The sequence below is a fragment of the Ambystoma mexicanum genome, chromosome 8, assembly GCF_040938575.1.
Source record: "Ambystoma mexicanum isolate Mex_15411 chromosome 8, UKY_AmexF1_1, whole genome shotgun sequence".
In the NCBI taxonomy this organism is placed as follows: Eukaryota; Metazoa; Chordata; class Amphibia; order Caudata; family Ambystomatidae; genus Ambystoma; species Ambystoma mexicanum.
In genome coordinates, this window is record NC_090929.1 from 1,505,089,753 (window position 1) to 1,505,378,110 (window position 288,358).

The window sequence follows — 288,358 nt, forward strand, 5'->3', positions numbered from 1 at the left end:
GGCCAACATCCCCAAACCAAGGGAAGCCTCCTGTATACAGAGCAAAGCCTCCAGTGTGAAGTGGGAGCAGAAGGAACTGCAGCGAGGCACGAACACTGAATGTAAGCGTCCCCAAAAACGCACCCCCCTTAGTGAGAGGCAATGACGGACACACCCCAGGAGGGAATGAGACCAAGACCAAGTGCGGGTGAGATCAAAAGGGTTTTTATCCAAACCAATATAGGGCATGCAAAGGACTCTGCAGACTCCGAGAGCGCTCTGTCTGACAATAGCAAAGACAGTCCTACTTATTACAGAACTAAGTCACGCATGACACACTATAGGGGGCACATAGTTTTAGGGATTGGGTGGTGATGGGTAGGTGGTATACATTGTATACAGTTGCTTCTTCAGGATTGGCGGACGTCCGTGCGGTGCCACGCGGGGTGGATGGGTCAGCTGGGCTCATCGGGGTGGAGTGCTGGGCCGGACATGACTTGTAGTGATGATAAGTGGCGATTCTGATACAGATCGAGAATGAGACAGGGACATTGATATATAAGAAGTGGCCCAATACATCTGTTGTAAGGACACCTTAGGTTCAAACATGTTAATCCCATGAGTCCATGTGTGGGGTCAGGGGAACAGGAGGAGTTACTTGATCGTCCTGTCGGTGAGGGATGGTATTATGATCTGTTGGTACAGGGGTGGGCGCCCCCATTCGAGGGCCATTAACTTGGGGTGAACGGGATACCAATGGGCCGCGGGGGGCATTTAGCCGGTGCCCGGGAGATGGTGGGTTTTAGGACCAGGTAGCTCGTAATTCATAGAGTCAGGCTGTGGCGGCCTCTTGACATGGGGGAGGTGGATGCTTGAAGCGGGTCCAGCAAGATTGGGAGGGGATGAGAGGCTGTGCTTTTCGAACACCAGCCATCCCCGGCGAGCCTTGGAGGGAGGAGGGGGGAGACAACCTTGCAGCTCTGAGCCTGTCTCCCTGCACGGGCAGTGTATCGTACCATTGGCAAGGGGCGGGTGGCAACACTTGGAGGTTTCTGGGTTGTGCACATATATTTACATTAGTGAGAATATAACCTGGGTGACTTTGTCATTTGGCACAATTTCATAACAACAGTTGACTTACGAACATGAGGTAGTTTTATATTGGTTCGTGAGTAAAAGAGGGCAACACATATTATACCCTGATACAGTCTGGCTCCAGTCCCTTGGTGGGCCTACATACATTTCAATGGTTCATTATTACACTATGTACAGGGGCTGTCAAAAAGCTATCACATATCATATGGCCACTCTTTTACACAATAGAAGCGTTAGTCAACGCGACAAATATCACAAACATGGTTACCACACAATACAAGGTGCCTCGGGGGTGGGCGGGGGTGAGGGGCGACACACAGTCCAACTTAGAGGGCTTGGTACAGGGTCAGGGCATGCAGGATTGGGCTGGTTTCGGTTGCTTCCTAATGAGCTTGGTCACAACTAGGACAATGATGTACTGCGGAAGGTAAAACGATACAGTGTTTATTTTGTTGTTTGTTCGTGTCTGGTTGCTCGTGAGAACGAGCTCTCAGCGGATCTACCATGAGGTGGAGTCCGGGGGGGTGCAGGCCTCTGTGAACGCGGTCAAGCAGGGGTCAGGCTGTAGCTTTCTATGTGTGCAAGTTGTTCTACCTGTGTTAGGTTTTAGCGCCTTTGACAAAAATGGAGTTATCTAGTACAAAATGGTGCCTGTGTTGTGCCATATATGTGGTCGTGCAGCCTCACGTGTCGATCCGCAGCCACCTCGCCTCCCGGGCCCTGGGCCCTGCCGACGAGTCATGAGTCTTCACCTGGGTAGGAGATGTAGGCTAGAGGGGCGTCCTATCGACCTGCCCTCCCCTACAATACCAAAGACGCAATGTCAGGCCTTGCAGGTGCATTGAAGCCGCCTACGCCAACCTAGCTCCTGTCCCCACGCGAACGGGGCTCGCGGAATCCAAAGCAGCAGCGAGAAGGAAGAAGGAAAGCAGCAAGGATGGCCGGAGGAAGATGCCTATAACTGGTGAGTGCTGGGGAAGTTACCCAGAAACCAGGGCGCTCCAGGTGGGCTGCGAAGGTTGTAAACATCGCTGAGGGAATACATACTTCAGTTACGAATGGAACTATGAAGTTAAATGAATGAATGAAAGGCAAGTGGCACCTAAAGCAGCAAACCTGTTGATATTGAATACCGAACTGAATGAAAATAGCAAATCCCCTAATATTGAATACCGAACTGAATGAAAATAGCAAATCTGCCAATATTGAATACTGAGCTGAATGAAAGCAGCAAATCTGCTAATATTCAATAACAAACTGAGTGAAAAACAGCAAACCTGCTGATATTGAATATTGAATTGAATGAAAATAGCAAAACCTGCTAATACTGAATACCAAACTGAATGAAAACAGCAAACCTGCTAATTAAGCAATATGACCCGAGTGGCGGGGTCATTACCGACTCAGGTAATGCCCCCGCCGCGAGGGTCATATTGATATTAGTACCCCGGCCCGCATTATGTGCGTGACCGGCGCACTAAAAGCATTTTTTTCTGTCCTGAAACGCTACAGCGTTTCGGGACAGAAAAAAAAAAAAAGCCGACCAAGAAATGCCCGCCATGCAAAGGGAAAATGGAGTCCGTTTTCCCTTTCCATGGTGGCCATCGGGAGCGGAAGCGCTGGGAACACAAGTGTTCCCAGCGCTTCCGCTCCCGAAAAAGAAAAAGAAGCAGAAGGTAAGTGGAATTGGGAGGGAGGGGAAAAAAAATACATACCTGCGTCCCCGGCGGGAGACGATGGAAGCTTCCAACCGTGTGGAGGCGCGGAGCGGGGATGGCCCTGCTCCGAGTCTCCACACTGCTGGAGGCTGCTATCATCCCCCACCAGGGACGCAGGAGCAAGCAGGTAAGTGGGGTGGGGAGGGCAGGGAGGAGGGAGGGAAGGGAAAAAAAAGAAGCTTACCTGAGTCCCCCGCGTGCTGCATTCTGCTTGACTCTCGCCGGGTACTAATATTGAATACCGAATTAAATGAAAGCAGAAACCTGCTAATGTTTAATCATGTACTGAAAAAAATAGGAAATTAAATGGAATGAAGGACTCTGACTGCAGAGTTGACGTCAAGTTTGAGAAACTTTGGTTTTGAAGCTGCCTGTGAGAAACGATTTGTTTGTTGAATATCGACCTGTCAAAAGGAGAACTAAAGGTTCCTGGTTGTGTGACCTCTTAATGGGTGGACCGTGTGGTCTGACAACTGTGCCAAGACCAGAGAACCCCTTTATGTTGACAAGGAAACCTACAATTGTGTCAAAAGGCAAACTACTATTGGTGCATATAAGGCTTGAGGAAGGGAACACTGAGCTGTGAAGAATTGTTGGAACTTAGCTTAAAGATAAAGCATCAAGATGCTTCTTGTTGTGACATCTTTTGATATTGAACTTCGGAAAGGGAACCCTGAGACTCGCTGCTATGGAACTGTATTGAACTTGGGGAACAGCATTCTGACATTTAGAAAGGTGTGGAACTATATTACTTTAAATCCAAGAGAAGGTAACTTGAACATTGTGGTGAACTTGTTGATATTTGGTGAGGAGAAGCAGAAGAACAAGCATGAGCTGAAAATAGCTCAGAACTTTACTTTTGGAACACTGTTTAATTTATGGTTGACATCCCTACAGATTGTTTTGATGTTAGTTGTGCGGGCAAGCATAGGTTTCGGACACACAGACTTTTAAGTTGAATTTACTGACACAGACTATCCTTAGTTTCTTTATGTAGGTAAATCCCACCTTAGCATAGGGCATGTTAGGCCTCACACCATCCTGACATTTAAATTAATAAAGGTATTTTTGTTACATTTAATTTGTTGTCTGTGTCTCCTTCTGTGATGCCAACCTCACAGAATACAGATTGGATCTAACAGGGGATTTATATCTTCCGACTATGGTCCTGATTCATGGATTATTTGCGCCAAAAAAAACGGGAGTTGTGCTCCATTCCGCCCGCAAATCCCCATTAGTCAAACAGGGATTCGCGGGCAGAATGGCGCACACATCCCTTTTTTTGGCGCAAATAATCCATGAATCAGGGGCGATGTCTTCAAATTGTTACTCAGAAGCATAAAACCAGCTAACCTGAAAATGCATCCCTATTTCACCAGCAAGTATTTATATCCTAGTCCAATCAGCACCAAAAGAGTGTTCTGGGAAAACAGAGTGTTGGAGGTGTGGTGGCGGTGATGCGTATGAGTGACATGGTTTTTTTAGTGGTTGTGAATTAGTCTTAATGGAATATTTACTGCTACACAAATGCAGGAAAAACTGTTCACAAGATTGAGGTAAGTCTGTATTAAATAATTTTCGGGTGTCTCTACTGTCAATGTTTTATCATTGAACAAACTTAAGCTTTTGTTTTTAATTTTGAAAATTGGTAGACCTATGATTTTGAGAAAAAAAAGTGGTAGAATTTCATTCTCTGCTGCCAAGAGATTGATTAGATGAGTCGCTGAAAATTGTAAGAATCAGGGTACACTAAGATGAACCCTCTCTATTTATAATGAAGAAAAACAATGGACTGATTAAAATTATGAAGTACTAGGTCAATTTGATCTGAATGACCAAATACATCATAAGGACAATTGTGCATTTCTGTGGCCCGGCCAGATTGACTTGTATATCCACCTTTGCTCTCCACACAAAGCACATGCGATGGTGTTCCTGCATTTGCGGTTGTGGTGTGCAGGTCCCAAGCACTTTTCTTTGTTAGCCCATTTTTTAACACCATTTATGTAAAGTTTTGCAGTGATGAAAACCATGGAAGAAAATTATTTTGGCCCAAATCTGATGTTTTCGGTAATAGAAAGTGGAGAAAGCAGATTCTGCTCTACACTTACATAATGGAGAAACAAAATCTACCTCACTTTAAAATTCTAAAAGATAAAATTGAGCTTAATGGAGATCCCTTTGATTCCATTCCTATTGCATAAGCTGCAACAACTGTGAGAAATATAATGTGCTTTTTTTAATGCAATTAAGATTAGTTATGCACTAGTATTATCAGTAGATGGTTAATTTCTACTTTACAGCGGCTTGACAAACCCAATTTCCATGTCTGCCCTAGTACAAAAAATGGTGTAATTTGGAATTGGCGCTGTACTTGTTTGCTCCATAACTGTTTTTGGAAACAGCCAAAATAGTGAAAATTACATGCATGGCAACATGTGCCATTCCATCTGAGAAATGCGAGTCCAGTCCTGGTTTTAATTTTGCATTCTGAAACTTATAACCCTGGCTGTCCCCATTATAAACCCAGGACCACAAATGCATGTTGGTATGTATGAAACTGATTTGCACAGCTTTTTTTGCCCCAGTGCATAGGCAATGTACACAAGACAGCAATTTTGCGAAAAACGTAGGACGTGTTTGCTGCAATTGTGTCATTTCGTGACCTCAGCAGTAAAAAGATGCAAATGGGGGATCAAAATGTGAAATGGCGTCTATTTCAGCTCCATTTTTTGCACACTTTTTCGGTACCTGGTGCAAGTCTACTCTGAACTGCAAGGACCAGAGAGCACGTGCTGTTTCGCTTTTATTATTGCAGTCAGTAATATACACTCGCTCCAGAGCCGACATAACCCCTTGTGCCGTTGCGGTTACTTCGATCTTTTTCATTGATGTTTCACTGCTACTTTTCGGGATGTTGTTCCAATCTTTTTCTTTGAGCTCCATTGCTGATGTTCCGGGTTACCGTTCTTACTTCGACTCTAGGCGATGTGTTTCTTATCCTTGCATCTTGAGGATAGTGGCTCCTGCAAGAAAATAAATGCAAAATAGGGGCGGCATTAACAAAATGAAGACTTTTTATCCTCATTGAACAAATTAGATATTCACCCATGTGTTCCCTAAATTTGCTGCAGAGACATATGCATCGTGTCTGGGATTGGTGGTAGCACATTATTATGGTTGTATTTAAAGACAATACGGGTCCGGCTGTAACTGTGCCGGTGATACCGGCGGGTTGCAGCTGGACCTGAAAATATTTACCAGCGCCTGACTTCCCGGTAACACTGGGGGGATCACAACACCGGCGGACCATAAAGTCAGGTGCCGGTAACATGTTGTTCCCCATTTCTATGGGAGTGGGGACCACGAAGGCGTGCCGGTGCTTCTGTGACGATCTGCCTACCATGGCCGATGTGTCTGGCAGGGTCAGACCTGTCGGGCACGGCTGATCCGGCAGGCAGACCTGTAGTATGCTGGTCCCGGACCGGCATTCTTTTAATTAGCCCCAATGCTTTCCCAGACCAGAAAGCTGTATACTTTATGGGTTACTGCCTACTTACGCTTCTCACATATGAGACTGACATGCGGCCAAAGTAACATTAAGAAGTCATTCGGGAGCTGGTCACTGGCCTCATTCTGTAATCTAAATTGCATGTAGAGAACCACCCACTTTAGCACTCGCATGCTGATGGTCCCCTACAAGCAATTGGAAACATTCACAAGGCAGATGTGAAAAGGAAAGCGTAATAGCGAGACAAGCTAGCTGTTACTCTTCCATTTCCTCCCTGTACTTTGAAAAGGTAAATGCTGCCTACAAATTATGCTTTGCAGGTGACGTTTACTAATGGATTCCTTTTTTTATTGTTATGGTTGATATACAAACTTTCAATAATATAAAATTCATAATCTTACAAATAGATATAATACACCATATTTAACAATCTATCCATGTACAAATATACAGCGGCTACGGTAGGTAGACCGGTCACGGAAGCACCGGCTCCATTAGCAACGGTGCCGGTGCTTGCGTGTCCCCACTCCCATGGAGTCCTTTGGACTCTATGGGAATGGGGACTTACATTTTACCAGCGCCTAACTTCCCAGGCTGTCAGACTTGGAATCTCCCAGTGGCACCGGGAAGTCAGGCACCAGTAAAATGTTACGAGTTCTGCGGCAACCCAGACTCACTTCAAATTCATAACTTTTAAAAATCTTATATTTATGGCACTCAACAATAGTAAAATACCAATCGTATTACCACAAACATTTTTTGCATATTCTGGTCTCAACAGTAAGGTTTCCACACTAGTACCTGCCTCCTTTAGCCAGGCCAGACATCGCTTTCTCCATTCAGTCAGTGTGCCCGATTGCACATCTTTTAATAGTTGGTGCAAGACTGGAAGGATAGAGTTAGCCTGGCCTAGTATTATTTTCCTTAAAAGGCTTAAAAGCTTCCACTTTATACGTATAGATACAGAAAGGAGACCCATCTCGTACCGCAGGATCTAGGTTGGCGTTCCCTTCGGTACTGTAAGGGAGGCATGGTATTACAAGTATGACACTGACACAAAAGGTACAATTTGTAAAACCTTTATTCAATTTTTGAGGTTTGGAAAAACTCCTATTGTGCCCTGTAGCTAGGATGGGAGTAGTCTCCACCATCAAATAATAAATAAAACAGTCCTAGTTGAGTCTGTCAAATCAAAATGGCCTACAGTGAGGGGCGTGGCCAACAGGAGAAAGGTGTGGACGTGAGTCCCTGAAGCTCCCGCAGCCGCCATAGAACATCCTGTAAATATCCTGCTATGCATGGCGAACTGATAAGAAACTACTCCGAGAGATGTACAAGCAGTGGATCCGCAGGCAAAAGGTGTAAACGAACAGCAGGCTCCAGTCCGAGATATAAGCTGTGGATCACAGCCCAAGCGAGCAGAAGATGCGGTATCCAAGATGGCCGCGAGCAGAGGGCTGAAACCAAGACTGGCGTGGTAGCGGCGTGTCACTGAGAAGGAATGAAAAACCCAGACCTGCAATCGAACAAATGGTGCACAGTACAGCCGGCCGTCGGAGACACACAGCGGCTCCCGAATTCGGCAGTGCTGGGCGGGACACAACCGATGGTGCGTCCCGCGCAGCCTCTGTGGACAGTGGATAGGAGGCGGCGGGCTGAGGTGAAGTCCGATTACTGGTGCTGCCGGCCTGCCGAGGGCGAGCGTAGGCGAACTCCTGGCTCACCTCCTGAACTCGGAGTGTGGAGAGCTAGCTCTCGACCTGCGCCCTGACTGGAAAGCAAGACGCTGTCGCAGGCTGGCGTTGAACATCGAGGGCGCCTGTCACACTCACCTGTGTCTCTGCAGGAGCGATGGACGAGCCTCCCTCGACCCGAGTTCTCACTTCCCCTGTTTCACCAGGAGGAATACCTGTCAAATACAAGGTGTACACTCACACCTGAATTCACCTGATTCCCCTGGGCTCTTCCATTCTCTTTACTGTGTGCTGTGATGTACCCCTATGGGCTTACCTTGATCTTTAGTAAGGTGTGCACTCCATCCTGCATTTTCAGGGGCGCGATTCACTCATGTGATTGGTGCCAATGTCTACAGGCTGAGTTCAGATGCCAAACGCTGTTTTATGCCTTCACAGCGAGGCCAGGTGTTCAAGGCGCCAGTTTCTTCACTGGCTAGAAAGTCCTTCCCACAAGTGAACGTTGCGTGAAGAATGTTGAGTGTCCAAAATTGTCCGTATTGTCTTTGTTTGCCAGTATTTTTGCGGGTAAATAGCGATGCGTGTAGAAGCTAGCTGCTGGTAGGTTTGCGCAGCGCCTTCAATTCGAGCGCGCCTGGTAATGTCTCTCCTTTTCCCTTGCAGGAGAAATTATGTGGTATTAGCACCTCGAGTCCGGGTTCAGCGCTACTGGAGACTTGGTGGTTGGGTAAGTTTGCACAGAGGCTTTTGGTAAGTATGCACCAAGTAGAGAGAGAGAGCGCAGTGAAATAAGTGTCCGCGTTATTGGGGCGAGTGCAAAGAATAAGTCTCTTCTTTCTTTTGCAGGAGTTTTTGCGCTTGTACAACTGACCTGGATTCCAGCGTTGCGGGAAGATTCGGTGAGTATGCGCAGCGTTACTGATGTGCACGTGTTAATGCAGTTCTTCTTTGTTCTTACAGGCGCCGGTGTAGAAGTCCCCTCTTGACTGGAGATAGCTGCAGCATGGAGTAAAAACAGAGGTTCTTCCGGAGCAGGTAAGTTGAAGCAGAATGATCCGGAGCAGGTAAGCAGAAGCAGAATGATCCGTAGCTGGTAAGCAGAAGCAGGATGATCCGGAGCAGGTAAGCAGAAGCAGGATCATCCGGAGCAGGTAAGCAGATGCTGGCTGATCCAGCGCACGGCAAGTGTGTTGCTGATACATCTCACAGTAAGCAACACGAAGCACTGGAAGAATCTTGGTTGTGGATTATATAGCCAGCCACACCCAAACACTAGAGAGCTCATGAATGATCATGCACGTCCTGTTTGGCAACAGGAAGTGGTAACCAGGAAGTTACTACAAACACTAGGAAGGAATGAAAGGAGGGATCTGCTATGGGTTCTTTTTGTGCCTATGCCAGGCCTGCCAAGCCTCCACCCAGCTTGCCCCAACTACCTGCCTGATACCCATGACAACGCCACAGGGTGAGGTTGATTGGAAACATCGGAGCAGTGACTACTGTGACCGCACCTTCTCATCCTGACCATTGCTTCAGGGCGAGCGGACTGGCTTGGAGCACCAGCAGGACCACCAGCGGGACCACCGGCCAGCCCACATTGTGCCCACTGAGACCCTTACGAGTCATGGCACTGACCCTTGCTGATTGAACCTATTGAGGTCTTGTGGGGATGGAGATCTGACGGCTGGGGCAGAGACGGCACTCCAGCGGCACAAGCGATTGAGGAGCCGGTGAGTCTGCCACACACCCCACTGACCCCCTGTTACCGGATCAACAAACTGCCCCGAAATTCTGGAGGGGAAGTAAGGCTCGGCGCAGGCATCAACAGGTGACTCCCTCTCTCAGGCCCCCCACATGGGTGAAGACCCAAGATGTGATTCACAGATCCTGGTGGGAACCGGAGTGCGGTATCTGCCTGAGCCTGGCCTGTGATTGCGAGATAATGCTGCAAGTGTAGAGCGGCAGAGCAACCAGATATAGCGCAAGCCACAGGCGCACTGCAGAGGGAGGTGACTTGGCTCTACCTGGAGGTGATCACAAAGCACTGAGTCGATACCAGTCAGCGACCCCTGACACTACCACCCGCGCCGTAATCAACAACGAATATCCCCTCTCATGAACTAGCGCTATACATCATTCACCGCGCAACTTAATGCATCGTCTACTGCAAGGCTTGTATCTCTGATGATTGTGTGGTGATGGGTGTAGGAGGAGGCACATTCTCCCGCCCTGCGGGCTGGACGAGGTGGTGGCGGTAGAGGAGACACCTACAAAGGCTGATATAATCCGGAGGCTGGAAGTGAAGTGGTAATAACACCCCTCCTGAGAGGGGGAAGGTGGCACAAGGGCTGTGAGACCAACAGTCAAACTGAAGGAACTGAACTCACGACAGAGCGTAACAGAACCAGTGACCACCGGATCGCCCTCCCACCCTACAATATCCTCTGAAATAGGTCCTAGAGCTGCCCACATCAACTGTTTGGCAGAACCTTTATGGCTGCAAGGAGGCCAGCTAGGCTCTGGATATCCGACCCTGATAGGAACTGCATTGAGGGCCCCGGATCCGGGCAGAATCGGGCAGCCCAGCATGATCACAGGAGGTACCACCGATTAACTTTCAGTTGAAACGTATGATAGGAGTGTTCAGCGCACCAATGCTTGTTTGGACCTGCAGCAAATCACACCTACACCGAGAGCCCCCCCACTCTGAGAACCAAGTTATTACACAGTGGCCTACTTATAACGGACACCCACCATGATCAAGGATAAAGCGAAAAAGGTCTCCACCCAATGCAAAATCGACCAATTTACCACGCCTGCGACGGGCAATCCTGTGGATCAAGAACAGTCAGAGAATATGACAGACACAGAAAACACTGTATTCTTGAAGGATGTCATGACAGCAATTGCAAACTCGCGTTCCTCCATGGAGCAGAAGATGGATGGCATAAGCATGGACGTTTCACTCCTCGGACATGACCTGCAGAAGCTAACTTCCCGGATGGGAGAAGCGGAACAGCACATATCCAGGACTCAGAATGGGCTAAGAAACACAGAACAACAACTATCCAGAGTCATGATATGGCTGAAAACACTGGAGGAGAGAGTAGATAAGGGAGAAGAAAGTCAAGACTCAATAATGTCCGAATCCTGGGCTCGCCGGAAAAGGTGGAAGAGCCAATCATGGAGCTCTTTTTGGAGCAATGGCTAGCAGACATATTTGAACCAAAAGCATTCCAAAGTCTTCTCGATCGAACAAGCTCATTCAATGCCGGCCGACCGTCCAATACCTGGCGCACCACTGCGTACAGTGATTGCAAAAATACAGAATGAAAGAGATCGAGACGCACTACTGCAAATGGCTTGTGCCAATGGCACGATAACATATAACGGATCTCGGACTGCATTTTTTCAAGATTACGCCAAAGAAGTCCAGAAAGCTTGTTAATCCTTTGACCAACTGAAGAAACAGCTGCAAACCCTGAATGTAAAATATGGTCTTTTGTTACCAGTGCAGCTTAAAATCTACCACAAAGGTACGACCGTACACTTCACTCACCCCAAGGACGCATGGAAATGGGCGAAACAGCACATTGAAGAAGACTGAAGAGCGGCAAGAACCAACAGAAATAGGAACCTTCAAGCCCCGCCCAACCGGGCGTTACCACCCACCCATCCACTGGCAGTAAACCCAGATCCACCACAGCCTGAAATAGAAGGCTAACACCAGACCCTTTGGTTAGGTAACCCATTCTACTCGCTGATGACCTGAACACAAGAGTGTCGCTCCAGCGGGACGACGCATGAACTCAAGGCAACAACCATGCCTAGACCCTACACTGTGCGGCCCAGGAGGATAGACCCCTGTACCTCCGGGACGCCCCTCCAATGCTGTTGAGCTGGGTTGTGCTACTGGGACCAGTTCAACATCTAGTTTGTGTGATTTGTGTTGAGTGTTGGATAGCCGACGGTTTCGGCTATCGATTTGTTCGGGCGACAGATGCTTCAAGTTCGGATGGAGTATAGGGAGGGGGTAAGGGAAGTTGTATAATGTGTATTCGTCCACAGATCCACCACCCAATGTATGCATGTACCACTAATGTGTATCCCAGCGGGCCGAACCCAATGTACAGTCCATGTTCCAGAATCTGATTTATACACAATCACAACCTGCGTAATTATAATGGCAATGGCTAGGAACAATATCAGATCCCTGGAACTCATGACATGGAACGTCAATGGTTTGGGTAGTGGGATTAAACGACGCTTGGTCACACAACATCTAAACAGGCAGACACCTGATATTGTACTCCTTACGGATACACATTTAGCTGGCACAACGTGCAACCTGTTTAAACGCACTAACTACTGCACAGAAAACATGCCGGCTTCTCCATGGGTTCAAGAGGTGTCCTGATTCTATTACACAAAAGGCCCCCCTTTCGCTTAACCAAAGTCTTGCAGGACACAGGAGGTAGATATGTCCTAATACAAGGTACGTTATGGGCCGAAACCCTGGACGTCCTGGCAATCTACTCCCCACCCACGATTATAGCGGATCTGATTAGCGATATCACACCTGTAATTACCAATTACACAGCAGACATATGGGTAATGGGAGGGGACTTCAATGATGTTATGGACGTAGCAGCGGATCGTACACATTTGCGGGGTAGAAACCCGAGCACCAACACTAAGCTTGCCACCTTCACTTCAGCGATTGGTCTGAAGGACATATGGCGCGACCTACACCCTGGGGAACACGGATATTTCTTCCATTCGGGGGTCCACGTCTCTCTTTCAAGACTGGACTACTTCTTCCTCCGGCAGTGGACGCTCATAGAGCGATTAGTGCGACCCTGCTCTCACAAGGTATTACTGATCACTCTCCCCTCATAATGGAACTCATGACAGATAGACCACTTCCCCCCTCCTGGTGCTTAAACAGCTACTATCTGGGCTTTCTGAACCTGGTTAAACATATTCAAAAGACTACGGCCACGTACTTTGAGATAAATACAGTGTCAGTGGACAGCCCAGCTACACTATGGGAAGCATACAAACCTGTGCTGAGAGCCTTGCCTTGAAGCGGAGCACATTGCTTCGGGGTCACCCGGCACCTACCACACCCTCCTATTACCGAAAGAACACCTCCATAACATAACATTGGACAACTCCAAGCAAGCACACTCAGAGATGTGCACAAGGTTGTATGAGACGGGGACAAAGCAGGGAAAATTCTCACCTGGCTAGAACGGAGGGATGAAGGCCACTAACAGGTTAGGGAAATTAGAACAGATGAGTCAGAGGTGTTACAGACTGATTGTGAGATAGCTGAAGGTTTTGCCACCTTTTACGCGAACCTGTATAAACCCCCAGATGAGCCTATCAACACTGCAATATTGGATGTTATCACACTCCCCCGTCTAGATGATACGCAAGAAATGCTTCTAGAAGGGGACATTACAGAAGATGAGATTGTGACAGCCTTGTCGCAACTACAGGCAGGGAAATCACTGGGGCCCAATGGCTTCCCGATTGATATTTGGAAAAGACTGGGGGAAATGTGGTGGCTCCGCACCTAATTAAATGTTTTCTACACTACAAAGAACGAGGGACCCTGTCCCCTGATCTACGGAAAGCCAGCATAATTGTCATTCCAAAAACAGACAAGCCCCCGGAGAGATGTAGCTCGTATAGACAGATATCTTTAATAAATGGCGAAACAAAGATCTTGGCAAAAGTGCTAGAAAATAAATTGCACGGAGTAATCACACCAATGTGGGTTTATGCCACAGAGATCCACACGCATGAATCTCTGCAGACTTCATCTGGTGCTAGAGGGCGCCCCTTTTCTCCAGGAACCCTAAGCACTCCTGGCTATTGATTTCGAGAAATCCTTTGACTCTGTTTACTGGGAGGCTCTCTGGGAAATTATGTCCCGAATGGGGTTTGGGGACGGGACTCCTTCATGGGATGGGTCTGACTTCTATACAGTTCTCCAGAGGCAGAGGTCAGAGTGAATGGATGGCCCTCACGAGTCCTCCGGCTGGGAAAGGGAACAAGGCAGGGATGCCCCCTTTCTGCGATGCTCTGCGCGTTAATCATTGAGCCCCTAGCTATACTACTGAGAAGCACATCGTAATGGAAAGGATTCTGTTGGTGGGAGGTAATGGAGGATAGAGTCTCACTGTATGCAGATGACCTTCTGGTATATCTGGGGGATCCGGTCTGCTCCTGTCCTGTGGTGACGGAGCTTCTGGAACAATATGGGTCATTCAGTGGACTACGAGTGAACTGGTCCAAATCTATCCTTTTTTCCAGTTACAGGTGCAGAAGGCGCCATCCCGGCAGCCTGCCCATACCGAATCGAAAAAGAGCATTTCCGCTACCTGGGAATCCAAATTACTACGAACCTATCGGAATATATTGCCATGAATCTGCATCCGATTACAGAGAGATTCATGAGAGATGTCCGACACTGGATACTACTCCCGCTGACAGTATTGGGGAGAGCGGCGCAATTTAAAATGTTGGCCTTGCCGCGCTTTCTATATATCCTGCAGAATGCCCCACTCACCATTCCAGCTTTACAATTCCACAAAATCAGAACACATCTATGGGGCGGGGGGGGGGGCATGCGCAAATAGCACTACAGACACTCTAGCGTTACATATGGGAGGGCGGTATTGGACTACCACACCTACAATCCTACAACTGGGCGAGCCAAATGATCACTGATATGTTGCACGGCAACAGAGACCTACCCCATATATCCGGGCAGAGATTGCAGCAATGCAGGGGAAATCCCCCCTGAAATGCCTTTATGCCTTTATCAGAAACTAAAACCTGGGCCCCAGCACACAATGACAACCCACATCACACAGATCTGGAGAGAATCGCACAAACATATAGGCTGGGATAAAAAGATTACCCCGGTGCAGGCGCTGTGGGGAAATGGTAATCTTCCTGAATTGAGCAAACTACCGACGTGGCCCAGGTGGACCCAGCTGGGAATAACTATAATGGACGATGTGAATGACAAAATAGCACCCTTTGAGGACTTAACTGCCCGTTTTGGCCTTCCCGACACTGAGCGATACCATCACACCCGACTAATGCATGCACTACATACACATCCCCCCCTACTATCCGACATACCGGACTTCACACCGCTAGAACGGAACACAGTACTGGATCAAGTAACCAGTAAAGTCACTTCTGTCTTGTATAACATTATATCCTCTTTTACCACGACTCAACTGAGTAATCTAAAACTTAAATGGGAGAAGGATGTTGGCCCAATACAACCTGAAGACTGGGTAACAGTACTGATGTATCCACGGGAAACCACAATCTCTGCCAGACTCCGGCTGATACAATTGAAAGTCCTGCACAGAGTGTATTACCCACGTGTACCGCTTTATCGCTACAACTGAGCAACTGACCCCAAATGTTTACGCTGTGTACAAGAAGAGGGAACCTTTTTTCATATATTGTGGGAAAGCCCCAGAATTCAGGTGTACTGGCAACAGTGTTGTGACTAGCTGTCGGCGTTCTTTGGCCGCACCATCCCCAGGGACCCGAGACTAATGCTACTGGGCATTGAGGAAGAAGGGGAAATGACGCGTGTTGAGAAAGTGTTTCTCTCCACAACCACAGCAATAATTAAACGAAACATAGCAAAGCTGTGGGGGTCCAATGTAACCCCGCATTTTACACAATGGGTGACAGATGTGAACATCTGTATGTCATGGAACAGCATATTTATACATCCAGAGGATGCCCTGGGAAAGCAAAGAAGATTTGCCACAAATGGGAAGATGCACAATAATTTAACAAACACTGTATTAAACCGAATTCAGGCTGAATGGACTCGAGAAGCACAGCACAAAGTATTATTGGGAAGTTTCTGGATCTGTTTGTTTTTGGTTTTGTTTTGTTTTCTGTTGGCTTGTTTACTATGTAGGTTCAATGGGAAACCTCCAATACTTTGCTAAAAACCAATAAAATGTTTTATAAAAAAAATTCAAAAATGGCCTACAGTAACAAAAACCTAATGCCTGCCCTATCTCTTGTACAAAAGGTGTCTAAAGGAGAATATGTATGCAAAGGAAAATCAGTGTTAGAATATAAAGAATAAATGTGACTGAGTCAGCTCTCCTCCCCACGTTAGACAGTACGGAGTAAGGCGGTCCCCGTAGACAGATGACACACTCTGGCTCAGGTTCTCAAAACAAAGGCAGTTCAAAATGTGGATCGAGGCCCGCCTGGCATCCCACGTTTAAGTCTCTTTCCAGCTTTCAGAACACAGTTCATTGAAAAAAAATTCACACCTGTTTCCCTCCATCGGGCTTGGACCTTTCAAAGCAAAAAGTTCACGTAGGTCTCCCTCAGTCAGGCTCGGACCTTTCAAACACAAGACTTGCAGTGATTCCCTTCACCAAGCTTAATTCACATCCTTTATGGGTTCCGTTCCGATAAATTATCAGTCTCCCTCAGTCGGGCTTGGACCTTTTCCTGATGTCAAAGACTTTCGAATCTGCGTGGCTTTTACTATAGACCTCCGCAGGACCACTTCGACTTTCCCTTCTGCTCACACGCTTGTGTTATTTGCCCCAGTGTATCTTGGTCTGGGTACTTCGATGTCATAAGCATAAAAGGTTCAACGATCACCTTTTTACTCCTCCCCTTTTCCCCATGGTTTATTTTGATCACTTTGCTTTTTATAGTTCATTCACTTTATTTCTTCATAACAAGCCTTTCACCTTTCACAGAGACATTTGAGTAGGCTACTTCCATTCGCCAGACCACTCCGCTACTCAGTATCGCTGGTTTCACAGCTATCGGTAATTCAAAGTTCATCATAGGTCTGCCTTCCTTCGCGTCTCACCCACAAGTGTGCAGCCTTCAATTGTGCAATATACTGTTGCAACTTCAATCTTTCCTTAGCACACACCTGTCTTTCATGTCGCTTGCCAACTCACCAGCTGTGTGCATTTGCTTTTTTGTCTTTGCAGTTTTTAATTCACAAGTCAAGGTTAATACCACAGGCTTGGCCTCGCCTCACCAACTGTGCCATTCAATGCAGTCTTCTTGTCTGGGATTTTGCCTTCTCCACATGTCTTTCATAGCCTTTTGGAGGCAACGACCTCCTGCGGGGAACTCGTGGGGTTCTCTAGCCTTTGCTCTCGTCCCTTTGTCCGCTCTGCTCCAGTAGGTTTGCCTTTTCCCTGGAAGTTCTGATCTTGCTCGTATTCCACCATGCTCAGAGTGTGTCTCTATGTTTTGCTTTTTATTCGTGTGGGGAGAGCTAGCTGTTATCAGATGTATGCGATTAAAGTCACGTGCCTGACTTCGCCTGACCCGATTAGCGGGACATGTCCAATGAGATATGTAAGGGTTAGCCTCTTTACTCTTAGTCACCCTCTTCCTCGGCCCAGTGTTTGTATAGAAAGGGTGGGAGTTGGGACATTGGAGAATCCTATAAAATAGGATGGGTCCTGGGTACAGGAAAGGGGGGAATACCGCGTCTCACCATCGGTCGCCTCACCCCCACTCCTGAAGACCCCTCACTCAGGTGACCCTCCCACACTGGTCCACCCCCAGGGTCTAGATCCAAAGGCTATGGCCGTGCCCTGGCCACATGAGAGAGAGAGAGATCCCCTGGGATTAGTAGGTGAGAGACCCTTTGGTTTCTCACATACCCTTCCCCTATGCAATGTAGCCACATCTGCTTCACAAGGAAACCAGGAAAGAAAATCAACATTTACCTGTTCTTTACCTTTTCAATGTTCCACAGTGAACCATTGCATGACTCGAGGGTTAGAGTCCGTTGACTTATCCATACCAAAGGTGAGTGGTCGGTGACGAGTGTGAATGTTCTCCCTAGAACGTGGTACCTAAGATGGATGATTGTCCATTTGATGGCAAGGGCTTCTAGTTCCAACACAGAGTAGTTCTTCTCATGTGGGAAGAGTTTACGACTAGTGAATAGGATGGGGTGTTCTAATCCATAGTGTATTTGCGATAATACTGCTCCTAACCCTTTGAGGGAGGCATCGGTCTATAATACGAATTCCTTTGAGAAGTCTACTACTTTTAGTATTGTATTTTGGCATAATGTTTGTTTCAGGTTATTGTAACAAGCATTATCCCCATCAGTCCAACTAATTTTCTGGGGTGACGCATTTCTTAGTTTGTCTGTCAGTCAGGCTGTTCTGTCTGAAAAATTTGGGATAAAGCTACGGTAATAACCAATCAATCCTAGGAATGCCCTGAGATCTCTATTGGTCTTGGGTGTGGGGGCATCTAGGACGGCTGTCACTTTTTCTTGCTGGGGCTGGACACTGCCATTCCCCACAAAGAAACCTAGGCATTTCACTCCCGACTGAGCCAGCACACATTTTGATGGATTGGCAGTTAAGCCGGCCTCTTAGAGGATTCTCATAATAGTAGAAAGATGAAAAAGATGGTCTTCCCAGGTTTTACTATAAATGACTATGCCGTCAATATAGGCCCCACAGAAATCAGAATAAGGCTGTAATATTCTGTCCATGAGTCATTTGGAAAGTGCTGGGGCCTATGAGAAACCTAGGGGTGTTCTCCTTATGAAACCCAGTGGATCCAACGCCCAGGTGGCCTGGGGCAGACCATCGCTGTTGGATTCCAACCCTGGAGGAGGACAAGCGAGGGAGGATCACCTGGGTCGAGGACCTCTGTGGACATTGGTGAGAACACCATTAGGCGAGACATGGTATTGCCCCATCCCCACTTCCAATGCTCTCAACCTTATATCCCCTCAGCTTTCGTAGGAGTTTGTCATTTTACCTCAACCTCATCCCGGCTATTTCCTTCTCGAAGTAGAACCGTTTCCAAACATAAAAAGTCCCCATTCTCTATTCCCAAAACTCCAAGTTAGAACCCTAAGAAACATTATCCAAAAAATGAATTCTATTTGGAACCCTTTCAAGCTCATTTTCCACCCCATTATACCAACCACTATAACTCCCATAATCCTCACCCTTCCTACCCTGTTGACATGACTGAGATGAGGAAGAACAAACCGGGAGCAATGAGGATTACCCATGGGAATCTCTGGGCCATTGACTCCTATAGACAACCGCCATTTTGTCACACTAACGAGGCCATGCAGAGTCAGGCAGGCCCAACCATAACCACACACCTGACGGCCCGTTACCTTCCCCACAGGGATAAAAGGCAGAGCACGAGAGCACACTACGAGCAAGGTCAAACGAATGAGGAAGTAGCCAATGTTCCCTCTAAGCTGTGCGCATGTGCGCTTGCCCAGCTTCCTTCTGGGTGCCGCTCAGAAGATTTTTAGCAGCGCACACAGACAATTCTCACCTATAAAAAAAGATTTAATAAGGCACAAGCCACAGCAATTACCTGACAATTTCTTTCTCTTAAAATAAGCAACTAGTCTAGATATTCTGCTAATTTGCATGCACTACTATGCACATAAAATCTCTAACAGCAAAAATAAAACAGCAAAAATACAACAGCAGAGGTGTAAAACTAATAAGAAAAACTGGCCCCATGAACAGAAGAATCTAACCAAGATATTCCTGCACACATTAACCAAAAATGTTCCCTCCCCACCCATGACTCCTAATCCTGACTACCACACGTTTACCTTATGACTAACTTCTGCCCGAGAGTACATTAAGATTCTACCGGACAACCTTGACTAACATTTATAACGTTCACGCGCCAGAATTTCTGTTACTCGTTGTGCCTTAGCAAAAGCGTCACCCCCACTATATAATCGAATTACCAGTTCAAATATCGGATACTGACTGTAAGTAAGCAATCTACTTGGATGTGTAACCAAATCTCATACTTCCTCTTCTTTGCACATATGTCACGCAAGTGCTTTGAAGCGGCCCACTTGTATGTTAACTCATTATAAAACTCAAAAATAATTTTGCCCTCTAAAGATTTTGAAAAGACAAATGTGATGCTCAGCGTCTCCTACTTTAGCATTACTAACATTACCCTACAATTAGAGAGCAACATTGCAATATCATTTACGTAGCCTACAAGGGATAATGGGTATGGACTATGCCTGGGATTACTCGTCCATAGTATCATGGCACCGGATATTCAGCCAGGAGAATGCTTTTTACACAATCTGCATCGTTTCCAAGTGTTCAGAGTTCTTTGGGCATATACCTTCACACATTATATGGTAACCCTCTTCTATACAAAAACTGTTTCACTGAGCACTTGTGCAATCCTACACAATGATATAAGGGTGGGGTATGTTGCAAACAATCTTGTGTGCACTGCAAAAGAATTGTGTACATGCAGAATCATGCCATTCTTAAAATGCACATCATATGTTGAGGCATTTAAATATGACTTGCTTGCAAAGTATGGTGGGTCTGCAAATATCCCACCGAGTGTTTACTGCTGCAATCCTTCACTTTTTGCAGTGCTCTATCAACTAGTATTGGAGGCAAGCGCAGGGGCCGAGGAAGGGTATGGGTGGAAGTATCACTCCTTGCGGGTGATGAACAAAGCAGCACATTTCAAAGACCAAGTCAGACATTTCAGCAGTACACTGAAGGAAATGTGTTGCTTTTTTGCTAAAGGATAGGAAATTCTAGTACCCATCTAGACAACATCACCTTCTTTTTCTTTCTATGCTCAACTGTTCTGTGCGTGCAGTCTCTAGCATCTCCCTGCATCTTATTTAGCTGATCACAAAGAATTACAGAAGAGGGATCCATAGTTAGAAGAAGGCACTCAATCAGTTGTATCTCTGATAAATTGATGCAATTAACTTAAAAGGCATAACTGTGTGATTTTCTTCAACAGGGCCCCATAATAAACTGCACTAAGGCTCGTGTTTAATGTTATCTAGGCTGTGGTGCGGAAGGGTGGGCACAACTATCCACTTAATTAGTTGCCTTTTCACTCCCTATGTCATCGGTACCAGCAGGGCTCTAATCAGATTTTGCTCCCTACTTGGGGTCAAATATATTTTTCAGGGAGTAAAATAATTTGCTTTGCCGATATGGATACTTTCTGCTTATTAAAAGATGTTCTTTCCCCATAAAATTCCTCTTGAGATCGGTAATTCATATAATTAGAGTTCCTTCCTTCCTATGCCACTGCTCTACTGGTCACTAATTCGAATAAATATCAGTGTTCATTGTTTCTCGTTTTTGTTAGGCACATTTTCCTTTTTTAGGAACTAGAAATGCATGGTGCATATGTCTCTTAACTCTAAGGCTGATGTTATCACTACCCATAGGAGTATGTAATGTGGACAATAAGCAGAGGCACAGAAATTCAGGATCATCATAGTCTAAGGTGTAGTTATTCTGATGCAGTTATCATCCTTACACAAATTACTAGAAGCATGTTCTCCTGGCCCTTGAATGACTTCATTAAAGTGGCACTTGAAGTCCTTTCAGCATGTTTTTCATACATTGCTTTTAATTGCCATGAATCCATCGGCAAATGTATTCTGAGTTTCTTGACAGCCACATCAGTTATGACAAGAGATATTTGTGTTTTGCAATATAAATTAGTGATTTTCCGGTGGCATAAAACATACAGGGCATCATTGCGACTTGGAGCGGTATCCCGGTGGAAATCCACCAGAATTCCCCCCTACCAAATTAGTGTTACCGCCACTTGGTCTGGAGCAATTTCCGCCGGATTACAACCGGTGGTGGCAGTGTAATTCTCCATTCATATTGAGACCAGTGGACTCAATGTGGCTTTTTTGGCAGAATTACCACAGCGGAAATTCTGACGATTCCGGCATTGAATTGGAGGATTTACCTCCAGGATTTTCCTGGAGGCAAATCCTCCACTGACGGCCCAAAATCTTAATTTAGCATAGTGGTAAAGTTGACAGTAGTAGAGTTACCGCCAACTTTACCACTTACCGCCAAACTCGTAATGAGGCAGAACTCTTTCTCTGCACAGAAGTACGTTTGCCTGGTACTGTGGCAGATATTGAAGGCTTGGACTGGTTGATGAGTGTTCTGTATAATCACATATGACCTATTTTATTTTAGCCTATGTGTTTGGAAAAAGGGTTGTAAGATTTTTAAATAATTGCAGTGGCTGGGAAGAGGAAATTCCTTTCCAAACTCTGTTCTGCGACAGTAGCTCACAAAGTTGCTTTCCTCATTAGTCAGTTGCGCACATGGAAAATAATGTGTGCACAACAGCCACCTGGGTCTGCACATAGAGAAAAATAATTAGAGGGAACATTGGAAGTAGCTATTCCGGACCAGCAGTACAAGTGGAAGAGAAAGGCAGCGAGACTTGAAAGGACGACGAGGAGGGAATTGTCCTTGCCCTTTTCAACTCAGACCCCTGAAGCCTCAGAAAAAGGAATCACAAGACCGGGGAGTACAGCTGGCGTGTGGGGTGACAGGTGTCAACGGTGCACGGGGGCCTCCCACGTTGATAACACAGGCGGGGAGGCACACTGCCTACCGTGGTACTGTCCATGATTCCAGAAGCAAGACAAGCCAAAGGGTTCAGTACAGGCGGTGAGTTGGAGAAAGCTGATAGCAAACCGAACTGTGTTGAGCCCAAGGTTGCAATTGGCAACATTATATGACCCCAAGGAACTTGTGAACAAAGAACTTGTGTTTGTTTGAACTTTTGGGAAAGCCCAGAGAAGGGCCAGCTGCAGAGTGATCAGATGCTGCAGGAGTGCTCATTTGAAGGACTCTGGCTGGCCCCTTTGTTTTGTGTTGAAACAACAAGAACCAGAAGGCCCTAGGAGGGGGCAGCGTGAGGTGTCAGAGTGGTCCTACAAGGGTCACGTCAAATCCCTTGTACAATCGAAAGTCTCTGACCCATTGATTGCCAAGAGAAAGCAAGGGGAAGGGAAACCCCACTTTCCAACAAGATTAAGAACATTGTGTTAAAGTGGCTATATAAACCTGACAGAGGGATGCCAAGGGAAAATCTAAGAGAAGTAAATCCTGCAATCCAACGAGATTAAGAACATTGTGTTAAAGTGGCTATATAAACCTGACGGAGGGATGCCAAGGGAAAAGCTAAGAGAAGTAAATCCTGCACCATGATAAAACAAAGTGAACTGTGGAATTGGCAAATGTGAACCCAGTTGAGGGATGGCTGTGAATCAGGGTGAAGCATGATGCACCCAAAACAGTTGAGTTGATATTAAGAGTGAAAAGGCCGTAGTCAACCCGATGGAGTGAGGCCCACGTTGCAAGAAGGATCCGAGCCCGGCGGAGGGAGATACAAGGGACGAAGAACAATCGCCCAAGGTGCAAGATCACTGAAGGAACTTTTGTTTGTTTGTTGTTTTGGTCCAACAGGTCTTCGAAGGCAAGAGACTTTGTAGAAAAGAAACTTAGCCCCTGAAAGTCCTGGTATCATTGAATGGAATAGTGAACCTCGTGATGGAGGCGCCCAGGAGAGTGCTGTGCTCAGAAGTCCTGCTTAAAACGTGGGGAAGGGAGACGCCAGCCATATCATCCTGACTTATCATTTTGTGAACATTTCTTTCTTTCCTGGTAAACATTATCCCACACTCTTTTTGTAACTTAGTGGTAAGGATTGGCAATAGGTTTTTTAGTAAAGGCCCTTTTTATTTGACAAGACGCCACTAGGACTGCCTTATTATTATTTGATGGTTGTAGCTTGCTCTCATCCTAGGTTTAGGTTTAGGTTAGGTATTTTTCTCACCCGTTCATTCAATTTAATAAATACCCTTGCACTGTGATCACTTGTGTCTGTGTCTGTCTTTACTGTTGCCACCATAAGTTCCTTCAGGCTCCATTCAATCCAAAAGGGAGGACTTTGAATTGGAATAGTTCTATTGGTGTCGAGAAAGCTGTCTTTTTCTTATCAGGTCCATGTTCAGGGACCTGCCAATATCCCTTGGTTAAATCTAGGGTTGAAAGGAATGTGGCATTTCCAAGTTTATCTATTAACTCATTGTTGCGTGGCATAGGATAGGCATCGAGGGCGGAGATGGCGTTGACCTGCTTGAAGTCTATGCAAAACTTCCAAGAGTGATCAGGTTTAGTCACCAACACAATAGGGGAGGACCATGGACTCGAAGAGGGCTCGATGATGTTTGCCTTCAATATTTTTCTAACTTCATCAATTACGATCTGCTTTTGTTTTTTGGGAGTCTATATGGCTTCAAATTGACCACTTTCCCCTTTGGAGTTCTGATATAATGGTAAGTACCATGCACTCTCCCTAGATTCTCACAGAATACATTGGGGAATTGTAAGGTAATCATGGTGGCAACAGTAAAGACAGACACAAGTGATCCCAGTTGAAGGGTGTTTATTGAACTGTATAGGTAGGTTGGAAAAACGCCTAATCTAAACCTAAATCTAAAATGGGAGCAAGCTTTGACCATCAAACCATAATAAGGCAGTTCTAGTGGCGTTGTGTCAAATAAAAAGGGCCTATAGTAAGAAAAACCTATGCCAATCCTTATGCTAAATACAAAAGAAGTGTGGGATAATGTTCATAAGAAAGAAGGAAGTGTTCACAAAAAATATGTCAGGATGCAGTAGTTGGAATCTCCCTTCTCCACCTTTTTGAGCACGGGAAAAGGTAGGATTCTGGAGCGCAGCACACGCTCGAGCTTTCCCAGCAAGAGCCGACAGTTCCGCTCTCAGCGATAAGGGCCTTCGGTGGTTAAGTCTCTTTTCTACAAAAAGTCTCTTGCCTCAGAGGAACTGATGTGTTTCAAAATAATAAACAAAAAGTTCCTTTCTGCTTGTATGTTGGGTGATGTCTTTTCACCCCTGGATCCTCCTCTTCCGGGCTCAGACCCTTCTTGAATGTTAGCTCCCTTAGTTGGGTACACTAAGGCTTTGAACGTGACGTTCACAAATCTTAATGTCTTTTTAAAAAAAAGACATTAAGATTCGTTTACATTTCACTGTGGACACCCCTCTGCCAGGTTCACTCTTGTCAACACACTGTATTTCGGGACTTTAGACTTTGCCCCCTTTTATCGGCTTCCCTCTTTCAGGTTCATTCTTGCCAACTTTGTTAATAGCAAATTTTCTCAATCCACTCCTACAATGCGGGATTCACTTCCCTTAGCCTCACAATCATTTGTCGGCTAAAGACTTTTGACTGTACAGAGGATTTTACAATCCCCCGTATGACCACTTTGACCCCCTTCTCACCTTTCCAAAGGCCTTCTGGTTACGGTAGTTTCAACAATCGGGCAATAGCCCAAAGTTTACTGAGTGAGCAGCCACGTGGTGCCGGACTCCTCTGTTGCTTGTTTCCCCCCTTTTGGCTATCAATAGTTCTTTGTATTTTAACAGTTCAATTAGCCGTTTGCTACTTTCATTCATCACAGTTTGGTTTCTTATCGGCTGTCCCCTCGACTCACCGGCTGTGATGAACTGATTGGCTTTTTTTCTCTTTGGAGTCAAGGTTAGTATCATGGAGACAAGTGTCTCTCCCCGGCCTGGTTATCAGTGGAGGAGGGCCCCGTGTACCGTTGACATATGCTGCAACACACAATGGCTACTGTTCTCAGTTTTAAGATTACTTCTGCTGAGGTTTCACGGGCCTTGGTCGGAGAGGGCAAGGTCCCTTCTCTCCTTGTCACCCTATTGGTTTGCGCCGTCTTCCTCCTCCTCTTGAACTGCCATTCTGAGTTAGCTCTCTTGTCATGCGGGCTGCCTTGCTCGCATCGTGTTCTTGTGCTCCACCTTTTATCCCTGTGGGGAAGGGAAGGGAAGGGAAAGGGCCGTCAGGTGTGTTTGATTCAGGTCAATTGCCTGACTTTGCTTATCCCTTGTTTTGAGACATGTCAGGTAAATGGCTTGGGTGTTAGTCAGTCGTCCTTCGTGATATGCAAAAGTGTTTGTGTCGGAAAAGGGGGAGAGGGTAGAGTGTTTGAGTATCCTACGTGGTAGGCTGGGGAAAAGGTGTTATAAGAAGGGGGATATCACGTCTCACATGTTGGGGTCCTGCTTCCACTCTCTGAGGACCCCCACCATCCAGGTGATCCTCCCTCACTGGTCCACCCCCAGGAACTGGATCCAATAGTGATGACCGACCTGGATGACAGACCCCCGGGGGCTAGTCAGGGAGATACCATCAGGTTTCTCACATACAGTTCCTCATGAGATGTAGCCACATTTGTTTTACAGGGGAACCAAGAAAGAAAATCTACATTTCCCTGGTCTTTTCCTTTTTGATGTTCCACAGTGAAACAATAGGGTTGTAGGTCTAGAAACCATTGCATGACCCGAAGGGTAGAGTCTTTGCATTGGCTAATCCAAACTAGGCGTGAGTGATCTGTGACAAGGGTGAATTTTCATCCTAAGAGGTAGTATCTAAGATGGATTATGGCCCATTTAATGGCCAGTGCCTCTAGCTCTAACACAGAATAATGCTGTGCCTGTGGGAACAGTTTGTGGCTGGTGAATAATATGGGATGCTCCAATCCCTCGCAAACCTGGGATAGGACTGGTTCCAACCCTGTAAGGGAGGCATCCGTTTGTAAGATGAACTCTTTAGAAAAGTCGACTACCTTTAGGATCGGGTTCTGGCACAGAGTTTGTTTCAGGGTGTTGTAGCATATCTCATCCTCATCATTCCAATGAAGTTTCTGGGGTTCAGCATTCTTAAGTTTATCTGTTAACTAGGCTGTTTCATCCGAAAGGTTGGGGATAAACCTATGATAATATCCTATTAACTAGAGAAAAGCTCTAAGATCTCTTTTGGTCTTGGGAGTTGGTACATCTAAGACAGCTTTCACCTTCTCATGTTGGGGTTGTACATTCCCTTTCCCTACGAAGAAGTCTAGATATTTTACGGCTGATTGGGCAAATCAGCACTTAGCTGGGTTTGCAGTTAGACCAGCATTTCTGAGGACTTTCATGATGATAGGTGTATAGATGGAAGAGATGGTCCTCCCATGTCTTACTATAAATGACGGTATTGTCAATGTAAGCTCCACAGAAATCAGAGTAGGGTTGTATATTTTGATCCATGAGGCGTTGGAAAGTGGCTGGTGCACTGTGTAAGCCAAAAGGCAGGACTTTAAATTGAAATAGTCCCATAGGCATTGAGAATGTGTTTTTTTCCTCATCTGACCCGTATACGGGGACTTGCGAGTAACCTTTGGATATATTCAGGGTAGCTGCTCCAAGTTTATCAATTAGGTCATAAATGCAAGGCATGGGGTATGCATTGAAGTTCGAGATGGCATTAACTTGACGGATGTCTATGCATAATCTCCAGGAACGCTCAGGTTTAGTGACCAACACGATAGGAGATGATCATAGGCTTGAAGATGGTTCAATAATATTGGCTTTTAACATTTTGTTGACTTCCTCAATCACTATCTGCTTACGGGCTTTTGGGAGTCGATGGTTTTAAATAAGCCACTTTACCTTTAGGTGTTCTAATATAGTGGTATGTGCCTTTTACGCTTCCTGGTTTTTCTGAGAAAACATCAGGAAATTCATTTTCCACATCTTTTAAATCTTCTTGGTGTTGGATCGATAGCTCTGGAGGAATTAATTCAAGTTATCTATCCCTTCGGGAACCAGACAGGCTGGTACTTTGGCATGGGTGGCTGTTGGGTTCTCTTTCCACTCTTTCAAGAGATTTACGTGATATGAATGGATTTGATGTTTTCGGTCTGGTTGGGCTACTTTGTAAGTACAGGTTCCTGTGCACTCTACAATTGCATAAGGTCTGTGTCATTTGGAGACAAGTTTGTTTTCTGATGTTGGTAATAGGACTAGCAATTTCTGTCCTATGGAAAATGATCTTAATTTCACTTTTTTGTCATAAGTGACTTTTTGTTGGCTCTGAGCCTTTTCCATATGTGTACAAGTCAAATCTCAGACCAGTTTTATATGTTCTCGCATTCTGGTGGTGGTTTGCGAGATGGGAATGGGAGCCTCCTCTCGTTCTTCCCAAGTTTCCGGGAGCATGTCCAGGACATCTCTGGGCTCTCTACCATAGAGCAATTCGAAGGAAGAGAACCCAGTGGAAGCATGGGGGTTTTTCCTCACGGCAATTATCGCCCATGGGATCATTCGATCCCAGTCTTTACTGTCCTTGTCAACCAATTTTCGTAAAATCAGTTTCAGGGTCTTATTGAATCTTTCTACCAAGCCATCGGTTTGGGGATTTATACAGAAGTTCATAGGGTGGTAATGTGGAGTAGCTCTTTCACCTTGGCCATAAGCTTACTCATAAAGTTTGAAGCCTGGTCTGTTAGTATTTCCTTGGGAAAACCGACTCTGGAGAAATACGGTAGAATATATTTGAGGATCTGTTGTGTGGTGTTATTTTGCATCAGGAAGGCCTCAGGATATCTGGTAGCGTGATCCACAATCACAAGGACATATTTATTGCCTAATCGGGATGTCTCTAGGGGACCAATTATGTCTATACTGATTCTTGAAAAGGGGATTTCTATGATTGGCAATGGGTTCAAAGAGCAGGTATTGGGATGTGTGGGCTGGTCTTTTGACAGATTTTGCATGTCTGGATGAATGTTTTGATATCAGCGTGGATACCTGGCCAGTAAAACTTCCCACTAATATGCGCCTGGGACTTAGATTGTCCTAAAAGACCCCACCCCAGTAAGGTGGTGTTAGGCAGAATCACCTGCAGTATCCTTTCGGAACACTACAGGTAATTAGGACTACAAGTGTAAGCACAATTTCACCTTTAGTACAAGCCTGTACTACACAGTAAAGTGGTAGCGATGGCTGAGCAGCCAGACTTATCTCAAGAGTTTAAGTGAGCAGTAGAACAAGTTTCACAAAGGACCAACCAATACAGTGATTCAAGTAAACACTTACTCAAGGTTTCTTAGTAAATTAATATACATTTATTTACTCAATCATTTATAAAACCTTACACTAGCATAAGCAGCTCAATATCACACACTAATAGACCACAAAAATCCAACCGGTAAGTAATTAAACAAGTTTAGCTCAAAAATGAAGTGTGAGCAAAATGGCACTTCAGTTACTTAATAAAGTAGGGAAAAGACAAGGTTATAAGAATAGACAGCCCAAATACATTCATAGGCAAGGCAAAGGGTTTCAGTTAAATACAACCAGCAATTATTTTCAACAGGCCTGGGCCTAAGTTAATGGTTCAGAGTCTTTTATATAGGATAGCACAGTTCTGGTATATGATATGATATGGCATTTATAACGCGCTTATACACAAGTATAACTGTTAAGTCTTTGCCACAGATTTTTAAAGGATTTGGCTAGGCGAAAAGTTTGACGAATGTTTAGGGAAGGACAAGCCTTCGTAGTTGAGGAAAGTTTCACGCACGTTCTCGATGGCCGAAAAGATTTCCGGACCGTGTTTGCACAGTACCTTTTTAAATGAAGAAATCTGTAGCTGGGGCAGTTGTTCCTGGCAGTTCGAGCAGATCTCGTTGTTCCTGTGTTTCAGTTGTGGGGACAAGAAGGAGGACGTTGGGAGGTTCCTGCACTGCCCAGGGAAGAGGCCAAAAGCTATAGCAAGACGTTGGTTTAAGGTTTGAGTGTGTTAAAGTCCCCCTGGTTTCCTTCCCTCTGGCTATCCGGTTTTCAACAGCACTCTGATGAAAATTCGACCAGAATAGGATGGTGTCCAGGTGGCTTGGAAGTTGGTTGTTCCCACCAAATTCCAGGAAAGAAGTTAACCTTGAAGGGCTTCTCTGTCGTCGGAGTTTCAGGCAATTCGGACCTGCAGCAGGGCTTCACGGTCGTCCAGGAGTTGCAGCAGTCCTCTTCCTTCCTCTCCTCTTTGGTTCTTTCGTTTCAGTAGTCGACTCTGCTTTCCAAGTCCCAGAGACCCACTTTTAAACAGTTTTCCCCCATTCATTCAGCCTGGCTGTCACTCAACCAGCAGGGTGGCTGTCCTTGTCGGACTGTCGGCCAGCCAATCACATCAGAGTGCATTCAGGTCTCCTAGGAGACTAAGCACAGGGAGTTTCAGGCACCTCCCTCACATCCTGTCCACTGCAGAAACTCTGGCACCAGAGGATGGCTTCAGCACAGAAGCCCGCCAAAGGGCATGAACAAAGGGACCAAACCTGGTTTGGCACGCAGAGTTACACACAAGAAGGACTTTTCCTAAAAGAAATGGTGAAAAAAGATAACTGGAGTGTTTTTACAGATAGGTCTGGGGTGCAATATTGAAAACCATGGCTACCCCTGATTTTCAGCTACCGTTGTTAACGGTCACAAAGAAATCATGGTAGTTGATCTAAACCACTGCCACCAACCATTTAATATAGGAAAAGGTAACATTTTACTGTTACATGAGTGTTTAGACTCAGGGTAAGCTATGCAACCCCTCCAGCACTCTATAGTAAGATAGGGTGTACTGGGTCAGTAAATTTAAAGAGACTAGTAAACTCAATTTAACTTTACTTGCCCTGGGAGACAGTAGTCAGTCCCAGAAAAGGTATTTAAACCTTGGGAAGTCTGAAAGACAACCCTGTGCCACTGCACTGAAGGTGCTGTGTGACACATAGAAAAAGATGATGCTTATGGAGTTGTGTTAAAACTCCATAACCAAAGAAAGACAAAAGTAAAACACATTGAAAATGAAAAGTTCAAAGCCCCAAAATATAGCAAAACAGCTGGAGGGCTCCAAGGTAGAGGGAATTAAGCACTTGTGTGAGAAATCTCCCTAACAGGTGGGAATGCGCAATCTACAGAACTACCTTTCAGTGGCTGTTGGGTATTACCAATTGTGTTTTTACTAGACCTTCCGTGGATGTCTGTTAGGGAGAATTCTCATTCTATGGCTAATTTCCCTTACCTATGGAGTCCCCCAGCAGCTTTTCTGGATTTGAAGGGTTTGTTTATTTTTGCCTGCTAAGAGTGGGACTCTTTTTCCCACTCTTAGGCATTTTTGCTATGTGTGCTCTAGGCTATTTTTGTGTTTAATGTCTATGGGTTTTTCTCAACCCCATAGGAACAATCTTTATTCACATGTGTTACACAGCACCCTCAGTGCAGTAACACAGGGGTGTCGTAGCGACCCCCAAACATAGACTCCATACCCTGGGACTGACTACTGTCTCCCAGGGCATGTAAAGTCCCAATTGACTTTACTAGTCAATTTCTATGAACTAAACCAGTACAACCCATCTTACTATGGAGGTACTGGAAAGGGTTAATAGTTTTTCCCTTATGTTCATTTTCGAGAGGGTACCGTACAGTCCCTCTCTCAAATGTTTCTGGCTGGTGGCAGTGGTTACTACCATAAATATTCGACCGCAAATATTTTCCTATGGGATTTTCCCATTGTTCGAGGCAACCACTTTTTCTGACAGCCTCTAATAAACCGCCGGTGCATTTTAACTTTACTGGGGTAGGTTTTATTTGCCAGAACTTTAATATAACTTCTTTCTCGTGTCTTTCTCTAAACTCCTAACCCAGGTCGGGGATCCTTTGTTCGTCTGTTTGGCGGGCTTCTGCCAAGAAGCCCTCCTTTCGGCGCCACTGAGTCTGGGGTGGGTCCATTGTGTGGAATGGGGAGTAGGACCCCCGGACAGGGTTGCCTCAGAAACCCATGTCGCACTCTTTCCTGATAGGCTGTAGGGTCTCCCGCCAAGATGACCACTCCACTGTGTGAGTGACAGCTAGGCTGTATGAATGGGGATCTTTTTGCATAAAAGCAGGGTCCTGAGGACTGGAAGAGCAAGACGTTGCCACTGGAACTAAGCCGAAGAGAAGAGAAGCCAAAGACATCTGCAACGACTGAACCACTGGTGAAGCCCTGCTGCAGCGTCTCACCACTTTTCTCCACACGACGAGAGAAGATCTTCATCTGCAAGAGCCTTCTTCCCTTGAGCTGGTGGGGCCAACCAGTTTGCCAATCGCCTTCCCGGACCTGCCTTGGTCGAATCACTAGTACCCTGTACTCGGAGGCCGGATAGCCAGGCACCAGTCCACCCGGACCACGATTTAAAGGAGCGTACCTTTTATTCGTCGGGCAGCACCGCGGCTGGTTTCATCCCTGGGTAATGCAGTAACTCGAACCTTCCTCCACGACGAGAGCCTCTCTTCCTCTGCTGGATCCCCCGAACTACAGGAACTACCAGGAACAACCGCCACCGCAGGACCCACTTCTTCATTTTAAAGGTACATTGTTCCGCCAGGCCGCCCTTTCTTCGCAGTAGCACTAAAGGTGTTTTAAATCCTTTACCTACCAGTTGGGTTGGCCGCACCTCTCTCTTAACATTGTCTTTCACCTTCTGCATCCACCTTTTCAAAATCGTTAACCAAAGACTTGACTGCAGCTACAAGAACATTTTGCTCCTGGGCCCTAGCCCTGTACCACTGACTCTGGCACAGGCCTACTGACTCTGGCTACATTTGCCTTCTTTAGATTGCTTCTCAACTAGACCTGTGTTGATGCACCTACTTCTTATAACTACCCTTTTCTTCCCCTTCCTTTTCTTCCCCTTTCTAAACCTTGTGAAATGCCATTTTGCTCAATTTTCATTTAAGTATTTCCTATACTGATGCACTGTCTTGCTTAAACTGGTTCACAAACTTATGGGAAGTGTTGCTAGGGTGTGTAAGAAGCTATTTCTATATAACGTGTGCTTTCCCTCCCTTGTGAGAAATTGCTAGAGTATCCCTTGTGTGTGATTTTCACTGTGCCGTTTTGCTCAGTTTTCACTCTGGTTCACTTGGTCTACAATTTAACTAGGGAGTGTGTATATTTTTCTTGGACTTATTTTAACTTGCTTCATGACTGTGATGAATGTGTTTTACTAGAAGTGTATAAAATAAATATATATATACTTTTTAATACAAAGCTTTGGTCAGTGTTTCCTTGTGCCATAGTATTGTAGGCCTATTGTGTAAACCCTGAATACTGCTCATCTCACTCTTGAGATAAGTCTGACTGCTCAGCCACAGCTACTGTCAGGTTTTAATCATTGCCAGTCTCATTCACTCACTGTCAGCCTATAATCCACTACAAGTGTACACTTTGTAATCTGTCTGTAATGTTATTGCCTATTATTCCCCTCATATTCCTTAACTATCTTTTTATCAGAGGGAGATTGTCCCAATCCAGCATGGTGGGAAGGAAGGAGGGAATCAATCAGGGATCTGATTGGTAGTCAAGATGATACATTTTGATTGGAAGCTATGGAGTCTTGGAAGCAGTTTCAGAGTTCTAAACTGCCTTTCATTGTTCAACCTTTACCAGGAAGGTCCTGTATAGTTCACCTCTGAGTTTTGGCATTGGTATTTACCTTTTTGAATCAAGAGTTAAGTATGAAGCAGGTTTGGTGAAGAATCTTCGTGGGACAAGGCATGCAGAGACTTGGTGGGAGCGCAGCGTTCAAGTTAATCTTTTAAGTCAAATAACTAGCTATCTGGAATAAGATCAATTCAAGTCAAGTAAAGAAGTCATCTACTAAAGCGCCTATTTTTAGTCATTTCAACGTTTAGGTATTTAGTTAAGTATTTACGTCTTTTTAAGTGACATTGCTTTTTAGCATCTTTTCAATTTAAAGTTTTCTTATTGCCTTTGTTTTTATTTGGAGATTGGAATCCAAAGGAACTGTTAAAGTAATCTGCTAATCATATTGGCAACATTTTATTTCCTCAAGTTTTAGTCCATGTGTAGCGCACTACGAAGAAAAGTAACGTTCCTTTGTTTAAAACGCTACTCTCTTGCGCATGTTCTGAGAGAAAGAGCGTAATTTGATTATGCGTGAGGAGGTAGTTGGCGTGTTCGTTTTTATTGTAAATGTAGTATATTCTGTGAAAGCTTTATTTTCCTAACGTGCGCAGACTCATTTAGATTTTGAAAAGGTTCCATCGCTACTCTCTCGCGCATGCTCTGTGAGGGAGTTTTATCTGGGCATGTGCGGTGAAGTAGTGAGAAAGACTATTTTTAATACTGCGCAACAACAAGGAACTAGTGTAAACGGCGTCGAGTTATTATTTCAACTCGCCGTTAGTTTAGAGTCTAATAAGTGTTTATTCACGCATGCGCTGATGGAGTGAAATAACACGAACTGTGAAAGACTTTCAATTCGCATGCGTAGAAGAGTCTATGGCCCTCATTACGACCCAGGCGGTAAGGGGTTTACGCCGGCGTAAACATCGCCGACCCTTACCGCCTGAGTACGAGTTCCCTTAGCGCCATGGCGGATTTAACACCTGCTTTTAGCAGGTGTTAAAATCCATGGCGCTAAGGGACCTTGTTGTTAATTACGCCACCGTAATTTACGGTGGCGTAACGCCTTCCCCACTCCCATTATGCCCTATGGGGCAAAAATGGGAATGGGGAAGGGTAAAATGGGGATTGGGGACTTACCGCCCCGCCAAGGTCGGAATGGGGCGGTAAGTCCGCCAACCACCATGGCGGAATTGCACCCTTAGCGCCATGGACCATGGTGCTAATAGCACCATGGTCCTCCGCCAAGGTCGTAATGAGGGCCTATGTATAACGTTTCTTCACGCATGCGCAGACTCTGCAAATATAAATGAATAGTGACTTTCATAAGCATGCTAAAAGGTTTTTATTTGCAATGATTCAAAACGCATGAACAATTTCAATTTATGTAAAGGAACTGAAACGCTGTATCTGAGCAAAAAAGCATTTTACAGACCCTTTAATTGAAGATGTGTTCTTTTTAAAGCATCTTAAAAACAGTAATTTCATATTAATTCTGGTTAATGAAGTTTACACTCATGGAGTCATCAAAGGCGAAATACAAGGTTTAAAAGAGACTAGCAGTAAAAAGAAAACTTCAGTTCAATTTAATTTCATGAACTTTATGTTTAGAGTCATGGAAAACATATTCATCTAACATGTGAAGCCAAGAAGTATTCTTCAGTTTTCATCTATTCATTTTGAAGTTACTAATAAGCAAGCCTTTCAGATCTTCAGGGAGGCTTAACAGGTATTTTAGGTTCTACAAGGGGCATAGTGGGAGAAGAAATAATTATAAAGAAAGATAACAAAATTTGTTTTTTATCCACTGCAGGTTTCCGACTACCAGAAGAGATACCTGTGTCTTTTGTTATTTTCTCCACTTCCCCCTTTCCCTTGGGGTTGTGGAAATTTCTGCTGTTAAAATTCAGTAGTTGACTGCACAACCCGGGGGGATTGTGGGGGCTCAGCAGCTTCCGCGGACACAGGTACAGGACCGGACAGCTACCAACTAAATCTTTGTGGTACAGACTGATACCAAAGGGGATTTATTACTCTCACCTGTAGTCTTAATCTTCTGTAGTTCTCCCTAAGGGAACTGCACAGGATTCTGCCTAACAATTTCTCTCTTCCATAAAGCAATCCTTGTTTTAAGAAGAAATAGACATCCCTTTACTAAGCCTTCTCATCCTGGGATTGCTTGTAGAAAAGCTTCAGCGAGAGCTGGATCATTTCGCTGGGCGAAGGCTAGGTCGGGATCGATGGTGGGCTCTTTTCCCTTTTTATCTTCGATATTGAGGGATTTATCAGCTTTCCCAAAACCTAAGTTGCCTCTGTCTGTTTTATCTGGTCCACTTTCTTTAAACTGAGGGTATAACATTCTTTCTAAGATTGCCTGGGCAATTTGATCTCCCAGATGTTTTTCAAAAGGGATCTCACCATGTAACAGAAGCTTCACATCTCCCCGGAAGTCGAGATCAATAACGCCAGCTGAGACGTCTATCCCAAATGTCCACGCTAGGCCAGATTTCTGGGCCAATCGTTTGAAACACCTCAGAAGGGGGTATCAGGACCAAGTCCGTAGGATTCATTCCTCTTTTCCCAGTAGGGATAATAGATTCCCTACTACTGCAGATATCAAACCCTATTGATTCCTTGTTGGCGATGGAAGGGTTAGAGGCTCTCTGACTAAGTTTTTGAAACTGCAGGGTTCCCCAATTAGTTTCAATTGAGTCGCATCCCACTTCTGACACTATATGTAAGGAACTCATGGTGGCAACAGTAAAGACAGACACAAGTTATCACAGTTCAAGGGTGTTTATCAAACTGTATAGGTAGGTTGGAAAAATGCCTACTCTAAACCTAAATCTAAGATGGGAGCAAGCTTCGACCATCAAACAATAATAATAAGGCAGTCCTAGTGGCATTGTGTCAAATAAAAAGGGCCTATGCTAAGAAAAACCCATTTCCAATCCTTACTCTAAATACAAAAGAAGTGTGGGATAGTGTTCATAAGAAAGAAGGAAGTGTTCACAAAGAATATGTCAGGATTCGGTAGTTGGAATCTCCCTTTCCCATGTTTTGAGTACGGGACAAGGTAGGATTCCGGAGCACAGCACACGCTCAAGCTTTCCCAGCACAAGCCGACAGTTCAGCTCTCAGTGATCAGGGCTCTCGGTGGTTGTCTCTTTTCTACAAAAAATCTCTTGCCTCCGAGGACCTGATGTGTTTCAAAATAATAAACAAAAAGTTCCTTTCTTCCTGTACGTTGAGTGATGTCTTTTCACCCCTGGACTCCCCCTCTTCCGGGCTCAGACCCTTCTCCAATGTTCGTTTCCCTTCGTCGGGTTCACTAAGGCTTTCAACACAATTTCATCTGTGACGTTCACAAATCTTAATGTCTTTTTAAACAGTTCACTGTGGACACATCTCTGCCGGGTTTACTCTTGTCAACACACTGTATTTCAGGACTTTAGACTTTGCCCCCTTTTCTCAGCCTCCCCTTTTCGGGTTCACTGTTGCCAACTTTGTTAATAGCACATTTTCTCAATTCACTCTTATGATGCGGGATTCACTTCCCTTAGCTTCAAAATCATTTGTCGGCCCAAAACGTTCGACTGTACGGAGTATTTTACAAGACCCCTGTATAACCACTTTGACCCCCTTCTCGCCTTTTCTAAGGCCTTCTGGTTATGGTAGTTTCAACAATCGGGTAATCGCCCAGAGTTTCCTGAGTGAGCACCCACATGGTGCCAGACTCCTCTGTTGCATGTTTTCCCCCTTTTGGTTATCAACAGTTCTTTGTATGTTCACCCTTCAATTAGGCTTTTGCTACTTTTGTTCAACACAGTTTGGTTTCTTATCGGCTTTCCCCTCGACTCACCGGCTGTAATGAACAGCTTGGCTTTTCTTCTCTTTGGCGTCAAGGTTGGTAGCACGGAGACAAGCATCTCTCTCCGGCCTGGTTATCAGCGGAGGAGGGACCCATATACCGTTGACATCTGCTGCAACACACGCTGGCTATTGCTCGCAGTCTTGCAATTCCTTCTGCTGAGGTTTCACAGGCCTTGGTCGGAAAAGGCAAGGTTGCTTCTCTCCTTGGCATCCTCTCGGTAAGCCCTTGTCTTTCTCCTCCTCTTGAACTGCCATGCTGACTTAGGTCTCTTGTCATGCGGACTGCCTTGCTCGTATGGTGCTCTCGTGATCCACCTTTTATCCCTGTGGGGAAGGGAAAGGGCCGTCAGGTGTGTGTGATTCTGGTTAATTGCCTGACTTAGCCTGACCTTTGTGTTGGGACATGCCAAGTAAACGGCTCGGGTGTTAGTCAGTCATCCTTCATGATATGCGAAAGTGTTCGCGTTGGAAAAGGAGCGGGCAGAGTGTTTTGAGTATCCTACGTGGTAGGATAGCCTCTTTACCCACAGTCACCCTCTTCCTCGCCCCAGTGTTTGTGTAGAAAGGGGGGGGGGGTTGGGACATTGGAGAATCCTATAAAATAGGATGGGACATGGGTACGAGAAAGGAGGGAATACCACGTCTCACCATTGGTACCCCTCATCCCCACTCCCTCAAGGCTCTCACCCAGGTGATCCTCCTGGACTGGATCCAAAGGCGATTGCCGTGCCCTGGCCACCTGAGAGAGAGATACCCAGTTTGGTTTGTCACAGTGCACCTAAAACCCTTTCCCAAAAAAGGCCTTCCCATTTTTTCCAATCTATTTTCTCAAGGAATGGAATAACATCCACACCATATACCAATGTAAATTATGTAAAATGTATATTGTACCTCCCTGTAACTAAGTTCCCTGCAAGTAACAGCACCGCAATGCCCATGTGCTGGTATGTGCGCTATACAAATGTAAAAATAAATAAATAAATAAATAACATATAATAAAATCGTGACCACTTTTTGTCTATGAAAGGTCACCAACTGTTCATAAGAGAACCTTCCATATTTCTTATGCAGAATACATCCCTGCACAGCTGGTGTTACTATGTTTATTCTTAAGTCATTATAAAATTGGGTTTCAGCCCTTGTGTCGTTAAATAGAATTCCCAAGTATCTATATTCTGAAAATTGTTTTAGAGGTAGATTGTATATTCCCATGGAGGGTGATGCCCACTTCTTCCCTTGACCCGGTTTAAATATCAATAACATTTGATTATTTTTGTATTTATCCTAAACCTATTGTCGAGGCAGAACTCCCCTAAGTTAACCAGTTGCCTTTGAAGACCCGCCGGGGTCTGTGTTAGGTGGAATTCTCATTTATGGCTAATTTCCCTCACCTAGTGAGTCCCCCAGCAGCTTTGCTGGACTTCTGGAGTTTATTTTCTTTTCACTTGGTAAGAGTGTGAGCTTTTCCCCCACTCTTACCTGTGTTTTCCCCATGTGTATTTCTCTGTTTTGGTGATTGTGGATTCTGAAGTACACCACTTCAGTAGCCCCCTTCTTTTGTGTGTCACACAGCACCTTCAGTGCCGTGGCACAGGGTTGTCTTTGAGACTTCCCCCCGATTCCATTTCTGAGGCTGACTACAGTCCCCCAGAAAAGGGTAAAGTTGCCATTAACTTTACTTAGTCATTTAACTACAGATCCCATCTTACATGGAGTACTGGAAAGGGTTAATTCGTAGCCCTTGTTATCTGTGTCTCCTAGAGCATTGTTTTGCTCTTTTAACATTTAGACTTGGCTGGTGGCAGTGGTATCTACCCTAACTTTTCTATCGCAATTATATTAGATAAACGTGGTATTGTTTTAAGCTATTATATTAGTCTCGAACATAAACCCGCTTGACCAAATTGTCTTTCTTTTGGCTCCGGTTGGGTTTATTCACCATTTCTTTTTGTTAAAGTCGTTCTTGTGTTTTACTTTGCGCAGCAAACTAGGTTCGCCTTCTTTGTTCACCGTCTTTTGGCGGGCTTCTGCTCAGAAGCCCTCCACCAGGCGCCTGGGTGTCTAGGTGGGCTGAATGTGAGGGAGGGGTGTAGTCACCCCCTGCACAGGGTATCCTAGGAAACTCAAGTCACACTTTGCCATGATTGGCTGAGGTGGTTGTCCAGGCTGGACAACCCCCCTGCTGGGTGATTGACAGCCAGGCTGTGTGAATGCGGGTTTTGCGCATAAAAGGCAGGTCTCTTGGGCTAGAAGTCAGAGAGTCGCCACTGGAACTACAAGGAACCGAAGAGAAGCAGAGAGAACGACGACTGCTGCAACTACCTCGTCCCGGTAAAGCCCTGCTGCAGTCATGAGCTATCTACCCTTCGACGACTAAGAGAAGATCCAGTCCGGAGTCTTCTTCCCTTGAGCCTGGTGGGGATAACCAGCTCATCCTCCACAGCCAGGGGATCCTCTTCCTTGGTCGAAATCGCTGCACACTGCTGTAGTGTTCCGGATAGCCATTTGAAGAGTCTCTCCTGTTTTTAAGGATGCACCTTTTATTCGTTGTCGCTGCTGCCGGCTTCATCTCTGTGTGGTGCAGACCCCCTTCAGACGTCCTCCTTCACAACAAAGCTCCAGGAATCGTGGGTCTGCGGGAAACCAACAGGAACAACTGCCAGGGCACCAGCTGCACTATTGGAATAAGGTACTGTGTTCTGCTTGAGGAAACTGGGTGAACCCCTTTTCTTCATCTCCAAAGCTTGCCCTTGTCTTCCCTCCTTCTTATAACGTTTGCTTCCGAACATTGACAATATCGAAGTACTCTTGGCTACGTTGAATCGTGAACTGTCTGACTTTGTGATCTTCGGCAACAGGCCCTGGTGTCACTTGACCGTGGCTCTGGCCCTTTGACTTTTGAACTCCTGTCTCTGAGGGTTTCTCGATTCTGTGTGCCTAACCAAAATATTGCCTGTGATTTTTGCCTCCAACTACCTCTGGGTATCTCAAGTGCTAAGTGTGTTTTTGCCCCGGTAGCATTTCATGTCACGGATACGCGTTTATTTAGTAGACCGAACTGTCAAAAAGTGATCGCAATCGTATCGTATTCGCGGTAACGTGTTTTGTTCGTAACACCGGTTCATTCAAACACAGGGTACTTAACTTCAGACATACTGTACAAAGTGAATTGGTTAGTTGTAGTATATTTGACATGTGGTTTGTGTTTAAGTTTAATAGAAGTGTTGTGTTTATAACAGATGGTTAAAAAATAAATGTACTTATATTTTTCTACCTGAAACCTTGAGTCAGTGTTTGCTTGAGTCACAGTAATTGTGGTCCCTTTGTGTAATCTCTGCTACTGCTCATATACTCTTGAGATAAGCCTGGCTGCTCCGCCACTGCTACCACTCTGACATAGTAGTACAGGCTTGTATCCCAGGAGGATAGCTCAGCGGCAGCGTGCTCGACTTGGAAACAAGACGACACGGAGCAACACAGGTTCGATCCCTGGGTCCGTGCCTAGAAACCTCTGGGTATTAAGCACGTTATAAATAACCTATCATTGCCACCTGTAGTCTTAATTGTGTGTAGTGGTCCCTAAGGGCACTGCACGGGATTCTGCCTAACAGTCTGGTCCAAAAGGACTAGGTTGTCCGCATATAAAATCCATTGGATCGGCACTAACCCAAGTCTAGGGGGGAATGCACAAGCTTTTAATCAATACTCCCCAATATCAGCAATATAAAGATTAAACAAGAATGGTGCCAAAATACAGCCCTGATTTAGACCGCTGGATGTAACGATAGATCTTGAAAGTTGGCCATGGGAATTTAGTCGTAACTGAGTTGATGTTCCTGTATTTAGGTCCATTATAATCTCCAGCAAACGAAGAGGGCAGCCTCAGTACTCCAATTTGGCCCAAAGTCTAGCTCCGTCAACCTAGTCGAAAGCAAGCTTGAAGTCTATGAAAGCCAAAAAGACTGGCTGTCCCGATCAAAGACTTTTTCTTTAATAAAGGCCAAAGTAGCCAAGTTTACAGAGGTACCCAAGCCCGAAACAAATCCTGACTGTAAACGGTCCAACACATTCAGTTTATTTGCCCACGCACCAGCTTCGCAACATTGTATCCTGCAACATCAAGCAAGGCAATAGGCCGGTAATTTTCGGACCGGAGTCACTTCTTGAAGATAGGTATGGTTACAGATTTTTTCCATGTATTCGGCACTCTGCAGGTTTTTAGGATGGACATAAACATGGTGAACAATACGTTAGCCCAACCCTCTCGGAGGGCTTTCAGCATCGTGTTTGAAAGCCCATCAGGGGCCGGGACTCTAGAATTACTTGACTTAAGTATGATTGATTTGATGTCCTCACGATCAAAAGTCAAATCCCATGGTTCACTGAGGGTGTTTCCCCACTCTGCGTGGTGCCTCACCCAAGGGAAAATAGGGATTCAAAATGTGCTACCCAAGACTCTTCTGATATTGCGTAGAACTTATAACGCTGACTGGTGGGTGGTTGCATTCCTATTTAACAAGGCGCAAATACCTGCACTATTTTTTGATAAAAGAACTTTCAGCATTGATTTTGCATCCCTTTGCATCCTAATGTACATATGGCTTTTTAACCAGTTTTTTAGCTCTTGCTTTAAGTGTCTAATTTCGATGTGTCTTCCCTCCATGTGAGACTGCGCAGCTTTTCGAATTGCACTCCTAGTAGCCTTTTTCTTGACCTGGACTTCTGGGTCAAAATGATGCCCGTGTTCCCACATTGGACGCCTCCTAGGGGGCCCTTTTACCACAAACTGGTTTAAGATACTACTCTAGTCATGTATCTGGTAGTCATTCTCTGTCAGCAGATTGTTAAAAACGTCCAGAGAAGAGCTAGACCACTTGAAACATTTCCTTCCCGTATTCACTACTAGATTTTCTCTATATGAATCTTTTACCAAGAGAGGTATCGGGAAGAACCAGCTTGTGGTGTCCAAATGATGGTCACTATTTGTCTGTGGGACCGCCACTAGATACTCAATCCACCAGTATAACTCTCTGGAGGCAAACACATAGTCCAACGTGAACGATAAAGAGCCCCTAGCCTATGTTGATCGTCTAGGATTATCCCCCGGGAGCATATCATTAACTATCAGGAAGCCTCTGGTCTTCATTAGTTCCATCCACACCTTTGTTCTTGTCCAGTTATTACCAGTAGACTCGGTAACACACGATAGGTTCAGGTCGCCCGTAATAATCACACCTGAAATTAGTGAGATCAGTGCACTAATATCAAGCATGGATGTCACATTTGTTATCAATGGTTCCGTTGTTATCGCTAGAGGGTTCCAGTACAAGTTCAGTAATCACACTGCACCACCTTCTTTGATCCTCATAGCAGACCAGGATAATTTGGTCAATTGAACAAACATATTTGGATAAGACTAGGGGGTTAGGGATAAACCCATACCATTCTGACATGCTGTAATAAGGCCGAAAGGTTGGTCTACCAGCACTACCCCTACTTGCATTGACCTGGAGCAATGTGTAGCCGTTCACAATTGAAGGAGATAAAAGCCACGTTTCCCAGAGGCAAAAGACAACTAAAAGGCCTAGAGGATTGTCCTGCTCTTGGAGGAGACGTTTATAACCTCTGGTATTCCCGCTTCCCATTTGAATCTTCTTTGGCCCTTCCCCCACCGAAAGCTAGTAATTTCCAGTCCCAACCAGCAATGCCTCGGAAAGCCAAGACCAATCCTCTACCACTTTTTTATTCTCCCAGTTGGACATATGACCTCCACATGCCTATGCCCACAGTCCTCCCTATGGCAGGTCACCCTTAGCTGCTCAAATTGAAACGGGCCATCAAGGCTGACCAAATCAGCATCAGGAGGATATCTCACCTGGTCTTTCTCTCATTCCGAAACCTCAAAAATAACAAAACCCAGGGGACGATACTGTAACCCCATTTCCATAGTTACCTGTTTTATCAATCTAGAAGAAATGTGCAAAAATACTCTGTCTAACTCAGTGTCGTTTACAAACTCAGTCTGATCAATATCATTTAAATCGATAAAACACAGTTTTGGAATCTGCTGACACAATCTCATAACATTTGCTCTATCAGTAACATGAGTCCTTGATTGACATCCACACATTCAAGTAAAAGGCTGCCACCCTTCATCTGTGCTGACATTTGAAAAGTCAAAGGCTCTACCAGAGATCCACCATCTCTGTTAGTGCCTAGTAAAGGTGCAACATGCACTTTGGTTGATGTTCATCTTCTCTTCTCTAATCTAATAAGGGCAGGCGATGAAACTCCCTGGTCTGGACCCAACACTTTAGGCAAGAATAACACCGGCTCTTGAGTAACAAGTGGGGGACACAGCTGATTTGACTTCTGGGGATCTCTCTGAGAACCCGAGGGAGGAGAAGGGTTGTCAAACAGAACCTCACAGTCAAAGTCCCCCGAGTGTGTAGTCAAGTTCAACAAGACCTTCTTCCGACAAAGTATATGATGTTCTTCCAACTGGAGCCAGGTCATCTTCGCCCAAGGGCATGGCCTCGCTAATATTTGCTCCCCTTTCAGAGGCTTGTTTCTTTTTCCATCATTTTGTTAGATCTTTCCGAAGGGGGCCTATTGACTTTTCCAGTGGAAGACAGACAGGACTCATAGGTATTTTCTAGAGCCTGACGTGGAGTATCTCGCCAACCCCTTTTGGGTTTTAGAATTTTATTTTTGTTTTTTTTGCTCTTTTGTCCTTCTACGCCCCCCTTGCGTGATATCAAAATCCCCAAAAGGGGCTGAGGATGTTCTGTAGGGCCAATAACCGGGCCTGTCACACACACTGACTCTGCGCTTGTCTGCACTCCCACCTCTCTTGGTATCTGGCACAAATCGTATGGGACCCTATGTCTGATGCATCAATGACCTGAGTTAAAACTGTTTGAATAGGCGAGAGGCTACCATGGGTCCCTCCCGACTGATTACAAATTCTTATTTTTAACTCCGTCAACTTTGAAATAATTGAGTCAGACTGCATCACAATCTTTTCATTCAGTATATTGCAAAGTTTTGATAGCGTCAAAAGAGACATGTTCATCGCTGACAATGTCAGGTCGATGGAGTGTCGGGGTAGATTTGTTAGACCAAAGGAGCGTCTTGGAGTCAGTTGGATAAAAGAAGCGAAAGAGGTTGAAGAGGATAAAGAGGAGTCAGGATAAAGTATTGGGGAAGCAGACAGGTTCTTAGTTTGAACAAATGAAACCCTCTCGTCTAGTGGCTCTCTCCGAGCTTCCGACACCACATTTTTTCCTTGCACTTGAATTCATTGTTGAGTATCCAAGGTATTTATAAAAGCCAACTCCGGTATACCTGACATCGGGCTCCTCTCTCAATGCATTATTGCTCAAGCCAAAGGAGGAGCAGGCAAAATCGTCTACGGAGTGAACCTGAGCCATAGCTATTAAGGCTACCGTTTGTGCGTGGTGTAGACTATCGCCAATGTCTTGCTCCTTTGGAACCAGGAGAGGCTCTAGATGAGTTAAGGGGGGTCTGGGGCATGCCGAATGGCAGACACTCCCACTTTTTCCTGTCCCACTTGACTGGGCACCTCCCTTATGGTGATGCCCCAGATTTCTTCGAATGATATCAAGCAGGCCACCGGGCATGGGGGTAGCGGGGGTGAAAAGCAAATAGAGTCATTTAGCTGCAGAGTTCCTCCACGTCATGTTCGACTACTGTTTTTTCACAAAGGTAATGCCGAATGTCTTTTGAGCTTAAAAAGGCAGGCATTTTCTATGGCCAGTCGGGAGACTTTGTTAAAGTTCTTGTCTTCGTTCCTTTAAAAGAGGGTTTAATAGTTTTATTTGCAATGCTCACCACTGCCTGGGGCACCACACCATTCAGAGGCATAGTACTTTTCAAAGTATATGGATAAGACATTCTATGCTCTAAAGAAAAGTAATTGACTTGTGTTACCTGGGGGTGGCAGCAGTGAGTAAATAGCAGCGGTGTTCGATCTTAGCCCAGGACAAGACAACCAGCGCTGAGTGTTAAAGGGAGCCACTCCTCCGCACTGGGCCACCTGCCAAAACTCTTGGTCATCACACTGCCTCAAATGTCCTCCTCACTGCACTCCGCACGGCCCGCCCGGACTGCCACTCTTCACCACTCCGCTAATGGATTCCTCTGGTGTATGGCTGGTTTTGAGCAGGTTCAGAAAGAAAGTTCACACTTGTCACTGACCATTCTCCACTAGTTTGGATTAGCCAATGAAAAGACTCTGACCCTTGAGTCATGCGATGGTTCTTGGACCTGCAATCCTACTGTTTCACTGTCGATCACCAAAAATGAAAGACCAAGGGAACATGAATTTCCTCTCTTGGTTCCCCTGTGGAACAGATGCCGTTACATCGCATAGGGGAAGGGTTATGTATTGAAGGTGTCTCACCCGATAGTCACTGGGGATCTTTCATCCAGGTCGCCAGGACACAGCCATTGCTTTTGGATCCAGTTCCTGGGGGTGGACTAGTGAGGGAGGATCACCTGGATGAGGGGTCCTCTGGGAGTGGAAGTGGGACACCGGAGGGTGAGACGCATTATCTCCTTCCAAATAACACCTTTCCCATCCTAGCACTTAGGATACCTAGGAATTCAACGCGCCCCCCACCCCCGCTTTTTCCGACGTAAACTCTTTCTCACGGACAGTTTACCAGGAGTGACAACGTACTAACACCAGACCTGTATACCTGACATGTCCCAACTCCATGGAGAGGCAAGGTCAGGCTATTACGGACTATTACACACACCTGACTTCCATCACACTCCCCCACACAGATAAAAGGCAGAGCACAAAAGCACACTCGGAGCGAGGCAAAGCACACTAGGAAACAGCAGTTCCAAGATGGCAGTTTAATACAAGGAGAAAGACGGCAAGACCAGAGAGTCGTAAGAAGGGAAGTACCCATGAGCTCTAAAGACTGTTACTTTCATGAGCCTTGGAAAGTAAGAAACCAAAAACTAGTAACGAAGGTTGATCAAAACTGCACAGTGTGTCAGAGGCACCCGGGGCTCTCCCGCGTTGTTAACCAAGGCAGGAAGGAGCGATTGCTGCTGTGGTACTGTCCTTGGCTCCTACAACGAAGCAGCATCAGAAAAGGCAGCACAGCCTGTGAGTTGGAGAGACTGATAGCAAACCAGCTTGTTTTTTTTTACCAAGGTTGCAAACAGCAACATAGACAAAGAGAACAGTGTGTGAGGCATTTGCAAGGAGCGACGCGAGTATAGTTGGAACCAAAGAAGTAATTGAACTTTGTGATTGAACTTCGGGAGGCAACCCAAGATACCATTCACAGAGTGGTCCGGTGCCATGTAGGCATCCATTCGAAGGTCTCTGTTAGATATCCAACTGATGTTGAGTGTGAGAAAAGGAATACTGAGATCGAAGTGGTCATGCAACAGGCCTTGCTAAATCCTGTGCATATTCAAAAGTCTTCGATAGTTTAAAGCACATCATAATTGGTCCAAGCCCGGCTGAGGGAGACTAATTGACCAAGAGAAAGGGATCTGAGCCCGGCTGAGGGGGATCCAGGGTAAACTGTGAATCACCCGAAAATAAATGATCTGAACAAAGTTGAAAGGGATCTGAGCCCGGAAGAGGGGGATACAACATGGAACTTTTTGGTTTTGAAAATGATCTGAGTCTGAGTTAGGGGGACCCAGGGCGAACGCCCAAATTGAATACTGGTAAAAAAGGAAAATAATGTGTGCCTGTTGTTTTTGTATACACCAGGCCCTCTGTGTCAAGAGACTTGCAAGGAGCAAAGAGACTTGGACATACAAGGTCATGAACTGTGAAAATAGAACTGTATCCTCATGCCACTGAAGCCAGAGTGTGCGCTTTAATTGAGTGAACCACCTTACCCCGTGCTGAAAACGTGGGGAAAGGAGGCCAACGGCCCAATCATCCTGACTTATCATTTTGTGAACACTTCTTTCTTTTTCATGAACTTCACCCCACATTATTTGTTTTAGTGGTAAGGATTGGCAATACTTGTTTTTAGTATAGGCCCTTTCTGATTTGACAAGACTGCATTATTATTATTTGATGGTCGTAGCTTGCTCCCATCTTAGATTTAGGTTTAGAGAGGCGTTTATCATACCCTTGCAAAAGTTCAATAAACACCCTTGAACTGTGGTCACTCGTGTCTGTCTTACTATTGCCTCCATGCATTCCTTACACAGTCCATTCAAATAGTAGAATAATGAATTCATATATTTGCACCTGGACCTTTTACAGACCATAGAAGACAAGTAGAACTTTGTCAGAAACTTTCCCAATGTAGGATTTACAACCATATCCTCATCTGACTTCATATGAAATGTTGCTATTGCAAAATTGCTGAGCAAAAGACCAGTCGGGTTTTGCATCTGAAATCTGGACCTTTCACTTAATTATAGAGATCGTTCGATGCATGTGCACGGCTTTCCATATTTCCTGAATACCCAATCCGACCTTGACATTGCTGCAGGATGCCACCCAGATACACCCAGATAAAGGCATTAAGGTGCAGATGGTGGAAATAGCTTGCTTGCCCTAATCATTTATATGGCTCAAGAGTGCATCCATCGAAGCACCAACTGACGGACAAGGTTTTGCACAATATGTGATGACACTTTTGACCATAACCTAAGATTATTCACAATTGACAATCGGAAGACCATGAGAGGTGCCCTTGATCAGTTCTGCGTGAAAGTGGGGTCCCTTGTATCATGTCATGAGTTACCTCTGTTAAGCCGTTTCAGATCCAGTGCCATGAGACTGGGGTGCAGAAGACTGTCAAAATAGTGCAGACCCTATTCATCTTAACAAAATCTTTACACTACTAGATAGCTAGACAGAGAAGTGCTTGAACTTCCACCTTTTAAAAGAGAATACATAATATGCGGACAACATCCCAGGTAAGTATTCCACCTTAGCACCCTGGAGGAAGTTTTCAGGGGTCTTCTAGCCAATCCAGTAGCTCAGGATAAGGGCTTTATCTCATTGTAATTCCCATGTTCTGAGCCCCCTGAGCAGCGGAGGACCACCATTTTCCCTGCCGGGCTATAGGTAAATGAGCCTGCGTGCCTTTCCCCCTGCATCCTCAAATTCTATCTATTCCCACCCCAACCCCAGCCTCACTTACCTGCAGGTGCCTCATCCCTCGCCGGCACCTGGAACTCGCAATGTATCGTCAGTAACCCTGCCGCGGCAATGGGCACCATGGAAAGGTAGAAGGAATTACGTGTAGTTCCCTTCAATCTTGGTCATGGCGGCCATCTTGTTTTGTAAAAAATGTTTACGTTGAGGAACAGTGATTGTGCCTTTTCTCAACATATAAAACCTATTAGCACACAGGAAAAAAGATGCTGGGATGCTCATAGCACTAAACCCCTCTGTGCAAGGTCATTACTGGGCCATGTAACTCAGCCCAGGGCATTGCCTGACTCAGTAATGCCCCTGCACGTCAGGGTTTATTGCTTAATTCTTTTTGGATGATAGCCTCATCAAAACTCAAAATAAAAGTTGAAACCTTCAAGTTCTCCTCTGCCTTGGCTTCTGGCTGGATGGTGTGGCCGTCCATCTGGGTGTCGCCACCGCTCCTTTCCTTGCTTGCACATGCTTCCATCTTAGTTTGTTTAGATTTGCACTTACCCTGTTGGTCAGGCAAGTGTCCAACGTAACCTCCCTTGGGTCGCTGCTCCGGCGGACATTCCTGCCCCCTGTTTCTCTCCTGGAGCCCGGCTGTATTGTGGCCCTGGCCCAGGCTTCCCCTTTCCTGACCAGTCCATGGGTGTGGCACTGGGGATTGTGCTCTCCAGTGTGCTTCTCAGGGGTTGGAGTGATGCACAGCAGAGTTCTGCCATCTCCTGCCAATGCTGCAACCCGCTCACAGGGCCGTGCACCCCGTGCTGCTTAGCTTCTGCCCACTTAATGGATCTCTCACTCGGCACAGCACTCCTCTCACTGCAGAGCGCACTGGGCCAGGCCTCCACCAGTCTGCTGTGCACCACCTCTCCAATGTCAAAACTCCTCCAGGGCTCCCCCGAGGCCACAGCACATGTGAATACTCAACAGACTGTATATGCAAGCACACCACAGAAAAGCACAACTGGTCACGTGGCTGCGTCCCCACAGTGCGCCAAGTCTCCGGCCGTGCCCCCAGTGTCCAAAAGTTGTTCCGGAGTGCTTAAATGTCTAGGAGATTGCACTTGAGCTGGCTCTTGCCAAAAGAAGGTTCTGAGCATCCCCGTCTCCCCTGCTGGCCGCGTGCAGGACGGACTCCAGGCAGCAGCTCTCCACAAAGTCTGCTGCTGCCATGCTGGAGCACCCAGGATCAGCGGCAGCCTCCTCCACTCTGCTTGCCCCCAGGGGAGTCCAAACCCGCCAGGGCTCACATGCCATTGCTGGCACAGGGGGACCGGACTTCCCCTTTGCCGCTCGGGGGCCTCCTGAAATGGCACAGTGTACAGTTGCCGCTTACTGTGGAAGGTGATGGAGGCCCAAACTGCAGGTGAAAGTCGGGGGCAAAGCCGCAGATGTCTCCCCTCACTGCCATGTGTGAGGAGTCGCTGCCCCCCGATCTGCCACCCCCCGATCTGCCGCTCAGGCCTCTGGCACCATTAGGCTGAGTAGTGTGGGCTCCCTTTGCTCCCATTACCTGATCCCTACCTAAGCAATAACATAGCAGACCAATTTTGTTTGAGGAAAAATTATGGGCCGTAGGGATTTTATTTTCTTACAGAAAATACATAACAAACAACCAATATCACAATCATTTGCTTTTGGGCACCTTGTGCCCAGTTTTGGAGTTGCCCAAGGCTCCTCCCGAGTCTTTGTTACCCTTGGGCCTCCGTTCCTGGGCACATGCCCCACACCTGAGTGGGTGCTACCCCGCCCGCTCAGGTCCCCCCCAAAAGCGCCTCTACCTGCATCCCCGTTCCTGTAGTGCCCTAAAAATGTTGTCAGAGAAAACCCCCATCCCCTTGGTTGACAGGTGCACCCCGTTCTTGTGAAACATTTCAGGATTGTTCTGGGAGAGACCGTGTTTTATGAAATGGAGCCCTGTGCTCTTGCAGTACTTCTCCACTGCTTTATTTAACTTCTTTCTTGCTGTCTCGATTGCCTGCCTCCGATGCGCCACATAGCAGACTCTTCGTGCTATTACCTCGGACATAAAGATTTCAGTTTTCCACCAACTGTGTGCTATGCTATGCAGGGACTCACAAATGTTTCTCTGTAACTCTCCCCTATTCGTGCTCACCAAATCGTTCCCCCCGAGGTGTATAACCAGGTACTCGGGGGGGGGGGGTCCCTGAAGCTGATCAGGTCCAACAGCCTGTCGTGGATGTCCTCCCAATGCATCCCCGGGAGGCCCCACCATGATGTAATTGCATTCTTGAAGTGTAGTCCTTGCTTCACTTCCTCAATCCACCAGCCTGCCCATGTCACGAAGGAGTGCCCCACTATCCATGCCGATTTGTAGGGGCCCGTCCCTGTGGGAATGGGGGAGATAAGCGTTCATATCAGTTCCCCCCTTATGTATTTTTTTAAAACATTGCGACTTCCACCCCCCAATCATTTTCACTCCTTTTGCTCCCAGGCCCCCCGCCCATGCAGAGGTTGCTGTTCCTATCCTGAATGAGTGTGTTCCAAATTCAGCTGGATCCCATCCTGCTTTGGACACTGCTTGTTTCAATACTGCCTGAAACTGGTACCTGCTGAGTGCCCGTTGACCTCCGGTCGGATATCTAGGAACACTTGGGTGATGCATCTGGGACAGTGGTCCTTCTCTTTGATGCAATTGAGGTCTATTGCTCTCCCCTTCCCAGCTTGAACCGTTTTAGATTTCCTTAACATTATCGACATACCCTTGCTTCCCATACTAATATCGCTCCTTGCCAGGCCATCTCCTGCTACCGTGATACTGGCCTCCAGTTCCCCTACCCTGAAGGCCCCATAGTATGCCAGCCCAAATGCTGCCCTGAACAAAGCTGTTTCATATATGCTACTGCATGTACTTTGTAATACTTTTAACAGAATCACTAGTTTCCCAAAGTTCAGTGGCCTTCTGCTGTGTGGTTTCTTCCCCTCCAATTTTGCCCAACCTTTCATAGCATATTTTATTCTAGGGCTGTCAGTTGGATCCGGTACGCCGGCCACCTTTGTGGTGTATGCCACCGCGGCTAGGTGCGCTGCCGCCCAGCTTTTCTTTTTTCCTTTGGAAAATGCCCCTTCCAAAAATTCACACATTTTTTCAGTTGAAATTTCCCCCACATCTTGCACTCCTGCTTCAACCAACACATCTTTTACATGCTTTTCGTACTGCTTACCCGTTTTGTACGTTAGTGCGTTCCTGGTCAGTTTGTCAATGACCCGTTCCGTTCTCTGTGGTCCCTCAATTTACTTAGAGTTGACCTTGTAGCCAACCCTTCTTTCCTTTCCAATGCTTTCAACGGGACCCATGCCTTCTGTGGCATGGGCGTTCTTTCCCTGTCGGCGTCCGGTCTCAGCTCCCTGAACCTTTCCCACTGACAACGAGATAAGGCATCAGCCACCAAATTTGCTTCTCCAGCGATGTGCTTCGCCCTTATGCATGCATTCATTTTTAGGCATTCCAGTGTGATTGCTCTCATCAATTCCAAATACTATTGGACATGACGCACTCCCTTTATTTAACACGTGCACCACTGCCATGTTATCCGACCATACTGCCAACTCCTTGTTTTTTAGCTCTTCCCCCCATGCACACAATGCTACCCAGATTGGAAAGAGTTCCAGCAGCGTTATGTTCTTTGTCCATTCTGCCTCTTGCCATGCTTTTGTCAATTTTTCTGCACACCACCCTTTCCCCAATATTGTGCCAAAACCAACGCCATCTGCTGCATCAGTGAACAACACCCTTTTCTCTTCATCGTTTATGGGTGAGTGCCAGATGACCGACCCATTGAAATACCTCAGGAATTCTGCCCAAACTTTTATTTTCTTACAGAAAATACATAACAAACAACCAATATTACAATCATTGTGATTACTCCACCTATCCTTACTCTGTGGTGCCCCATCACGGCCCCTCTTGTTCTCAGCTCAATGCTTCTTTGAAACACTTTCCCTTGTGGTATGACTCTCCCCACAAATTTAGCTTTCCCGCTAGTGCTTGCAATTCTCTCACTGTCGCCTTGTTCCTCCGTTTTAGTTCTTTTATTGTTTTCAGTAGATCTGTTACTTTGTCCTCTGGGATCCGGCATACCCCCTTGCTTGATCCCTAGGAATTGGATAACCTGTGTTGGGCCCATTGTTTTCTCCCCTGCCAGTGGAAAACCCCACTCATTTGTTATCTCTACAAATTTGTCCAGGGTTGCCTTGCATAGCTTTGAACCTTTGGGCCCTACGAACAGTAAATCATCCAGGTAGTGCACCATCCTGGCCTCCCCCATCTCTTTCGTGACTGCCCATTGAAGAAATGAGCTTACCCTCTCAAGTATGCACATGAAATGGCACAACCCATGGTGAGTGAAGAAGAATTGGATAAATATCCAACAAGGAAACATAATACATAAGGCCAAAGACTTAAAGCAACGTTTTACACAGGTACCTTTCTTGTAATATGTATAGCAGAGCTGATTCTAAGCCCAATTTAAAATACAGGATTAGTTTATTTGTGAATGTAAGGTTATACAAATACCTTAGTTAATTTTTAATTTTTAATTTCTTTATTATCAACAGTTCCTGATGAAGGTCTAATATTGACCGAAATGCATTGAACAATATAACGTATGCCAAAGGCCTCAGAAAGATGTACATTGTCAAATAAAAATATCTTTAACCACAAATTCATCGAAATTATTAGTACTTTTTTCAAGAATTATTGGAAAATACAAAACACTTTCAAAAGAAATTTAGTGGGTTACCCACGCAAGTCCTTCCAGCAGACTGGTGATAATTAACCAGTCAATAGCATATTAGTATTTCCTACCTCCCTAAGCAACGGTGAGGAATCTGGCGACAGGACTAAATATCTTACCAAGTATAGATTACCTTAACAATTAACAAGTAGTGCCCACTCTTCCCTTTTTGGACAACCCATGGGAAGACATTTGTCGATGAAATATTCACCCTCCCACTGCATACATAACCACCTGTGAGATTTGCCGTTGACTGGCAACAGCCGGAAGGCTGACTTAATGTCCGCCTTTGCCATCCATGCTCCCTTTCCTGCATTCCTGACAAATTCTACTGCCTCTTGAAAATCCGAGTAGGTTACTGTTGCTTCGCTTTGTGCAATGTCGTCATTTACAGAAGCCCCGGGGGGGGTATGATAGGTGGTGGATTAGTCTGTATTCCCCTTCTTCCTTTTTTGGCACTAGTTCCAGTGGTGAGCATATAAAATCTTTAAATGGCAAAACGGAAAAAGGGCCCCATACCCTACCCAGTTCTACCTCTTTTTTGATTTTTTTGGTCACTATCTCCTTGTTCTCGGTAGCAAATTTTAGGTTTTTGGGGATGTTCTGCGCTCCTTGCCCTGTAACAGGGATGTTAAAACCTTCTTTAAAACCTTGCCTGATCACATTTGCCGTTTCTTGGTCTGGGTATCTCTGAAGCCACCCTTCCATCCTCTCAATTTTAACTGGTGTGGCTCCCTTCCCGTCCCAGCTCCTAGTTCCGCTTCTCATTGCTCCTGCTGCTTGGTGCTGCTTCCCTTGTGCACTTGGAGCTGCTGTGGTCACCCTTACATCTCTCGCACCTGTGGCTGAACTTGCACTTCCATCCCCAGCTGCATGGGACCCCCTTCTCAAAATTCCAACATTGCCCTGGCTCTGCCCTTGCTGCCCCCGTGCTCCCACTGCCTCCACGCTGCGTAGTTGGAGACAAGCTGCTCTGCCACCCTCTCTGTGAACCATAGTTCCTGCTCCGAAAGCTTTGATCCCTCGTTCTGTCATAGCTATTTTCATATCTTCTGTTATTGTATCTATAATTAGCTCTGTAATCATTCTGCCAATACTGCCTCCTCTGCTGCCCTCCTGAGTTCCGCTCCCTGGTTTCCCATTTGTCTTTTAGTACATTAAAATACGTAGAGGTTAAAATTCTCTTCGTCCCATCCCATATCTGGAAAGCCGTCCATCTCCTTCCTGAACTCATGAGCATACTCCTGCCATGCATCCCCCCGAATGCTGTGTGTACTTTTAGCACCCTCTGCTGATATGCGACTAATGCTACCCCGTCCTATGGGAATTTCTGCAATATAATCATGGACATTATATTAAAGGCTGCCATCCGGTTGTCAAAATTTCTGACTACTGGTCCCCTCTTCATTAGGCCTTTCTTATCTTCCTTTATGTCCTCCAGTGCTACATTCATCCCTCTTTTTTTTTAACAATCTAGTAACGTATAAATATCAATCAACTCCTTTCTCCATATTTTTTCCTTCACTTTGTCCTTTATATACCAAGCCATTGCCTTCATGGACCTGCCCTGCGCATCTTTACCCATTGTTGGTCTGCCATACTTTGTCTTGATTGGGCCCTCTTCCTTTTCCGTTGTAGCTGTAGCTGCTACCCTTGGTGGTGTCACCCCCTGTGGTGGGTTCCCTGCCACTGGTACTGCTGTTGCTCCTATTGGTGCTACCGGTTGGACCCCTCCTGGATTTGGTACTACTCGTGCCCCCTGCAGTGTTTATGGATCGGGGTTTCAGTGGGTTCTGCCCCTGCCCCCCCCTGCCCTCTCTGCCTCTCCTTGCTCACGACACCTCTCCACTTTACCCAAGCCCTTAGGTGATCCCTCTCTTCATCCTCGCTGCTCCCTCCCTCTGATGAAGAACACCCCTGCTCCTCCCTGGGTCCCCTATTGCCTCTGCCCCTTCTGTCATAGGTTCTGGGCGACTTACCCATACCCATGACACAAGTTTTCAACATTTTAACAATTCTCTTTTTTTTTCCCCATATCATTTTTCCCAGTACCTTTGTTCTTCTCCCTTTTCTTCCTCCTTGGTGCCTCCGGCTGGTCCTGCGATCTCCTTGGCTCCTCTCTCCTCCTTTTTTGTCCTTGTGGCACTTCCTCCTCTCCTTCACTGCTGCTAGGCTCCACAAACAACAAAGGTGAAACTGCCTTTGCCCTTTCCTCCTTCTGCATTACATCCAGCACCCATTGTGCCCCATATTCCTTCTCTGCCCTCTTTGTCCATTTGCTGAACTCCTGGGCCCTTCTTGCCCTTTCTTCAGCCATCTTTCTTGTCTGAATGCTTCCTTCTCCCTGTTAGACACTTGTGCACGCTTCCAATGTTGTGCCAATACCTCTTTGGCTCGTGCTTTCTGTGCTTGCTGTGACTGGTGAAAAAAATGTCCACTGACGCTCTGATTACTCTCTCCCAGCTGGGCCTGTGTGTGTTTTTAATAAATCTGTGCCTCCCCCCCAGCTGGGCCTTACTCGAGCGTTGCGTTCAGTAATCGGAATTGTGCTTGCGCCTTTAAGAAAAAATTCCGCCTGCTCCTTTAAGGCCCTGCACGTCTGTGTTTTGATGCTCCTTCTTCTCCTCGCAAGCCACGCCCCTTCCCGTTCTCCCTTTCCTGTTCGCGGGCTTCCCTCGGCCACAGCAACTATGTGTTGCGCCGGCGACTTTTGGACCGCTACACCCGGTGGTCCTCCTGTCCTTCCTTCTTCCTGGTTTCCACCGACGGCGCTGCTACTGGATGAATCCGCTGTGTTCGGATGTCCGGGATGCCTCTTGACACGGCCTTCGACGCAGCTCCCGCCGTCACTGCACTCCTCTGGGCTTCCTTTTGTGCGCATTGGCTGGTCCTTCCTGATGCGGTCTCCGGCCCACGCGCTTCTTATCCCTCGCTGCAGCTGACTACCCCCGGCACGGCTCCCGGCAGTCTTCTCGTCTTGGCTCCGGCGAGGTAAGCAAAACTATGCTGTCCCTTATCTGCTGCACGGCTAACGCAAGTTTGGCCGCTTTGCTGAAAGAGAGAAAAAAGAAAAACATAAACCTGCAAGAGTAATCGTTTTTCCTTCTCCCTTTTCCAGGCCCTAGGAGCATACCCGGGAGAGGTGAGCTCCTTACCTGGTTTGTCGTGCCTCTCCTTTCCTGGGGTTACTTATACCCCTAAGCCCTTTTGTTCTTCCCTTTGGGGGCCGGGCTTTCCCCGGCCCCCTGTTGTTACCCCTTGCACCTTTCCCAGGTGTCATTTCCTGCCCTTCCTGGGCCTTTTGTGCTGTGGGCGCCATTTGGACACCCCTCCCTACGGCTTTCGCGCTGTTACCTCCCCACCCAGCCCCTAAACTCCCAGGCCCTCTATCGTCCCGTATTTCATACGGCCCGGGGCCTGGGGCATTTTTCGCTGTCTCTGTCCTGCTCCTCCTCCAGCACTGCCCGGCTTTACCGCTGTTCTACTGGCCAGGCGTTCTCTACACCGTCGCCGGAGTGCCCCAAGCGATTGGGTTCCCCTCACAGAGCTCTTCATGAAAAATTAGGCATTCGTAGAGTAGCAGGGCTAATCATTCACACGGATCAGGCAGGAGCTCACGGGGCTCGCAGCCTCACTCCATGGGTGCTGGCCACACCTCATAGCAGGAGAAAATCTGAGATTCTCTGTGCATCTACTGATTTGCCTCAATGCCAATCTTTGTGAATCGGGCCCTATATGTTCAGTGCTGAAAAAAGCCTTTAAATAAATTATATTTTTCATTTTATTTTATGGATATTTTCACTCCAAATTGAAGAACTCTACTTCAAGGCGGCAGGGGAGAGTAATTGGAGGTGGATGTGAGGGTCGCGAAGAATAATAAGGAGGCACAAGTTTGTCAGTCATTCACAATATGCAGATGTATATTCCCACTAAACAGAGCATACAATTTAGAATTTTTTGATTTATATAAAATAATGCCGAATTCGACTGTTACCGCATGTAGTAAGCGTGTGGTAATGGTAACGATCCACACTTGGAGTAATGCAGACCTGCCAGTTATTCTCTATTTTGGAGTCCAATTGGACTTCATGGACAGTACATATTTCTGCATGTGGTTATTAGCACATGAAGTAATGGTTTTGTGTGCAGAGCATTTCCTCCACATAAAAGCAGGTGCTTTTTAAAAATTTCAATTTTAAATTCGGCGGTACAGAAACGTGGCAGTAGTCCTGTTATCTCCAGTTTTTTGCTGCATCACCAAGCTCTAAATGAGGTCAAAAGAGACAATCGGCCTCATTACAACCTTGCCAGTATCCTGGCAGTAAACTCGCCAGGACACCGGCAAAGGCTGTTACCATTTCCGGCACTCAATCCGGCGCCATTGCTGCTGGATTACAAGTGCCAGAGGGACAGAGTAAATCCCCATTCATGTAGTCCCGTAGGACTCCATGAGGGGATTTGCTGTGATTACCAGCATTGGCAATGCCGGTGTCGGTAATGAGGGCTTTGTTTGCCCGTAGGGCATCTGGCTTACCTCCAGCAGGAGTTAAGCCAAGGTGCCCCACAGGCAACTCGTAGTCGGGCAGTTCAGTAAAGTGCTGGTATCTGCAAATACCAGCACTTTTGTACCAGACCGCCCGACTTTGAATGAGGCCCAGTATGTGAATTTTTTATGGATTGTGTCCTCAAACAGATTCCTCATCTTTGATATGTCCATATCCTGCTTTGCAGACTTTGAAAAAACAATTCGACAGCAGAGGGCGTTTTGCAGCATCGAGTCGATGTCCCTCAACGGTTACCATTCCCGTGTCCAGACGTGCCGTTGATGAGAGTATAAATTGCACGCACTGGGCCCGTAGCCTTAGTTCCTTTTTTCTGCATGCACAGCACGCTCTCGGAATGGTTTGACTTGCCTCAGCGATTCTACTTCATATTTCTTATAGAATTGCTCAATAATGTCCATGCCGAAAACAGGTTTTAAGACATGTGCAGACTGTGACTCGAAGATGTTGATCACATATCCGCGCAGAATATGGCTCTTGTACCTCGGCAAGGAACACAAAGTCTTTGAGTGTGGCTCCTGTCAGTCGATGACCAGCATGGCCTTAAACGAGAGACGGTCGTAACTCACCCTAGGTCGGTAGGTTTCTAAGTTCCCATCTTGTACTCATTTGACGAGAACATTTTTTGAAGGTAAGAGCTCTACCGGAGACAAGTCTCCAGAAAGGCCCAAGGAACCCTCCAAGCATGCCGAGCGGTCAGGATCTAGGAGCGATTCCTGTCACTCTTCGTCTTCATCATCCCAAAAGAAGTTGAAAAAACAATGCCATTGTTCCTCATGTTCTGACTGCTCACCCGACAAATGTGTCAGGTACTTTTTTCCAATAAAATTGCTGCGGTGGCTGAATGGGAAAAGTTCTATCAAAAAATTATGGATGTGTTCTCAAGGGCGAACCCTCTTGGTCCTCTGAAAGAGCCGTAGAAGGCTACTAATCCCAACCCGCATCTTCCAAGGCCAGTAAGGAATTATCAAAGGCTTCAAGCCGTGTGCCAAAGACCTAAGTCAAAAGACCTCAGGGAAGTTGTCTCGAGTAGCGCCGACAGAGTTGACCACTGAGACTTCATTGAAGCCAAAGGCTTCAGGGACTTCTTTGTCGAAGGAGTTTCGCACTCTGAAACACTTGTGTACAAGTGCGAAGAAATAAAATATCAATATCAATAACCGCCAGTCCAATTACAAGTTTTAAACCTCAGGCAAAAAGGATTTTTTCAAGTCTTTGATGAAGACGAAGAGGACATTTTACCTTTTGGGTATGAACGTTTTGGAACACCTAATGTGCCAGAGGAATTGCTCTCTAATCAATCTCGCCTAGAGGATCTAGCTGCTTGCCTTAAAGATGCCAATGGTCTAGATATCTCCCATCACGTTGAATTCGATACGCCTCATGCGAATGCTCTCACACACGGCATATAGAACCGTTATGAACAGGGTGATAGAATGGGGGTGTCCTGCAAATTCAGGTGCCCTAACAGACATCCTGGTTAGAGGCCCTCCTAAAGAGCCTATGCTACCTTTCAACACAGTTCCAAAAAAAACATTTGAGAAAATATACAAAAACCTGACACCACTCATGCTTTGAAAAAGGAGTTGGTAACACAGTACAGACCTTCATCAAATGACCCTGTCTTTCTTTCCAGAACCCCTAATCTAGAGAGTGTGGTAGTGCAGGTGGCTACTTCCACCTCAAGAGCTTATCCAACCTTCCCACCAGATAGGGACAGTAAAAAATACGATGCACTAGCTACCAAGAGGGCATTTTCTGTGCAGAGCTTGGCACTGAAGGTCATTCATGTATCTTGTACTCTTGTGAAATATACATACACTCTATGGAATGTAATTTATGAGGCAGAGAAAACATCTCTGAGGGGGAGAAGAGGGATGGTTTTAATAATATCATCAACGATGGCAAGGAGGCTTCCTGCCAGTCCCTCCAATTAGGGCTTGATGCATCGGACTGCGTTGGCCGGTGTACGGGCTCAAGAAGCCAGTTGCTGATGTCACGGTTTAGCGAAAACGACACAGGTGAATGTGGGAGCAGCTGGAAGCCTGGCAGCATTGGGCAAACATAAGCCCAGACCCACCCAGCGATGGCAGCTAGGGAGACGCATCCATTACAGTAACATCGACCACCGAGGGGCACATACAGCCATGTGGAGGGCAGCTATGAAATAGGTGACCAGGGAGAAAAGCATATTACTGTGACACAGCCACAGAAGGCAGCAAATAAACAGCACACTTGAGACACTGCGGAAGATCGGACGTGGGCACATGGGAGCGCCCAAAACATAGTAATAAGAACAGCAAACAGACAACAGATCAAGACAGGAGGACAGAAGCACCTGAAGAGAGTAAGAAACATGGCGGCAACCGGAATACGGCCAGAAGACACAAAGAGAGGCACCATGGCAGATAATGTGCAAATAGCTTGCAGGTATGTCATCAATGGCCACATTTCTGAGAAGGCTCAGCTCAGGACCCTGGAAGCACATAGCAATGGACTTCTAGGAACCCCTGGAATAAGGGGGACGCCTCCTGGTGGCAATAGACAAATACTTAAGGTTCCCGGCTGTGAAACCAGTGCAGTCCACAGTGTTCCATAGCGTGGTGGGGGTCATAGATGAACTATTCAGTGAATGGGGCATACCAAATGTTGTGAAGACAGACAATGGACCCCCGTTCCAAGGACCTGAGTTCCGTAAACTGGCAGCGCACCTAGGTTTTCAGCATTGAAAGTTACTCCACTCTGGCCACAGGCCAATGGCATGTGGGAGCGATTAATGTTCACCATCAAACGAACCCGGCAGTAAGCGCGCATTGACCATACGTTCCTGCCACAAGCAATGTGCCAAATACTGAGAAGCTACAGGAACACACCACATGAGTCCACAGGGAAGACACAGATGGAGATCATGATCAGGTACATACCCTGAACGCGACTGCTGCAACTAGAAGACTACACTGAAGAACAGGATGCAGAGATGCAGGAAAGAGATGCAGAGAGGAAAAGGAAGGCCAAGAGCTGGGCCAACCAGTGGAGAACCAAGGAACCACAACTGCTGATTGGAGAATCAGTCCGAGTACGCCAAAGGCACCAGAGGAAGAAGATCCTGATATGATCCACTCCAAGTGACCATGGTCAAAGGATCCCAAGTCACGGCGGCGAGGAATGGGCGCAAGATCACACGCAAGGCGGCGCCCACACTCAATGCGTCATTCTTCTGTTGCCTATATCTGCCAGAAGAAGAGGCCACAGAGCCACTGGGAGAGGAGGAAGCACAGAGTGACATGAAGGAAAAGACACCAGAGGAAAGTGGCCGAGACCAACCCAAAGACAGACAAGCAGAGTCAGACAAAAGCCCGGGAGAGGTTCACGGAGACCACACCGGGCCATAAGAAAGCTGACTCGACTAATCAAACAAATGTGAGCCTAAGAAGTTTCACGATAAGCAAGGGGGAGATGTTGTGGAGACACGAGAGGAGCAAGCCCTTTAAGGGCAGGACACGTGACAAGGGGTAGGGCGCGGGAGCAGGGAGGAGGAGGGGACAAGGAAAGGGAAACCAGTTTTGTGGAGGTGAAATAAAGGGACCAGGATGGTCTCTGTGTGATCTGTGGGGCGTTTTGCGGAAGTACATGCCAAAACATTAGGGGGGAGGGATTGAGAGACCAGGAAGAAGAGGAAAAGGGGAACAAAAGGTAAATGTTCAGAATACGTAGATTTGCAGCCCCAGGTAAGGGCAACATGTTTATTTCATTATTAGAAGTGGGTGAAGTCCATGTATGGGGCTGAGGTTGACGATGAAGTACAATTAAACTGCATATAGACGAGTCATTAGGCCTCAATGGATTGTTTGAAAAGCCATCTTTCTAAGCTCAATTTTATTTAGTAAGGGTCCTGTTTGGGAGGGAGATAGCTTGTTCCAAATGTTTGCTTCACTTGTATTTAGAGTACTGCCTCCATGACAGATTTCTTTGCAAATTAGAGTGATCTGCGCATTGTCCATCAAACATATTCCTCTTGTGGGTCTTTTCCTTGTTGACGCTTGTACTTAGGTTGCTATGGACACTATTTCCCAAGCTACACTTGTGATCTGCGCATTGTCCATCGAACATATTCCTCTTTTGGGTCTTTTCCTTGTTGACGCTTGTACTTAGGTTGCTATGGACACTATTTCCCAAGCTACACTTGATTACACATAGGCCCTCGTTACAGGTTTGCCGGTATGCCCTTGGTCATTCTGGTGAAAGCAGAGTGTGGTCTGCTGTGGAGACTTCGGGTTGTGGGTGCTTCAGAGCCTGGAAGTCTATTTTCCCTGTCTATTGTATATGTACCGACATCTTGACACTCCCTGCGCAGAGCATGGCAGCAGAGTGTGGTCTGCTGTGGAGGCTGCTGGTTGTGCTGTGCTTCAGAGCCTGGGAGTCTGTCATCCCTGTCTAATGCACCTGCAGCTACATCTTGACACTCCCATGTGGCACAGAGCACAGAAGCAGAGTGTAGTCTGCTGTGGAAGCTGCTGGTCGTGCTGTGCTTAAGACCCTGGGAGTCTGTCGTCCCTGTCTATTGTATCTGCACCTACATCTTGACACTGCCCGAGTGGAGCGCAGCACAGAACGTGGAAGCAGAGTGTGGTCTGCTGTGGAGGCTGCTGGTTGTTCTGTGCTTCAGAGCCTAGGAGACATCAGGGGAAATAAATCTGCTTGATACGCTGTGACTGCAGTATATCTACATAGAGGCTTCCTATGCCTGGCAGTGGTCAAAGATTGCCAAGCATTTAGCGGGAGTGATTGAAGATGGGCCCCACCCTTGATCGGCCTCGTATGACAGGCCAGCTGCGGTTACAGAGCCAATTTCCCTCATCGCGGCTCCTCAGCCTTACTATCAGCAACCGGACTGTTAATCAGAGCACCTCAAAAAGGGCAGTGCTTTGGGCTCCGGAGAGCGACTGTGAAAACTTTTTAAAAGCTCTGATGAACTTGAAAGGTGGTAAGCGTTTTGATCATTCTTAGGAGACCGTGAGTGAAGTGACATCTGAAATCCTCAGACCCACTTGTCTTACCCAAGTTGTGGAAGGGAGTGGATTGGACCGCCACTTCTACCTCCTATGGTAATGACAATATTGACCTCCTGGTGCTTGGTCTCAATGACGTTCACACGGGAGCCCTACGTTTGGAGAATTCCGCTGATGTATTTTTTCTGGGGGCCTCCACTCATGCCAGGGGCAGGGGCGAAAACTTGATCGACCAGAGGGAATGGACCTCGCTACAGCGAACTAAAACTGATTTGGACACTGATATGATGGGTGTCTTACTGCAGTGTCAAAGAGCAACTGACCTAAGCTTCCCAAAAGTGGGGCTATCCAAATTGCCATATGTGGGGATAAATGATAACTTTAGCGAACCCCAGGCCATCTTGAGTTACAAGCTAAAAGATTACCCTTCTATGCCTCAGTGGAGTCTACAACTAAACAAGCAACCTTTAAAATCAATTGAACCCTTTTCTAAGCAACGTTTCTTTTACAAGGGGGAAATGTTGCAAGGGGGTAAGAGTATCCCTTTTCTTAAAACTTCTGAATTATCTATTGACCTTGGAGCAGATGCTCTTTTGATTGAAACAACAGAAGAGGTGCAGCGCTTTGCCACGGTGGTGGAGCTTCATCATGTTACTAACATTCAAAAACCTCTAGGTTTCCCTGAGCGATTCAGCTCTGACCTAAACCCTGATACGGAGGTGCGACAAGATGGTCTTGAAGGGACCAGTAGGAAGAGCCCATCTGTGGGGCCCATTCCTTTAGCCGCTTCATTGATCAAAGAAATAGCCAGGATTACAGAGCAAATGAAGGCGGACCCTGTATCTAGGGTCTCTTTTTTTTACAACAACAGTCTGGGGTTGGAGGGAGTTGACCTCCCTATTATCACTGAAATGGCAGGTGTCACCTAGTTGAGTGGTAGTGGCCCGCATGGCTTGATGATTGATCATGAAGTGGATTGTTGAACACCTTCAGGAAATGGTGTATTAGACAACAACTTTGGCTCGATGGAAGAACGCCTGAGGAAGGGGTTATATAGGAGCCAGAATAGCCCCTTGGGACAAAGACCTCTGTGCAAAACGAGGGTCTCTTCTGAAAGCTCTTCAAGTTCTGAGCTTTCGGCTGGTGACCATTTGTCCCCAAGACGGAGGATAAATCCAAAAAGGTCAGCTATATTGAAGGCTGATCAGGTGTTGAACAATTCATGAGGGGGCATTAACACCAGCACTATGTCGGCTTTAAGCATTACATTGGCCCCCTTTTCATAATTATATGAATCATTGCATGATACTTTAAAGAATCACTCTAAGGGGGCGTAGCCAACGAGCACAACATGTAGACGTGCTTCCATGCAGCTCCTGCCATTGCCCACAAAGATCCTGATAAATATAGTGGTCACACCGCATTATTCTGCAAATAAGCAGCAGTGTTGGAAAGAGGATGAGGCAGCGATCCAGTCGCTGTGCTTAGGTAACAGGCAGCACTTCCCTGCGGCTGGTGTTGGCCCCGGAACCTTGGTGTGGGAGGAACATATGCCGCTAGTTTAAATGGCCGCTGTGGAGCCCGGTGGTGATTGACTCGCAAGCTGCGGGTTGGAGGAGGCTGGAGATACTGAGAAAGCAGTGCTGAGTTCTTAATGGGCACCTGTGGGGAGACAGAACCCCTAAGTGCGTGAAAGCGGAGAGGAAGATGTAGTGGCTGAGCAGTGTGCGACTGCCAGCTGTAGGCAGGACCCTTGTAAAGCCAGGACAGGTAGTCTATCATATTGTATTTTGTCTAAGCTTGCTAGTGGAAATAGGGATGAATTATCTAAACTGTTTGTGATGCCTGAGAGTCATGCAAAAATACCCAGAGCCTCCATTATAATTTCCAGGTTGTCCTCAGGGTTCTGCAGGGATGTCAGGTGGCGCACCCCATTAATGAGTATGCCTGCGTCAATGTATTCTGTCCTTAGGTATGGTGCTATAGGCTCAATTGCCAAGATGTAGAGCAACGGGGATAGCCAGTATAGCCAGTCCCATTCAAATGCTGTTTTGGCATCCAATGCAGCTATAGCATACGGGGTATCCCATGATGTGGTAGTATAAATTACATGATGTAAGCGCCTAAGGTTCCAAGACATGTATCTGACCGGCACATATCGAGCTTCATCAAGGTACACTAAGGTGTGGATTACCTGTTAGCCAGCAGTGCAGTCAGGATTTTGCTGTCTTGGTTTAACAATGACAGGGGTCTGTACGAGCTACATTCAAGTGTCAATTTATGTGGCTTGAGGAGGGATATGATAATCAATTCTCTCAGGCTAAGAGGAAGGATGCCGGATTCAAATGCTTCCGTTAGTGTGTTCAGGAGTTGAGGTGAGGGGTCCTTGGCATACTATTTATAGAACTCGCTAGGCAGGTCGTCAGAACATGGGTTCTTCCCCATGGACAAAGAGCGTATTATGCTTATTAATTCTTCTACAGTGATGGGAGCATCCAGGCTATCTACCAGCAAATTGTTGAGTTGAGGGAGTCTTATTTCGTTTAGCACTTCCTGTATATTTGCACGTGGGAGCCTAGAGTCTTCTCTGTATAAAGTGCGGTAGAACTCTTGAAAGACTTCATTAATCCCCTCTTATGTGGTGCATGTGGTGCCTTGTGTGTATATGGAGTAGATAGGTACTTGTTGTTCTTTTTTATATAGCCAAGCAAGCAGCCGACTGGGTTTGTCGCCCTCAGCATGCTGTCTTTCGATATATTTGGAGTAGGTATACATGCCTAATCTATCCCAGCATCCCATGCATTTTTGTCTCAATGCTAATTCTTTAGCGTCCCCACCTGGTTGGTCCAGGTTTGATTGTGCCAGCTTCTGCAGCGCCTTTTCTATAGGTGAGCTCCCTGCGCAGAGAAACCTTTATTTCCTCGGCTTTGGCAATGGCTACGTCTCTAATGACCGCTTTCAGGGCCTCCCAGAGAGCGCCAGTCCAAGAGACACTATCCAGATTGTGTGTCAAGTATGCATCAATATTATGTTGGATATGAGTCCGGAAAAGGGATTCTTGCAGTGATTCGGTCCTGAGCCTCCATGTTGGAATTGGGGGTCTTGGGTATACGTATTGCCATGTCAGCAGGAGGGGGGCGTGATCCGATAATACCATACTCTTATATTCGGCAGCCATAGGTCGGCAACCAGGTCCTTCCCTACAAAGAAATAATCAAGCCAGCCTGGTGTGGACAGCGTGTGGTGCCGAAAGTGCGAGTATTTGTGTTTGTATTTTATTGAATTTATATAGCGTTTTAATCCAAAACGCTTTACAAGAGGAACAAGCAAAATACAACAAGCATAAGTAACAATTGAATTAAACCAGCAAACAGTACAATAAAAAATGTACATTATGGAAGAGGATTGGAGAGTAGAAAGGGACCAAGGTGTGAGAGGAAGTAGGAGGAGGTATGAGCAGTGGTGAAAGCAGAAGTAAGAGAGGAAGCACAGTGTGTAAGAGAGAAGAATGGAAGAGATGAGGATTAGAAAAGTGCAGGAAGTGGGGTAGGAGGGAGTAGAGTGAAAAGAGGGGGTGATGTGGAACAGAAGTAAGAAAGGGAGTAGGAGGAGAGGGTAGAAGTAGTAGCAGAGGTGAGAGAAGAAGCAAAGGGTTTTAGGGAGGTGCGGAAGTTAGGGAAGGAGGTGGTAGAGCGGATGGAGAGGGGGAAGCGGCTCCAGTGGAAAGGAGTGAGCAGTTGGAAAGAGCGGAAGCGGGAGGGGGCGCAGGGCGGTGGAGGAGGAGAGAGTAGGAAGAGATCGGCAGAGCGGAGAGAACGAGATGGAGTATAGAAAGTGAGGAGGGAGGAAAGGTAAGGGGTGGCACAGTAGAGTAGTGTCTAGAATTAGGGTGAAGTGTTCTCCAGATGTCTACTAGCTCGAGTTATGACAGGAGTGTCGACAAGGAGCGTGCCGGGGGGGGGGGGGAGGCAGGTCTATGGAACCTGGTGTCTCACCTGTCCATTTGTGGGTTTATGACACAGATAAAGACTCCTCCCCATATGATCTTCCCCACCCGGTAGGGCCCCAGGCATGTGTATAGTGTTTGAAAAAAGGCTACTGTCTCGTGGTTGGGAGTATATGTGTTAATGATACAGGTGTCAACGGTTCTCCAATAGCCCTTGTACTAACACCATTCTGCCTTCATCATATGATTTGGATTGAGTCACCTTAAAAAAAAATGTATAACAATTTATTGATTTTATAAGCATACATCATAACAAACATTCACTTTGGTGTCATGTATTAGTACTATCATCACTTTGACATCCTGCACCCATCTAACCATTAATTTTCCCGACCACCCGTCAGACCTCAGGAAGCCCAGTTCTCAGTTCCCTTCTTCCCATTTACACCTGATCTTCTTTGCCACCCTGGAGCATCCTCTGGCCGTGTATATACGGTGCTCCATGGCCATGCAGATATCTACATCAGCAACCCATTGTTCAAGAAGTGGATATTCATGGGATCCACAGAGCTTTGCAATGTTGCATTTAATCAGCCCGTTGCTGTAGATAGAAAGAATTTCTCATAGCGAGTGGTAAGTCCTTCCCCATCTATTCCCAACAATAGCATCTTGGGGTCCATTGGTATCTCTCGACCCAACACTCCTGTTAGTTTGTCACAACATTGCTGCCAGAAGTGGTGGATTTGGGGGCATTCCCATATGATATGTGCCCACTCCCACATGACAACAGAGACAGTGCAGGCTGGTGGTCTGGTTCCATTGATACAGCGTAACCCTATGATAGTATACTCTATGTAAGATCTTAAATAGAATCAGACGGAGTCTAGAGGAGATTGCAGTCTCACGTGGATACATCAGTGCCAATATCCAGTCCTCTGGCTCAATGGTCCCCACATCCACTTTCCATTTCGCCTTAAGGCTAGAGAGTTCTGGTGTTGCAAAAGCAGTTATATCATTATACAATGTGGAAGTGACCCACTAAGGGTTCCAAGAGAATGTTTCGCTCCAGTGGTGTGCATTGTGGCATGTCTGATAGTGCAGGGAGATACGTGTGTAATGCATGCGTGAGCTGGAGATAGTGACAATGTTCTGTGCAAGGAAGACCTAATCTGCACCGTCGGTCCTCAAAAGGAGTGATAACTCCTTCCGTAAACATGTCCCTGATAGTTACAACCCCAGCTTCTACCCAATTTGGACCATACCGGCAGTTTGTTTAACTCTGGAAGGTTGCCATTCCTCCACAGGCAGTGTACCAGAGTCACTCTCCCATTCCAACCAATGTGCTTATGAGCGTCCCTCCAGATTAATGCTGTGTGTACCGCCATCATCCGGGGAGGTGATCTACTGAGGGGTTGGTATAAATACATGAGTGGCGACATATCCTGCAGCCCCACGATCTCAGCTCAAATATGTGGTAGTTCCCGGTCGCCATGGAGGATATCGTTGACGATCATCTTTTGACTTGTCCAATAGTATGATTGAAGATGTGGTAGCCCTATGCCCCTGTAATAAAGTCTCTTATTAGTCACACGGGACACACAGACCAGCTGTGGAGACTGATGTTGATCCAGGTATGCTTTATTGGTACAGTATATACAGTTCCAGTTACTCTTAGGTATATACAGTAGTATGGATGACAGGACATGGACAGGGATGGGTAGATACAGTATACATGAAGGAGAGGACCCACCGGCCATCCACTCACTCCAGCTCAGGCCCCCAACTGACTCACTCAGAACATTCATACACTGATGCACTCAACATTCTCCTGGCTGCATCATACATCACATTCTATTTGCAATCACTCCAGGCCAGTGACAATGTACAGGACTATATATAACATCTCCCTTTCATACCAGATTCAACCACAACATAGCATCTCCCTTTCATACCGGAAGTACCCACGCGTGACATCTCCCTTTCATATCAGGTTCATACACACATCATACACACAAACATCACCCTTACATACAGGATGCAGAGGAAGCCAGCCAAACACATATCACTCGCCCACTCATAAATCTAACCACAACCAGAATCTCACACAGATAAACTACATGTAACAGATGGGGTGCTCCTGGCAGCACCGGAAGTCTTAAACTTAAAACTATTACTATAAGAAACAGAGGTTAAAATGCTTAACATTAACTATTGCTAAAGTGCGCACTATATACAGGTTATGTACATCCGCCGGCAATTTCAAACTTTTTTTTTTTTGGCACAACCCTTATTCAGTCAGTTGCCCAATCTCCTTTTTTGGCGCAACCCTTATTCAGTCAGTTGCCCAATCTCCTTTTTTGGCGCAACCCTTATTCAGTCAGTTGCCCAAACACAGTACCTCACATCAGAGCGTACACATATGTACCCCAAACAAGAGTATACATACCGCCACATTTTTCCTTTATGGCTCTAGTCTCCAAGACTAGTTAATCAATGCACATTAACAGGAATACCCTGCACCGCGACCATGGACTGCAACACGTGCGTCATGGTCGGGATGAGACACATAACAGTGGGCCACAACATTACACTAACTGAGCAAGACAATGGCCCAACGTCAATTGCAGGGTATCTAATGTGTAGTTCAACACCTCTTCAAAGGGTAAACATGACCCTAAACCCCATAACCATAGCATAGGTTTTTCAATCACGTAAACATTTCTTAGTGATGGTGATAAATTGTCATTGAAAAAAAAAAACATTTTTTAACATTCATTATTGACATTGTACTCAATTAATTTGCACTTTAGGAATCTAAATTGTTATTTCCATTTAAAATACTCATGTTTTGCATTATGTCCACCATTGTGAGCTCAAGATGCGGTGGTGGCTTTTCCAGATACATTTGCAAGATTGTGAAAAATAATTTGAAACTTTAAACTAAGAGAAAACATGCTGGCTGGCCAAGCCACACGTTTCTACATTTCCCTTAAAGTGTGTAGCTTAAGTATGTATTCAAAACCCTTGAGCAGCATTAAAATGTAATATCACACAATTAATATTCATCAGTCAATAGTTGTGCATTTTTGAAACCATGTCTTTTTTAAAAAAAATGTTTTGTTATTGTCAGCATAATAGTATTGCAAAAAAAATAAAATTATATTCCACTGTGTATAGTTATTTTCCGATGCTCCCGCTGGAATGCTCAAAAATTGTCACAACCTTGATCAACGTTGCATCATATGACCGTATGTATATTATCTGCAAGATGCATAGTTCCGTTTAGTTTAGTATAAAGGTCACCATGTTGTCCAGTAATCCATTGCTGTGTTATCTTTCCTTACGCTCCATACACTGCTGTGGCATATTGCTGCCAATTCAAACGCGGCACACTGACACAAAAATGCAGCTTCCTTTAATGGACGAAAATAGCTTTAGTCACAGTGCTGAACAAATCCTCAAAATTCCACAGTGGTAGCCAAGCCAATGAAATAAGCACATTTCCATGAGGAGGTCCAGCCTAGCATCTAGAAATGAAACGATCTAAAACTTTTCTTGAAATGTTCGGTCTCCACATCAGGAGAAAGATCCTTCCTGCTTGGGACACATAGAGGTCACTGAATTCCAATACAAACAATGCGTGATGTACGTTCCACAACGTCATCATTTGCTCTTCACAATTGAAGGATCAAGACCTCGCTGGGCCTCCTCACTGCAACTGTCACTCCCACACAGCATTGTGCAAAAAGGCTCAAACACACGGCACTTTTCTGTCACGGCAATATTCGCTTGGCTTCTCATATTCCTAGGTAGTTGAATGGAGCGCAGGCGCCATCTGCTGGACTTTTGTGGGATCTAAGTTCAAAGTCATTAAAAGTTTATTTGTATTTCCAGCAGAGCAGGTGGATTTCTGCTGTCATGTGATGATGTCACACTACAAGCAGGTCCTTTACAACCTTGCGGGGATCTCTGGGGCATTATCATTTTTGGGGACCTCCCTCCCAGAGTCCAGTCCAATGTCATTTCTAATTCTGTTTTTCTGAGCAGGATGGTTATACTAAAGCCTTGGGGGAACGGTGGGTCACTCATGTCAACTGCTGCTTCCCCCCCACAGCACTCCTTACTGTACAGTCTTATGTTGCTGCAGCTCCTCAGTGCACGCTGACCAGTCCCTTTCTCCATGTCCTTTTATATTTGTAGTTTCCCTCGTCGCCAATGTAATAAAGTCTCTTATTAGTCACACGGGACACACAGACCAGCTGTGGAGACTGATGTTGATCCAGGTATGCTTTATTGGTACAGTATATACAGTTCCAGTTACTCTTAGGTATATACAGTAGTATGGATGACAGGACATGGACAGGGATGGGTAGATACAGTATACATGAAGGAGAGGACCCACCGGCCATCCACTCACTCCAGCTCAGGCCCCCAACTGACTCACTCAGAACATTCATACACTGATGCACTCAACATTCTCCTGGCTGCATCATACATCACATTCTATTGGCAATCACTCCAGGCCAGTGACAATGTACAGGACTATATATAACAGCCCCCATCCCAAACAGAGCGCTGTAGTGTGTGAAGAGCAACTCGTGGATGCGCCCCTCCCCACAGGAGGCCTCTGAGAATACCCTCTATTCTGTGGAATTCCAGGTCTGGGATGGGTAGGGGGGCGTTTTGGAGAACATATAAGAAGCATGTTAGTGCAAGCATTTTCAAGAGGGCTGTCCTTCGAAAATGTGCGTCGCAAATTGTTCAGTTATGGGTGTAGATTGTGAGTGAGATATTCAGAGAGATCCATTGCCACTTGAATCCCCAAGTAGCGGCAGTGATCACATTCAATACGGTATGGGCAACATGGAGAGAGTGTGTAATCTGTTCCTTTAATCGGGAAATTATTGATTTATTCCAGTTGACTTGCAATCCACTGAATGCGCCATACTGTTCTAATATTTGTATGATAATTGGACAGGAGCGGGCCGGGTTGCTAAGGTATATCAAGAGGTCATCAGCTTATAGTGACACCTTATGTTCACTGCCCTCTGGCCATCGAAAACCCGCCCACAACTCTGTCTGATGGAGCAGTGCGGCCAGGGGCTTGATAGCCATTGCAAACAACATTTTGAGGCTCGGATAAACAGGGGAGAGTGATGCTATCAAGCACAGTGTAGTTTATTGGTGCAGTCGGGCCTTCATATAGTGCAGCTTAATAATCTGCGAAAGCCTCAGCAATGTTGCAATCTGTTTGGACTTTCCCGGTTTTTTACAGTATCTATTCCTCTCACATGATAGTGTCCCTCATCCCGTCATTCTAGCCAGGCCAGTATCTCGCCCGCCTTATCGCCAGTGTCATAAATGCGTGTGCGCGTTTCCCAGTGGGCCTTTCTGGTTTTATCTAGGGCAACATTTTGGAGGTGTTCTCTGGCCATTAGAAGGGATCGATGCTTTTCAGGCGTTCCGACAAGTATGTGCTTTACCTCCCATTCCCCTGCTTCCTTTTCTGCATCCGTCAACATCTGCAGATGCGCCTTTCTTTTCGCGGATATACAGGAAAACATTTCACCCCGAAGCATCGCCTTATACACCTCACAGAGCACCTCTGTGCTATCTATGGTATTGGTATTCATTTCGAAGTAATCATCTGTCTTATCCCGGATATGGTCAATACATTCCGGGAAGCCGAGGTAGTAATTGCTCAATCGCCATGAAGGGGGTGTAGTGGGTCTATTCGTCTTTATTTATAGTGTGAGGGGTGAGTGATCAGAGATCCCCCGGGGAAGTAGGTTCGCAGTGGTCGCCCTATGTGCATGTGTTGTTGGGAGAAAGAAGTAGTCCAGTCTAGACATAGAGGCATGGACCTCGGAGTGCTAAGAATAGCTGCAATCATGTGGATGAAGCTCTCGCCACACGTCACTCAGGCCGAGTGCCGAGGCAGTGGCAGCCAGTTTTATGCATATTTGAGGGTTCCTCCCATGCATATGTGTATGATCTAATGTTACATCCATGACATCATTAAAGTCCCCACCCTGGACCCATAAGTCTGGTCGATGATTTGTAATTAGGGATATTATGTAATCGAGCAGTTCAGCAGTGAGAGGCGGAGGGGCGTACACTGCCAGTATCCCTATTGTCTCTCCCCATATTGTGCCTTGCAGCAGCATAAACCTACCTCTGGGATCTTGTTCAACCAAGGTCTGCGTGAAGGGAATCCGCTTGTGAAGTAGAATTAAGACCCCCCTGAAGCCTATAGAGAAGCCTGCATGAATTGCAGTGCGGTCGTTCGTTCTACGAAAAAGGGTGCATGTTGTGCCAGCAAGGTCTCGGTGAAAAGGGCAATGTCAGGGGAGTGTCTGTTGAGGAACTGGGTAACTAGACGTCGCTTAATTCCAGAGCCCAGGTCGTTGATGTTCCATGTGAGGAACCTACGAGAGCTTTTATTATCCTTTGTCATTCCGGGCCTGGAGATAAAGAGTATGTCCAATTGTCAGGTGTTACACAGGTAATATGCTACCTGTATATATAGCGATGCGGGCAAGTGAATGCATGGCCGGCTCGGTCAGTTTTGCACAAGAAAAAGAACAAAAAAAGAATTCCCTCCCCCTACCTTATACTCTACCCCAACCTGAAAGCATCTGTCGCCCGAAGATTGATGATAGCCCTAATAACCAGCTAGCAACATAAAAACTAGAGCATACTATGCCCAAGAAATGATCAACGGCGTATTGTATAGTCAAACAAGTAGACCGTGCTAACCCAACCAATCAAACAAACAAAAAAGGGGCTGTTGCATTGAATTGCACAGTGAATGCCAAAGTGATAGAAGCTCCACAGCCTGCCCATTGTCGAGCATGAGGATTTGCCTGCCCATCAGCCAGATCATTATCTGTGTTCAGTGTAGTTGCCAATCCAGTCTTTGTCCATTTTGCTTCGCTCAGGTGTTGCCCGTGGGTGCCGCTTGGCCCGGTTCTTGCGTATCCAGCAATTGTTCTGGAGGGGGTCGTCCAGGGCGGGGCCCAGATTTGTTTGTTCGGCTTATTCCGTCCTGGCCCCCAGTCGCCATCCATGTGCAGTTCGGCCCATTTTCAAGCCTCCCGAGGATCAGTAAAATATACTGTGGCACCTTTGTGATATATCTTCAATTGCGCCGGGAACAGAAGGCCATATTTGACATTTATGGATTGAAAGCAATTTTCAAGTTGGTCGAAGGATTGTCTGGCGCGTTGCACCTTCCTGGTGTTATCCGGGAATAAAGCAATTTGTGATCCATTATATATATGTGATTGATCCCTTCGCCCGGGCCATTTGTAGCAATGCATCGTGGTCTCTATAATTTAGTAATCTGGCGATAACCGTGCGCAGTGGCACACCTGGAATAGGCCGCCCCAATGGCATACGGTGGGCTCTTTCAATGGAAAAGAAGTTCGAAAATGTTTTGTGTGCTAACATGTCTATCAGCCATTGCTCAAGAAAGAGCTCCATTTGCAGCCCCTCTGCTTTCCAAGTCAGCCCCAGGATGCGTACATTGTTGCACCGCGATCTGCCTTCTCCTTCATCAATGCGCTCTTCCATTGCTGTCATGTGCGCCATCACTTTTGCCATCTGCTGTTCCATTGTGTGGAGCCCGTCCTTTGCCTCAGAGATTCGATGTTCCGCTTCCCCCGTACGGGAGGACAGTTTTTGGAGGTTGTGGCGCAAGCACGATACGTCCGCACTGATGCCATTCATTTTCTTTTCTATGGAAGAGCGGGAGCTAGCTATGGTGGCCATCACGTCTCTCAGAGACAGGTTCTCTTCCATTACCACAGTATCACCCTGCGCTGCTTGTTCCATGGGAGCCGTAGTGATAGTTGTTGCTTATTGATCCATCCTGCTCTGGGTGGAGGCCTTCTTTAGCTTGTCCTTGACCATGGTGTGTATGCACTTAGGAAGGGTAGTGCTGCTGTTTGGTGCGCAATGATAGCATGGGCACCCCAGCGGTCAGAGAGACAGTCAATTGTTATCAGGCATCAGCTGTGCATCTCAGGAAGTGTTCTGGCCTCAAATTGGGTGGTGCGCAGTGCATTCCGCGTTCTGCTCTTGGATGATCCCTGGAAGGATTTACAAGGGACATGGTGGTCGCCTTGTTGCCCAGGATAGGAGGCTTCTTTCAGCAGTTAGGATAGAGTAGATGCATTAACGGACCGATTCAGCCGGTCACACCGACTATCTTAGTAAGCCGGCATTCGGGCGTAATAACTGCGCGTTGCAAGCCACCAGTTACAACCCACTGTTAGAGCTTATTCCGGCCAGCTTAGGTGTAGCTTAGCAGTAGGTCCCTTCCCAGGCCAGTCTGTCACTCAGCACAGCAACGCAGTCGGGGTCCGCTGGGTTCCTTGCCCCAGCCCAGCAGTAATTCTTACCAGGTCAGTGCTGTCCTCCCACCGCAGCTTGATAGTTGTAGTCAGCCGTTGGCTGTTGTCTCAGCTCCTCTGACACGTAATAGAGAGCCCTGTAGTTTGTATAACCAATGGGACGGCGTGTATTTGATGACGTTCATATAAACCTGCACTAGAGGAGGGTTTAGTTGCCCCACCTGATGTTAGACACCCAATCACCTTCCCTGACAAGTATGGAACGTATACCTAGATGTTCCCTGTAAGCCTATCACCATTCCAAGCAGGTTTTTGTAGTTTGCAATGTAGATTGACGTCAATAACGACAAGTTTTTAGTATATAACCTGCTTTTTTTATGTGTTGCATTGAGTGTGAAAATCGAGCAAACGTGTTATTGTTCGTTGTAACTCCCTATTTTAGATAATTGATATTAAAACAGTCGCACTTTGCCAACTTCCTGAGTCAGTTTTGATTATTGATGTTTGAGTAATATTCTGCAACTCCATCTGTTTCTAAGTATTGCTGCCTTGTTTTAAAGGGCTGGGTCGGACACCCCAGTTCATGTGGTAGCAGATCTGATGGTTAAAAATCTATCGATCTAGTAAGCTTTGGGGTCCCGGAAATATCGGACGTCCTCTGCCATTTAACTGGAAGAACATGAAGCTCCTTGTAGATAGCAGCTGTTAGTTTAAAAACCTTGCAAGTACAGGTGGGGCAGGTCCCTCGTTTTCAATCAAAATCCCTTTCGGACATCTACAGCAAGCTGAGCGGACTGAAGGCTCAAGCGGCTGGTTTGAGGAGGAAACAATGCTGAGGGTCAGAAGTCAAAAACGCGAATGTTGAGTAGGCTGAGTGAGGTGGCACATAGAACTGAGTGGGGAAGAGTGATAACAGGGATAGAGTAACGGAGGGTTGGTTGGGGTATTTTATTATTTATTTAAAGATGAGGAGCGTTATAGTGTGAGACGATGAGCATCATAGTTAAGGTATATAGATGAGGAGCGATCTATATATTGAGCCCAGAGACCTACGTCAAGGATGTTTAATAGGAGCTTGTCTTAAAGCCCCAAGTGTACGTATATACGCTACGAACGATCAAGGCATCGTTAAAGAGGGCAGCTTAGTCATTTTTAGTCAGAGTCATTTTTAGGGGCAGATATACTCACGAGGAGCGTGGACTAAGATATATGTGGGCCGGCCAGTCTGTCAAGTATTGTCTGTTTGTCTGAATATTGTATATGATATATGTGATAAAGAAATGAAATAATGAGAAACAAGGAAAGAAATAGACTGTGGTGGAAACGATGAGATTTGAAATGTGATTATTTATTTATTAGTTAACTGATAATGTTCAGTGAATAGGTAGATTGAAGTAAAACGTGATATAGAGGCTTGGGGCTGCAACGATTGTTGCACGCTCATATTGTATTATTTTTCTGGAAAGTATTTATTTTTGTCAAATAATGCTAGTGACAGTCAATTGTGACTAAGTCATGATGGAGGATATTACTCCGCTCATACACTTGTGCAGACAGCTGCCAAAACATGCACCCAAGCTTAAACAATACAGTGAAGAATGGGTTAAGGGTACCGCAGATAAGATGTTCATGCCATGGCCACAAAGGGGATAACTGTCCAAAGCGGTCCTGCAACATATGACGACATATTTGCATGCAGCATATATATATGCAGTTCGAAAAAAGTTTAGCGAGCTTAGAGCTCTGGAAAATGGAAGAGGAAAGGGAAGACCTGCCTCCTGAGGACTGAATGCTTAACCAATGTGAAAAGGGGGGTGAAGGGCCTTCTGCTCCCCTACCGCGCCTGAAGTAAATGGCGAGAGTATAAAGATGAAGGATTATATCCTTTGAGAGAGCTCAAGGCAGCGACGGGGTATAGTAACCCAACGTATAAGCCACCTGCAGCGACAAGAGTCACGAAAAGACTCTGGAAAGAGATGTGATTCCTAAAGTCCCACGGGACAAGGAAAGAAGCGACCGACCAGGCATGTCTCTAGACATAGAGAGAGAAATAAAAAGATGCAAAGGAGAGAAAGACAAAGCTGACGAGGTAGCGCTCATACAAAATGAATGGATGGGCAGTCAGATATTGCTCAAACCTGATGGAAAGAGCATCGAGGAAGTAAGGCAAAAGGAATATCAGGACGGGCAAAATAAAAAAGATGAAGAAAGAGAGAAATGATTGAAAGAGGACGAGGCTAAAAGAAAAGAGTAGACAGAGACGGGAACAACTGTATCAAGATGAGCAGTTGAAAAAACAAGAAAGAGCAGAGGAGCAAAGAAAGTATTATTATAGACAAAGAGCAATCGAAGAATGAGATAAGCTAGAAAAGAAAAGGGAGGAAGAAGAGGAACAGAAGTTAAAGGATAGAAGGATACAAAGACGAACAGATGAAGAAGTGCGTAGGGCAAACGAGAGAAGAGGTGGAAAGACAAGAAGAGGAAACGGTAAGAGTGGAAGCAAGGAAACGAAGAGAGCTTGACGAGGAAATAGAAGTTAAGAGAAGACAAAGGGCATGCAACATTTATCGCATAGAAAAAGAGTTAATGGAACCTAATCCAGTAGGAGCATGGGAGGACATAGAAGAATTCTTCCCGACACATGAACGAGTGCCAGGTCCGAAGATGATTTTGATATAAGAAGCATTGGGGAAAAAATGGATAAGGTTTATCATGACATGAGGACCAAAAGTGAATAAGAAAATAAGGGAAAAAACGATTGATTTGAAAGTATGCAGTCGCAAGGCAAAGAGGATAGTTTGTTTAGCCTCGAGCATAGAGCTTTGTCTTTGGACAGACTGACTCTGAATATAGATGAGAAAGAGGGAAGTCACACAAGCTGGGGACAGGATATGTTAGACGAAGATAGAGAAACCTTCCGTGGGGAGGAGGGAACTAATGTATATGGTTCTTAAGGGTGTTCTCTGATAGACAGAGAAGTAAGATGGTCAGATCTAGACCTACCTAAATCTCGAGCGTCAGAACCTCTGGTGTGGCTAGATCGACCTAAAGGACGGTCCCATAGTGTGAGGGGGGACTCGCCACCTTATGTGAGTAGACTAAGGTCATTAACGGGAAGAAGACGGTGTGAAGCCATTGTCCATGCTCCGGACAGACAGACGATGGGGGATGAATGTGAATTTGGGATCTCACAATTCCCATTGTTAGAGAAAGGAGGGGTCAGTCCACAGTATATTCCTTGGCCCCAAATGGATAAGGATAATTTTAGGGGTAAACTCCTGAGTTTGACGTCGGGTGCCAAAAAATGGATCTATGAATTAGAGAAAATGACAGGAGGAAATACATTAGCAGTACATTAGCAATAGGGGACATTAAGCAGCTATACTTGGGAAGAGAGCTGATGACATTTGGTCAAGAGCAGGATACTCAGGTGTCACTGCTCAGAACACTGCTCACAACTGAGTACCGTTTAATAATTGTAGAGCGGCAGTCTAGAAAGTGCTTGAGGTACAGTATCCAGACAGGTCGGACATGGGAGCTATGATGGCACGCAAGATGCAGGAAGGGCAGGATCTGTTGATTTATACTCAGAATTTCCAAGAGCAATGGAGCTTGGAAACACGTGAGACGTGGGGGAAATCTATACCTGTATTTCATCATATATTATGTCAAGGCCTGACAGGCAAGGTGCAGAGACAGCTCAAGAAATTGGTGGGTATGGAGGCAAAACCTTGGCCAGAAATACAGTTGACGATAGTGCATCATTGCCATTTGTTACAAGAGAAAAGCCAAAAGAAAGAAGAAGGAAGGAAGCTTTAGGACGCTAAATTGGTACAGAAGAAGCTATCGAAGTATGCTATAGGAGGGGCAATGTTAACTAGTGGAGAAGGGCAGGAATTGCAGCAAGTAGTAGGTATGCCACAGGTGAATAACCAACGGCAGTTCTATCAAGGATGGAATAGATTTTTACCACGAGGTAGAGGAAAACTTCTGCAGAAGAGGAGGTTTTCAGAACAATCAAGGGAACATCCAGAATGACCAAGGAGGGTTTCAGCCTATGCAGAACGATAATCAAGGCATTCAGGGAGGACAAATTAGAAAGTTCCCTCCTGTATGTTGGACATGTGGAATGACAGGGCATATAGCATGAACATGTGGGAGCCAAGGATATGTACAGAATGGGCAGTTCTCAAAAGGGGGGACCGCTTATCCGCCTGCATATGGCACACAAAAAAGGGATGGGTTTGCCCGAGATCAAGCACAAGCGCCGAGAATACAACAGGCTTTGCAACCACAGCAAGCACCATTGAGTCCACCACAAGGGCAGTCACAGCATGCACCCATGCAAATACAGCAAAGGACAAACACAGGACAGTTACTGACTCCTAGGATAGGGGGTGTCACTGTCGAGGGAGGGAATCCTTTCACGGGAACAGGAATAAGCATGTTCCCGCAATAGGACAGCTCACTGGGTGACTTGATGTGTTCAGTACTATCAGTAACGCCAAATCCTCAAGAGGAACCAAGGGTTGATGTCATAATAGGAGGCAGATCTTTTTCTTTTTTAGTAGACACAGGTGCAACTCGCTCATGTATACGAGAGGGAACATTTTTACTCTCAGGTAATGCCATGAATGCTCAAGTTTTCACAGGAGATACAAGTAGAGTTCCTTTTACTGAAGAATTACCAGTCTATCAGAGAATGATATATGTCTGTACCATTGTTGTATTCAAAGCAGACACCAGTTAATATACTGGGTCAAGATTTAATGAAAGAGCAGAATATGATGATTTCGTTTACTGATGAAGGCATAGTGTGTTCAACAACAGGAATACATTATTTAAATGTGAGCAAATTCATTATGGCATTTTGCAGGGCAAATAGCCATACGAAAAGTACCGTTAGAGCCTGCGGTGTTTCACTATGGGGTATGTATTCTGTTACCATGGCTGCCTGGGTTAGTAAGTAAGACCATGAGAATACCTGATGAGTTTCTCTTCAGAACAGAGATCCCTATGGACGAAGAAGGGGGACAGATTTCCCTTAGAACTATAAGCAGCTGTAGTACAAGGGGTTTTGGTTATGCTCATAGCATTTAATGACAATAGCAGATCATGGAGCACAGTAATCGCTATTGGAGAAGGTTACAGATTAAGTGACGTCACTGATGAGGACATGTTTAAAGATGACCCATCTGATGGTGAAGTGGTGTTCGAGATGAGCATTTCATATTGGGTTGGATCAGAAAAACACAAGATCCCGTAGAGAATGATGATATTGAGGCATCGTCCTACATTTTTTGATGAAGACATGTGGAAAGTGGCAGTTTCTTTATGGACTACAGGCCCCTATGACATAGGCCTATTAAAAGGGGGTCGAGACGTTAAGATTAAACTGAAGCCAGGAGCAATTTTGCCTCGAGCATGACAGTATCCTATGTCTCGAGAGGCAGATGAGGGTCTTTTTAAGACGATATCCGTCATAATGGATCAAGGTATTTTAGTGACGTCAGAGTCACCATGTAATACAGCCTTGTATCCTGTCAAAAAAGGGTGGGGTTGTGGCGTTTAATTCAACATATGCGCCTGATTAATCAGATTACAGAGTTTCCTCTAGTTCCTAATGCAGCGCCGAGTTTATGTAGTGTCCCTGTTGAGGTGCGATATTTCACTGTGATTGGCCTGAAAATGCATTTTTTTCTCAATCCCAGTGCATAAAGATTCTCTAGATCTGACGTCATTTACATTCAGACAGACTAAGTTAAAAAGTACAAGATTACCTCAGGGGTACTGTGAGTTCCCATCAATTTTCAATAGAGTCCTGCAGATCGACTTAAGCAATATTGATTTGCCAAGTACTGTGCTGCAATACGTAGATGAAACTTTGGTCTGTAGCATGTCAGAAGAAGAGTGCAGATGTGATTCAGTTCAGCTAATGGTTATTTTAGCTGAGAAAGTATATAAACTGGACAAAGAAAAATTGCAGTATTGCCAAGAAGAGGTGTTATACATAGGCCACTTAAATTCGCATGAAGGAAAGAAAGTTATACCTGAAAGGGCTGTGGCCATTTTGAAGACAGCGAAACCACAAATGATAAAGCATATGCAGCAATTTTTGGGACTATGCAATTGCGCATGGGTATTTGATTATAGTTGATACACAATGCCATTGTTGCAGGCCCTGAAAAAGGCTCAAGTAAGTCAGGAAAAGATTGTATGGACCGAGAAAATGGAGGAAGGGTTTGATGAGTTGAAAAAGGCAATTTGCACAGCTCCAGTTTTGGGGATCCCAAATTATTCTAAGGAATTCTTTTTATTCTCGCACATGAATGGAACAGTTATGACGGCAGTACTCACGTAGAGAACTACGTTGGGGTACAATCCTTTAGCGTATTACAGTGAGATTTTGGACCCAGTAATGAGGGGTCACTTCCCCTGCGAACAATCTTTGGCACCGCCGCGTTCGCTATTGAGAGGTCTCCCAGCATAGTAATGGGATGTTCCATGACGATGTTTGTTGAACATGCATTATTTGCCTTTTTGGAAAAACCTAAAGGTACACTGACGTCTGAAAGAGCTTCTGCTTATGAGGTGGTCATATCGAATCCAGCGATTCAAATAGTCGGGATGTAAAACATTGAATCCTGCCACGTTTGTAGCTGAACCACTGGTAGAAGACGAGCATGCACATGATTTCTCGAATTATGAGGAATTTAATGACAAGATTCTGAGAGTGAAAGACAATGCTCTGACAGCCGGAGTGACCCTCTTTATTGATGGTTTGTCACGGATCGATCAAACTGATGGGCAAAGATATTCAGGTGCCGCTGTGGTAAGGCACATGGCTAACGTGGAATTCGAAGTAATGACAGGTACACGACTACCGTCTCATTTTTCAACACAAGCTTCAGAATTAGTGGTGCTGATTGTCGCGCTCGAGAACCACCCAGACAAGGAAGTAACCATGCACAGTGACTCCACCTATATGACATCAACAGTACACGCAGGGCTAGCACATTGGAAAAGGAGGTGCTACCTTCAAGCGGACGGCACTCCAGTGCAACATTACACCTTATTGGATAGACCTATTGAAGAACTACAGCTCCCAGTAGCCATTGCGATCATTAAATGCGCAGTGCACACTTAGAGAGCAGACTTTATTTCATGTGGAAACCAAGCCACACAGGAAGAAGCAAAAAGAGTTGCATATTCAAAGGATATTATGAGCTTTGAAACGCCTGATGTGAATGAAAGAATGGTGGTGATGATGATTATAAATGAAAGTTTTAATAAGTTGTCAAAGACACAGTTAATGGAAATTCAGGGTGAAGCACCACAGGATGAGAAAGATCTGTGGACACGGAGGGAGTGTTCTTTATCCCCTTCCGAGGCATTGTGGTGACAGGAAAGCACTGGTAAACCGGTGATGCCTGTAGCCCTATTAAGGGTGGCTTTGGAACAGCTACACTACCCTGCGCATGTCACTAGGGAAAGCCTCGCAGCAACTATTGCGGAGGAATGGTTTATAGCAAATTTGTTAGAACACGTTGCATTTTATGTAGTAAATGGCATTGTAAGTCTAAGGTTTACTGCTGAGCACATGCTTTGAACAATCAGAGGAGTTAAACGTCGACCTAATGGTCCTTTTCAGCATTTACATATTGATTATGTTGACATGCTGCAAATCTGTAATGGCTATAGATATATGATAGTGGAAGTGTGCCCCTTCTCAAGGTGGGTCGAAGCTGGCCCATGCACACATCCAGACGCCACTTGTGCTGCAAAGTTTCTAGTTTGAGAAGTATTTCCTAGATCGGGAATATGTGAAGTATTAAGATCAGATAATGGCCCACATTTTGTGAATTAAGAATTCGAGCAGATCAGCCTATTGCTCAGTATAAAGCATATGTTTTCTTCGGCTAATCACCTGTAAGCCAACCGGATCTGTGAGGGACTCAACGGCCTACTTAAAGAGAGGATAGCTAAGCTTAAGTTAACGTTGAAAAATTGATGGCTGCATTGACTGCCTCTTGCATTATATGCTTTGAGGAATCAACCAGGCTCCGACCATCATCTTACGCCCCATGAACTAGTAACGGGGAGGCGAATGAGAACACCTCTCACTCCTCCTTCGAGGACTAGAAGCGATGCCCAGGCAACAGCAGAATTATTAGGAGATGAGCTACGTGCGTACTTAACATGTATGACTACAATTATCTCTGTCATTTCAGACCAAGTCAAACAGACGGGGTGTCGATCTCAGAGCACAGATGAAGACCATACAGCAACCGGAACAAACTAACTTCTAATGCCAAAGCTTTTTACTGGAGATCAAGTTCTGATCGGAACTTTGTCCGTGTATGGCATCAATCCTGGTTTAATGGTCCCTACATTGTTGAGAACGTCACTCCATCAGCAGTCAAGGTGTTAGGAAGACTCTCTTGGATATTCCTGGGAGACGTGACGATCTCTACTGATGAGACCCATGCACCCCCACCCCATTTGGAAGCAAGCAAAGGAGAAGTAGTTCAGCACGTGCAGACTAGATCCATGACGAGGAAGAAGGACGCAGAGACTGTCCAGTAGACAGATAAAGAGTTAATTGGACTGTGGTTCATTCAAGACACTCTTTGTAGCTGCTAAACAAGGAGTGAAAGGAAAGGCTATTGTTCTTGAGCCACAGGAGCTTGCTAACATTGGACTGAGACATATTGAATTCTTGAAGGGAAAAGAAATGCCAGACCTAGAGTTCATCTTTGACAATTGGAAAAGGGAGCAGTACCCCGATTCCTTTCTCACTGAATTTCTCTTTGGAAGTACCCATGGTGGTGCCTAATGACAACGTTCATCGGATCATTCTTACTGATTTCCTCTTCATTCTTCGTGCGTATCCTAATTTGGTTGGGAGAACTACTGATGTTCGTGTATTTTTGCAAGATCCTAAAATGGTCCAGTCGTGAGGCGATTGTTTGCAGCCATAATAGAACAAATCCTCCAAGTGCCTGAGTACTATATGGAAAACACAGATGCCTCTGTCTGACGAAGACGCTTATAAATTAGTTGGAATGGTCTTTTATTTCTTGATTGAGGAACACTCGCACCTTGTTGGATGTCAAACCAACACTCGTGTGTGCCTGAGAGACCCTAGGAATCAACCAGCAATTAATCAATTGCTACGTGATATAATTGAGCAAGTTTGTCTATTGTCTGAGACAACAGAGTGAGCATCCTGATGAGCTTATCGAGTCAGGATATCCATAATCTGCAGACCTTGTTCTTTTGCTATTTGCTGGAATTTCATCCTCATTTCTTTGGCGTTTTGGCGACAAGACAACGCGTTTGTCTTTATCCGGAATTCTAACAATCGTCCTGCATACAGCCAGCAGCTTGTGGAGCAGATCCAGCTATTGCCAGAATTTTGTATGAGATTGCCTGATTAAAGTTTTTATTTTCTTCCTTAAAAGTAAAAATTGAAAATGGGCAACATTGATAGCAACAATAATGTGGCAAACAATGAGAGACCGCCACGATGTTCAAGAGGCTATACGTTGGTCTTTCTGGTATATTATCTACACATACATTATGCACATGCATTATGTTCATTATCATTCTACTTTCTCTCACAGTATGTACTGTCTATTATGTAGATCCAAACAAGGCAGTAGTTCCTGTATATCTTCCTATGTAGCAGGAGGGTACAGATGTGGCAAGTGTAAGACCCAGAGGCCTTATGTGATTGTTCCTACGCCAGGGGTGCTTATGAAAGTACCTAGTCCTGTGACAGATAGGTCTAAGCTTCCTTTTGTATTTATTTGTATTTGTATTTATTGTGCTTATATAGCGCTTTAATGCAAAGCACTTTACATTATAACAACAAGATACACAGAGATTTATAACAGTAAATGCAATTTACAAGATATGAATCAAACCAATAAAACAGTAGTTAGGGCAATTGACCTGTGAGGGTAAGTAAGGGAAGGAGGGGGGTGAGGAAGAGAAGGAGGAGGGAACAGAGAGGGTGTTAAGATGAAGAGGTAAGGATGGAGAGGTAAGGTAGAGGGGAAAAAGGAGCAGGTATGGAGAGGAAAATAGGGGAAGAAGTGAGGGAAGAGAGAGAGATGAGGGGGGTAAGGGCATCAGGGAGGGGAATGGAGAAGGAAAGATTTCAAAGAAGAACAGAAGGAGGGAAAGGTGGGGATGGAGAGAGGTAGGGAGTTCCAGTGTAGAGGGGCTAGGAGCTTAAAGGAGTGGAAACAGGAGGAGGCACATTGGGAAGGGAGGATGGTGAGAAGGAAGAGATCAGCAGATCGAAGGGAGCGGGAGGGGGTGTAGAAAGAGATGAGAGAGGACAGATAAAGGAGTGCAAGATCATTTTGGGGGGAGGTCAGCATTGCAAGTTAGTCACATTGCGAGGAGGTCAGTATTGCAAGTTATTCATGATTCTTGGTTACCTTCATATTATGCCAATAGGAAGAGACCTTATGTGGCTGTTACTACACCAGTAGCATATGTAAAGACACCGATTGTACTGACAAATGTCCCTATGATTCCCCCAGTGGGAAGGAATTATGCAGATATACTTCATGAGATGATTATAAAAGCTCATGAGGCAAGAAGGAGACCTACGAGAAGTAAAATGGAAGATGCTCATGACTTGAATGATTATCTAGACAGCACAGCCCATTTGGGAAACAATATGTGGTATCAGCACATGAAAGAGGTAGGCAAGAGAACCTCAAAGGAGGAATGCTATGTATGTGTACACCTGCCTTATAGTATGGGGAAGTATAGATTTTGAAATAGATGTTCAGACAACACACTGCCTATCTCACATTGCACTCTGCTGAGTAAAGGGCCAGTTCATGGGCCAAACAACTTGTTTAGCATGGGCAACTGAATGGACAGACCCAGATGAAGATGACTATATGCAAGACACAAAACAAGAGCAAGAGCCCACCCTAAAAATCATGTGATAAGATATGAAATGCCTAGAGTGAAAGGTGCTGGAAGCAGATGGGAAGTAAACAGCAGACTTGAAAGTCCAGGAAAATCAGCAGAAGGCACTCCAAGATAGAGGAACAGAGGCCAGATGCAGATTTGGGGGTCAGTACTTTCTCCAGATGGATGGGAGGAAAGAGTGATCATCTGCATAGCGTTGGTAATAATTGTAAGCTACAAACCAACCATTGAAATTGTGCAAAATGCATGCAAATCTCTTTAGCCAAGACTTGCTAAACTACTGACATAGGTCAAAGACAAAGGAGGGCCCTTGCAGATAGTGCCTCTGGAAAGTGCAAAGCTATGCTTTAGAAATAATGGGACAAGAAAGCTTGGAGAAAATCAGAATTGTGGCCGAATCTTTGACGTTCCAGAAATGAGCATTTGAACAGCAGTGACAATGGATCACTACTGGGCTTGTCGATCCAGAGGTTACATGAAGCTGTCCAGGGATCGGGGAGGACTGTGTTCTATAGTGAATGGTCATGTTCCAGCATTAGTGATTCCTAAAAGTGACTTGAACATTGACGAGTTTCCAAAAGCAGACGCTCACCTGAGGAAGAAGAGATCTGCTGAAATCTTGAATCGAATGAAGAGAAATAACTATTTCTCAGCCAAGTCGATAGAAGCCTTTGATTCTATTCCATATGAACAGATTGTTTAGTAGGACTTCATCGATATTCACGATAATCTTCATGCCTGGGATCCAGACAGATGCAAACACTAAGTGGTTACAGATAATCAGATAGGAATTGCTGCAGATGATCAACACGACTATCAAGGGATTTAATGCAATGAAAGAGGAGCTGAGAGACATTCAACTGATGACTCTTCAGAATAGATATGTCCTGGACATGATCACAGCCATGGATGGAGGTGTTTGCGCCAAAATTAGAGAATCATGTTGCACGTTCATACCGGCTCATGATGACGAGAATGGCACCTTGACAGAGGCCATAGAAATGCTGACAAAGTTACACGTCCAAATGATAGACGAAGTGGAAGACTTTGCTGATGACAGTTGGTTTGGATCACTCTTTTCGTGGGTTCCACAATGGATGGCAGATATATTCAAGTTCCTTGGAGCCCTGATAGTGATGGTATTGCCTGTGCTTGGATTCTGTGTGATTAGGATAATGATATCACAATTTAAGAAGACTGCAAAGAAAGCTGTGGGAATGAAGATCATGATTGATGTTGAATCAGGATGGAAGATGAAAGAGCTGACAGACGAAGAGATCAGAGATTATGTGAAAGCCAGTGTCCATGCACCTGAAGGAACAAAGTTCCCGTATCCAAAGAATCACAAAAGGTATGTGGGATAATGGATTTATTGCAGTACAAGTGGGTAATGCATGCTCATGTCTTGGAGTAAGGATGAGCATGTGAAATCTCAGAATGCCTGAAAGGAGTCATAAAGATACAGGTCCCAAAGAAGCATTTCTTCAGACAAGGATGTCTAGATGTGAAAACTGATGAGAGAGTGGTCGATGAATCATGCAGAGTGGGGAGTGTAGAGGTGGAGCCATGTACTCCCATCCAAAGCTCCTCCCCCATGCTGCCTACTTGTTGGGAGCCAGAGTGTGAGACACGCGCATTACCAGAAGGAGTACCTATACCAAAGAGAGTCCTGGAAGTAAGATTTCTATTGAGAAAGCCATACATGCATACACAACAATATGATGGCCATTTGAATGAAATCCCAGAGGAATGGTGAAAACTGAGCAAAAGGGAAGACTGGTGACATCATGAAAAGCAGAGCTGATGCACCCAGAAGAGATGCAGAGATGAGAGAACATAAAGATTCTATAAGCTCTAAAGATGAGGTGTTAAAGATGAGCAACATTTTGGGCTCGAGATGAAGATGCTCATGCTACAGATATAATGAAGAAGATATCAAGATATCACAGTTTATAATTGTACAGTTGCAGTAACGCAATTAGACAAAGTATTCTTAAAGGCTAGCTATGTAGTGAATAGATTGCGGCGATGCGCCAACGTATATACATAGGAAATGTAAGGACTATGGATGATTCCACAACACACTTTAGAAGAGCTGGATCCCGTGAGCAGAAAGACTTTTTCAGTGTGTCGCATTTAGAAATCGGAAAACGTAACCATGGAGGTAAATCAAAGAAAGGCTTGATTAGATCAACACCAAGAAGTCGAGGCCCTCGTGGGCCTGGATGGCCGAACAAACAATTACAGAACGCGTGAAAAGAACAAATCTTCTGCCTCAAGTGAGGGGCGAGAACGTTGAAGATGTCAGAGGATCATCAAATAATAGTATTTTAAATGCAGTAAGACTTGAAAACATGGTCTACAGTCACGTGGTCAGATGAAAATAGACACTATGATGAGCAGTATCGAAACCAAGAAGGCAGAGTATGCTATACGCCCTCGTATTCTGAAGCACAGAGAACATTTCCAAGGCCGAGTTCAAAGCCTTAATTGACTAGTAGACTGCAAGAGTGATGATGGATGCCAAGGCTAAATTGGTGGCAAGCTATGGTTATGACCAGCCCACCAGCACCTGTGTGCCAGCCTGCGTGCTGCTTGTGTGGGTGGAATATTACAGAGGGGTACAAGGGTGCCAACCAATTATAGAGGGACATGTAATAGGGAGCCCTATAGTTTGTATAACCAATGGGATGTTGTGTATTTGATGACGTTTGTAGAAACCTGCACTAGAGGAGGGCTTAGTTGCCCAACCTGATGTTAGACACCCAATCACCTTCCCTGACAAATATGGAACGTATACCTAGATGTTCCCTGTAAGCCTATCACCATCCCAAGTAGGTTTTTGTAGTTTGCAACGTAGATTCACGTCAATAATGACAAGTTTTTAGTATTTAACCTGCTTTTTTTATGTGTTGCATTGAGTGTGAAGATCGAGCGAACACGTTGATGTTTGTTGTAACTCCCTGCTTTAGATAATTAATATTAAAACAGTTGCACTTTGCTGCCTCGTCTTAAAGGGCTGGGTCGGACACCCTAGTTCAAATTCCTATTATGGTGATCCAGACCCCATAAAGGTTTGCTGTGGCCCCATGGGCAGGGGCTTCCCTTTATTGCCCTGACACAGTGAGCGTAGTTGCGGGATCAGTGTCTGCAAATATCCCAGGTTTCCGAGTACTTAAACCACATATCGCCATCAAGCACTACGTTCCAGGAATTTAGAGGTCTTAAGTTTTAGTCAGTTATGTGGACTATAGCTTGTGCTCGCCCGGGGATGGGCCAGGTCATGCTTTGGCCAGTGTGAGATAACATTCACACCAGGCGCTGGTATGTGATCGCGGCCTTGTAGGGCAAATTCCTCTCAAACATCTTTGCAAAACTGTTAGAACAATGAATGGATGTTGTGGTGGTTGGCGGTGTGGGCTGTCCTCTTGGGAGCTCGGGCATGGCTGGGGATTTCTCTTGTCTCACAATCTGGGCGTAGTGTATGCAACACCACATTTACGGTGCAGGCCTACCCTTCTACCTCTAGTTACTAATATCTAGACAAAAATAGCAATGCTGCTCGCGCCTTATGCTGTACTATGTGGATAGATTATATTTGGTTATATGGGAGTACAGTCCTTTTGTATTGGGAGGTGGTCCTCTCACGGTTTCCTCTGCCCCCTGGCCTATCATAGTGCTTCAAATCCATATTGCCTCACTCTAAAGCGCCTAGGGATGTATGGCGGGGATGCCCCCTTCCCAACAGATGCAGGATATGCCTGTCAAGAAGGAGGAGTTTGGGCTGAGAGCCCTGGGCCATGATAGTGACGTTCTGGTAGACATTAATGATGCACCTAGATGATAGGAAGTATGCCCAGAGAACTTCCCATCTGGTTCCACCATTAATGGGAGAGTAAGAGAAAGGGGAGAGGATAGCGACCATGTGGGGAATCCATAGGTCAGAAGTGGGGACAGGAAAGAGGATATCAGTAATAGTCTGCCTGAAGGAAGCTTTGACGTAGGTGTCAGCAATGGGCAATCCTGGGTTGGAGACCTGGAGTGCTTTCTTACATTCTTTCCTTTCAGACTTCGAGAGAGGGGTAGAAAAGGCGATAAAGTAGGAATTAGAATAGATGGGAGAGCACCATAGATAAAGGGGTGAGGGAATGGAGAGTAGAAGAAGGGACTGCACAATGCACGAGGAACTCACCAGATGGCCTAGCAGCAGATAACGTGTGGAAGAGTTACATGCAACAAGTGAAACCTTACAGCAAGGGTAACAACGAGTAGGGTCTAGGTTACAAAAGGAGACAGTGAGCAAGACCATATCACAAATGTGAGGGCGCAGCCACCAATAACAAGAACCACCTAGATGAGACAATCAAGATAAGGTTAAAAAAAAGAGCCTAGCAATTGAACAGCAGTATTTTGCAGATGGGGCTTGGATTGAATTTCACATTCGGTAGAAAGGCCACGCATTTTGAACAGCTTGAGAACGTAGAGCAAAGAGATTCCATTTAACAAGATAGAGCATCTGAATGGAGCTAGCAGATTATTTAACACGTCTAGATTCGATTTTACAGCAATACATAACAAATGCAGCATAATACAGACAAAGTGCAGATTAAAAGCACATCTAGATTCGATTTTCCAGCCGTATGTTGAAAAAGAAGCAAAATACAGACAAAGTGCAGAATAAAAGCACATCTAGATTCGATTTTCCAGCTGAACAGAAAAATGCAGCATTTAAGTAGGGCCAACAGATACGTAAAACTGCCCAACATTCAGTAGATGCAGGAACAACATAAGTAGATTATAGGTGAAAATGCCTCAAGTAAAATGCCGGGAATGCTTGGGGAAGCAACACACAAGTCAAGCTTACTTCAGGGCAGGCCAATAAGCAATCGATGAAGGCAATCCCCCAAAGGAACCCGTAGGGTACAGGGAGTCAAAGTCTGATAGCTGCTAGTCTATTCAGAGAAAAGTTGACGGGGTAGAGCAGGTAGGAGCCAGACAGTGTTGTCGTCACCAGATTATTGCAGGGTGAGAATAAGGGGCCTACAGAATGGTGAGGGATGGAACACAAGGGCCAACAATGCAAACATGGTGGGGGGGGGGGGGTTGCCGTATAGAAGGGCACCCCAGGGGAGGGATGAGACCAGAACCATCAAGGGAATTGGAAACGAGGTATGAAAACCAAAAGGGCGACCGGAAGAGCGCCAGTCAATGCTCCTACCTTCCTACAACAGCTGAGGGGAAGCAGGCAGGAAACAGCAGATGGTTGAATCCGGGTGCAGGAGGAGAGATTCCCGGCCCCTGCGGCCACGGCCAGACAGGCCTGACAGGAGCAAGATGAAGGCCTTAAAAGTGTGCCTTGATGAGGGGGTTGGCTACGCCTGTGGGCTCCCTCAATTGGGCAGATGTAGTCGGGGTGGCCCAATCAGGGTAGGCAGGAGGCAGGCTCCGGCACAAATGAAAGCACTCCACGCCCAGCAATGGCAGTGGCCATCTTAATGTAGAAAATAAGGCTGAAAATGCTCCAGCAGCCTCCTGGGCTTACCTGATGGCCAAATGTGCAGTGGCCCCACAGTGGTCTTCAGAATTCTGGCAAAAGGAGGGATGTGCAGCCTCAGCTCCAGGCTTGCACTGCAGAAGGTCAGACAGGGCAAGACGAAGGCCTTAAAAGTGGGCCCTGATGAGGGGGCTAGCTACGCCTGCTGGCTCCCTCAATTGGGTAGATGTAGTCAAGGTGGCCCAATCAGGGTAGGCAGGAGGCGGGCTCCGGGGGAAAAAAGTGGAAGCACTCCACACCAAGCAACAGCGGCGGCCATTTTAATATGGGAATAAAGGCTGAATATGCTCCAGCAGCCCCATGTCTTTACCTGATTAGCACATTTGCGGTGTTCCCATGGTGATCTTGAAGATGCCGGAAAAAGGAGGGATGTGCAGCTCCAGGCTTGCACTGCAGGAGGCCAGAAAGGGCTAGATGAAAGCCTTAAATGTGGCCCTTGATGACATGAGCGCCAGCCCAGGTAAGAAGGTACACGAAAAAAGGCTCCTGTCCCGAGCCCCGTCGTCTCAGGAGCTCTGGCTGCATTCCCCATGCTGCAGGAGCGGTACCAACCCTCCCACCCTGCCGAGATGTAAAGGTAAGCTTTGTGCTTATTATTCAATTGTCCTAAAGCACCTTTCGGGTGCGCTGCATTCTGCTGCGCAAATCGCTTTAATTTCACGAGCGTTTTATAAGGAACCAAGCTTTATTTCTGCCACATCTTCACCGAAGGATCTGACCCATTTGGCCTGACTACCGGCATCCTCCATTGCTAGCCAGGAGGCTTACCACCTTACAATATGGCCGCCATGATCATTGCTGCCTCCTTTGCATGGTGATCAGGAACAGCTGGGCTTAGAATCAGTGGATTGGTTGTCTCTGGCTTCATCAATCAATCGCGTCTCACCGGCAGGCGAGCGCCAGCCCACGCAAGAAGGCACACGAAAAAAGGCTCCTGTCCTGGGCCCCGTAGTCTCAGAAGTCCTTCAACAGAGCAGGAGCTCTGGCTACATTCCCCATGCTGCAGGAGCAGTACCAACCCTCCCACCCTGCCGAGATGTCTCAGAAGTCCTTCAACAGAGCAGGAGCTCTGGCTGCACTCCCCGTGCTGCAGGAGCAGTACCAACCCTCCCACCCTGCTGAGATGTAAAGGTAAGCTTTGGCTGCACTCCCCGTGCTGCAGGAGCAGTACCAACCCTCCCACCCTGCTGAGATGTAAAGGTAAGCTTTGGGCTTATTATTCAATTGTCTCAAAGCACCTTTCGGGTGCGCTGCATTCCGCCACAGAAATCGCTTTAATTTCACCAGCATTTTATAAGGAACCAGGGTTTATTTCTGCCACTTCATCACCGAAGGATCTGACCCCTTTGGCCTGACTACCTGCATCCTCCATTGCTAGCCACAAGGCCTACCACCTTAAATATGGCCGCCACAATCATTGCTGCCTCCTTTGCCTTGTGATCAGGAACAGCTGGGCTTAGTGCTTCAAATCACTGTCTCCGGATAGCCAGCATAGCCATGAAAGAACACTACCTAACTCTAATTAGCCTATTAAGCTGTCTGGTTTACTGCATCTTACCAATAATAGTATTCATCCCAACCTGCCATCCCTTGAGACACATGAATTTCTCCATTGACAACAGAGCGCCCACCGTCCCTCTGACACTGTCACCTAACCTACCACCATCAGCCTTGATACCACCATCTAGCGTCTTACCACCTTGTCTTGACTATGCATCCACTCGGCCCCACAAGACAATGCCACTGGGTCTTGACACCATACTCAAAGCTCAGCATCCACAGAAAGCCTTTCCTACCAACAACACAACAACCTTACACTCCACCGTCCACCCTGCTACCAATAATGATACTCTATACCAAGTAAGCATACCAATTGCTTCACCTACCGAGCCCTGCTCCACAATCTTTAGAAACCATAAACTTAGTTCTAGATTTACACGTCATCACCATAGACTTAACGTACAAGACACCACCATAGGAAATACTAGTCATTCCAGTACCCTCACATGCTGCGGAAACTAGTCTGGAATCACCCACTGAGCCACTCAACACCTTATCATCCACAAAAGCCGCCCTCATCAAAGCCAGATCCCTTCAGGCACATGCCTTAGATATCGCAGATATCATAACCTCACACAATCTTGACTTTATTGCGATCACAGAGACCTGGCTGCACACAGCCTCAGGTCCCTTAATTGCTCTTGTCATTCTGGACAATTACTCAATTATCTACGAAGATAGAGAGGCCAGCATCTCTAAAGGAGGAGGTTTGGCATTCATATACAAAACATCAATAGGCCTGAGAAAAATCACTAATCATCCTATGCCTTCAGCTGAACTTTTATCCGTCAAACTATCCACATCACCTACTTCCACCATTACTCTGCATCTCGTTTATCGACCACCAGGTCCAACCACCTCATTTAAAAATGACATCTCACACCTGTTATCCACTAATACTAAGAATAAATCACAAATCATCACAAATCATCACAATTTAGACCTACATGGCCCCAACGATCAGAAAGCCTGCGCCCTGAAGGACACCCTCCCTGAATTAAGCTTTTCCCACCGTATTTCGTTTCCCACCCACCCACAATAAAGGCCGAATCCTCGATTGGATACCTGACCTTAATTATAATATCGATACCCTCTCCAACACCCCTTGGGCTTGGACCGACCATCATCTCATCCAGTTCAACATTAATGACACAAACCACATAAGCACCAGCCATGATGACCAGGAACAAACGTAATCTAACCCTTGATAAACGTATCCCACTACTGCAGCCAACCCCTAACCCTACCACAACCTCATCAGACCCTACAGTATTAGTCGACTAATACAATCACACTATTCTCAATGCGATCAACAAGCTAGCGCCCATGAAACTAAGCAAATCTAAAATACGTACCCTCCTGAATACCTGGTACACTCCCCATCACAAGTCCCTCAGGAAAATCAAAAGAATATCTGAGTCACTATGGAAAAACACTCCTACTGCAGCAAATAAAGCCAACTTTGCCGCTGCTTATCTGCAGATACAACAATACCTTGAAACTAACAACATTTTAGGTCTGAGGCAAGCCAGCTTCAGACCTAGACATGCAACCGAAACTGCCCTTATCGATCTTAAGACCCAAATTCAGACGCTGAAAGGCAAATTAGCTTTGCTCCTCTTACTCGACCTATCGGCAGCTTTTGATTTGGTAGACCATAAAATCTTATGCAAACACCTGTCATCAGCCGCAAACTTCTCAGACCAATCCAACGCTTGGATTGAGTCTTTCCTCAACAACAGATCCATGAGGGTCTTTGCACCGTCTGCTTCTGCCCCACCAACCCATGTCACCTGCGGGGGTGCCTCAAGGTTCTTGTGTGTCCCCCACTCTCTACAATGTATTCAGTAAGCCTCTTTTTGATGAGCTTGATTATCTGGGTGTCATCTACACTAATTACGCCGATGACACACCGATACTCATCCCCATTACCGGTGACTACAGTGTGGACAGTGACACTCTCAACAACATTTACGCCATCATACAAGCTTGGATGACGAAGCATGGACTCTGTCTTAATGATGACAAGACACAGTTGCTTCTTTTGGGATCGCCGGCCAACCTGAAAAACTTGAACGCCTCATTCTCTTCCTTCAACATTGATGGGAACTTAATCAAAGTCGCCAAGGTGGTGAAAACATTACGGATTTATATAGACTCAGCATTAACACTAACCAGACAAACTAATACCTTAGCTTCTTCTTCTGCCTATACTTGTAAGCTTATTACAGCTTGCCGACCATACCTCTCTCCAGCCAACTGCATTACACTATCTAGAGCCCTAGTCCTCTCGAAGTTAGATTATTGTAATGCACTTTACCTCAGCACACCACAACCAAACCTTAACAAAATGTAGGTCCTGCAAAATAATGCCATTCGAGCAGCCATAAATATTCCTAAGAATCACCATATCTCTGAAAATTGACTCTCACTAAAAAAGCTCAACATCAACCAAAGAATAGCTTACCAAACCCTGCCTCTCACTCACAAGTGTCTATCTAACCAAGCCCCCATCTACCTGACCAACACTATTTCTCGCCGCACATCATCTTAACCTATTAGAACCACCATGAGGCACTGTGTCAATATAACCCGATTCAGGCTTCAACGTGCAGGCAGAACCAGCTTCCCTATCCTAGCGGCCAGAAAATTGAATGCCCTCCCCCTCTCCATAAGGGAAGAACCGTTGTATCACACATTTAAGAATAAGCCCAAAGCTTAGCTCTACGAGCAAGATAGGCGACCGATTGCTTGAATTCACTCCCACTTTGTAAATCTGATGTATATACCCAAATGTGTTCCATTTATTGACCTTTTCTTGTATATTGTATATTTTTGTATATTGTGTATCATTATAATTGTCTGTGTATCGTAACATGTACGTTAAGCGCCCGGTTGCCTAAGGGCTTGGTGCGCTATATAAATAAACTAAACACATGTGCTTAACACTTTGATTTTGCATGTCAAACTAGTGGCATCACAAGAAAGGTATTGGAAGAAAAAAATAAGAAAAATGGATATGGAAGAATCAGCAAGCTCATCAGTAGAAAGATTGGAAAGTGAGAGTGGAGATACACCAATCGGCTTAGCTTTTTTTTATAGTAGAAATGAGATTACTACATCAAGATGGTAAGAAACCAACAGGCAGATGATTGGGCAAGGAAAGATCAAGAGGGACACGAGAGAGAGGACATGGAAGACAAGAAAGGGGAACAAACAGAACAAGATACCAAACTCCACAAGGTCGTCAGATGCGCTTCATAAAACAGAAAAACAAGATGAACACGTAGGCGAGAACTTGCGAATCATAAACATATCGAGCAAAGCACTCAATGATACTTAAATGTATGTACTCTCTAGAGGCCTGACTTTTTGCCCTGACACAAGATTTTACTATGCACCAACAAGAATAGATCTATATAAATGTATGAGCAAGATCAAGTAAGTTAAATATCATGCTCATTTGGACAAGGTCCCAGAAACAAGAGACAAACAAGATCCTCTAAAATTATTAATTAGAGACATGTCAACTTTAATCACCATAGATGAAGTAGATGAATCATTTATAAAAGACAGAGGCATGGTCCCATTAGAGTGTGCATGGCACACACATTTATTGAAAAATGTAACACCACTACTCTGATACCTGAAGATAGTGGATTGAAGGATTAATCAAGATTCAATCCGACGATGATCAACTTTGAAATATTTGAAAATCTAGTCTCTACAGACTTAAGAAAACTAGAGAAGAGTTCACCATCTCAAAGCCAGAAAAATGACTAAAGAGCGCTGGCAAGCCAATGTGACACTTAAGAATGACAACATATTAATTATCAAACCCTCGGATGAGGGAGGAAATATAGTCGTCATGGACACTAAAAACTATATAAAAGAAGCCATGCTGCAATTAAAAGATAGCAAATGCATTAAGAGATTAGAATACAATCCGACTATGCAATATAAAGAAGAGTTTGATAACGCACTGTATATGTGGCATGAGAAAGGTCTTTTGGACTGGGATGAGAATCAATATTTTATGGTCTCTCATCCAATTGTTCCAATGATATATTGCTCCACAAAAGGTTTCAAAATCCACCCAGCAAACCCTTCGTTTTTTCTATAGGGTTCCTGTTAGAAAATACATGTACATTTGTACATACATTTTATTTCATTTGTCAGCTCTCTTTCCTTATATATAAGAGATACAACAGACTTTCTTACTGAAATACCAGGAATACCAAGGGAAGCAAATTACATGTTGGCAACCCTAGATGTGGTGTCATTAGACACCAGTTTAGCACATGACACAGCAATAAAAGTGGCAAATCATTAGCTATCCATGAAAACAGTCAGTTTGAGGGAGCACAACTTAATGATCATTGAAATGTTTCATTTATATATATTTTTTGATATACAACTTTAGTTCAAGAAGATTATATATCTCCTCAGGAACTACACACATAGGAAGGAATGCTACCTTCAGGAATCTCCCCCCTATGGTTTTTTGGTTCTTCATACACACGTGTTAATGATACTTTTCTGTCCACACTCTGAATCATTTCCGAATATGTCAACAAATGTTGGGAGCCCACTGTTTCAAATGGTGCATACCGTATGGTGAATTCATAATGGCATAATGGCAAAAAGAAATTGTACAACTCAAATTCTTTAAAGCTCTCCTGTCAGACATCAAAAAGATTTGAAATATCCAATGCACATTATCAATGCATGGATGGTGGCAATGCCCTTTTGCAAGGCCTTCCGGCGACTACCCTGGCACATGTCCTGCATGCTGCAGCACGACTCATCAAAGAACTCTGCAAATTCAATCACATCACCCCCACCCTCATCGAATGCCACTGGTTCTCACTGTAAACCTGTATCAGCTTTAAATCCTGCTGCATCATCTATAAGGCGTCACCACTAAGTCCCCAAGCTACTTCAATGAGAAACGCAGCATCTTTGGAGTCCCATGATCCACCAGAAGTAAGGACATGTGCAGACTTGAACTCTGCTGGTGCAGGAAGGAAAGAACTTAGAAGACAGGACTTCTCTGTATATGCCCCATGACTCTGGAGCCTCCTCTCCATCATTATCAGACTCTCCGCCTTGCTTCTACAGTTCAGGAAGGAGCTCAAGACCCTCCTCTTCAAGGAATGGCTCCTCCCTAACACCAAGGCCCACACACGCTCCACTCCCAACCTTGTCTGATACTAGGTGATCTGATCCCCATTGTTTCCTCCCGTAGTTGCTTGTAAATCCATTGCTGACAAATTGCCTGCCCTCCCCTGTGCGAGGAAGGCATGGTATCAATAGTAGACACAGACGCAATGGATACAAGTTTCCAAAACCTTTATTTATATTTTTGATTGGGACAGTATAATTCCTAACTGGCACTAACTAAAATAGGAGTAATCACGACCATTACACAATAACAAATATGTCCAAGTCAGTCTGGTCAAAATAAAAAGGCCTATACTAAGAAAACCTAACATTGCCCTCCTTCTTAGAATAACAAATGTGTTAAGGGAATACAAAATGAAAATAGTGTCTCAAAAGGAAATTTCAGAATGGCTTCAGCACCAACTCCCTTCCCCAGGTCCAACCCCACGGGGTCTAGAGAGTCTCTCAAAAGCAAACTATGGGTGGATGGCACAATTCTGTCAGTCTTGCACACTTTGGCTTACTGGTACAATTTATCAGTTCAACCATAGGCTTTCAACTTCTGGTAGTTCAATCACTTCTTCAGGCTTCGCCCGCCTTGCCATCAATACTCAGTTCATATATTCTCAATTTCTCACAGTTCTGCACAGGCTTCCCTCTGTCGGACTCGAGCCTGATTTGTTTCACTTTATCACACAATTTCTCACTGTTGGGTTTCAGGTTCTACCACTTAGTTTCTGAAACTTTAGGGTTCCCCAATTTGTTTCAATGGAGTCACATCTCACTCTGGAACCATATACGAGAAAGGCATGGTATCAATAGTAGACACAGATACAATGTATACAAGTTTTGAAAACCTTTATTTATACTTTTGATTGGGACGGTAGAATTCCTAAGTGGCCCTAACTCTAAATCTAATGTCGACCATTGAACAATAACAAATACGTCCAAGTCAGTATGGTCAACATAAAAAGGCTTATACTAAGATAACCTAACCTTGCTCTCCTTTTTAGAATAACAAATGTGTTTAGGGAATACAAAATGAAAATAGTGTCTGAAACGGAAATGCCAGAATGGCTTCAGCACCAACTCCTTTCCCCAGGTTCAACCCCACAGGGTCTAGAGAGTCTCTCAAAAAACAAAGGATGGGTGGGTGGCACAATTCTGTCAGTCTTGCACACTTTGGCTTACTGGTACAATTCAACAGTTCAATCTTAGGCTTTCAACTTCTGGTAGTTCAATCACTTCTTCAGGCTTTGCCTGCCTTGCCATCAATACTCAGTTCATATATTCTCAATTTCTCACAGTTCTGCACAGGCTTCCCTCCGCCAGGCTCGAGTCTGTTTTGTTTCACTTTATCACACAATTTCTCACAGTTCTACACAGGCTTCCCTCTGTTGTGCTCAAGCCTGTCTCTCCTTCTTGAGGGTTCCCTTCTCCACGTTTTATCTCATATATCGTTTCTCTGTCGAAGACGTTTGAGACTGCAAGAAATGTACACAGACCCTCCTCTTGGTACTTGTAGTTCTTATTTTCTTTCACTTGCCTTCTTGGCCTTTCTCCAAAGTTCTTATATTTTACTTTTGCCCTCTTGGCATATTTTACAGTACAGTTCACAAATGTCACTTTCCTCTTATTCAACCTTCTTTTCTTATTGAGGTTTCCTTTGATCTCTGCTTGCAATATCTTTCAAATTCCAAAAACATTTCACAGAGACTTTCGAATGTGCGACTTCATCTCACAGGACCACTCTGCTACTTTATATCCTTGTCTTTTAACAATTGTTCTCTTCCTTCATTTTTATCGGCACACGCGGAATCTTCAACTTTCAAATTACAGTCACTTTCCCTTTAACGTCAATCAGGCTTTTGTTTCCTTCGATAACTCACCGTTTATGTTAATTGGATTTCTTTCATTTCTTTCCTGCAGCTGAACACTGTTACCAATGCCTCTTCTACTCCTCCCAAACTCTGCGTTCACCCGGGAGGGTCGCGTGCCACTTTCTGGCAACTCACAGGTTTCTTTACTCTGCTTGCTCGGCTTTGCTTTTCGAATGCTCATAGCCTCCCGAAAGCATGGACATCTTGCATGGCTTTCTCTTGATCCCCTCTCAACTGTCGATCAGCCCGTTGGCCTTCCACCTTCCTCCGCCTGGTTCACATCAGCCTCGGAAGAGCTGTTCCTTCTCGTACCTAGCCCCGCTCAAAGTGTGCCTTTGTGCGTCTCCTCTTATCTTCAGAGGGAGTGCTAATAATTTCCAGATGTACATTGTTAGAGTTAAGTACCTGACTCTGCCTGGCCTCATTACAGGGACAGGGCAGGGTAATCCTTCTAACCTCATTCCTCATCTTCCTTGGTGCAGTACTTTTGTCATAAAAAAACAAACAAACAAAGGAAATCGTTGGTACATAACATATGTGTTTATAATCAGAAGGGTGAGTGAAGAAAAACAAGAAACAGAAAAACACAGGACAGATGCAAATTACATTGAAGTTGTGTTACATTGTTCCAATGGCATTTTTATCTGTCCTGTGTTTTTTTCTTTTTCTTTTTCTTCACCAACCCTGCTGATTATAAACACATACGGTATGTACCAAAGATTTGCTTTGTGCATTGACATGTATCTGTGTCTGACACCTATACTACATGGCACATTTTATTTGTGATGGTGGAATCTACAACAAATAATGTGTGTTTGGAATTGTAGACTTGAGAACGACCTATGGTTGAAATACGTGTCGGCTGCAAGTAGTCAACTACCACATGTTTTTTGAATAAACTATGCAATTGAGAAAACTGAGCTTTCATTGGATTAACCTATTCACTAATCATTGGCTAGCATAACTTTCCATGGGACAATAACTATTCTGTTTGCCCTGCGTGACTCACCATTCCAACACCAATTTGCTTATTTCTTTATGGAAGACATGGATAGGGCTTCCAGGCTTTGGTGACGCTGCGGGCCAGGACAACAACATGATTATATTGAAATTATTTTGAGAGCCAGCGCGCACTCACCAGCATTTCTACCTTATCGGTATGCACCCCTAGGGAGTTAGTTAGTCAACGCATTAGGGTAAACACCATCTGCCTTAGTCAGAAACATCAGACAGATAGGGGTCACCGTTGGCGAGATACTAACATTCCCGTTAGGGACACCTGGGCTCGGGAGGGGGTAAACCGGCAGGAGCCAGAGAGGGAGGGAGGACCCTAGTGACAAAATCCAGGGACCCTCTAGGCCCTAAATACCTTGTCCCAGAAAATACAGCCATCCTGTCTGTTAAGATGTTGAAATAAACACCCTTGGAACTTGTCTGGACTGTCATCGTGGCTCTTTCTGGTCGCCCTGTCACAATGTTTATAAATAAAGGAGAAAATGCCGGAGGAAAGAGAAGGATTAGAGAGAAAAATAAGATCTGGGATCAAATGAGGATAAAAAGCTGGAATAAGAGCAGAAGCAAGAAGATCAGTTGGAGCCGCAGTAGGATGGACATGTTGCAAAAACATGGCAATAGTAGCATCTGGCAAAAGTGAAAAATAAGAAAAAGACAGAGGGCTTCATTACGAGATGCCCGCTAAAAACGGAGTCATTACCGGCATGGAGGTATTAGCGCGTCCATGCACCCTTGACGCCGCTAATAGCGGCTGATTACGAGTGAGTGAGCACGCACGAACCCCCATGCCGGTGATGGCTACACCGCCATGCCGCTAAAGACCCTACAACCCCCCCCCCCAATAGCGCCATCACGGGACCCGCCGATACCGCCTCCGCCAAGGAGCAACCCCTTAATAACGACTCGGTAATGACAACATGCTAATACCGGTGATGTCATTGCGTCGGAACGGGAAATGTGCCGGCGGCCATCTTTAAAAACCCAATCCATTGCAATCCTCTCAATCCAGCAGTGCCACAGAAGAGAGAGCAGGGCCATAGCATACTCATATCCCTGTCCCACCACCAGCCCAAGACTCTCCCCAACCCTTCTCCTTCAAATCCATACAGGAAAAGGACATCATTAACATAATGAAGAACATCAAAGCATCCAACTGTAAAGGTGATGCCTGCCCAGCCACTCTCATCAAGGACTGCACTGAAGCGCTTGCTCCCTTCCTGACAGCATTTGTTAATGCCTCCTTCGCAACAGGGAAAGTCCCCACCTCCCTCAAGGAAGCATGGGTCCGCCCCCTCTTAAAAAAACCAACTCTCGATCCCACCTCCCCCAACAACTATAGACCCATCACCACTGTCCCTTTCCTCCTCAAAATACTCGACAAAGCAGCCTATCTGCAGGTTCAGCACTTCATCGAAGCAAACAAACTCCTGGGACTCCGCCAATCTGGCTTCCGCCCTAGACATGGGACTGAAACCGCCCTACTTGACCTGAAAAACCAAATGGACGATGCCAGCGCTCACACTGACACACAAATGCATCCATCTCACTGCCCCCAACTACCTCTCACAAAGAATCCACTCCGTTGCCTCTACAAGACCAACAAGATCACCCTACACCAACATGCTCTCTGTGCCACTAGTAAAAAGATCCAGAGTAGGTGGATCCAGCTTCCCCTATCTCGCACCCACTCACTGGAATGCCCTACCTCCCACCATCCGCAGTGAGCCCTCCCTCCTAGCCTTCCGCAAAGCATTGAAAACCACCCTCTTCTCATAAGGTCCCTCGCAGCAGCATGAATACCAACCATAGGACCCACTGCTTAAGTTGTATTGACCAACCGCATAAGCTGTAATGATAACCTTGCTTGTTCCTATCTGTAATATGCCTCTTACTGATACCATGCCTGTAACTAAGCTCATGCAAGTAACAGCGCCTCAATGCCCCTGGGCTGCTTGCGCGCTATACAAATTTAAATAAATAAAATAGCATCCAGCATGTCGAAGGCTACCTGCAAAACTACCCCCCGCCTGCGCAAGAAGCGCTTCTCCGATGAGGAGCTAAACATGCTGGCTGACACCCTTGCAGCCCATGCAGATGAGGTTTTGCAAATAACCTCAAAAGGGAGGTTCAGCTGAGGAAGAAGGAAATCTGCGAGGAGGTTTCACGCAAGGTGTCAGTGGTTGGCACCACCCCCCGCACAGTCAAAGACTGTAAAAAAAGATGGGACGACCTTCGTCTCAGGGTCCGGAACATCCTGTCCAGCAATCGCAGGGAGGCCATAGCCACCAGTGAAACTTATGCGCTGGGAAGAAACCTGCAGCACGACCATCCAAATGGAGTCCATAGAGGGCTTTGGCGAAATGGAGACGGGTGCCACGACACCGGGAGGTGGAGGTGAGTGACCCTGCAAACCCCAGTAGGCCAAACCAGGACGTAGTACAACTGATGTGAAAGTGAGCCAAGCCAATGCATGGCCCATCATACTCACATATACAGATCCATGTTCAGATGGAGGCCCAAACCCTGCCACAATGAAATGCATGCTGTGTGCCAATCCCATTACCAACAGACACCCAGCACACAGGGACCATTTTCATGTCATATATCACACAAACCTCAATACAATGGCATGCCACCTGGAGACGCCACGGCTTATGCCAATATGCCCCCCCCCCTTGAAACTACCCTGTGTGACACACCTATAAGATTGCAATGCATGAGAAATGAAATACTGCACAGCACCAACTCATCCATCTTGCATGTAACACCATCACTGATGCCCTGCATCTCTTCTTCCCCCACAGGAACTGATGCAGAAGGTGAAAGTCAGGACCCTGCCTCAAGGCCATCTACATCTAGGGCCAGACCACAGGGCACTGGCCATTCCACCTCCGGGGCAACATCGCGGCCCACAGTACAACCCAGGGCACGTGCACAGGCCAGGCAGGCTCATGAGGAAATCATAGCAGCGGACGACACTGCGACTACTGAGCTGCCAACAACAGCAGAAGGAGAGGCTGATGGCACCCAGTCCGCTGCCTCAAGTTCAGTGGGTGAGGCAGCAGCCACAGCCCCGCTCAGTGATGTGGATGTGGAAGTGGAGGAGTACGTGGACCTTGATGGCACAATCCATGTGGAATGTCCCCACACCCCAAGCCCCCCGTCTACCCCCCAACACACCACTCAGGGCACACTGTCCAGCCCCATGCTGGATTCTGCAGTTCAACTGCACAGTCCAGATCTCACAACCACCCCAGAGACCAGCCCTGCAATGGCCCACCCAGCCGCAACACCCTTTACCTCCACAGCCCCCACTGACATGGAGGCACGCCTGTCAAGGGTAGAGGCCCGGCAGGCCTCGATGATCGAGCTGGTGCGCCAATATGTGGCTGACGGCAAGGATACACGCCGAGAGATCTGTGAGGCCAATGCTGGGATCATTGCAGCCATAAATTCTAGTGCAATCATGATCCGTGACAGTTTGGGGGCCGTCACACAGGTCCTAACCAGCATGCTTCAACACATGCGGCGCCAACAACCTGCACCGGCGGTGCAAATCCCATCTGCATCCACCCCATCGTCCACACCTGCAAGCTCCGCTTCCTCCAGCCCTGTGCGGATGACGAGGCGCAGTGCAAGGCAGACAGAAATGCTGCCCCCGGACACAAAAAAAACCGGAAATAGTGTGGGATGACAATGGGTGAGGGGGGAGGTGGTGTAGAGGGGATAAAGGGGGTGTTTATTGGGGGTATGGGGTGTTTGGGGTGGTATGGGGTGTTTGGGTTTTTTATGGGGAGGGGGAGGGCATGTGAGTGGTGGAGGGAGGAAGCACTATTTTGTAATTTTTCTTAATACACCCGTTGTGTTCAAACTCATTTAATGCCTGGACATTGTTCATTTCGTGTGTGTCCATTCAATTCATGACAGCGCACAGTGCCCAACTCACCACACACCCTGTGTCCATGTCCACACGGTCCCAGTGCTCAGTGTATCACTGACACATAACCATCAACGTCCCTGTGGTTCAAAAGTAATCGTCAATCAGTGATTGGCTTACAGCACGGCCATCATGTGCATCACGAACAGGCAGGGTTGCTGCTTCTCCTCCATCATCATCCTCATCATCCTCACCCGGTGCATGCATGTCAATGTCAGGTGGCAGTGGTACATTTCTCCGGATGCACATTTTGTGCAGCATGACACAGACCATGGTGATCTTTGCCACCTTCTCAGGGCCATGTAGGAGTGCTCCACCAGACCTGCTTAGGCAGCGGAACCGTGCCTTCAACAGGCCAAAGGTCTGCTTAATCACGACACGGATACGGGTATGAACTCGATTGTACTCCTCTTCTTGCCTATTACGCGGGTTCCGCACAGGGGTAAGTAGCCACGGCTTGAAGGGATAGCCTCCATCACCTGCATGAGAGCACAAAGAGGTATGTGTGAGTGAATTTGAGCTGACACCTTTAGGATTCACAGCCATGGCCGCAGCTATTTGGTGTTGACATGCACATGTCCCTGTATGTATGCACACAGATTAATTTGATGCATTGTGTACTGCAATATGGTCTGCTAGCGTGGATTGCGTTGTACAGATGATGCAGGTGTTCACTTGCATGCAGATGCGGATGTACTGTGGATGCGGAACGATGTCTTGCCACCCATTATTGCAGTGTATGCTACTCTGCACCTTATCACACTAGCGACATTGGCACACTTGTAATCATGTTTAGTCATGCATCGCTTGACATACCCATGGTGGCCTGCTTGTGCGTCTTGCATGTTGTCATTGATGTACGGCATTGCTGTTATGTATGGCATTGATGTGTCATGTTCGGGTTGGGATGTTCAGGTCAACAGTGTTTAGCTCTGAGTGCATTGTCCACTCACCACCCATTCCCACCCAGGTGGAGTATGCACCCCCCCAATCCCACCCAGGTAGAGTATTGGAGTATGCATCCCCCCCCACCTCACAACCCCGATGCACTGCCATGGGCCAGTCAGGCAACTCACCAAGCAGCCAGGCACGTTGTCCAGCATGTCGCTCCATGTAGCTCCATGTAGCGGGGTAGCATGGAGTTACGCAGAACCATGGCATCATGTGTAGATCCGGGATATCGGGCGCAACAATGTGTGATGATCTTGCTGGAGTCACATACCATCTGCACATTGATGGAGTGGTATTACTTGCGATTGCGGTACACCACCTCATTGGCATGAGGGGCCACCAATTCTACATGGGTGCAGTCGAGGGCACCAATGCAATTGGGCATGCCTGCCAGTGCATGGAAGCCTACTTTGGTGTCAGTGAGCTACTGGCCAGTCCGTGGTAGGTGAATGTGGATGCTTGCATGCTTCAGGAGGGCATCAAGCACTTGGGTCAGCATGCGGGACAAGAATGGCTGTGATATGCCATGCAGCTGGCCCACTGTGTGCTGGTAGGTGCCTGTGGCCAGGAAGTGGAGCACAGACACCACCTTTAGTAGAGGGGGGATGGCAGTACGGATTTCTATCAGGCTGACAATGTCGTAGTGTATCGTGTCCACTATGGTGGTGATGGTGTCCAGGTCCAACCGGTACAGGATCTGCTCAGGGGTCAGATTGAATGGACTGGGTCTGATGCGAGGGATTGGTGGCTGCCTACGTGGTACCACTGGCTGCACTGGTGGAACTTGCTGGGCCTGTCTCACCCTCCTTCTCCTCCTGCGTCTCCTCTGTGCTGCCTGTTGTTGTAGCTGTAGTTGTTGTTGTTGTTGCTGTTGTTGTAGCAGTACAGGCATGTCCTCCAGCCCCATGATTGCAACAGCTAGTGGGATCATTTTGGTGTAGGAAGGGGTGTGGTGTGTGGGTGTACTCCTTTTGTACTGGGACAGGCTCCATTGACTCCACCTGTGGTGATTGTGTGCACCTGTGGCAGTTGCCTGCACTGCAGGTTGCTATTTGCGGGTGGTCCGCGATGCCTGTATTGCCGCCATCGTGCAGGCCCTAATTACCGCCATCGGGATGCTGGTAAGTGCATTCCCGCGTAACTTGTGATGTCTTCCTGTTAGCGGCATCCCAGTATTGGCACCGTGAGGGGGCGCGTGTATGTGCGCATGCCGGTAAGAAGGAGCAAGGTATGGGCGGTGGCGGTATTTGCGGGTTGTAGGATGATAATGGCCCGGACCCGTTAACGATGCCGGTAATGCCATTCCGCCTTCATTTTTTCAATTACCTCCATACTCGTAATGAGGCCCAGAGAAAGAGATCTGTGAGACATGTTTTATAGAAGAGATATAAGGGTGGAGGAGAAGAAAAAGAAGAATGGACAACCACAATCTTTGAAGTGAAAAAGTAGCAAAGTCAAAAGCAGACAGAGAAGAAGGCAAAGAAGCATATGGGGTAGAGAGAGACAATAGTTGATTTACAAAACCATGAAGGTGACTAATATAGGGAGAAAGAGGTGTGACAAGATTTGTATAGTACTGTTTTTTTTGCAAGAATAATAAACTGGTCATAAGTGAAATAAATAGAAGAGAGTAGTCAATGGGGGTCATTACAAATAAAGCAGTAAGTGATAAAAATAGCAGTAACTGAATTATCGCCGTTCTTACCACTTCATCAAATTATGCCTACCAGAAAAATGGTACTAATTGGTGCTAATTTTCCGGGTGGAATTACCACTGGCGGAATTACCCCTGGTGGTAATAGCTCCAAGATTAGCGCTGAGGCTAATTCCATCAGCAGAATTTTCACCTGAAATACACAATTGTATTTCTGCAGCATTACAAGTGGGAAAACAGCTGAATGACTGCCAACAAGTTGCAGCAATTCAGCTGAAAACAGTGCAGTAACCTCCAGCCTAAAAGGTGGAGGTAAATGCATACAGGTGATGGAAATCAAGGTACAGGTGCACCAGGATCTACTCAGGAGGAGTATATAAGGCCCACCCCTTCCCCAAACACACATCCAAGCAACATGCAGCAACAATTGGACATTGATTATGGGATCCACAACCTACTACTATTCATCCAGCTACAGCAGCATGCAAGACAAATGACAGGCACCACAGAGGTGCAGGAGACGTGTGCTGCGGAGGGCACCCAGGCCACATGTCCGCCCAGCCCCCTTGACACTGATGAACAACCAATTAGTGGCACTCTATCGTTTAGACCATCCCACCATCACAGACCTGCTCACCCTGATCCAGACTGATCTCCAGAGCGCCACTGCAATCAGAACTGCCACACCTCCCCCCAGGTAAAGCTTGTGCCCGTCCTACACTTCTGTGCTATGGGCAGATTCCAGCACACTGTTGGGATGCTGCATGGCATGTCCCAGTCAACTTTCTCAAAAGTGCTGGAACAAGTCCTGGATGTGCTCATGAGGCATGCCCATCAGCACATCTCCATGCCCACTACCCAGGTGCAGTTGCACACAACAAAGGCACATTTCTACACCATTGCCCATTCCCCAACAGCATAGCAGGAGTGGATTTCACACATGCGGCATTAGTGCCCCCCTAGGCAATGGAGCAGGCATACCACAACAGGTGTTAGTTCCAGTCCATGATTGTCCAAATGACATGTGATGTCGACCTCACAAACAGCCACTGCTGCGCGCGATACCCTTGTTCCACGCATGATGCCATGATACTGAGGAACAGCACCCTAACAGCGTACCTGGACATACACAGAGGACCGCTTACCTGACTTGTGAGTAAGTAGTAGTAGTCAGTCTGACAAAGACATAGCACTGTGACACACATGTAGAACAGCAGGAGAAGTAATGTGACCCAACTACAAGTCCCATGATGCATCACCAATAAAGCAATGAACAGGCGATGAGCCATGACTGACTTACCCCAGTACACATACTGAACTCAGATGACTCCACAGGACATCCTGGCATGCAAGGAAGCAGAACACAATTGGGGACACCAAGCAAGGCACCTGTCAAAAGCCATTCCCTGCCAATGCATGGTCATATGGCGGTAGAGGGCTGACCACCATCTCCATACTGTCAACTACATGGGTGACGTTAGCGCATAGACAAATACATGATGAATGATGTTGCATACACTGTGAATGACTGAAAGTGCCCTCATTAGACCAATGCCCATACACCACAATTGATGCAAGGTGCATCATCCGCATGCACAGATGAGTGCACATAGGCCAACAGCACAATAGGCCCAAATACCACGACACACAAGCCACCATGTGTAACACTGTACATTCAATTTCTTGCAGGTGACTCAGGCTATCCTCAGTTACCCTAGCTGATGATACCTGTGAAGAACCCTGGTACCCCACAGGAGACTGACTATAATGAGGCTCACAGGAGGACCAGGACATGCATTGAGTGCACCTTCAGATTGCTGAAGGCTAGATTCAGCTGCCTCAACCACACAGGTGGTGCGCTCATGTAGAGCCCTGAGAAAGTGGGTAAAATCATAGTCCAATGTGCTATGTTGCACAACATGTGCATACGAACGAACATACACATTCCTCCAGATGAGGACCTTTCTCCCTGGCTCTGATGAGGATGATGTTGTAGGTCATTACAGAGCATCTCAGGACATACGTGGGGAGGTGAGGGAAGGACGAATGACTTAGCACATGTGCACCTTTGACGTCACTGATGATTCACTGAATGCACATGTATCACCACCATAGAAGAACCACTGTACACATTAACGAGACTCAACAGTGATTTATTTTCATATTAACAAACCCTGATCTCCAACTCCATCACACACCCCACCCCCTGATCCCCAACTCCATCACCCACCCCACACCCTGATCCCCAACCCCATGACCCAACCCACACCCTGATCCCCAACTTCATCAGCCAACCCAGACCCTCAGTCTGTCCCATGTCCTGGCCAACAGGGCTTCCTTTTGTTCCCTTTTTGCACACGCAGGGGAGCACAGGACATGCAGCAATGGGAGCGTGTGGCGGCATGCTGGTCAACGACCACTCAGTAGGGGTAGCGGACACCGAACTGACTGGCTGACTGCCCAGGAGGTATTCCATGGTCATATTGGTTCCCCTGGCCATGGCCTCATATGAGGCCAAGATCTCTACAGCCAGCACACTCACCCTCTGGTTGATGAGGCTGTAGCTTGCATTGGTATGCACCGTACTCCGGCACAGCTGATCAATGGATCTGGCAACCTGCCTGGAGGCCCTCTGGATCAAATCATGCATGGCCTGTGAATGGCCCAATGGTTCCTGTGCAATGGCATGCATTTCAGCCTGCTGTTCCTCTATTCTTTCCAGCCGCTCCAAAATGGCCTGCCATGTGGGGCCCTGCACTGGCTGAGGAGATGGTCATGTGCCCAGACCCACATTGTGGGATGCACGGCCTGCCTGCTGTGCTTGGTCACCCGATTTGTCAGATTGCTGGAAGTGGAGGGCACAGTGAGATGGCAAGGGGGAGGGGAGGACTGCATGGGCGAGAGGCTGAGCAGGCATGAGGATTCAAGTGAGAATTGTCTCACAGGTGAATGTTGGTGACTGGAGGTGGAAGAGGAAGAGTCTGATTGCACAGTGTCAGTGGGTGGAGTGGGCTGGGCACATGGCTTACTGTCGTCAACACCCAGGCTGGTGTGTGGTACTCCTGTGTCCCCAGCAGTGGTGGGGGTGCCCCTGTTGTGGGTGGAGCTGCAGACTCTGTAAAGGCAATTGTGGCCGGTGTGCAAGTGGCCACGGAGATGAACGGCGTTGTCGCCTTTGATTTATTTTCTTGGGGGGGTACACTCCCACTCCTGGCCGAGCCATGGCCTGTGGCCTTTGTGGTGCTTGTTGGTGCTGGTGTGGCCTAGGTACTGGCACCTTCAGAGGGTTCCTGTGTGTCTTGTATATCTGTTGGGAGTCATGAAAGTGTGCGTCAATACCTTGAGGGAAATGTGTTTGGTGAGTTGTCATGTAGCGTTGCGTGTACTGTGTGGTCACAGGGTGCTAGGCCTCCAGGGGGGCATACTTCAGGTGACTGACAGCATGGCAGTTGACTGCATTGATTGATGTGTGTGCATATGGTCAGTGTGGGGGCCGTGCCTTGCATAGACCGTGCAGTCATGTTTATCATTGACCTACAGGATCGCTTGTGCGTATGTAGTGCAGGACAGATATTGCTTGCATATCCTGTAGAACTGTCGGCTGAGGGGTGCCCTGCTAGTTGTGGTGGAGTCATAACAACATGAGGTTGAACATTGTCTCCATGGGGGCTTTGCAGCTACTGGTCAGTTGCAGTGCTTGTTAGCTTTTGAAACACGTCCAGCGGTGTTGTTTACTTGACATGCGCTACATGTTTGGTACCATGCTTCTGTGGTGTATGTGCATGGGTGACTAGTGAGCAGGCAACGGGTGGTTGTGATGTGCAATGCGGCTGTGTGTCAGTCCTTGTTGCTTCCAGTTCATCCTGCTTGGTTGGAATGTAAGGGGGATCACGTCTTCAATGACTCATGTTATGGCCTGCAGTGTCACATGGATGGGTCATGCATTACCGGGGTTGCCGTCACCTGGATGCATGCCAGTTTGTGTATGTGTACATGCTAACGGGGTTGTTCTGCAATGGGCACATCATTCACTCACGTACTTAACAGGTTCTTATAGCTGCTGGCTCTGACCTCAGCCGAGCCCACACCCTCCAGGCCCACCATGTGGCTGATGCCGCTGACCATCTCCTCCCATGGGGTCAGCTGTACATGGTCTACTGTTCCGCCACATGTGGCAGCCGTCTCCCTGCGGTGGTTTGAGATTAGGCTGCAGACTCTAGACTTGAGATCGTTCCACCTCTTCGTCATGTCCTCTGCATCACGTGGGATATGGCCTACAGCCACCACCTTGTCCCTAATGTCTGCCCCAGATGGCATTCTTGTGCTGCTGGGTGGTCTTCTTTTGTTGGGCCCCGTAGAGTTAATCAGAATGGTCCACCACCTGCTCCGCTAGTACTGTCAGCTCTTGGTCGCTGAATTTGGGCTTTCGCACCCACAAATCTGGGGCTTTGGACTTGGCCTTCTCCCTGCAGACATCATTTTGCTTAACTCTGCGGATGGATGTCACTCCTACAGGTTGATTTTCAATGAATTCAGTTTTAAACATGACCACCACACTACTTCCTTTTCCTGCAATGACGATATTTCAATGGGGGTAATTCTGCTAGTGATAATTTCACCGTTAGTAATTCCGCAGGCGGATTTAGCAATGAAAGACCCAGCGGAAATGGTAATTCCACCAATATTTGGCAGAATTACCATCTGGGCCTCATTACAAGTTTCCCAGTATCCTGACGATAAATCTGCCAGAATACCGGCAAATGGAAATACTGATACCGGAACTCAGTCCGGTGGTATTACCTCCAGATTAGGAGTGCCTGTGTTGGTGGTAAATCCTTATTCCACTGAGTCCCGTTGGACTCCATGGGGGCATTTGCCGGTTATACCAGCTATATTTGCCGGTAGGGTGGCAGAATTACCTCCAGCTCGTAGCTGGAGGTAATTCCTCCACCCCACTGGCAAACTTGTACTTTGCTGGTGCGGAAACGTGCCAGTATATGGTAATACCGGCACATTCATTCCACACCAGCAAAGTTGTAATGAGACCCAATGTCATTGCCATCGTTTAGATCTGGGACATTTACATGAAGTGCAGCACGTGAAGTGAAATATATTGTTACCCAAAACAATGAATGCAGATATACCCAAATGAATGTCGTTTCAATCTAATTTTCCCTTCATAATACATGTTAAGGTGTTCTTGGCTAAATCCAAAGGTTCATGGATTCACTTCTGCTACAGAGCACTCAGAACTAAACGAAACCTTTCCATTGGCTCCAATTCCTGTTCCCATTTAGGGAAACCTGTCACGATCCTACCCACCTGCCAGCCAGCACTGCTACATGTGCACATTCAGAGACTCTGTTTATGGTATACTTGCAAAGTTAAAACTTGTTTTACCACTGCAGTTTTGGACCAATCTAATTTCAATTTCATGTTTCATTACGTGTTTTGGGTTAAACCAGCAAACTACTAAGAGCTGGAGAGGCCCTGATTGCATTCACCTGTTCCCAGCTACTGTAGGCTAGGCTGCAGAGAGCGGGAGAACCATTAATTACAAACCATTGCTGCTGTCTACTGAAGCCAGGGCTGGGCTTAATTGAACACAGCTGCCTGAGACTGCAATCAGCTCCACCCTGTTGGCTGGGAGGGCCTTTATAAGCTCACTTTGGTGCTTGTACTCCTCTGACCAGTTTTTGACCTTTCCTGAAAATCCTCATTTTGGCTTTTGAATCCTGTTGGCTGTTGCTGCTTGCAGCACCCTTTCCAGTCTGCTTTTGCAGTCTGCCAGTTATTGAACCTTTCCTTGATTTCCAGCTGTTGACTTTTGTAACCGTGTCCTGTTTGCTGTTAAAGACATTCAGTTCTTTACAGATATCTTTTCTGACTTTCTGCTTCACAGACTTGTTCTGTTTCTGCCTTGCTTATCTCTCTTTCTCTCTTCTCTCCCAGCCTTTTGTAGTTTTACTGTTTGTTGCTGGCCTGCAATATTCCTGTCTTCAGTGCATAGTTACAGTGCCTGTTCTTAAGTACTCTGATTTTCCTGAATCCCTCGTATTCGCTGTGTTGGCAGCGACCTATCTTGCCTGAATCCTTTGACTTGTGTATTCTGATATTCCAGTCTCTGCTTTGTACTTTGTTTCTCTATCCTCTCCTGTACCTGGTTATTTCTTTCAGCGCTGCTTTCTATCTGTATTACATCTTGGTCTTCTGTTGTGCCTCAGATTTGAATCTTTTCACAGTGGGACCGCTGGGTTGGTATCCGTTCAGATCGTATAAGGGAAGAACTTCTGTTGTCTTTGCCTAGTCCATTGAAGTCTTACCTGCCTCACTATATGGTCTCCAGTTTTAACCTTGCACAGAGCACAAGTCTCTTCAGCACGCCTATCTCATGACACAGCTGTATGACCGTTGTTAAGAGTAATCTGCTGGTACTGATCCCAAGGGCTTTCCCTGTTCCCTGGAGACCCCTTATCATATTCCAGTACACCCTCAATTCTGATCAACTCATGTTGCCCAGTATATTTGCTTGTCTTTGCTTTCTTTCTGTCTCTTTACTTACCGCCAACTCCTGCCCCTGCAGTTCCTGTGAATACCTGTCTCAACTCATAATAGCTTGGTATGTACCCTTTTACTGTTATATGCTAGCATTGCCTCAGGAATCTTCCTGAATCTACAGTGCAGACAGTGAGATATAGCGTTTGCCCCGTGCTCTCTGGCCAGAAACCTGACATACCTGACAAAACCTGAGCACCTATAAGATGGTATTCTCCCAAGAAGCACTATGGGAGACCTTCCTGGCAGTTGATTTGCCTAGTTCCTGCTCTGAAATGCCTGTCTATTGCGTTTACATGCCCCAATGTGCCCTTCTGCATCTAGCTTTTAGAAGATGGATTCCTACCGTAAGAACCATAGAGTCCGAGATCCTCCTGACAAGGATTTCCTGACTGGGAGCTCCCGTCTTCTTCTCAGCCACAGTTGGCTGAGGACTATCACTGCAAAGTGCCATCCTGCCATAGGCCGCAACTACCAGACCAAGCTTAGGTGCTGGAGTGAAAGGATCACTATTACATAAATGAATGAAACCAAGCTGAGTGTGGCATCGGGCCCAGTAACTCTGCATCAGTGCTGCATCAGAAGTCTCCGGTTCCGAGGACGTTAACTGGAAGTTGGTGCCAGTCAACTCCCCTTCCAAAGTTGTTGCCCATGGGTTATGCCTTGTTAACCAGGCTCAGAGAGGCTGCTGGCTGCAGTTTGGACGCTTGAACAAATGGTGATGGAATTTGTGTCCTACAAACTAATTCATGTGCAGTTTTACTTGTTACTCCTTTCTTCTCATTTCCATAGGACAGTGTGCCTGATACTTTTGCTGACCACATCAATAAAAACAGCAGTTTTATCTAATAAAACATAGTTTGATCGTTTATTTGTATAGCGCCTATACAACATGCGCTTCAAGGCAAGGGAGAGAGCAATGGAAAATACAATGGGCCTCATTACGAGTCCGGCGGTAGCCGTGCTGGAAAAACCGGCAGGCTGCCGCCGTACCCGCAATGAATTACCGCCTCTGTGATTGCCAGAATCACCGGGGCATTACAACCCCGGTGACCCTGTAATTCCGGAGGCGCCATTCCATTAATCCCCATTCCCATGGAGTCCCATAGGACTGGCGGGAGTGACACCACCTGCCTGCAGAACTCATCGTCTGCCGAACTCGTAGTCTGCCGGTCCGGACCGTTGTTTCCGGACCGGCAGGCTTGTAATGAGGCCCAATGACATTCTTACAAGGCCTTGAGACATTAAGAATGTGAAATTAACTATAGTACTAGGCCTGTCGACATTTCCGATAGTGCAAGAGCTATGACAATGATAAGGAGGGGAGTGGGGCGCGGGGAAGGAGATGAGGCAGACAAGCGACTATCGTACTAGGCCTGCCGACATTTCTGGTAGAGCGGGAGAGTTGACAAGAGGTGCGGGGAGGAGGGAGGAGGGAGGAGGAGAGGAACAAAACAAGTGACTATCGTACTAGGCCTGACGACGTTTCAGGTAGTGTTGGAGGAGGAGGGGGAGGAAAACACAAGTGAGAGAGGGGGAGGAACAAACAAGCTACTATCATACTGGGTCTGACGACATTTCGTATAGAGTAAGTGCGTTGAATATAGAAGGGGATGGGGGAGAGGAGAGAGGAAAAAGATATGGAGAGGAAGAGAAGACAGAGGAGCGACGAGGTAACAGTTCTTTTTTTTCTAGTTGTGTATTGTGCCAGACTCTGCTTCATCCAACTTGACCACCTACTGGGGAGTTTACCCTTGTGACGGGGCAAGCTACTTGGCTGGGTAAAGTAGCAAACAGTTTAGGGAGCTTTTGCTGTAGGAGTTTGCTGATATCCCAACCTCAAGGTTTCTCAGATGCAGCATGGAAAAGCTGAAATCTTGTACTGGCAGCTCTGAAAATCATGTTTGGTTATAATCTTCAATTTAGAGCCACTACTGGTCCTTCAACACTGAACACAATTTGATTGATTTTAGCTCCTTTTTTTCATTCACCCTTTCCACCTCTCATCCCTGCGTCATTCCACCTAGCCTTGCACCATTTATTATTTTTGCAAGATTCACACAGCCTAGTAAAGTTTCATTTAATTTTGAATTTAAAGACATTTTGTTTGCTTTCCTTGTATTTAGCACCTGAGATGGAGGTTTGCTTACCTGTTGATGAATTGGTGGGAAACTATTTAAAACAAATCCGATGCCCTAGATATTGTTCTCGCTGCTCAAGCTTGTGTTATTTAAAAGAAAACAAATTACCCATGATATAACTAAACATTTGAATGACAATAAGTGTAAAATTAGGAAACTGAAAAAGCTATGGAAAATATTTTTAAAACTTGGATGATTTTTAAACTTAAAATTGGCCAGAGCAAGCACAAGATTGCTGATTAAAACAGCAAAAGCAAAATATTATTCACATATAATATCCCAGGCTGAAAAAAAGCCCAAAGCTATATTTACAACAGTAAAGAAATGAATTTAACCTTTAGAAATAGACCAGTAAAAAAATTGATTTGTCCTTTAGAAATTGGATACCTCTTATGTTCTTTGTGAGAAATTGTATCACTTTATTGACAAAATAAATGCCATCTATGATGGATTGCGAACCATAAACACAGTTGCAGGCTTACATTCTACTCATCAACCAGAGAACAGAAACTGGCATAGTTTTACTGTATGAAATTTTGATGACATTTTTAAAGTTAGTCGTAAATTTGGAATCTACATTCTAAGACAAAAGATTTGATACCAGCAAGGATTGTACAATATTTGTCATCAACAGCACTGAAATCCTTATATCAGATTATGGCTTGTTCGATGATAAATGGTGTATTTCCCAGTTATTTAAAATCAGGGATCTCCTGGCTAAAAAAAAGATAATCAGAGACCACTGAATTGAGTGACTTTCATTCAGTGCTCAGTTTACCATTTTTGGGAAAATTTCTATTAAAACATGGTATCATTATAATTAGTAGATTTTATACATAGTCCAAGTGTATTGAAATCTTATCAATAAAGATTTAGAGCTACCAATAGTATTGAGACTGCTACAGTACAATTGATGGATGATTTCCCACTAATTTCTGATTGTGTGGATACCTATTGCTAGTGCTTTATCAGTAGCATTTGATACAGTGGCTCATCAGATGCTGCTGGCACCCTTCTATTTTGCATAGGTGTTGTCGGAGTGTTCTTAAATTGGTCAGAGCTTTTCTCTCAAATAGATAGCAGGTCATTCAAATTGGCCCTGCCAAGTCCTCTCTTCTCCTCTCCCAGTTTGTTGATGTATCCGCCCAGGTTGCATTGTGTCCTCATCATTGTTCAGTTTATATATGAAACCCTTGGGAGACATGTGGTGCCACATTTTGGAATCAATATACATCAGTATGTTGATGATACACAGCTCTATTTAGCCATTAGATCCAAAAAAGATGTTCTTCATTTAAGTAGTTGTTTATCGGCCATTGAAGATTGGATAAGAAAATCCATTTAAAATGTAACCATCTCAAAACTTAATTTCTGCTTTCTTCGGCATAAAAATAAGACCTTTTTAACCAAGGCATGGTTATTCTCACTCACTCTACGGAACTCTGTGTTAAGTTTGTCATCTCCTAAATCTCTGGGCTTTTTAATCAATACAGATTTGTAAATTAGATTCCACATATCACACAAAGGTTATTTGGCTCATTATAAACGTTCTCTTCTATCTAGGATTCTAGATTTTATTCCACCCGACTCATTACATTATGTAGTTTAATTTTTTATTCCGTCCTACATTGATGGCAGGAATGATGTACCCATGTGTATGCCAAATAATCCACTGACTCCACTCATGATGCTCTGACACTTATTTTTAGAGCTAAAAAATTTGATTCTGTAACCAATTTTAAAGACCTTGCATTGACTCCCGTTGGAGGATATTATTTATATTAAACTAGGTTGTTTAATCTTTAAGGCCTTAAGCTTAGGTCCTCACCTCTTATCTTGCCTCAAAACTGCATCGTTTGGCCTGGAATCAATCCTCACAAAACTGGAACAAATTTGTTATAGAAATTCCCAAAGTGAATAAAACAAAGACTCAGAAACAACTGTTTTGTTGTGCAACTCTGTTATTTTGGAATAGTTTAAGTGTTTTTATTTGGTCAGCCTCTTCTTGATTCATTTGAGGCAAAAATGAGAACATTTATTTTTCGCAAATGACAATTAATGTGTTTTTGCCATCACTTTTATTGTTATCGTTAGAAGAGTTTTTTATGGATGAAGTTGTTGAATTATTTTAACCACATGCCTTATATTATGGCTGCTTTGATACATTTGGTTGGATTGTTTTACCTTATCCTTAGTGCAATAGCTCGATATTCTATTTGTTGTACAGTGCTGCAAGAGGCATTTATAGAACAGTCACTTTAGAGTAATGCCTTGAATAAATTTAAATAAAAATTTTCAAATTACACATTACTGATTAGATGGTTTTAGAGAGAGATGACTGCAATGAAACAGTAATATGCAAGAAAAGGTAGGCATAAATGTAACTTGAATTTCACAATTTGAGGCATTACATGTGCAAGTTGAAATTAGCACTGTGGTGCGTAATGATGCATCCGTGATCATGTTAAATTGTTTCAAGAGAGGAAACGGGTACATTTGATGGAAACAGGAACATATCTAAAAATCTATGACAATCAAACTGGATCCCCGGGGAAGCACATGATTTCATACATTTGTTATCTGCTGGGAAGTTTGAGGGATTTGCCTGACGAAACAAACAGCTATTTTTTTAATTGTTTACAAAACACCATAAATAAATGAATACATATATTATACTAATTTAGAACAAATGATGTACAGGTGTGTGCTTCTGGAGTTATGGTTTCTAAAGGGTAGCACCCCGGGAAATTTCAGAAAATGGAATACATGAACTACATCAAAGGCCACCTTTTTAAGGCATTTCCCGGGAAGATCAGAGTTTTTATAAAAGTAGTTGCTGATAAAAATACAGACAAGGCAAAGGGGTGGATTGACACAGGAACAGGTGTTAGGGCAATCAATCAGGAGTTATTTTCATATTTGAGATCTGATTAAGAGAACAATTTATAGAAAAGGACGCCTTGTTGTGTACTTTTCCAACAAAATAAGTTACTGAAAGGAAAATTACATGGTTGTGTAAAGAAAAAATTATAGGAATTTTGAGACCAACATGTGTGCATGTTCAATTAAAGGAGACGCGTAAACACCAGAGAAATAGGGCTCTTTGGGGGAAAAGGCTGTCACAATGCAGGTGCTGTCATGTGGAAAGAAGTTGGGGATAGTGTTCGCTATGCCAACAAACAGAAACCTTTGGACAATCAGACTTGTGTGTGGTGTGGTGTGGTTGGGTGTGTCAAATTAGACATAATCATGAAAGAGGCATGGATACAATGTGATCCCCTAAAACGATAGTGTGGGCGGAGCTGGATCTCATTTGTAACTGTAGCTGGCTCTGATCTGACTCTCTGACACTTACCTGTTGCATCTTGGGGCACACCCTTTGCAGGAAGAAACCTCTGACTGCCAACCTGATGGAATTGCGCTGTGATGTGAGAAAACATCTATATTGTAAAGACTCATAGTGCTAACGGTTCTCATCAAATGTACTGAAATATTTTTACTGAAACATGAAATCATAGAGTTTGGAAAATATTTGTTTCCAGGCCTCACTTTGGAGACAAATTAACAACAGACATCTGTTGCAAAAACATCCACTCAATTAACTTACTTTTGTTGGATATGTTTTGTTTCCTGAGCCTTACTTTGTAGATAGGCTGAGGACAGATAAGCTTAGGACAGATATCGCATACAAATAATCCACTGAGCGTTCTAACATTTCTGGATGAAATACAATTTTAACAGGTGAGAGATTGCATTTTTAACAGTTCTTTAGAAAAATAGGTTGTATTTACTCTTTCAGTTAAATAAAGGATTTATTGAGGATCATTTGAACCAATTTAAAGATCTGGTAATCTTGAACACACACACACACACAACCCTATGAGAATATCCATAGGGCTATTTCAGGGCAACAGAAAACCACGCTGTGTGCATTAACTTGTGTGTTTCCCATTCATGTTATGTTTTGTTTTTTACATTGTGATAGCTACTGTGTATTTATTGAAGTATGTTCAATTGGCGTTTACATGTGATTTTCTTCATGACAGTAATGTACATGTTATTTTGAAGTTTAAATATTTCATTCAATATTCACATTTTGTGTTTTTATATATAGGCCACGAAGATCATTTATCATGAATTACGATTCAGTGTTGCCCATTCGGTAAGCAGCTATTGGAAAAGCATACTTTACAGTAGCTGGGGTTAGACTTTAAGAACAGTTGAACTATGTTGAATTGGGATTAAAGCACATGTAAGTGTGCCCAATATGAAGGGGACTTCAGCTTTTAGGTCACAAGGCTCTACAAGAGTTGGTGGCACTGCTGAGAAACCATGCATGTGCTTGCAACTCTCTAAAACATGTTTTGGGAAAAAGGGAAAGCACATTTATTCTGTGATTGTTTTTCAAGAAATGTTTGAAAAATAGAATACAGCAGTACCTCTGTATAGCCAAAACCATATGAGGTATAGTATGGCATCCTCAGATGTCTTAGACTATGACTTAGTGGCCATCCAATGCTTCAGACTGATGAATGGAAGCAAGAGTTAGGGGAACGCATGGTTGCCAATGCTATACACCTTGCACATGATGTGGACCTGTATCATGAACTGATACTCTACACGGGAATCACAAAGAAGTAATCAGTTGCGTTAAAAGGGATACTCTCTTAATGTTCAGGTCTCAGTTTGGCAGCTCAAGCATTCCCTTCTGTTAATCCCTGGTTATGTAGCTGTCATAATCTCTCACATGTATTTTCAACTTCAACATAAACCCAAGCCTATGATGCCTCCAGGTGACTACAAATGGATAATTAGTGGCTTCAGTAGACCTCAGCTGGGAGCTCGATGTAGTCCGTGCTCCACCTTCACTAGTTTCCTCACTCTGCCTCTTTACAAGAGACAGTCAATCGTCTCCTCCTCTTTTCTTACTATCTGAATCTAGTCACGACAACCAATATCTCCAAGTATTTCATTACCCTCATATCTTACTGTGCCTTTTCACCATATCTGCTTCACACAACCTGAGTACTGCCAAAGGGAAGGTTGTGATGTCTTACATTTCAGGCTTAGGTGGCTTTCTCGCAACTATTCAGGCATCAGCCTATTGTGCTAAGCTTCCGACTTTGTACTTTTAAGTCAGGTGGTACATTTCACAGGATTTAAGATGTTTTGCACTCTAGGAGCCAAGAGCTCCTAGAATTTGAACCTGCTCAGATGCAGTCCTTGACATGTGTTCTCCCTCCATCCCAAATAATTTCTTTAGATTCTATTTGCAGATATTTAAGGCACATTCAATGTACTATTGTACATAAAGCTTTGGTCCTTGGCATTACCCTGCACATGATGCAGGCAATCAAAAGACTATGGTGAGAAAACAGCACTCTTCCCAGGAGGTAAGGCCATTTAACTGGGGCATATTCTTGCAAATACTTGTTTTCATTTGTTCACTCATTATCTTAACTTTGTTTATTTTCAAGCCGATAAGGACAAGAGCTGAAATTCTAGTGATGTCACCTGTCCGTAAAGAATAGCAAATGGTCACCAGAAACCTTTACTGGCCTTCCAAAATGACACCATCAATATTACGTATGGAAACGATGAGAGCGGACAGCCTTGGTGAGTATCGTGATCCATTTGGAAAAATGTTTACTTACTTTACTTTGTCAGATCTAGGCATGCAGTGTTTATGCTCCAGAACCCCTTTCTTCCAAAATTGACCACAAATATGACCTCCAAACGTAGTCAAATGCTTTTCTGCATTTATGAAGATTGCTGCCCGTGCATACAGGTCTTTGCTCTATTAATTGCTTAGCCATTAACCTAATGTATCTTTGTGGGGCTGATGTATCAGATTATAACTTTTTCCACGGGTTCATCTAGAATTCCTGTGAAGATGTGTAATCAGCTATGCAATCGTAGTTCTACCATATGGTGAGAACTTGATCATTACATTGTAACAGCCAAAAGATACCTTAACACTGAACCATGACCCACTCTGGTAATGTACAAAAATTACCAGCTGAAAACAACTATTCATCTACCAATACTCAGTTTACTTTTTATATGTTGTGTAACCTACATAGCTAGAAAATGATTTAAAAAAATGAAATTGTTTATGGATGCCATAAAACAATGCGTTATTTTCACACATGCCTCAGCCTAATTAGCTCAGAAATTCTTTGAAAAGCGATTAGTCCTCCTGCTTTATCTCGAACTCTAGAATATCCAAAAAGAGAATACATCACATTGTTGACAAGGGAGGGCAATCAGGACCAGATTTCCAAAGGTGTTTTTAAAAATCCTATTATATATAATCCCAAACGAGATTTTAAGAATCAAACTTTTCATAGTTAATTATATAATATTAATTGAATCAGACATATCATATCTTTTTTTTTACTTCGGTTTGGAAATACTTCTAGAAGGTTTAGCTAAAAAGTATACTTACAACCTTCCACAATGGTTAAATGTTATTTTATCATTCTCAATTATGTGTTTGGTAAATTTGCATTATGAATTTGCCCGTTATTGTCCTTTAAAGGGTTTATCACCTACTCTGCCTTCCCCATCGGCACTATTGGGCGCCCACCCTTTTAAAAATATGTATTAATCCTTTTACGCAGTCCCCTGCGCCTAATATTGTTCTTGATTGACCAAATTAAAATGGCGAATGTATGTTTTTCTAATATTAAAAACCTATTTCTTTCAACAAAGACATTCAAAGAACATGCACAGATGCAACACACAATGAAAGGTGCAATACTACTGTATAGATGTCTCCAATTTGCCCTTTTTAGCCCTCTGCAAATCAACCTGATGTTTATGTACATAAAACATCTCTCTCCATACCCGGCAGAATATGTTTTTTTCATGTGAGGCCACTTCATAATTCTATACATTTTGAAGCAGTCAGAGAACAATGTTGAGATAATACTTAAGCACTTCACCACCTGATATACGTCATTCAATTCCATAGTGCTCGTTTGTAAAGGCACCATATCCTAGGAGTACCTCTGCTATCTCCTCTTACCGACGTTGTTCGTACTTTCTGCTTGAAATGAGAACCAGTTCTTAAATAAAAATAAATACACATGCACCGGAAGGAGCACAATGCTGGAATTGAAACTGAAATATGGGAAGTGACCAGTAAGCTAATAAGTACTTCATTAGTAAGTACCAAATATAAATATTGTGCCAGATGTAGATGATACTATACGAAAAACTAGTTTTGCATTTCTAAAGAAGGGGGATTTATATAAGTGTCCAATTCTTCACCATGGAAACACAGGTCGTCAAGACATGTTTGCCGAAAAATTGGGAGCGCATGTTGCACTTTCGTACCCTCTGCCGATGCGGACAATGGGACACTATCACATTTGATAGCAGCAGTGCATATCTCGGAGAAAGAATGAAAGAAGAAGAAGGAGGAGTGCAGTCCAGCACATGGTCCGACAACCTGTTGGAGTGAGTCCAGTCATGGCTTGGAATGACCATGAAGCTACTGATACCCATCATCGTCTTTTTCTTGCTCATTTTTTGTGTGTACCAATTGGGACTCAGGTGTTGTGCAAAGTCTATTCCTAACAGTGCAATGATGATGGTGACAATGGGCAACACAGCAGGAGTAATACAGGTAACACATGAAGCCCAGGTCCAAACAGGAGAAGATTCAGAACCAAAATATAGAATGACTGCTATATATAACACTGGGTACATTGTACATCCATTCTGGCACAGCACAATTAAGGAACCCCAGGAATTAGAAAGTATAATGAAGTATGGGTAGATCTGGAGGGGATGGGGGCTGTAACTACATGACTTCTACCCCAGATGAATATGCACAGGCAGGGGAAAGCCTTAGGGTGGTATGTCAGGCCTGGATGCCAAGAAAGGGAACCCCGGCTTGGGACGAAGCAGTAGCTGAGGAAGCCGAACGGAAACGTTTGGGAGAGTTGCAGTATTCGTTACTTAAGTAACGAAAGGGGGGAATGTAAGGGAGGAAGGGTCTCCCAGGTCCCCCTTCATTCCTAACAACGCACATGATATGCTCATTCCGTGGTTGACAGCACACCTCTGTCCAAGGTGTGAGGTTACCATTGAATGACCCATAACTGTGCATGGCCAATGAGCCGCGAGACTCCATTTTGTGTTAGCTACCAACTCCATTTTCTATTAGGCCGCATACAAACGCTGAATGCAGGCCTGCACCTCTCCCCTTCATTTTCCGCGCACAGCCAGCATGCCAACCCCCCACCTCCTCTTCTTTGCCTTCCCCAGGGCTGTCCTGTTCTCACGGAAGCTTAGGCGTGAAGTGTAATGAGCTTAACACTGTATCTCTCCTCTTCCTTTTACATCACTGCCCTGTGTGTGACCAGGCCGAAGCCTGGTCCTGGAAAAAAACACCCATCTCCACAATCTGCCTCTGCACTAGCAGACCCCTTCTAAAGAAATATAGACCCCAAGCCCCCTAACCCTGCACCTCTTTGATGTAACAGTTGCATGCTCCTCGCCCATGTGCCACTCTAGTTCACCCCTATCACTAATACCATATGGTCATATATTTTTCTCACACTAACAGAGTAAAACACCCGCAGTAGATCCAAGGAGATACTTGATTAATGTGCTTTTGAAATACTGTGTTAGATAAGACACCTGGACCCATGTACTCTTACTTTTTATTGTTCAGGTCAAAAGCCTAATGATATATATTGTATATTGAGATTTATGAATAATGCTAAGATGTGTGTGGCCAAAAGGGCAAATGTTAGCTAGAATGAATTACAGCGACGTGGACATCACCTGACCCGCAGCCCTCCTAGATGAGCACAGCTGACCCGCTTGCTCCAAGAAGTTACAATCTGAAGCCAACCAATCCTGAAGCATCATCCCTATATGAAACATACTTACCAGTCCCCTTTGCCCAATGAACGTTACTGATTGAACCACCTATAGCACACGTCATAGATGACGTGTTTTTGTAATATAATGTGTATTTCTCGTTGTTGGGGCACAGCGCTCTCGGAGTAGCAGAGTCCTCTGCGTGCCCCATTTTAACTTTATATAAAGACTTATCTTTTACCTCACCTGAACTTGGTCCTGTTCTCATTTCCTACTGGGGTGTGTCCATTAGTGTCTCTTATTTGGTTATTTCACTGTAATTATGGGGAATGACAGTTTTCACATATGCCATCCTTGAATGTGCTGCATTTAATGTATTATATTATAATAAAAAGTTTTTTTGTTAAATAATTAAGCCCTTACCTGGCCGATGCCCATACATCAGCCAAAACTATAGGCGTCATCAATAGTTGTTTCTTTCTTTTATGCCTTGCTTTATTAACTTTTTTTTCTTTCCTTATTCATCTTCATTTTAGTTCTTTCTTTCTTTCTCCCTCCCTTTCTCTTTTCCATTGCCACTGATTATTTCACCCACCACTCTATGGCTGTAGCAACTCAGTTACCTCTAACTTTCTATATGGAGATCACAGTTAATGGAACCATCAACTTTCCAAAGGTTTATTTAGGCAGCTCTAGGTCTAAATTTTGTGCTGCCTTGAGTGAATGTGTGAGTGTGAGTGCGAGTGTGCGTGGGTAAAGGTCTGACCTGGACCAATAGTAAGCATTTACAATATATTTCAATAGCTTTGAAATGTCTACACTAGCTTTGTTTGTCCAAACACATTAAGTTAAAGATATTTTCCATTGTACATTAAGCTATGCACAGTTATTGCCCAGCCTTCCTTCAAACCAGACATATTTTCTAACACCCCAGCAGACCCTCAAGATTCTGCAAGCTTACACTAGTGTGCTTTCATGATTTAGTCAATACTTAATTGAAGGTTGCTATTTCTCCTATCAGGCTCCCCTGCTCTGGAAATCATTACCACAATTTCTGAGAGGCAGGAGTGAAATAGCCCTGTAGGCACAACTCCTCTCTAGAACGACAACCAGGAGTAGCTGAAAACAGTTTAGCTAGCACAATAAGGCTGCATTATTGAGGTTCCTTGTAGTTCCATAGAGCTGCGGACCAGAACCATAATCTACATTCAGAGTTCAATATAAAGTATTTGATTTTTAGACTATTCATCTGGGGGGTCCTCCAGGGGCCCCTGGGTAATGATGCTCAGTGCAGTTGGCCATTTCACCTTTCCACAGGTGTGAACAGAAAACTGTATGTAAATGTTGCAAGCCTTGATTGCTGCAGACTTGCACCCGGCCATCCCATAGTTCAATGCCTAATGTCTTGTAATATTTTTGCATGACATCTCAGGGCATGTGGTCTACACGAGGCAAGTGTGCTGGCAGCCCCATCAGAACCCACTAGTGGTTAGGGTTACTCTGTATAATAGCCATAAAAATACAGATTAAAAAAAAGCAAATGTTCAGGAGTCAGTGAACCACCAAGGAAGACATCACAGGAATCACTGAAGGATATAGGGCCTATGCATAGGTTATGCCACCTATTTAGCTGCTCAGAACTTCAGATGTGTTGCCTGGAGCACTTTTTCCTACATTTCACTCTCTTTCCAAACTTCCTCCCCTTCCAGTGATCGCTTTGGGTGATGTGCTGCCATGCTAATTGCATTATGCCGCTGTCCTCACCCACTTCCTCCTTTTACAGGATTTTAACAATCATTTTGGGACTAAAATGTTATTAACCATTTCAGAAGGGAAAACCCACGCTTCTCAAAGAAGGAATGGAGAAATAGATTCACACCATCAGAGCGCTTGATTTGTGCTAAAGATTGCAGTACACAGACATTGCCAAAACCTCTTCAGGGTAGACTAGAGAACAGGGTGTAACAGAGTAATTGGCTCGTAGGAAAAGACTACCAACAGACTGTCCATAGCCCAAACTAGTTAAGGGACTTTTGGTTAGTTTTCAACATTTGCACATAAACTATGTTCCACAACTTCATCCTTTCAAAGTGATGCTTCACCTTCTCCAAGTCAAACCAACTTCTTAAGATTTTGTTGGGGTGATTTCCGTCCATACGACTGACTATGTGCACTCCCGTTTTCTTCTTCTTCAGTCCAGAATTACCACTCTCCCCCACTTGTATCTGAAATGTATTTCAAAATAATCAGATTGTTCCAATTTCCTTATCCTTTCTGATGTTTGAGTATATCCTATATTGTTGGCGTCTTCATCTCCATTCCCTTCAATTATTCTTTCAGCACGATTCTTTGAATTTCATATTTTACATAGGAGGTCATTACGACCTTGTAGGTAGCAATGCCGCTATTTGCGGCGTGGCTACCCCCATTCTGGGTACGGGTTCCTGAAATGGGGAAATACCAGGCCATTCCGACCTTGGAGGGCCCGGTATTTCCCCATTACAGGAACCCATCCCCATTCCTATTCGAGCCCCCATAGGGCTCAATGGGAATGGGGAGCATGCTAACAACGGGTCCGTTCATGACGGGCCCGTTGTTAGCATGCTGGACCGCTCACGGGACCCACTAAGGACGCCTGGTAAAACCAGGCATCCTTAGCGGGTCCCGCGAGTGGACCTCGTAATGAGGCGGTAGGGGGTTAGCGGGCCGGCTCCTCTACCGGCCCCGTTAAGCTCCTGCCGCCAGGTTCGATATAACCCCCTCAGTCTAATGAGCATTGTTGTATAGTTTCTGCTTCTAGACAGTACTCACTTTCTCCAGTTTTCTTTTATTTCTAAGTAAATGCTGATTCAGCCTTTTATGGCATCTACTCAGTATTGTGTCTTTTAGACTGCTTAGGGTTTTCTGTGTTTCCTAATGAACATGAACCATTTTCTATATTTCATAATAATTCCTCCCTTTATTTATATTTGGCCGTTCTTGCCAATCTTTCAGTACTTCATTCTTTATTACATATTCTTTTACCCTTCACACAAATTGGCAAATCCATCTCCTCTCATTCCATTCCCTTTTGCCACGAAATCGTCTGTTATTACCCAAAGAGTGCCTTATTTGTGTCATGATATTACTAAGTGTCTTCGATTGATAGCTCCCTTCCAAAGGGGACTTTGGACAAGAGCCCAAAACCCCAATCTGTCCTACAGATGAGGGTATATTTAGGTGCATTGGGGGTATTGCCAGCGGTGGATTCTAGGGTATGTATAGATTGTTAAGCCCCTACAATTGCACACTTGAGTAAACACCAAGGAGCCACTAAAGTGGACTCCAGAAGCCGAGAAGGCATTCACCAAAATATATTAGCTTAGCCAGTGTTCCTGCATTGGTGCTCCCAGACTACAGGAAAGGATTTACGTTATACTGTCATAAGAGGTATGGCTTTACACTAGCTGTCCTCATCCAGAGACAAAGCATTCACCATATGTCTGTGGCTTATTATAGTGAACAATTCGAACCAGTAACAGCTAGGATGCTGCCTTGTTTGTGGTCAGATCAAGCTGGCGCACTCACAGTAGAGCAATGTGTGAAAATTGTGCCACAATCGGTAGTCTTCCTCTTGTTGAAAACCAAAACTCAGGACATGTCCGTATCCCAAGCTAGTAAATACAAACTATTTCTCATGAACTCCAATGTTACTCTGACCAGATGCCCAGTGCTGAACATAACCCCATGATTGTGTTGAATGTGTTGCTATCGCCGATTTCTTATTGACACCCCGAAAAAAACGGAGGCAGACCTTATTTACTTAACGGATGGCTCATGTTACTGAGATCAGAATGGGAAATTGGTTGCTGGTTATGTGGTATGTGCATCTGGAAAGATGGGAAGTTGGCTCAGGTCACTTTTGCACAAATCCACAGCTGATGGCACTCACTTGGGCATGCAGGCTAGCTTCTCAACCATCTGTGAATATTTTTAGTGATTCAAGGTAAGTGTGGAGCCCCGACTTTGATCAGCTCTGGTGGCATAGAGGATTCTTGACCATGACAGGGTCCCCCATTACAAATTGCCAAAATGTTAACGCACTCCCCAACACTATCATGCTCCCTGAAAAGAAAGATATAGCCAAATGCGCTGCTCATCAGGCTCTGGATGGCAATATTATTTGCAGGAATGATTTTGCAGACAGAACAGTGAAACTAGCTGCAATACTAGACTCAGAAGATTAATACATACTGCCAGTTAAGGCCAGTCCTTAGCCTGCCATATATAAAACTCAACAGGAATTGGCACAAATGCAAGAAAATGCTCTATCCAGTGAGAAGGACAAGTGGTCTAATAGGGGTTGTTGATTGCACAGAGATTCTCTGTGGCGAGATAAACAAGGTTGATTAGTGGCACTAATATTTTACTGTCACATCTTGTTAGAGTATACCATGGCCAAACTCATGTAAGAAAGTGTTGGGAAGGAAATGAACCATTCCCACACCCCTAGACACTATAGGGTGAGACACACCCGAGGAAAACACCTGTAATATGCCAGGGGGGTGCTGCTAAGGGACCGTGCATGGACATACCATTACGCTAACTGTAGATATTTAGACTTAGTCTGCGCATAGAAACAGGTGCCATTTTGTAGCTATGGCAGAAACATTGGGCCTGCATAGCAGCGCAGTAGACACAGGCCGCAATCCTGATGAATAGGCCCAAGCGCTGACAAGAGAGAGACCTGCACTGTTAATTTCCACAGAAACCCTCCTTTGTTCTACAACTGTTGCAAATACACTTTATCCCAATAAAGAATGTGTCCTGCAAGGCCATGAGGCTAAGCGCCTCGCTACACGTGTTATACAGCCAGGCCAGAGCAAACCTCTGAACCCCACCCAGCCAACTACGAGTTATAGCCCCTACAACTGTCCGAGTGCCAAGACCCCTGAATTCCAAGATACCAACTGACCCCAGGCCACCGACCATAAACCAGACAACCATAAAATGGTCCCCTATCTGTACATTCCAATGGCATGACTTGTAATGCGAGGTGCGACGAGGGATACATTATAGTTCAAAAGCAAGGGTGGAAGCCTTGGACGCCGGTCGACGCAGCTGGGATGAGTGAAATGTGTGTGGGTCAAAGTGACCTTGAGCCTCCCCCTGTTCCAGCCCACGATCATGCCAGGTGCCCTGTGTAGTAATAGAGTAGCATTTTTATAATAACACGTTTTAATTGTATTCTCGACCGTAGTTCCCTGGAGAAGATGAGCCCAGCTGACCCCACGTGATGGAAGACAGACTGGGCTGGGGCCAATGGCTTGGCATCCCATATGAAGTAGGCTGACCATACATAGGGTCGCACCAACCAGCCGTGCCGGTTTTTACTGTATACTATTGATGCTGTGCCCCTTTTTAAGCTCTTGCTTGCACCCTTTTTGCTCAGAACGTTCCTGGCCAGCACAGTTCACAGTACCTATTTTTTGTATCATTAAAACGTGTTATCCTTGTAAGAATCTCTTGCCCTTTTTTTCCCTAGTGGGTTGTATTATTTCTGGTGTGAGCGTTTAGGGGCGTACCTTCAAAAGGAAGGGATGAGTTTGTAATTGAATTAGTCCTGGTTTGCCCCTGAGTTCTCCAAAATGGCTCAAGAGTATTGTAAGTGTTGCATTATCTGTCTCCAGAATAATGTAGGGAAGGCTGTTCCCGCCACCCAGGGAGCACATCCTCCCCCCCCCTTATGGCCCATTTTTGGGTCTTCAGGCCGACATTTCTCCAGCTTCCCTGTTTCAATTAGTGATGCTGGATGTGCTCTCTGTTTGGGTGGAGGAGTACCCCTGTCGAAGGGCAGACGCTGTAATAGTGGTTAAGATATAGGTCTGGGACTTTGTGCCCAAGGTTGGTGTAGCTGTATTATTAAGAGCGACCAAGGGTTGACTTTGTAAATAATGTGAAAGCGCTCCAGACAACTCTGAATGTGAAACACAATTTACATTTACACCACCTCCAGTCAGAGAGGAGAAACGGCATAATTTAAAAATAAGTTAGTAAAAATATGCCAAGAAACAGGGTTAACGTGGCCTGACACCTTCCTCTTGTGTCATTCAGTATGCAAAGTACTCCTAGCAGGCAAACTGGGCTCATCTACAAGATCTCATATGGGCAGTTTATGAGGCTTCCCTTATAGCCACATGTAAAATCAGTCGATGTTAGTTTACACTTAACTAATGACAAATTACTGGGGTATATGAAGTCCTTAATTTCATAACAAGGTGAGGGCAGAAGTCCTAAGGAACCAATTGCGCCTGACCACTCTCTGCAGCCAGGTGATTTTGTATTGTTACGATCCATCAAAGGAAGTCGTCTCTGGCTCCATGCTGGAAGGGGCCACACCAAGTGTTACTGACTTCAAACTATGCTGTGAAGGTACAGCGGCTCCCTATGTGTGTCCATGTGATCCACTGCAAGCTGGCTGCCGCGCCAATCAGCTGAAAGCAAAAGTGTCTGCTTTATGCGCCACAATTATATTAGCTTCTTTTCTGATTTCCAAGGCCTCTTATGCATTTTCTTCTGAATTAATGCAAAACTATAACCTCTCGAATATGGTAACCACTTCTGATTTTGAATCCTGGCCATGGTACACGAGGCGATTCATAATTCATTGGCAGGGGGGACATGTGATCTTAATGGCAAATGGGATTGCGCTGGAGAGATGTGGTTAGGCTTTCTCCCAAGACCAGCTATGTGTCCCCAAGGTGGTGTTCCTTACCCGTAAGAAGCTCTCCCTAATGTGATCTCTGTGGATTACCTTTGTGCTCTAAATGCCTACTCACAATTCTCAAAATTAACCCCTTTCACAGAGGTGTTAGGAAAGAAAATGACCACTGTTACAAAACTGACTCCAGCTCCGGAAATGTACCCCGATCCGTCCCATGTCTCAGATCTAACATATTATTGTTACTGTTTTACACTCCTGATTGGCAAGAAAAGAGTTCCTGAAAACCATTTATTGATTCCTCTATGTGACGAATTCAACAGTGGTATTGAGATAAAGGGCTCAGAGGACTAATGACAGCCGAGATATTGATCTAGTATCCATGCCCATGGATTTCATTGTGTGACTGTACCAGGAGAGAGTAGTATAGAAGATCAGAGTGTAGTGTTAGGGAAGGATTATAATAATTCTATGCAACTGTATTGCTATTTACTAACCTACCTTGTCCTCCAGAAAGAGCACTGAGTAGGTAAGGGTGTTTTCCAACACGACGCATGCTGTATGCCGTTACAATACAGAGATAGACAAGAAAACATGTACTCTAGTACAGTATCTGCTTTCACCTACATTTGAGGTTTATGAGAAACACACAGATTTTAAACACTACTTTAGCGACTGTGATTTTCATTATACACTTGTCTGCATGTCAGGTCACAACACAGTTTCCCAGTTGTACTGAGGGGGTCATGATATGCCTGCAGCAGGAGAGGAAATACAAGAGAAGTAGCCTATTGAATCTGGGATGGGGCTAACACTGCCCTTGCCGCTTGGGGTGTAGACAAGGGCAAAAGCTAGATAGCTGTTTGGGTTGCTTAAAACAAGCAATAGGACTTAGCTCTGGGGTGCAGCACACCAAAACCAATATGAACATTGGAGAGCTGCATGTAATTGAGACTCTCAGCAAGCTCACAAGAGATGCACTAATACAGCTGATAACTGGAGTAATGTCCTCTGGTCGGATGCTACACTGGGGCATTAACTGTGAAGAGGTGCAAGATTACCTGAATTCTGAACTCCTGAGTATCCACAAAGATGTAAAGCATGACAGCTGGCCAAGAATCCTGCGAAATGAATCAGGAATGCTGGAAGACCTCTGGCCGTGGAGAGACTTCTGGCAATACAGTCGATGGAACTGTGGATGTCATGAGTGTACCTTCACAGCAAAGGGGCCAGTGAAAGGCATCTGGGGCCCCACCAGCAGAATCGTGTCTGGCCCGTGAGCTGGAACTGGGTTGCACATCAAGAAGTGTGGGAAGTGCGACCTCCTGGAAGTCCAGCCAGATACCTAACTGTTTCAGGGATAACCCCTGATTTATGATTAAGAATATTCCCAACTTGAAAATGATGGCCCCCTTCAGCCACCCCATCTGCAGTGTCTTACTAAGTTAGGAAAGGTTGGGTGCTATTAGCAGGTAATGCAGTTTGTTGGCAGGGAAGGGCAACTGAGATAACGCTGTCTGGTAAAAGAAAAAAAAATCTTTTATAACATGCTCAACAGTGGAGACCAGTCTCCAAGCACTGGACAGGGATTTGAACCTCTGTTGATCTGCTTTGTGTTGCTTCAGGACAAAATGCATCGCCCCTGAGCTATGCTCCAAGCCCGGGAGACTCTTTTTTCATGGTGAAGGTGTAGAACTAGTATCAGTTCCAACATCAGATATATATTTAATTCTGCAGACAGGAATATGACATTTTAATGTATATTGGTAGTAGAAAGAAAATCAGCAAAAATTCACATAGAATTGGCAGAATTAGCTCTGGGCTAATTCCATCGGCATAATTACCGTCACTAGTTCAGTTTTCGGCGCTACCGTTACCGCCAATGGTGTATACATGCAACCCCCCACATGTTGTGATACATTGGAAATTCTACTACACACCACAGCGGTAACAGTAATTCCGCGGAGGAGGAATTACTGCTGATTCTGGCCCAGACACGTAATGAGGGCCTATAAAAGGATTGGAGTTGGCAGAATCGTGTAGGAGTCCTGTGGGAGCAGAGACCGGAAGAGAATTTTGATGGTGAGAGAAATGCAGAGGAGGATGGTGGAGAGAATGCTGCAGTAGGGAATAAGAGGTGAATTGGAGAAAGAGGAAAGGAGGTTGTAGATACTGTGGTGGGTTGGAAGAAAGAGACGGACATGTTAAGGGCATTCTGACTTGATTTTAATAATCTTATCAAAAGAATGCCTATCTTTCCTTACTCTAAGATGGTTTTCGCTGCCTATATAAAGAAACTAAAGGTTTTTCTCTGTCGTTAGTAATTCCCCCAAAAAAAATGTCTGCCATCCAAATCTAATACTGCCTGACCCTACCACTAACACAACCAAGTGTTATCTTCTGGTAGTCTTTTAATATTAGTGCCTCTCTTTCTTGTGTTTGTATCCTAACACGATCTTCTAAAATAGTCTGGATGTTTCCTTGATTAATTCTCGTAGCTCTTCCACAATATTCTAGGGTGTTGGGTCTTGTACTTGCGATATTTTCTCACATGCTTGTCTGAATTTGTAGACCTCTCACAATCTGTTAATCCAGGCTTTCTCAGCTTGGAGGTGGTTTGATACAATTTGGTATCGCTCCCCTCCTGAGTTCTCTCTCTGATATTTTCTCACATGCTTGTCTGAACTTGTAGACCTCTCATCATCTTTTAATCCATGCTTGCTCACTTTAGATGTGGTTTGATCCAATTTGGTATCTCCCCTCTCCTGGGTTTTCTCTCTTTGATATTATCTTTGTCAGTTGATAGTCTTATCTCCTCCTCCTTATTACAGGACTTTGGGCCTCATTCTGACCCTGCCGGTATCCTGGCCGTAGAGCCAGCAGGATATCAGCAAATGTAGTTACTGTTTCCGCCACCCAGTCTGGCGGCATTGCCACCGGGTTACGGGAGCTGGACTGATGGTGTAAATCCCCATTCATGGAGTCCCAGAGGACTCCATAAGGGAATTTTCCGTCATTACCGGCACCGGCAATGCGGGTGCCGGTAATGAGGGCTTTTTTGCCGACAGGGCACCGGGCTTACCTACAACTTTTAGCTGGAGCTAACCCAGGTGCCCCACCGACAAACCCATAGCCGGCCGGGCCAGTAAAGTGCTGGTATCCATGAATACCAGCACATGTTTTCTCCACTCTTCCCTTTAAACTCATAAGGTAATGTTCCTCCTTTCACTGGTCTTTGTTCCCAGTCTTTATCTACTTCGGTTTCGCCGTTCTCCCACTGCCTGCTTCTCTGCTGCCGTTTACAGTTGTTGACATTAAGAAGATGATCCCTCTCCCATTTTCCTTTGCTTTCTTCAGTTTTGCCATTCTCCGGTTCTCGGCTTCTCCTTTGGCTGCTGCCGTGTACGGGCGCTGGCATTAGGAAGCTGTTCGAGCTCCCTCCTCTGATGGTCTCGGCGTAGTTCGTTGTGCATCCTGCCTACGACGATATGGATGTGATCACTCCCCGCCTGGTACAAGATTCTGCTCTCCTGCTCCAAAACAATTTCTCTGTTGCTGGATGCGCAAAACGCCTGCCGTATTAGACTGGCTTTCTTTTCCTTCTCTATAATTACGGGCTCCATGGCTCGTCTCAGGTCCGCCTCTCCAAGTCGTGATCACATCAGGGGGCTTCCTCTGCGTACAATACTCTCTGCTTCTTCTGGGTACTCCACTCATCTCAGTTAAGTATATATCTCTTCTTAAAGAGACATCTTCTTTTCCCTTTTCATGCTGGTTTCTTGCAGCATTGCTTTTAGCAAAATATGCAGAGTTCACATTAATCTTTGTACCCATCTATGCTACTGTGGTGTGTGGCTTAGGGCGTTCCTCACAGGAACAGGAGTCCTTGTCCCCTAAGCGGCAGTCTCTACCAGTGAGGTCCCACTTGCTCTGACCCCTAGGGAGGGGCTTGCTAAATGGGCTCACCTCCCTAATCTCAAAGGGGGAGGCTCCCCTCTGGGGAGAAGGGATGAATACTACCCTCCATTTGTCACAGTATCAAGCTGAGAAGGAGGTGGAAACAGGAGCAGTGAGCAGGTCGGAGATCTATAGAGGAGGTGATGTGACATCAGGAGGTTATTTTGAGAGATCAGAGGGAGAAAGTGAAACACCAAGTGGGAGAGGTGTTGAGGCAACAGGACGAAGAAGCAAAGATAAAAGAAGAGTTGATGAGATCTCAACAGAAGGAGGTGGTGATAGACCAAGAACAGGAGGTTGTGGAGATACAAATGGAAGAAGAGAAGAGGAGGAATACCCTGGGAAAGCTAATGCGGAGGGTTGGCCCCCAAGGTATGTTCTACACATGGGGAACCACAGTGAAGGAGGGGAGGAGTGAGCATGTGTCACATCAATGAAGTGATGGTAGGAGCTCAGAATGTGGCTCAGCACAATACCAGAAGATGCAGGGAATAGAGGAGTAACAAGCAAAGAGAATGTTCCAGGGGTGTGAGCAGGCCAGCGAACATTAGAGGTTGGGGATCAACACTATAGACCAGAGTTAGAAGGGCTGCCTTCCTATGAGGCTAATCAGCCAAATGTCACAGGAAGGCTTGGGGCCTGAGCCAGCTTCCTCTAATAGTACAATATCCTCCCCCTCTAGGGATAAGGACGACCAACTAGGCTACAGCCCTTATGAGAACACCACACCCCCACATACTCTAAACCTCTCCTTCCTCTGGTAACCTCTATGTAGACAGTAGACCCATGTACTGTTATAAGGCAGAATACCCGATGGTTCTGGAAAGTGCAGAAACGAAGAAGAACATCTGGAACCTAGGTAATCCAAGGACTAGGGCGAGTTGGCGGAGCAATAGAGATGGAACCTGTGAAAGAGAAGGACTTACACAATGGGCACAGACACTGCTGGCAGAAATGTATACAAATCGACAATGGACTAAACACTTGGTCTCGGGCAGCCACAGAAGATGGCAGGTCAGCTGCGCACCGAACGTGGGAGATTAAAACCTGCATCCCTGATCCGGACGGAGAGAACTCCAAGGACGACGGCAGTCCACTGCGTCTGATGACCTGGAGGTCTGCAGGAGCAGACCAGTGTCCAGCAGTGTCACGAGGAGCAAGGAAAGCAGAAGGCAGCCCGGAATGTCACTGCACAAGCCTGAAGGGAAAGCAAGACGCTGGAAAAACGGAACACTTGATTTTGATTTGATTTTGATTATTTATAACACACTAAGAACAGACCAGACTGTACAAAGGCACAGATGGAATATAAATAGTCACTGAAGAACCGTACAGATGGGCAAACCCTCCTATTAGAATAACATAGTCCACCCCCCTAGTCTAAGCTCCCCTCAAGGCCCCCTATTTAAAAAGGAAGGTCGTAAGAGCTTGGCGAAACTGATATAGAAATTCAAGGGCTCCGATATCTCGAAGGATACTATTTCATAGACTCGGGCCAAAGACGGCAAACCTTCTGTCTCCCCTTGAGACAAATGTTGCCGGGGGTCAGTCATCAGCAACCAGTCTTCTGATCATCTGAGAAAGGAACCAGAGAGGCACAAAGGCTTCGCTCTAGATAGGAACTCAAGCCGACATTGGCTGCAACATCTGTTTTTTTCAAAAATATAGTCTTCTGATCATAACCGCCTAGTAGGCCGATAATGACAAATTTTATCCCTAAAGTAATCGGGGGCAAGACCATTTAAACGTTTAAAATGGTCAGACATGACCCTTTGAACTTTTTTCTGTCATCTACAGCCAGCCAGTGAAGTGATTGGTGAGCAGGTGAGACATGAGTGAATCTGCCTAATCGGCAGACCATTCTGACAGCTGGATTTTGGGCTTTTTGGGGCCTTTACCGCTGTTTGTCTGGGATACCTGCCAGGAAGCTGTTACAAGGATCCAGATGCGCATTTACCATGGCCCCACCACAATAGCATGATCTTGTTAAGAAAAGCATCTCGGGGGCGCTGAGTACCTGGACTCCCAGTCGATGGTCGCGGTGAGGTAGTGAGGCTGTCCGAGGAACTGCTGATGATTGAGTGACACGAGAAACCGGCCCAACACCCACCCATGAGAACACTGGGTGGGAGGTGAACCGATTCACAATGCCACGGGTGCGCACTTCCCTGATTTGCGTGGCGTCAGGACAGTGCAAGCACTGACAGGGAAGGCGAGTCTTGGCTGGAGCGATGATCTGAATTTGGGAAGCCGGTGAACTCAGTAGACTGTGGATCCTCAAGAAGGGAGCAGACTGGAGAAGCTGACAAAGCCCACTAGGCAGAGTACCCAGGCAGAGGCAGGCAGCCAGGCACCAGTACCCAATATGCAAAAGGGAGAGCCAGGAACAAGGACCCAAAAGGATTGGAACAACTGGTGGCAGGCGAAATCCCCAAGGCTGAGCACCAAGGCAGTAGCAAGGGCCAGGCACAAGACCCCAGATAGCCAAGGGGAAAACCAGGAATCGGGAGGCCCAGAGGGGTGACCAGGAAGGGAACCCTACCCAAGGAACTGGCGAACAAGAAGGAGAGGGAAGAGCCACAAGGAGGAGGAGGAGACCGGGAGCAGGGAGCCAGAAATCAAGTCAGGACAAAGGAGGTATCAGGAGACTGCTCAGGAGAGCAAATCTGGCGAGGACACAATCTGGAGACAAACCGCGTTGAGACGCGGTTTGTCCTCGTAGTCCAGCCCAGAGCGAGGCTTGGACATCAAGCCTGTGTTGCCCCGAGCGTCCTATGGACTGCGCATACGCGGAGGGTAAAACACAGCCGCCCGCGCATGCGCAATCCCCCACGAACGGGAAACCCGGAAGCGGCAGGGACCGCAGAGGGCCGGGGCCTTCCCAGCCAGAACCGCGGATAAATCCGCCAAGACGGGGCGCCGGAATCGGCAGGCGCGCCCCGGACCCCAGGTAGGTGGCGTGACAGATCTTCACTTGGAATAAAAGGCAGAACGTGTTTGATATTGAAATTGTGCTTCCTACTAAACCCAAGCGTAAGGCATTTATGGTAATGCTTATAGCGACCTGGTCCGTATTAGCCATTAGTGTTGAGTGACTGCATACATTGTGGGGAATATTGGCAATGGAGTGGATCACCTACAGAATACAAGGGGAAGCCGCGAGATTTAGGCAACACTGGGGGTTGGCCCTGGAATTTCTACGTGGTAACTATATGAAATAATGGTGCCTTCAGAACTTGCGAAATACTGGATATAATGTGAACAGAACATTGTCACTCGGCAGTGGTACAAACTTATATGAAATTGGCAAGCTCAGCGCCAAGGAGGCTAGGAGAAAAAGAAAATGTTACTGCCTGGAGGAGATGTCTAGGTCCAAACAGCACCAGCTCAGTTTTAATTGGATGGAGCTGAAGCTGATTTTTCGACATCCACCTACTGACATCATCATGACACTGTCTTACCTTGAGGAATGATTCTTTGATGTTCCCAATTTTAATGCAAATCTGAGTGTTGTCAGCATATGATTGATAATTCAATCCATGCCTCCTCATAATTTCCATCAATGGCTGTAGGTATAGATTGAAAAGCAGAGGTGACAATGATGACCCCTCTGGTACTCCACAGCCCATTGCAATAGGGTCTGAAATAAGTCCCCCTAGTTTGACCTGTTGATGGTGATCAGCCAAGAAAGATAGAAAACATTTAATAACATGGTCAGAAACATTGCCAGCAATCCTCAAGCGATTCAGCAAGGTATGATGGTAAACCGTATTAAAGGCCGAAGAGAGGTCTAACATCACTAAAAGTGATAGCTCTCCCTCATCCACGTCCGCTGAAAGATCGTCCTGTAAAGCCAGCAACGCCATCTCTGTTCCAAATTTTGGACAGAAACCAGATTGAAAGGGGTCCAACAATGACTCTTTTCCAACAAAATACTGTAGCTGGCGAATGACAACCTTCTTCAGGACTTTCCCTGCCCATGGAATTCCAGCAATAGGCCAAAACTTCTCAAGACAGGCTGGGTCCAGATTTGGCTTTTTTAACAGTGGGGTAATAATTGCCACCTTCTGCTGTTGAGGCACTGTTCCCTGGTCCAAAGATGAATGTATAAAGAAATTCATAAATGGCGTGATCTCTTTAGCTATACACCTTGCTGCAGAAGTGGACATTGGAAACAAAAGTTAATTTGTAGGTTTAAGGGCTGTTAATAACGTTTGAACATATTCTTCTGTCACTGGGTAGAAATCCCCCCCAACTCCACCTGCACAAAATCTGCTACAGTCCCCAATCCAGATGTACGCAATGTCTCCGACCAGAGATTTGCTAAAATCGATTCCTGAATGGAATCAATTTTCTTTCCTTATAAAAACTATTAATTTAGCCTGTGCTAAAGGCGTCTCAATAGGTGAAGCAATACAGCCTGGCTGACAATATTTGGACACTACTGAAAACAGCATCCATTAATGGACTTCCTTGTGTAAGAACTCTCATTTGGCCTCAAAAATAGCTTGTATGTATTGTTTTAGGTCTGTTTTGGCCCTACCTGCCTTGTCCAATGTTCTGACCTCCCTCCACTTCCCGTCAGTTAATGTAACCTGTTTCCGAAGGGACGCTCACTTTTTGGGTAAACCATGGTATGGTACCTTCGTTTTCTTAGCATTGAGGGGTGCATTATTTTTTACAAATCTCCACCAACACCGTCACACTGACAGAGAAAGAGTCCTCACTTCGTAGGGAGGCTTCCATGATTACTAATGCGCTCTGTACCTGCCCTTCTCGGATAGCCTCCAAATCCTTAAGTTTACAGACTAGTAGCAGGGAGCTTTCTCTGGATTCCTGTTTACTTTCTATTGGTAAATTCAGTGAAAATAATTGGGCAAAATGGTCAGACCACAGGATACATAGTACCTCTGTCAGGGTTCCACCGTTGTCAATAGCACATCCAAGCAATGATCTTTAATGGTGTCAGCCAATGCTTGTCTATAATATCCCAGAGTTCCTTGGAGTCAGATGTCGCCTGATCCTCTAGCCAGATGTTAAAATCACCAAAGTACAACGCCTCTCTGAATTTACTCCCTATAAGGGTTAGAAATTAGTCAACTTGCTCCAATAAATTCTGGCAGGTCCTCGGGGTCCATATCCCAGAACCATTTGTTTTAAAATTCTTTTTATTGTTTTCATCATTATAATCAAAAACAGAAGACGCACGCAAAAAAACAAGCACAAATCAAGAGCAGCATCAAACTACCCCCTGGCCCCCCTCCATCGTGCCAAAGGATCCCCCCCAGCCCTATCCCCCTGCCACGGATTAACCGTAAATGTCCAAGAGCTTTAGTCTCTGGGGGCACCATTGCTCCCTAAAGTCCCCTTTCAAATATGCCAGCGTCTCCCCCCAATCTGCCGAGAAGTTCTCCAGCCTGTTATTTACCGCATAAGATGCCCATTCCATCGAAACTATATCCCACATTTTCCTTAACCACTCCTGCTCTGTCGGGACTGTGGGGCTCTTCCACCTGTGAGCAATAAGGGCCATCGCGGCCAACGTGAATATAACTTTTGCCTTTGTTCTACCCATCCCCTCTTCCTCTCCCCAATCCTCTCTTCCCCAGCAGAATTCCCCGTGGGTCCTGATTGGCTTCCTCCCCTAGCGTCTGAGAGAGGGCCTGCGCAACCCCGCTCCAGAAAGGCCTGATGGCGGGACAGTCCCACCATATGTGGGCCGCGGAGCCCCTTTCCCCACATCCTCTCCAACATTTCGCCTTGGTCGTCGAATATATCGCATGTAAGCGGGCTGGAGTGTAATGCCATCCATGCAAGTATTTATACCATGCCTCCCTCGCCACTCTTGGGATTATCTTCCAAAGCCTCTCCCAATCTTCCTGACCCATGCTGAACCCCGGCTGTTGCTGCAATCTCGTCATAAACGCCCATGTGGGAGCTGGGCCTGCTAGCTCTAGTTGTCTATACAGGTCTGATATTAGCCCTTTAGAACCCTCATGAGTGGTGAGAAATCGCTCAAATTGCGTTAGGCTCTGCGTCGCTGCCTTCCTTATTTCACTAGACATCACCCAATGCCAGATCTGGAAGTAGCGATGTCTCTCCCGTTCCCCCACCCCAAATTCCTGTTTACATTCCTCAAACGTTTTCACTCTATCCCCCCGAAACATGTCCCTCAGTGTTCTACAGCCCCCTCTCTCCCACTGTGTGAACGCCCCTTGCGTCACTCCCGGTATGAAGTCCCCATTATTGAAGATTGGGGTGAACGGGGATGGAAGGTTGTGATCCCCCGCTTCTCCACTGCCCTGTCCCACCACTCCCTTCGTAATCGAACTTAAATATAAATGCAATGGTCTCAATCTTCGCGGGAGCCACAATACTTCCCCCAAATGGTGCCGAGCCACAGCCCTATCCATTTTTACCCAGTGCTTAAGATTGGTATCCGAAAACCATTCTCTGATCACCCTCAATTGAGCCGCTTCATAATAGCGACGAAAGTCAGGGAATGCCAGGCCCCCCCTCTCCCTAGGGGCCGCTAGCAGCCGCCTGGACAAGCGCGGCCTCTTCCCCTCCCAAATGAACTCTTTGGCCGCCTTATCTAAATTCTTGTAAAAACTTTCCGGAACTGGAAGGGGGATGACTTTCCGGAACTGGAAGGGGGATGGCCTGGAACAGATACAAAACTCGGGGAATCACCGCCATTTTGAGGACGACCCCCATTCCCAACCAGGACAGTCGTAGGGCACCCCATCTCCTTAAATCTTTCTTGATAGTTGACAACTGGGGCTCATAGTTGGCCCCGCCCCAACCCGCCAGAGAGGGTGTAATCTTGACTCCCAGATATCGCAGCCCAGTAGGGCTCCACTTAAATGGGGAAGTCGCCTGTGTCTCCTCCGCCTCCTGCTTTCCTAGGGATACATTCATAAGTTCAGATTTCAGGAAATTGACTCGCAAACCCGATAGTTCCCCAAACCTGGTCAGTAATTCTATGCTTGCCCTAATGGAACCCTTGGGATTTGTGAGGGTAAGCAACATGTCATCGGCGAAAGCCGCTACTTTGTGCTGTCTCCCACCAAATGGCTAATATAAAGGAGAATGGGTAAAGAGAAAGTTGTGCAACCGATATTACATGTAATGAAGAGATATACAAAGACTGGACAGCTGATAACTGTGAACAATAACTTGTGTTGCTCTCTTAATACACTCTTTACACACACCTGCTTGACACTACCTCATGTTCGTATGTCAACTGTAAATGTGAAATGCTATGTAAAAAAGTATGATCATCAGCTAGTATCCCATGTAAATACAAATACATATGAGTGCTTTTAGGAACCCCATGTGTTGTTATTCGCCTTCACCCATACGACAGTAAAACCACCTTGTGCAAGATGCCACGCACGGAGCTGCAAGGCCATTTCCCCCTCCCCCTGCCCAGGCTCTCTCGAGATAGACGGTGTTCAAACAGCAAAGCCTTGCCTTCCCTCCCGACCCTGCTGGACCCGTTTCAAGCATCCGCCACCCTCTCCTGTGTCAGAGGGCGCCACAGCCTGACTCCATGACTTACGAGCTACCTGGTCCTAAATCCCGCCGCCTTTCAGGCACCAGTCCCATGCCCCCCACGGGTCAGTAGTACCTCCGTCGACCTCGGGTTAATGACCCTAGAAAGGGGGGCGCCCACACGTGTACCAACAGATCATAATACCATCCCTCACCGAAATTGCCAAGGATGGTTAGTCAAGCACCCCTGCCCATGCCCCTGACTACGCCCATGGGACCTGATTGTTTGAACCTAAGGCGCCTCCCAAACCGATGTATTAAGACACTCCAGATTGCATATCAATGTTCCTGGCCATGTATTGATCTAAGGTCAGCGCTTACAAGAGTTGCAACTCAACAGGACACATGAAGTGTGATGAATGGGTGGGAATGTGTGGCCAAAAGGTCAAATGTTAGTTTAGCTATCAATCGTTGTTACAAGGCATGTCCGGCCCAATGCTACATCCCGATGAGCCCAGCTGACCTCCTGCCCCACGTGGCGCAGCACCAACGTCCGCCAATCCTGTAGAAGCAACTGTATACAATGTATACCACCTAGCCATCACCACCCAATCCCTGAGACTCTGTGGCCCTTATAGTTTACCTCATGCATGATGTGTATTTGTAATATAACTAACTTTCTTTGCTATTGTCAGACAGAGCGCTCGGAGTTTGCAGAGTCCTTTGCATGCCCTATATTGAATTATATAAAGCTCTTTTGATCTTACCCGCACTTGGTCCTGGCCTCATTCCCCTTCTGGGGTGTGTCCATTATTGCCTCTCACAGGCTCAAGCTTGTGTCCCCACTATTGTTCCTCCCAAAGAAATCCCTGATTCTGTCCCCTAGCTCCTCTCTCAGCGCCTGATCCCTCAGGAGTTCCCCCGGGAACCTCCAACTCCATAACCCCGGCCTACGCCTCCCAAGCCGCATATTCATTTGCACAACCTTGTGATCTGCTACCCCCAGGGGACCCACCTCCACATTCTCAATCTGCCCCACTAGACTGGCAGAGACCCAGATGTAATCAATACGGGATTGTGTTCTATGAACATCTGATAGGAGCGTAAATCCCTCCTCCCCGCCCCGTATTGCGCACCATGCATCGCGTAGCTCAGCCTCCTCCCATTTTACCCTCAGCTGAGGAGATGCTGCGGCGCCGCCTCATTCCCTTTTGTGCCGGGGCCGGTCCCCCCTCCTATCCCAGGCAAGATTGAAGTCCCCCATCACTATGACCTGCCCCGTAGCAGGAATTGGTCTTGGCCCACATTGGGGGCATACACCGAGGCAATAGTATATTGAGACACAAATATCTCCCACCTGACCATAATGTATCTCCCATTGCAGTCCCTGAGGATATCATGGGGTCGAAAGTCGATTCCCTTCCCAAATGCCAAAGCGACTCCTCCCCTTTTCGTGCCGGCCGAGGCAAACAGTATCAGCGGGAAGCCCCTCAGGCGCAGGCGACCCTGGTCACGCTTTAATAAGTGCGTCTCCTGGAGCGCTAACACGTCTGGTTTTTGAGACTTAGTGAACAGCTCCAGTTTTGTACGTTTACGGGGGGGAGTTCAGTCCCCTCACATTATGCGTTAGCCACCTGAACACGGCGTTGTGGGGCAGTTCACCAGAAGCCCCCCCATTTTATCCTTCCCGCGCCTCCCCTTCTTCTCCTGGGGTGAATATCTACCTCCTACCCTTCCTTCCACTTCTTTCCTTTCCATTTTGCCCAGCCCAGAGCTCTTTCCTCCTCCAATGGCAACCATGGCAACCCCCCTCCCTCCACCCATAAACCCCAACTGTGGGTGAAATTGCTCCCCCTCCCCCCTGCCAAGTTCCCCCTACCCCCCAAACTTGTCCCGCCCTCCTTCCCCAATTTAGGGCTAGGACTTCCCCTCCCTCCCCCCACCCACTCGGCCAGAGCAGATTCCCCCTCCGCTCCTTCTCCTCTCCCCAACCGGGCCACATCGCCCTTACTGCTCCCAAGATGGTGCACTCCCTACCCCCCGAGCTCTTCTACCACCCTTAAGGGTCCACCACCCCTCACATATCAAGAGCCAGATCAAGAGCCCCCCCCCACTGCTATCTCCGCCCTCCACCCCACTCCCTCCCCCTTCCCACGGGGAGTCGCTATTCACTCTCTGACCCCTCCTCCTCTTATCCCCCACTGTGGACCACTCCCATGGCTTTTGCCGAGGCCTGTTGTCTCCAGCTCGCCTTACAATCCCCCCCCCCCCGAGAGGTCCTCGTCGAGGTCCATTCGCAGCAAAGTAGCCCCCTCCTGGACCGACGTTATCCGCCTCTGTGAGCCTTCCCAATTGAAAAGAAGGCCAAATGGGAATGTCCACTTGTAGCGCACCCTGCGGTCCTTCAACACTTTCAGTACTGGCGCCATCGGTCTCCTCTTGACTAAGGTGATACTTGCCAAGTCCTGGTATAAAGCTATCTGTTGGCCTCTGTACATTATTGGTTCCTGTTTCCGTGCAGCCTGAAGAACAGCCTCCTTTTGTGCATATCTAGCAAAGGCATCTAGTTCAATGGCGTCCGGGCCCCCTGCGCCTATAATATTCGCGAAGATGCCCTGAATTTCCCGTTTCAGATCTTTATCCGAGACTGACTCCGGTACTTGCTTCACTCTGATATTAATTCTTTGTGACCTGTTTTCGACGTCCTCCATCTGAATCTCAAGATTCTGGGTCGCTACATCAAGGCGCTGTATGGCTTCACTGTTGGCGGTTGTGTCCTTTTCCATTTCCTGGAGACTCCTTTCCAAAAGATCAGTCCATTCTCCAAGCTGCCGCAGGTCCCGCTTGATCTCCCCAAGAGCCTCATTGAGATCTGCCCTCATCAGCTGAAACTGATCTTGGAACGTCATAGCCAAATTAGTATGCAGCACCTGGATCTCACCCAGGACATCCTGTCCAACCGCCGGGAGCTGCCCCCTCTGCGCCTCCTCATTTCATACTTTTCCCTTCTGAATCGCCAGTTCTCTCGTCCGAGCCCTCTCCTGTATCCTGCATCGGCCACATTGAGCAGAGGGTGCCATGGGATTCCCGCAGGTGCTGTAAAGGCTTCCCACTTTTCCCTTTGTGGCGCGTAGCCATCTGTTCAAGCCGTGGCCTGCCGCGCTAGGGCCGGCTCCACCTTATACTAGTCTCTCCTGTCTCTCACTGGGATAATCTCTGCACCAGGTGTGACTCGATCGGGCGGCTCTCCAGCGCCGCGCCTCTCGCGGCTTAGAACACCCAACTCGGACCTCCTTCTTTCCCTGCATCCCGTCGCGTCACCACGCTGCCACGCACCCAAAGTATCCCAGTCGAGCCAAGAGACCGCAGGGTGGGCTCGATATCAGCAGTCTCCAAGAGCAGGAATCAATGAAATTGTCCCAGTTGCCACCCCTCTTGGGTGTAAATATGCAGCAAGAATGTCAACAAGATGTGGCTCTCATACACGGTTGGCACCCGTCTGTAGGCACATATGTTAGGGCAAACACTGAGGCACAGGGGATCTGAGGCACATGGGGCATCCCCAGCTCGCGGGGACTCCGGGGGCGAGCCGGACCCTCCAGAGCCGCTCCTGCCTTCACTCCACGGGCACCACCTCGGGTGCAAATCTGCAGCAGGAACAGCAACCGGGCGTTAGTCTCATATATAGAGGGCCCCCGTCTGCAGTCACTTATTTTGGGGGAGTCACCGAGGCGCAGAGGGCATCCCCAACCCACAGGGTCCTTGGGGGGTGGCCAGGCCCACTAGGGCCATTACTGCCTCTTCTTCACAGGGCGCCCGGAGGAGCAGCCAAAGCAGCCCCCTCCTCCCACTCACTCTGTTCTTTCACAAAGATTTTGGGGCCCGCTCGCCTTACCGCCAGCCACCCGCTGCTTTCTCCGCTCGCCGCTGCCTCCCGGGACTCCTGGCTCCCTAACTCCTCCATGTTGCACTCGGGCCGCTGCTCGCTCTCCTCCTGGGTCACTCCCTTCTGGACGTTGGGAGGAAGGGAAGCACGCCCGGAGCCGCGATGCTGCTGGCAGCCGCCTCCCACAAAGACGCTTCCTCCCCCGCCTCCTCCAACAGGGTGGGTGTTTGGCCGGGGCCGCAGGCCCACACAACACTCGGCTCACCGTTCGTTAGCCTCCACTGGCCGCCGATCCTGTGCTCCCGCCTCCAACAGCCCCTGCGGCTGAGCACCTTCCCGGGGGCCTTTCGGCACCCCTATACTCTGCTCTGAGACCGCGCGTCAGCCGCAGGGCGGGCGGTCCGACTCTCCTCTGCGCTGGTCCACCAAGTCGGCCCCAGGCCGTGGCACAGCTGGGCTCTGCTTCCAAGAGCCCCCTCCTCTCCGCTCCTCTCAGTGCCCACCCGTAGACGCCAGGGGCACTGTCAGTCCACTTCGGGAGGCTCACACAGTTGGTGGGGTGGTGGACCGCTCTGTGATTGCTCCGGAATTGGGAGCTTCAGATAGTACGTTTACTCTCGACCGCCCGCCATCTTGGAATCCCAGAACCATTTTTATTGAGAATGTTGAAAGACCTTCTGATCATCAACAGGCCGACCTGTGACCCATACTCCCAATCAAGAGTTTATAAATTGGAGACCTGCATTAAAGATCTATAAATGGCAGCAATGCCCCTCACCCCCTCTCTCTTACCCATTCGCTATATGGATTGCAATAGATAGTCTTCCGGTACCAAATAGTGCAAAGATGCCTGAGAGGCATCTAAAAACCAACGCCTGCCATCCCAGGAAGCCCTGGTGATGTCCCAAAACCCTCAACAAGGTAACAGGTGGCATGGGGATGCGGGGCGGTTCACCCAGAGTGTGCAAGCAGTTGTCCCTAGGCCCCTTTGCAAACATAATGCTTCTGTGGCACGGCAGGGGAAGAAAACCTAGAAACCTTTTCCTACTCATTGCAATGGTAAAACAAAGCCCTTTGATCACCAGGGAAGGGTCGAGGACCAGAAGTACCTTAAAGAGAACTTGAGAGGCAGAGTGCCTCATGACAATGGCTGGGATAAACCCACTGACAGCCAACAGAGGGTGAAGGACCCTAAACAAGTACAAGACATCTTCCTTGTGGCAGTACTTGGCAGGGAAGTGGACCAGATCAAAGAAGAAGACCAACCAGGGTCGCTGACCCCCTTAACACTCAGAGTTGGGTGCTGTCAAGCCTAATGAAGACCAGGGGAAAGGAGTCATTCCCCCTGTTTGAAGGAACTGATAACAAGATACCTAGAGAAGGTAGTCAATCTCCTGGCAACCCGGACTGGCAGTAAGGCCCAACAGGCCTGGGGAAGGGAGTCATTCCCCGGGGCGACCTGAGACTGGATGTCAGGAGAAGGGAGGCATTCTCCTGGCTCACCAAGTGAGTATTGTGTTGAACTTTACTATTAGGGCAAGGGAGTCATTCCCCACGATAATGACACTATTCTAAGATTTGGAACGGTTTCCACTGTCTAGAAACCCGAACCCAAGAGAAGGGAATCATTCTCCTGGGACCAGAACAGTAGTACCTTATTTAGTTTCTAGTGCAAGAGACAGAAGGAAGGTTGTTGTCATGACCACTGCCCCTGGCAATCTGGCCCCTGGGCCACACCACAATGTCCCTTCATGGCCCCAAGGGCCCAATCATGTCCCCCAAGACTCTCTTGGAGTCAGTCCTGGTGCCTTTGGCGCCAGGCTCATATGGCAGAAGGGAGAGCTGGAGCTCCCAATGGCAGTGTCACAACATGGATGCCCCCCCATGGTTCAGTTCCAGAACTGAACCATGCGGTATAGCATTTAGGGTGTGGTCAGGCCTGATGGCACCTGGGATACCTGCAGGCTACATAAGCCACGTCCAAGCTGGAGAACACGCTTCGCGTTGTTCTGCTCTCGCAGCGTGACGTTCACCATGGTTTATCGGATCTTCCTCAGCATTCCGGGCCGACACCTGCAAGAAGAAGAAGAACACCATTAGTTACTCTTTTGATCTCATCAAGTCACCCCAGTTCCGGTTGATCCTAAGGATGCCGTGGTTGGTCGCACACAATCCGCATATCGATTGGCATGCAAGGGACCGCAACCTAGAGAAAATAGAAAAGCAGTATTAGTAAGCATTTATTCTTCACATTTAATCAACATTCGGAAGGCTCACACTTACCTGAGTTGAACTTGCTGTTGGTTCATTCCCATTCCGGCCTTCTGACAACCTGCAAGAGAAAAGGCAAGGCTGATTAACACGCGTAATTACTCGACTGTGATTCGAACAACATCTACTCACCGCTCTGCATCCTCTCGGCAGCTTATCACCTGGAACATCGCGGCGGCCTGCAAGAGAGGTACAACACAGGTTAGCACACTGCAAGAGAAGCACATAGCGCTGCGCTCCGCGCTTTCACTTACCATCTCGAGCACAGCCCCAGCCAGCACACCATCTTCAGAACTCCTTCTGCAGCTAAGAGAGAAGGAAATACATTAACAGGGGCAATTACAATTAAGGACAAGCTGTCAAAACAACAGTATTACCTGAATAACTAAGTCGCAGCAGGTCTGTACTCACAGGGCCCGCACCAGTGAAGCAACTCGGTTGCGACTTGCCCATCCACGACTCACCCCTGCACAGAACAGCAGGACGGAGAGCGCATCATATCAAAAACCAAGACCAGGTCCTCGGCAGAACAAGAACCTGAGGGAGTGGGTCCAGGTCGGAAGCAGTCCAGCCAGATCGGGTGGCGACCCTGTGGATAACAGGTGAGCATTACAGTTGTCTTAACACAGGATGGTGGACACGTTTGCATTGACAGACATCTTGACAGTCACCTTAGTTCTTAACTTGAAGCAGGGACCCCGCCCCTGCTTAGGAATAGGAAAAGATAGGTTTTCTCTTACTTTCTGGTTTAAACAAAAGTCTTTAGCCCCAAACATGCCATCTTTGTGTCAGCCTCTTCCTTCTGTACCCTTATGTATGGTGTCAAAAGTGGAATCTGACCAAGTTGATACAAACTGGAGAACCCTAAACTTTTCAGTAACCAAGCCTCCAACCCCTCTATAGTTACCAGTGAGTCCATAGGGTTTGACCTCTCCAGTAGCCGCAATGTTACAATAGAGCCTAGAGAAATAGAACTCATACCAACTGACGTATTCTTAGCACCCCCCAAGGGTAGATACATCCAATTGGTGTCCAAGTCAGATCTCACTTGGAAACACAGGCTGTATCTGATGTCTGGGGTGGTTGACCCAGAGTACCGGCGTGATGTCAAAGTTCTACTTCAGTACTACGGTAAATACTTTTACCATGTAAAAACAAGGGAGCAAATAACCCCGCAGATTTTAGAAAATGCTCTAATTCCCAAACTTGTAGAAATCCAAGAGCAAGACCTGATGGAAAGAGGGACCAAAGGCTTTGGAGAAGCTGTTCAAGATCTGCCCCCCTAAAGTTGAAATACCAACGCCCGGCACAAAAGAAAGTGAGCCTGAGATAATTCCCGATATAGCGCTCGCACACTGCAATGACCCTATTCTGGCCAAAGCCTTCCTCAAAGTAGTTCCCGGGGATGAAGGCAGAAGTAAAGATGGTCCATTCTTTTTTTTTATAAAACAAGGGTTGTTATATCGGGGAGATACCACCAATGAGGGAACTCCTCAAACCCAATAGTGCACCGAGAAGCCATTGAAGGGTAGTCTTAGGAATCGCACACTTACCAAACTTCAGGACATTTGGGGATGGCAAAAACATAGGGACAGGTTGTGAGCAGGTTTTACTGGCCAGGCGTGTATTCAGACGTTAAGAACTTTGTCCCTATATGTTCTCTCTGTCAAAAGACTGCTCTACATAACCCCCGTCACGCTCAATTATAACCATTGCCTATAATTGAGGTCTCCTTTTCCTGGACAGGCATGGATATAATAGGCCCATTGGAACCATCTAAACTTGGGAATAGGTACATTTTGGTCATCCTAGACGATGCCACATGTTACCCTGAGGCCTTCCCATTGAGGAACAATACATCCCAATAGATCTTGAAACACTTGATCCCTTTTCTATCACAGGTGGTCTTCCCAAAAGACATTTTGACAAACCAGGAGACCACATTTATGATTAAGATCATGGCGGAAGTACAACAGATTCAGCACATTGAAACCTTATAGACCTCCGTCTATCACCCCCAGACGGTTGGATTGGTTGAACGCTTCAATAAGACTGTAGTGATGAATCTGATTATGTCATCACTCCTTTGCCAGAAGTAGCCATTCCCCATGTAGCCAGGGGACGACAGCCGCTACCTGATCCTGACCCTGGGAGCGGCTATATGAGGGAGGACCACATGGTTGGAGGTGACCCTCAAGGGGATAACATGTTGTCAGATGAAAACACATATCCCCCCTTCCCTTTTAAAGATATGTCCCATGCCTTTATGGCTAACTGTAATAGCTCCCACCAGAGAAGAGGAGAAGCCCCTTTGATGCCATGGGACCGTAGAGCAGGAGATACGCCAGCCACCCACGATGACAAGAGAGTGGAAGCAGCGAAGACTGTGAGGAGCTACAAAACAGCCAAACAAAGCTGGTGAGCCCATAGCAGGGAGTTGGGACAACAGGGCGCTTCACTTGGAGCAATGCGTAGGAAAGCAAAGTACTAAGCAAGTGGAGGGAAGCCCACAGCAGGGATTGGAAATTTGAGAACGGGCCGGCAACCCAGTATCTGGGGAAAAGAGAAACCAATTGGAAGATTGAAGCAATGAGAAAAAGGTTACGAACTTGAAACCCACACCCAAACGTGAAAGAGTTGTATTACATGAAAAAGTCCTGGCAAGAGAGTATACCAGGCAAAGTCAAGTTTGCAAGTATGAGCAGTGAAGCACACGAGAAAGCCCTGGCAGGAGAGTATACCAGGCAAGGTCAAGTTTGCAAGTGTGAGAAGTGAAGCACATGAGAAAGCCCTGGCAGGAGAGTATACCAGGCAAAGCCAAGTTTGCAAAAGTGAGAAGTGGAGCACATGCGAAAGCACTGGCAGGAGAGTGTACCAGGCAAAGTCAAGTCTGCAAGTGTGTGAAGTGAACGTCATGAGAGAGGTCTGGCAGGAGAGTATACCAGGTAAAGCCAATTACAGAAAGAGAATCCTAAGGAAGAGCTATACTGTGATGCTGGAAATGCTTCGGAGGGACAGGGCCTCCGTATCCTTGTCCTTGACTGCTTTTTATTGTGTGTTCCATCGTGTTTTCCGCGCAGGAGTTCATGTGGGACTCCTGGCAGTGCAGCTCTCTCTTTTGGTTTTGGTGTACAGACCCATGTGATAACCTTATGGCACCCATGGGTGGGGGTACAACCCTGTGCCCCTAGTGTATGTTTTAGGGACCTGTGGGGGTCCCACAGAGCAGGGTATGGGCTGGTGGCAGCTCTGTGCTGAATTGACTGGTGCCCTGAGCGTCCTCCATTTTGGGATGCTCGGGCCCTGTCATTGGAATCGGTAGATTCCTGATGCAGACAAGATGGCCACCGTGGCCTCTTGCTTTCCATCGCCTGTTACCTTGATCTTCCCGAAGACCCCGGAAGCCCTGACTCTGTCCCTTCCCCCTGACTGGCTGTTGGGTGGAAATTCCATATATGGTAGTGTGTGGAAGTGCCGAGCAGACTGGCTGTAGCCTTCCCAACGACCGTATGTTGTGGGTACACCTGTGGGTGGGACCTGGGTGAATGGAGTGTGTGACAAATCTACACTTCTTGTTGTGGATGTCTGGTATCTGGTGTTTGACACAAAGACTGAGACAGCTCTGCCGGAAACTGGTATGAATGCAGTGTGTAATGTTGAATGGCGTGGTACTTGTCCGAATCTACATTCTATGTTGTGACTGTCTGGATGGAGAAGAATGGCCTGAATGCACCGTGTGCCTGATTGGCCAACTGACTGCTGAATGCCCTTAACAGTGATTGGATGCTTGAGTGTGACCCAGGAGAATTAATGGGAGATCAGCAGTATATCTGGGGACCTCTCACTGTGTTCAGAAGTGTTCAGAAGCTGAAGTCCAAACTACGAAGAGTAACTGGAATGAAACTGAAGCTTGACCTTGAAACCCTGCTGGAAGAGAAGAATTGCTGTTGCTCTCCTTCCTCAATATGAAAGCTGCTGTGTCTCAAAGGACTGACCCAGAGAGGACCTGGTAAGGCGCCCTCTTCCGGAGCTATGAGGGACCATCGTACACCAGATGATCTTTGCCAAAGCTCCCTGGTAGACAGACCTATGAAAGGCTGCTGACTGGAGACAGGGACTGCCGCGGAATCCCAAAGAGAAGCACCCAGACTGTTGTCCGCCACTGTCGACGAATGCCGTCGCCGACCGGAGCCACTGTGCTCCCATTGCCTAAGAACTTTTGATTCACGGACACGCTCGTCCGCACCGTAGCCCGCCTTATACTGCCGGAGAAGGCCAGGCCGTAGATGCACCGAGGAGCATCCGCCAGTGGGTTTCCCGCCACCCAAAGACCACAGAGACGCCGACGACTCAACGCCCTTGCTGGGCCACAGTTCTTCAAACTCTTTGCGGTCTCGAACTATCGACATCTCAGTGCCCCGCACTTCCTTACAGGACATTTATGCTTCCCCGTCGACGAGCACTGCTAGGAAAGAAGCTGCCACTTCACTGCCGTAGTTCACCCTGTTCTCCGTCGGATGTTCGACGACCCGTGACTCCTGCCTTAAAGGGAGGGCACTTAAGAAGGGCCGTCGATTCCACGACGAGGAACGCTACAACGCCAGGTACTTTGGGGGTGCAGAACTGTTTGAAAGACTCTTGTGAACGGTGTATGGACTGGGGTTGTGATATATCTTTATTCTACTGGTTGCCCAGGTGGGGGGATCTAACCAACTGCTTTCCTCTTATGTCTATTGTTGATTTCCTTTACGACCTGATTTGTGTGACATTTAACCGTACAGTTGATGCACTTTAAAGAGATCTAATAGTAATTGTGGTACCACGTAGAACTGTATATCTGCCATTATAGATAACCAAGTACAAAGTGAGTTATCGTGATATTGTACATAACCTTGAATATTAATTATATAAAGACTGTGTTTTAACTAATACAGTGTGCGGACATTCCTTTGTGGGTGCTTGGGGACTACACTGTACTTAAGAACCAGCCTGCATCACCTCCTGAGAGGCTAGGCCTTGATTGCTCAACTACGTTACCAATAATAGAGAATCTTGTCTGGGGTCCTTTGTGCCTCTCGTCTACCATATAGAGAGCAGAAGTACAGAACCCCCCTCCGGTCTGTAACGCTCACCGGTATCCACAGGGATGCCACAGGGATGCCACCGGACTTGGTTGGACTGTTCCCGACCTGGATCCGCCTCCCCCGGGTTCTCGTTCTGCCGAGGATCTAGTCTGGAATACAGGAGTTCTGGTTTAGCCCACAATCTCTTTCTCTCTGGGCCTACCTCCCTTGTGAACCCCAACAACCCCCTTAGAATTTTCCTCACCTTGGATTTCGATAAGATGCGCTCTCCGTCCTGCAGTTCTGTGCAGGGGTGCGTCGTGAATGGGGCGCTTCGCTGCCAAGTTGCTTCACTGGCACGGGCCCGAGAGTCCAGACCTGCTGCGACTCAGTTCTTCAGGTAAGTCTATTGTTCTTGATAAATTGTCCTTAATTGTCCGTAATTGTAATTGCCCTTGTTAATGTCCTCCTTCTCTCTTAGGTGCAGAAGGGATGATGAAGACGTTGAGAGGGCTGTGCTCGAGATGGTAAGTGAATGTGTGGAGGGGGGCGCTATATGCGCTTTTGCTGTTTGCTAACCTGTGTTATTCTTCTCTTGCAGGCCGCCGTGATGTTCTGGATAGTGAGCAGCCGGGAGGATGCAGAGCGATGAGTGGATGTTGTCTGGACCACCGTCGAGTAAGTATGAGAGCTACCTGCCTTGCCTTTCTCTTGCAGGTTGATGGAGGCCGGCATGGAATAAACCAACAGCGAGTTCCGCTCAGGTAAGCGCGCTTCCGAATGATGCTTGAATGAGGGATGCAAACGCTTACTAATGGTGTCTTTCTTTTTTCTCCTCCAGGGTGCTGCTTTCAAGCGAGGACGAGCTTCCGAGGTGACACTGGAGCGATCGACAGGAGCTGGATTGACAAGCAGGTAAGGATGGTTAATGGTGTTCTTCTTCTCTTCCTTTGCAGGTGCAGGCCTGGAATGCTGAGGACAAATCACGGTGAACGTCACGCTGCGAGTGCAGAGCAACGCGAAGTGTGTGCTGCAGCTCGGGCGTGGCTTAAATAGTCTGCAGGTATCCCAGGTTCCTTCAGCCCTGACCACACCCTAGATGCTAGACCGCATGGTTCAGTTCTGAACTGAACCATGTGGGGGCAGCCATGTTGTCCCATTCCCATTGAGAGCTCCAGTTCCTTCTTCTGCCATATGAGCCTGGCGCCAAAGGCGCCAGGACTGACTCAAGGAGAGTCTTGGGGGGCATGATTAGGCCTTTGGGGCCATGCACGGACACTGTGATGCGGCCCAGAGGCCACGAGTACCAGGGCCAGGGGCTATGGCTATGACAGGTCTTTACATATATCCTTAGAATGTTGAAGTATATTGAATGTAAAATAAGCCTGACAGGAGAGTATACCAGGTGTTCTGCAAATCTGGTGCCAGCATGTAAGTTGTAACACTATGAAAAGGGAATTATGAGGAAGAAATATGCCCTTGAGTTTCTGAATTGTGTTGAACTATTTGTGTTGTGTAAAGAAACCTGGGGAAGGGAGCCATCACCTGGAACTGTGAACATTATATATTTGGAACCTTTTTTGTTGGAGTTAACTGTTTCAACATTTGTGCACTTCCAAGGCCAGAGACAATACAGCACCTTCTGGTTACTTTTAAGATGTGAGGGCCAGGATAGGATTTCAGACACAGGACATTTTGCTTTGGACATCTTGACACACGACAGACCCTTAGTTTTGGTTGAGGCAGGGAAATACCTTCTAGAGTAGGGTGTGATGTATCAGTGATGCTTTCTCCAGGAAACCTGCTCGGGGACCCTTATCATGTGGCCAGGGAAAGGCAGACGCTTCAGGAGGATCACCTGGGAGGAGACATGGCCTAGGGTGGTGAGGAGATCCTGTGGGAGGGGACACTGTATATTGCTAAAAAAAAGGTCATGGCTTATTGTCATTATAATGTTCTTGAATCACATGTAAAATCTGTGGCTCTGGGCACAAGTGCCATAAAACATAAACAAGCCTTGCCAGCAGAAAGACCCTTCAAAGAATTTCAGAATACACACCTTGCCTACTCCCAAAGGTATAATGGAAAAGAAACTAGAGGTATTGCCTTAAATAGACTGCTTTCCTCTATAACTACTACTGTATCCTTAAATAACTTTTAAAGGAACTAAATCTACCCTTAGAAAGCAAAGGTTTTTTAAGAGAACAAACTTGAACCTGTTGTTGGGGACTAAAAGTCCCATAATCCCATAAGTACTGGATGAGGAAGAGGGCTGAAGAGGCATGCCGTAGCAGCAGTCAGGCAATTAGGCCTAACAGCCCACACCTGAAGGAACATGGGAGGCATAAAAAGCCCCATTAGGGGGAGAGGGGCTCCTTAAACATGTGGCCGAACCAGAGCCACCTTCAGTGAGGAAGGGTGTGGGTCCGTGTGAAGCTAGAAGCAGTAGAAGTTGTGGCAGAAGTCGTGGAAGTCATGTGACCCGTAGAACAAGGATTACACAAGCCGGTAAGTGATACTTGGCGTTCTAATTCCTTGCGCGAGCAAAGCCAGCGACAGCATCCAGTTTCCTATTCACTTGCGTGTAGGCAGAAGCAAGCTGAAGTTGTTTGTTGAAGATTTAATAAGGGAACAATGGGAAGTTATGCACTCGCATGTATTAGGTAACTCCTTTTTAATCCAGTGAAGAGCAAACGCTGCTAAAACCCATTGGTAAACCCTTAAAGACTGGCAACCTCATGAAGAAGTGGTTGTGTGTCTCTTATTAAGAAGCGTGAACGAAGCGAAGGCCGATGCTGAATACCTAACGTTGACAAGACCATTGTTAAAACCTTTTACCTTACAAAACTACATCAATAAGTGGTCACGTGTGCCTAATTGTGATTCCCAAAGGAAAACTGAACTTTATCCTTTACTTTCACACAGGCATACCTTTCTTATAAAAGAGTTGAAGCAGTTAAACCAAGTATCTGCAATTGAAGAGAAGAGCAAGCACCATACTAAGAGTGAAAACAACCTTTCCCAGAGCCAAAAAGCAATCTAACAGTTCAACCTTGCTTAAGATACAACTATGCAAGCATTATCTGAAGCCAAGAGAGTGGCACCCAGTCTTTTGGGTAATTGTGTGGGCTAACAGTTGGCAGAAAGGTGGATACAAAGTTGGGGAAGGGAAATTGGCTGCCGATAAAGATTATTTTGAAGTTGACACAATCTTTATTGCCAAAGACTGAGAAGACAAAAGTAGGTCATACAGGCAAACCTAGGTTGTTATTGTGGCAGACAGAAAAGAAAGGCGAAGAGGCTGCCCCTTTTGATGAGATATAAAAAGGAAGAGTGCTCTGCCTACTCGAAGTGTTGAAGTACTTGAAAGTGAATCTTGTCAGAACTGTCTTGAAGTCCCAAATTACTGAAGATGTGGTAGTTGTATCTGGTTGTAAGTAGATGCAACATTTCAGTAGCCTAAAAAAACGAAGTGCTATGAGGCAGAGGAGACTGTTCTCATGGTAAACTGCAGTAGAAGTGAAGTTGTTGAAGTGCAAGTAGCGGCACTGTGAAATTATCCTGACAAATATACCAATTGTAAACCCTAATTCTGTAACTAAAAACATTCTAACTGTTAACCAAGGACTATGTTTCACTGACTTACTGTGATAGAAGTTACATTTCTTGTGAACTGTCACAAGTCTTCTTGGATTGCTGGAAGTGGTGACAAAGCATCATGGCTGGGATTACCATTGGTGCTGTTCTGAGGAAGTAGAAAGTCCATCTTTCACCAAGGGGAAAAGATTTGCTATTGCTGGAACTTTGGTTAACAAAACTTTACTTAGACATTGCGACATCAAGAATTGATTTGAGACTGTCTTACCTACAAGGATGTCTTTATTGCTTCCTTTGGTTGAACATTGAAGCAGAATTCACTTTGAATGCTGGAGAAGGGAATACACCCAGGTTACTGAAAGATTATCAAGAAACTGTGACTGCTATTATGTTATTTAAATTGCCATATATTTTCTTTGAATATGTATTGTTTAGTGTGAGGACCAGATATCCTGTGTTAGATTGTTTGCCTTTAGCTTTGGTTAGGCAGGGAAATCCTCAGCAGAGTAGGGATACTAAAAGATAATAAAAATGACACGTTTTGAACAATCATCAAACAGTTGTCTGCCTCGCATTGCTGACCCCTCACAAGGGATATTGAGGCATTTACCAACCCTTTTATTATTTCAATAAAACTGTGTAGCACTCACTATGAGTCCTCTGTCCTGGTTCATCACACCTTGTAAGCGTTCTGAAGAAATTAGTAGAGGCCGATGGACGTAACTGGGGTATGATGATTCCTTGGGTGTTCTTCAGCATCAGGAAGTCTCCACAAGCTTCCCCGGGATCTCCCCATTCAAGCTGCTCTATGGTTGTGATCCAAGAGATGGCATATGATTATGATTGATTATTTATAACACACTTAATACCCAGAGGTTTCTAAGTGCAGACCTGCGGATCAAACCTGTGTTTCTGCGTGTCATCTTCCTTCCAAGGCTAGTGCGTTGCCCCTGAGCTATCCTCCTAGACATGTTGAGGGAGACATGGGAAGAACGGGAAGAAGCCATTGTACATCTGTCTCAAACTGCACAGCGGATTAAAGAACAGATGACAACGGTGAGAGATATAGTACATTCCCACCTAGCAAAAGAACACAAAAATCAAAAAAGCCCAAATATGATAAGAAGGCAAAACCCAGGCCAGTTTCTGTTGGACAGAAGGTATTGGTACTTATGCCCACTTCAGAACACCAAATGCTGTCCCGCTGGCATAGCCCATATGAGATCTTTGAGAACTGGCCCCTGTAACCATCAAGTTGCCCAACCCGATAGACGAAATAAGACCCAAATATACCACGTCAACCTCTTGAAGGAATGGAAGGAGGACCCAGTTGAATCTTCCTCTGTGGTAATGTCCAGTTAATTTTCAGAAGAGACAGATGGAACCAATGTAGTACCCCCTGACCTTCCACCACAGTAACAGCAACACATCCAGGATATTTTGGCCCAGTTTCCGAATGTCTTTAGTTGTGAACGTGGGACAGTGAAAGTAATCCCAGTTCGATAATTATCCGATGCCATGGATTGACAACCTTATTGATCAGCTCGAGTCAGAGATCTACTTCCCCACGATTGATCTTACCAAGGGCTATTGGCAGTTGCCCTTGAATCCCACGGACAAAGAAAAGATGGCATTCTCCACACCTAGAGTACTATTTCATTTTAAAGTCCTACCATTTGGGCTCCATGGCACTCTCACTACTTTCCAGTGACTAACGGACATGATTTTGCAAACAGCTTTTCGTGGCGCATATCTGGATGACATAGTTATTCATAGTCCTGGGAAGAACATATGTTCCATCTTTATGAAATCACAACAAGAGCCCTGAGACGAGCCGGCCTCACCGCTAACCCCAGGAAATGCCACTTAGCCCAGTCGGCAGTGAAATACTCGGGATTTTTTGTGGGGAATGGGCTAGACCAATCACAGTTAGAAAAGGTCAGTGCTGTGCAGGAAACACTGGCTCCAAAAAACAAGAGATACCTAAGGACCTTCTTATGACTTACCAGATATTACAGGAGGTTCATCCCCAATTATTCCACCATCACCTCCTGGCAAACTGATAAGTTAAAGAATTTAGAGCCCCGAAAACGATACCCTTTCAATTTACTAAAAACATTACAGAGTGGGACATTTCACCTAAGACCATAATACAGAAAAACACAGAAAACATTAATAAATATATAAATGGTAGTGGGGTAAGGGGTTAAAATGAGTCCGGATGGGGTTGGGTGGCGTTATAAGGGTAGAAAATCTGGGGGAGGGGAAGGTGGCATTTTGGTGACGATGAAATGTACCACTCTGTAATTGTTACGCTCACCTGGTCTCTGCAGAGGCTTTGGGGCACGGTTGCAGCCCTCCCTGAACTTGAATCACCCCAGGCCTCTCCCTCAGTAGAAAAGCTGTTAGCAGTGGTATGTGGTGATACTACTCCAGTGAAATTATGGAAGATAAGCTCTCCGGCCTGCTACTTCTGGCAGAGGCACGGTGAATGGAATCTAGTTCCTTCACTGATCCCTGATAATGATTAGTCCAGTCCAGCCGCGACTTTGCTTCTCCTTATGATTGGTAAGTCTTTCCTGAGCTCTTGTGATGCTGTTCATTCTGTTTAATGTCTTTACATGTTGCTCCTATTTATGCCCGCAATAATGTCTCTCTTCTGTTTTCTTCCCTTAGATGGAAATGTGGCCTCAATGCAGCTGTGAGACGCGACCGGATGTAAGATGGATGCTACCCCAATGTTCGACAGCAGGTAAATGATGGTTTAAGGAAACGGCGAAGTATGGCGAAACACACCCTTAAACTGACTGTTTTTTCGATGTCTAACCTTGTCTTCTGTTTTTCCTTGCAGGCGCTGCTGTCGACGATGGAGCGTGTCGTGCTGCGGTGCCGAGATGAAGATATCAGCATTCCGTAAAGTGTAAAGATGAATACTTGGTTCGCCGAAGAGATGTACAGGTAAGAACAGCTTCCCCCAGTTGCTAAGTATGCTGGCAGGAAGCAGGATGTCCAGGAAGCAGGATCTTCAAAGGTAAGTCTGACCTCAGGCAACGGTAATCGTTACGCTGCTTGCAAGTGCAGAATAACGCAAAGCGTCTGTCTTGAGGATCGGGGCTGCTTATATAGCTGAGATCGTGGGCACACCCATTAGGGCCGGCTTAACAGCCACACCCTGCTACTCCTAGAGAGTGAGCATGTGCAAAGGCAATCCATTAGCAGCCACACCCAAGAATACACTTGGGGTTGCTTAATAGATGGAATGTTCAAGGTTAATGCATCTGAAGTGCTATGTCCATAATAAAAGCTTTTTGGTGTTAAATGGATGTTCTTGTTTACTTTTGTTCATGAGCCTGGTTCCAAAGGCGCCAAGACATGTCCACCCAGGTCTCCTGTGCATGTGACCCCTGCATGCCTGTGCCCCTCACTTCATGACCATGACAGTAATGTCTGTCGGTAAAATCGCATATAACCCCAAAAACTGCAATGGCAGAGGAAGGATCAAGCCAGTTTCAACACATTGAAATCAATTCTATGTAGTGAGCTAGTCTTAAAAGTCCCCAATTTTAATAAGGAATTCATCCTTCAGACTGACATCTCTAGGGTGGGGATAGGTGCAGTGTTATCTCAGGAATACGATCTTGTGGAACATACATCAGCTAGAAGTTATTTCCTTGAGAAAGAAATTATGCCACTATCAAATTAGAGGGACTGGCAATAAAGTGGGCCATAGAATACCTAAAGTGCTATCTAACAAGGAGAAAAGCTAGGCGTTCCACTGACCATTCACCCCATATTTTTCCTAGTCTCTGAAAAGATACCAACCCTAGGATCATGCGCTGGTTCTTGGACTTGCAGCCCTTCTGTTTTTGTGTAGAATATAGGAAGGGAAAAGAGCAGGGGAATGTATTTTTTAATTTTCCTATTGGAGATGGGGAAGCCAGCAGCATTGGGCGAAGGGTATGGGTTGATTCACTGGATGTAGTCACTTCTCCCCGAGGGGGAGCCCTTTCCCATAAGGCCACGGAGGTGCCACGGAGGTGTGGCCACTACCCGATAGTCTTCCTGGGGATAGTATAATGCGGGAGGGTCTCATCGGGTGGGACTCCCCCTCTAGGGATAAGGACGACCATCTAGGCAACAGCCCTTATGAGAACATCACACCCCCACATACTCTAACCTCTCCTTCCTCTGGTAACCTCTTTGTAGACAATAGAGCTATGTACTGTTACGAGGCAGAATACATCAGGGTTCTGGAAAGTACTAAGATGAAGAAGAACATCAGGAACCTAGGTAATCCAAGTACTGGGACGAGTTGGCCCTGCAGAGCAATAAAAATGAAACCTGTGAAAGAGAAGGACATATAGAATGGGCCCAGACACTGCTGGCAAAATTGTATAAAAATCGACAATGGACTAAACACCTGGTCTCGGGCAGCCGCGGAAGACTGCAGGTGTTCTGCGCACCGAGCGCAGGAGATACAAACCTGCGTTGATGATCTGGAGGAGAACTCCAAGGACGCTGACAGTCCGCCGTGTCTGATGATTGGGGATCTGCAGTAGCAGACCGGTGCCCAGCAGCTTTGAGAGGAGGAAGAAAAGCAGAAGGCAGTCGGGAACGTCATTGCACAGCCGGAGTGAAAGCAAGATGCTGGAAAAGCCAAATGGAATGGCCACCATCCCAGAAAACCCCAGCGACGTGCCAACACACTCATCAAGGTAAAGGGTGGTACAGGAGACCCAGAGGGGATGCCGGGAGGCTTGCCCAGAGGGTGCAAGCAGTTGTGCCTAGGCGCCTTTGCAACCATATCGATTGGCTGGCACAGCAGGGGCTTAACGCCTACAAACCACCTCCTCATTGCGGTGGCGAAACAAAGCCTGTTGATCACCAGGTAAGGATCGAGGACCCCAAGTACTTTAAAGCGAACTCGAGAGAGTCCCTCACGACATTGGTGGCGATAAACCCACTGACAGTCAAAGGAGGGTCAGGGAACCTAAACAAGATACAAGCCATCTTCCTCGTGGCAGGGGAGTGAACCAAGTGGGCCAGGTCAAAGAAGAAGAGAAGTCAGGGTCGCGGGCCCTCTTAACACTCAGAGGTAGGTGTTGTGAAGCCTAAGAAAGTGATAAGAGTCATCTTCCTTGTGGCAGTACTTGGCAGGGAAGTGAACCAAGTGGGCCAGGTCAAAGAAGAAGAGAAACCAGGTGGCAGACCCTGTCGAAACTAGTTTGGTGTTGTGAAGCCTAATGAAAAGAGGACCAGGGGAAGGAATATTGATCAATATGGCTGTATATGTTTTCTGCAGATAAATGTGTGCTGGTGGATTGCAATGCACGTAACTACTCGCTTTTTTCCTTTGTGATCTTCCCTTTGATCCTTGTTATGTGACTGTCCTTGTGCATAGAATATTGCAATGCTGATATAATTATATTTGCCTTTTTAGTATGTTTATATATATTCTGACTATTCATATTTTACAGGTTACACGTTATGAAGTCTGGATGTAAATTAATTTACTTTTAAATTAGTCATTAGTTGGTTACTATCTTAGAGTTCATAGGTAGTTAATTTGGCGATGTTCCAAATACATTTTGTTGGTGTCAAATAGTTGACTTGATGTTACCAATTTTTGTATTGTGAATTTGGCATTTTATGGCACTTGAATTTATGAATTTGGGATTGTATTGTTCTAATATTCAATAAATAAACTAAAAAAAACATTCTTCGGGCATTGCAACATATTCAAATATTAAAACCTGCAGCCTGCCATGGATCCCCCACCATCCCGAATTGCAACACTTCCATGTGGTGGGGCGCAAGCGGCAGGAATAGGAAAACTGAAAATTGCAGGCATGTTAAGCATCATTTTTGAAATACGTGTGTTTTCTCTTCTTGGGCCCCTGGAAGGAACCCGGGGAACAATAACAACGTCTCTTGTGTTTGCTGTTCAAGGTTTGGGCTATGGAAAATACTGGGCATACGTGTTTTCCACATATATTGGGATGAAATTCTATTTTTTTAAAAAAATCTGCTAACTATAGTAAACGGTAGTAAACAGCCCGTCTTCTGCATTTTGATATGCCGTCTGGTCAAAATGGCACACATTACGTGTGACTTTGAATCGTGAGAAAACGAACCCCATGCTTTTTTAAGTTGCAGTCTGACCTTTTACCCCAGAACGGTGCTTCAGATGTGGACCACAATGGTACAGTGGGGTACCCTGGAGCATGGAAATTTCAGTTAACTAGAGATTTAGAAAATTAACGAATGGCCCTCTCGTTTACCTCCCGCCAAGCATTTCCTTCACCTTAGAGCTTGATGGAAGGGCGCAAAAAGCGACTAGAGAATTCCGCATGAAGCCTGTAGTTAGTAAGGAATCAGTGAAGCCTGCCAGGCTGCTTTCCATTTCACAAAGGAGCCACTGATTGCTGCCCTTGCAGGGCCTAGAGTCTGCTAGGCCACGCCAGGGTTATTTTGTGGAAGCTTTATGGGAATAAAGGGGCTGGCCATGCCCTCTTTAGTGGATAAGGACAATGTGGGCTCTCAGATGGATTGAAGGTCCCCAGTTGGTGTGCAGACTGGGCACTATGGGTCCATCCACCTGCCCCATTATCTCTTGTAGCAGTTTTGGATCTCAGGTTTTAAAAGCTGCCGGATTGACTCAGGTATTCATCCTGCGGAATTCTGACAAATGAGAAACGTGTACCTCTGAGTACACTATTGAAGTTCACTGGTGCCAACTTCTTGTTACCAATGGTGGGCTGGGAAAACCCCAAGCGGGCGTTGCTGGAGGTCGGATGCAAGGCCTTCTTAGGGCAACACCCTGTCCCCCCATTATTCTGTTGGATTAGGGGGTGGTTGCACAGGATCACTGATTAGAGAAACAGAGGCCTAGAAACAGAGGCCTTCATTGTTACTCTGTGGGACTTGCAATGAATTGGGCGAGGCCATGGGACCCTTGTGGCGTGACCATTTTTCGGGGGCTTTGGGGCCAGTTTCCTGTTTTAGACAACTCTTCCTTGGTGTTGTACATCCTTATCTGCGATTGAGAGGGATGGTGTGAATAACTGGCAGGTAGTCTCTTCCCAAGGCTTACTGGAAGCAGAGACTCTTTCTCAACCCTTTGTCTGAGCGGTGCTATGAGTATTTTCACTTTTGCTATAAACTGAAATCCTTCACTGAAGTTGAGGAATGGTGTCTGAGATGGAGGCCCAGCCCCTTCTTCCCCAAGTGGGTGATGGTGGGCAGGGATCATGGTTGGATTGTAGTACCAATGAGTCAAGCCCCTAGGTTGGCTGGGGGGGTTCTGTCATGACATTCAGTGCCATGACACACATCACGCTTGCATGTATGAGCTAGCTACCAACTTAGATGCTAATCAGCCCTTGGGGAACAGCTTTACCTTTGCCTTGTCGCAGAAATCCAATTTACTATAATGGAGTCTCACAGCTGGGTATCATTATTTCTCTATTTTACCATCAACTTTTTATCCAAAGCTCTCATGTCTCACGCATGTGAACTCTTGGATATAGTGAAATCTACATAAGGGTGAAAAGTAGGGGCGCTTTCCTCCTATATAGGCACATGACAACATGACCTGATTTACCATGGTACCTTGGCATCTGTTCTTGAAATACTGCTAACTAAACAGAGAATACAAAGAAAGTGAATGTGGTAGTAGAAATATAACAAAATTATTAAAAGAAATGTCTTACCTACAGGTAGACGTAGCGCACACGGGGGACTCGTGGACGTGGGGGTCTTCTGTAGTAATAATACCTGGGGTAATAGTACCTACGTCTGTAGTAGTAATAAGGCATTTTCCTGCTGCTGTCTAATCTGGGCAAGGAAGGGGCTGACTGCTGAGGATTTTTCCTGACTTCCCACAATATATACACAGCTTGCTGGAAACCATTGTGACATCACCCTGTGATTCAGCCTCTCTGGCCAAGCCTCTTTGTCATGAATGCCACTTTATCCAAAGCTGTTGCCAGGCCAACAACTCACTTGTACCTTCCTGGAGAACATTTAACTATCAGAGGGGGCCTCAGGTGAGGACCGGCAACTCTTGGCGTGAGGAGCAAGTACAATTGTCGGACCCACGGTGCAGTGTACCCAACTTCCAGAACTACTAAACTCAATACCAACCTCTCCTCCACCTTCACATTCCCAAGTACATATATCAGCCACTAGTGACACTATCTTTTTTTGTGTTCACATATTTACAATAAAACATTACAGACAAACAGGCCAGGTAAATAGAGCACAGATCAATGTAAGTCACACCAGTACCAAAAACCTCCCCCAGATTCTCTCTTACAAATTCATTTTCTTCTGCTTACATAAAATAGCGCCTTCCAGCAATTACATTTTGAGCAGGTCCTTAATCCAAGCCGACCTAGCGGGAAAAACAACACTCTTCCAATCCCTCCATATGATTTTCTTAGCAGAGAGGGCAGCTCTAAACACCAACTTAGTGACACTATCTTTCTTGTATGCAACATATCTTTCAGTTATGTTTGTGGTTTCTTAGGGACCTTGGCCACAAGGTCCCTAACCCCCACATACCAAACATAATAAAACGATTTCACCAGGATAATATCATTTGCTGAAATGGGAAAGCTGGAATTTGAGCCCAGGTTTCCTTGTGTCCCAGTTTGCAAAATCACAGCAGGCTGCATCTCCCCTTTCATTCCATCCCATCCTATCTTTAGTTTTAGAGACTAATCTAAAGAGGTGAAGAAGCTAGAGAATTGGTAGAGTCAGGTCAGGCAGTCTGACCCATACCTGGCATCCTGTGCCCCCACCGCACAACACACAAGCCATACCTGGCAACCTGCCTCGCCATCTCCACTCCCACACAACATAAGAACCTCACTTGGCACACTGCCTCCCCACCATTACGCGTTTATATAAACGGGTAATAATTATTTGTAACGCTATAGATTATACACCCGTGTGAGTGAAACTTTCCATACGGACAGTTAAGAGAAAAAAGCAGAATGATGAAAACTGATTCGCTCAGGATCACATATGGTGTCGTTTGTGGAAGGTGGGAATGTAAGCACTAGCTTCCTGGCTCCACAGTTTTAAATTTAGACAGCAGAGGAGATTTCATCCTGTCATATGCCATCTTCAATGCTACAACCAACAAAATGCTTTCTGAAAAGTTGTTTAGCAAGGTCTGAACTAGTGCACTGCTTAATAAATCTGGCTTTAAAAGTACCAAGTAACATTATAAAGCAATCTGAAAAAATTAGTGAAGTCTTAATTGAAACATATGTTCATTAAGTATGTGTCATTTCAACAGAAAAAAAGGGCTTGAGCCAGTCCCACAATAGAGTGCAGTTGCATGCAGGCCAGGAAGATCTCTGCAAGAGCCACTGATTTATCTTTCCAGATTTGTACCTTTGTCTCGTGTACCCAATTATCCATACCCATCACCCTCCAGTGTCCTTTCGTTGCACCACATCCTCAGTGCCTCTTCAAACACTTACAATTAACCTTCAGACTTCTGTTCCCCTTTCGCTTCATTCAATAACCGTTAACGCAATCCTCTTCCCTCACTTGCACCCCCCTTCACTTGCCAACATTGCTCAGTCACCAATTCCTATCGCACGTCCTCTTCCATTGCCTTAGCTCACATATGGATGGTAGGTAGACCACCTTGATTTGCTAGTCATCCTCAGCCTGACATGACAAGAAGTGTGGTCGGAGTGTTGTTGGTAAATGTGGCTATGGAGTCTGCACTTGGACAATGCAGAGCAAGAGGGGACATAGCTTTTATTGTGCTTCCCAGATGCACTTTCTTGTTAAATTGGCTGCATATTTTAAATCATGAAATCAGAGGGAACTGCGATTGGAATTGTCTGGACTCTGATGATGGAGAAGGAGTAAGAGCGACCTATCATATTTGTGTTTTCAAGAGAGGTGAAGTATGTGTGTGTCTCTGTGTGTTTGAGTTAGGATTTGTCTGACTATGGTGATGTGTTTGAGTGTTTCTCTGGCTGAGTGAAGTAGATGCGGAAGGATGCATCTGTTTTCATGGGACTATGTTCTTGATTTGTATGTGTGTCTTTTGTTGGTCGGATAAGAGTGTTCTGTAGAAGATAAAAAAATGAAAAATTAGGAGTCCTTCAGAGTTGGGTGGTAATGGTAAAATCAGCAGTATTTGCCAAGTGCTGGCAATTTTAATGTCAGCCCAATTCAGGGTTTGATTAATCACCACTGGCAGAATTGCATGAGAATACCGGCAGCAGTATTTTGGGTATGGACTTTCTGCAGAAAATCTGCCTGTTTTTTTGCCTCCACTGAAGAGGTGCAGTTAAAATAGACAAATGGGACCCACTCCCCTTAGATCCTCTATGCTGGTGCCGAGGGAAAGGCCATCGCTTTTGGATCCTTACCCTGGGTGCGGGAAGTAAGGTAGGATCACCTGGGTGGAGGGTGCTTGAGGATTGGGAGTGGGGTGCCCTTGGGAATGGCATGGTATCCCCCTTTTTCTCATGACAACGAACATAACCCTCCCCCAACCTTTATAGGCTTTTATAAGACAGTTCCCCTCAACCTTCCACATGTAACTCTTGACGGTACTGGGACGAAGAAGCGATCACCAACAGCAGTGAAGATTACATCTTTTCACCACTTTGATACTGGGACGAGGAAGATGCCTACTAAGAATTGTGTGGGTCAGGCCAGGTACGTCATTTAGGGGTTGCCAGAGGTTGCAACTGCGACCTCTGAGGTCTCCCTTGCGACCTCTAAAAAAAAAACATTTTTTTTTTTTAGTGCAAGCTCCTGGCCTGTGGCTCTTTACTTCTGGGGTAGCTGGCTTTCTTGTTCAGGCCCCTTAAAAAAAGAAGAAAAATAAGAACAGGAGTGCCACAAGTCTAACACTTTCAGCACTAACCCTAAATAAGAAAGAATAGGAATACCAAATAATGTGTCTTTCTGGAATTCTATACAATAATTGCTAGGCTCATTAAAGGTTTATTTTAGGCACACTTCAGGGGGTGAGTCACTGATTTAGTCTGTTCTTAAACGCCTCACTCAGCCTTTCATCCTTCTGAGGTCGATAAATGAGTACCAACACAGGTTGGGTGATATTGGGTGTATATATTGTCTATATAAAGCGCTTAAGCGTAAGTGTTATATAATAATAACACCTCATTATCATTTGGTCATGGAGTCATGGACGTCTGCTTGCATACACAGTAATTTGGTAATGTTGGATGTTTTCATTGTGGCATGGACGAGTGTCGGAGGCAGCCTCTGTGGGAAGTCTGTTGGAGTGAGAGGTGCGGCTTGACACGCTAATCCACGCCCGTGGGTCCTTTCCTCAGACTATTAGATTCAGAATCTGACTTTCGATCCGAGCGAGCGAGCGGGCGAAGGCGAAGACCAAGGCGAAGGCAAAGGCTAACATTGGAGTGCTCAGGTGAGAGCCAAGGAGGCACGGAAGAACGAGGAAGCTTAGCCGCGCCGCGCTGAGCCACGGAATTTCTTCTTTTTTTTTTGCTGCTTTAACATTGCGCGGCACGGCGCGGCGGCTCCCTGTGGCTGCCTGTGGCTCCCTGCTGCCTACCCGGTCTCAGTACGTGGCTAGTTGCTGTGGAACCGGGTGACTGGCGCCTTGGTTGAAAAGAGCCCCCCTGAAAGAGGTGGGCACGGTCCGGATAGGTTTCAGCAGTACCCATCTTAAGAGCAAGCCTGAGAGTGAGTACTAACTGGGTCCCTCTATCCTGGTGGGCTTCTCCCCTTAATAGGAGAAGGGGGGCAGGGAGTAGAAGGGGAGGTGAGTCCCTCAGAAGTGTGGCCGTGACGCTGTGAATAAGTACATCCTTCGCTGGCCTGGCCATTTGAGCTGGCGGGGGTTCTGCTAAGCTAGCACGATTTATTGCCCCAGAAGTAAGTTGGAGTGGACCCTGAGAAGAAGGGGAACCTGTGAGCATATCCCGGAGACTGTGGGCTGCAGCCTTTGATCCGGGCTTGCAAGCTCCCTGGTTCACTATACTGGTAAGGGGGGGTCCTAGAAAAAGGTGGGAAATCTATTTATCTCACCAGTGCAGAACAAGGGGGAAATTATTTCTGCATATCAACACCAGCCTTTATTACCACACCTGCCTGGACTGACCTGCACCTTCTGGACACATTTTTTTATTTTTTTTATTGAAGTGAGACATAACGCAGATATGCAGCGGGGAAGAAGAGCTCCCCACTCGATATATAATCTACGTAGAAATAAGTCTCAACCCATAAAGGAATTTAAGGAGTCCCATAAGAAAGGGGGTAAACCTAAAAAGAATGCCAAATATGCTCTGCCGGTGGCGCAAAGGGCCATAACTGAGTTTTTTCCTGTGAATCCTCTCCCGGCCACTAATTCCACTGTAATCGAGGAAACGGCCGCACTGATACATAGCGGCGGCATCTCCTTAAATACCTCCAATTTCGACGCCATAGACAATAATTCCCTCTTAGACCTCTGTCTGACTATACAGAGAGGGATGCGGGCTCAAACTCCCCAGAGGACATCTAGTGGTATAACAGCTTTAAAAGAAAACAGCATGAATAGTGTCTCGGGGGAGCATAATGCTGTGGGAAGCAGCGGACGCTTATCTGCTTCTCCAAATCTGGTAATGGTGTCGATGGAGGATGAACCGGACAATGAGATGGAAGATAATATTGAACCACACCCAAGCTCATTACAGATAATTGAGCTGCAATCATCGGTGGCTGCTCTGCAATTTGCCCTTAAGATACTTCTACATATGTCGGGACGTATCCTGGCCAACACTAATTCCATCACTATGGCATTAGGTCCTAAGGATCTCCCTCGAGAAGAGGCAGAAACAAATTTATCTGATGCTTTACAAATAGCTGATGAGATTGACGAGCAGGAAGCAGTGATGGAGGAGGGCGAGGTGCAACATGTACCTAACAGCAATAGCATAATTGAGGTAACCCCCGTGGAGGCAGATGATCAAGAGCGGTAGCATAGCCCTTGGTCCCCTCCCACACGGAAACAACGCAGATTGGCAAAAAAGGCACTGAAAAATAAGTCAACTGCAATATGTGCCCAACCACCTATAGCAGGACCTAAACCGGCACCAGAGACCCGTTCAAAAAAGGCCAGGAAAAGACTGATGAGAGCAGCCCAATGGGCGGCAATGGCAAAAGGCCCTTTAACAGACTGGCTGATACCCAAAGACAAGCCCACTGGAGTGGACTTAAATGAAGTCTCTGTGATGTTTTCTGAGCCTGATCTGGAATTCAGTATGCATACACAGCCGGAGCACCTCCCTGAGACACAGGCGTTAGATGAACCTGCCAAGCCCTTATCATCGGACCAGAGGAGGACAGTGAAGGACATAAATACGAATCGCATCTGCTTCATCAAGAACTTGTACCCCAGTGACAAAAATCCCTGGTTAGCACGCTCGGAGTTACTAGCAAGACTATATCATATACCTCAACTTCGGGTTTTAAAATCTGAGTATTTTCTATTCATTGAACCCCTGGCAGGCACTAACCCCAATGTCTCTGCCATACATTGCATTTTTCCGACTACGGCGCAACTGATCAGAAAATACAAAGAAGATCTGATAGCAGTGGACATTGATATTGATGTGGACCCGCTGGAGAAGGTCCCTTCGGCCGAGCCAGAGGACACTATGACAACAGCTTCTGCGACTATTGTGCTTAAATCTGGGGGAGGGGAAAATCCTGCCCTGGTCCAAATACAGCAAGTTCTGAAGTCTCTCCTAGAATCCATTCTGCAACTGCTACAGAACCATTGATGTTTGTCTTTACTTTCTTGGAACTGCAGAGGCTTTTCCCATCTCTTGAGGTCGGAGGGCTCTGTAGATTTACAGGCCGATTCATGGAATAATTAGCGCGGCGCAAGTGGGCAAAAACGTGCGAATCGCAGTGGAATAGCGAAAATCGCAGTGCAAGTGCGAAAATCGCACGAAAAGCAGCGCACATCGATTCATGGAAGGCCGTGCGCGAGAAAACCATCGGATGTGCGAAAAAAAAGTGTGCGGCGCACGTTGGCGCACAGGCCATCTAACAGCGTGCGCCAGGTCACCGCGAAAATCGCACAGGCCACAGCGAAAATCGCACATAGCGCGGCGCACGCAACAAAAGTAGGCGGAACACGGGGCGTAACACTCGGAATGGGGAACAACTTGCCAAAACGTGGGCGTCACGGGGGAAGTACAGGGTACAAGTGCGCGGAACGCCCACACGCTCGCCTACAACACGTATTCATGGAATAGAATAGGGCAAAAAAGCGCCCGCTCAAACCAGCGCACAGGCACAAACACGACTGCCACAAGAAAGCAGGCGGTAGCGTCTCTGCGCCTGGAAGAAATGTGCGCCAAAAGGTGCGCCAACAAATAGCACTTATATACAGCCATGAAGAATGTCCTATACTGTGGCCCTCCAGGACAAATGACGTGCAAAGGGGTACCCACAAACACGGACACCCGCTGACAAAAAATTACGTGTGCCTGTATACCGGGGTGCGCGGGAAGTCTCACACGCGATTTCGGCAGGGTACGTGTATTTCAGGGGTGCGCGGGAAGTTCCACACGCGATTGGCCCAGTGCGAGCAGGGTACGTGTATTCCATGGGTGCGCGGGAAGTTCCACACGCGATTTGAGCAGGGTACGTGTATTCCATGGGTGCGCGGGAAGTTCCACACGCGATTTCAGCAGGGTACGTGTATTTCAGGGGTGCGCGGGAAGTTCCACACGCGATTTCAGCAGGGTATGTGTATTCCAGGGGTGCGCGGGAAGTTCCACACGCGATTTCAGCAGGGTACTTGGATTTCAGGGGTGCGCGGGAAGTTCCACACGCGATTGGCCCAGTGCGAGCAGGGTACGTGTATTTCAGGGGTGCGCGGGAAGTTCCACACGCGATTTCAGCAGGGTACGTGTATTTCAGGGGTGCGCGGGAAGTACCACACGCGATTTGAGCAGGGTACGTGTATTTCAGGGGTGGGCGGGAAGTTCCACACGCGATTTGAGCAGGGTACGTGTATTTCAGGGGTGCGTGGGAAGTTCCACACGCAATTTCAGCAGGGTACGTGTATTTCAGGGGTGCGCGGGAAGTTCCACACGCGATTTCAGCAGGGTACGTGTATTTCAGGGGTGCGCGGGAAGTTCCACACGCGATTTCAGCAGGGTATGTGTATTTCAGGGGTTCTGGGGAGTACTACACGTGAATTGGCTGTGTGGGTCCTCCCAGGTGTACGCTCCACAACCTCCACGGCCCCTGCAGGCAGCCCACACCACGGGGGACTACCCTGCACCCCTGCTCATGTCCCGCAGGCAGCCCATCCACCATGGGCATGCCCCCCAGCCAACCCACATGTCACCTTGCACTACTGATCAACAATGCATGTCTCCCACCACCGCCACCCCCCAGCCACCATGGCCAGCCCCCACCAGGCCCCCACTCATGTCCCCTATCACCCCCACCCCCCAGCAGTGCAGGGGCAGCCTCCACCAGGCCCCCACTCATGTCTCCCACCACCCCCACCCCCCAGCCACCAGGGGCAGCCTCCACCAGGCCCCCACTCATGTCTCCCACCACCCCCACCCCCAGCCACCAGGGGCAGCCTCCACCAGGCCCCCACTCATGTCTCCCACCCCCCCACCCCCCAGCCACCAGGGGCAGCCTCCACCAGGTCCCCACTCATGTCTCCCACCACCCCCACCCCCCAGCCACCAGGGGCACCCTCCACCAGACCCCCACTCATGTCTCCCACCACCCACACCCCCCAGCAGTGCAGGGGCAGCACCACCAGCCCCCCACTCATGTCCCCCTGCACCCCCACCCCCCAGCATCCAGGGGCACCCTCCACCAGGCCCCCACTCATGTCTCCCACCACCCCCACCCCCCAGCAGTGCAGGGGCAGCCTCCACCAGGCCCCCACTCATGTCTCCCACCCCCCCACCCCCCAGCAGTGCAGGGGCAGCCCCCACCAGACCCCCACTCATGTCTCCCACCACCCCCACCACCCAGCCACGAGGGGCACCCTCCACCAGGCCCCCACTCATGTCTCCCACCACCCCCACCCCCCAGCAGTGCAGGGGCAGCCTCCACCAGGCCCCCACTCATGTCTCCCACCACCCCCACCCCCCAGCAGTGCAGGGGCAGCCTCCACCAGGACCCCACTCATGTCTCCCACCACCCCCACCCCCCAGCAGTGCAGGGGCAGCCTCCACCAGGCCCCCACTCATGTCTCCCACCACCCCCACCCCCCAGCCACCAGGGGCAGCCTCCACCAGGCCCCCACTCATGTCTCCCACCACCCCCACCCCCCAGCAGTGCAGGGGCACCCTCCACCAGGCCCCCACTCATGTCTCCCACCACCCCCACCCCCCACCATCCAGGGGCACCCTCCACCAGGCCCCCACTCATGTCTCCCACCACCCCCATCCCCCAGCAGTGCAGGGGCAGCCTCCACCAGGCCCCCACTCATGTCTCCCACCACCCCCACCCCCCAGCAGTGCAGAGGCAGCCCCCACCAGGCCCCCACTCATGTCTCCCACCACCCCCACCACCCAGCCACGAGGGGCACCCTCCACCAGGCCCCCACTCATGTCTCCCACCACCCCCACCCCCCAGCAGTGCAGGGGCAGACTCCACCAGGCCCCCACTCATGTCTCCCACCACCCCCACCCCCCAGCAGTGCAGGGGCAGCCTCCACCAGGCCCCCACTCATGTCTCCCACCACCCCCACCCCCCAGCAGTGCAGGGGCAGCCTCCACCAGGCCCCCATTCATGTCTCCCACCACCCCCACCCCCCAGCAGTGCAGGGGCACCCTCCACCAGGCCCCCACTCATGTCTCCCACCACCCCCACCCCCCAGCAGTGCAGGGGCAGCCTCCACCAGGCCCCCACTCATGTCTCCCACCACCCCCACCCCCCAGCAGTGCAGGGGCAGCCTCCACCAGGCCCCCACTCATGTCTCCTACCACCCCCACCCCCCAGCAGTGCAGGGGCAGCCTCCACCAGGCCCCCACTCATGTCTCCCACCACCCCCACCCCCCAGCAGTGCAGGGGCAGCCTCCACCAGGCCCCCACTCATGTCTCCCACCACCCCCACCCCCCAGCCACCAGGGGCAGCCTCCACCAGGCCCCCACTCATGTCTCCCACCACCCCCACCCCCCAGCAGTGCAGGGGCACCCTCCACCAGGCCCCCACTCATGTCTCCCACCACCCCCACCCCCCAGCAGTGCAGGGGCACCCTCCACCAGGCCCCCACTCATGTCTCCCACCACCCCCACCCCCCAGCAGTGCAGGGGCAGCCTCCACCAGGCCCCCACTCATGTCTCCCACCACCCCCACCCCCCAGCCACCAGGGGCAGCCTCCACCAGGCCCCCACTCATGTCTCCCAGCACCCCCACCCCCCAGCAGTGCAGGGGCACCCTCCACCAGGCCTCCACTCATGTCTCCCACCACCCCCACCCCCCAGCCACCAGGGGCACCCTCCATCAGGCCCCCACTCATGTCTCCCACCACCCCCACCCCCCAGCAGTGCAGGGGCACCCTCCACCAGGCCCTCACTCATGTCTCCCACCACCCCCACCCCCCAGCCACCAGGGGCACCCTCCACCAGGCCCCCACTCATGTCGCCCACCACCACCACCGCCCAGCCACCAGGGGCACCCTCCGACAGGCCCCCACTCATGTCTCCCACCACCGCCACCCCCCAGCAGTGCAGGGTCACCCTCCACCAGGCCCCCACTCATGTCTCCCACCACCCCCACCCCCCAGCCACCAGGGGGACCCTCCACCAGGCCCCCACTCATGTCTCCCACCACCCCCACCCCCCAGCCACCAGGGGCACCCTCCACCAGGCCCCCACTCATGTCTCCCACCACCCCCACCCCCCAGCCACCAGGGGCACCCTCCACCAGGCCCCCACTCATGTCTCCCACCACCCCCACCCCCCAGCCACCAGGGGCACCCTCCACCAGGCCCCCACTCATGTCTCCCACCACCCCCACCCCCCAGCAGTGCAGGGGCACCCTCCACCAGGCCCCCACTCATGTCTCCCACCACCCCCACCCCCCAGCAGTGCAGGGGCAGCACCACCAGGCCCCCACTCATGTCCCCCTGCACCCCCACCCCCCAGCATCCAGGGGCACCCTCCACCAGGCCCCCACTCATGTCTCCCACCACCCCCACCCCCCAGCAGTGCAGGGGCAGCCTCCACCAGGCCCCCACTCATGTCTCCCACCACCCCCACCCCCCAGCAGTGCAGAGGCAGCCCCCACCAGGCCCCCACTCATGTCTCCCACCACCCCCACCACCCAGCCACGAGGGGCACCCTCCACCAGGCCCCCACTCATGTCTCCCACCACCCCCACCCCCCAGCAGTGCAAGGGCAGACTCCACCAGGCCCCCACTCATGTCTCCCACCACCCCCACCCCCCAGCAGTGCAGGGGCAGCCTCCACCAGGCCCCCACTCATGTCTCCCACCACCCCCACCCCCCAGCAGTGCAGGGGCAGCCTCCACCAGGCCCCCACTCATGTCTCCCACCACCCCCACCCCCCAGCAGTGCAGGGTCACCCTCCACCAGGCCCCCACCCATGTCTCCCACCACCCCCCAGCCACCAGGGGCACCCTCGACCAGGTCCTCACAATCCCCAATCATGTGCGTTATGGTCAGCCTCCACAGCCAAAAAGCCCTACCAAGTAACCCATTCACCCACATGGAAATGGAAATTACATGTCACACCCCCAATGTTCATGAAGCTAATGAACCCATGTCCGTCACACACAATGTTTGCAATTGAATGGGAAAACACCCAACATGACATGCATGAAACCAATGAGATGATACCACACAGTGAAGTATGAAAACAAAATTGTATTGAAAAAAAGAAAGAATGCTAAAGAAATGAAACAAACTACAATGGGAAGTAAAAAAAATTAAGCTGCATGTCCGTATAAAAATAAAGAACTGCAAATCATAATCCAAAAAAATGTTGTCCAAAGTCAAATGTAAAAAAATATCTATCCAATTAAGAACTATGTAAAAAACTCGAAAGGGTCCATGAGCCCAACTGAACAAAGGAAACCTAAAAAAAAACCTAACTAAAAAGCAACTATATACAAAAGGTGGAGCAGTGTCCGTCGACTCCAAATCATAAGAACAAACAAAGGAAACCTAAAACTAAAGAACTATATACAAAGGCGGCGGGCAAGTCCAGCGGCTCACTCCGTGGTGTTCCGGGCCAGGGCATCATCGAACTCCTGTTCGATGTCCCGGAGGCGGTCCAGTTCCATGGCCCAGAGGGTCCGCAGGGACGACGCTGTGTCCTCCTCCAACCCCCTGCGGATTGCCTCGAGGCACTCGGCCCGCCTCAGGGCCCTCCGCATGGAGTTCTCCGCCCTGACCATTGTGAGCCGCGCCTCTTCCGCCCGCCGCCGCTCCGCACCTATGGCGTGGCCCAACCGCTGCCACATGGAAGACACTCTCTGTCCTGGGTCCTCCTGCCCTCCGGCCGATGCCTGCCCCTCCGATGTCGAAGGCCCCGAGCCTTCATGGCTCCCACCATGTTGCTGCTGCTGCTCTGCCCGTGCACTGCCTCCTGCTGCCTGCACATCCTCCGCCGGCTGGGGTGCAGTTGTTGATGTGGCCACCCCTGCTGGACGTCCGACTCCCGACTGTGGCAGGGATGCCTCCTCCACCAGCCTGGCCACACTGTCAGAGGCAGCTCCACAGGGCACCCAGGTGACTGATGGGTGGGAAGATGGCACAGAGGACGACTGGCGCGTAGGGGGTCCAGTTGAGGAGGGGGTCGGAGCAAGCCCCATCAGACGGAGGAATCCGGTCTGGGTGACCTGTCCCAGCAGGCTGACGTGGTCAACGAGCCATTCGAGATGACGTGCAGTCTCTCCATGAAAAGACTGCAGGTCACCTCGCATGGCCTGTTGACGCAACGCCACACCAGCTAGGACAGGCTCAACCCGGACCTGGATAGCCACGTCCGCAGGCAGAGGAAGGCCAGTTGACGTCAGCTCATCCCCAACGGGTCTGGACGTAGGCATCCCTGCTGGTGCAAGATGATGCAGGGACAGGATCAGGGACAGGATTGCACACAGGCACCTCCGCGGCGGCCTGTGCTGCCTCCTGTCCCTGGTCCTGGACTGCACCACTAGCACCAGTGGGATCCCCACCTCCAGACCCCGTCTCTGGTGCTTGCACGGCCTCCTCCTCCACCAAACCCCCCACCAACCTGGATGACTCCGTGCCATCTTCCCCTGTTGGGCCCTGTGGGGTCCCAGCTGCCCCTTCTGCTGCCGAGGAGTCCAACTCCAACCTCCGCCTCTTGGACCTCCCCCCGGTAACTGCAGCCTGGGACGCGGCACCGGACTCCTCACTCCCCGACGAGATGACAACACGGGAGGGGAGCCGGGCCTTGCGTCTCCGGCTGGCGGTGGGATCCCCGCCGCTGTGCTCCACAGCACCTTCTCCGCCCTCTTCTTCAGTTGACGCTGCAGACAGGGAGAAACAAAACACAGGCATCAGGGCACTGTACAATGGACACATACACACATGACAGTTGCACATGAGTGGCATTGGCAAACCTCAGACATGTCATCACAATCCCCAACACACATGTCATTGCAACTCGCACACATGAGCCATACCACAGCCATATCGCAACTACCACCACCATCCATACACATACAACAGCATGAGCAGCCAAAGGTGAGCCAGACATCACATGCAACACAGGAAGTGCACCACACATGTACACACACCACCACACTTGCATGCATGTGTACACCTCTGCCAAGTGTCGCACTGTTCAGACGGGCATCCATGTCACATCTACCAATCAGGCTTCCACATACCGCTGTCACATGCATCCATGTTGCATCACTGTTGCACCCTTGTCAAATACACACACATGCACATGTACACAGTGCTCATACATGCAGCCGAAAACAACATATATGCGTGACATCACGGACATGTCTACTTAAATACACATTCATCCAAACATGTGTGCACACACAACTGCATTTGGCATGCAAGCCTACACACACAAGCACCATCCATGTCTCACACATTACAGCCCTCGCATGTGTCAGACTCACGGCCCTGGACACCCCCACCCATACTCGACCCCATACAAACAGATGTGCAACCTGCACACTACCGAATAATCACCACACGCACTGCTCACAATCAGGATGCATGTACACTCACCGCTCGACTCCAGACGGGTCTGCTTCTCTAGGACCTGGACGTGGAGCGCTGGGGATATGCGTTCCAGGACCCTCATCTGTTCTTCCGACAAGTGGCCCCGGCGCCCCTTGGCATCCGCTGCCTTCAAGAGGCGCCGGGCCTTGTTCAGGGTCTTGGACCTGAAGTCCTCTCAGCGCTTCCTGACATGTTGGAAGTCGCGGACTGCCAACCCCTCCGCGTTGATGGCAGTCACGATGTCAGTCCAGATCCGAGTCCGTCCTTCCTTGTCGGCGTGGGAACTTCCGAAGAGGGCATCATACTGCCCCAGGACTTGCTCCACCAGGACACCAACTTCGGTGGCACTGAAGCTGGTGCCCCTCTGCCTCTCTGGCCGGGGGTTGTCAGTGGTCACAGATGGTGTTTGCCCCGACATGACAACCCCAGAGGCAGGAGTGGGTGGGCAACTGGGTCCTGGGGCTGGGCTGTGGAGCGATGGAATACCAGTCGGGAGTCTTCGGTTCCAGCAGGGGTGGTCACAGCAACAGCACCCCTGGCTGATGTGCAGGCAGCAAATGGCAGTGCACGTGGGCAGCAGGCAGTCAGGCAGCAGCAGATGGCAGGTGGGAGCGTGCTCGGGGCTCTGGGGGGCAGAAGTTCGGCCTTCTGGGCAGGAGCGTGGTCTTCCGTGTGCATACGCGTGGCCAGCTTGATACGGAGTGATTTGGCACGTGAAAAGTCTGCACGTCAGCGTGAAATTCGAGGAAAGGCCCTTAGCGCGTAAGCGCGTCAGCACGCATACGCGATTCTATTGGACCAAAGGCCCTCAGCGCGTAAGCGCGTCTGTGACGTGACCCGCACGGGTGTTTCCCACACAGCACGTGATGACAGAGCACACGTGGAAACACTGCACGTCAGAGTGTCATCGCGTGTAATTGGACAGCACGTCAGAGTGTCATCGCGTGTAATTGGTGGGAATGGGCCTAGCGCGTACACGCGGCAGTGACCAAGCGTGTAATTGGTGGAAATGGCCCTACACGCAGAAGTGACAAAGCGTGTAATTGGTGGAAATGGCCCTAGCACGTACACGCCGCGTAAGTGACGCTGGACGTGTGGGCCTGTATAAAAGGTACGTGTAGAACACCATTTCCTTGTACGTGCTTTTCGTGGAGAGCGAGTGGGTGAATTCTGCACTTCTTGTCGTTTCACACGCGATTTACTTCACAGCGTTTCAAGTTCGTATTCCCTATTACCTCTGACAGCTTTTTCTCTTTTTTCTCTTTTACTGGTTTACCTGGGTCTGTTCCCTCAAACAGTGTTCCCTTCTACTGTTGTCCTGTCTCCTCAGACAGCGTACAAATCTTCTTTTGGCGGGGGTGTTGCCAACCAAATGCGCTCCTTTTTCACGCTCTTTTCCCTGGCAGACGGTGAGTCACGCACGTATCTAACATCTGTGCTTGCCCCGTGTGTAGCCTACCCCTTCAGAGGTCATTCTAGGCTGCGTGTGACACGCATACGTTCATTCTTGTGTTACTGGGTGCCACAGCGTAGTGCAGGTTTTTCTTTCTGCACACGTGGTCTAGGAGGGGTTGCGTGCACGTCATCTCCCTTTTTTGGGGCTCCTGTGCGTAGCGTGACCCGTCATCTTTCCCCAGGGGTTACATTCAGCCTTGCAAGAGCACTAGGGTACAATTACCATCTGGTACCCAACCCCTTTGACCCCCAATTGCCCAGGACAATAGTTTACAGCCACTCCCATACGCACATTTACATCAGTGCCATGGGTGGGAGGCGAGGATTCCGTAAGGGTGGCAAAGGTGGAAGAGCCACAAGTGGTGGCCATGGTGGATCCGGTAGGGGACGTGGTCGTTACTTGCAGGGTGAGCCTGTCCCCCCATGTGTGGAGGGCCAGTCAAGGGCACCCATAATCCCCCCCCCCTCCCGTTGAGGCTGATGTGGCTGACACCATCCATGCTCAGCCCTTGTTGGACCAGCCCATTGTGGCACCAGACCTGGCTGACTCCATGGCTGACTTCCAGGTCAGCAGGCCTATGACACGTGCGCTGGTGCACGTTGATGTCACCATGCCACATGCATCTGGGGCAGCAAGGTCATCTGCTGCCCCAAGTAGGCAGGGCGGAGAGGCTGCAGGGGCAGCTGCGGCTCCATCCACCCCAGCCCTCACACACCCAGCCAGGACAGTGTCGGTCCTAGTCCATCCTGCTGACATTCCCCCTGACACCATCACACTTGAGCCAATGCCTGCACCAACTCCCATGCTGAGTGTGCAATCCCACACTCCTGATACAGAGTCCACCAGGGCTCCTGCCCCTAGTGTCCAGAGCGGCGCAGGACACTCAGGATCACAACCACCTTCCAAGCAGAAGAGGAAGAGTGCTCGCCCGGCACAGGCTGATGCCCCAGACACGGCTACACAGTCCGGCCCGTCGAGGAAGCCCAGCTTCACGGATGACGAACTGAATGCACTTGTCGAGTATGTGTCCGCACATGACAACGAGATGGTCATTGTTGCAGGATCCAAGACCACACCTGCACAACGCCAGGCACACTGGCAGACCGTTGCGGACATCGTAAGTGCCCTTGGAATCGTGAGGCGCACAGCCAATGATTGCTAAAGGGCTCGAATGACCTAAAGCGCAGGGCAAAGAGTAAGCTGGCCTCAAGTCATGCCGCAACTCTAGTGACTGGAGGTGGGTCTCCAGTAGTAGACATGGAACTCACTCCACATGAGTCAGTCGCTGGGACCTACGTCACGGAGGAACAGATCCAAGGCGTGGGAGATCTGCCTGATTACGAGGCATTGTCCGGTGAGTGCACATGCATGTGTGTGTCATCCATGTGCATGGTGTGTGTGAGGGCTTCTGTTTGTGTGCCAGGTGAGAGTGTGTGCGCCTGAGTCGTATGGGTCAGCCATGTGCTTCATGCAATACATCCTGCGCAGCTGCATTTGGCCATAGCAGTATCCCTTCTGCCAACAGTAGACATCTAGCCCAACTGCACGCCAGTTGCCCTTGAAGTGTCACCTTGCCACAACATTGTTGCTTATTTTTCACTGTTCATTCAGTCAGATTGTTTGCATTCCACCACTTTTACTAGGCATTTCGCAGTCCTCTAGTCACATGTCTGACATGGCTATGGTAAAGTGGAGTGACTTTGTTACCTGGATATCATTTGTTCACACATGTCCCTGTGCAATTGGACCATTTCGGACTGGCAGCTCCAGGTGAACAATCTGACCTGTTTGAATTAGAAAAGCTATTACATGCGGGAACTGGACTGAATGAATAGGTGCTGCCTTCCTCTCCATCTTCACTCAATAGCAATGGTACATGCCATCTGTGTGATGGCATGTGTGTTTCACCTGGCAATCACAGGCCAATGTGTGATGCCACTGCCAGGCAGCATGCAGAAAATGTGTTCATCTTCCATCTTGGTGTCATCAGTGTGTGCCATTTGCGTGCCCTTCATATGCAGTGAGGGTGCATGCATGGGAGGGTTTTAGTCATGTGGGACATGTGTCAATCAAGTACTGGTTCTCTTGCTTCTCAGCCCTCATTGTGTGCCATGGTGCTAATGCCTGTTTCCATTTCTTTGTTTTTATGTCTTTGCAGGGGAAGACGCACCTGATACTGCTGGGGTTGTGGAGATGGTGCAGACCCAGGAGGGGTCCGAGGGCCGACCAACCACCAGTGAGGGACGTGGTGTGGTGGTGGGTGAGAACCCACAACTGCTGCAGGTCGTGCTCTCAAGGGGTGTCTCTGGCTGCACCTCCCCCGAGCTGTACTCAGGTGTTGATTCGGATGAGACCTACGTGCCGTCGCAGGTGAGTGTTCCAGGGAGGGATTCTGTTCTGTCCCACCCACCTGCACCAGGGTCAGAACCCTCAATGGGGATGTCAGTGTTGACAGCTAAGCCTTTGGTGGTTACGGATGCAGGGTCACACTCCGCGACATCTGATCCTGTTCCTGGGCCAGCAGATCAGAGGGGGAATGCAGTCCTGCAGCCTCAGGCAGTGCCGGCACAGCAAGGCGCAGTTCGCCTTGCCCCAGACAGGTGTGGTGCCCGCCGACGTGGTGGCCGTACGCCACCTGGCAATACCGCATGGGAGCAATCCATTTACGGTATGGCAACCCAACAGGCAGCATCATCCAAGATGATGGCTCAGGCCATGGATAGGGTGGCCACTTCCATTGTCCCCCCTGAAAGGCTGATGGAGCGACTACAGCAGGCAACCGACTCCATCTGCCAGTCACACAGGGAGGACATGTTGGCGTCCAACAGGGACAGGCGGGCGGCACTGGCGACTCTGCAGGAGGCCATCTCCATAGAGTCCCAGGGCCACAGGGAAGCCCTGAGGCAGGAGCTCCTTCCCCTCAGGACGACTCTTGTTGAGCTTGAGGCTTCAACACACCAAAGGACAGAACAGCAGCTGGAGCGTCTCACCCGTACGCTCTCAGCTGAGATGCAGGCAACGAGGGCGGAGGTCCGGGCATCCCGTGAGTTGTTGCATGGGGACCTCCGCACACTCATCCTCCAGAACCAGACCTACCATACCCGCATGCTTGCAGCCATGGAGGAGCAGACTAGGGCCTTGCGTGGGCTGCCTCCCATAGTGCAACCACCTCCGGATGCAGCTGCACAGGGTGATAATAGCGACAGCAGTGATACTCCCACAATAGGGTAGCCGTGTGGGCCATGAGCCCATGGAGGTGTTTTTTTTTCCCAGGATCCACGCAGGTGGGTTCTGGTGTGCATCCTGTCCTCGGACCTCCTGGGTGGCCTCCCCAACCCCCCCGGGCCCATCAATGGCCATTTTTGATTTTTTTTTATTTTTATTTTTATTTTTAATTATTTTTTTCCCAATTTTTTTGGGACAATTTGTTGGCTTCCGTGGTTCCTGTGGGCATACGCTGCATTGTGGCTGGGCACATGCAGGCTTGTCATGTATTTGGTTCAGATACTTGGGTTAGAGTCACACACACCCCTCCTGCTTCCCGTTTCCATGGGCTTGCAAAGGGTGTGCCCAAGTGACATTGACGTACATGGTGACATTGGACTCCCACTACATGTGTGGGTAGTCTAGTCAATACTGTGTATACATTCCTAGTGCATATTGCTGTTGTGTTGTACACTGCATGTTGCATTGATGTGTAACTCATCATCTGTGTCTACCTCCCAATTTGCAGGTCCCTTCCTCATGTCTACACAAGGCCCTCTAGTTTGGAGATGGGGTCCATGTTGGCAGCAGTGCACCTACAACTCCACATGGCGCCAACACTGCACAGTTGGTAGTGGTGGGAGTGCAGGCATTTCCAGGTGGTGAGACTACTAATATATAACATTTGTGATGTCATGTTAATGGTAGTACCTGCTCAAGTTTGTTGTTGGTCCTGCATTACTGTGAGCATTTCAGGTGTTGCAAGTTTCAATTAGGGACACTCTACATTGTGACACTAGTGTCATGTTGTGGGGATTACTTTGTTTACCTGCAAATAGCATGACATGGCACGGTGTGTCGTGTGGCGGTGCTGGGGATGGGTTGGCTGACATGGCACTGTCCTCTTGTTGCATTTTGCAAGTGGGTATTCATTTTAGCTGCTTGAATGTGTTACTTCACAAAACTGCATTGGTGGTGTCTGTGTGGGTAGGGATGCACACATTGTGACACTTCCAAGTGAACAATCTCAGGCTGATATGGTTTTCACGGTTCATTCTCCAGACATTCAGGATCAGTGTCAGGTTGAGTCATCATTGATTGTCAGATGGAATGTGCCAGGGCAGTGTGCACTCCACAGAGGTGTGATTTCTATGTGAAGTAATTAGCCACTAGCTGTGTACGGGCTGCCTCCCCCCGTGCCCTTTCCCCTCCCATGCGCAGTGGCTGTGCATGTGGTTGGGGATGTGGGGCCACCACCATGTCCACGGCCAGGCCCCGGCGTGTTGCAACGTTGTGCAGGACACATGCTGCCACTATGATCCTGCACACTACTGGGGGAGCGTACAACAGCTGCCCGCCAGAACGGTCAAGGGAGCGAAAGCGTGACTTTAGCACTCCGAATGTGCGCTCCACTATGCCCCGGGTTGTAATGTGGGCTGTGTTATATCTTACCTGGGGTGGCGTGGTGGGGTTCCGAATTGGCGTCATCATGTGGGGGCTGAGAGGGTAGGCACTGTCCCCTGTGGAGGTGGTGATTGGTATCATTGGTGGGGTTGTGACCTTGCTCAGTATCTGACATGCATGCATGTGCAGTGGCATTCATACTCACCAAGCAGCCATGTATCGCCATGCAGCCCAGCTTCTAGGTCCCGGCTTAGGGTGGACATTCGGTAAATGAAGCTGTCGTGGGTTGACCCGGGATAGTTGGCAAATACTGAGGTGATGATTCCCTTGGCATTACATACTACCTGCACGTTGATGGAATGCCAGTGCTTGCGGTTCCTATAGATGTGCTCTGATGCCCTGGGGGGACGTAGAGCCACATGGGTGCAGTCAATGGCACCTAGCACTTTGGGGAATCGTGCCACACCGTAAAAATCCAGGGCGGCAGCATGCCTTTCTGCAGGTGTTCTGGGCAGGTATATGTGCCTGCGGACTGATGGGCGTGCAGTGATGATGTTCAAGACCTGGTGTAGGCAGCGTGACTGGGTGGCCTGTGATACCCCACCCACAATGGCACTTGTCCGCTGAAATGATCCTGTGGCCAAGAAGTGCAGTACATTGAGGACCTTCTCCAGGGGGCTGAGTGCTTGGGAGCACAGGGTGGGTGATGTGAGGTCATCCTCCCACTCACTCACCAGGTCCAGTATAATGTGTGGTGGAAACCTGTACTTCCCATGCACCTGGTCATCAGGCATCCCGAAAAGGCTGGTTCTGGGTGTGAATATTCTGGCCCTGACTATCCTCCTCCTCCTCCTTTGGTAGCCCACGCCCACTGCTGCTAGGAACGGTATGTTCATCCTGGGTCTGAGCTTGTTATTTTGTTAGCGTGCAAATTAATGCGTTGCGCGTGTTGTAGGCGAGCGTGTGACCCGTGCACCCCTGAAATCCAGTACACAGTCCAATAGCGTGTGGAAATTCCCGCGCACCCCGGGATACAGGTGCGCTGACGTACTTGCGTGTGTAAGTGCCCGCGCACCCCTGATATACACGTACATAGGCCAATCGTGTGTACGCGCACTTTTGTCCAATTACACGCGATGACACTCTGACGTGCTGTCCAATTACACGCGATGACACTCTGACGTGCAGTCTTTCCACGTGTGCTCTGTTATCACGTGCTGTGTGGGAAACACCCGTGCGGGTCACGTCACAGACGCGCTTACGCGCTGAGGGCCTTTGGTCCAATAGAATCGCGTATGCGTGCTGACGCGCTTACGCGCTAAGGGCCTTTCCTCGAATTTCACGCTGACGTGCAGACTTTTCACGTGCCAAATCACTCCGTATCAAGCTGGCCACGCGTATGCACATGGAAGACCACGCTCCTGCCCAGAAGGCCGAACTACTGCGCCCCCAGAGCCCCGAGCACGCTCCCACCTGCCATCTGCTGCTGCCTGACTGCCTGCTGCCCACGTGCACTGCCATTTGCTGCCTGCACATCAGCCAGGGGTGCTGTTGCTGTGACCACCCCTGCTGGAACCGAAGACTCCCGACTGGTATTCCATCGCTCCACAGCCCAGCCCCAGGACCCAGTTGCCCACCCACTCCTGCCTCTGGGGTTGTCATGTCGGGGCAAACACCATCTGTGACCACTGACAACCCCCGGCCAGAGAGGCAGAGGGGCACCAGCTTCAGTGCCACCGAAGTTGGTGTCCTGGTGGAGCAAGTCCTGGGGCAGTATGATGCCCTCTTCGGAAGTTCCCGCGCCGACAAGGAAGGACGGACTCGGATCTGGACTGACATCGTGACTGCCATCAATGCGGAGGGGGTGGCAGTCCGCGACTTACAACATGTCAGGAAGCGCTGGGAGGACTACAGGTCCAGGACCCTGAACAAGGCCCGGCGCCTCTTGAAGGCAGCGGATGCCAAGGGGCGCCGGGGCCACTTGTCGGAAGAACAGATGAGGGTCCTGGAACGCATATCCCCAGCGCTCCACGTCCAGGTCCTGGAGAAGCAGACCCGTCTGGAGTCGAGCGGTGAGTGTACATGCATCCTGATTGTGAGCAGTGCGTGTGGTGATTATTCGGTAGTGTGCAGGTTGCACATCTGTTTGTATGGGGCCGAGTATGGGTGGGGGTGTCCAGGGCCGTGGGTCTGACACATGCGAGGGCTGTAATGTGTGAGACATGGATGGTGCTTGTGTGTGTAGGCTTGCATGCCAAATGCAGTTGTGTGTGCACACATGTTTGGATGAATGTGTATGTAAGTAGACATGTCCGTGATGTCACGCATGTATGTTGTTTTCGGCTGCATGTATGAGCACTGTGTACATGTGCATGTGTGTGTATTTGACAAGGGTGCAACAGTGATGCAACATGGATGCATGTGACAGCGGTATGTGGAAGCCTGATTGGCAGATGTGACATGGATGCCCGTCTGAACAGTGCGACACTTGGCAGAGGTATACACATGCATGCAAGTGTGGTGGTGTGTGTACATGTGTGGTGCACTTCCTGTGTTGCATGTGATGTCTGGCTCACCTTTGGCTGCTCATGCTGTTGTATGTGTATGGATGGTGGTGGCAGTTGCGATATGGCTGTGGTATGGCTCATGTGTGTGAGTTGCAATGACATGTGTGTTGGGGATTGTGATGACATGTCTGAGGTTTGCCAATGCCACTCATGTGCAACTGTCATGTGTGTATGTGTCCATTGTACAGTGCCCTGATGCCTGTGTTTTGTTTCTCCCTGTCTGCAGCGTCAACTGAAGAAGAGGGCGGAGAAGGTGCTGTGGAGCACAGCGGCGGGGATCCCACCGCCAGCCGGAGACGCAAGGCCCGGCTCCCCTCCCGTGTTGTCATCTCGTCGGGGAGTGATGAGTCCGGTGCCGTGTCCCAGGCCGCAGCTGCCGGGGGGAGGTCCAAGAGGCGGAGGTTGGAGTTGGACTCCTCGGCAGCAGAAGGGGCAGCTGGGACCCCACAGGGCCCAACAGGGGAAGATGGCACGGAGTCATCCAGGTTGGTGGGGGGTTTGGTGGAGGAGGAGGCCGTGCAAGCACCAGAGACGGGGTCTGGAGGTGGGGATCCCACTGGTGCTAGTGGTGCAGTCCAGGACCAGGGACAGGAGGCAGCACAGGCCGCCGCGGAGGTGCCTGTGTGCAATCCTGTCCCCGATCCTGTCCCTGCATCATCTTGCAACAGCAGGGATGCCTACGTCCAGACCCGTTTTCAGGCAGGGGATGAGCTGACGTCAACTGGCCTTCCTCTGCCTGCGGACGTGGCTATCCAGGTCCGGGTTGAGCCTGTCCTAGCTGGTGTGGCGTTGCGTCAACGGGCCATGCGAGGTGACCTGCAGTCTTTTCATGGAGAGACTGCACGTCATCTCGAATGGCTCGTTGACCACGTCAGCCTGCTGGGACAGGTCACCCAGACCGGATTCCTCCGTCTGATGGGGCTTGCTCCGACCCCCTCCTCAACTGGACCCCCTACGCGCCAGTCGTCCTCTGTGCCATCTTCCCACCCATCAGTCACCTGGGTGCCCTGTGGAGCTGCCTCTGACAGTGCGGCCAGGCTGGTGGAGGAGGCATCCCTGCCACAGTCGGGAGTCGGACGTCCAGCAGGGGTGGCCACATCAACAACTGCACCCCAGCCGGCGGAGGATGTGCAGGCAGCAGGAGGCAGTGCACGGGCAGAGGCAGAGCAGCAGCAGCAACATGGTGGGAGCCATGAAGGCTCGGGGCCTTCGACATCGGAGGGGCAGGCATCGGCCGGAGGGCAGGAGGACCCAGGACAGAGAGTGTCTTCCGTGTGGCAGCGGTTGGGCCACGCCATAGGTGCGGAGCGGCGGCGGGCGGAAGAGGCGCGGCTCACAATGGTCAGGGCGGAGAACTCCATGCGGAGGGCCCAGAGGCGGGCCGAGTGCCTCGATGCAATCCGCAGGGGGTTGGAGGAGGACACAGCGTCGTCCCTGCGGACCCTCGGGGCCATGGAACTGGACCGCTTTCGGGACATCGAACAGGAGTTCGATGATGCCCTGGCCCGGAACACCACGGAGTGAGCCGCTGGACTTGCCCACCGCCTTTGTATATAGTTCTTTAGTTTTAGGTTTCCTTTGTTTGTTCTTATGATTTGGAGTCGACGGACACTGCTCCACTTTTTGTATATAGTTGCTTTTTAGTTAGGTTTTTTTTTAGGTTTCCTTTGTTCAGTTGGGCTCATGGACCCTTTCGAGTTTTTTACATAGTTCTTAATTGGATAGATATTTTTTTACATTTGACTTTGGACGACATTTTTTTGGATTATGATTTGCAGTTTTTTTTTTTATACGGACATGCAGCTTAATTATTTTTTACTTCCCATTGTAGTTTGTTTCATTTCTTTAGCATTTTTTCTTTTTTTCAATACAATTTTGTTTTCATACTTCACTGTGTGGTATCATCTCATTGGTTTCATGCATGTCATGTTGGGTGTTTTCCCATTCAATTGCAACCATTGTGTGTGACGGACATGGGTTCATTAGCTTCATGAACATTGGGGGTGTGACATGTAATTTCCATTTCTATGTGGGTGAATGGGTTACTTGGTAGGGCTTTTTGGCTGTGGAGGCTGACCATAACGCACATGATTGGGGATTGTGAGGACCTGGTGGAGGGTGCCCCTGGTGGCTGGGGGGTGGGGGTGGTGGGAGACATGAGTGGGGGCCTGGTGGAGGCTGCCCCTGGTGGCTGGGGGGTGGGGGTGGTGGGAGACATGAGTGGGGGCCTGGTGGAGGCTGCCCCTGCACTGCTGGGGGGTGGGGGTGGTGGGAGACATGAGTGGGGGCCTGGTGGAGGCTGCCCCTGCACTGCTGGGGGGTGGGGGTGGTGGGAGACATGAGTAGGGGCCTGGTGGAGGCTGCCCCTGGTGGCTGGGGGTGGTGGGAGACATGAGTGGGGGCCTGGTGGAGGCTGCCCCTGCACTGCTGGGGGGTGGGGGTGGTGGGAGACATGAGTGGGGGCCTGGTGGAGGGTGCCCCTGCACTGCTGGGGGGTGGGGGTGGTGGGAGACATGAGTGGGGGCCTGGTGGGGGATGCCCCTGCACTGCTGGGGGGTGGGGGTGGTGGGAGACATGCATTGTTGATCAGTAGTGCAAGGTGACATGTGGGTTGGCTGCGGGGCATGCCCATGGTGGATGGGCTGCCTGCGGGACATGAGCAGGGGTGCAGGGTAGTCCCCCGTGGTGTGGGCTGCCTGCAGGGGCCGTGGAGGTTGTCGAGCGTACACCTGGGAGGACCCACACGGCCAATTCACGTGTAGTACTCCCCAGAACCCCTGGAATTCACATACCCTGCTGGAATCGCATGTGGAACTTCCCGCGCACCCATGGAATACACGTACCCTGCTCGCACTGGGCCAATCGCATGTGGAACTTCCCGCGCACCCCTGAAATACACGTACCCTGATGAAATCACGTGTGGAACTTCCCGCGCACCCCTGAAATACACGTACCCTGCTCGCACTGGGCCAATCGCGTGTGGAACTTCCCGCGCACCCCTGAAATACACGTACCCTGCTGAAATTGCGTGTGGAACTTCCCGGGCACCCCTGGAGTACACATATCCTGCTGAAATCGCGTGTGGAACTTCCCGCGCACCCCTGAAATACACGTACCCTGCTGAAATCGCGTGTGGAACTTCCCGCGCACCCATGGAATACACGTACCCTGCTCGCACTGGGCCAATCGCGTGTGGAACTTCCCGCGCACCCCTGAAATACATGTACCCTGCTGAAATCGCGTGTGGAACTTCCCGCGCACCCCTGAGATACACGTACCCTGCTGAAATCACGTGTGGAACTTCCCGCGCACCCCTGAAATACAAGTACCCTGCTCGCACTGGGCCAATCGCATGTGGAACTTCCCGCGCACCCCTGGAATACACGTACCCTGCTGAAATCGCGTGTGGAACTTCCCACGCACCCCTGAAATACAAGTACCCTGCTCGCACTGGGCCAATCACGTGCGGAACTTCCCGCGCACCCCTGGAATACACGTACCCTGCTGAAATCGCGTGTGGAACTTCCCGCGCACCCCTGAAATACACGTACCCTGCTCGCACTGTGCCAATCGCGTGTGGAACTTCCCGCGCACCCCTGAAATACACGTACCCTGATGAAATCACGTGTGGAACTTCCCGCGCACCCCTGAAATACACGTACCCTGCTCGCACTGGGCCAATCGCGTGTGGAACTTCCCGCGCACCCCTGAAATACACGTTCCCCGCTTGGCATTTGCTGTTTGCCAGCCCGGTGAACTGGTCCAGGGTTAGCGCAGCCCTTTGCGATGATTTAGCGATTTTGATGGCTTTTCCTTGCGCTAGGGCGTTCTTGGGGGCGTTACTGGCGCTGCTGCAGGGTCGCTGCGATTCTCTGCGCCACGGCTGGTTTGGGAGCCTAAAATCCATGAATACGCTGTGCGCGGAAATCGGTTTTAGCGCACGTTCCTGGCGCACACAATCGCACGCGGACACTCTGCGCCAGCCGCTTGCGACACTTTTCGGCAAAATTCTATGAATTACCCTGTTACTGTCTCAACATAGCTGCATCTGCCTCCAAGAGACATGGTCTCTCGACCCATTACTACTAGATGGTTTTGTTATACATCAATCGGTTGCTAAACGGGGCACTAAGGGTCGTCCATATGGTGGCTTACTTACTGGGGTAGTGAATATCATTATGTCCCGAAAGATTCAGTGTAAAGCTGAGGAGCAGCTTTTGGCAGTAGAAGCCGAATACCATGATGAAAATGGCTCGGTAAGGTTTCTTCTAATCAATCTTTATAACCCCCCAGGAGAGCTGGTTTGTGACGCATTACAAGAGGCAATACAGGACTTGCTGTCCTCTTGGCTGCTAAGAACAGGCAATGTCGCTGTGGTGGTCATGGGGGATTTTAATTGCCACATGATAGACGAGATACTCATATTCTCCAATCCTGTTCTCAGTGCAAGGTGTTTGATGACCCATAGAAAGAGGGAGGTTGAAGGATTAGGCTGGCTGCAATTGTTTGGAGCTTGGAATATGGCTATGATTAATGGCCGTACCTTTGGAGACCGGCCGGGGAAACACACTTGGTCTAATGGATCATCATCTAGCACATTAGATTACATATTCATGTGCTCCGAGATGCAGACTAGAGTAGTCGACATGTCCGTTAAGCCTAACGAATGGAGCGACCATGCATCGCTGCAGTGCACACTCCGCATCCCTATTTCAACCTCCCCACCTCTGAACATGGGTAGCATCCAAGCCAACTGCGCAAGATCTAGAATAGTGTGGTCTGAGAAGAACATAAGATTGGCTACTGAAGCTCTTGAACCTATTTTAGTTGAAGGTTTCTGTGACTTCAAACTTATGACGGTAAATTAAATTGAAGATTGGATATCCGGATTCTCAGGTCAGCATGCCACGGCCAACAAGGGACATATGCTAAAAACTGGGGGTGTTATACTTCCATTTAACAGGGAAATTAGGGATGCCAAGAGAGGGTTAAGAATGGAGATCTGAGGTCTGAAATCTATGAACTTACCTGGAGCCCTGTACCGCGAGAAATCTAGAAAAATCAAAAAACAATATAGAGCTGATATTAAAAACATTAAGATCACAGAGAAAAACATCAGATATCAGCGGCTGGTACAAACTATTTGCTCTAGAAATTTCCGCGGCATTTGGTCACTCCTAAATGAGAACAGAAAGAAGGTCAAAGGCTCCTTAATTAATCCAATAAGTGAGGAGACATGGGAAACATTTTTACTCAGCCGAAACTCAGGAGGAGTGGAAACCATGAGCAGGTTTTCTGAGAAGGCCCCTATCCATCTGCCTTTCGATGTCTCAGCAGAGGCAATACTGAATAAAATAGTTGCCCTCAAGTCCTCCAGAGCCCCTGGCCCTAACGGGCTAGCTAACGTAGTGATCAAGAGCCATCCTCTATTTTGGGCTGATCTGTTCTCCCTACTCTTCAATAAGGTTCTAGCGCAGGGGATAATTCCACGGTCCTGGCAAACAGCCATTCTTATTCCTGTATTTAAAAAAGGAAGCCGTACTGACCCTAATAATTATAGGCTTCTATCCATGCTTCATATTTCAGGTAAACTTTTTGCCTCACTATTGCTTAGTGAGATGCAGAAATGGGTAGAAAATTCCAAAATACTCACCAGATTTCAATGCGGTTTCAGGCGGGACTTTTCCACCTCACATAACCTTTTGGTCATGGACACACTCCGTACACGGGCGCTTAGTAGGGGGCAGCCCCCGTTGTACGCCCTTTACATCGATTTTAAGGCCGCATTTGACTCCATCCCTCGAGGGAGGCTATGGACCAAGCTAGAGAAATTGGGATGTCCGTCAGGTCTCTTATACTATCTTAGATTACTCCATCAAAACACTACGGCGCGCCTTAGATTAAATCAGGAAGGAACATGACCCGAAATGTGATCCAAGATAGGGGGATAAAGCAGGGCTGCATCACAGCACCCCTCATATATAATCTCTATGTGTACGACATTCCTGCAGTGTTAGCCGAGGTTGATAATTGCCCTCCTAAAATAGGTGAAGTATTGTGCGCTGTATTAGCATACGCGGACGATCTGGTTGTCTTTGACAATACCATAGGTGGTCTGAGGCGTTCCGCTTCTACCCTATGGGATTATGCCAGGATAAATGGGTTGACCATTAATTTGGACAAGACAAAGGTGCTTAGATTCACTAGAAGAAGAGTATCGCGAGTGAATTTGACAGTGCATAAAAATCTTATATCCTATGCTCCACCTTATCGTTATTTAGGAGTCGAAATTGAGCCCCTTGGCGATTATTCACTCTGTAGACAGGGTCGAATTACTAGGGCTATGCAAGCCACCTCATTAATTTCCTCTTTCACAAATAAGCAGGGTGGTTTTACCCTCTAGGGGACGCGCCACCTTTACATTCAAGTGTTTGCCCCCATGATCATCTATGGCCTTGAGTCACTGCACACATTAGACCTTGCGTGGCTGCAAGTGCTGGAGGGCAAGTTCTGGCGACGGATATTGGGGTTACCCCCGGGGGTACCGATGGCCCTGATTAGACTTGAATTGGGCCTCCCCTCTCTGAAATGGTATTGAGGAAAAGAGCAGGGTTCTACCTCAAGATGATAGGTGGCTCTACTAACCCCTTATAATCTGTGATTCATCAGGAGGTGACCAAAAAATATACCACTTCGCCCCTACATAAAGGTATGACTACATTTTTCATAGATATTGGATGGACACATAGAGGGGCAACTGTCACCTAGGAAATCTTAAACGCATTAGGAAAAAAAGTGGACCTCTGGGATTGGCTTGAAAATTTTGCACATATAAGTAGCCTTAAGACCTATCTTTTTGTGAAATATAGACTGTATAATTTCATGAAACCTCAAGCCTACCTATACCTCTGCCCCTCTAGAAGACTTAGACGCTTCATCATCCTGTTTCGATTGGAGCAATTGCCTACTTTGAATACTAGAGCAGCATGGGACAACATCCCGGCTGACGAGCGTATATGCCGTCTTTGTAAATCCTCAGAATGCCTAGAGACAGCCAGACATCTTCTCACTGAATGCCAGATACTGAAGCACACAATTTTACGTTATTTGGGTGAATTCGTGCATGATCATACAACCATATGCGAAATGTCATTCTGGCTCTATTGCACGAACACCTGCAATATGCACTTATTCATTACACTTTATAATATCTGGCAACAGGTCGAACTTGGCCTGGCCCGTGGACTGGAACTACTTTAATAGTGAGGAGATCAAGGAACTCATAGAGTACATTATTTGAGACAGAAATTGGCTATGTTTTAAATATACTCATTTCAATTCCAACTTAGACACAAGTTGGCATGTGTAAAATACTCATGTATGATCCTGTGTAAATAGTATAAGGAAAGCTGTTTAACTGTTCCTTTTTAGTTGTTTTTATATTTGGTATTGACTCATGTTTTTGTATATTTCTGTATATTTATGATTTGAGTATAATGTTTTGTAAACTGTAAATTGCAATATGTGTAAAGTTTGAATTTATTTTCAATCTATACCACATTAAAGAATTATTAGTAATATGGGCCTACACACACTGATCTTAATGATACATATGGCGATCCATTCTTGTATGAAATGTACATCACATAGTGATATCGTAACTATATTTTTCGTAGTGTACAATGCTATGTGATGCCACTTCCTGTTTTGTCAACGGGTGAAATGTCGTGTTCCATCGCTACCCGCGATATCACTTCGGTGTGGGATCAAATGACATCACATCCTGTGATGTCATCAGGGTCCAGGGTCGTGTGATGTCACTTCCGCTACCCCTGGCATTTTGGTGGAATGACGTCCCTAGGTCAGGCAGGTCGCTCTGATTATGGTCAGGCAGAAATAATGAGTCAACCACACCTGCAGCCTGTCAAGGGACTTCAGGTGTATAAATGGAAATCGAGCAGCCAGCGGTAGAGAGAAGGAGCGCGAGACAGGGAGCAACGTGGGAAGAGTCAGCCCTGGTGGAACTGGAGCAGTGCAAGCCAGGACGCCGGCAAGCCACCCAGCAGTCTTGGGGAACCCAAAGCAAGTGGGCTGTGTGACTTCCCCAAGCCTGGGAGCTTCCAGACCCCTGAGAGGGCAGCGAGAGCTGCCGTGAAGCAGGGGCAGAGAGGATGCTGCCTGCTTGCTGACCAAAGCACTGAAGCTGCCGGCATGCAAAGAGAAGCACAAGACCGGCGAGCGGGGCCCGCACCGGTAATGTACAGAGGACCATTGAGTGTCGGGAGGGCAAAGAGGCCCTGTGGCACACCAACAAGCTTCTCCGGTCTTCAGTGTAGAAACAGCGAATTGGTATTTGAATACCGAGCTAACAAGAAATGTTACTTTGAACAAATGCTCATTGAACGCCGAGCTAAAGAAAAACGTTACTTTGAAACAACCAAAGGCTCATTGATTTCTGACCAAAAGGGACACAAACATTGAAATAAAAGGGTGAACACTGAGTCCTGAACTGGATAGAACTTTCAAAATGTGAATAATAAAAGTGAAAAACAAAACAGGTGATGAAACACGTGTCTGGGGTTGCTGTTGGTACTCTTGTTCAGAAGAGAATTGACAGGCATTTCAGTGCTCGGACTGCCCTTGGGCAGGACAAAAACTGATATGCAGTGGAAATGTCTCTTCTGTGAAAGGATGGTGAGCTAAAGACTCTGGTTGAGACTCTAACCCGGGATATAGGCAGATAGTAGAGAAACTCCCAGAACCCCCCCCTCCCTGTTTTTAATAATAAAAGTGCACCTTTGAAGACAGTGAACCTTTTGTGAGTGAATGCAGTGTGACACGACTACAGCTTGGAAGGGAGTGAGGAAGACATGGTGGCAGGGCCACAAAGCCAATAAGGAGAAGCCAAGGAAGTGCAAGGATCACTCCAAAGCCAAGAGGCCAGCAAAAAGGAGCCAAGTGAAGGTGACTTGTTACACACAAATATGTGGCAAGTAAACCTGTGTGTGTGTGTGTTCCAAGGAGTCCTGGGGCCCTGGTTGCGTGACCTGTAAAGGGTGAACCGTGTGGTCTAACGACTTCGCCTAGACCAGAGAGCCCTGCATGGTGAACCATAAGAACTCTGAACAACAGCCCAAGGAAACCACTGCATCCGAGCTGGCAAAGTGGGCCAGAAAGGAGGTCAGGTTAACCTGCTGTTTTGTTAATATATTTTCCTTTGGAAAGACTATAGCATGTGTAGGCGGCAGACTTGAAGTCTTTCGGAAGGGAAGCCTGAGGCTTACAAGAACCACCTCTGCTGTCTTGGGAGTGGAGTCTCAAGACCCCTTTTTTTCCTTTGGATTGTGTTACTTGAATCTCGTGGAAGGGAACCCCAAGGTTTAGTTCAGAACTGTGCCACCGTGAACTGGGAGAAGGTCAACTTTGAGAATTTTTCTTTTAGCTTTCTTGTAATTGGGGAAGGGGAGCTGAAAGTAAGCTGTGTGCTGGAAGAAGCTCGGGACTTTAAGTTGAACACTATTTTCTTTGACTGTGACATCCCTAAACACTGTTTAGCTTTAGATGTGAGAGCAGGTATAGGTTTTGGACAGAGACAGACATTTAAGTTGAACTCTTTGACTCAGACTTTCCTTAGTTTAGTTCAGGTAGGGAAATCCCACCTTAGCATAGGGCAAGATAGGCCTTCATCCATCCTGACATTTACGTTAATAAATATCTTTTGTCATTGTTCCCAATTTTGGTCATCTGAAGACCCCGATCAAACTGAGGGAAAGAAGAAAGGATATGAAAATCACAAAGAGTCTAATATTTGTTTGTACACTAGAGGAAAGACCACTTATAAGGTCCCTGTGACCCTAGAAAGGAAAACTGTTTGGGCAGAATTAGATACAGGAAGCTAGGGTAATACCATTAGACCCAAGCTACACCCTCAGAGGTGGAAAAGATAAAGAGAAGAAAAAGTAACTTGTGGACATGGGCATACTAGGAGATAGCCATTCACCCAAATCCCTATCATCATCTTGGGAAAGAAAATAGATCTGATTGTAGTGGTGATTTCCGATGTACTATCTCAATTAGTCTTGGGGAGAGATGTACCAATGGTTTTCATGAATGGGCCAGATACATTCTAAACATCCAGTAGTTTGACCTCCTCACCTCTTGAAATCATAAACTCCCCAGCTGAAACAGAAAGCTAGTGAGGAAGAAAATGTTAACTTAATGGCAATAAATCCAATATCTCAACAAAAGGGATTTAACCTAAAGGATATGCAGAGTTTTATGGAACTGTCATGATGCCTACCCCCGGGGACCCAGACCAAGTCCAGCAACCCCGGAAGCAGGCATCGAGTTATACTAAGCAAACCCAACAACCCCTGCTAGGGGCTATTTGGGTGAAGTCCTGGTGCCTATGGCGCCAGGCTCATATGGAGAGTCAGTCCTGGCGCCATAGGCGCCAGGCTCATAGATTAAAACTTACCTGATGCAGACCATGCTGCAAACTCACCTGATGCAGACCATGCTGCAAGAGCACCAAGCCAAAGGAGGCTTGGAAGGGACTACTTTACCTAAGGGACTATTTTTTACTCGGGTGGGGCTGGGGAGGAATACTTACCTGGGAATACTTTGGGGGCTATTTAAACCACACCTGAAGAGCAGCACACGCTTCGCGTTATTCTGCATCCAGCAGCGTAACGCTCACCGTGCCTACAAGCCTGCATCCAGTCTTCTGCCATGCCCGCCTCGAGTGTGGAGCTCCTAGAAAAAAGGGGAGAGAAGGAGAAAAGGTTAGAACAAGAGCAATACCTTTGATCCTTACCTGAATTCCCGATCCATCGCGCCTTCGAGCTGGAAGAAAGAAGTTATTTTATGCGCGTCGCCTCGCCTGCAGCAGCGCCGCGCTGAACTCACCGGCCTTTGCAGCATCTTCACATTCCACCGCATCCTTCTTCATTCTTCCGCCGCACTCCGGCACCTAAGGGGAAGACAAGAATAGCAAGGTGAGCCAAGGGAATACACAGAGGCAATATTAGTTACCCCCCATAGACTTACCTGATTTTACCACCGGGGGTACTATTCCTCTTCACGGGTCGGCGCAGCTTCCATTGCATTCTCGCCGAACCCCGACCCCTAAGGGGAAACAAAAGGACAGCAAGGTGAAACTAAGGGACAAACAAGGGGAAACCTCCTCACCACAGTAGACTTACCTGATTTTACCGCCAGAGGCATTATTCCCCGAGACTTCATACTTTCTCTCAGCGCCTGAGTAAGGGAGAAAGCAACAGGTTACATATTGACATTATTTTATCGAACTGTGTTGGATAATACAAATCCTTACCTGAATATTACCGGTTGCCACGAGGAACTCTTCACTAGGGTCAAGCTGCAACCTGCAAGGAATCGGACAAGAGTGAAAGTCAGACATTTTAACTCTTACGAACTACATACTTACGCGTCTTGCCGGGAATCTCAGAGTCAATATTGTTCTGGAACTCACCGATTCCTTCGAGCCAGTGAAGCAACTGGTTATCTACGCGCCCCTGTGCTCAATGCAGGATGGAGAGCTCATCTTTCCAAACCATCAGGTGAGACTATAAGAGGGGACACCAAAGGTGATCAGTGGGGAGAACAGCGGGAGTGGGGGGGGGGGGTTAACGCTCAACTCCACGGGTGGTTAATTCCCTTTCTCCATTTGCAGAAGAATATTCCCACGGGCCAAGCAAACGAAGCTGGGTGGGCCAGTCCAGTCCGTCATCTCGGCACTACGCGTCACATTGGTGGAGACCGCAGCTGTCCAGTTCAGATCGACGTCCCTGTGGGAGCCAGGTGAGCGTAACAGAACGCGAAGCCTACCCACAAATTCCCACCCGGGCGTTATGGATACCTCAGAAACTGATCAATTGGCCCAATTACTAGGGGAACTGAGGGCTGAAGTGCATTCCGCCTGTCAAGAAACCAATGCCCTTAGGGGAGAACTGATTTTGTCAAAGGAGCGAACTGATGACCTTGCTAGGCAACTACTGCAAAGCCAGGCTGGACAAGCACCCCTACCAGGTCCCGAGGGAATCCAGCTTCTGTGTCATCGAGTAACCCTGTGCAAATAAACCTACCAGGAAATATTCCATTAGCTCCACCCGAACGCTTTGCCGGAGATCCCAAAAGATTTGCCGTGTTTATGAACCAATGCCACTTACACTTTTTATGCAGACCTGGAGCCTTCCCAAACGATCAAGCCAAGGTAGCCTTCGTATTGTCATATCTCAGCGGCAGTGCAGCTGATTGGTCAATTCCACTAGTTACTCAGGATGACCCAATTCTTCGGGATTTTCAGGGCTTTCAAATGAGCATGGAAAGACTATTGCCCGGCATTCCCAAGGACAGGCCCTGGATAATGAACTTTTGTCCCTACGACAAGGTAACCAGGACCTTCTATCCTACATCGCGACCTTTAATAGGTTGATAGTGGAAACTGGATGGCCTGAGGTAAAACGAATCAAGTTATTTCATCAAGGGCTTCGAGGAGAACTCAAGGATGTCTTGGCTCAAGTCGTGAACCCACCTCAAGACTGCGCTGAATATATTGACTTAGTGGTCCAGTTAGATCACAGACTTCAGAACAGAAAGGCTGATCGAGCCAAGTTTGAGAATCGGGTGTTGGTCAAAACCCACTCTAACCCCAAAGATTCAGATGCTTCAGAACCCATGCAAATCGGAGGGGTTAAAGGACCCTTAACCCAGAAGGAAAGAGAAAGGAGACGTCAAATGCAATTGTGTCTATATTGTGGAACTTCTGGGCCTTTTCTACGGGAGTGCCCTGTAAAACCACCCAAGAAGGTGGTAGGAGCTGCTGATAAAAGCTATATGGAGTCAGACTCGGGAAACGACCACGCCCGACAAGCGTAGAGGTCCGCTTGCCGAGCTTGAAGAAGGATACTCAGACCTCGCATTTCATCATAGCAATGGTCCTCGTAGATCCAGGGCAGCCATCGCGTATGCACGCAGTAAGGGCATACATTGATAGCGGGGCCATAGGAAACTATGTGGACTATGAATTGGCTTCCAGGATGAATCTACCTCTCTGCCGAAAAAACACCTCAGATGTCATCACCACGGTCGATAGAACTGAAATTGCCTCTGGGCCTGTAACTCATTCCACTGCAGAAATGACACTATTGGGTCAGGATGGGCATCGAGAGACTATTGTGTTTGATCTAATCAAAGCCCCACAGTTCCAAATAATACTGGGGATACCTTGGTTGGAAACACATAATCCTTGTATTGATTGGCGAGAGAAGAGAATAACCTTCCCGGATTGTGCACAAACCTGTTACCCAAAGAAACATCAGAACGCAGGCCTGGCCACAGTAACCACAGCAGTCATGCAACTACCTCCAGAATACCAAGAATTCCAGGATTTCTTCCAAAAAGAACAGGCAAACACCTTACCTCCTCACAGATCGTACGATTGTCAAATCAATCTCATACCCGGTGCACAACCCCCTTGTAGCAGGATTTATGCCCTTACGGAACCTGAGAACCTTCACCTACGACAATACTTAGACCAGTACCTTGCCAATGGCTTTATTCGCCCATCCAAGTCCCCTGTATCTTCAGCTTTGTTCTTCCCAAAAAGGAAGGTGACCTTAGAACGTGCATAGACTACCACGCATTGAACCAGATAACTGTTAAGAACCGATACCCATTGCCTCTGATCCCTGAACTACTAGACCAAGTGAAGGACGCTTGCATATACACTAAGCTAGATCCCCGGGGGGCACACCATCCGGTACATGTAAAAGAGGGCGATGAATGGAAGACTGCTTTTCGCACTAAGTATGGGTTATTCGAATACCAGGTGATGCCTTTCGGGTTATGCAATGCACCAGCAGCCTTCCAATAATTCATGAACGATGTCCTTCGTGAACTCATTGACGTTTGTGTTGTCGTATATATCGATGATATTCTAGTATACTCCTCATCAGAATCTGACCATGTGAAGCATGTCCGAGCAGTCCTTGCGAAATTGCGCCAGCACAAACTATATGCAAAACTGGAAAAATGTGTTTTTCATGCCACAGAAGTTGAATTCCTTGGGTTTATCCTGACCCCAAGAGGAGTCTGAATGGACTCACGAAAGGTGGATGCATTTCTTAAGTGGCCATCACCAAGTTCAGTTAAAGGAGTACAAAGCATGCTTGGCTTTGCCAATTTCTACCGCAGATTTATCCCAGATTTTTCACATGTTGTACATCCCATCACAGCACTCTTGTGAAAAAATAAACACTTTATGTGGACTGAAGAAGCTGAAAATGCCTTCCAAGAGCTGAAAGCGAAATTCACGTCTGCACCTGTATTAAAGCACCTACGCCCTGAACTTCCATACATAGTGGAAACTGATGCATCCAGTCTAGCCATGGGAGCTGTCCTGTCTCAAAAGGACCCTGAAACTGGCCAGCTTCACCCAGTAGCATTTTGGACCAGAAAGTTCTCGGCACCCGAGTTAAACTATGCAGTTACCGACAAGGAGTTATTAGCCATTAAATCCGCCTTCAAGGCTTGGCAGCACTATCTTCTCAGTGCCAGGCATACCATTACTGTGATCACCGATCACCAGAACTTACAGTATTTAAAGACAGCCAAGGCCCAATCGTCACGCCAACTCCGATGGGCATTGTTCTTTGCCGAGTTCGATTTTGTGATAATCTATCGACCAGGTTATAAGACTGGTAAAGCAGACGCCTTATCCTGAATAGGGATGGGAGAGGCAGAAGTGAACCCAGAACCAGTACCTAGAATTTCCGAATAAAGGATTCTTGGCATGACAACTCTACAGACACTAGAGGACATTCAGGTAAAGATCCAACAACTCTTTGATCCTACAGCCCTGCAGGACTGGGTAAAGAAAGGCCCGGAATACTCTGTCACCAATGACCTGCCTTATTACCAAGGGCGGCTATTTCTGCCACATAAGGAACTACAAGAGCTAGTCATTTCCCGTTATCATGATACCCTAATGGAGGGGCACCCAGGTATTGCAAAAACTGAAGCTAAGATTAAGAGACAATTCTGGTGGCCCACCTGGCGAAAGGATATTAAATCATTTGTGATGTCTTGTGGCATTTGCGCCCAAAACATAAGTCAAAAGAAAAAAACAGCTGGACTCTTACAACCTTTAGACATTCCGCCTACACCATGGCACACCTTATCGTTAGACTTTATTACTGATCTACCCCCATGCAATGGATTTAACACCATTCTAGTTATTGTGGATCTTTTTTCCAAGATGGCCCACTTTATCCCTTTAAAGGGATTACCTTCAGCTTCAATCCTGGCCAAAGAGTTCCTCGAAAACATTGTTCGCATACACGGATTTCCATCCGTATTGGTCTCTGACCGGGGCAGTCAATTCATTTCACATTTTTGGAAAAAATGTTGTCAATTGGCGCAAATCAATGTGAGGTTATCGACCAGTCACTACCCCCAAACCGATGGTCAAACGGAGAGAACCAACCAGACTCTCGAACAATACCTGCGTTGTATGTTACATCAGACTGAGAGTAACTGGAAAGACATTCTTTGGATCGCCGAATATGCATAGAATAATTCAGTACATTCTGGAACTGGACAAAGCCCCTTTTATATCTTATATGGGCACCATCCTCGAACCTCAGACCTTGACTCACCCCAACACTTAGAAATGCCCGCAGTGGACCATCTGCACGCTACGATTACACAAGCCTTTAAGGAAGCAACTGAACATTTCAAAAAGGCGAAGGAAAAATACAAGAATGATGCTGATCGGCATAGAAGTGATACTCCACAATACCAGATAGGGGACCAAGTATGGTTAGCCACAAAACATATACCTCTAAAGGGAACACAGACCTTTAACCCCAGATATTTGGGACCTTACTCTATTAAGGCCATTATCAACCCAGTGGTTATCAAGTTGGATTTACCTGCTAATATGCGAATTCACCCCGCATTTCATGTGTCACTTTTGAAGCCAGTGCAACCAGGGACAAGACTAATCAAGCCACCAGACCCCATCCTTGTAGACGGGGAACGCAAATTTGAAGTTAAGAACATCCTGGACTCCAAGCTGATAAAGTCAAAATGTTTTTATTTAATCGACTGGAAAGATTACGGACCACAGGAAAGATCATGGGAACCTAGTGACCACGTTCATGCACCCCGGTTGGTGAAAAAATTCCACCGAAATGTCCCAGACAAACCGAAACCACAGGGAAGAACGACTTTAGGAGGGGCCTTGGGAGGGAGTGCTGTCATGATGGCTACCCCCCAGGACCCAGACCAAGTCCAGCAACCCCGGAAGCAGGCATCAAGTTATACTAAGCAAACGCAACAACCCCTGCTAGGGGCTATTTGGGTGCAGTCCTGGCGCCTATGGCGCCAGGCTCATATGGAGAGTCAGTCGTGGCGCCATAGGCGCCAGGCTCATAGATTAAAACTTACCTGATGCAGACCATGCTGCAAACTCACCTGATGCAGACCATGCTGCAAGAGCTCGAAGCCAAAGGAGGCTTGGAAGGGACTACTTTACCTAAGGGACTATTTTTTACTTGGGTGGGGCTGGGGAGGAATACTTACCTGGGACTACTTTGGAGGCTATTTAAACCACGCCCGAAGAGCAGCACACACTTCGCGTTATTCTGCATCCAGCAGCGTAACGCTCACCGTGCCTGCAAGTCTGCATCCAGTCTTCTGCCACGCCCGCCTCGAGTGTGGAGCTCCTAGAAAAAGGGGAGAGAAGGAGAAAAGGTTAGAACAAGAGCAATACCTTTGATCCTTACCTGAATTCCCGATCCATCGCGCCTTCGAGCTGGAAGAAAGAAGTTATTTTATGCGCATCGCCTCGCCTGCAGCAGTGCCGCGCTGAACTCACCGGCCTTCGCAGCATCTTCACATTCCACCGCATCCTTCTGCATGCTCCCGCCGCACTCTGGCACCTAAGGCGAAGACAAGAACAGCAAGGTGAGCCAAGGGAATACACAGAGGCAATATTAGTTACCCCCCATAGACTTACCTGATTTTACCACCGGGGGTACTATTCCTCTTCACGGGTCGGCGCAGCCTCCACTGCATTCCCGCCGAACCCCGGCCCCTAAGGGGAAACAAAAGGACAGCAAGGTGAAACAAAGGGACAAACAAGGGGAAACCTCCTCACCACAGTAGACTTACCACCGGAGGCATTATTCCCCGAGACTTCATACTTTCTCTCAGCGCCTGAATAAGGGAGAAAGCAACAGGTTACATATTAACATTATTTTATCGAACTGGGTTGGATAATACAAATCCTTACCTGAATATTACCGGTTGCCACGAGGAACTCTTCGCTAGGGTCAAGCTGCAACCTGCAAGGAATCGGAGAAGAGTGAAAGTCAGACATTTGAACTCTTACAAACTATATACTTACGGCGTCTTGCCGGGAATCTCAGAGTCAATATTATTCTGGAACTCACCAATTCCTTCGAGCCAGTGAAGCAACTGGTTATCTACGCGCCCCTGTGCTCAATGCAGGATGGAGAGCTCATCTTTCCAAACCATCAGGTGAGACTATAAGAGGGGACACCAAAGGTGATCAGTGGGGAGAACAGCGGGAGTGGGGGAGGGAGTTAACGCTCAACTCCACGGTTGGTTAATTCCCTTTCTCCATTTGCAGAAGAATATTCCTACGGGCCAAGCAAACGAAGCTGGGTGGGCCAGTCCAGTCCGTCATCTCGGCACTATGCGTCACATTGGTGGAGACCGCAGCTGTCCATTTCAGATCGACGCCCCTGTGGGAGCCAGGTGAGCGTAACAGGAACATCAAAACCGGTTACTCCACAGAAGAATCCCGAGAGGATCGGGAGTACGATAAGGTAAATCTTCCCTCTCGGTTTTCTTGTGAAGCCCCCAGTCCAACCCACATTGGGGAAGGGTATGTGAAAAACATGAGGGCATTACCACTCCCACTCCCCTTGGATCCTCCACACAGGCTGCCAGGGAAATGCCAGCACTTTTGGGTCCTGATTCTGGGGGTGGAGAAGTGAGGGACGATCACCTGGGTGGAGGGTCCTAGAGCATTGGGAGTGGGGTGCTCTCGGGTGAGACATGGTATCCCCTTTTCCTCATGACAACCAACATAACCCTCACCCAAGCTTTATAGGGTATTATAAGCCAGTTCCCCTCAATCTTCCAAATGTAATACTTGACAGTATTAGGACAAAGAAGAGATCACCAAGAGCATTGAAGATTACCTCTTTTCACCACTTTGGTACTGGGACGAGGAAGTTGCCTACTAAGAATTGTGAGGGTCAGACATGTCCCTCTGAGTATGGTCGGGTAGGACGAATGAGTCAGCCACACCTGCACCCTGTCAAGGGGCTGAAGGTGTATAAATGAAAATCAACCAGCCAGTGGAGGAGAGAAGGAGCGCGAAACGGGGAGCAACATGGGACGAGGCCGCCATGGTGGAACTGGAGCAGCACAAGCCAGGATGATGGCAGGGAACCCAAAGCTAGTGGGCCATGGGAATTCCCCAAACCTAGGAGCTTCTAGACGTGAAGCGGGACCAGAGAGGTCTCTGCCCCTGTGCCGATCGAGGCACTGAAGCTGCCGGTGTGCAGAGACAAGCATAAGGCCGGCGAGCAGGGACTGCACCGTTAATGTACAGAGGACTGGTGAGTGTTGGGAGTGCAGCGAGGCTCTAGGATGCTCCAACAAGACCACGAAGGAACTCCGGTCTATAGTGTAGAAACAGGGATGAGGTATTTGAATACTGAGCTAACAAGAAATGTTACTTTGAACAATTAAAGGCTCAACGAATGCTGAGCTAAATAAAAACTTTACTTTGAAACAACTAAAGGCTCATTAATTTCTGACCAAAAGGGACACTGAAACATTGAAATAAAAGGGTGCACATTGAGTCCTGAACTGAATAGAACTTTCAAAATGTGAATAATAAAAGTGCACCTTTGAAGACAGCGAACCTTTTGTGAGTGAATGCAGTGTGACAAAGACACAGCTTGAAAGGCGGTGAGGAACACATGGTGGCAGGGCCCCAAGGCCAATAAGGAGAAGCCAAGGAAGTGCAAGTATCATCCCAAAGCCAAGAGGCCAGCAATAAGGAGCCATGTGAAGGTGACTTAAATGCACAGGAATAAGTGCCAGGTAAACCTGTGTGTGTGTTCCAAGGAGTCCTCTGGTCCCGGTTGTGTGACCTGTAATGGGTGAAACGTATGGTCTAACAACTGTGCCTAGACCAGAGAGCCCTGCATGGTTAACCATAAGAACTCTGAACAACATCCTAAGGAAATCACTGCAAACAAGCTGGCAAAGGGGGTCAGAAAGAAGGCCAGGTTTACCTGGTGTTTTGTTAAGACATTTACCTTTGGAAAGAATATAACAAATGTAGTAGGCAGAATTGAAGTCCTGGGTAACGGAACCCTGAGGCTTACCTGAACCACCTTTGGTGACCTGAAAGCGGAGTCTCAAGACCTCTGTTTTCCTTTGGATTGTGTTACTTGAATATTGGGGAAGGGAAGCCCAAAGTATGGTTCGCAATTGTGCCGCCCCGGAACAGGGAGAAGGTAAACGTTGCAACATTTTCATGGAACTTTCTCATACTTGGGGAAGGGGAGCTGAAAGTAAGCTGTGAGCTGGAAGAAGCTCGGAACTTTAAGTTGAACACTATTTTCTTTGACTGTGACATCCCTATGCATTGGGTAGCTTTAGTTGTGAGGGCAAGGATTGGTTTTGGACACAGACTTTCAAGTTGAACGATTTAACTCAGACTTTCCTTAGTTTAGTTCAGGTAGGGAATTCCCACCTTAGCATAGGGCAAGACATGCCTTCATCCATCCTGACATTTACGTTAATAAATATCTTTTGTTTGAATTTTAAGTCTGTTGTCTGTGTCATAATTCATGATGGTTTCATGATAGGGGGTGAACAGCTGGGCATCTCTGATGCTCCCATAGCCACTTTACCCATTTCAGAACGGACACTTGTCTGCATAGAAACATGCACATTGGTGGTCTTAGACAATACTGTACATAATCAATGTCCACCTTTGCATTTGAAGCTGGAAATGGCTTGAACATGTTTTTTAAAAAGCACCTTTTTTACATTACAATCAGTGGAAGTGGTATTCCTAAAAAGAAATACCACCTCCCCAATGGTAAACCTTAAATCGGACAGATTTTCAGAAATACCACTGGTGGAGGTGGTGTCTTTTTCCAGCAGTATTTCATTAATAAAATCCCCCAACTCTGAATGGGCCCCTTAATTTGTAGTCTACGAAGAACTAATACCTGAATGTTACATCTTTCTGTGCTCAAAGGCGAGTACTGTAAACAATCCTACAGACATATCTATAAGTGCTATAGAGTAACAGCCATAGGTTATATTCAGGGTGATAGTAAACTTGCCCTGAATGGAACTCACCAGCTGTAAAAGAAATTTCATCAGAGCATAGGGGGACTCATTCCTACAGAATGCAACTGAGGACAAACTGCAATAGGATATGGACCTTGGTAAGCTGCTAAGGATTGTAACAGATGAATTGTGTATTGATGTATTGGCCACAGTGGCTCCAACATAGCCAACTAGGGTCACAGAATCTGTCACCGAAATGTCTGCATTGCCCCTGAACGCTATGAACATGCCTGTGCCTATGCTCTTCTCCCTCTCATTCACTCACCAAGGCGGCCCATGTGTGGGGGCTGCCCAGGCACAGCTGCAACATTTCTGAAATCAAGATGTGTGTCTCACCCCATCAAAACAGATACCAAACAGGCCTTGCAGCCTAGGTTCCTTTGAGGCAGGCTAGATTCTGAAGGATTGTACCTTTTCAATTATTCGTTTCACATTGTGCAGATTTGGTTCATGGAGCAACAACCCAGCCAAACTGGGGGTCAATCCCCCCTCTCCCCAGCCCGCCCCTGGCCTCTGATCTGCTGAATGTATGGGTCTGTGAATTGCCTTTCCAGACTAATAAAGCTACAGCAAAATGACTATATGCCAATGGGTTGATGGATGTTAAAGGTGGGCTACACTGAAATAAAAGAAGGTTTTGAAATGTTTGTGAAAAACCATGAATGGCCGATTAGATGCACGGCAACTAATCTTATCTGCACAATGTAAGGCTTTTTGATAGCCTTTTTTTTTTATTAAGTAGCACACTTAGTGGTGACAGTTGTCTCTGTACTCGGTGTTCTCTGAAGAAATCAGATCTTGTGTGGTGAAGCTTTTATACTATACCTATCACTGACAACGTGGTCTTACATCACCAGCAGCTCATCCGTGAAATTGGCAAAACATGCCCCCTATCCTGGGTATCCATACCGTGGAAAGCGGTATTCCCACCTGGCACCATCACAGGGAAGAGAGTAGCACTCACAGTTCCAAAATCTTCAGAAAAGTAGCATTGGCTTGTTTTGAAATGGTATACTATCAACCTAAAAACAGGTGCTTCTAAAATAAGGTTTAGTGTGCGCCTTTTCTTGCACCAATTAGTACATGAGTTAAATTATAAAATGGCCTCACTCGTTGATGGTTTCGAAAATAACCACACCGGTATTGGCTATACAAATTACATCAACTAAAGACTTCTACAGGTGACAAATGTGATAAATCATTCTTCTTGTAACAGAATATGTTTGATAAATGTTGTTTGAATCTACGTTCTTACAAGCATTGTGTAAAACGTCCTATCCTAGGAAAGAGTTTATCTTAGAGTTAGACTTCTAAATTGAAAAAATCAACTTTTGACATCAACTACTATTAAGTAACCAATCACCAAAATGAAAGTTTGAGAACTGGGCAAGGGTCTTTCAGTTCCTTAAGAATCCTAAATAGTTCATCTGAGCTTGAGGTTGCTCCGGAGATTCTATTGTCGTAATAGGATCTTTTTGATGATATTTTATTTGTATCATGCCCATACGCAAGTGTTTCAGAGCACGGCAAGGGAGGGCAAACAAGGGAGGACAAAACAACGATCCTACTAGGCCCACTGACATTGAAAACGTGCAAGTGCAAGCGAGAGTGAAGGGGGAAAGTGCGAGGGGTGGGGGTAGAGTGGAAAATGCTGAACACGTGATAGAAAAACAACAGGTAGTGTGGCCAGCAGGAGGGAAGTGCAAGAATAAGGTGTAGACAACGGGTGTCTGATAACTGCTGGGAGGGGACTGCAGGCTTGCAGATACAGACCCAAGTGCAGGGGTCGCCAGGAGGCAGTGCGGGTGTGTGGCTGTGAGGGCATGGATCTGGGCCTGAAATCAGAGGGTAACCAGGTGCCCGGTGCCAAACCAGATAGATTAGCAGTGGAGAGGAAGCGCAAAGAGGAAGGTCTTGAGGTGCTTCCGGAACCAAAGTTGGTTCTCCTCAAGTTTCAGAGAGGCAGGGAGGATGTTCCAGAGGGAGACTCCAGCCGAGGAAAGGGATCTACCCACAACTCATTGCTTGGAGAAGCGACTGATCCTGAGGGAATTTGAGGTGAAGGAGCGAAGAGCTCGAGTACGAATGTATTTAGGCAGGGAGAGTAGAAGGTATCAACAGGTACAGTGGTGTAACACAAAATGTGGGGGGCACCCTGCGAGCCATGCTGAGAGCCCCCTGACCCCCAACTCGGCAACAAATCACGGGTCATGCCACACTTTGGGCCAGACTAGATTATCACACTTGCACAATACGCATGAACGTGCTGCTAAGGGGTATGCTGCACACTGTACTAGGAGAAAGATACAAATATGTGTTTTTAATGCAATATACAGCACACTTTCTGAGAAAAGCCAGAGTGTTTGCAATTGTTTTGCAGGGTAACACCAATCCAATACATGCAAGTCACCAACAGTGCACAGGAACATTAATGCTTTGTTATTAGAAATGCCATGCTATATTAAAAACATGTCCCACCGGCTGCACAATGTAGACCAGTGTAGACACATAATAAGTGCCAGGCCACATTTAGACATACCTAGACTGGTTGCACCAAAATGTCAGTCAAAGCAGTAACACTCATCAAGATGAGAGCACACATTCAAGCCCGGGTCTCTGCGGCCTCTAACAACACAGCCAAACTCTTTAAAATATGCAAGGAACTGGTCAATCCTGTTGCTGTCTCTACCTGTGACTGTGTAAGCTGCAGAACCCCTTCTTCTTCCCGTCCCTCCACACTCTCCTCACCTGAGTCTTCAGAGTTGCCTGCGTTCCGTAGATTCCGCCGGCTCAGGTAGTCCCGTTCTTTTTTAGGTAGCACTTGCCTGTCTCGGTGAGAAGCCACAGTGACAACTGAATAGACAGCCGTCCTGGGGCCCCGTTACCGGGAACAGGCCGGAATAAAGGGAAAAAACCCACACGTGGGAAAAACCCTTAGGATACTTTTGGCAATGAGGTAGGTGAAGATCCAAGCTTGTAACCAGTAGGACGGGAAGCAGATGCGAGGTCCACAGGGTTGAACACAGGAGAGAAGTCCAATGCGACACCAATGAGAGGTGAAGGGAGCCGAAGCCACCCCCGGCCCAAGGACCTACCAGGCGCGGTAATAAAGAGAGAAAATACAGGAGAGAAAACAATGGACAGAGAAAACAAGGGAAAACTGGAGAGCCGCGAGAGAAAAGAGCGGCAAAGAAGAGAGAAAAACACGCCTGCCGCCGGAGCGGCGAGACTAGAAGGAAAAAGCGAAGTAGTGCCGAGGGATCGGCAAGGAAGAGGCTGCAGAAAAGAAGGCCACCGCTGAAACTTAAACGGCCGTCAGGTAAGTAGAAGGAACTTATCCCAAGGAGAAGGGAAAAGCAAGCAGAGAAAACCCGCCACACGCCGAGGCGAGCAGAGGGCAAACGCTGGGAGCGCAAAAACCAGAGCCGCTGGTGCAAGAACCAGCAATGGGTTGAAACGCAGCGACTGCCGGGCTAGAAGGGCAGATAAACACCCGGCAGTGCTGTGATTGGCAGTGACTTGTTACCAGACACAAAAAAGGGACTTAAACCTCTCTACCTGCCGGTTAGCCTCCAACATGGAAGGAGCCGCCTCCCGTGGTAGAGATTGCGGATGACACTACCTTTCCTGTTCCCTCCCAGCTCCTCTGTATGGCTCTGGCCTCTCACTTCTTCACTAAAACTCCGGACATCCGGTCCTCTATCTCCTCTCTCTCTGCACCCCCTTTGGGCATCTCTACCTCTCCTCCTCCTTTCTCCCCTTTCTCTCTGACAACACCTGGCAAGGTTTCTAGACAAGTCCGATCTATGAAAGTGGTGTCCAAACAGGTGCTCCCCTGCTCTTCCAGAACCATCAAGGACCATATTGACACCCTCGTTCCAGCCTTGGCCAATTTCTGTAATCACTCTTTTACCACTACAACGGTCCCCTCTCCCCTTAAGCAATCCCTTGTGCACTCCTCTAGAAGCTGTCTGCCTATCCTACCTGCCCAGCAAACTATTGCCCATTCCCAATCAACCCTTTCCTGGGCAGACTCTTGGAAAAGCTGGCCATCTCCCAGCCTACTCTCCACACTGAATCTGTTGGTGGTCTCCATGACCATCAGTCTGGCTTCAGAGCTGCCCGAGGCACGGAAACTGCTCTCCTGAAAACCTGTGAGGATCTGCTCTCTAACCTTGATTCCAGCATTCCTTCTGTCCTAATCCTCCTTGATCTTTCCTCTACTTTTGGCACAGTCAACCACACCATCCTGATCAATCGACTACGTGAGAACCTGGGCATCACGGATCAGGCCTTGGAGTGACTGGCTGACCTTCCTCTTGGTCTGTCCCTCCCAGGTCCAACTTGGTCACTTTCTCTCCACCACCTCTCTCACTACCTGTGGCATTCCGCAGGGGTCTATCCTCTCACCATGATTTTTCAACCTCTACTTGGCCCCTTTGGCCCACCTGATCTCTACCTTCTCCTCTAACCTTCAGTGTTAGCCGGATGACATTCAGCTTTCCTTCAGGCTCCTCTACTCTCTCGCTCATTTCTGACTGTCTATTCGCGACTTAGGATTGGTGCGCCTCCAATGATCTCTGCCTTTACGCCAGTAAAACGGAGATCCTTCTCATTGGTACCCCTGCCCCTGCTTTCCCTCCGTCACTCTGACCGCCCACCTTGGGCCCTCTTGCTTCGCCTTCTTGCGAGGCAAAAAACATTGGTGTCATCTTTGACTCCACTCTCTTTCTCTCCTCACATCTCGGAGGTCGCCAAGAAGTCCCACTGCCAGCTGCTCCTCCTCAAAGGCACTCTTGCCTTTCTCACTTTCCCCCAGAAGCTCACCGTCTCCAGAGCCCTGTTTTTCTCTAGGCTGGACTACTGCAACAGCCTCTTTCTCAATCTGCCTTCCTCTACTCTCCACCCTCTGCAAGTAATCCAGAACAGGACTGCAGACTTATCCTTGGCCTCAAGCCCAGGGATCGTATCTCTCCAGCCCTGAAATCACTCCACTGGCTCCCAGTGGCTACAAAGATCAAGTTCAAGACCCTTTGTATTGTCCACAAGGCTTTCTGGAGTCGGGGCCCACACTACATCCAACGCTCTCTTCCAGAATACCTTCATTCGCAAGCTTTTTCCCCAGCTACCTCCAACTCTCTAGGGGTTACACGCTTCTCCAGGTAGAGAGTGGGAGGTAGGTCTCTCTCCTCTGCAGGTGCCTCCCTGTCCCTCTGAAACTTGAGCGAACCACCTGAAGTTCCGGAAGCAGCTCAAAACCTTCCTCTTCTTCTCTGCTTTCTCTCTCTCCCGCCCCTGCAGACTTACCTGACTTACCTGTCTGCTGTATCGACTGGTTGCTTGGCTACCCTCAGAGTCTCACACACTAATGGGCTGTAATGGTAACCCTACATTCCCTTGTTCGCCTTGCACTACCCAGAGCCGCGTTGCCCTGGTAGCACTTACTCAGAGCATTACTGCCCTGTTTTTCCCTCACCCTTCTTTGCACTCCCCCCTCCCTTTCCCCTTGCATTTCTCGGTCTCGCACTTGCACTATCTGAATGACACAAGGCCTATAACATAGTTTGTCTTGTCTTCCCTCCCTTGTCGCGCCTAGAAACACTTGTGTACAAGAGTGTTATAAATGACTTATATCATATCAATTTGATCACAGATGCCCACAAAAATATACAATGCCGCAGTAAGAAACGGCTAGACTGGCAGCACCCAAATGCCAAGCTAGCCAGATAATTATACTTAGCAGGACTGGTTTATCAGAAATGCGCAGTTATAAAAAAGTCATACCAAACTGAGGACTGACTAGACCTGCTGCACAAAAATGCCTCTCTAGCCACTAATACCACATATCGTGTCTGCTTAGCCTGGACATGGACAACCATTATGATTTATCGCACAATCCTGCCCCCCACACATCCCCTTTCCCTTCCACCCCCTAACCCTTACCTTCACATCCCTCTTCCTTGTCCCAGCTCTTACGTATGAGGCTCCTTGCCTCATAGGTAAGTACTGGGATGAGGAAGAGTGGGACTAGGAGTAATGAAGATTACAGGTAGCTAAATCAGGCATTACCTCCATGTATCTCTAGCTCATCCCAGCACTTGTGTATGAGGCAGAGTGCCTCATACACAAGTACCGCCTCATACACAAGTACAGCGACGAGGAAGAATAGGGCTAGGAGTAATAACGATTACCAATAAGTAATCAAGGCATTAAACACAAGTAGTGGCGTAACACCATTGAGTTGACTGGGCTCCTGCACTCTCACCCTGAAATTCTGGGCTATTTTGACTCAATCTGGCTGACCTTCAGAGCAGTTGCCGGACAGAACAGGACACAGATGTTAAACAGCACCTGAGTTTCGCTGTTAACAAGGGCCCAGCAATTACTAACGTAAAGCATTTCACTGTTATTACCTGCATACAAATGGCAAATTATTTAGGCAATTTAAATCGTGATGTGGGTTTAGTACTTGCATGCCAGGGGAGTTATTGGAATGGTAGAGAGGGAACAGGAGACTGCACATTCTCACAGCAGTCCACAAGTGTGTGCTTTCAGACTTAAAGGGGAGACTTAAAGGACTGCATGTAACATTGAAGCTGCACTAGAATAGTCTAATTAAAATGCGTTAAGTTGGATGCCCCCACACAAATAAGTTTGCCCTTCCCCCACCGCTCGTGATGTTAGCGCCTCCCCCAACATTTGAAGGATTAGCCCTCCCGAAATGTAGATTTTGTTGCACCCCTGAACACAAGCACACACACCATTCACCATATACACATACGCACACCCAGCCATCCATACATTTAAGTGTGCATTTTTCACCATACAGGCACACCCAGGCAACCAACCATATACATAAGTGTGCACCCTTTCGCCATAGAGGCACACACACTCAGGCACCCACCCATACATTTAAGTATGCACCCTTTCACCATACACTCACACTGGCAGCCATCTATACATTTAAGTGTGCACCCTTTCACCATGCACTCACACACGCACACGTCATGGGGTTGAGGGGAGACCTATTACTTCAAAGAAATTGTTTCTTTTTAAAGTCACTCTGACTTCATAAAGACATTTGCCCTCATTATGAGTCCCGGTAAAAACGGCACAGCTGCCGCCAGTGTCATTTCTTTTCCGGTGCCTGGGAATGGGGAACTACCGGGGCGTAACAGCCCCGGCAGTCCCTCTGGCCATGCGCCGGAAAAAAGAAAATCCCCATTCCCATTGAGTCCCACTGGACTCAATGGGAATGGGGAGGACAGATGCACCGGCACCTTCATGTATGGTGCCGGTGCATCCGTCAAGGTCTGCGAGCGGGTGCCGTTCCACCCGCCATGTCAGACCTGGCGGGCTGAAAGGCACCTGCTCCCAGAACTCGCAGTTTGCCGGTCCGGAAACAACAGTACCGGCAAGCTTACCGTTACCGTTGTTCCCGGACCGGCAAACTCGTAATGAGGCCCATTATTTCTGTTAAGGACCGAACCATTACAGAAATAATGTCTTTATGAAGGCAGTGTGACATCAAAAATAAACAATTTCTTTTTGAAGTCATAGGGCTCCTCCCACCCAATGGCATGGAGGCCTCCAGCCTGGGTCTTACATTTCATGGGGTGGAGGGGGCCCTCGGACTTCAAAAAGAAGATGTTCCCTCGGCACATATGAGCCATCATATGTGACGAGGGAAGGGACTGCAGGGTTACAGGAACAGGCCCTTAAGTGCTGGGGGAGCCCGGAGGCAGTGCAAGGGCAACTGGACATGCAGGAGCCTGGGCCCGAGTTCAGAGGATATCCAGGTGACCAGTGGGCGGAGCAGTCAGGTACATAAGCAGTGGAGAGGAAGAGAGAAAGTGCAAGCAAAAAGGAAGGTCTTGAGTTGCTTCCGGAACCAGAGGTGGTTCAGCGCAAGTTTGAGAGAGGAATGTAATGGCTGCGTTCCACATTCGCCTAGATTCAATACACTGGCTACATCAAGCATTCACCTAGATCCAATGCATTCTACATTCCACTAGATTCAATACGATAGCTAACTTCTGCAGATTACCTGGAAATTATTTCCTTGCTATTTTTTACAGTCAGATAGAATTAGTGAAGTGGCGTATGGTGTCAAAGATGGCCATACTGATTTGCAGAGTCTACAGGAAGGTTCAAGGTTTTTTTTTATTGTTAAGGAACTTAAGATGTAGCAACTGTTAATGTATAAAGGAGAGAATGAGCGAGGTCATGGGGTACCTGGCTGATTAACTAAAAGTGCACACACTCCTACGGGGGTACAAATGACTCTTAACACAAATGTATAAGGCGCTTTAAAGTACCACAGTCAGATTTTAATGGAACTGTAGTTTTTGTGTTAGTAGATACACTTGACTGAGGTTTTACACAACAGTATTTACACATATATGGTTTAGTAACCAAATAGTACATGGCAAATGCAGAATATTTGCAGCGTCTTTTCAATGCTTGCACATCCACTGAGCGGTCCTTGGGAAGGAGACCAGTGGATTTAGTGAGGTGATAGCATGTAGCAATGCTATCACCTCACTAAATCCACTGAGTCATTTGTACCCCCGTAGGAGTGTGTGCACTTTTCGTTAATCAGCCAGGTAGCCCATGACCTCGCTCATTCTCTCCTTTATACGCAACTACCTACCTGGGCAGAGCGAGGCATCAACCAGGTGCCCTTTTTGATAAGCAACTGTTAATGTGACAATGGCAGAATGTTCAATATTATGACCACCAGATTGTTCAATGTAACACACCCAGCTGGCGAACAGGGGGTGGGTACTGTGATGAATCCTGCAGATCCCTTACCACACCCTGCCTAAAATCTCCTCTCAGGTGGCCAGGAGAGGGCAGACTCTTCCTGATCCCAATCCTGGCGGTTATGTACTGCGGGAAGATCCCCTGGGTGGAGACAGGGCCCAGGGTAGTGAGGAGAATACGTGGGATGAGACACAGTATTTTCCCTCTGAAAGGGATTCTCTTACTATCGTGCCAGACGAGGTTATGGCTTATTGTCATTTTAACATCTCTCAGCCTCCTGTTAAAACTAAGATGGTTCATTCTAAGTTTATAACATCTAAAGCTATTACACCAAAAGACCAAATCCTTTTTATCCCTAAAATCAAATGCCCACCTCAATACAAAAGGTGCACTTCTAGGAATAATACAAATGTTGCCTTATCTGCATCTTCTTCCTCTAATAAGGTTAAAACCTACAATCCCTCTTTTGAAAATACTAAGCGAATTTAATCTATCCTTAATTCTACAAAAGAAGTAGAACAACTTAATTTCACTAAAGTAAACTACATGTCCCAGAAAACCATATGGACTGACACGAGGAAGAAGGCTGTAGAGGTATGTAGAAATGAAGGACAGGCAAACAGACCTAACAGTCTTTGCCAGGGTCAGGCAATTAGCAATAAGGGCCTGCACCTGAAATCACTGCAGCAGGATGGGGAAGCAGGAAGGAACTTGAGCAGGAACTGGAAGGCTGGCAGTAGTAGCAGAAGGAGAAGAGCACAAGGCTAGCAGGCCACCAGGATGTGTGTTCACTTAAGGGAGGCCGGGGCAAGAGGAAAGCAGATTTCACCTGCACGTCCTGAGAGAGTCCTGTGTTCACAAACCCTGCTTTGTCGTGGCTGCACTGAGAGAGATCTGGTGAAGTTGAAAGTCTTCCCATGTGTGCCTAATGACTGTGGCTGCAGAGCCAAGACCGTGCTGCAACCCGAGGCCTGTGTATTGAAGCAAACCGAGGGACAGAGGAGTGAAGGAGACTCCCCGTGGTTGAGGCCGGACTGAAGACACTTTTGTTGCCGAGGCTTGTGGGTCCCAAGAGTGCCTGACGTAGTAGTCAAAGCCAAAGAAGCCAGTAAGTGGAAACAGACCGCAAGCATAGTGTTCCTGGAGCAGGTTCACTTTAAAAACCTTGCCGGTAACTTTTACCAGCTTAACAATATCTTGTGCAAGAGTAGAAGTTGTTTGTTACTGTGAAGAGGCCGGCTAAGGTTTAAGTTACTTACCTGTAACTATTGTTCTTCAGCATGGGTCTGGCATGGACTTACATGCTTCTGAATATTCCCTGTCGTCAGGCTGGGAATCCTTGGTAAAAGAAAAAACAGTTTCACTTTCACTTTAAAACTGTATTTCTCCTCTAAACCAATCACTGTCCTCTGGTTCATACTGCCCCCATCCAATGCCAGTCCTCTATCTAAGCCCTGCCTCGGGCTGCCATTTTCTGATTTCGTAAGCACGGAAATGGCAGTATGACCAAGAAGAGCGCAGAGGGGTCGGAGGGAGGGTTTGCATGTGAATCCATGCCAGACCCATGCTGGAGAACAATAGTTACAGGTAAGTAACTAAAACCTTCTCCAGCATGGGGTCTAGCATGGATTCACATGCTCATAAATAATGAATACACAGCAGGACACATCACACAAACACGGGAGGTGTCAAGGCTCAACAGAAGCAATTAACACTTACCCCAGGAACAGACTCACCTCAAGCAAACAGGTTGCTTGGGGCCGACTCTGGACTCCTCCCTGGAATCCCTGTCGATACACTAGAATTTTGTGAAGGTATGCGTGGACTTCCATGTCGCAGCCCTTCAGATGCGCAGCAGGGGAAAACCAGAACGGAACGCTGTTGTCGTAGTGATCGATCTGGTGGAGTGGGCTCTTGAATGGCCCGGCTGTGGCCGGTTTGCCAGGCGATGACAGTGTATGATGCAGCCGGAGAGCCATTTTGAGATGGAGGCCTTGGACAAGGCCTTCCGATGGTTCACAGGTCCAAAGTTCACAAACAATTGAGAAGTCTTCCAAAAACTCTTCATGCATGCCACGTAGAACTTCAAAGCATGAGCAACGTCCAGCGAATGCATGGCCCTCTCCGCCGGCGATGCGATGAAGGTTTCGGGAAGAAAACAGGCCAAAGCAAAGGCTCGTTGAGGTGGAATTCTGAAAGAACCTTTGGCATGAAAGAGGGGTGTCTACGCAGTACCACCCTCAACTCGTGGCAAGTCCGATACGGTTGCTTGCAGGAAAGGGCCTGGTTCTCACCCACATTTGGCCGAGGTGATGGCCACGAGGAAAGCCGTTTTCCACAAGAGAAACTTCAGCTGGGCCTGATGCATAGGTTCTAGAGGTGCCCCCATGAGCCTTGTTAGAACCACGTTGAGTTCCCATGCCACGGCGGGAGTCTTCACCGACAGGAAATATCAGAATAGCCCTTTGAGTAATTCCTTGCCTCCTCTGTGGGGCCACAGCGAGGGCCTTCCCGGATATCTGGTTAGTGGGAGATGGCCTCAAGGTGTACCTTGACGGATGCGTGAGCTAGCCCAGCTCTTGCCAAGCACAGCAAGTATGGAAGGATCTGTGGAGCCGTGACCCTCAGAGGGTAATCCTCTGTGATCAGTACCATGTAGCAAAACACTTCCACTTATGGCCATAGCACTTTAGAGTCGGCAATGTCCTGGCCTTGGTGAGGACTTCCTTGCAGTCCGCCGATAGCTCATAACCTCCAAACTCTAAGGCTGCAGAGCCATGCCTTCAGGTTCAGCGATCCTGGGTTATGATGAAGGTTTGCGCCTTCCTCTCTGCTGAGCATATCCGGAAGTACCGGCAACTTGACTGGAGTCGACGCTGACATGCTGAGCATGTCCGCCTACCATATCTGTCTCGGCCATGCCCGGGCACTGAGTATCATCTTGCATTGACACTGGGCCTCATTACGAGTCTGGTGGTAATCCTGCCGGTGTTACCAGCGGGTTGCCGCAGGGCTTGTAAAATGTTATCAGCGCCTGACTTCCCAGTGCCCCTGGGAGATTATAAGTCTGGCGGCCCGGGAAGTCAGGCACTGGTAAAATGTAAGTCCTCATTCCCATAGAGTCCCATAGGGGACTCAGAAGGGCTGGCACCGTTGCTAATGGTGCTGGCGCTTATGGAATTTGGAGAACGTTGATGTGCAGATCTTTCTCCTCTGGAAGCCACAGTCCTCTGGCATGCAGACACCCGATGTGAGCCCCCCAACCTCCCAGAGAGGCGTCCGTGGTGACTGTCTTCTGGTATGGCAGGGTTTGAAATCCCATTCCCTGGGCGATGTGGGAGCGCACCTCCCACCACTCTATAGCTTGCCGAAACTCCTCGTTGAGAGGGACCTTGTATGCAAAACCTCCGGACACTTGTATCCAACGTGCTTTCAAGAATTCCTGTAGAGACAGACGAGGTAGATGCAGGACCACATCATGCCCAGCAGCTACTCGATGGCCCATACCGTGGCCGTCTTCGCAGACAACTGTCATTGCACCTTCCCTTAAGTGGCTGCTAGCCTCTCCTCTGAAGGAGACGCCAGGCAAGCAACCGTATTGAGTTTGGCGCTGAGGACCAGTGTGTTCTGCGATGGTGTCAAGCAGGACTTTGAATAGTTGATGGAGAACCCCATCTCCTTCAGAAGTCAGACGGTCTCCTTCGTGTGCTCGTCAGCCAGCTCTCGAGAGCAGGTGTGTATCAGCCAATCGTTCAGGTATGGAAATATGTGTATGCCCTACAGGCGCAGATGGGCCGCCACGGGGGCCTGGGATTTTGTAAACACTCGTGGGGCTGATAACAAGCCGAATGGAATGGCCTTGAACTGGTAGTGCTGGCCTTGCACCACAAACCGTAGGAACTTTCAATGTTTCTTGTGAATGGAGACAACTAAGTGTCCTCCAGGTCCAAAGACGTCAAGAAATCCCCTTCTTCCAGTTGGCCGAGCACATGCTGCAATGTGACCATCCTGAATTTTTGGGACTTCAGGTACTTGCTCAGGCGGCATAGGTCCAAGATGGGTCTCCAAGCCCCTGTCTTCTTTCTTACCAGAAAGTATCTGGAATAGACTCCGGACCCCAGGAGCTGTTGTGGAACAAGCTCTATCACCCCTTTCTGTAACATGGCTCGCACTTCCGCCAGGAGTTGAGGAATGTTCTGTTCCTGTTTGGGAAAAAGGTGGAATAGGAGGGCAACTGCGTTGGAGCTCCAAAGTGTGCCCCTGGACGAGAGCGTCCAGCACCCATATGTCGGTGGTGATCTTCTTCCACTTGCTCACAAACCTCGTCAGCCGGCCTCCCACTGGGGTGCAAGAGTGGGGTCATAATGTCTTCGCCAGTTCAGGCTTGCATGGGCGATGCTGGACTCCACTAGCGTAGGCCTGGGAGCGGCCCCTGTAGGTCTCCTGCGTGGCAGATTGGGGAGGTTGCCTGTAAGATGTGGAGAAACCTTTGGACAATCTGCTCAACTTTCCACTGGATGAGCGAAAAGACGAGCAATGCTGCTGAACGGTGCCAAGGGAACGTGCCATCTCTGTATCTGGTTTTATGTCTGGGAGGGACTCATCGACCGCCTTCCCAAACAGATTCTCGTCATCGAAAGGCATGTCCAGAAAATTTGCATGAACATTCTGATGAAAGTTAGTGGTCTTCAACCATCCCTGTTGACAAAGGCAGACTCCGTTCCCCATCTGCCTGAAACCTGTATCAGCGATTTCCACTGCCACTTCCACTGGATAGCATGGTCTGACGCCACTTCCCCTTCCTGAAAGAGGGCGAGAGCTTCCATCTTCTTGTCATCAGGGAGGAACTCCAGGATCAGGCCCAGCTTGTACCACAGCTCCCTATCGTACCAGGCTGAGATAGCCAGGGCGTTGGCCGCCTTGATTGTGCATGCCGCTGTGTAAATGACTTTTTTTCCCCATGGCGTCCGTCTTCTTTCCCTACCTGTCCGGTGGGACTGATGAAGATGAGGCTGGGTTATCCGAATATTTTCTTGCAGCAGCCAACACTACAGAGTCCGGTGACGGTGGAGACCTCAGGCACTTCGGTGCAGAGTCCGGCACCCTGTATTTCTTCAACCTGTCTCGCTTGGCTGGAGCTGTGCATGGGTTCATGAGGGCCAGGCCCTCCTCCCAAATGTCGTCCAGAAAGAGTACTGCCATGATCATCTTCCTCTTGGATTCTCGCCGCTGATACAAGAAACCCTCTTTCTTCGTTTCCTCGAGTGCCAGCTGGAACAGCTCAGAGGCCCTGGAGATCATGGAGTGGAACAAGCCCACCTCGTCCGGTGGAGAAACTCTTTGAGGAGCATCCAAATGTGGCGATTCATCATCCGCCGGGACGAACTCCTCATTCCTGTCAGTTCCCTTGGCTGTATCCATACCAGTGTCCGTATCCGGGTCCGCTGGAGGGGTCTGGTCCCGACGTGGTGGCAGAGGCTGATGCGGAGGCATCGATGCCGCTTTCTCTTTTTACTTGGAGGCTGATCAGGAGCCACGGGTGCCAGCACTGATGGCAACCTCTGTTGGATCTCCATCACCAGGACATGGGGAGTCAAGAGAATGTCCACGGAAATGTCCCTTGGCTGAGGATGGAGCAACGGGGCGCTAGGCCCTGTGCTGCTTTCGTCGTCCTCATGGACCGTATGAATGGACTCTTAGTCGTCTTGTTGGGGAGAAGCTGGACCCCCACCAGGGCAGTGGGGGGCCAGCAGCCATACCCTCACCATCTATGGGAGACCCCAACACCTCCCATATGGCCCCCAGAAATGCAACAGAGTCCCAAGCAGGCAGCAGCATGTTCCAAACTGCGTTTATTTCTGGGCAGCAAAAAAGAAAAAAACACGCAGAGCATCGTGCACATCGAGAGTTCAGGTGCCGTCTCCCCCGGGGATGGCTTGCAAGCCAGCTTTATAATCACACTGCAGGCTGACCTCACAGAATTGGATCAGTTCCCAGAAACCTATCTCCTCCTGCTATTGGCTGCTAAGTGATAGGTTACCTATGTAGCCCTTATAGAGAGCCTGACAATTGGATGTTAGCCTTTTGCGTCAGTGGGTTGGTTTAGCTGTGCCAGCCCCCATTACCTAATTCTAACTTGTTACATTATGACTTTGTTCCCATAACTTTTTAGCTGAAGCAAGCAGTTTACACTTGAGCTCTGAGCGCTGATTGGCTGGGCTGAGCCATTCTTGTTACAATTATGTTTCAAATGTTGTGCGAGTCCTTGAGAAAATGTCTTTCTTTCCCAGAAAGAAAAAAAAACACACTGGGTTGCCGTGGTTTATTCGCATTTGTGGAGAATTAAAAATGTTTGTCTGCAGAAAGCAATCTTATCTTGAATGTGCGACCTTGGCAGCTCGGGGGTTTTGCGAGGAACATTGCTGAAGGCTTCTGCAGCCAGTGTTCAGTGAGAGAAATGAGCTTGGCTGTAATTTTCCTGAAACATGGCTTTACACTGTGCAATTAGACCATGTTAATTCATATAGGCATTTGCACGCCTTTAAACAGGGATTTTTGTGTTTGTAGATTCTGATATTGCAGCATTGATTCTAATGTAGCATGGAAGTTGCACTGTTGGTGAAGTGGGTGTGTTTCAGCATATTTGTCACCCATGGGTGCGCTGGGGCCTGGTTCAAATGATAAGTGCGCTCCTTGTTCTTCCGGCTGTTCTTCTGTATATGCGCCTGGGGTGAGGGGGCATGGGTTTGATCTCGATTTTCCCTCTTCAGTCCCCCCTCTGGTCGACTTTGTCGACCACACCACCAAGCAACATTCACCTCCTTCCGGTCTTCATATCTTTGTCAATTCCTTGAAGTGTCCATAATTTTTTTTGCATTGTTGTTGATGAACAGTACATATAGGAGTGTTCTCCTTCTGTGTTCCATCACACTCACTTCCCTTCGTACTTCCTCTGATCACAGGGAGTGGCCACCTTTATTACTGCTGGAACCATGTTGCACACCGCTATCTTCTCCCTTAGTCCGGCTCTTCCTTTCACCATGTCTCTTATTTGCATTCCGATGTCTTCTTCTGTTGTTCTCTTACATCTTGCAATGTATCTCTATCTTGCACAATGATGCTGTGCTCGGTACTAGTCCTTCCGTTATCACCTTCAATCAACCAGGCAGTCATGATGTCATCCATTACCATGCAAGCACTAGCTAGTTCTTTGCTTTCTCTTTTCAGATGCATTTTTGCTGATAATTCTTTAGTATGCTGGTACTTCACCCAATCATTCTTCTGTCTCGCTTGAGAAGTAATTCCCCCCTCTTTTTACTCCTCTGTCTGTTTCTCTTCTTCCGTTGTTTTCCATCTTGGTGAATGTGTCATTCTTCACATCTTCCTTGGTCATCACCAACAAGGGCATGCTGATGTGCACCAATGAACAGTCTCCTCCCCAATTCAGTGGTAGTTTCTCTTGATCTTTAGATGCATGTGCTCAATAGTAGTCCATAAGCAGTGATGTTCCTGCTCTCATCTCGCAACTTCTCTCAACCTTCTTGCATCCAGCATGATTGTCCACTTCTTGTCACTGTTGTGCTGGTAACATAACGTTGGTACCTTAACAGTATACGTCCTTCTTCATTCTCCACCCAAGTGACCATCTTCGCTCTTTTGTCTCACTCCGTTAGGCACTTATCATATTTTTGTCTCTTTTATTTTATTTTTTCTTCTCTCTTTTTGTTTTTCTTTCTTCTTTTATTATTTATTTATTTATTTATTTATTTATTTTCTCTTGCAGCTTGCTCACTAGTGCATTTGCTCGTTGTTTCTTCTCTCTCTGGTCACTTTCCACATACAGTTGTTCTCCAATTAGCTGCTTTATGTAATCATCTTCCATAGGGGACTACCCCCCTTTTTTTTTTTTTATCAATCTCAATGTTGCTGTCTTCCCTTGCAATCTTCTTCGCACCTTGGCATACATGGGCGTCGTGCTCTGCTGTAGTAATTTCTGTTGTAATCAATTCTCTTCCGGCATATGTTAAAGAACAGTCAGGACAGCTCTTTCCAGTGGTGTCCCTACCAATTTTGTACATGTGTGCATGTTGTTGGTCACTTCTGCTATGTGTGTTATGTGTATGTTTTACTCCCTTTGTGTCTGCCCTTAACTCTCCTTACTTTAGCAGCAGCTTTTCCTCACCCACTGACGCCATAACTCTTCCTGCTTAGGTTAGGGAATGTTAGCAGGGGATACAGCGGTAATGCTCGCTATTACAAATAATTTTCAAATTACCACCCCCATTATTTCGTTCATCATTAATAGTCCCATCGTGAAGGTAAAAGTCCTTATTTGCTTGCCCATAACCACATACGCTGCTGGGTCCTTGCAGCTGATGAGATGATAAAGTTGCCTGCCTGAAAATCGCAAGAAAGGCGTTAATACGTTAGTACTTGTTAGTAACCTCAAGCTCCGCAAACTAAACAATCACTAAGGGCAAAAATCAAACCTCCCCCTGGACATTTCGTGTTTTCAAAATTTCTCAATATGGGTAGGGAAAATCTTGGGCTGTTTATTCAATGGAAGCAAGGAAATATACTTCAGGGAAACATACTCTAAGGGGTCTGAGGTTCTTGATAGGGTGGGCAATTGAGTGGGGAATGCTTCACGATGTTTTAATCAGTAGGCCTCACAGTTTCTAATGGAAGATAACATTAAGGAAATTTCCTACACATTTCTAACAGCATACATACGCAACAACCTGCATGTGCGGGGAAGAGAGAAGGAACAAAACAGTGTTACAGCTGTAGGTGCACAAAATGTAATATGAAACTCAATTAAACTTTGGAAATGCGTGTGTCAGTCCCTATTCTAGTTGCTAGTGTGGGTTGGACCATAGGATGGCCATGTTTCCCTAACTCGGGAGTGTTCGTGCTATTTTGCAGTTCATGAAAATCTCTTGCGTTGGCCCTGTTGATCGTTGCTCCCTCGTTGCCAGGGTGGCCACCGCTTTGTAGGGCTTGACGCCTCACACATCTAAAAGTCTGTCAGGAGGGGAAAATGTCCCACTGTAGTCCATAGCCATTGGGTGTTGGTTGTCCGTTGTCTTCAGGCCTGCCCTGGGTCCTTTATATCTGGCGAGAAATGAAATGGAAGCACTTGAGACCTGAGAATTTACATATTCTTCAATTTCTTGACATAACCTCTCTGCACTACTCTCACACTATTCAGTGTCCTAGTGGGAGGAGCCAATGGTACACCTATGCACCATCCTGTCACCACCTGGTGGCGTTCAATGGCGGTCTGACTGTAAATTGTTACACAATTCGTAATGTACCCAGAAAATGGGTAGGCACTTAATTTATGTGAAGATACTCATTACACACTTGCATCATATATACGCAATTTAGGTGCTAGTGTACAAATGGGCTTTTGGATCTTTATATTTACTGTGCTTTTGTTGTAAGCTATTTATAGTGCGTGCCTTTGTCCCGTGGGGCATCAGGCACTGACAAGCGAAATAGGGAAACATCAGGGTGGTAAATTTGTCATATAGGGTGGCTGTGTTTCTAAATTAAGTGCACCATGTTACTTAGTTAAGATAATCGCAGGGTTTTTAAATCTTTTTTTTTCTATGGCTCCTCTCTCAACTTCTCACGGCGTGTCTCGCAGTGAACTGCAGGCACTTTAAGCTGGTACTAATGAAATTTGCTACCAATTATTCGCTACCTGTCTCTCCCCCCTCTGTTGTATTTATTTATTTATTTACTTCCTCTTTTCTTTCAAACCCAACCGTCACAATTTACTCCCATTCTCTCTATCCCACCACATGTCCACTTGTTAAACCCTACCTACTCTGTTAATTACTCATTTAGTCTAGTATTTTATTACTCCACTACTTTAATTACTGTTACATTTAAGCAATATATTTATCCCCCCATTATCTTCTGCTCTCAAATTTTAATACAACCATCATTCTCCAGTTCGTGCAGCAATGACCTCTTTCCCTATGTGTGTTGGCTAATGCATTTGTGCCAGTGCTATTTTCAAAAGCGCTAGTGGCATTACCACTTGCACTGTTATTTTGTCGCCAAATTAATTCTGTTGGGAACATGGATCATCCACCCTTTACCCCTATTTCTCTGCTCCTGTGGTGAACTGTCAATGAAATGTAGGCCTCCGCCCTCAAGTGCACCTTCTTCCACCTTGTGTGTCTCATTTAATTGTTCTGTGTTATTCGTGTATTCATGAGCCCAGTCTCCTCGCTGAAAGATGTGTGCTCAAAATGTAGCTAAATGTACTCTCTTGTGATGCGCTATTATTATGCTTCCCCCTCTGTACTGTGCACCCCCATTATGCTTAAACAATCTTCCTTACTTTCAACATGTGTATGCCTGGTGTTTAACAAGTTATGGATTTCTCTGTTAATAAGGTGGTCATATCCACATTGCTCATGATGTCACAAATGTCTCTTCCCTAATGCATGGCCTGGTCGCCCCACTGTCACCCAGAAAAGAAAATGTTTTGATACCTATCACTACCCCTATGCAATTTTCCTCTGCATTATTGAGTGTGCGTGAGTGTGTGTGTCGGCGTACGTTTCGCCCGCTCTGTCGGGGAGGTGGAGCATGAGTGAGTGTGGCAGAGTAAGTCAAATCAAGTTTGTCTTGGGCTGTCCTATTAGCGGTATAATGTCAATCTATGTCCTTTGAAAGGTTTGTTCCCCATCAGGAAGACCCCTCCCAGTCATGTAACCGGTACCATTGCTATTGTGTCAGTGTTCTGTATGGGTGCTGGCTGCTGTGCAGTGCCCCTGTGTTGTGATTCTTGTCAGTCCTGGGGTAGTGGTGCTGTCATTTGTTGTGTCTGTACATGTAGTGGTGACAGTACCTGCGTTGGTGCTTGTGGTGTCTGCTGAAATGATCCCGTCCTGCCCCATGTATCCTCCCCACATGGGCGGTGCATATTGTGGTGGTTGTTGACACTGCTATTGTGATTCTTGTGCGTGTGTGTTGAGGCTGTTTTTAACTGCCCCTCCCATTGCATACTTTAATCATTTATTTTGTGCCTACTTGTCCTCATCTGCCTTTCTCTGCCCCTGCCGTTTTCTTGCCACAATCTACAATGCACACAGTCAATGTCTAGCGCGCTATCCTTCCTTCCTCCCTTCCATAACCCCATGCATGCTGCACCACCCCTTACTGATCCTCTATCATGTTTGGCTGTGCTGTCTCGTTCAGTCCTTCTCTCCTCCTCCAATCCCTTTCTTCCCTTTCCAGTTTCCCCTCTCTGTTGCTATTGTTACTCCTTGCACCTCCCCCGTTATCTTCCCTTTAAATTTAATTCCTCTGTACCTGTGCCTTCAAATCTGCTTCCATGCACTGCAGCCCTCCCTTGCTCACTCCTGTGCTGCTAGTGGGTTGTTCTGCACCTTCCTGTTTGTTCGCTTTAATGTATTGTGATTGTGTGTGTGTGTGTGTGGTGTTTAAATGTCCTTCTGCTGTTTTCAGTTCTCTCATGCAATGCATTCCTTGCTTACCATCTGTGTCATCAAATATTACACTCACGGAGGTTCAGAAGGGTGAGTCCCCTCTTCCCTCTGCTCGTGCTGGTTCAGCATCAGCTGACCCCTCGCATCTTCCCTTTCCTTCGTGCACACAGTTCAACTGTAGCCATGTGCTTTTAAAGCTATTCCCGTGTAAGTGCTGTGTATGTGTGTCCTTAGCGATTGCTGCGCGCTTCTGGAGAAGCCGCCTATGAGCAGCCATGGTCTTTTTTAATTTACCTTCAGTACTTTTGAATCTTTGCACACTATGTTTTACTGACTTATTTCAGCATGGGAGCTGTGTGCTACACAACAGGTGAAGGGGAGTCATTTCTGTATTGTGTGATACATTTTACCTCTATTCAATTTGAAAATTTCGATAGTCCGCTGTTCAGGGAGCAAAAGTTAGAAGATAATTGAACATTTTTCAACTTCTGTGAGCCTTCTTGGCTCCGCACCTTAGCCAGTGCACTCCACGTGCAGCCCATCTTCACCAAACCATTGCCTTCTCCGGCACACCCCCACAATCTTGCGCATATGTCTTCCACACACCGCCTCTGGGTCACCTATTCCCCAAATCCAAAACCACACCACTATCTCCTCACCATCAAAACTCTGTGTCCTATGCATCAATCTGAAGGTGACGTCACCAAACTAAAAACACAGTGCAAATGAACAGACAAATGTGCATACACAGAACAATGACCCATTTCTCCCAACCCCACAAAAATCCCAAAATAAAACCCCACAATCCCCACAGCTGTCTTCCTGTCTCAACTGGAACAAGGTAAACCACAATAAAAACTCTTATAATTGGACTGCACACGCTGCGTCGCCTCACGTGTGACACGCCCCTCACCAGGGGAGCTTAACCAGTCAATTATCTTCCGCACTCGGGAACATTCTAGCTACCTCCTGCGGGGAAACATCATCCACTCACTGAACTAAAACGCTCAATTATCAGGGAACCTCATCTACTCATTGATCTATAACGTCAATTCATAGGAAATCTAGACCCCCATACATGAAATCGCCATCCGGACCAACCAGCGTGGCACTCCTTTCTATATGTGGGGAGTCACTACCCCACCCAATATCCTCATAAACACAAGAAGGGACCACTGCCAGCGCTCCAGTCCCAACAATTCACGTGCCGATCACCACCAATGCACCGAATTTTGCAACAATGTACAACTTCCCACCACCCAATTTACAATGCCTCCCCCAGTTTCTACCCAAACAAAAGAACTTAACATTTCTGCAACATACTGATCAACAATGCATCATAATACTTGAAACATTTGCCACAATCACACCCTCCCCTCAAAGCCCATGTTGCTGGTTAACTTACATTTCCTATGCTGCACTGGCACTTGCTGCTGCTGCTGGACACCCCCTCAAGGCGCTTCACCGGACCCCTTCTCCTGCAGGGCTCTCACCTGCCCTCAAGCGGGGTATTTCCAAGTGGCCCCCGATGCCTTTAGCCGGTTACGTGTTTTCCGGTGGTCTTCAGGTGCAGGCGAGGGTCCCACAGCTTCCTTGAGTCGGCGGCAGGGACTGCAGTTCAACGCAGGGCATGCGCAGGCAGTGCTCATTCACCCATGTTACAATGAGCAGAGGGCACCAACTTGTTGGGGAGAAGCTGGACCCCCGCCAGGGCAGTGGGGGGCCAGCAGCCATACCCTCACCATCTATGGGAGACCCCAACACCTCCCATATGGCCCCCAGAAATGCAACAGAGTCCCAAGCAGGCAGCAGCATGTTCCAAACTGCGTTTATTTCTGGGCAGCAAAAAAGAAAAAAACACGCAGAGCATCGTGAACATCGAGAGTTCAGGCGCCGTCTCCCCCGGGGCTGGCTTGCAAGCCAGCTTTATAATTACACTGCAGGCTGACCTCACAGAATTGGATCAGTTCCCAGAAACCTATCTCCTCCTGCTATTGGCTGCTAAGTGATAGGTTACCTATGTAGCCCTTATAGAGAGCCTGACAATTGGATGTTAGCCTTTTGCGTCAGTGGGTTGGTTTAGCTGTGCCAGCCCCCATTACCTAATAGTAACTTGTTACATTATGACTTTGTTCCCATAACTTTTTAGCTGAAGCAAGCAGTTTGCACTTGAGCTCAGAGCGCTGATTGGCTGGGCTGAGCCATTCTTGTTACAATTATGTTTCAAATGTTGTGCGAGTCCTTGAGAAAATGTCTTTCTTTCCCAGAAAGAAAAAAAAACGCACTGGGTTGCCGTGGTTTATTCGCATTTGTGGAGAATTAAAAATGTTTGTCTGCAGAAAGCAATCTTATCTTGAATGTGCGACCTTGGCAGCTCGGGGGTTTTGCGAGGAACATTGCTGAAGGCTTCTGCAGCCAGTGTTCAGTGAGAGAAATGAGCTTGGCTGTAATTTTCCTGAAACATGGCTTTACACTGTGCAATTAGACAATGTTAATTCATATAGGCATTTGCAAGCCTTTAAACAGGGATTTTTGTGTTTGTAGATTCTGATATTGCAGCATTGATTCTAATGTAGCATGGAAGTTGCACTGTTGGTGAAGTGGGTGTGTTTCAGCATATTTGTCACCCATGGGTGCGCTGGGGCCTGGTTCAAATGATAAGTGCGCTCCTTGTTCTTCCGGCTGTTCTTCTGTATATGCGCCTGGGGTGAGGGGGCATGGGTTTGATCTCGATTTTCCCTCTTCAGTCTTACTCTGTGGATGATATGTCCATGGGTTGAACGCCAACCTTAGAAGGCTGTTCTGGGGACTCCTCGCCTCCCCCCTTTTTTCCATCCTCAGGACCCTGAACCGGAACCTGCACCAGTGTCTTTACCCCTGCAGGGGTACTTGCAGCCTTTGCTGATGCCTGTGTGGCCCTGTCACACCATGGGGGCAGGGAGACCCTCTGCGCTGCAGGAGCTACCCTCATAGGATCGTCTCCTACTGCCGCAGTGGTCATCACCGTAGCTGTCGACGAAGTGGCCAACAAGGGCTTTGGCTGAGACTGTGGAGCCTGTTTGGGCTGTATGGCCTTTTTCTCCTCCTCCGGCCTAGGCCTGTCTGACTGCTCCCATAACTTGGCGAGGGTGGATGGCTTCATTTTTGAGGAGGAGCTCGATTGCTGGCTGGCTCAGACTTGCGGCTCTTGGCGCTATCTTGGACCCCCATGGATGAGGCGACCTCAACAGGACTTAGAAGAGCACTGTTCGGACCGGCCGGTCTTGGCTCAGGGATGCCCCTGCTCGGAGCACAGGGCAGAGGCCTTGCTCGAACTGAGCCATGCCGCCAGCCTGCTATGCGTGTCCTATTTGGTCTTCTTCGAGAAACTCAGGTATATCTCGCACCCATCCTCGTTGTGATCCGGGTGCAGGCAGTAAAGACACTGCAGATGTTTGTCTTCCACAAAGACATTCCGTAGCCTGCATTTGGTGCAGGGCCTGAAGAGGGTCCTTTCCTCCTTCTCCTAAAACATGGTCGGATGGCGCGAAGTAGGCCCACGGTGGCCTTCTGGAAACTTAGACAAATCGTCGCTCTTGAGGGGCGTGAAACTTCACCGACAACGGATCTCCTTTGCCGGCCGATGAGGAAAAGAGCACACAGGCTCTTGGACACAAAAATCAAACTTTTCCACACAAAAATCAGGAAAGACATACTAAATAGCTTGGAGAGCAAACTCAAGGACTCCCAACACAGAAGTGTGCAGTAAAAATCTCAAGATGGCTGCCATAGGTGGTGCTTGGGGGAATGACTGTCATTGGATGGGGGCAGTATGACCCAGAGGACAGTGATTGGTTTAGAGGAGAAAAACAGTTTTAAAGTGAAACTGTTTTTTCTTTTACCGAGGATTGCCAGCCTGACGGGGAATATTCATGAGCATGGGAATCCATGCCAGATCCCATGCTGGAGAACAATGAGAATGTATCACGTGTATTCCTAATGCAATTCAGAGTGCTCACATATACAATTAATCTTTCTTTTTCCATTGCTGAACTGTTGAAACGTTACTGGAGTGGTTGCGTGTCTCCAATTAAGAAGGGAAACTTTTTCCAGATCACTTGGAAACCTAAAGCTTACTTTCACAACTGTTTACAAGGTATATTCCATCAAAGAGAGGTTGCATGGGAACTTCTGTGATGCCCGATTGGAGTCAGAGTGTAACTCTGTGATAATAAAGGCCAATACAATTTCTTTAAAGTTAAAAATTCTCCTTCAAAAGTGGCAGACCCCCTTGGACTCAGGTTGACCCACATAGGAGTCCCTCCCACACGTCCCTGTCCATCAGCCCTAATTCTGTGTCTACGAGGGTATCTCTGCATCCCCAGTAGGCCCATCAGTTTACTATGACCAGCTCTGTTGCCCAATAATAAATGTTCAAGCTTGGCAGGCCCAGTCCCCCTTCCCAACTAGGGTTATATAATGTCTTCAATTTCAGCCTAGCTGTCTTCCGTTACCATAGAAATCCCCTCAGTATCCAGTTAATCCCATCAAAAGTCTTTTGCCTGCAGTCCTCACAGAGCGTGTTGCATAATATATAGCAATCTAGGCAGGGTAACCATCTTGTATAACGCCACTCTGCCCATGAGGGAGATCGGAACTTCATCCAGTGATTGGTGTTCTGCTCAAATCTTTTAAATGCTGGGACAAGATTCAGTTTGGCAAAGGATGGCTCATCCGTGTGGACTTGTATCCCTAAGTACTGAAAACTTCCTATTTCTGTTTTTAGTATTGGGTACAACCTTCTGCTATCCTTCCCCCATTCCACTGGGTAGTGGATGGATTTATCCCAGTTAATTACCAATCTGGAATATGAGCCAAACGCCTCAAAACTGTTCATAATTCTCGTTACTGCTCTGTTTCGTCCTTCAGCTCCACCATAACAACCTCATACTGTAGGTGGTTGGAACCCAGCCTTCATCCCCCCCACCCCACCAAGCGACCGCCCTCCTATTCTGATTCTCCATGTTAGAGGTGCATGGTCCGAGATACCCCAGGGTAAGTACCCCACCCGCTGTATCTTATCAGCATGGAATCCCGAATTAAAGACTTGATCTATCCTAGAGAAGGATTTATGGGCAGCTGAGAAGAAAGAACAACCGTTCATTTGGGTGTTTCACCCTCCCAAGATCCTCTAACCCCATGGCTTCCAGGAAGGTCCTCAATTTCGTCTCCTTATTCCCCCCCTCACAGAGCTCCCCCACCGATCCAGCAATGGCGTGACCACCTCATTAAAGTCTCCTGCCAGTATTGTCAGACCAGGTTGCACCCCCAACATCCTCCTCTTTACCTCAAGTGTGCCATGTACAAGTGCTGGAGGTAAAAAAACATTGATGAAGGTGATAGCTTCCTCTCCAAGTCATTCTTCTACACCCACTATTCTACCACCTGTATCTTTATTTTAATTTTATTTATATGTTTGTATAGTGCCGCAGCCCGTAGGCATCAGGGCGCTGACAAGGAGAAGAGGACAACAGACTGAAAGCCAGGACAATAGAGAGGCGGTCAATCAGATTGGGGGTCTAGAAACTGTTAGTCTCCAGGTTTTTTCGGAACTTGAAGTAGTTAGGTTCGAGTCCGAGATGTGGTGGGAGTTTGTTCAATCTTGGAACGTCCTAGCAATTTGGAAGGGCACAGATTTTTTTTAAGGCGTATACCCTCCCCCCTGGAGTCCCTAGTGAATCCTGCGTGTGCCACAAATTTATATTGACCCCTGACCAATATGCAGCAGAGGTCTTCCAAACAATGAGACTCCTGAAGCAATACTACCTCTGGTTTCAGGCGCCTTAAGTTTTGAAGCACTACACTTCTTTTAAACTTGTCATTCATCCCCTTTACATTCCAGGAGAGGCATGTCACCTGGTCCCCATTATACATATCTATGTATAATGGGGACCAGTACCTGTACCCTCACTGCTGTCCCCATCTATGAACCCACCATAGTAATGTCAACTTTGCAAACACTGCCTGGCCTCCCATTCCCAACTTCAGTCCCAACTTTAGTCCCTCCTTCCACGCCCTCCCACCTGCCCCATTTCTGTTGAACTCCCAACACCCTCCCCATAGTTCTTCCCAAACTGTGAAGTATCGGTTACCTGCAAAGCACAACAGTGTGCCCTGATCAAACCAACTCAAGTTCGTCCCCAAATATAACCCTTGAAAAATCAAGACCACCCACCCCCTCCTCCTCATTTCCCTCGTCTTCCCCAGGCTCATTCCCACCCCACTCTCCAAGGCCCTACCGCTGTAATGCTCGTGCCTCACTTCAATGAGTCACTTCTCATGTCCTGCACAAAGCTCAATAATTCCATAGCTGTTATGGGAGGCCCACCCAAGGCTCTCAGTCTCCAGTTTCACTGCCCAAGCACCAGTCACCTCGTGGGCTACCCCTCCCCACCATTGTTATTCCACTAGCATTGTGATCTATGTCACCTGGAGGGAGGGCGGGTGGAGGGGTTCCCTGTGCCCTGGTCACTGAATTCAGTGCATAGGCCATTATTGTGCTCTGCACTGGCTTGTTGGGTTCTTTCCTTGCCCATGTGCACAGTCAGTGTGGTACACCCCCAACTATCCTGCTGGGGGCCTCCTAACGCCACTTCCCCACCACACAATCAGTCCCGAGGGGTAAGGGGCGGGCTTCTGACCCCTAATGTGTCCTCCACCGGCCGTCCAATTTTCAGCCCCTTCCCCTGGTAATTGAGCCTGCTCCTGTGCAGTATACACTGTGACAAGGCTCTTGCACAGAGCAGCCCCTCCCTTCAGTCCCTGGATCGTGAAAGGGGCAGGAGGGTCTCCTAACTCTGCTCAACCACCATGGGGGGAGGGAGGTGGGGCACTGGAAGTCTCCCTCTACTAAGTGTGCGTAGTTCACCCTCTCCCACAGTGAAACCGTCGTCTCCTCCGCAGTACTCATGGCACCACCAGCTGTGTACGACGGTGCCCCACAGGGTAGTCTGCAAGCCACAGCAGCCTTCCTCTGATCGCTGTTACACTTCTGGGAGATCACCTCCGCTGCTTAGAACAGGCCCCGCTCCATCGCCCTCTGACTGCCAGAGCACTCCAATGCAGCCTGCTCTTCTTTTGCTGCACTTGTTGCTGCCCGCCACCAGGTTTGGCTGTCACTGCTACTCCTTCGTGGGCAGGCTATGCCTCCCTCGGTCTCCTCACCAGCTCTGGCCTCTTTGGGGTAGCCCAGGGATTGGGATGGCCCACCTCCACGCTGTCACCATACAGGCCACCTTCACCACACCCCATCGGGCCAGGCCCCTCCTCCTCCTCCTCTACTGTCTGAGGGATTTACTGTGTACTGTCCCCTGGCCACCACTTTCTTCCTATTTTCCAGGCCGGATTAGGCTGCCCTTGCCTTTGTGACCCTCTCCGCTCTTGGTGTCTGGGGGAACGGATATTTTACCAGATGATTTCTAGCGGCGGCAGGAGCCTCGGCTTAAGTGGTCATCTTGCTCCACGCCCCCTGGTGGTTTGTTACAAATCATTTTTAAAAGATTGCATTGCATATTTTCACTTTAAAACTTGAAGTATCCATGATTGGCTAAATTCATGCCCAGCATGTAATGCCTACTTACTCTCTTGCTTCAAACTTTAATAAAACATCAGAATGAGACATCAATTTATCTGTCTAAAATCCTTTCTATTTTCATTTTTACAAGATAAGAACCTTGCTATAGATTTCCACAAGTAGATTAATGTAATGGTTAGGGGTGTACACCTTCCTATAAGACAGCAGAGCCACAATTCATCAGGTTCCAGATGTTCCACATTATGCACACATTTGCCTAGATATGATATTCTTGTCTCAGTAAATGTATTTCATTTCTTATAACGTGCAACAGAGTCCGGCAGCGAGTCCAGTTTGCCTGCTGGTTACTCCGTTTCCTCCACGGATTACTTTTGGATACTGTGGGATACTGTTGGTGTTCCTGTCCCTTTAACATTAAAGGACTTCCTACATAAGGAGAACGAGGCGCGCAGACTCTGGCAGCAGGTCTGGTCTGCCTGCTGTTGCTGCTGGTTACTCTGTTTCCTCCACGGATTACGTTTGGATACGCTTGGTGTTCCTGTCCCGGAGTGCGGCGAGTGTGTTGATTGTGTTGGGACCCTGAGGAGCTGCTGCGACGTGCTTTTCCAGAGGCTGTTTTCACTTTCCATTGTTAGAGGAGGAGAAGTCCCTCTAATAAAACCTGCTTACACACGCGGAGCGTCGCTGAGTGTGTTGATCGTGTTGGGACCCTGAGGAGCTGCTGCGAAGTGCTTTTCCAGAGGCTGTTTTCACTTTCCATTGTTAGAAGAGGAGGAGTCCCTCTAATAAAACCTGCTTACACACGCGAAGCTTCGCGGAGTGCGGCGAGTGTGTTGATCGTGTTGCTTGGGGTGCGCCGGTGTGCGCTGAGCGAGTCCCCCAATCCCCAAGTCCCAGGCCGCATGTTGGTCCAATGCCTGCCATTTGTGGGTGAAATCACGCCCTCAATGGGCCTTATGGTCCCGACCAGCCCTAGCACCTCGGGGCTTGGCATAAACAACAAGGTTTTCCACATTAACCAAACAGGAGATGACGGAGGTGCCCACCCGCTTACACGGCGGCAGCATCGCTTTTTGGGCGCAGGGGGTAGAGGGCTGTCCGAGCCCCGAGCAGCTCCTCTGGTAAGTGCCCGTACTTCACGAAAATGAACCAGTGCATCTACCACTTCTATAAATTCTGATACTTTTTTTGACTGTCCCTCCCCTGCATTTTCCATGCCATCTCCGCCTGCAGTAATGGATGTGTTGGATAGAGAGGTGGTTGGGGCGAATGATCAAGAGACACTGACTGGCAAAAAAGCCCTGGGGTGCTCGAGTGCGAATAAAGCTTCAAATTTATGGGACACAGATGTCTCTGAAACTAACTTGATTGATGATCTTAAACTGACTGAAACTGAAAATGAAGAGTTGCAAGTGATTAACTTGACAGATTGTATGATCTCAAACAATCTGGAGGACGACATCTCTACTGACAAGACCTTGCAATCTCTAGTGGCACAAGCCTCCCTTGATTTGACCCACACTAATGACCGGCCAGAAAGCCCAAAGAGGTCAGAAGTACTTAGAATTGTGCCACCATGTGGAAAGATTTCCCAAGGCTGTAGTGACCGGAAAACAGCTGATCCAGGTACTGACATAAGCCTTGAATCAACTGATGACGCTCAACTGGGAGATGCCAATAGCCAGTGTACCGTGAGAGGTAGTCCACCGATAGATCAAACAAACCTCAACCAATGGCTAATTGGGCTAGTCCAAATACTTTGCCAGCCAAGTCTACTAGTAGTGAGGAAAGCACGGACAGGTGTCGTTCAATGGTGGCTGTAGACAAAGTTTTAAAAGACCTAAGAGAACTGAATGCAAGATTTGGTCATCAACCAAACCCAATCAATCTGGTCGAAACATCAAAGAATAGAGATCGACAAGTGCCGCCTCTGTGGCCATTTGGATCTAAGCAAATGAACTGACCCCAGATTTCAACCTTTGAAACAGCGCATGATGATCAACGCCCGCCATAGCCTCAACCGATGGCAAAAAGAAAGGGATTAGAATCTCTAACGGAAGATCATATACCTGGCTCTCAAAAGAGACTTACGAGGGAACTGCAACCTGAACACGACCCCTTAGGTAATAAATCAGTGGATCAACATCTGACTTTTTCTATGGATGACAGTTACACAACTGAATCACCAATAAAGAAGACCTTATGGGGCAAAAAACATCGTCCCGTACGAACTAAATCTAAAAAACCTCATCAAACACATCATCTGGTGCACGAACTTTCCAACCTAATCTCTAAAGATTTGAATACACTGATAATGGCGGCCCACACAGTGTCTCTAGCGCTGTACATGAAATTGTATGAACATCTAAATGACAATGCTAAAGATCAGACAACCCTGTTAGCAATGCTGAATACCAAAATGGTAATGGCTCAGCAGGAGTTAACAACGAATAAACAAATTATGGCAAACAAATAAGCAAGATCTGATGCAAATGTGAAAGTGATACTGGAACAAACTAAGAACAGTGCGATGGACAAATGCCTGTTCGCAGAAGTTGCTCGAGAAGCAATTGCAATGCAGAAATGGCAAAATACAGAAACATCAACACCGGATCGGCTTAACAATGCGAAAGATGATGGTGGTTTGATAACCACCAAAAACCAGATCAAACAAAGGCACCCTGTGTGACAAATGCCGTGGCACAAAACCCTGTGGGCGAAATTAGCACTGTTATTCCACCGGCAAAACAGCCAAATATATCACAACTGCAAAAATGTAAACATAAAATGAAGCATCTAAGTGGAAGCAAATGAAATGGAACCTTAATGGACCGTCATTGCGGAGAAAATGAGAATAGAGCTTCATTTACTGGAGACAAAACAGTTCTGACGACTGAGGGGCCAAAGGAGGCTGTCCTCACCAGTCAACCTCAGATCGTGACTGTCGATATCACCTCGGATTTACCACTACCGACACAACTGCGAAGGTCTTATTGTTACCTCCAAGCCATATTCAAAGTCAGGAGATTCACCCACGTCGTGATCTACTCAATTTAGAAACAGTAAGTGGTCCCATATGTGTGGAAGACCATCCAGCTGGCAATGAGCCTCTCGCGACTGAAGAAGTGTTTGCAATTTTTAACCGTAACAAAGAGGTGGTAAAAGAGGGTGGCTCAAACAATATCAACGCGGGAAAGAAGTCCAAAAACATGGAAAAAAGGAAGACCCAACAAAGATCACATGTACGATCATTTTTAAGAAACATCAAAGGGTTTAGTATAACAACAACCTGCAAAAAAATACATCTCAAACAAACAAAGACCGGCATAAACAGCGGTGTAAAACCTACACCTGGCGAGAAAAAAAAATGTACTGCTACAGAGGAGACAACAATACCTGAAGATGACAGCAGTATGGGGGAGCTGTTGGATCTCTCAACGTATGAAAATGATGAAGAAGATACATGCGACCAGTCTAGAACTGGATGCTGCCAATTTAAATATAAACATCGACTCCGGTGCATCCAAGAAAGATGAGAAGATATTTGCTAACGTCAAACAAAAAGAGCCAACCATGGAGAAACCTGAAGTCCCTAATAAAAAGGAACCCCCCTCATGTGAACAAAAACTGGTCACTATTGAAGCCAAAAAACCGGATGAGACTAATCCAAAGCATCTAGCTGACTCGTCTGTCAGCTTTCTCACGTTGGAGGACAAAAGGAACCAAATTGCTATCGGCAGAAAACATATAACTGATGAATTTGAAGAGGCATTGCACAACCATGATCTGACGAAATATGAGCTGAAATTTCAGGCCCTCGAGTCTAAAAGAGCCCTAAGCGATACGGGGAAGACCCAAGAAAGTATTACTGTCAGATCAGAGAAGCGGAACAACGAGGCGACAAAACACGAAGCAAACCCTCACTATCTAAACAAATGGTCCTCATCAACAAGAAAAATACATTTCGACTCCTATAAACCTAGAATCGAGGCCACCCAAAAATACAGAAAGGCTGATGCTTCTCCTGGCCATAAAACTGGCCATCAACATCACGTTGACCCAAAAAAAAGAACTGAGAAATATTTATTACGGCTGGAGCGCATCGAGAAAGAAAAAGACGGACTGATATTAAGCCGGAAGAATGTGATGATGCTCTTTCATCACATACCACAACTGAGAACTGTGGTCTCCGAAGACATTCAAACCGTGGAATTCGAGAATGAATTCAAAAACGACTGTGTAATATTGCACATAGCTTCGAAAATCATTCGCAACTCATTGATGAATAGCAGTATGATCCAGAATTCCTTAGGATTTGACATTAATGAAACCTGCGATGTTAAGCGGCAAGTCAAGCCCAAGAAATGCTACTCTTCATCTGATTCTGAATTAACAGCTCCTAATGACACCGTTAAGCAAGTGGGAGGAAACAAGGCTACTCGCAACACAAGTGTACACGATGAGCGGACCTGCAGTAAAGAGCAGGCCCACGAAACTGAACAGATTAAAATAACGATTGCGAAGGCTGACTGTGCAGCACAGAAGTGCAGTTTCTCCTCCGGAGATGTCTAGGATTGGACCTGGGTCGCCCAAACCATCAATAGTCACAAAGAAAGCTAATGGCCAAAGTCCTGTGAATCGGGAAAGAGATGCATTACCTCTTGGAATATTAGAGGTCATACGCATCTGTTCGGCGACATTCCATCTGACTTAGAAGATGTAGACATTTTATGTCTACAAGAAACATGGCTGATGAACCCACCAATAGCGGATGGTTATGAGATTGCATATAATCAAGCTATCAAAGGAACTAAAGGATGCCCCATGTCTGGTCTGCTGACGCTTGTGAAAACTGGAAGTGGCTTACGTATTTTAGCACCAAAAAATATATCGCCATACATACAAGTCGTCAAGATCAAACTCCCAACATTGTTGCCCAAAGTGGAGAACCTGTTAATGCTGATTAACATCTATTGGCATCATGCTGCAACACAACTTGATAATTTTATGGAGATAATCTCAGAAACAATATGCGACATCAAAGAAAATGAGAAGGAGTCTAAGATTCTGATTTGCGGTGACCTCAACATAAATTACCTTGAACATGGGGAAAGTAGCAACATCAAAGCACCCACAATATGGATGAATGAAATGAAAGCGTGGAACCTAAAAATACTGAATGGTGACACCCCTGGTGATATTCCAGCACATTTCACCTGGCAAAGAAACCATCATCAATCCACTATTGATTACATGTTTGCAACTGAAAAAATGAAACAAGAGGTTGCATGCCTAAAAATTATTGAAACGAATGCAAGTGACCACTGTATATTAAAAATGTATCTGAACACATACTCACCAACAACAAAAGCAGTTACTGCATCTAATGATTTTGGTTGTTACACCAGGTTGTAACCGGCTACGGCTAAATCAAAACAAGATAAAATCGTTGCTAACATCGATGGAAGAAAGTCTAGCCAATGAAAAAATGGACTATACAACTTTCTTAGAAACATACCGGGAAAAGCAAACTGCAAGGTCGAAGCCGGACATTACTAAAGTACATGCACATGCAAAGTACATGCATGGGACTTCGAGATCACGGTTAAGAAGAAAGAATTAAACAAAGCCGCACGGAATTTGAGAAAAAACACCTACGGCGAATGTGAAAGAGAGAAAAAATCACTAAAACAAAAATACAAAAACTGGTTGATCAGTTATAAACATGTAATGCTACAACGAGATGCGGAAGCAATGATGGAAACACTTGCAAAACGGAACACCAGTGCCTTTTGGGCCTATCTAAACAACGTATCAATACTGTTATAGAAAACATGGTTCCGGAATCAGCTTGGGTGGAACACTATTCGGATACCTTCTATAACAAAAATGCAAAGCCTAGTAACCCAACAAATCCAAGAAACGAGTGGTCGATAATAATTGACAAGGAAGACATACACCACAACATTGCAAGAATTAGCACGTCGATAGCCCCTGGACCCGACGGGCTAACAACCCAACTTCTAAAGCAACAACCAGAGTTATGGACGGCCTTCTGTCACTCCTTATTCCTTGCGATTCTGCAGGAGAAGAAGATCCCCACCACCTGGCGAAGTGCTATCATCGTACCAATCTTCAAAAAGGAAAGAACTACTGCCCTATAGCCCTACTTGATGTGGTGGGGAAAATCTTCGCCGCCCAGCTTCAAAGAAAATTGCTGAAATGGATACAAGAATCAGGACGATATCATCCTCGACAAGCAGGATTTGGTAAGGGTGTCGGTTGCAGTCTGAATCTCACAATCATAAATGTTCTAAAAATGGAAGCTATACGGCAAAACAAAAAGACCTACATTGCATTTGTAGATCTGTCAAGTGCATTTGACTCAGCTGATCGTGAGATGCTCTGGGCCAAATTGAAGAAATGGAACTGTCCAGAAAGCTTATTAGAGCCCATTAAAGAACTTCACACGATACCGCGATTAAGATTAGACTAGACGCCAGAGGAACTCTCAGTGAGTCAATCAAGACAAATCAGGGTGTGAAGCAGGGCTGCCCATTGGCAGCTAGCCTGTTTGGCCTTTTTATGTCTGATTTTGGAGAATCCATAGAAGCAGTGAATTCTCATCCTCCACGAATCAACGGCATGAGTGTAAGTTGGCTGCTATATGCGGATGACATCGCATTGCTCGACCTAACGCCAATTGGTCTAGCAAGAAAGCTAAAGGCCCTGGAAGGATACGTGCTAAAAACAAATTGAGAATCAATCTGGCAAAATCAGAAGTAATAATCCTCCAAGACCTCACTCGAAGTAAAAAGCAAGCCAAAAAAAACAAGTTTACATGGAGACTGAATGATGAAAATCTGAGCTGTGTAAAAAAGCTTAAATATCTCGGTATGTGGATTAACAGCAACATAAATGACGCTCCGTGGGCCGAGAATGCGAAACGAAAATGCAAACAACTAGCATGCCAGGGAATGCTCATAAATAAAAAGTATGGGAAGTTCTCCCTGTTGCCTGCTCTGGCCCACTACAACCAAAAATCAGTGCCAACAATAATCTACGGGGCAGAATGTGCCTTAGGAGTAACCTCGAATCTCTGGAGTCAACTAGAAAACCAGTATTGGAGACGAGTGTTGCAGCTTCAAAAAGGTATTCCCAGTGCGTACCTACGCTACGAACTGAATCTAATATCTATGAACACGCGGGTACTGTGGAACATGCTGTCTGTCTGTAGGAAAACAATCATCAATCATTGTACACCTCAATTTGCCATACTACGAGACGCGATGAAAGGAAACCAGGAATCACTTCTGATAAAATAGGCAAATGAATGCAAAAACCACCTTGCCGAGATAGGTACAGACCTTGAAACTCTAAAAGCTAACCCAAATCAGGTGAAAAACAAGCTATGGGTACGAGATTGGTGTGCCACAGTAGACAACAGAAATTGTTATAAGTTGATGGAGGATGCCGCAATTGAAGGGAAAAATCAGAAAAAACAGATGCAATATTTGGTGAAAACAGGGAATGCTAGGCACCGAAGGATGCTTCTAAAATTCAGACTTAATTTGTTTGGCACAAAAAGAAGCTTAGCCCTGAGATTCCGAAGACCAACAGACAGACAATTGTTGATTCTGTAACCGACAGCTTGAGACCCTAAAACTTCTTATGCTGTATTGCCCCAGTTTAAAGGACCTGAGAACTTTGCATCTGGGCCACGTAGTCAACCAATATGCTACCTTATCTGGAGAGGAGATGTGGCTTAAATTTGCCAATCCAAGAGAAAAGGATGTCTTTGGCTTGACAAATTTCTTGCAGGAACGTGAACGGAAGCTGGCAATTTGAGATCAAGTGAGGCCAACTCAAGGTATGGAAATTACCTGAGAGGCAGAGTAGTCGATAAGCAAGTGGAGAAATGAAATCAATGGACACCACCCGGAGGAAACCTAAAAGCATGAGAACCATCTAACAATTGTCAGGCTGATTGGAAACTGTGATGGCGTTTGCATGCAGATGATCGCTGAGATAATTGGGCTGATCCCTTTTGTGTTTTTCCGCCGAGTGCTTCGTGTCATTGCTGTTATCTTCTTCTTTGCCGTTTTAAGATGATGTAAGACAAGATCTTTTTCAAAAGTTTGTATAAACTAAATGAAAATAAAAAATGAAAAAAAATAATAATAAATTAAAGGACTTCCTACAAAAGGAGAACAAGGCGTGCAGCGGTGGCGCGCAAAGTCCGGCGGCGAGTCCAGTCTGCCCCAGTCAACCACAAGCAGCCATAGCAGCCGTGTCCTGCCTTTTTGGACGATTCCAGCTGACCAGCTTGATATAGCTATGGTAAAAGGTGAGAAAGGCGAGCCTCGTGACTGTATTCGGATAGGGCAGTTTGTTCTATGCTAATCCAAATGAAAGAAGTAATGCCAGCTGCAGGTCCATTCACGCGGCAGAAGCGCTGCCGTAATGAGTCGGAAACACACGTGTGTGATACGCCTTATGGAGCGAGTGAGGAGAAAGCAATTACAATGACAAATGATTGTTGTACACATGGTATCTTAACCTGCTCCCCCGCTATGCCGTCTTTAGCGCATGACCTCTCAACGTGACCAAATGACACCAAGCCAGCCGGCTGAGCTATCCTTAGTGCTGCCCACAGCTGTTGCTTCAAAGGCCGCCTTTCCAAAGGAAAGTGTGGACATAACAGACGCCGTACTTTTGGAAGCCAACTTGATAAATGAAAAGATAACCGGAGAGCTGAATGTTGAGAGCAGCATGGCCTCTGCAGGTATCGCAGATTTTGAAATGCAAGAAAAGTGTGATGGCGGCCAGGCGAATGAGTCGCAATCTGACCCACACTTGTCTGTCTCACTCGAAGCACAAAATCTTTCGACACACAGTCTGGATGCTCCGGCTACACAACTTGATTCAAGCTGCATATCATGCCTGTCCAGTCAAACCGAGGTTACTGCACAAAGTAACATCATCCTAGACGTTATGAAAAATGGGAACCTCTCGCTAATGTCAAACCAGATAGCCGAGAGCAGGACATTAATAACCACGAAGGCTTACTCCGAAGCTGCTAAAACTCGGCATGAAAAAGGGTATAACCCCAGGATTCTACCCAGGATGAGCACAGATGGTTTGGTCGCAGCGACTAGAGCTTGCCAATACAATGACCTGGCACAAAGAGAGGCGCGCTTAGCCGAACGCCTCAAAGCTGATTTTGAGAGTTTAAGAGACAGGTTAAACGCTAGTTGTGACTTGGCACCTGCGGCAGACCCAGATGGCGGCACTCATGGCGGAACTCCACAAAGTTTCAATAACTGCCTGCCCCCCCCTGGCAACAGCAGAAATTATTGAGAGGGGGCTAGAGGCAGTCACTAATATCAAAGTTACGACGAGTACGTCACATAATGCCAAAATAACATCGGGCCAAAAAATAGGAAAAGGCACGTTGACCTGGACATATGATCAAACCAAGCAGCCAAGCCAGGCAAATGGTGAACTTCCAACAGAAGGCTGTGCAACAAAATCAAGTCAAGTTAATTCCACAATTCAGACTAAGGAGCAACCTCTTGAGGCAGAAGATCAATCAACCAGTAATAAAGGGCAGCTATCAGTGGCAGCTGGCCTGTATATCCACAACAATGTACTCACCGCAACATCAATTGCAATGGTACCACTTGTCAAACTCTACGAGACATTGAATGAAACTCTAAAAGATCAAGTTTCCTTACTCGCAATGATGAACTAAAAACTTACTTCATTAGAAGAGTTTACAAATCTTATCCAGCGGAGGCTCGACCATGAAGCCCAATCATCCTCAAAATGGCAAAATAGATTAAGTGACCTAGCACGGAATGAAGTTGAGGGGCAAACTAAATTGATGGAAGCGGTTTTTGAGTGTACCAAATCGATGCGGCACAACTTCCATAAAATGACCCTAATTGGTGAAGAAAGTTGCTGCAAATGTGTTAACAAAATTGCAAGTGCTCCAGAGCCTGGGCAAATAGTCTCTACTGCTCCAGAGAAGAGACCTGATATAGGCCATCCTGTTCAATCTGGGATTGATCATCATGAAGGACTTGTGGATAGATCCCACAGTCTGACCTCTAGCTGCTCGGCGGTCCATACTTCTGTCGCTCAATCCTGTAACATGGTCACTGTAGGACTAAAAAAGGATACTCTGACCTTGCATAATCAAACAATAGCAGCATTCTCTAACAAAAACGGATTGCCTTGTGGTATCGAGATCCATAACCAAGGCGCTACATGTGGATTAAGCAGTGGTGATTGAAAGTTTCAACCTTTTCAGAACGCATTAAGCAAACATCCACTTTCGAAATCTTTTCTAAACAACCTAATTCTATGCTCCCAAGTGTGCTAAATCAAAAGAGTCAATCTTTGACAAATGATACAAGGAAAAAAAGGAATGACAAGGTTGTTTGTGACAAAACAAAAGTCAAACAGCTCGAAAGTCTTCATCAGGAACCTAACCACTCCTCCCCCAGTAGCTTTATTTGAGCGGGTGCCTCGCCAGACAAAATCGAAAAACACTAAATATCCCATGACGAAAGTGATTTTACAACGTAACTCTCCACCTATGATCACTAACGCAAAAAAAGGCTGAGAGTGGACCAAGAAGACCCTATTGGCAGGCAGTCATTCACGTCTGAAGATTTGGCAAACTTGTCGACTTAGTCAACGATGATGATTTGTATAACTCGGTAGAAGACTTTCCACAAGACAGCAACGTGAAGGATGCATATGAAAATAAAAAAGACAAGCAATCATTGGCGGCAGGGACTGGAAAACACCTGTCGTGGCAGCCCATGTCATTAAGTCGCACACCTCCAGTAAAAAGGTTCATTGGAGTAATTTCTCCAGAAAAAACTAAGGAAAGTACACTATGTAAAAGACGACGATGTCGTAAATGTACAGGTGCATGAGAAGAGAAGGAGTCTAAGATTCTGATTTGCGGTGACCTCAACATAAATTGCCTTGAACATGGGGAAAGTAGCAACATCAAAGCACCCACAATATGGATGAATGAAATGAAAGCGTGGAACCTAAAAATACTGAATGGTGACACCCCTGGTGATATTCCAGCACATTTCACCTGGCAAAGAAACCATCATCAATCCACTATTGATTACATGTTTGCAACTGAAAAAATGAAACAAGAGGTTGCATGCCTAAAAATTATTGAAACGAATGCAAGTGACCACTGCATATTAAAAATGTATCTGAACACATACTCACCAACAACAAAAGCAGTTACTGCATGTAATGATTTGGTTGTTACACCAGGTTGTAACCGGCTACGGCTAAATCAAAACAAGATAAAATCGTTGCTAACATCGATGGAAGAAAGTCTAGCCAATGAAAAAATGGACTATACAACTTTCTTAGAAACATACCGGAAAAAGCAAACTGCAAGGTCGAAGCCGGACATTACTAAAGTACATGCACATGCAAAGTACATGCATGGGACTTCGAGATCACGGTTAAGAAGAAAGAATTAAACAAAGCCGCACGGAATTTGAGAAAAAACACCTACGGCGAATGTGAAAGAGAGAAAAAATCACTAAAACAAAAATACAAAAACTGGTTGATCAGTTATAAACATGTAATGCTACAACGAGATGCGGAAGCAATGATGGAAACACTTGCAAAACGGAACACCAGTGCCTTTTGGGCCTATCTAAACAACGTATCAATACCGTTATAGAAAACATGGTTCCGGAATCAGCTTGGGTGGAACACTATTCGGATACATTCTATAACAAAAATGCAAAGCCTAGTAACCCAACAAATCCAAGAAACGAGTGGTCGATAATAATCGACAAGGAAGACATACACCACAACATTGCAAGAATTAGCACGTCGATAGCCCCTGGACCCGACGGGCTAACAAACCAACTTCTAAAGCAACAACCAGAGTTATGGACGGCCTTCTGTCACTCCTTATTCCTTGCGATTCTGCAGGAGAAGAAGATCCCCACCACCTGGCGAAGTGCTATCATCGTACCAATCTTCAAAAAGGAAAGAACTACTGCCCTATAGCCCTACTTGATGTGGTGGGGAAAATCTTCGCCGCCCAGCTTCAAAGAAAATTGCTGAAATGGATACAAGAATCAGGACGATATCATCCTCGACAAGCAGGATTTGGTAAGGGTGTCGGTTGCAGTCTGAATCTCACAATCATAAATGTTCTAAAAATGGAAGCTATACGGCAAAACAAAAAGACCTACATTGCATTTGTAGATCTGTCAAGTGCATTTGACTCAGCTGATCGTGAGATGCTCTGGGCCAAATTGAAGAAATGGAACTGTCCAGAAAGCTTATTAGAGCCCATTAAAGAACTTCACACCGATACCGCGATTAAGATTAGACTAGACGCCAGAGGAACTCTCAGTGAGTCAATCAAGACAAATCAGGGTGTGAAGCAGGGCTGCCCATTGGCAGCTAGCCTGTTTGGCCTTTTTATGTCTGATTTTGGAGAATCCATAGAAGCAGTGAATTCTCATCCTCCACGAATCAACGGCATGAGTGTAAATTGGCTGCTATATGCGGATGACATCGCATTGCTCGACCTAACGCCAATTGGTCTAGCAAGAAAGCTAAAGGCCCTGGAAGGATACGTGCTAAAAACAAATTGAGAATCAATCTGGCAAAATCAGAAGTAATAATCCTCCAAGACCTCACTCGAAGTAAAAAGCAAGCCAAAAAAAACAAGTTTACATGGAGACTGAATGATGAAAATCTGAGCTGTGTAAAAAAGCTTAAATATCTCGGTATGTGGATTAACAGCAACATAAATGACGCTCCGTGGGCCGAGAATGCGAAACGAAAATGCAAACAACTAGCATGCCAGGGAATGCTCATAAATAAAAAGTATGGGAAGTTCTCCCTGTTGCCTGCTCTGGCCCACTACAACCAAAAATCAGTGCCAACAATAATCTACGGGGCAGAATGTGCCTTAGGAGTAACCTCGAATCTCTGGAGTCAACTAGAAAACCAGTATTGGAGACGAGTGTTGCAGCTTCAAAAAGGTATTCCCAGTGCGTACCTACGCTACGAACTGAATCTAATATCTATGAACACGCGGGTACTGTGGAACATGCTGTCTGTCTGTAGGAAAACAATCATCAATCATTGTACACCTCAATTTGCCATACTACGAGACGCGATGAAAGGAAACCAGGAATCACTTCTGATAAAATAGGCAAATGAATGCAAAAACCACCTTGCCGAGATAGGTACAGACCTTGAAACTCTAAAAGCTAACCCAAATCAGGTGAAAAACAAGCTATGGGTACGAGATTGGTGTGCCACAGTAGACAACAGAAATTGTTATAAGTTGATGGAGGATGCCGCAATTGAAGGGAAAAATCAGAAAAAACAGATGCAATATTTGGTGAAAACAGGGAATGCTAGGCACCGAAGGATGCTTCTAAAATTCAGACTTAATTTGTTTGACACAAAAAGAAGCTTAGCCCTGAGATTCCGAAGACCAACAGACAGACAATTGTTGATTCTGTAACCGACAGCTTGAGACCCTAAAACATCTTATGCTGTATTGCCCCAGTTTAAAGGACCTGAGAACTTTGCATCTGGGCCAAGTAGTCAACCAATATGCTACCTTATCTCGAGAGGAGATGTGGCTTAAATTTGCCAATCCAAGAGAAAAGGATGTCTTTGGCTTGACAAATTTCTTGCAGGAACGTGAACGGAAGCTGGCAATTTGAGATCAAGTGAGGCCAACTCAAGGTATGGAAATTACCTGAGAGGCAGAGTAGTCGATAAGAAAGTGGAGAAATGAAATCAATGGACACCACCCGGAGGAAACCTAAGAGCATGAGAACCATCTAACAATTGTCAGGCTGATTGGAAACTGTGATGGCGTTTGCATGCAGATGATCGCTGAGATAATTGGGCTGATCCCTTTTGTGTTTTTCCGCTGAGTGCTTCGTGTCATTGCTGTTATCTTCTTCTTTGCCGTTTTAAGATGATGTAAGACAAGATCTTTTTCAAAAGTTTGTATAAACTAAATGAAAATAAAAAATGAAAAAAAAATAATAATAAATTAAAGGACTTCCTACAAAAGGAGAACAAGGCGTGCAGCGGTGGCGTGCAAAGTCCGGCAGCGAGTTCAGTCTGTCCCAGTCAACCACAAGCAGCCATAGCAGCCGTGTCCTGCCTTTTTGGACGATTCCAGCTGACCAGCTTGATATAGCTATGGTAAAAGGTGAGAAAGGCGAGCCTCGTGACTGTATTCGGATAGGGCAGTTTGTTCTATGCTAATCCAAACGAAAGAAGTAATGCCAGCTGCAGGCCCATTCACGCGGCAGAAGCGCTGCCGTAATGAGTCGGAAACACACGTGTGTGATACGCCTGATGGAGCGAGTGAGGAGAAAGCAATTACAATGACAAATGATTGTTGTACACATGGTATCTTAACCTGCTCCCCCGCTATGCCGTCTTTAGCGCATGACCTCTCAATGTGACCAAATGACACCAAGCCAGCCGGCTGAGCTATCCTTAGTGCTGCCCACAGCTGTTGCTTCAAAGGCCGCCTTTCCAAAGGAAAGTGTGGACATAACAGACGCCATACTTTTGGAAGCCAACTTGATAAATGAAAAGATAACCGGACAGCTGAATGTTGAGAGCAGCATGGCCTCTGCAGGTATCGCAGATTTTGAAATGCAAGAAAAGTGTGATGGCGGCCAGGCGAATGAGTCGCAATCTGACCCACACTTGTCTGTCTCACTCGAAGCACAAAATCTTTCGACACACAGTCTGGATGCTCCGGCTACACAACTTGATTCAAGCTGCATATCATGCCTGTCCAGTCAAACCGAGGTTACTGCACAAAGTAACATCATCCTAGACGTTATGAAAAATGGGAACCTCTCGCTAATGTCAAACCAGATAGCCGAGAGCAGGACATTAATAACCACGAAGGCTTACTCCGAAGCTGCTAAAACTCGGCATGAAAAAGGGTATAACCCCAGGATTCTACCCAGGATGAGCACAGATGGTTTGGTCGCAGCGACTAGAGCTTGCCAATACAATGACCTGGCACAAAGAGAGGCGCGCTTAGCCGAACGCCTCAAAGCTGATTTTGAGAGTTTAAGAGACAGGTTAAACGCTAGTTGTGACTTGGCACCTGCGGCAGACCCAGATGGCGGCACTCATGGCGGAACTCCACAAAGTTTCAATAACTGCCTGCCCCCCCTGGCAACAGCAGAAATTATTGAGAGGGGGCTAGAGGCATTCACTAATATCAAAGTTACGACGAGTACGTCACATAATGCCAAAATAACATCGGGCCAAAAAATAGGAAAAGGCACGTTGACCTGGACATATGATCAAACCAAGCAGCCAAGCCAGGCAAATGGTGAACTTCCAACAGAAGGCTGTGCAACAAAATCAAGTCAAGTTAATTCCACAATTCAAACTAAGGAGCAACCTCTTGAGGCAGAAGATCAATCAACCAGTAATAAAGGGCAGCTATCAGTGGCAGCTGGCCTGTATATCCACAACAATGTACTCACCGCAACATCAATTGCAATGGTACCATTTGTCAAACTCTACAAGACATTGGCCCTCATTACGACCCTGGCGGATTTTTTCCGCCATCGACGGACTTTTCGGCCATGGCGTAAAGTCCGTTTACGCCATGGCGGATGGTGGACTTACCGCCCCATTCCGAGGTTGGCGGGGCGGTAAGTCCCCATTGACCCATTTACCCTTCCCCATTCCCATTTCGGCCCCATAGGGCTCAATGGGAGTGGGGAAGGCGTTAATTACGCCACCGTACATTACGGTGGCGTAATTAACACCAAGGTCCCATAGCGCCATGGATTTTTACGCCCGCAAAAAGCGGGCGGAAAAGTGACCATGGCGCTTTGGGAACTCGTAGTTGGCGGTAAGGGGTCGGCGCAGCTAACGCTGGCGTAAACCCCTTACCGCCAGGGTCGTAATGAGGGCCATTGAATGAAACTCTAAAAGATCAAGTTTCCTTACTCGCAATGATGAATTAAAAACTTACTTCATTAGAAGAGTTTACAAATCTTATCCAGCGGAGGCTCGACCATGAAGCCCAATCATCCTCAAAATGGCAAAATAGATTAAGTGACCTAGCACGGAATGAAGTTGAGGGGCAAACTAAATTGATGGAAGCGGTTTTTGAGTGTACCAAATCGATGCGGCACAACTTCCATAAAATGACCCTAATTGGTGAAGAAAGTTGCTGCAAATGTGTTAACAAAATTGCAAGTGCTCCAGAGCCTGGGCAAATAGTCTCTACTGCTCCAGAGAAAAGACCTGATATAGGCCATCCTGTTCAATCTGGGATTGATCATCATGAAGGACTTGTGGATAGATCCCACAGTCTGACCTCTAGCTGCTCGGCGGTCCATACTTCTGTCGCTCAATCCTGTAACATGGTCACTGTAGGACTAAAAAAGGATACTCTGACCTTGCATAATCAAACAATAGCAGCATTCTCTAACAAAAACGGATTGCCTTGTGGTATCGAGATCCGTAACCAAGGCGCTACATGTGGATTAAGCAGTGGTGATTGAAAGTTTCAACCTTTTCAGAACGCATTAAGCAAACATCCACTTTCGAAATCTTTTCTAAACAACCTAATTCTTGCTCCCAAGTGTGCTAAATCAAAAGAGTCAATCTTTGACAAATTTTCCTTTGACAAGGAAAAAAAGGAATGACAAGGTTGTTTGTGACAAAACAAAAGTCAAACAGCTCGAAAGTCTTCATCAGGAACCTAACCACTCCTCCCCCAGTAGCTTTATTTGAGCGGGTGCCTCGCCAGACAAAATCGAAAAACACTAACTATCCCATGACGAAAGTGATTTTACAACGTAACTCTCCACCTATGATCAGTAACGCAAAAAAAGGCTGAGAGTGGACCAAGAAGACCCTATTGGCAGGCAGTCATTCACGTCTGAAGATTTGGCAAACTTGTCGACTTAGTCAACGATGATGCTTTGTCTAACTCGGTAGAAGACTTTCCACAAGACAGCAACGTGAAGGATGCATATGAAAATAAAAAAGACAAGCAATCATTGGCGGCAGGGACTGGAAAACACCTGTCGTGGCAGCCCATGTCATTAAGTCGCACACCTCCAGTAAAAAGGTTCATTGGAGTAATTTCTCCAGAAAAAACTAAGGAAAGTACACTATGTAAAAGACGACGATGTCGTAAATGTACAGGTGCTAAAATGAATCCCAAATTCACTTCAGCACAAGCCTGGCGGAAAGGTGGTCTCCAAGCGCAGGCCATATCTTTCAAACCAAGTAACAAAAAGTCACCAATAAAATTACAATTGGAGAACATTGCATGGGAAATGTCAGGTTAGCATGACATATACATGGAGTCAGGTGTGGCAAATACATACAATTGAAGGGTTTTGGTGAGGCTATGATTGTTTCTTTACCTAGATACAAAAGTTTGGCCTTAACCTTAATTGCAGCCTTTGGAAAGTGCCCCAAGCCAAGATGGAAGTGTCCAGCCTAAGTTCTGATTGGCTGGCGTTTGCTTATTGGAAGGACAGTGAACATTCTAAACTGCCTTTCATCGTCGTTGCCCAGCTGAGAGGACGTATGTAAAAGCTGCTCCTGCTTAACTTGATCAGGGGCTTCAAGGTTCAAGCGGTCGAGCGGCTACATCAGAGAATTAACTGGAATAGATTCTGGAGTTCATTGGGATACAGTACAGGAGAAAGAAAATTAAATTTACAGCAAAGGAGAACCTTTATGACACTCATTCAGGAGATAAGTGACTTGTTAACACCCAACGTTGGTGTCGATATTAATTCTGAACTTATAAATAGTCAAATTTAATTTATTCAGAAAAGTTAATGTGTATGAACTTATTCGGATTGAAATGTTCAAGAGTGCGAGCGTGTGTTCATCTGGTTACGTGATTCAACTGTGCAAGCGTGTGCGTGAACTTCTTGCTACGTGAATCTACTGTGCGAGTGCGTGAGCTACATCGCTATGTGAATTCAACAGCGCATGTGCATGTTCTTTTGCTCCGCTGATTTTTAGCACGAGTTCGTGTTCATCTGGCTACGTGGATTTACAGCGCGTGTGCGTTTTTTTGGTTACGTGGATTTACAGCGCGTGTGTGTGTTCTTTTGCTATGCAGATTTTTTGCGCAAGTTCGCGTTCATCTGGCTATGTGGATTTTCACCGCTTGTTCCAGTTCTTCATATCTACGAGACTATTCAATGCATGAATACTTCCACTGGATTTCTTTGGAACTTTCCTTGCTCCAAGATCGTCTTTTGAAGTCTAGTGTTCTAGTTTTTTGTTGGGAACAGAACCTACATTGAGACATCAACATTCACTTAACAGAAGGTTAAGGAATTGCTGGAAAAGATTGCAAATGCATTCTAGGACCTAACAGAGAAGGCAGAATGATCAGTAAGATTCCAGTCATCTAGTAAGGAAAACTACAAATAAAACTTTTCAGGGCATATTCAAGAGAAGTATCAGGTTTTGAGCCAACTAGTCAATAAGCTTCCGGCCTGGTGTTTGTTATTTTATCCAATTCCCCCTTTCCCTTGGGAGTGTGGTAAGCAGAGCTGTAAAACTATTCAGAGCTCTGAGTGCTACATTTCAGGGGGATTGTCGGGGGTTCAGCAGCTTCCGCAGACGCAAAACCAGAATCTCAGCCTGACAGGAAATAAACAAAGTGAATTTAAATAGACGCAACATTATGAATCTCCTGCACAGCATTCCGTCTTTACAAACAATTATGTTTGAAGACATCGATATAGTGGAGTATGTGAATGAACAACGATCCGATTGGGTCATCTTACACATCCACTCTCAATTGATTGAATGCACGCTGAAAGCTGTTAGTGGTGAACATCTATCGTTTGGTTATGAGCTATCCAGTTACTCCAAAGACGAGAGCCCATATGACGAGATCTATCATAGCCGAAATGTTATGTCTGGAGAAAGTGTGCCCGAAAATGAGCTAAGACGACACTTCCTGAAAGGAAAGATTGAAGGAAGCAAATATGGACGAGGCTCAGAGGAACCTAATGTGAATTAGATGGAAAGAAAGTTCCTGATAAAGGAAGACGACGGAGCCACCAGCAGCATCCAACCGCGATATCACTGAGTGATTGTTCGCTAATATCTTGGAACACTCAGGGCTTCAAACATTTATTTTGTAAAGATGGTTTAGACAAGCGGTGCCATTCAATAATATCTCTTCAAGAGACATGGCTACGTGAGATCCTAGTGTGTGATGGTTACACTATTCTCCTAAACGCAGCAGGGAAGAACAAGACAGGTCACCCGTTTTCTGGGCTTCTGACTAGGATTAACAAAGTCCTCAAATTAGAATTTATTTGTGCAAGCACTGTGTTAGAATCGGTCTGTCAAAAGAACAACAAATCTAGGCACTTATTAATTACCAACCTCTACTGGAACCCGGCAATGATTTCAACAAGGAACTTTATCATTTGTGACTTTGAGAACTTAGCAATCATCATATGTGGGTATTTGAATTTCTCATGGTTCGACAACAATTCTATGTTAAAAACATCAAATTCCCACTCAACAAACCACAAGTTTGCACGTGGAAAAGGCTTGGCAGAGGAATTCTCCACAAGAAACTGTGAGATTCTTAACGGCCAAACGACAGGCGATATTACAGCAAACCACACTTAGCACGGAAAAGGAAGTCATAAAACGCCTGATTATATGTGGGCTTCCAAAAACTTGAGACACACAATAAAAAATGTAAAAGTTTTAAAGATGCCTTACAGTGATTATGATGCTGTAAATTTGATTTGGGTGATGGAAAAAAGCCCAGAATGTGCTTGGCACGTTTGCAATCTCTGAATTAATCAAGCCCTAAACCGTCTGAGGATTAAACAGAAAGAGATAGTAGCCTTGACCGAGCAATTCTCTTTACTCAATGACAACGCAAGTGGTCCACCAAATTACGTCCCGCTTTTACTTCAGTTTAAAACAAAGAAAAGTGGATCATCAGATTAACAAATATCGATTTAGCAAAAGAGTTGCAGAGGAAAAAAGAAAACGTTGAGTGAATTCAAGTTGTTAAAAGGAAGATTGCTGCCGGCACTTTCTAATGGCCGGCCAGATTAATGCCTGGCCATTAAAAAGTGCCGGTAGCAATATCAAAACTGGCTAATCGCTTTCAAAGCGCTTTGTGATCAAAAGCAAGGGGAGATAATGTTAAAATCAATCTTCACACATCACAGAAGAGACACCTGGATGATCCTAAATGAGGGAACTCTAACCCAAAAAGCGCATATGATCACGTGTGTCAGGGCCGATGAGTGGGTGAAGCACTATTCCACTATCTTCAAACTCCCCACCATGAGAGAAGAGCAAGGATCGTGTGAACAGAAAGTTCATTGGAAGGTTGAAAATAGCCGGATAGATATCCTGGACGAGATTGGAAAACTGAAGAACTCAGGCGCTTCTGACCCTGATGGCCTTTCTAACATCAACTTAAAAAGGAACTAAGAGCAGTGGGAATCATTAATTGAAATACTCTTTAAGCAGATCGCTGTCTAAAGTGTAATTCAATCATCATGGAAATCAGTAGTAGTTGTTCCCATATTAATAAAAGGAGATCGAAATGATCCGAACACTACCATCTGATTGCCCTCTTAGATGTGTTGGGAAAGCTGTTTGCCTCCTTTCTGCAAAAACGTCTTGCCAGATGGGCGGAAGTAGCTTGCATTTTGGATCCCAGGCGAACTGGTTTTACCAAAGGGGTTGGGGTCGAGCTCAATCTATGCTTCTAAATTTGTTAAAACTTGAGACGATGAAGGATGGAAAAAAACCTTTTCCTGGCATTTATTGACTTGCGCCAAGCGTTTGCCAATGTCGATAGAGCTATACTGTGGAGGAAACTTGAGAGATCGAAGTGCCCGCAAGACCTGCTACGAGCGATGAAAGCGCTACATTCTAACACATCCATTTGAGTCAGACTAAATGCCGAAGGAGACTTGTCTGAAGAAATCAAAACAGAGAAAGGGGTAAAGCAGAAATGCATGCTTGCTGCTCTCTTTTTCAAACTATACATGGCAGATATTACACATGGCGCTTACTAAAAGCAATTCTTTTACACCAAAGATCAATGGTCACCAGGTTGTGTGGCCAATCTATGCAGACGACCTTGTGTCGTTAGACACCACGCAAATAGGTCTTCAGAGATTTCTAATTGACCTGGTAGTGTACCTTTAGCTAAACAACCAGCAAATAAATGTTAGAAAGTCAAAAACTTCGGCTCAAAGCTTGGAAAGAAAGATAAACATTTCAAATGGTATGTAGCTGATGAACAACTTGAAAAGGTTAACACAATTCCATACCTAGGTACCCTATTTAATAAATCTATCCGAGAATGGCAATTCACCTGCCTTACGTCCACAGATTTTCGCCATTCTAAGAAGGCCGCTTCCAGTGCCTGCACCGGAGTGCTGGGCACGGTGCTGCTGGGGACATGGGTTTGGCTGGGGCTGCATACATCTTGCCCAATGGGAAGGCCGGCAGGCTTGGCCGGCCCTCCTCACAAGGCCCACTCCTAAGGCCCCGTCTACCCCTGTCCAACATGGTACTCCGCCAAGCCGCTCCCACGCCCTCTTTGTTGCCAGAGTGCGGATGCTCCCCTCACCCGCCCTTGATTGCCAGTGAGTGCAGATGCTCCCCCTACTTCTTTGGTTGCTACTGAGTGTGGATGCTCCCCCAGCCCCCTTGGTTACCAGTGAGTGTGGATGCTCCCCCCCCCTTGGTAGCCAGTAAGTGCGGATGCTCACCCCCCAGGCCCCTTTGGTTGGCTGTGAGTGTGGATGCTCCCCCCACCCCTCTTGGTTACCAGTGAATGTGGATGCTCCTCTCCTCCCCCCTTGGTTACTAGTGAGTGCGGATGCTCCTCCCCAACCCCCTTGGGTGCCATCTCGCACCTGAAACCAACCTCCCTTTGTTATCCACTCCCTGTAAGTGTGTGTTGTTGTCGACCTCAGATAGAGACTTGCACCGTGTTACCATTAGTTATCTAACCAATGTAGTAGTTTTTACTGATCACCCCGCAACTTGGGGCTGGCACCATGCTATTCTTTGCTGTATTTAACTCACCATTGATGCGTAGCTCGCCTCCATGTATCTTGAGGTTGGCACCAGACATTTACCTTTAATATTGACCTGCATCTGTGTGTAGCTGCCGCCATGCAACTTGTGGCTGGCACAATGTATTTGCTCACTTACTTGACCTGAATTTGTTTGTAGCTGCTGCCATGCAATATGTGGCTGGCACAATGTATTTGCTCACCTACTTGACCTACAACTACATGTAGCTGCCGCCATGCAACATATGGTTTGCACCATGTATCTGCTTTGCAACTGTATGCAACTGCCGCCATGCAACATATGGTTTGCACCATGTATCTACTTTGCAACTGTATGCAACTGCCGCCATGCAACATATGGCGGGTCACATATACTTGCCTACCAATCTCATGTACATATTGTAACCTAAAGCACTTCTGTAACTGAAACTGTATTCTTAAGTCATAGCACCTTGATACCTCAGGGTTTTGGTGCGCTTTATAAATGTCAAAATAAAATAAAAAATAAAATAAATGGGTGCAAGATTTTAAAAAAATAGTATGAAGAATTTGGCACTGCAAGGCATGAAATTGCATGCTGCTTATGGGAAATTCACAGCCAAACCGATCATCATGTTCTACCATCAAAAGGTGATGGCGACAATCACGTTTGGGAGTGAGGCTGGTCTAAACATAAGTAGATCGGTCTGGGACACGGTGGAAGGACAATTCTGGCGTAAAGTTCTTCGAATGCCAAGAGGTGTGTCTATTATGGTAATTCGGTACAAACTTGGGCTGCAATCCTTATTTGCAGCAGTTCTTTGGAAATCTGTTGATATGCTGAGAACATTTTTACTAATGCCAGCAGTAACTCCTTATTAGCTTTTCACACCTATACCGGGAAAACCTTATGTAGGCTTGCAAAAAAAGTGGGCCTCCAAGATTCAGGAACAGATGGCTTTTGCGAATATCGATATGGACACCCTCCTAAAAAACCTGTATGCGCCAAAGAAAAAGCTGCTTAGCTGGGACTGGATCGAAATGCAGAACAAAAGAGGCGATTTTGCAACTACATTAGACCTTGTTGGCGAAGCAAGGAAAATGAACACCCTCCCCAAATATTTTGAGATGTTTCCATCCAGGTATCACAATGATCAATTTCTGAGGTTTCGCTTAAATCTATATTTGATCAAGAAAAGTATGATCATGAAACATCGAGAAGACATTCCCAATAACATTTGTTGTTTCTGCGCAAAGGCAGTAGAATCGCTAAAACATTTGGGCATCAAATGTGAAGCATTAGTAGATCAAATAATCTACAATATCAATCTTTTGCCATGATTTTCAGCCGAGGCCCCATGACCGGCATAAAGGGGAGAATATTAAAGCAAAGTCTCTCCCGTTTAAAAAAACTGGTCTCATATAAATGCTGCCCAAGAATTTTCACATATTTATTTGTATTACCGAAGTGGCAGAACCTGAAGTTTTGCTGTTAATAGGTGACCAAAAGTTCTTGGCATCATTGGCCACTAGGACTTTAATCATGGTCTGCTAGTTCCCAGTTCTGTTTGTTTTTTACATGAAGTGAGTACATTTTTATAGCACATTTTGAGCCTTTAATCTTGAGCTCTAATGGTCTTTGCCTCAACATGTTCCAGAACATCGAGTCTTATGTCACAACGCAGCTTTCGTTTGTGTAATGCTATTTGTGTGTCGTAGCTTTGATCAGCAGATCTACAAATTTGTCTCTGCCTTTTTACCCCAATAGGCTAAACACAGACCTGACGATGAATTACAATTCTCAGGGTCCAACCGAGGTTTATAGAAAGTGTCTGGCTATGCCAATTCCCGTTCAGCATTCAGATTGTGAATGGTCTTAGCCATCCATTTTATTCTATCACCTTGCATCGTGGTCTCAATAGCTGATTCAAGGAGTCGATTTATACTTTTTGGCTCCATTTTAAGGATCAGATTGACCACGGCATGATTGCTATACACATTTTTACTTATAACCAGCTCTTCCACTCTTCCACTAAGAGTAATTTGTTACAATCAATACAAAAAATAGTCTAGAACACCCATTTTATTTTAAAGGTAGAGGTATCACCTCTGTCGCTCCCATTTTCCAGGCCGACTTTGTTCCCCTTGGAACAGAAAAGCTTTGCAGCTGGGATATGAGACAGCATGCAATCCTTTCAAGTGTTATTGTAGATTCCGGAATGTGGGCTGAGGTGGAAGCAGCTTGAACCTCCTCCCTAAAGAAATGTCATTACTAATATGAATTCAAAGAAAAAGATTCAAGAATCTGAAAATCCTACTTCTAAAAGCAAAAGCAACTTTCAGAGATGGATGAAGAGAATCCTAGCATTTAAGATATATACAAACTACTGCGACATGTGGCTTTGGACATGGCTGAAGTCAAAATTACCATGGCTGAATTGAACTCAAAAGTTTCCCAACTGGATGTAAGAGTGACTGACTTTGAAAAAAAATCTACTGATATGGGCTCTGAGATGGCTGGAAGTTTCAGGGCCTACAACATCCTGAAGACAGACTTTCAGAGTGAGAAAAGTAAATGCTTGGAAATGGATTTGAAATTGCGGGAAAGAAACATCAGACTAGTTGGAGTTGAAGAACATAATTATCCAAAAGATGAGAAATTGCTGCCTCTGTTTTTACGGGTTTTCAAAGACTACTATAGTATGGACTCTCTTGGAGAAGGTGACATTGATCATGCATATCGGATTGGTAAATCTCCCAGCTCTAGACCAAGACATATTCTGGTGTCTTTTGTCTTGTCACGAAAAAGAGAATCTTTACTGAATGCATCTAGGAGTAAGGGCTCAGTTACCTTTATAGGCAAACCAATCTATGCTTATCCAGATTACCCTAAAGAATTTCAGGAAACTAGGAAGACCTTTAAAGATGTAAATGAGCTGGCAAAAACCCTTCAAGTGAAGGCTTTCCTGAACACATTTAATAATTTAACTTTAGTGCTGCCTGAAGGGGAAAGAGTCACTTCTGATCCTAAGGAAGTGTATTCATGACTTTGTGATGCACATGATTCCATAACTGACTGAACCTGCAGCATTTGGTAAATGTGCCATTTTGTTTTTTTAGTTTATATTGCATTTATTTTGGTTGTATTTAGCTTATTAATATGTACAAAATGGCACAGGCAATTTGGACAGTTAACGTTTTTTTTACTGTGTGCAATGCTTCAGCTTGTGCTTCGTTTGGAAGATGCACACTTTCAAGTAAAGGACCCTGTATCAGAGCCGATCAGCTGATTGACACCAACGGATCTGGATTGCTCACGTTCACGTGATGAGGTCACGACGTAACTTTACTGACTAAGCTAGTGCGATAGGCTATTGCTGAACAGACTCCATTGCGGGTACCTCTCCCTCGGATTCCGGGAGAATGGATCTCGCTCGGGTCTCTTGAACACCCGTTGAGGTAACAGCCGGGGCAATGTGTCACGCGCGGCTTTCGTATGCGCATAGGACAACGCCACTATATTTCCTTGTTTTCGGGTGTTTATGCCAGCGCAGGTTTTGCTACAAGTGGCCTGATTACGCAGGAACAGTCAACGCGGAAATTACACACTGAACTGTTATATTACAAGTTATCTGGATTTGACTTGTTTTGAGGATTGCCCAGGATCTTGCGCTCATATGCTTATAATAGGCAATGTGTACTGTTTCGGTTTAAAGATCTCCTTTTTGTTTTTTTCTTCTTGGAGGTTGGAATGCACAAAAGGATTGGCACGCATGAATTTGAAACTGCTGTTATGCTGTGATGTTTCTATTGTTGTTCTGTTTATATACCTTCCGTCAAAGAGTCCCCAGGGCATTGATGGATTAGAATACCTATTGCATTTTTAAAAGAAAATTGCTATTTTCAGGCATTTGCTTAGCTTAGGGGGATTGTGGTTGATTTCTGGCATTTAGCTGCTTCTTGGGGGATGGTGTGTATTACCTACTCTATAGGGCATTTAAATTGGGACAATATTAGAGACTTTTATGGTAAAGGTTGTGTTTTTCGGATGCATGGGGCTTTTGAGGTGGGGATTGATTGGCTTTCTAAGGATGTATTTTACTCGTTAGGGTGACGGAATATGGTTTTACATTAATGGGAAGGGGTTCACGGTTGGATGCTAAACTTGAATTTTGTTCCATTCGGGTGGGAGGGGTGCCAGGGATACTAGGGTTTTTTTTTTAGCGCTTGTAGACGTTGGCCTCATACTTCTGTTTCAGGGGGAGTGGGAAGGGGGTTTCTTTTGCTTATAGAGTCTTTGAACTAGTACTTATTCTTTTGAACTATTTCCTGGTTTTTGAAATGTCGTCAAATAAGGGGTCCCAGCTATCTGTCACCTCTTGGAATATTAATGGCATTAACAATCCTGTGAAACGGCAGAAGGTTTTTACCTATATGGAGGACATGAAATGTGATGTTCATTTTCTACAAGAAACTCACTTGTTGAAGGATGAGATGGGTAAATTACCAAAGAAATGGATAGGTGATATTTTTGCCTCCTGTTATTCCTCTAAAAGCCGAGGGGTTGCAATTTTGATACGGAAAGGTTCTCCAGTAAAAGTAATGAGAAAGTGTTCAGACAAGGAAGGTAGAATCGTTGCACTCCAGGTGGATATACAGGGTATCAAAACTATATTGTACAATATTTCTGCCCCCTCCATGGATGACAGCTCTTTTTTATTTTGAGACTTTGCACAATTCTGGCTAGATTTTGATTTACCTAACATTATACTTGGAGGTGACTTCAATTTAGTAAATGATCCATCAGTTGATCGCAGTGGACAAAGGACATTTCGGAGGAAAGACGCACATTATTGCTCGTTTCAGGCACTTGCTACCGACTTTGATTTGAAAGATTGCTGGTGATTGCAACATCCTGACACAAGAGAATTCACCTTATTCTGGTTCACACACTACATATTCTCGAATTGGCATGTTTTTTACAGTGGGTAAAATAAGCTGTCACTGATCATGCACCGATATTTTTGGGCCTGTCTTTAGACTTTGAAAAATGTAGATCTTTTCAATGGAAAATGAATATCTCAATTTTGCATGATGAGGATTTATTAGAGAAGGTTAGGTCTGAGGCTGAATATTTTGAAATAGAGAATCAATCAGATGAGCTCAGCAAGAAAATTACTTGAGAGGCATTCAAATGTACTATGAGGGGTCTTGTTTTGGGCTTATCTAGTTGCAAAAGAAAGAAAATGGATAAAGTGAGATCTGACACGGACGCTCGTATTGTTGAGGTAACGAATGACCTGGTGTGTGACCCAAGTGACAATAATAAGAGAAGAGAATAAAAAAAACTGAAGAAGGAAATGAATGCGAGAGCCGAGAGAGAATTTTATAGGATCAAATGTGCATACTTTGAACGGGGAGAAAAGTGTGACAGGTGGCTTGTCTTCAGGCTTAGACAACAGCTTTCAGAAGGGGCTATAACTTCGATATTGGATGGGAATGGAGTAGCGACTTTTAGTCCTTGTGAGATTAATACGGTTTTCAAGGTATTCTATGTGGCCCCATACGAGAATGAGTCAGGTATTACGGGTCTTGGAGAACATTTTTTAGACAACCTTGATGTTCCGAAAATTACAAATGTAGAAAAGTGTGTGCTTAACAAGGTTGTGACTACTGATGAGAGTAAGGTTTGCCATTAGAAAATTGAATACTGGGAAGACAGCTGGGGCAGATGGATTGCTGGTCGAATTTGACAAGGTTCTACCAGAGACGGCATTAGGGCTTTTGAGGGATATGTACATTGAGTCTAAGGAAGGTGGTTTGTTACCAGCATCTACAAACTATGCTACTATATCAGTTTTTCTGAAAAAGGGTAAAGACAGTAATCTACCTTCTAGCTATGGCCCGATAAGTCTGATAAATACTGACAACAAGATACTAGCTAAAGTATTGGCATTACGTATTGGACGCTTGATGCAACAACTAGAGCACACAGATCAATCTGGTTTTGTTAAAGATCGTAGAACTTCCAGCAACATCCGGAATCTGTTGACGACTGTTGCAAGCTGATTCAGATGAGGACATAGCGGTGTTCTCTCTTGACGCTGAGAAGGCGTTTAACCGAGTTAATTGGCAATATTTGTTCTCTGTCTTACATGCAATGAATTTTGGAGAAGATTATATTTTGTGGGTTGCCCTTTTGTATGCTCATCCCACAGCGGATGTTAAGACGAATGGTTTGTTATCGGAATCTTTTAACTTGCAGAGAGGTACTAGGCAGGGTTGCCTGCTCTCGCCATTAGTATTTGTATTGGCCATTGAACCTCTAGCAATTGCTTTGTGATGTGAAATGAGCTTAAAAGGCTTTCGAGGAGTTGAGCATAAAATATGATTTTATGCGAATGATCTTCTGCTGGTATCTCGAAATCTGGAGGTGTCATTACCAGCACTAATGAACACACTTGATCGGTTTCATGAAGTAGCTGGGTATTAAATCAATTGGTCAAAGTCTGAAGTTATGCCAATTACTCAATGTTGTGATACATCTTTGGTGACTAACTGGGGCTTTCAATGGTGCATGAATAGAATAAAGTATTTGGGTGTTTGGTTAACTCCGGTGGTTAGTGATATGGTGGAAGAAAACATGGGGAGGCCTGCATGGATCTAAAAATGAGTATCCAGAGGTGGTCTTTATTGCATTTATCGCTGTGGGGCAAGGTGAATGCTTTGAAGATGAATGCCGCGCCAAAAGTCAATTACATATTCAGCATGCTTCCCATGAAAATAAGTCAACATTATTGGAGATTACTTGACGGTCTATTACAAACCATTATTTGGGATGGGAAGCCTCTGAAACTTAAATTGTGGAAGCTTCAACTGCCAACTGAGAAGGGGGGTGCCGAATTTCAAGGCGTACCATTTGGCGTTTTCAAGCCAATTTATCCTTTTTCTGGGGGATTCTCCTGGAAAATGGGCTGTGGCTGAAGCGAGTTTGATGGGCCATCTTGCCCCAAGGGCAGTGCTTACGACAATCAATAGACATGATAAGAGATTTCCCATGACTGAATTCTTAAGGGAAGTGTGGAAAAATATATATGTCATGTGTGGCTCGGTGGCGCACAAGTCACCTGATGCCTCTATCTGGTTGAACTCTGACAGAGGCAAGCCTTTATTCTGGCCAGAGTGGTTTGTTGGTGGAATTAATTGGATTAGTGACGTTTACAAGGATGGGAAATGGATTATCTGTGAGTAGTTGCGTGCAAAATATGACATTGATGACTTCTCTGTTGCAGATTACAGGAAAATGAACAAATGTATTGGAGAGGTTGATTGGAATGGGCGTGTAAGTGTGGAACTTTTCACTAAAGATGAAGATGTGGGCAAAAAATCTCTCGCAAGCAAGGTGTATCATCAAATTATGGCAAATTGTAAAGAGAACTCAGAACTAATGAAAGAGTGTAGTAGAAGATTGGGATGTGAAATTACATCTGGTATGTGGCTTGAGATGTGTGCAAATGTGAAACTTTGCTCAATCATTTTGAGTGAACGCTCAAGACAAATGAAAATTCTTAACAGGGTGTACTGGTGCCCAGAAAGACTTAAGAAGAGGGGTATGTTGGACTCTAATGTTTGCTGGAGTTGTGGGAATGAGGTGGGCAGTATGCAGCATTTACTCTGGGACTGTGTTCAAGTCCGTGGTTTCTGGCATGATGCATGTACAATGTGTCTACGTGTTCTAAATCGAAAAATTGATTTGGATTTCAGAACAATGGTTTTAGGGAGTAATGATTTACTTGAGTATCTTTCTTTGTCGGAGAAAAAGGTTTTATTCAGAGGCGCTTCAATGTACAAAAAAATGATTTTAAGGGGATGGAAATCCCAAACTCTGCCAAATTCTATGGATTGGATTGAAGAAATGAACTGCTTGGCGAGCATGGCGAAGATTATTTACAGAAGATTGGGGAAGTTACATTTACATGCAAATATTTGGGATGATTTCTTGAGTATGTACTAGTTCTTGAACATGTGTATATTTTTTTTTTATAGCTCTTCTTCCTTTGTTCTATATACTGTATAATACAAGGTATTATGTCAACTAATGTTCGGTTAATATTTAAATAAAGAATTCAAAACAAAAAAAAAGTGTTATTGTATGTGGGCCCCACAATGTGTGTTCTTTCTCCTCCAATTATAGTTAACTTACATGAAGAGGCCTTCATAGATTCCATAATATGCTGAGTGGAGTCTGTTTGAAAGCCTATATACATTAATAACTAAGAGAGGTATAAAACCACCAATTTTGATTTTAGCTGCCAATATGTACATGGATTCTTTCCTCAAATGTATCTGATCACTTTTGATCAAGTTTCTAATATCAGTTGAAAGCAAGCACCTAAATGCTCACACCAGAGAGAATACAACCCACTAGGGAAGAAAGGCCCAAGCCGATTTTTTGTAAGGAGAACAAGTTTAATCTCATACGCAAAAGAGAGCAACAGCAAAGAACTCTGTTGCTAAGAACGTTCTGCCAAAGAAAGGTACAAGCAGAAACTTCTAAAGCAAAACATTGTCATGAGTGACACCATACATATGGTGAACACCCGGACGGCTGATTGGATGGACCCTATGCAGGTGCTGTCTTTATCCATATGCCTTTATCCATATGGGATGGCAGTTTATTGATCCCAGCCCAGTCCATCCGTCTTCCATCACGTGGGCGTTGCAGGGCTCATCATCTTCTCATGTAAAAGTTCAGAAACAGATTAACTATGCTCCTCCAATAGAGCTTATTCATCACTCATACTGTGCATTTGGCAGGCTTTAAAAACGACACACAGGAGGTTCCAGGGCACTCTAACCTTCACACACACATTTCACTCACTCCCTCTGCGCCATTTGGCTCCAAGGTCTCCAACCTCGTTTTGAACTATAATTTATCCCTCCCAGCACCTCGCAATACAAATCACATGATTGTCGCTACAAAGGCGTACCCCATCCATCCTCGTTGAACATTACATTACTTGTTACTTTGGGATTGGTGGTCAAAGGGCACCTTGTGTCATGTAATTCGGGGATCTTAGGGTTCAGTCAATGATATGGGCTATAACTCGTGTTCACTCGGGAAGGGGCAGGGTCATACTTCGGCTAAAGTGAGATAACATGCACACCAGGCGCCGGTCTCAGATTGCAGCCTTATGGGACCCATCTTTGCAACACTTTCAAGATTAATGAATGAACAGTGAGGCAGGTGGGGTGGCCAACTGTCCTCATGGGAACTCGGGCTGTCATGATCACTGCTTCCAAGGAGCCAGGACCAGCCCAACGTCCTTGGAAGCAGGCCCCTAACCCTAATCCTAATCCTAAACACCAGCCGGTCCCCACTGGGACCTTTTGGACCTTGTCCTGGCGCTGGTGGCACCAGGCTCATCAAAACCATTGGTCCCGGCACTGGAACCGCCGGGCTTATAATAGGTGTGAAGATGCTTGGGTGGACTTACCTGCAGCAGACCATGCTGCTTACTCACCAGCCACTTAGAAGCCATCCGAGAACAGGAACTACTTTCTTACCTGGGTGGGGCAGCTCCACACCCTGGATACAGCACTGGAACTCTTCTGGAAACTGGAACTCTTTTCTTACCAAGGCGGGGCCGTGGAAGAAGACGCCTCATCACTCCAAGGCTATTTAAACCACACCCGATAGATGAAGCGTGCTTCGTGTTATTCTGCATCTGCAGCAGAACGCTCACCGAGTCTGCTCCGGCCTTTCTTCTTCCGATCCTGGACCTGCAAGAATCCTACTTACCATTTCAGTATCCAGACATCATCAGCACCTGTAAAGAACAGAAACAACAGGTTAGCAAGGCGAACTTTACACGCAGTGCTTACTTACCTGATCCATCGGCTGCGGCCGTTTCTTCACGCCGCATCTCCACCTGCAAGAACAAAAGCATTGCCATACTTACCGGCACGCTGTGAATTCCGGATTTCTTCGTTCTGCATCGCCGCCTGTGAAGACAAAGTATCGTTAACAACTTACTGGCATTCCGCGGACTCCGGCCCTGCAACCCAACATCTGAAAGGCAAAAGAAAAGACATTAAGCAGGTATTTACTTACGTCCATCACGCTCGTCGCAATAAAACGCCTGCGAATTCTCCGGCGTCTCTTTAACACGAACTAAGCTGCAAGGAAAGAGACAGTTAGAGCGCTTGCCATACTTACGAACTTCCAAGCGCTTCATTTCATCTTTCTTCTCAAGAGCCCTGCAATACATAAGGGAAAGGCATTATACAGAGTCTGCATATAAACGTGCCACGCATGTAAAGACTATAAAGACAAAGGTGTCCAGAAACTCACCGCTCGTGCAGATAACGACGGTAACCATCCTCTGAATTCAAGAGGCCTGTGTTTCACCAGTGAAGGAACTGGCAACGGCACCCTGCACCAGACGCAGATGGAGAGCCCAGCATTCACCTATATAAGGTGAGCACGTTGACCTGGGGGCTCTACGAAAAAGCTAGAGAGAGAGAGAGAGAGAGAGAGAGGGACATTCAACAACCCAGACCATTAACCCCCATATTCTTTCACCTGCAGAAACCTCACTCTTCGAGTCCGACACTCAGTGCGAAGAGGTTCGACCCCAGAAGCCAATCGAGTCCTGCACATCACTTTTCGAGTCACAGACAGCTTCCTGCCAAGACCCGCGCCTCCGTGGGAATCAGGTGAGCGTTACAGAACGCGAAGCCCACCACAAAACTCCTACACAGGCGCAATGGAAACCTCAGACACTGATCACCTAGCCCAGTTGCTCGGGGAATTAAGAGCAGAAGTACATGCAGCTCGTCAGGAAACGAACTCTCTAAGAAGAGAATTGATACTTTCCAAGGAGCGAACAGAGGACCTTGCTAGGCAGTTGTTACAAACGCAGGCAGGACAGACACCTTTGCCTGTTCCAGGAGGAAGTTATCCTTCTGCATCATCTTTAAATCCAGTGCAAATCAACCTGCCCGGTAATGTTCCCTTGGCTCCGCCCGAACGCTTTTCTGGTGATCCAAAGAAATTCGCAGTGTTCATCAATCAGTGCCGCCTACACTTCTTATGTCGACCAGCTGCATTCCCAACAGACCAGACCAAGGTGGCTTTCGTGCTTTCTTACCTCAGTGGCAGCGCTGCAGATTGGTCGATCCCTTTAGTCACCCAGGACGATCCGGTTTTACATGATTTTCAAGCCTTCCAGTCCAGCATGGAGCAACTGTTCGCAAGACATGCACAAGGGCAGGCCTTGGACAATGAGCTTCTCTCATTACGACAGGGTAATCAAGACCTCTTGACTTATATAGCCTCCTTCAATAGACTCATAGTGGAAACACAATGGCCCGAGGACAAGAGAATAACGCTTTTCTACAGAGGCCTGCGTGGAGAGCTCAAAGATGTGTTAGCGCAAGTTGTGAATCCTCCACAAGAATGTTCTGACTATATTGACTTAGTTGTCCAATTGGACCATAGACTACAGAACAGGAAGGCAGATCGTTCCAGATTTGATACCCGAGTGTTTTCTAAACCACAGACCTCGAATAAGGGAGCTGACACTGTGGAACCCATGCAAATAGGGGGCATGAAAGGACCTTTAACCCAGAAAGAGCGGGAAAGAAGAAGGCAGCTGCAATTATGCCTCTATTGCGGAAACTCAAGACACTTTCTTCGGGACTGTCCAGTGAAACCAGCTAAGAAGACTGTAGGAGCCGCGGATACCTGTACCACAAATTCTGAGCAGGGAAACAACCTCGCCCGACAAGAGTAGAGGTCCTCTTGCCGAGCGTTAAGATCTGTCCCGTGACCTCGCATTTCGTGATACCCATGGTCCTCATCAGTCCTGAACGTCCGGATCGTTTGCATGCAATTGAAGCTTACATTGACAGCGGAGCAATCGGTAACTATGTGGACCGTGAAATGGTATCAAGGATGAATCTACCCCTTGTCCCTAAGGCAGTGAAAGACGTCATCACTACTGTGGATGGCACGGAGATAGCCTCCGGACCAGTAACGCATGCCACCCAAGAAGTGACGCTAGTGAGTCAAGATGGACACCGGGAGAGAATCGTGTTCGATGTAATCAAGGCCCCTCAGTTCCAGATCATTCTGGGAATCCCTTGGTTAGAGAAGCACAATCCTCAGATCGATTGGCGAGCAAAGACGGTTCAGTTTCCAGAGTGTTTTACCACTTGTTATCCTCGGCCTGATGTTTCACTGACGGTAATCTCTTCTGAGGAGGTGCCCAAATTACCTCCCGAATACCAGGAATTCCAAGACGTCTTCCGGAAGGATCAAGCCAACACCCTGCCTCCTCATAGGTCTTACGACTGTCAAATAGACCTGATACCTGGAACAACTCCTCCTTGCAGCAGGATTTATGCCCTCACCGAGCCAGAGAACCTTCACCTCAGACAATACCTAGACCAATACCTAGCTAACGGGTTTATCCGTCCTTCAAAATCTCCAGCTTCATCAGCTTTGTTCTTCGTTCCGAAAAAGGAAGGAGACCTTAGGACTTGCATAGATTACCGCGCCCTGAATCAGATCACCGTTAAAAACAGATACCCGTTACCTTTGATCCCTGAACTCCTGGATCAAGTCAAAGATGCATGTATATACACAAAGTTGGATCTCAGAGGAGCCTACCACTTGGTACGGATAAAAGAGGGCGATGAATGGAAAACGGCCTTCCGCACCAAGTACGGGCTATTCGAGTATCAAGTGATGCCCTTTGGACTGTGTAATGCTCCTGCTGCTTTCCAGTATTTTATGAACAATGTCCTTAGAGAACTCATAGACGTGTGTGTTGTTGTCTACATTGATGACATCCTCGTCTATTCATCATCGGAAGAGGAACATCAGAGACACGTTAAAAAGGTTCTCGAGAGATTGCGTCAACATAATCTTTTTGCTAAGCTTGAGAAATGCGTTTTCAACGTAACGGAAGTCGAGTTCCTAGGATTCATATTGTCACCTAACGGAGTCCATATGGATTCAAAGAAAGTTGATGCAATCATCAAGTGGCCATCACCAACCTCGGTAAAAGGAGTTCAAAGCATGTTAGGGTTCGCTAACTTTTACCGCAGATTCATTCCTGAATTTTCTCGAATAGTCCAGCCCATCACCGCTCTGTTGAAGAAGAACAAACGTTTTGAGTGGTCTTCTGAAGCAGAACAAGCTTTTCAGGACTTAAAAGCTAAATTCATTTCTGCACCTGTTTTAAAACATCCTCGCCCAGAACTCCCCTACATCGTGGAAACGGATGCTTCTAGTCTTGCTATGGGGGCAGTTTTATCACAAAGAGATCCGGTCACACACCAACTACATCCTGTTGCCTTTTGGTCCCGCAAGTTTTCGCCTCCCGAGATCAACTATTCAATTACAGACAAGGAACTTTTGGCCATCAGATCGGCCTTTAAAGCCTGGCAGCATTATCTTCTAGGAGCCAGACACGCAGTCACCGTAATGACTGATCACCGCAATTTACAATATCTAAAGACAGCCAAAGCTCAGTCTTCCAGACAGCTTCGCTGGGCTCTGTTTCTAGCAGAATTTGACTTTATAATTACTTATCGACCAGGCAGTAAGAACGGAAAAGCAGATGCTCTCTCCCGGATGGGAGTAGATGAAAATTTGACCAATCCAGAACCAATACCCATAATCCCAGAACAAAGAATTTTGGGTTTGGTCAGCGCTCAATCTTTTGAAGACATCAAGACCATGGTTAAATCACTCCTAACTCCGGGCGATTTGCAAGATTGGCAATTAAAGGGGAAAGAATTCTCAGTGGATCAAGACCTACCATATTTCCGAGGACGATTGCATTTACCCTGTGAGAAAATACAAAAACAAGTAATCTCCTGTTATCACGACTCTCTAATGGAGGGTCACCCTGGCTTTACCAAAACAATGGAAAAGATTAAAAGACATTTCTGGTGGCCGTCATGGAAAAAGGATATTAGAGACTTTGTAATCTCCTGTGGTGTGTGTGCCCAGAATAAAAGTCAGAAGGAGAAACCAGCCGGCCTATTACAGCCACTAGACATCCCTCCCTGTCCATCGCATACCCTGTCCATGGATTTCATCACGGACTTACCTCCATGCTCGGGGTATACTACCATTTTAGTAGTCGTGGATCTATTCTCCAAGATGGCTCACTTCATTCCCCTGAAGGGTCTACCATCCGCCTCAGTATTGGCCCGAGAATTCTTAGAAAACATCGTTCGGCTACACGGTTTTCCCTCGGTTTTAGTCTCCGATAGGGGAAGTCAATTCATCTCTCACTTCTGGCGCAGTTGCTGTCGTCTAGCCCAAATTGATGTAAGACTTTCAACTAGTCACCATCCCCAAACTGACGGACAAACCGAAAGGACAAATCAAACTCTAAAGCAATATCTACGTTGCATGCTCCAACAAACTGAAAACCCCTGGAGGGATATTCTTTGGATCGCTGAATACGCTTACAATAATTCGATTCATTCTGGAACAGGGAAGACTCCATTCTTCCTACTATACGGACACCATCCTAGAACCTCTAACCTGGATCCTCCCCAAGAATTCGAAGCACCTGCTGTGGATCACTTGCACTCGGAGATCACCCGTGCTTTTAAGGAAGCCTCGGCCCATCTGCAAAGAGCTAAAGCTCAATTCAAAAGAGGAGCAGATCGCCACCGTAAAGAGGCTCCTCACTACGCTGTAGGAGATCAGGTCTGGCTATCCACTAAGCACCTGCCTCTAAAGGGACCCCGCACCTTCATCCCGAGATACCTTGGACCCTATCTCATATCTGCCATAATTAATCCGGTGGCTGTCAAATTGGAGTTACCTACGCATATGAAAATACACCCAGTATTCCATGTCTCCTTATTAACACCAGTACAACCAGAAACCCGATTGACTGAATTCCCAGAACCGGTTTTAGTAGAAGGAGAACTTGAATTCGAAGTCAAGAACATCCTAGACTCCAAGATCTCCAAATCTAAGTTATATTATCTGGTTGATTGGAAAGGTTACGGCCCCCAGGAAAGGTCTTGGGAACCTTCAGAATATGTCCACGCACCTCGTCTGGTCAAGAAATTCCATCTGAATCACCCCGACAAGCCAAAACCCCCGGAGAAGACACGCTTAGGAGGGGCCTTGAGGGGGGGTACTGTCATGATCACTGCTTCCAAGGAGCCAGGACCAGCCCAACGTCCTTGGAAGCAGGCCCCTAATCCTAAGCACCAGCCGGTCCCCACTGGGACCTTTTGGACCTTGTCCTGGCGCCGGTGGCACCAGGCTCATCAAAACCATTGGTCCCGGCACTGGAAGCGCCGGGCTCATAATAGGTGTGAAGATGCTTGGGTGGATTTACCTGCAGCAGACCATGCTGCTTACTCACCAGCCACTTAGAAGCCATCCGAGAACAGGAACTACTTTCTTACCTGGGTGGGGCAGCTCCACTCCCTGGATACAGCACTGGAACTCTTCTGGAAACTGGAACTCTTTTCTTACCTAGGCGGGGCCGTGGAAGAAGACGCCTCATCACTCCAAGGCTATTTAAACCACACCCGATAGATGAAGCGTGCTTCGCGTTATTCTGCATCTGCAGCAGAACGCTCACCGAGTCTGCTCCGGCCTTTCTTCTTCCGATCCTGGACCTGCAAGAATCCTATTTACCATTTCAGTATCCAGACATCATCAGCACCTGTAAAGAACAGAAACAACAGGTTAGCAAGGCGAACTTTACACGCAGTGCTTACTTACCTGATCCATTGGCTGCGGCCGTTTCTTCACGCCGCATCTCCACCTGCAAGAACAAAAGCATTGCCATACTTACCGGCACGCTGTGAATTCCGGATTTCTTCGTTCTGCATCGCCGCCTGTGAACACAAAGTATCATTAACAACTTACTGGCATTCCGCGGACTCCGGCCCTGCAACCCAACATCTGAAAGGCAAAAGAAAAGACATTAAGCAGGTATTTACTTACGTCCATCACGCTCGTCGCAATAAAACGCCTGCGAATTCTCCGGCGTCTCTTTAACACGAACTAAGCTGCAAGGAAAGAGAAAGTTAGAGCGCTTGCCATACTTACGAACTTCCAAGCGCTTCATTTCATCTTTCTTCTCAAGAGCCCTGCAATACATAAGGGAAAGGCATTATACAGAGTCTGCATATAAACGTGCCACGCATGTAAAGACTATAAAGACAAAGGTGTCCAGAAACTCACCGCTCGTGCAGATAACGACGGTAACCATCCTCTGAATTCAAGAGGCCTGTGTTTCACCAGTGAAGGAACTGGCAATGGCACCCTGCACCAGACGCAGATGGAGAGCCCAGCATTCACCTATATAAGGTGAGCACGTTGACCTGGGGGCTCTACGAAAAAGCTAGGGGGAGAGAGAGAGAGGGACATTCAACAACCCAGACCATTAACCCCCATATTCTTTCACCTGCAGAAACCTCACTCTTCGAGTCCGACACTCAGTGCGAAGAGGTTCGACCCCAGAAGCCAATCGAGTCCTGCACATCACTTTTCGAGTCACAGACAGCTTCCTGCCAAGACCCGCGCCTCCGTGGGAATCAGGTGAGCGTTACATCGGGTATGACTGGAGAGCTTTGTAACTTGGTGGGTTTGGGCCTAGTGAATGTACTGCCATATTTACTGCACAAGCCTTCTCTTCTACCTAAGATTATAAATATCTATGCAAAATAGCAATGCCGCCCGCACCTTGGGCCACACCATATGACTACACTGTAATTGATTACATTAGCATAGGGTCCTGCTGGACGGGAAGGCGTCCCTTTCACTGTCCCCCGTACCCACTGGCCGATCACAGTGCATCAAATGCATCTTGCCTCACTCTAAAGGGCCTGAGGGGGGCTGCCCCCTTCCCAAAATTCCCCCCTTTCGTTACTTCTACAGTAACAAATTATGTACTAGTTCCGCGCTACCACTCCCAAGTTTCTACATCCACATATGGCTTATTCCTCTTTACTGGTACCCATGCCCTGTACACTGAACGCAAATGTCCCCCCCAGTGTGCATACTCTTCTGGTGAACAGGTCATATAAATGCATCCCTCCTCCCCCGCAGGGTCCACCCAAACCTCTGTATAATTTTCTGGATCAGGAGGTGGGGAAATGACAGTGTGGTATAAAGGGTCAACTTCATCTCCATACAGGATGGGAAACCTTTCAAGCTTCGGGTCACCCTGTGAGACATCGGTTTGTACTTCAATGCTTTTTGTTTTGTGAGGTGCCCTTGAACCCCCAATTGATACCATCATTCTTGCGCTATCAGGTGCCACAGGGGCACAACATCGAAGAACCAGGTGGTACATGCAGGAAATGACCAGGATGAACACAATGATGCAAATTAACATTTTCATGATTGTTCCCAACCATGATCGGACCCAGTTAAATGTCATGCTCAACCAATCACTGTCCTGAACCCCTCCTTTCTTCTTCATAAGAACACTCAGGCCACGGACAGCTACAATGATGTGGGATAATGATGCATTTTAAGCATCTTCTGGAGATACAAACGTGCAACATGAATGGCCACATTTTTTTCGAAACCCCACCCTCTATTGCCATCAGCATGTCCAGCATTTACTGATTCTGCATTGTCATAAGTCTTAGTGCTCGTAGCTCAACCTTGATCAGTTTGAACCCATTCTCTATGTCGTTTGCAAGCTGGACCAGTTACCACTGCACTATCTGCATCCATTTGGCATTGGCTGCAGTCTTCACTCCTGGCAACAGCAAAGATTCTGCTGAGCTGAAAAGCCAATAATCTTCTGGTATTTCAGCAAGCAAGGTAGAAGAGCCTTCATAAATGTAATTCAATCTTTTCATTCTCTGCCGTTGCTGGAATTGTCCTTTTCCTAGCCGGATGTGAGGCTCTTGCGTGGGAACCAAGCGTTTATCTTCAGTTTGCATTGTGGGGAGACTCATTGCCCCCCCCCCTGCAGGTAGCATTCCCCCATTCAGGTGTTCTTCTGGGATTACCAATAGCACTGAATGCAATGTGGCCAGCAAACAACATCCCCTCTATGACACTGGTAGGTGCAAGTAAGCTTGCCGACCACAGATATTTGTAGAGCACACCGAACCCTGAGGTATCTGGGCGCTTGAGCATACGTAATTTGTTACAGTAATATACATTTAAAAGATGATACCGGCTAATTGATCCGGTTACAAATTGATCTATAAGCCAACATAAGAAATACAAAGAAAGCTTACAATGTCTGAGGGAAAAATACTCAGAAGACTGAAGTGCAGGTACTACCAGTGGGAACAGACAACTGGTATACACAGTATCCAAGACTGGGCTGGAGCGCCAAGAACAAAGTAACAAAGGTAACAGTGATAGTAACAAAGCAATGACTGCTAAACTGATAGGTCGTAAATTCAGTAGTAGCGGAGGCAGCAGGCGTTAAAGCAATGGTGAGGTCAGAAATATTATTGTCCCTATGGTTCGGCCATGTGTTTTTAACCATACGTTGATCGATCGTACAAACATTTCCTATGCACCTTACCAGAGTTTTCGTCTTTTGAATACAAGCGAAAACAGGCAGCAGGGCGCGGCCATCTTGTGATAATCTTATCACTTGCCCATCGCCCTGGGTGAACTGCCTTTGCGGCACTAAATCATATCCCCCGCCCCTGAGCCTGACATCACCAAATCATTGATATTTTCCGCCTCTCTTCGTGACGTTACTGGGCAGCGTAGCCAAACGCGCCCCGTTGTCACCTATGCGACTTGACGCAGAACCCGGAAAACAGCACACATCGTCTCACAACACAGCGCGTCACAATTCGGAATATGAAACTGTACTTTAAAAGGAAACAGCAAGATTGTACAATTGGTAAAGTACATTTATTTCACATTAAATGTTTCGAGAACCTTCGGCGATTGACATATTCAATCAAAATGGAACATTTTTTCTTTTCTCTCGATCTGCAAATGTTTATCGTGAGTCACGCACTGTTCCTTTTTGGTACACAGGGTGTTCGTTTTGGGTAAATGAAGCACTTTGGTCGCACGGTGAATTGCAAGGCTGGTGCATCAACTTTGCACTAGACCACCGTAAAGGTTGTTATGTTGCTCCTAATCGCTGGTACAGCGTAAGGGCATATTGGCCCTTGTCGATCGTCCCAAAAAAGAGTCAAATAAATCCAGTGATTGACATGTAGCTGCAGCTGGCGGTTGAAGAAACCGTCGGTTGGGGTCTGGAATAGATGACAATCGCAGAATGGCAGGATGTACCTGTTTGCAAAACGTAATAAAGATCGGCTACTGAGACACATTTCTATTTTTATAATTAATCATTTTATTTATTAGCGCAGAGGTGACACAATGTGAACCGAGAGAACACAATGTGGAATATCAGTACTCCGCTATTTGCTTCCGAGGATAGTGCAATGGAGTATGTTCAGCTCTAAACGTAATGCGTCAACTAAGGCAACAATTTGAGGTGCACACACAATGTGATTTGTATTTGTATTTATTGATTTATAAAGCGCCTTATGCCAAAGCGCTGTACATGGAACAACATAATACATAAAACATGAACGATAAAACTGTTGAAGCAATTACAATATGAATCAAACAATAAAACAGTGAGAAGAGCAATTAACTGAAGGGGTAAGGGAGGAAAGGGAGATGGGACAGGTTAGGAGGGAGTGGAGGAGGAGGGCAGGAGGAGCAAAGGGAGGGTAGAAGAGGAGCGGTAGGAGAGGGGAGGAGAGAAAGTCGGGAAAAGCGTGAGGAAGGGGGGAAGTAGAAGAGGGTAGGGGTTTCAAGGAGGAGAATGGAGAAGGAGAGATTTAAAGGAAGTGCGGAATGAAGTGAAGGTCGGGGAAGAACGGATAGCAAGAGGAAGGGAGTTCCAGCGTTGAGGTGCTAAGAGTTGGAAGGAGCAAAAACGGGAGGAGGCACAGGGGGGTGGGGTGAAGTGAGAAGGAAATGATCAGCACACCGAAGGGAACGGAAGGGGGAGTAGAAGGAGAGAAGGGAGGAGAGATAAGGGGGGGCAAGACCATGGAGAGATTTGAAGACAAGGCAGAGAAATTGAAATGATTTATTAGCGTTGAACCAGGGGGAAACGAGTGGTGGTCTACATGCGTGTCGATGCTGGACTGCCCATGTGCCCGGTAGAAAGACCAGCACACAAAGGTTGTACTTGAACTTCATTGCAATATGCCACACAGAACGAACAAGTACAATGTAACCCAGCAATAACGGTCAGCTATTCGTATTTGGACTAGTTCTGATATAAAATCGTCTAAAGAGAAACTTACATTATATTCGGCATTTCCATTCTCTTGGCGTAATGCAGACCGTAATGCAGACTCCGTTTGGTCAACGAAATTTCATAAACTGAACTTACATGTAACTAGGTCCAGTTTCGGAATGGACAACCTTACCATATCTTACGTTATTACACCCCTCCTTCAATTCAATCCATTTAGGAATGGTCCCTGTCTCTCAAGGTCAAAAAACAATAGCACCTTATACTGTGTGTGCGACGCGTGGGCCTCCCCAGCTCCCAAGCAAAAATTGAAAGCTGGTGACCTTCACTCACAATGAACATACATTCTTAGTTTGCAACATCCAGTGTCAACACATCCATGAAAACTGGAATTTTGAAGCACGGGCCCTGGAAGAAAAATGTGGGGGCTGTCACTGCTCGCTGTTCGTGGCGCTGCTGTGGGGTAGGGGAAACTTGCCAATGACAGAATGCGCCCTACTCCAAAATTGTAGTCGATGAAACACAAAAACGGAGTCAAAGTGTGTCTAGTAATAGCCCCACCTCTGCTTATCTCACGGCCTCCTACCCCATGGCAAGTTTTCACAGTCAGTACTTCTTGCATGCCTAGTATCTTATGTAGTCTAGGTCTCATCCCTTTTGTGTGACAAGCAGTTATTCAGCTGTTTGGGGAACTGTATGGCAAGGCAACTGCCAAAACCCAAAGATTCTTACACACTGTTATCCATCGGGCACTAACACGATAAATGAAGGTCCCACAGTAGCTCGACTAAACTGTGAATGTGAAAGTAGTGTTATATTGTATGTCAATCGTAATAATTGTACTATTTTTTTTTAAAAGGACTAAGAGGATAGATTTCAAAAGAAAAATTGCATACTTTATTTGGACACTTTATAAAAACATTTTTGGCAAAAATAAAAACAGATGGTAATCATTTGTACCCGGATTTGGACTGTTCAACGAGCTCTGCTTTGGGTGGACATGGCACGTTGGCAATGTTTTGTGGCAATGTATGTGTGTTCTGAACAGATTTGCGCGCAATTCCATGAGTATGCATCTCTATGACATTAATAATAAGATATTAAAAAAAAAAAAAATTCAATTTCCTCATACACTGGTTTGACCACCCATTTTTTGCTTCTTTTCGTAAAGGCCATAGTGTAGCAAAGCATCCCTAAGTTTCCTGCAGTCCTAGATTGTTCACGGCCTACATTCTAGTTATGCGCCAATACCGCTAATAATGTCCTATATTTCATCCCTCCGATGCCGAAATGCAATCTCTTTGGCCTGTACTTTAGGCACATATTGTGGAACACCTCCAAATCTCCTGTGTGACAGAATTCTGTGAGTCCCTTCAGATCTCTTGATAGCGTTTTATCAAACACAATCTTCTAAAGGGCTTTGTGTGTAGGTGAAGATGGAATCAACCACTTCTTCTTCCGTGCCTGCTCTGGGGACAAAGGGCCATGTTCACATGGTGGAAATGTTGGTTTTCTGTCCAGTGGTGAACGTTGGAACAGTGGTGCATTAGTGACTGCCATTTTTCCAGTAGAATTTCCACAGACCCATCACATGTTTTGGAGCTCCACCAAAGATGGTTGCTGATGGACTGGGACCACTGTGAAATACTTTCCAAACCTTTTTTTTCCCCTGCAGCCAAGATTTTTTTATTGATTGATTTGGCAACATGCCATAAATCTAATTGATGTTTAATATTTGGAAACTGCTCTCTCATTGTCTTGGCTATTGAAACGTGTCTGTCCGTGGCTATGAGGTTGATTTGCATTCCCCTTGAATGTAGATCTTCCAGTGATTTTATAAAACCAGGTTTCTCCATGGCCACTGAGGATTTACATTCGGATACCTGCACAACCACCGAACTCACAATTTTCTTACTTTCCATGTCCTGAAAGTGGTATGTGCAGTACTTAGCAGAAAATCCGGGGCTGTCACACTGTCCATCACCAGCTAGCCTGAACCTTTTGTCGGAGAATGTACTTTGAATAGACAATTGTTCAATTTTCCAATCTTCACTAATGGCAGGGAATAGATAATCACATTGATATTTGTAGTACTGCGTTTTAGAAATGAAATGGAGTCCCACAAACTGACAGAAACTGGATAACTTCCTTAAACTAGAGCCACTGAAAAGTAAAGCTGCTGCACACAGTAGATTGCCAGCTGGCAGTTTCCCCAGCAACGGTTGAGAGGACCATGAAAATGTTTTATGTAACATTTCACAGGTGGCATGTATTTTGAGGTTACTGCCTTGTGTTAGACGAGTCACATTCTGTCATGATGCCTACCCCCGGGGACCCAGACCAAGTCCAGCAACCCCGGAAGCAGGCATCAAGCTATCCCAAGCAAGCCCAACAACCCCTGCTAGGGGCTATTTGGGTGCAGTGCTGGCGTCTATGGCGCCAGGCTCATATGGAGAGTCAGTCCTGGCTCCATAGGCGCCAGGCTCATAGATTAAAACTTACCTGATGCAGACCATGCTGCAAACTTACCTGATGCAGACCATGCTGCAAGAGCTCCAAGCCAAAAGAGGCTTGGAAGGGACTACTTTACCTAGGGACTAATTTTTTTACTCGGGCGGGGCTGGGGAGGAATACTTACCTGGGACTACTTTGGAGGCTATTTAAACCACGCCCGAAGAGCAGCACACGCTTCGCGTTATTCTGCATCCAGCAGCGTAACGCTCACCGTGCCTGCAAGTCTGCATCCAGTCTTTTGCCACGCCCGCCTCGAGTCTGGAGCTCCTAGAAAAAGGGAGAAAGAAGGACAAAAGGTTAGAACAAGAGCAATACCTTTGATCCTTACCTGAATTCCCGATCCATCGCACCTTTGAGCTGGAAGAAAGAAGTTATTTTATGCGCGTCGCCTCGCCTGCTGCAGCGCCGCGCTGAACTCATCTGCCTTTGCAGCATCTTCACATACCACCGCATCCTCCTGCATGTTTCCGCCGCACTCCGGCACCTAAGGGGAAGACAAGAACAGTAAGGTGATCAGTGGGGAGAACAGCGGGAGTGGGGGGGGGTTAACGCTCAACTCCATGGGTGGTTAATTCCCTTTCTCCATTTGCAGAAGAATATTCCTGCAGGCCAAGCAAACGAAGCTAGGTGGGCCAGTCCAGTCCGTCATCTCGGCACTAGGCGTCACATTGGTGGAGACCGCAGCTGTCCAGTTCAGATCAACGCCCCTGTGGGAGCCAGGTGAGCGTAACAGAACGCGAAGCCTACCCACAAATTCCCACCCGGGCGTTATGGATACCTCAGAAACTGACCAATTGGCCCAATTACTAGGGGAACTGAGGGCTGAAGTGCATTCCACCCGTCAAGAAACCAATGCTCTTAGGAGAGAACTGATTTTGTCAAAGGAGCGAACTGAGGACCTTGCTAGGCAACTATTGCAAAGCCAGGCTGGACAAGCACCCCTACCAGGTTCCGGGGGAAATCCAGCTCCTGTGTTATCGATTAACCCTGTGCAAATAAACCTACCAGGAAATATTCCATTAGCTCCGCCCGAACGCTTTGCCGGAGATCCCAAAAGGTTCGCCATGTTTATGAACCAATGCCACTTGCACTTTTTATGCAGACCTGGAGCCTTCCCAAACGATCAAGCCAAGGTAGCCTTTGTATTGTCATATCTCAGCGGCAGTGCAGCTGATTGGTCAATTCCACTAGTTACTCAGGATGACCTTATTCTTCGGGATTTTCAGGGCTTTCAAATGAGCATGGAAAGTCTATTTGCCTGGCACTCCCAAGGACAGGCCCTGGATGACGAACTTTTGTCCCTACGACAGGGTAACCAGGACCTTCTATCCTACATCGCGACCTTTAATAGGTTGATAGTGGAAACTGGATGGCCTGAGGTAAAACGAATCACGTTATTTCATCGAGGGCTTCGAGGAGAACTCAAGGATGTCTTGGCTCAAGTCGTGAACCCACCTCAAGACTGCGCTGAATATATAGACTTAGTGGTCCAGTTAGATCACAGACTTCAGAACAGAAAGGCTGATCGAGCCAAGTTTGAGAATCGGGTGTTGGTCAAAACCCACGCTAACCCCAAAGGAGCAGATGCTTCAGAACCCATGCAAATCGGAGGGGTTAAAGGACCCTTAACCCAGATGGAAAGAGAAAGGAGGCGGCAAATGCAATTGTGTCTATATTGTGGAACTTCTGGGCATTTTCTACGGGATTGCCCTGTAAAACCACCCAAGAAGGTGGTAGGAGCTGCTGATAAAAGCCATATGGAGTCAGACTCGGGAAAACGACCACACCCAACAAGCGTAGAGGTCCGCTTGCCGAGCTTGAAGAAGGATACTCAGACCTCGCATTTCATCATACCAATGGTCCTCATAGATCCAAGGCAGCCATCGCGTATGCACGCAGTAAGGGCATACATTGATAGCGGGGCCATAGGAGACTATGTGGACTACGAATTGGCTTCCGGGATGAATCTACCTCTCTGCCGAAAAACCACCTCAGATGTCATCACCACAGTCGATGGAACTGAAATTGCCTCTGGGCCTGTAACTCGTTCCACCACAGAGATGACACTATTGGGTCAGGATGGGCATCAAGTGACTATTGTGTTTGATCTAATCAAAGCCCCACAGTTCCAAATAATACTGGGGATACCTTGGTTGGAAACACATAATCCTTGTATTGATTGGCGAGAGAAGAGAATAACCTTCCCGGATTGTGCACAAACCTGTTACCCAAAGAAAAATCTGAACGCAGGCCTGGCCACAGTAACCACAGTAGTCATGCAACTACCTCCAGAATACCAAGAATTACAGGATGTCTTCCAAAAAGAACAGGCAAACACTTTACCACCTCACAGATCGTACGATTGTCAAATCGATCTCACACCCGGTGCACAACCCCCTTGTAGCTGGATCTATGCCCTTACGGAACCTGAGAACCTTCACCTACGACAATACTTAGACCAGTACCTTGCCAATGGTTTCATTCGGCCATCCAAGTCCCCTGCATCTTCAGCTTTGTTCTTCATGCCCAAAAAGGAAGGTGACCTAAGAACGTGCATAGACTACCGCGCATTGAACCAAATAACTGTTAAGAACCGATACCCATTGCCTCTGATCCCTGAATTACTAGACCAAGTGAAGGACATTTGCATATACACTAAGTTAGATCTCCGGGGGGCATACCATCTGGTACGTGTAAAAGAGGGCGACGAATGGAAGACTGCTTTTCGCACCAAGTATGGGTTATTCGAATACCAGGTGATGCCTTTCGGGTTGTGCAATGCACCAGCAGCCTTCCAATACTTCATGAACGATGTCCTTCGTGAACTCATTGACGTTTGTGTTGTTGTATATATCGATGATATTCTATTATACTCCTCTTCAGAATCTGACCATGAGAAGCACGTCCGAGCAGTCCTTGAGAAATTGCACCAGCACAAACTATATGCAAAACTGGAAAAATTCGTTTTTCATGCCACAGAGGTTGAATTCCTTGGGTTTATCCTGACCCCAAGAGGAGTCCGGATGGACTCACGAATGGTGGACGCAATCCTTAAGTGGCCATCACCAAGTTCAATTAAAGGAGTACAAAGCATGCTCGGATTTGCCAATTTCTACCGCAGATTCATCCCGGATTTTTCACATGTTGTACATCCCATCACAGCACTCTTGCGAAAAAATAAACGCTTTATGTGGACTGAAGAAGCTGAAAAGGCCTTGCAAGAGCTGAAAGCGAAATTCACGTCTGCACCTGTATTAAAGCACCTGCGCCCTGAACTTCCATACATAATGGAAACTGATGCATCCAGTCTAGCCATGGGAGCTGTCCTGTCTCAAAAGGACCCTGAAACTGGCCAGCTTCACCCAGTAGCATTTTGGTCCAGAAAGTTCTCGGCACCCGAGTTAAACTATGCAGTTACCGACAAGGAGTTATTAGCCATTAAATCCGCCTTCAAGGCTTGGCGGCACTATCTCCTCGGTGCCAGGCATACCATTACTGTGATCACCGATCACCGGAACTTACAGTATTTAAAAACAGCCAAGGCCCAATCGTCACGCCAACTCCGATGGGCATTGTTCTTTGCCAAGTTCGATTTCGTGATAACCTATCGACCAGGTTGTAAGAATGGTAAAGCAGACGCTTTATCCCGAATAGGTATGGGAGAGGCAGAAGTGAACCCAGCCAGTACCTATAATTTCCGAACAAAGGATTCTTGGCATGACTATTCTACAGACACTAGAGGACATTCAGGTAAAGATCCAGCAACTCTTTGATCCTACAGCCCTGCAGGACTGGGTAAAGAAAGGCCCGGACCACTCTGTCACCAATGACCTGCCTTATTACCAAGGGCGGCTATTTCTGCCACACAAGGAACTACAAGAGCTAGTCATTTCCCATTATCATGATACTCTAATGGAGGGGCACCCAGGTATTGCAAAAACTGAAGCTAAAATTAAAAGACAATTCTGGTGGCCCACCTGGCAAAAGGATATTAAATCATTTGTGATGTCTTGTGGCATTTGCGCCCAAAACAAAAGTCAAAAGAAAAAACCAGCTGGACTCTTACAACCTTTAGACATTCCGCCTACACCATGGCACACCTTATCGTTAGACTTTATTACTGATCTACCCCCATGGAATGGATTTAACACCATTCTAGTTATTGTGGATTTTTTTTCCAAGATGGCCCACTTTATTCCTTTAAAGGGATTACCTTCAGCTTCAATCCTGGCCAACGAGTTCCTCGAAAACATTGTTCGCATACACAGATTTCCGTCCGTATTGGTCTCTGACCGGGCAGTCAATTCATTTCACATATTTGGAAAAAATACTGTCAATTGGCGCAAATCGATGTGAGGTTATCGACCAGTCACCACCCCCAAACCGATGGTCAAACGGAGAGGACCAACCAGACGTTCGAACAATACCTGCATTGTATGTTACATCCGACAGAGTAATTGGAAAGACATTCTTTGGATCGCTGAATATGCATACAATAATTCAGTACACTCTGGAACTGGACAAAGCCCCTTTTATACTTTATATGGGCACCATCCTCGAACCTCAGACCTTGACTCACCCCAACACTTAGAAATGCCCGCAGTGGACCATCTGCACGCTACGATTACACAAGCCTTTAAGGAAGCAACTGCACATTTAAAACAGGCAAAAGAAAAATACAAGAAAGATGTTGATCGGCATAGAAGTGATACTCCACAATACCAGATAGGGGACCAAGTATGATAAGCCACAAAACATATACCTCTGAAGGGAACACGGACCTTTAACCCCAGATATTTGGGAGCTTACTCTATTAAGGCCATTATCAACCCAGTGGCTGTCAAATTGGACTTACCTGCTAACATGCAAATTCTACCCGTCTTTCATGTGTCACTTTTGAAGCCAGTGCAACCAGGGACAAGACTAACCAAGCCACCAGACCCCATCCTTGTAGACGGGGAACCTGAATTTGAAGTTAAAAACATCCTGGACTCCAAGCTGATGAAGTCAAAACTTTTTTATTTAATCGACTGGAAAGGTTACGGACCACAGCAAAGGTCATGGGAACCTAGTGACCATGTACATGCACCCCGATTGGTGAAAGAATTCCACCGAAATTTCCCAGACAAACCGAAACCACAGGGCAGAACGACTTTAGGAGGGGCCTTGGGGGGGGGAGTGCTGTTATGATGCATGCCTACCCCCGGGGACCCAGACCAAGTCCAGCAACCCCGGAAGCAGGCATCAATCTATCCCAATCAAGCCCAACAATCCCTGCTAGGGGCTATTTGGGTGCAGTCCTGGCGTCTATGGCGCCAGGCTCATATAGAGAGTCAGTCCTGGCGCCACAGGCGCCAGGCTCATAGATTAAAACTTACCTGATGCAGACCATGCTGCAAACTTACCTGATGCAGACCATGCTGCAAGAGCTCCAAGCCAAAAGAGGCTTGGAAGGGACTACTTTACCTAGGGACTTTTTTTTTTTACTCGGGCGGGGTTGGGGAGGAATACTTACCTGGGACTACTTTGGAGGCTATTTAAACCACGCCCGAAGAGCAGCACACGCTTCGCGTTATTCTGCATCCAGCAGCGTAACGCTCACCGTGCCTGCAAGTCTGCATCCAGTCTTCTGCCACGCCCGCCTCTAGTCTGTAGCTCCTAGAAAAAGGGAGAAAGAAGAACAAAAGGTTAGAACAAGAGCAATACCTTTGATCCTTACCTGAATTCCCGATCCATCGCACCTTCGAGCTGGAAGAAAGAAGTTATTTTATGCACGTCGCCTCGCCTGCTGCAGCGCCGCGCTGAACTCACCGGCCTTCGCAGCATCTTCACATACCACTGCATCCTCCTGCATGTTCCCGCCGCACTCCGGCACCTAAGGGGAAGACAAGAATAGTAAGGTGATCAGTGGGGAGAACAGCGGGAGGGGGGCGGTTAATGCTCAACTCCACGGGTGGTTAATTCCCTTTCTCCATTTGCAGAAGAATATTCCTGCAGGCCAAGCAAACGAAGCTAGGTGGGCCAGTCCAGTCCGTCATCTCGGCACTACGCGTCTCATTGGTGGAGACCGCAGCTGTCCAGTTCAGATCGACGCCCCTGTGGGAGCCAGGTGAGCGTAACACATTCACCAATGGCTTCCCACATACTTCCCCTCTCACTGAATGCACACATTTCAGCATCATTATAATCTCCATCGAGCTGCTGTCGAATACTATGTATTTGGCCTCCTTTATTAGACTGTCATCCTGCATCACTGTTGTTTCGGACTGAACCGTTGTGGACATATCAGCCAAACCGGACATAATGTAGTTGAGATTTTTGTCTAGTTCGTCAGTCAATTGTGTTGATGCTTCAGTCTCTGTCATTTCAACATCTGTAACTTGACCGTGGATAGGAGAAAACATCAATGTCGACTCCTTTTTAGGTGGCATTTTTTTGGCGGGTTTTGGATTGTGTCAAGTGCTCTGCGACTAATGTAAAACTATGTTCTATACATTCAGTTTCATCTTCATCTGGCAGAGCAGTCGCATTGTAGCAATGGTCCAAAAACACTTTGCTGGATTCGCCGGTCACATTAAATTCATTTTCTGGCCATTGGTCAAAGGCATTGCGAGTCTGAACACACCGCGCCTCAATTAATAGTTCCTCCATGGTGAAAACAGTTTGGCAAGCAGCATCTCTCATTTGTGTCGCTGTCTGTCTGCATAGTCCGTACTCCATCGGGCAACTACAGGACAGATAGGAAAAAGGATGTTCAATGTAAATTCAACATACAGTATCGTACAATTTACATTAAAAAAAGCATATAAAGAAGGCCTCAGCACAAAAATAGAAACGGTTTATAAATAACCTTATTTTTCTTTCTTTTCTTTGAAACCTTCTTTACTCTACCATCACCATCAGCAAGCTGGTGCACCGACTCAGATCCGAGTGCCTCCTGTTCAATATACGTATCTTGTATACATCCCTAGAAAAGAGTATCCATTTAAAATAAGTAATTTGCATTACACATAAAATTAGACCGACTTTCTTTCATTAGAGGGTACTGTCAGTACACATACCTCTGGCTCTGGATCGACTACAAGGTCTGGCTCTGGATCGACTACAAGGGATGATGTAATTGTAGTGGATGCTCCAGCAACTCCCTGAAACACAGTACTTGCATTAGTATGGATTAAAATATTGGAAACTGAACACACACTTTGGGACGACGACAAAGGTACATATCAATAGCAAACCACAAAGCCCCATCGTTTCCGCATCTTTCTCTTTCCAGTAATTCCTCCTCAGACTACTCGGGC

General features: G+C 46.9%; 1 long non-coding RNA gene across 1 annotated transcript; it reads right to left on the reverse strand.

Annotated features, from left to right (window-relative positions):
* Window positions 1-5,585: 5,585 nt before the first annotated feature.
* On the reverse strand, window positions 5,586-165,901 carry LOC138473804 (uncharacterized). Its single transcript, XR_011268927.1, has 3 exons — window positions 165,752-165,901; window positions 119,586-119,651; window positions 5,586-5,818 (listed from the first exon to the last, which is right to left on the reverse strand). It is a non-coding gene; the product is annotated as an uncharacterized lncRNA (long non-coding RNA).
* Between the last annotated feature and the right edge of the window lie 122,457 nt (window positions 165,902-288,358).